This window comes from Dermacentor albipictus, chromosome 4 (assembly GCF_038994185.2).
Source record: "Dermacentor albipictus isolate Rhodes 1998 colony chromosome 4, USDA_Dalb.pri_finalv2, whole genome shotgun sequence".
Lineage (NCBI taxonomy): Eukaryota > Metazoa > Arthropoda > Arachnida > Ixodida > Ixodidae > Dermacentor > Dermacentor albipictus.
This window is the reverse complement of record NC_091824.1, coordinates 70,485,135-70,722,634: the sequence shown is the minus strand read 5'-3', so window position 1 is coordinate 70,722,634 and position 237,500 is coordinate 70,485,135. Positions and strand designations below refer to the sequence as shown.

Here is a 237,500-nt window from a genome sequence, read left to right as displayed (position 1 = left end):
TTGAAAAGGGTAGGGCTGAGTACTCCGCCTTGCGGTACACCACGACTGGTATAGCTAGGCTGCGTTGGTCCGTCTTCAGTCAAAATAAAGAAAGATCTGCCATTCAAATAGTTGCCTATCCAGCGAAAGGTGTCTCCACCAATCCCTACAGCTTCTACGGCGGTCAGAATTGCATGATGGTCTACATTGTCGTACGCACCTTTAACATCAAGGAATAGGGCCGCAGTGATTTGTTTCAGATGTTTCTGGTGTTGCACGTATGTCACAAGATTGATAACGCTATCTATTGACGAGCGGCCGCGTCGAAAACCAGCCATTACCTCTGGATAGACGTTGTAAAATTCCAGGTACCATTCTAACCGTGTAAGGATCATTCTCTCCATTACCTTGCCGACACAGCTGGTCAGCTGGCCATCGACGATAATTTTCAGTGTAAGCGAATGGTCTGAACAAAACGTGCAAACCAGGCGACAGTCGCCCTTCCTTGCCGCCCATCCCCACAACTCGGTGGCCCGACAGCACGTGCCCTTTACCTCGGCGCCTTCCCTCGCCTTCCTACAGTTCCTTTGTGGCAGCCGTGGAGAGCGATCGCGTCCGTTTCTTGATCCCTCTGGTGCGTCGGCTTCAATGCCGTCAGCCTTCAACGAAACGCTCACATGCGTCCGAGAATCCAGCAGGAATTCTCGTCCAACGCATCGTCCACAATGGTCTGGCCACAGCAGGGTGGCTAGCGAGACGCGCGACAAGCGAGCAAGCGGACGACCGAGCGACAGCTTCCCTTCCTCTTGCCCCCAATCCATCCCCGCAACTCACTTGCCTGAGAGCACGAGCACGTTAGGCTTTGCCTAGCCTTCCCGCGGCGAACGAGCGAGCGAGCTCTCGAAGCGACAGTACGCCCCTCGCCACCTTCTTACCGCCCCTCCGCACCACTCGGTTACGCGAGAGCTCATGTGCGACGATGTTCGCCCTTCCGGCTCTAGACCTAGCCTTCGTCGTAGTTTCGTGTAGCTATCGGGCGGAGCAGATTAAGGTTGAATCACTACAGTGAAGTAGCAAGGAAACTGTGGCTAGTTGGTGAACGTTCATACTTGACAAAACAACCCTGAAGAAGACAATGACCTGTCCTCATGCTCGTCTTATTCACCGTCACTTTGTCAAGTATGAGCCATATCGAAGATTTGCGCAAATTAGAATTCCATGCTTGGTGGTGGTATAACAGAACTACGCGTGTGCATTATTCTTGTTATATAGGCAGAGCTATATCTAACATTCTTCCTGATTGTTGTCACCTTACTTAGCACTGATCTTGAGATATCAGCACATCTCCTAGTTATCTTGCACACACATCCATTCCGCAGCTTACGAGTACATGTTGCTTCCATAAAACGCTACATTAATACTGAAAGCGACATAACATAGGCGAACTTTAGATTGATACTGAGGGGGGCACTAAAGTGCTCGACAAAGTATTGCAGCGCAAAAGAAACTAGCGCAGCTTGCATCAGCGTATCTCAGCAGCACACAACTCTGAAGCCTACCATCTGAGCGGGGCATAATCCTCTTTGGTCGCTTCGTTGCTTCGCGTTCATTTATAAGCGCTTCTTTTCCCACTCGTAGCTGCAAACGTGATTATGGAAAGATTACTCAACCTTCCTGGCCGTAATTCCTTCAGTGCTGAGTAGTAATGGTGCGCCTATAACCCCCTGCTTTTTACACACCTGTCGTCATCAGCTTACCCAAACAACGTGGACGGCATGAACTCTGCCGCTAATCCAAGCAGCCAGCGATGAAATTTATGCAGATTAGTAACGGTTGGCACACAACACGATGGTGCGTGCGCGCTTACTGAAAGTTGGACATACGAGTTACGTCGGCACGCGCCGCATTCCTGACCAACACACGTAGGGTCGAACGGCCGCAAGCGACGCATTTCCTCCTGCCAAAATTAGTGATGATGGCCTGAACCTACTCGCGCATTTCCGCCAGAGGGCATGTCTTGTCACACTGCATTCATTACAGTTGCAGCCTTCAGTGCACGACTGCTCCTCTGTTCTCTGTTCCGACCAATTAACCCTCTCCTAGCAGTCCTCACGTAGCATTTCTGACGGCCTAGCAGTCCTGACTCACGTGGCTGTCTCGAGGGCGTTGGGGCTTTTCTACTTTTTTCGAACCATGCTTCACAGCACAGGCGGGCGTATTCATAGAGGTGCTCGACCATATACCACCTGCGGATGAGATGTTCCCTGAGCCCGTGAAGTATTTCCGTCGCATAGTGATGTCAACTACAGACTTTTAGATGCGATTATCGCCAGATGTCACACAACAACTGCGTCCCCTGCGGAAACCTAACCGCGGAAATTACATGCACCTGCTCTAGCCTTTGTCCTAAGCACTGTTACGCGCCCTTTTCCCGCACTCGCCCTTGCGCTTTTGTTATGCGCACTATCTCAGGTCGACCTCTTTGTCTTTCCTGTCAATAAATTCTATTTGTTGGCCGCTTTATCTCAGAAAAATCAATCTTCCCGTGTGCAAACACTTTCAATGCTACCAGGTTTCTCGTGTCACAATGCTAGGGGGAAGGAGGGTCATCGTGAAAGAGTAACATGCGCAAGCTGTTCGTTAAAAATCAAGTGCAATTGCGACAAACCTGAACAGAACAGGAAGTAAAAGGCAATAATAGATTTGAATAAAAAATTACTATTGAACGACGATATTGGACAAGTTTACTGTGTTCCATTGTAGGCGCACAATCAGAATAGTTGACCGAAATACCAGTAATTTCTTTCTTCGATGTATTCAGCCTAAATTCACCCTTTATTGTTTTTATACTGTCAGAAGACGACCAGCTCAGAACCAATTATTTTTTCTATGAACAGCATTACTACGATGGTTTGAGGTTATTGATAAATCAAGGAAGGAACGAAATACACAGTCTTGGCTACTCCAAGTCCCTGATTGCGCTAAGAAGCTCCAACGAATTCATCCCTTAACATGACCTAGTTGCGCCGCTCATACATCTGAGCAAAAGTGTAAGCATAACCAAATAAGAGAAAATGAGACATCCACCCAATCGTAGCAATTGCTAAAAAGAAAACCCATACGAGTTTCTCGAAAGCATAGCCTAGCAGTTGAAGAAAAATTCGTCCTGGTCTGGGACTTGAACCCGGGACCACCGCCGTTCCGGTGCAGCCACTTATCCATCGGCGCCGAAGGCTGTAGTCCCGGGTTCGAGTCCCGGACAAGGACGAATTTTTCTTTAAGTGTGAGGCTTTCCTTTCGAGGAACGCGTGTGGGTTTTCTTTGTAACAATTGCTACGATTCAGTGGATGTCTCGTTTTCCCTTAATTATTTACTTCTCTCCACCTTGCGGATTTCCGCAGAACTATTACGTCAAGTATAACCAATGTTCAAAAGTAATGTGCACTTGAATTCTACTGGGCAGTCCCGTTCGGGCTATCGGTGGCATGGTGAACTCTCTAGTTCTCAGTTCCGACATATCAACGAGTCGGGAACAAATCGTCCAAAGATACACAGCTCAGCAACGGAACACACAGGTGGGATTATGACGGACGCAGTTTTCATGCGGGGACGTTGGCTTGAGGGGAGACCTTAGGTGTGTGTACGCTTCACATACGCAGAGCTCAGTGGAGAGCATCGAGGCAACAAACATGCCGGGGTCGAATATCTCGGAAGCCATGGAGTTTGACTTGTTTGTGCCAGTGCAATGCGGTGGTGGAATTATTTTCAAGCGATGCTCGCTTAGCGAACCCTCTCAGACTTTCCTGACCGTAGCTGCTGTTTTGCCGAATCAATGCGTGCCTCGCGTAGCGTACCACTTGCCCGCGTCATCAGATTTCATGCGTGGCACGAATTGTGTAGTATTTTCAGGAGGGCAAGCGGGCACTTGCGATTACACTGAAACCTTTGACGAGTCATGCATAAAAGCCAACGCGCTTGACCCGCAGTTCAGATTCCGACGATCGACGAGTGTGCTCGTCGTTATATTCGTACTGAACTTACCTGTTTTTTCTGCGCACACATTCACCCAATGAACAGTTCATTTCTACAGCGAAGCTGTATATGGCTGGGTTCCGAAAATTTTTGCGCTTGTCTATCGAGTCGCATCGACAGAGAAAACAAAACGTCATACTCTATCCACCAATCGTTGTGCCTCGTTTTCTTCTGACGCAGTCATCACCCTAGCGACGTTATCAGCAGTTGCGCTTTGGACTTGCAATAGGCAGGACAGGCGCAGTTCGCTCTGAAGGAAAAGAACGTGCCCTCAAAGAAACGTGCAATAACAGCGCGAATGGGCGCAAAAGTGACGGGAAGCCGCTGCCGCCGAACGCGCAGCGGCCGACGGGTAGATGCTCTCTTACCAACGAAGTACAGACAGCCCGTCTGGAGCGTCGGCGACTGCAGCAGCGATAATATGTGCGGCGACGGCTGCCGATTACGACCGACGAAGAGCGGGCCGCGGATGCCAAGCGCAAGCGTTTTGCCCGTCAGGACCCCGAGTACCGTGAGTTGGAAAACGCAAGGCGTCGACGTGGCTACGATCCATCGCAACGTTTCCCCGGGGTGACGGCGAGGTTGAAGCGGGAGTTTGTGGGCAACCCATTTGGCGCCACATGTGTGGTGTGTGTGATCGGCTGTGGTTTGCCGGGGACTTGACCACCATCGGCGCCGTGCGTATCAACAACAGCGTCAATGGGTGGCGGTGACGTAGCGGCAGTCTGTGCACTCGGGGTCTTGCCCGAGTGCACACTCCCGTGCTCGAGTGCACACTAGAGTGCCCAAGTGCGGCGATTGCCCACTCGGGCAATCGCCGCACCTATTCTCGCTGCTGCTGCCACCGACGTTGTTCGTCGGTGTACCACAGCGACCACAAAGCTATGGTCACTGTGGTACTGTGGTCACTGTGGTCGCTATGGTCCACGACTAAGACTAAATAAAAGACGATAACAACAATGAAGTTACGTATATTTGTCTTCATTCAATAAATATAACAATAACTATATAACTCAATATAGTTATCACAAGAGTCGTTGCAATACAGTTTCGCTGGCTATCCCTCTTCACTGAGTGGAAGGGCACTAAGTTTGTTTGTTTGTTTGTTGTTGTTTTTTTTGCTCATTTTGTGCCACCATCTCATTCTTCAGCATCCCTACAACGTCCCATCTGGTGGAGTTGTGGGTAGATCCAGCCTCATTGCCGACCGTTCCATCAGATCGGACTGGACTCAATTGGACCTTTTCCGACGTCAAAATTGGGAAATAAGGGAATCGTCCTGACAACGGACTACCTCAACGCCTTCGCTGAAACGAAGGCTCTGCTGAAATGTAGTGCAGCCAAAGTGGCGAAATTCTTCGTCTAGAACATCCTGCTCCGATATTCCTCCCCAGAAGTCCTCATCCCCGGCAGAGGAACGGCCTTTACAGCAGAGTTCGCCCAAAATATCTTTCAATACAACCAGACGAATCACCGCAGGACAACCGCTTACCATCGCCAGAAGAATGGCCTGGTGGAACGTCTGAGCAAAACCCTAGTGGACGTGTTAGTGATGTATAACGACGTCGAACACAAGACGCCAGATACCATCCTTTCGTAGGTAACCTTTGCCTACAACACGGAAGTGCAGGAAACAAAGCGAATGACGCGGTTCAAGTTGGTTTACGGAAGGAACTGCGCGACGACGCTTGTTTGAAGCATTGCTGAACTTTTAAAGTGAAAGCTTTACTGGCCGCGAACTTGCGATTTCGCCGTGGCCGTGCTCCGAGGAGGCACATGACGTCACACTACGTTCCTCGTCGTTGCGTTCGCCTCTGCTCGCTTCGCCAGCTGCGTCGCATGCCTGATAACATGTCGGCGGATTGAAAGGGAGAGCTCGCGTGCGCCGCAACCACAGTTGAGGCGGCAGTATAGAAGGCGACAATTCTGATAAGCAGGAGGAGGCCTGGAATCGACATCGAAACGAGATGAGGAGGAAACGAATCGCCCAAGAAACAGACGAACAGCGCGCGGAACTACTGGCTAAACGCCGCAAGATAGCTAGACAACCAGACTAATCTGGACTTTCAATCAAGAATAACCAAGGCTAACCATGCTTTGCCTTAGCTTTCACTACGTATATCCTGGCATAGTCGAGCTAAGCCACTGCCAATTTTTTCACATTACTTCCTTATAGGAGAAAGCAAGTGATTTTAGAGAGAGCAAAGACAAAGTGAACAAACAATAATGACATCCGTTTTCATGTTCAGAAGCGAAGTTATTTCCAAGATGTGCTTCTTTCTCTATTTTACTTTTCTTGAAGTGAAATGCTTTTTTTTTCTACAGGGCACAAGAGCATCGGAAACCGAGACGCCGCGGTAGCAAGCCCTCCCCAATAAGTTCATTATTTTCATACTTTACTTCTTTTCGGCGCATCCTTACAAGCAACAGCTTTTTGTGTCAGACACATTTCAAAGCAAGCATTATTCTCTAAATATATGCAATAAAGGTAAGAATTATGCAGCTTTAGAAGTGAAGATGCCCTTCCCAAACAAAGCAATGATTTCTAGCCGTCAATATGCGCTTCATCTGCTTTCTTCAAGAAAACTCAACGGAACATGCTGTGAAAATTCGCGCGTACTGGCCGCGTGCATCAACCTCAACTAAAAGACCATGCATGCATGCACTCTGCTGCGCACAACAGAGCGCTACTATTTGAGTTTTCCCCGCAGCCTACGACAACACTGTGCCGCAACGCTTTCATTCTTTTCTAAAATAGCAGTCTTTTATAAGAGCGGCTGCATGAAAGGATATAAAAGTTGACTGTTTGAATGATTGCTTTCAACCTCCCAGAGGTACACCTTGTTTTTTTGAGAGGAAGTTTTTGATGACCTCAGCGAAATTTTCTCTGGCCGAAGTTCTTAACCACGCATCGAAATCTGTTGCCTGGGCGCTCCCCTACACCGTCTTCATAAGAATGCAGCAGCCGCTGCCGGAGCCGGCTCCCGCGACTTCATGCTGAAACAGCGAAACGTCATAGCCCTTTAACCACTAGGCCTCAGAAAGAAGAAGAGGAGGAGGAGGATACCAACCCGCACTGCCCTAAAACATTCGCGCTGTGCCGTCGAGCCCTCCTCTAGCGTCGTGCTCCCGGACTGCGACCCGACTAGCGGAGGGGGGGGGGGCGCACAAGGCTGTCGTGCCGGGCAGCTAGCAGCGGTCAGCTCGCACTCGCAGGCCCAATAATGACGGCCGCCGCGTTGTATAATCGGAGCTGGCAGCAAGCGGGGCTTCTTGCGTGCTAGGCGTCACCGTGGGCTGCTCTATACGAACGCAGCGCGCTGTCGCGGAATGATGTATGGCGACCAGCATGGCGGCTGCAGTTTAGCTCTCGCCCTCTCCGACTCGCCTGCGCTGCCGCCGCTTGGAACGTCGGGCCACCGTGGCGGGACTTCCCAATTGAGTTGGAAATGCGCCAGAAGCGACTGCAATGATGTGCGTCGTTCGCGAGATCACTGCGCGAGTGCCGCGATGGGAAGTGCGGGAGAAACGAGGAAGCAGCTCGCGCGACAGCCGAATGAGGCGGATGGCGCTGCCCTTCGCTCTCCGTGCAACGGCCACCTCAAGTCATCTTTCTCCATGCAGCGTTGGAGCGCTTGAGAATGCCCCTTTGTCTCCTGTAGAGAGACTCCGGGGAACGTTAACCAAAAAGAAGAAGAGCAGTACTGAAATATCCCACTCAATGTTATACTACTAAGGCAAAACTGATACGAAAGTCACGAAAGAAAAGCTTTTTATGAGGAGAACGCCAAAGTTAGGCAGTATCGAAGATACATGTATGTTAGGTAGTATCCGAAGATACTTATGGGTATATTATATCAGTACCATGACACATTTGGCATTGGGTGTATTATTATCCATATTTTTTACACATCCTAAGAAAATATCTTGCATATTGCAATACACGGCACACATGTGGGAATATCCCCGAAAACGCCCAGAGTCACTGAGGCTAGCCACTGGCGCCGGTTATAGCTTATTCTAACACAACAGATTTCTGGTACCAATTTCTTTGACGATTACACAAGATTTTAAGAGAAGTGGATGCTTTCAGGTATTACGAATGACAATTACTAATCACTTACAATTTATTTTTTTATTAAATTGGTTAAGTGCAATGTTGCAACTGAAGAACAGAAGACAAGCCATTGCTCATAGCATGCCCTTCTGCTACAAGCTTGACGTTTATATTCAGTTTCGAGAAGTACCTTCTGCATGCATTGTAACATATAGTGCTTTTCTAGCTACCAAATTCACATAATTATATGTAACATATTATACAAGACAGAAACATCGCAGAAGCACAGTACTTGGACCAGCAATACATATCGCTTCAGATTCTTGAGTACTTTGATTGCACTTCACGATTGCTGGTCCAATCACTGCTAAATACTCGCACAGACGCTCGGTAATGCAATTCGAAGTGTAAAAGCAGAAGGCAAACAAGAGTGAATTCTTTTATTGGACTTCGTTTATCGCTCTACCACATCCTAGCATGCTGTTTGAAGTAACGTTACTCGAAAGCCACAATTTGTTAAATTAATTCATCGAAGCTGCAGCAACGTTGGAGAGGCGTGAACGTCTAAGAATTACGCGAATAGCATAAGTAAGAACAACATGGCTACCGTAACAATTAGCAAGTGGCGTGAAAAGCTGTACAAGAAAAAGCGGAGCCCGTCTCATTTCGCTCTATTCTCTGTGCATTGACTCTTACACCAGCAGTCTTTTACTACTTTCAATCATCAGGTTCATTTCCTTTCTCTAACTATCATTAAGGCTCAAAGGCTTTGACAGGGCAACAATGTCATTATTTACCGGTATGTAAATACTTTGACATGATAACCAAACATACTAAAAGGCTTCGATGCTATTTACAGAACTTGCAGACGAATAGTCGTCATCAGCAAATTTTCTCTTTTATACCACCGTGTTTCAAGTAGTCAGGTACCTTATATATACATTCGAACACATTGCTGTTCAGTGTACGCTTTGAATAATCCTAACCTGCGTTTTCAATTTAGCATTTGGCACTTCACTTTAGTTCTACAGCTGGCTTCCCTTTCATTTCCTGTTATTCAGTACAATTTTTTTTCAGTTCCTTCGATTTGTCACTTATCCTTCCCTATACCGCTGCCAACGCAACTGTGAGCGTAATATTTACTGCTTAGTTTCCTGGAATCTCAGCACATTTTCTCTACTGTTAGACTAGCAGACTGCAGAACAGTAGACCAGTAGACTATTCGACGAGCAACAGATTTGTGCGAGTTGATCAAAATCTATGTCCTAAAAGCAGTACCAAGCACCAAATTGCCGGAATGTGGAGTGGAGAAAAAACCCTAGGCAATATTTGTGTTTGCAGTTCCTATTACACATCCTGTTTTTGTTTTGTTTTTTGTCAAAAACGCTGGCGCTGTGCGCAGTTTTTACCTCTTGTTAGTCAAGAGTATTCGAAAAATTACAATAGTTTTCCAGGTTTTTTCAACGTCCACTCATGAGATTGACTTAGTTGCCAAATGCCAGACGTGTCATGATTTCCCGCATTGTTTGCGAGCATATCTTCAAGAAATTTGTACAGAAGAGGCAAATTCGGCTATTAATAGCCGACACACTGTACTTTCGCTGCACTTGTTACATGATCTACTTTACATGTTACATGATTAAAATCCGACTTTCTCGAGACCACCTCGCTGGAAGCACCACAGGGATTGAATTGTTTTTTCCGTATTAAAGAAAGTTTCCTCTCTCTGTCTACTAGTTGGTAAAGGGAGAAATGACTAGTATGTTATTCCAACACATTTGCTGGCTTACCCTTTCTCTTTCTTTCTTTCTTTCTTTCTTTCTTTCTTTCTTTCTTTTTAATTTGTCCGTAAACAAAATGAACTGACAACTTAAAATTCACCCTCCTACTTTCTTTCCGGCGCGACACTTTCCGTCCGTCCCCCAAATACGCAGCATCTACAATTAGTGGCGGTATTTTTTCTTTTACTTTGTCTTTGTCTTTCTGTATAGTGGTATTCGCCCTCAGCAGCTTCATGCAGTAGTTACAGCGAACGCTTTACATCTCTTCACTAAGCTCAGAGAAACTGTGCTACACAGCGAGCACGAACGTCCGGTTTCACTAAGCTCGTTTAAAGGGCCACTGTGTAAGTCTGACCGCGAGCTGGTATTAACCTTCCGCAGGAAGGATTAATGCCACTGACCTATCTCGTCACTGCGCCGAGGCTGGATAAGCGCGAAACTTGCGCTGCTGGCAAGTGCCACACACACGGCACGATTTTTATGTACGTAACACAACAGCGACTTCTCAACGCGAAGCTTGCTTTGTCTGCCATTTCATGGTTTCGCCTGGATCAGTCGACCGGTGACTGCATGGGTTCTCATTTGGTAGAGTACACCTCACTTTTAAATAAAAGAAGAAAAAAGAAGCAGCCAGCCCGGTGGCGAGATTCGAAACTCGGGCACCTATACCGTAGCAGTGCGATGTTCTAACCATTAGGCGACAAGTACTCTCTTTCTTTATTGCCACACTTCTGCAAATCAGAAAGGGAATACTGTTGCACAAATTTTTACAAATGACGACAATATAATACACATTCGTTTAAAGTTGTCAGGAATTCCACCCTGGTTAGCCATGTCGGAGGACAATCCTGCATTTCAACTACTTGTATGAACTTACCAATATGCTCTCCAATATACGTACGCGCTGGCTTCTGTAAGATTTGTCGCATTGTGCATCACGGCTGCACGAGAGTACATGCACGCGCCAGCGTATTTTACACAAAAGGCCCAAGAAATAAATGGGCAGATTTATAGCATTTAATAAACCATTTCATCAAAGCTTCATTTCGCATGCATTCTAACGTGTTGGTTTGATCTGTATAACTTTTCTTTCGTTGTTTTAGCACCATATGTACTGTAGAAAAAAATTTGGAAGGACACTTAAGTTCACCTTTAAAAGTCGAAAGCTACAGCATTCAAAACTCCGGGACTGCTTCTCACGCTTCCCGGCCACTGCAGCCTACGTAAACGTAACGTTTTCCTGGAAAAGCTGGCGGCAAACTCTATACACGAAAGTGAGCTCTCTGGTTCTGTTTTTGAGGGTGTATGAAGGAAAAGAGCAGGCCATGCCGCTCCCACTTTTACACTGACCTCAAACAGCTGAAATGTCGCGTTAAAATGGCTTTGTGTTTGAGCTTGCGCGTACCATAACCATATTTTCTCGTATATTCAGATTACAATCTCACGTTCTCGTGTCTGCAGGGTGTGTGTAAGTCGTACATTACGATTTTTCTGCCGCATTTTACTTTCATAAATTCAATTAGTTCAGCAACGCCTATGCGCCACGCGGAGGCCCTGCATGGTTGAGGATGGTTCGGGATTATTTTCTCGGCCGCAGACGCCGACGCCTACGCCGACACCGGATTTTCTGTGACACGGGGCCCTTAACGCTACGGCGTTAATACGTGATAATCGTGTTTTCGTGACAGAGGCATGGGCGTTGTGAAAGTAATATTGAATGTTTCAAACGCACGCGGGGCTTACCATTTCAAAATTGCACAGTGTGTTATAAAGGACATCACAGGATGGGGCTCCGAATCAATTTCGATAGCCTGGCGCTTTTTCAATTCCAGCCAGACCACGATACACGACCGTTCTCCCATTTCAACCCCATCGAGATGCGGCGGTCTGGTGTTTCAAAGCATGCCGAGAGATATTCCGAAAGCGTTCCGTTGTTCAAAACAACGTGAAGCGGAAATATACGCAAAAGGCGGTAAAAACCAGACGAAGCCACGTAGCACGTTTTGCAACGCAGCGTGTTCTTTTTTTTTTTTGCGGTGCGTCCTGCAGGTAAAGGAAGCTAGCAATCTGAAAAAAAGAAAGGGGAGCTGTTTTTTAACTAAGTTTCCCAAGTTTTCGGCTCACACGGAAGACAGCTGTAGTACAAATTAGGTACACTTTAGCGTGAAATCGCACAAGATAGGTCCCATTGTCTACAAGTCACCTTAAGAGCTTAGATTTATTACAAACGCCTGTGCCGTGGCACGTCACTGCCTTGTTACCATTGGAAGCGGTAAGTTGCCGACAAAGACAGTTGAATCACAAGTGTAGTAAAACCACATGTTCTTTCTAGTATAAAACGATGTTTTCATGTTTTATTCTACTGAAGTTTTTTGTAGAAACTCAGTGATTTCTGTTGCTGATGCTCGTACTGCATAAGACAAGTTTATAACCCCAACGCGAGAAATTGAAACAGACGTAATAGACAAATTTATGTAGATCAGCGGTAGTAAAGCATCCGGTGGTTCTTGCCCCATGAATTCACTCCATATTATGTGAGCAAGATGAAGCATTATTCTCCGAGTGCAACCACTATTCTTTGCGTGCAGGCGAGTGGTTGGGTAGTGTATCTTCTTTTGCTGTGCCGATTTCCGGGTGGTCATGCAGCCCATCTTGCCATTTTCGTGGGTCAATCCGGGTAATTGTGCAGTCTCAATCTGTGTGCAACACGGGCGATTAGATACGTACAGATGAATGTGCCCCTGGATTTTAGTTGGTTTTTGGATCTGATATCTCGCCATTAGAAACATTCAGGTCTTACTCATTCACGTGTAAATACTACAGCGTATAATCCCGGCATGACCACTCGCTAACAGTTACATTCCTCATACAGCATATTTGTGCAAATCATGAACACTTCACATTATGCAGGTGTGTGCTACAGTTGAGTAGGCCAAATATTTATTGGTGGCCATTGAACTGTAGGCGCCAAGATGGCCCATTCGGAACCATATCTAATCCCTTAAATAGCCCACAGAGCAGGACTTTGCTACATGTGACAACACGCTTGATAAACATAGTGAAATCACAACTCTAACGATTCAAAATGTGCTACAAGCTCAGCCTTTAAACGAAGACGAATTAAAGCTGTAGCACATCAAGTATGCACATAGAGAAATGAACCACGAAAAGTAACAAGCATTCTTTTTTTTTTTTGACAGTGTTTCCGCTTGTGGCAAAATCTGTTATTTTTCTCACTTCTGTCCTTGTAAAGACACGATAGATTAGTATGTCTAAGAACGGACTTTTCATTTTTGAGTCTGTTCCTCTCATGAAAGGGTGCTCGTGATTTTCCACATAACACAGCTGGCCAATTCATATACTATCAAGGTTCGGTGATAAGAGTTCCTTCTGACCACTGTATCTACAAGTGGTATCCAATCAATGCACCTATCATAGAAGTGGCTCCCACTGCGCATAAAGCACACGAACCCATCATGAAAGTTATTCGTGGTTCTATCAGCAGCGTTGAAATCATTATTAAGGCGCACAAGCGACGGCTGCTCAACTTGCCGCAGTCCTACCCGTCTATTCCTCTCAAATTTTTCCAAGTGTGGCAAAAATATGTGGACACATAGCTATTCTGACTTTTATTCAAGTAGGCTGCGCCAACTTGGCTTTCTCGAGCGAACCCTCATATCATAAAGTGCGCATGCAGCCGTCGTGGCTGGTTAGTGGCTTTTGTGTTACGCTTCCACGCATGAGGTCGGGGGATCGAATCCCGGCCTTGCCGGTTGAATTTCCTTGGAGGCGAACTGACAAAACACCCGTGTACCATGCATTAGGTGCACGTTAAAGAGCCCCAGAAGGTCGAAATAATCTTAAATCATCCACTACGGCGTGTATCATAATCAGAGGTTAGTTTTGGCGCGGAAAACCCCAAAATTAAAGAAATATCCGCACACTCACGTTCGTTCCAGTGCATGGAATCAAGCATGGGATTTAGCATGGGATGCTAAAAGTAACGTGGCGCACCGAATTCTTGCATAGGTACTCTTTTATAAAATTAGCAGCGTGTTCTCATCGGAGGTCGTGCGGAGTGGCGAACAAACTAGTTGTTTCGATCATTCAGTGCACCGTCGATACATCACGCCGCAAGGAACACTGTTTCCTATCTTCTATTGGGTTACGATTCTGTTCCCCGCATCCTTCGCGCTTGAGGAGAATCGAAAGCTTTCCGGTACAAGAACGACCATTTCTCACTCTGTCGTCCTATACCGGGACACCGCGTGCGAGAGTTTCGTGCCATTGTCATCCGTCGTAAGCTCCTCGCAGCATCGGCGGTGACGGTACGCAACCGTCATTAGTCTGCGGAGGCCACGTCGACGGTGAGGAAAAGAATCCCTCGCTATCAAGAAGAAGGGAAAAAAAAACATGGGAGGAGAAGGAAATGAGACGCGCACAAGCATCGCGCAACTCGAGCTGCGCTTAGCCACAGCTGGAGCCGATAAACAAAAGAGGCGCAGAGGAGCAAATGACGACAGCGACACTGGCGATGCGGGAGGATGGCAGAAGAGACGCGCGTACAAAAAAAAAAATGAAGGGAGGGACAAAGGAGGGGAGCAGGCAGAGCACAAAGAAGGGGAAATGGGTTGAGGAAGGAGACGAGGCCGCGGCGCTGGCTGCCTCACCAGCGGCGGCATCCGAGTGCGCTATCGGGGTTGTACGCAACGGCCCCGAACGGAGAGACAGAGCTGATGCTGCCGACGCAGCTTCGCTGCAGGTCAAGCGGCGGCAAAGCGAGCGCTAATAGCAATCGATTCGCTCGACCATCGATCTCGGCGTTAAAACAGGCGCACGAGGGAGGGAGGAAGAAAGGGGCTTGCAAGCAAAATTAGGCGGGAATCTACAGCGCGCTCCCTCGACCAGCGTCTGTGCCACCCGCCTACGGCGCCAGGCCTCGCTCCCTTTCCTTTCACTCGGCGGACTCGTCCCCTGCACCCTTCCTCCCAACATCACCCCCACCTTCAGTGTCCATTTCGTCTCCTCAGCCCTCTTCTTCCAAGTCTTGCGCGGTCCAGGTTGTTTCTACAGTCTTTGGTAACGTTGCTTATCTGTTTTTCTTTTTTGTCTTACTGTGCCGAGCCGTTTATCTTGCTTACTTTCGCGACGCTTTCCTCTTGGCTCGGCCCTTATACCAGCGCCGCGGTTGCCTTTCAAAGCCGCTTGCGATTCCGAGACACGTCGTCTCGCTGTTCTTTCTCGTCGCCGCGGATGTGACATGTCCGGAGCCGAGGACAGCTCCTGGACACGCCCGCCGAGAGTGCTTCGCGCCTAATGTTTACAGTGGCGGCGCTGCAGTAAAGCACAAGCCTCGGCGCGTATTAGCTCCTACGTGCTAATGTGTGGCCGGAAAGGAGGAAAGAGACAGAAAAATAGGGCGCGCTTTGCGACGCCGCGGTCTTCGAAATCCAGTACGTTCAAAAGGGCAATGTGAACTTACCTAAATTAACTGGAAACTTCTGATTTCATTTGGTGGAAATACATGCCTTGTTTTGCTTTGCCTGCAACATAAACTGAAACGAGCTTTGCTTCATAAACTGTACGACGAACCATTTCGTCATACAAATTTTCATGACAAAATGGAACACTCCTGCAGTAAAAGCCGGCGACCCACTAGTGCTTCCAAATCCGGTTTATCGCGAATCTTCTCCGTCATTAAATGATAACAAAAGAGAGACAAAGGTTTAAATGCCTGCGCAGTGCGCTTAGCACGTGTCCAAGTGAGTGAGTGAGTGAATAAACTTTATTGTAGGTCCGGCGAGGACGCGAACTCGTCGCGCACCCGGCTAGTCCCACGTCGGGACCGGCAGGTCTAGCCCACCGGCCCGGTCACGGGCACGCCGGACAGCCAGGATTTGCTGTTCTAGAGCGGGGCTACGCAGAAGCGAGTCCCACTCCTCCTTGATGAACTTGGGGTATGTCGACCCGCACTCCCAGAGCATGTGGGGTAGTGCAGATGGTCAGCTCTGACATAATGTAACATAATAAGGTTTTAAAGTTCGATGGGGGTGAAATGCGAAAACACCCGTGTACTTAGATTTAGGTGCACGTTAAAGAACCTCAGGTGGTCGAAATTTCCGGAGTCCTCCACTAGGGCGTGCCTCATAATCAGAAGGTGGTTTTGGCACGTAAAACCCCATAATTTTGTATTAAAGTTTTAAAGATGAAAGCTGCAATGCAGAGCTTAGCATCGCGCAATGTGCACCAGCGATTTGCGAAACCGCACCGACAAGATACGATCTGCGAACGCATAGTTGCCGTTGGCTAGGCACACGTATCATCACCCGGTAACACATTTAGGTAGCAGAGGCCGCGCTCCGTCATGCTGAAATATTCCAATAATGCAGGGCATGAAACCAGTCATAATAAGCGTTGCAGAAGGGTTAAAATCTGGGCCAGTAGGTGCATACTTGAACGAAAAAACCACTCAAAAACACAAAAGAGCCAGTCATTGTGGTGTGAACCTCTCCTCTTGTCCTTTGTGTTTTTGACTGGTTTTTTCGTTCAAACAATAAGCGTGCACGTGAGCTTTAGCACAAACACGCTTCTTCGTCACGCCGTCGTCTTTATTTCATCGCCTCAATTCCATTGTGATCATTCCTTTGTAGTGATAACATCTCCATCATTCCGCCGTATTCGATCTGTCGACACCATTGTATTGTCATGTCGTCGACAACTCGCCCCAGAGGACACATCGTCATCCCCATTCCGTCTTCATTCCGTAGCCGTCATTGGATCATCACGCCATTGAGGCCATGCGCTAGTCATTATTCCGCAGCCATCTTGCTGTCGTCGTAACACGTCATTTTCATTCTATCATCATAATGTCGTCGTCGCCATTCCAACTTCGTCATGCCGCTGTTTTGAATGTCTCGTCATGTAGTCGTCGTCGTGTCATCGTGGTAATCGTGAAGCCGTCATGACGGCACTATCGGCCAGGAAGTTGTAGAATTACTACGTTGTATGCTATATTATGTTACAGTGTGTTGTACTGAGGCGCGACTCTGAAAGTTGTAATAGAAAATCACCGTCCGAGCAATCCGCACAGATGGTTAACCAGCGAAGCTAAAACATGCGGCCCCGATGTTTATCACTGGGTTAACTCCAACGGTTCAATAACTGAAGCCTTGGTAGGCTGCTGGATCCTTGGTATGCAGTTGCTGCTTGCGCTCGGCTGCACGACCCTGGTCTTGTGTCCAGGTTGCAGTGCCGGCATGGCGTAGGCGAGATCGTTCTCGGTTCTGCTCGGGGTGTTTCTTATCCAAAGCTGCCTGCTCCTAAATACTACGTAATACGCGTGGCATAACCATTTTGAAGCCGGAGAGAAACTCCTGCGTATGCGCTCGGCTGCAACGGAGAGCAACGGCGTCACTACTGCCGCAACTAGGCCAACACGACCTAGATAGCACAAGGCCTCGCCCGACCTGCGTAGAATTTAATGGGCATGCTCCCGAATAGGCAACAGTAATTTTGACTTCGCCGAATTCATCACGCCAGCCTTGTCAATGGAAATTTAGGGCCAGGTTGCGTGACGCCATGGATCGGAGCAAACAAACGTTGTGCTATATTGGTGGTGTTGGCTAATCACGCGCCTTTTTTCGTCTTTATTTTTTTGAGCATGCGTATGGGGTTGCGCCGGAGCAGTTTTTGGCGTACAGGAAACCGACAGATGGACGGATGGACGGATAGACGATACGGCTAGCCATATACAGCTTCACTGAAAAAATACATTTTTAAAGTTCATGCCCTTGCGAACTCTCATTAAGAAAACCTATATGACACAAATATTACCATGCTACTTCGCCTGCCCATTTTTATAGCTATAACATTTCGGCTGTGACCTTCACAAAGAAGCTCAAAAGTCCGCTGAGCGCTAACGCTTTCCTGATGTCTAACGCCTTTTTTTCTTTATCGCGCTCTTATGCGATCTCGACCTTATCATCCTTGTTGTCGAGAAACAAGGGAAAGCAGGCCCATCAGCCTCAGCAAGCGTGATTGCTAACCTGGGGCGTCTCTCAGGGTCTGTAAACACTGGATATGCAGCGCATTGTTGTCAGATTAGCGAATAAAATAATACTTGCGCCATTATAATCCCTATTCCACTAATCCTCAATCTCTTCGTTTTCATGTGAGCTTTCCCGCGTGACTGTCCCGCTTCGCTGGGAATTCAAATGAGCAGATATTCAGCACGTTTATTTATGCCGGAGACGCCATCGATCAGTTACGCAAAGAGGCCACATTACAGAAAAGCGTATTTCTCTCTGAGGTCCCTTTCGATTGAGGCTGAACAGCACGCATAGCTGAAGCGGATGACAACCTTTGGAAAATAAGTGCGACTGATCATCGCTCAAAGTGCGGTATTTACAGCCGTGCATATGCGTTATAGCTACCTCATTAAACACGCATGAGGTACAATTAGTCCCACTAAATTAGAAAAAAGTACTTTCAGTGGCATTCGCTAAAAATTCAATGGTTGTTTCTTCTTTTTTTTTTTTTGAAGACCATTCGTGTCCTATCTTTTTCGTTCAGTTTTTTTTTATAATGTTATGGTAGGACAGGTTTCGCTTGCCCTTGCTGCGACGTTTATATCTCTGCCCCGGACCGTTCGTGTTGAAAATATATTGATTCTTGTGAGGGTGATCAACGACCTTCCGCGAGGTCTTTTCGAGGCTTTGAAGCATCCAAACTATCTTAATGTTCCTTGCTATCGAACATAAACACTATCACTAGTGGTCCTTCAGAAATGTCCGCAGGAATTCCCACACGCAATCAGTGCTCACCCTCTCCCTGTTTTCCTCTTTGCTTTCCCTTTCTCCCACCCCCAGTGTAGGGTAGCGAACTGGGTGCTCGTCTTGTTCACCTCCCTGTCTTTGCTGTCCTTGCTCTCTCTCTCTCTCTCTCTCTCTCTCTCTCTCTCTCTCTCTCTCTCTACAGGTCAGCAATATTTTTTTATTTATTGATTACTGTTTGTGTTATTTTTTGCAACCAGACGTTATGCGTCCTTTCTTTTACGACTTGACAGCATGTTCCTCACTTTATATTTCTTTTTGTGGCCTCACCTTACCTGTGCGTGTTTTTCTTGTCACCTCATTCCATACACTTGAGGTGATCACGGGAATTTCGTAATCGTTTTTATGATTTGCCTTTATCATATTTATTAAGACCTTAGAATCTACTCGCGCTTAAGTAAACTTTGTTCTACTCCAGTGATCCTAATATATTTTGAGTGCTGCGTCCTTCTTTGCTTTATATTTTCATCATCATCATCATCATCATCATCATCAGTCTGGTTACGCCCACTGCAGGGCACAGGCATCTCCCATACTTCTCCAACATCCCCTGTCATGTGCTAATTTTTACCATCTTGTCCCTGGAAATTTCTTAATCTCATCCGTCCGCCTAAGTTTCTGCCGCCCCCTGCTACACTTCCATTCTCTTGGAATCCACGCAGTAAGACTCAATGACCACCGGTTATCTTCCCTTCTCATTACATGCCCTGCACATGCCCATTTCTTTTTCGTGACTTCAACTAACCTGTCGTTAACTCGCGTGTGTTCCATCACCCAATCTGCTTTCTTCTTATCCCCCCTTAACGTTACACCCATCATTCTTCTTTCCATAGCTCGTTGAGTCGTCCTGAGTTTAAGCAGAACCCTTTTCGTAAGCCTCCAGCTTTTTGCCCCGTAGGTGAGTACTGGTAAGGCACAGCTGTTATACAGTTTTCTCATGAGGGGTAAAGGCAACCTGCTGTTCATGATCTGAGAATGCCTGCAATCTCATGATCCAGATCTGCGGTCACTACCTGCCCTAAGTAGATGTATTCCCTTACCACATCTAGTCCCTCGCTACATATCGTAAGCTGTTATTCTTTTCCGAGACTGTTAAGCATTACTTTAGTTTTTTACAGATAATTTTTAGACTCATCCTTCTGCTCTGCTTGTCCAGGTCAGTGAGCATACATTGTAATTCGTCCCCTGAGTTACTAAGCAAGGCAATATCATCAGCGAATCGCAGGTTATTAAGGTATTTTCCATCAACTCTTATCCCCATTCCTTCCCAATCCAGGTCTCTGAATACATCCTGTAAACACGCTGTGAATAGCATTGGAAAGATCGTGTCTCTCTGCATGACGCCCTTCTTTATTGGGATTTTGTAGCTTTCTTTATGAAGGGCTATGGTGGCTGTGGAGCCGCTATAGTACACCACGTGTACTTGTTTATCTTTATCGGGCGACCACGTTTCAACGCCTAACAAATGTTATCGCACAGCGTCGGACGCGCCTGGATGTACCCGAAGTTTCTGGAATGTTATCAATGATTCCATCCGATGTCTGCCACTGAACCTTGTGTAATCTGATTGCATGTATCGTTGATCCGCGGTTGATCCCAATTTCCCAGATCCAAAAGCAGATATGCATTTTACGGAGAGCTTGCGTCAATTTCGCAGTTACGATGAGCTGGCTGAAACTAATAGTGTAAAAGTTATCTAAGTTATGTGCGTTTGCTAATTGGCGTTTGATTGCCTCGTATTGCCCTTCACCCCGTGTTCGCAACATGCCTTCAAAGAAACCATCCTTCGTAGAAAGACCCTGTATAATAAGTAGCAACAACTTATTAATAGTAGGCATAGCATAGCATAAGCAATAGATTGTGCGTAACAAGCCAGCCGCCGTGGTTGCTCAGTGGCTATGGTGTTGGGCTGCTGAGCATTGAAGTCGCGGGATCGAATCCCGGCCACGGCGGCCGCATTTCGATAGGGGCGAAATGCGAAAACACCCGCCTACTTAGATTTAGGTGCACGTGGCCCCAGGTGTTCAAAATTTCCGGAGTCGTCCACTACGGCGTGCCTCATAATCAGAAAATTGTTTTGGTACATAAACCCCCATTTTTAATTAATTAATGCATAATAAGCTATTGTAGGAAATATTGGTGCCATTAGGAGGCGTCGGGTAATATTTGTTGCTTGGCGAAAAGAATGAAATACCAAAGAGCTTGAACTCCATAAAGAGAGTATTAACACATATCAGAAGTTTTGGGAGCGAAACTATGGGAGCAAGGCTTGGAGCCTTGCTCCCATAGTTTTTCTCATAGCGTAACCTAATTTGGACAAGAAGCCATCTGAGCCCATGACGGAGGGCACACCACCTCTCGTCGAACCCGTCTCTTCACACTTCGACTCCTATATACTAGTGTCAGAGCTGGCACGTCTCCTTGACCATGTCTAGAACCTCCTTCTTCTCGTATAGCGACTCTGACAGGGACTTCACTGCCGTCAAAAGCAAGGGATTGCAGAGAGAGCACCTAGGGACAACTAAGGACGTTATCGAGCAAGCCTCTGCCAGATAGCTTCCTACGATTAACACGGCTGTATACGTGCCTCTCGACACCTCAAATAACTGGAATTCCATATACAGGCAGATATTGAACTCTTGCCTTGTAAAAGTGGCATCTGGAGGGCTAAACTAAGTTCTGTTTAATGACAGAAAGAATACGATCATAACTGACTCAAGTCCCCTAGAAAAGATAGAACTGTGTGCATACTCGGGCATGTCGAAGTGTGGTCGTCGATTGTGCATGGCAAATGGTCTAGCGCTGGACTCGCATCTCACGCCGTCATTCTCATCAGCGACAGAGATGCGAGAGGTGCTGTCTTCAACAGTCGAAATTCAGTTCAGTCGCTTGATAAACATCAAGCTGCTTTTAGAGGGAGACACCGTACCTGCCTACATCAAGGTCTGTTATTTGAGACATCCGATGCGCCCTTTTGTGCACCGACGACTGTAGAGCCACAAGTGTTCAAAGCTTGGCCGTGTGGGCGCCCTCTGCAGTGGCCAGATGACATGTCATCGCTGTGCGGACAGCCATGACCAATCTTTGTATATGCAGTTTATGCAGCAAAATGTCCGAACTGCGATGGCACCCGTGAGGCAGGCTCTGAAGGCTATAAAGTTACTCCGGTTCAGCAGAAGTCATCAAAAACATTGAGTGAACCTCCAATGGCGATTCGTAACATTAGCAGCGTAAACTAGGACAAGGGCCAAAGGCCATGGTTAGCACCGCGTTCTCCCGAATATGATCGGTAACAACAAGAGCGCTTCGTGATGATGCTTTCAGAGTCGGTCATCACGGCGATGCTGCGGTGAATAACTGACACCCCGCGGTAGCTGCGGCCTCTCTCGTATACACCTATAGCGAGAACACTTGTGGAAATCATGCATGTCACAGGCGGCCTCGCGGCTACGCGCCAGTAGCCTCGACCACTCTCCGCCAAAGCGAATGTGCCGTGCAGCGTCCGCGTGCATGTTGCACAAGAGCAGTAGAATTGCGGAGCAGCTATCATCATCATCTCGTTCATACCACCTGCATCTTCCTACCCTGATTCTGTCGTTCTCACCAACCCATTCCTCCAGAGTGGACTAACAGGCTAGAGCCACACCACCCAGGCCGAGCTCACCGCTTTTCTTTCATCAAAGTTTCTCTCTCTCTCTCTCTCTCTCTCTCTCTCTCTCTCTCTCTCTCTCTCTCTCTCTCTCCCTCTCTATCACGACCCAAGGAGGCCACTGAATATAGCACTGGGGAACACAAAGAAGCATGCACAAGATGTATAAGCATGCGGAGTTTCAAAAATAAATAGAAATACTTGAAATTGTCCCTAAAACATATTTCTCACAGTATTGTATCACTGTAATACATTACACAATTCCTGCAACCTACTCGCCGAGCATGCAGCAATAATTTGTCTCCCGACCACGAGGCTTAAAAGATCCTTCCAATAGAAAGTAGTTCCTGGGATGTGCTAAGCTTTCTTTTTTTTTTCTCGGTTGAGAGAGAGTTTCTTCTTAACAACCTCATATAAGGGTCTCACTGCACTTTTGTGAAACTAAAAGCTTCAGTATTTTTTAGATTCCTTGGGAAACCTTATGAACCCGTGATTAGGCTCTCCAAGTACAAATTTATTCGAAAAACTAAGTACGCGCACATAAGTAAAATTACGGAAACTGAAAGGCAAGAAGGATAGGATGCGGAAAAGATTTATGGAACGCACCATCCGTAAACCAAGCCCCTATTGTAGATGGCCCGTACGCTTAAAGTAATGTTTTTCTTTCTGGAACACTGCTGATGCATGAAAATATATCATGGTGCTTCCTTTGAATCTAACTTCCTTACACATATCCAAGAAGTTTCCAGAAATACTTAGACAGTTCAGCGTTGTGCTCGCGGTGTTTGAGGGTGATTTATCTGTTGTTACTTGACCAGCAACATGAGTTTCAGCAGCGTGACGTATTGTGTCCAGGCGAAGAACTGGCAGTTTGCGATAGGAAGAAAACGTTAACACGCCGTCAAGTTCATATATAGCAGAATGCGAGGATTCCTCTTTTGCACTGTGAATAGTACTGGCCAAAGCTTTAGAAGTGGGACATTTCCGTTTTTGGCATCTATCTTTCTCGTCATATTGGATAATTCAGCGAGTTCGATCGTAACAAGCACTCTAATGCTATCTTCGGCTGGTCGTTTCTGAGCGCTCTGGAGCGCTCTCGCGAGTGGCGTTGTCTTCGGCTGGTTGAAAGAGGGTGCGCGCCCTGCGTTCGGCTGGTTCTTCGCGATTGCTCTCCTCCATCTTGGAGCGCTCTGAGGCGCTCCGAGCCCTGGCGTCGGAGCAGTCATCGAGATTGAAACGTCATCGCAGCACCGCGTCGCTGCTGTTGGCGACGGCCCACCGTAACCTTGGCAACCTAGGCCACTGCATGCTGGCGTCTCGACGAACGCTCGTCCCGCCGGCGCGTCCGTCGGTTTTTCCGGCAGCGCCGGGAGCTTTGGATAGGCGAATCATCGGACGTTGGCAGTAGTCACGTGGTTTCGCATCGGCAATTTCCTCCTCCGAGAGCGAGTCGCACGTTCGGCTTGCGCGCTTGTCCCCTACCTTTGAGCTCGGGAAACGCCCGATCTACCCGACTCTGCTTCGGGGCGTACAGGCGACCAGTCGAAGATACCATAAGACCAGCTTATAGCGAAACGAAGAAAATACAGACGATGGTGCGCATAACACCAGAACAGTTAGGTCCTCAGTAATCACCGCAAGATCATTTAAGGCAACGCTTTCTTTGTCGACGTTTCAGGGTTTCCCGAAGCTCTCTAGATGCCGGGTGCTGTTGCGTCAGTTGCTATCTCGGCGAATATATTTGTCGGCTCGTGTACGATGGAAGTGATGACGTCGAGCACAAGTATAACACCGACCTTATAATCTAAAGGCACGCATATAGTCTGACGCAGCGTGGGCGCGCGCGATCGCTCGCACACGTTACGTCACTTCAGCGAGAACAAAGACGTCTATAGTTCGATGCACTGGCGCAGCCTACGTAAAGGTTCATTTGTAGACCGACGTTTTCGGCGCGCGCGCAAGCGTCGCTTGTGGCCAATCACGCTGCGCCGCTGCCGCTGGGTTAGCCGAAATGCCATCCAGCCTACACTTCGACGCGGGCGCCGCCGGCAGCACTCTTCGGAGCATGCGCAGAATGACCCCCACCCGCGCAATACCCAGAGCAACCACGCAACCTTCATTGGAAGTAGTGATGAACAGGATGCCAAGGCTGCTTCTATAATTAGCGATGAAGTTCGAAGGGCCTTGCAGGATATGTTCCGAGGAAAAGCGGCAAGAGAAGGTGGAATAACAGTCGATTTAATCAAAGGTAGTGGAGCTATGCTTGAAAAACTTGCTGTCCTTCATACGTAATAACTCACGACTACAAGCGTGCCGGACAGCTGAAAAAATGTGAACATGATACTATTCTACAATAAACGAGATGTTAAAGTACTGAAAATTTATAGGCCCGATAACTCTGTTTCAGTATTGCATAAAATTTTCACCAAAATAATTTCTAATAGAATCAGGAAAACACGACCTCAATCAATCACGAAATCAGCCTGCTTCGAATTCTTGGGGTTTTACGTGCCATAACCGCGATTTGATTATGAGGCACGCCGTAGTGGAGGACTCCTGAATAATTATGACCACAAGGTGATCTTTATTGCGTCCCCAATGCACGGGACGCGGGCGTGTTTGCATTTTGCCCCCGTCTAAATACGGCCGGCCCGGCAGGGATTTGATCCCGCGACCTCGGGCTTACCAGCGCAACACCATAGCCGCCAAGCCGCCGTGGCCCAAGCTGCTTTAGGAAGGGATATTCTACATCGGATTACGTCGATGTGGTCAATCAGGTAATCGAGAAGTCTGCAGAGCAGAGTCAACCTCTGTATATCGCTTTCCTAGATTTTGAAAATGCACTTTATTCAGTAGCGCCATCATCAGTCATGGCGGCATTCAATAATGGAGAAGTACAGGAGGCATACGTGAATATCTTGTGAAATGTCTAGAAAGATTCCGCAGCTAGCTTGGTCCTCCACAAGAACTGCAGAAAATTACCTGTCCAGAGAAAGGTCAGGCAAGGATACACAATCTCTCCAATGCTATGCACTGCATGCTTGGAAGAAGTATTCCAGCTATTAGACTGGGAAGGCTTAGGAGTCAGGAGTAACGGTCTATATCTCAACAACCTTCGGTTCGCAGATGGCATCGTTCTGTTCAGCAACACTGGGGATGATTTGCAAGACATGATTCAGGACCTTAAGTGAGTAAGTGGAAGACTAGGGTTCACGATTCGTGTGCAGAAGACATGTTCAAAAGCCTGGCAAAAGAACACTAATTCCTGATGGCCAGCGAGCCTCTACAGTCCGTGCCGGGGTGAGTACGTTTATCGAGGTCAATTGCCCACAGGAAACCCTAATCTTGGCATGCAAATTTACAGAAGGATAAAAATGGGTTGGAGTGCCTACCGCACGCATTGCGAATTATTGACTGGGAGCTTACCACTCTAGTTGAAAAGAAAGGTGTAGAATCATTGAATTATACAGGAGCTGAGATATGCGACATAAACTTCGATGTTAACAAACAAAGCTCAAGAACAAGTTAAGGTACGCGCAAGGAACGATGGAGCGAAAAATGTTCGAATTAACGCTGAGAGATAGGAAGAGAACCATGTGTTATCAGAGAGCAAACGGGGATAGGCGGATTGGCGGGCTGGGCAGTCCCTTTAATGAATAGGGCAGAAAACGGTGGACCATTAGAGTTACAGAATGGGTGCCAAGGGAAGGAAAGTGCAGACGAAGACAGCAGAGCTTTAGGCGGAGAGGGGCGGAAGGGGGGGGGGGGTGTGGAGTGGACGAAATTAGGAAAATTTCAGGCGCAAGTTGGGGTGATCCAGCTCAAGACATGGGTAATTCGAGTTATTTACCTTCTTGCTGCTAGACGGTATAAAAACATGATGAAGATGAGGAGGAGGAAGAGGAGGCGGAGGAGACAACGGCTACATGAAACTATCAGCGAAGTGGCGTATACAACCTTTTTATGCTGACCAAGTATGCAGATAATATTTATATTAATAATTATGCTAACTTCCTGCATAAGGCCTGTCTATATAATGTCGGCTCACAGGCATCTCTAAAGCACACATCAACATCATCATCAGCAGCAGCAACAGCAGCAGCCGCAACCTGTTTTATGTCCACTGCAGGATGAAGGTAATAGAGTGGTTAATTATATTTATCGGATGCTTAGGTTTAGATAGATAGATAGATAGATAGATAGATAGATAGATAGATAGATAGATAGATAGATAGATAGATAGATAGATAGATAGATAGATAGATAGATAGATAGATAGATAGATAGATAGATAGATAGATAGATAGATAGATAGATAGATAGATAGATAGATAGATAGATAGATAGATAGATAGATAGATAGATAGATAGATAGATAGATAGATAGATAGATAGATAGATAGACAGACAGACAGACAGACAGACAGACAGACAGACAGACAGACAGACAGACAGACAGACAGACAGACAGACAGACAGACAGACAGACAGACAGACAGACAGACAGACAGACAGACAGACAGACAGACAGACAGACAGACAGACAGACAGACAGACAGACAGACAGATAGATAGATAGATAGATAGATAGATAGATAGATAGATAGATAGATAGATAGATAGATAGATAGATAGATAGATAGATAGATAGATAGATAGATAGATAGATAGATAGATAGATAGATAGATAGATAGATAGATAGATAGATAGATAGATAGATAGATAGATAGATAGATAGATAGATTTTATTGAAAGAATAATGAGAAGAATCGCTAATGGTTGGGGCCCCTAGTCCAGGGCTCTACGGGCTCTTGCCATCTTCTCAGCTCTCTGTATCAGCTTGAGCTGGTCGTCGAAGGCCGAGCTGGACAGCAGTGCCTCCCATTGCTCCCTCGTGGTTTTCGTGTCGGGGTGTTCTATGTTGTGTAGCGTGCACTCCCGCGTAATGTGGTATAGGGTTGGTGCGGTGCCGCACCACGGACATTTTTCCCTGCCTGTAGGCTGTGGGGTGTATGCGATGTCATATGTGTAGGTTCGTGTAAGTGCCTGCGTGGAGCCTACGCCAGGCAGCGGCATCCTCTGTCTTTAGATTTCTATGGGGTGCTGGAAGAGGGAGTTGCTTAGGTTTACTGAGCTTACTTTATTTTGCCTCTTGCTATGCAACTGCGTGTATTCGCATTCTTCGCCGATACTTCAGAATAGGTATGTCCTACTGTGACACAGGAGGTACATAATCCGTAAATCTTGCTTGATTTACGTGACAATTTTCTTCCCATACACGTGTCTTCACCATTATCCCCTCAACAAGCATCGTATATTGCATTTGTCTCTGTGACATCACCACGTATACGTCTCACATTGTATATCCATATAAATTAGTTTGAAATGCAACTTAGCTTGTGAGCGAAGCAGTGTATGCATCCCGATAAAGTTGTGACCCTTGTGGTAGATAAACGTAAACATTCTACGAGCTTACTCGTTGTATAGGATGAAAGTAAACAAAAATTATGCATCGCCGTTAGTTGTAAAGCATTTAATTTACTGTGTTACAAAGACTCCAACATGTGTGTTGGATCTGCACAGTTCTTTCGCGACATCTGCAGATTACCGAAGCAGTGGCAGATAAGCTTTTAATAGGCAGGGGACGATGATCACAATATGCGGCCCTGAATACTTTTGAGGAAGGAACGGCTCAGCTGCGAATGAAATTTCTATTGTGAAGTGCGCCTATGGCCAGATATATCGTTGTGTATGGGCAGGCTTACTTTAAACCTGTCGGGCTTAAAAGCACCGCGCTCAATATTGATCATACGAAGCCTTTTTACGCTCTCCTGCTTCGTCCGAAAGGTCACATGTACCAATATTGTACATTTACCATGCTCCTCAAAAAAAAAAGTTGCATGCGTTGCTTTTCCTTGGTCAGCACATTTGGATTGCCGCGTAGCGCTTTGGTCTTTGTTTGGAATGCAGAAGACATCCACGTGTATTTTGTTGTCCTCCATAGCATTTCTACGGACAGTGTTTAGCATCTAGCAAGTCAGGAAGATTTAACATTGCAAGCCGAGATCGCGCCTCCCAGCCACTGCAGAAAGCATTCCAGTTGGGGCTCAAGGCGTGCCTCTTACTTCTCAGGTATTTGCTATGGCAATAAGATCTTTTCTGTTGCGTATCTTCCTGACTACCTAAGGTGACAAAGGTGCGTGAAAAAATATCCGTAAGAGTGAACTGCCAAAGTCGACTTCCGGAAAGTTTAGAAAGCATCTGACTGCCTTAGGACTCCAAATCGACATTCTAGTTGCGTGTGTACGAAGGAATACCAGACGGAGCGCAGCTCCAAAGTTTGCATAAGTTTGCATTCGTTTTATACTGCGCTGTTGTGTTTTTCTTTATTTTTGTTACTATAAGGCGTACGCCTCCTTCTGCATGGTGGTTTCCTTCGGTATTTCCAGCTTCACGCTTCCTCGACTCGCTTCGAGTGCCATGGACCGCGAATGTAAACACTTTTCCGCTTCGCAGCCGAGATAAAGGGAGGCGCAGCGAATTCTGCAGACAGAAGGATCAATGATACCCCACAGTTTCAAAGGTGCGGAGAAAGTATAGAAAGTAACTGTGGAGTCTCCGTCTCAACATGACATCAATGCAAGAAAGCACGAAGTTGTCGATTGCTGAACACTGTTTTCCTCAAAAAACATTCCTATGCTTTTCTCTTTCGCTTCTCGTTGTCCGAGAAGCTTGATACGCCCCTCAGACGACGGGTCGAAGATTTTGCAGGGAAGACGCGCCGCCAAAGCACTGAAATTCATTTAAATACGGAGTACTGCCCACTTTTCCAAGGTCCGGTAACATCACAAACTTACCCAACCGACCTTGGCAAACATATGGCTTTAACTGCTGAGGAGATTGTCGATAGACCAAGAACACCAAGGGAAGCCAAACTGACGATACCCACATAGTGGCGCGGAATTTTATTCCTTACGCAAGTATAGTTATAAATTTTACAGAATCGAGTCAATATTTATGCCGGTTTATGCACCTTAGTTTCCTGAAACATTTATTGCAAATCATCGATGCTTTCTTCCTTCCGTTCGCTGCAGACTATATACTAAGTAAAACATTTGATTAAGCTTTCAAGCAATGGGCCGGATGAATGAAGAGGTAACTTTCCTATGTGCATAAAACCCTGTGAGCTTTCTGATTTCTCAACACCTACGCAGAACAAAGTAGGCACTTCATGTAGGTTCAGTTGTAGCGTAAGGTGAATGCATTATCCATTGTTCCCCTCTCTTATTCTTTTGTGGATGTTGTTCATACCAATAACTTATTAGAAAAATAATGAAACGGCGTCACTTCTTCATTGGGTAAATAAGGCCCAAACAATAAAACGCTCCTTTCCTTCGAGCGCTTCCTAAACTTACGTGAGGCCTCCTTACAGCGAAGGACCGATGGAGGAAGCAAGCATACTCTGAAAGCTCCCTTCACCCGTCCTCACGTAAGGAGCGGTTGCCGCCATGCCTGGGTTCGAGATTATTTCTTAAAAGCTTTAGGCGAACACCAGAACACCACTATTCAATAAAAAAGGTTGTATCGTCGCACAATCTTTAAGTTGATGAGCTAATATAGTGAAGCGTGGACGCTTTTTTCTAGTTTTGTTTACGAAACCTAAAGAAGTAGCGCATTACAGTGCGAAACTTGATGTGCTCCAGCAACGCTGGCACGCCGGCGTCGTGCAACGCCTAGCAACGCCTACCAAGGCTTCCATGCCGCACGCGCGACTGAAACGAACGTGCCCGGCAAAACGTACCATGCTCGCGCTTCTCCGAAAGTGGGCGACAGCGCGCATGCGCAAGCAAACGTAACGTGGTTAAGCAGTGAGGCGAAGCGCTCGTTCTGGGCCAGGAGTGGCGTAAGGACGCATGAAGGTAGCTTGGCCCAAACAATAAAACGTTCCTTTCCTTCCAGCGCTTCCTAACCTTACGTGAGGCCTCCTTACAGCGAAGGACCGACGGAGGAAGCAAGCCTACTCTGAAAACTCCCTTCACCCGTCCTCAACTAAGGAGCGGTTGCCGCGTGCTTGGGTCCGACATTATCTCTTCAAATCTTTCCGCGAACACCCTTATCCTATTAAAAATGTTGTATCGTCGCACAATCTTTAAATTTAATAGCTAATATAGAGAAGCGTGGACACTTTCTTCTAGTTTTGTTTACTAAAGTTAAAAAAAAGTTGCGCATTACAGTGCAAAACTTGATGTGCTCCAGCAACGCTGGCACGCCGGCGTCTTGCAACGCCTAGCAACGCCTAGCAATGCTTTCATGCCGCACGCGTGACTGAAACGAACATGCCTGGCAAGACGTACCGTGCTCACGCTTCTCCGCAGGTAGGCGACAGTGCGCATGCGCAAGCGAATGCCACGTGGTTAAGCAGTGAGGTGAAGCGCTCTTTCAGGCCCAGGAGCGGCGTAAGGACGCATGAAGGTAGCTATGGAGCTACCTTATGCTGAGGAAGCACCAAGGAAGCCTTCACCGAGGGCCCCTCAGTAAGGAAGCTTTCAGAGTGACATAAGGTAGCCTCACCGCAATGAAGGCTTCCTTACTGAGGTAAGGAAGATTTCATTGTCTGGCCCTACAAATTGGAATGTAGGACACTGTATTACCGGCTATACCACAGTCGAGAACACAAATCGGGAAAGACAAAAAGGAGACAAAAGAATGACAATCAAAGCAAGCACTGCGTACCTGTACATTATAACGCAGGATACAAGCACGGCAGTGCTTGTGTCCGAACATCAGCTACGGAAGCTTGGTATAGTTATTTGGTTCAATCAATGCGCCACATGAGAATGATCGCGCATAGCTCTTATTAAATATGAACCCCATTTGGACTTACGCGGAATTTTATAATAGAAAAGCATAACACTGAAATGGTGCACAGGTACAACACAAAAGAAGTGCCACGCAGAGACAGTCCAATACAGTAAGACTCACTCAAATGAATGTTCAAGGTGCTACCTCTATTCGTTTCCTAAATTAAAATTATCGCTCACATTCCTGGGGTTCTTTAATAGCACAGCGTCATCTGGTGCTCCTTAGGCTGACAAGCGTGCACTCCCATACTCAATCACGGGAAACTTAAAGCGTTCCTCCCATCGGGCTCCGACTTGATTCCACCGCTACATCAAGGGCTGTGTCACGTTTCAGCAAACAAGTAAACAATGGCAAAACTGAGCTTTGAAACAAAGATGAAAGAGCATCTGTGATTTGTGGAGCGGTGCCAGGGAGCGCGAGCTGTGCAAGCGTGAGTTTGCCAAGAGCCCTGGGGCGTGGCGTTTAAGCCCCGCGTGGTGCTGGAGTCGGCAGATTCTTAAAGCAATTCCAAACGGCAACGCCACCACCCTCGTCCCAGCGCGCGCTCCACTGCACGCGGGGTACTCGACGAACCGTGACGCAATAGCTGACGTCACCTCTGCCTGCTGCCACCTTTGTTTGGAATCCGTTTCTACTGGGCCTTGCTTTGCATTCGCACACATTGCAGTCCGTGGCGGGCGAAAAGCTTGGTTTGCTCAAGTCACCAGAGCGTAACGCAGATAGAGGACGCTTTCATCTGAAGAATCCAGAGAGGTATTGTAATGCTTGCGATGCGCAGTGACTTGTGAGGATAGTGCCCATCGCAGTGCTTTACAAGTATCATTCGTAAAATGAAGGCCCAAATAACTGACCTGTAACAATGGTGTGTGAGCTGCCTGATGTTTTCTAAGAACAGCCACTCTTGGAGGTTTAAAATACTCATGCGCCTTATATCGACTTTGAACAGTGCATTTAAAGAGGTACTGTTCTTGTTCCTTTCTAGCAGGAGAAGAAAGGGTTTAGGCAATGGTCAAATTAAAAAACAAGCACACGATTCAAGGCTGTGAAGTAGTTTCTTCTTTATGAAGAAATGTAAGTCGCGCATTATAGCTTTAATCAGGCAGCAGCGAAAGCCGACACCAAGCACTAAATGATCCATAGTGCATTTATGATCGTCTTCTCTATGTTTTTATTTTGTTAGAGCTATGCAGCCCGCTTCCTTAATGATGATCAAACGCACGGCGAAATACATGAATTAATGTTTGTGAAGTAAGCCCCACGAACAAAGTTGGAAGGAAGGTAACAGGAGAAAGGAGAATGCATTAGTACTAACAGTGATGCCGCAAGCCACCATCCACTGGACAGAGAGTACTAGTTAGAAAGGAAAAACAGGGAAGTCAACGAAACGCGAGTTTCCGGCTTGCTACCCTGCACTGAGGTGGGGAATATAGTGGTGTTAAAGAGGAGCGAGAGAGAGCAAGCAAAGGAAGGCCATTTCTTATATTTTTTTTCGGATACTTTCCTGGTCCGAAGGCATTACAGAAAGGAGTGGTAAGCACAAAAACAACATTATTAATTATGCATTAATGAGCTTTAAAAATGGCCGAATATACAGTAGTCTTGAAATTTCCAACGTCAGAAATGGTAGCGATGAAGGGAGAAAGGTCGTTCCAGTCAGCAGTTGCTTTGGAAATAAAATGATGATGACATGTTCATTTTAAAAAGAAATGGAACACCATCTTTAAACATGTGATCACAGCGGGATGAAATTTATGAAGGGCGAGGAATAAGATGATCCTTTAATAGTGAATTATAGGGACACATTTTGTGGAAAAGACACAGACTGAAACATTTACGGCGCAATGAAAGGCGCTGTAAGGTAAGTGCGTTTTTCATGGAAGTGATGCTGGTGTAAAGGAAATAATTAGATAAGATACAAAGTGTTGCACAATTTTGAATGGATTCTATTGTGTTTATCTGTGTGACTTGACAGGGATCTCATGCTGTGGATGCATATTCTAGCTTTTGACGCACTACTGTTTTGTTGAGGGTTAGCTTTATCGGCAGAGGAGCAGCAGTATTCAAGAACCCGGTTAGTGTTGTTAGTGACGTGTTCGATATGCGCATGTCACGATAAGTTGCGCGAAATATGAACACCTAGGTATTTGTACGAGTTGACGTATTCAAAGGAAGTGTGGTGAAGTAAGCATGAAGGCTGTCAGTGTTGTTGGTGTGACGTGATACACACATGGTTTTACATTTATTAACCTTTAGTCGCATGGCCCAATCATCGCACCAGTGTGATATGCTTGTAAGCTCGTCTTAAAGCTTATCAGAATCAGCGTGATTAGTTATTTTGCGATAAGTGACGCGGTCATCTGCAAAAATCCTGATAGTTGAATGGTAAATGTATTTATTGAGGTCGGTATTGTAAATCAGGAAGAGGACATACTGATTCCTGGGGTACATCGGATGCTACGGAGGTGTGAGAGGATGAACAGACTTCAGCAGAAGCGTACTGGGTTCGATTAGATAGAAAGCTTTTAATCCAGTCCAGTACATTAGGGCCAATGTTAAGCATACTAAGTTTAAGAATGAAGAAATCATGTGAAACAGTGTTGAAAGCTTTCACAGAGTCCAAGAACACACAGTCTACATAAAAACCCATGTGAGTGCGGGTAAATAGGTCATTAGTAAAACATATCATTTCTGTTTCGCATGACAATGTTTTGGTGAAACCGTGTTGTTCGGTCTGAAAAAAGAAATTACACTCAAGAAAATCCATCAGATGAGAAGGTATAATATGCTCCAATATTTTACATGGTATACTTGTGCATGATATAGGATGATATAGTTATCGGGAGAATTAGTGTTACCTGTATTAGGGACCAGAGCAACCATGCCAAGCCTCCAACCACTTGGAGGAACCTACAGACTGCGAAAAGGACATCGAAAGCATAATGGAAGAATATGGTTCAGTAAGTTTCAGCGCTTCACACTTGATTGAATCTCCACCTGATGAAGAAGATATTTGCAGGCTTCCAATTAATTTTTGTGTTCTGACCCAATCTATAGTAACCGAATTCATTGCTAAATAAGAGCAATGAGTTACAGACGGTAGAGCAGCCGGAGCACATTTGTGGAATACGGAAGCAAATACATAATTTAAAACGAAATAGCGCTGGTTCGGAGGGATCGCGACATTGTCAGTACACCGGGCTAGCTGGATTACTCTGCTTTCTTTGCCACCAACACTATTCCAGAATTTAGGTGGATTAGATTGCAGAAGTGATGGGAGGGTGTTATCGAAAAATTATTTTGCATTTGTAATAGCGATAGCGTATTCAGCGTGAATGCGATGAAATGCTGCCAGTGTTCGGAATGTTTAGTTGCTTTGGCGCGTCAAAAAATACGCGTCTTTTTTTTTTGCGTAGGCGGCGCTGATTTTCAGTAAACCATGGTGAGGCAGGATTCGAACCAATCTTTCTTTTAGGCACATAGCGATCTATTAGTGTGAGCAGTTTGTTCCTGCACAATAACCAGTTCTCTTCAATGGTACGTTGAGAAAAGTTTAGTGTGTAGTCAGTAATGAATGATCCTACTTCAGTTATAATGGATGGCGTATCGGCGGCATTGTAATCACATATAGTTTTAACGACTTTCTTGGAGCGAACTTTGTTCTTAAGTGTCAAGTGCAGAAGCTAACACTGATTCGTTTAAGGTATATTGGAAGACAGACCAAATCGGTAACTATTGTAAAAAAAAGAGAGATTTAAAGTATTAGGGGAAGTGCTGGTAGTGCGTGTAGGTTCATGAATCAGCTGGGTTAGATTGAAATCGGCGCATATGTATAAAAGATGGGCGCACTCGGAAGATGACTGCTTAAGGGAGAAAACACCATTTTGCCACACTTTGTTTGGAAAATTGAAATCACCTAGCAAAAATAAATAATTTTGGATATCGAACAATTAATTTGTTAAGTTAGAGGTATTCACTCAGGTCGATGGTTTGAACGAAGTGAAGTCGCGCTAGCATGGTCTTCTGATGCGTTGATAGTTCCCGCCGACACTGTAGAACTCTTTCTTCCAACAGAAGCCGGTCGTCCAACCGATTCGTCCAACCGGTCGTCCAACACTCTACTTCGGTCACTGGCATTGAACGTGGCTTAATGCTTCCTCGTAGCCATAGAGGTTCAGGCTACAATGTCGGCCATCTCTGTGCGGAACGCGTAGCAATTGGTAAACGCGACCATTAGCCATAGCCTACATAAGAGGGTTGCGTCTCTTTGGTGAAGTCTTGATGGAAATCGAAGGCTTAAAGTAGGATCCACAAAATATAATCAGACACGCCCGAAGTTTCGTTCATTCCATTCAGATGTTGTGCTTTGACGTGGAAGTATGTGGAGCTTTTTTGCAGCAGGTGTCCTAGAAAGTGGGTTGTTATGGTGTGGCGGTTCGCTGAATGAGCTCAATGGGCAGATTGAGAGCCACGTTCACTGCCGGTAACACCACAGTGACATGGTAGCCACTGAAATGTAACTTTGTGTTCCTTCTCAGACAAGTGGTTATCTCTTCTGTAGAGAGAGATAGAGAGAAAAGGATGCATAGAAAGGCAGAGAGGTTAACCAGAGGCAGTTCCGGTTGACTATCCGGCACGGTGAGAAGGGTGAAGGGGAATAAAAAGAGAAAGAAAGCGGAAGCAGGATATAGCGAGAAGTAGGGATGAGCGTATTTCAAACACCAGCTGCCTAAGCAGACTAGCAGACTGCACCGCGAAAATATATATATATATATATATATATATATATATATATATATATATATATATATATATATATATATATATATATATATTCTGACGAAGGCCGTGCGACGGCCGAAACGTTACAACAATAAATATGGAATTTTCGTAAGTGTGCTCGCTCCTTCGTTTATTCAACTATATATATATATATATATATATATATATATATATATATATATATATATATAAGGAGGGCAGGGATAGGGATGTTAACAAGTCAAGAGTCTGGTTGGCTACCCTGCGCTGGAAGAAGGGAGAAAGGGCAGACTAAACCGCAAGGCCTTACAGTAAACATTGCAATGCCGCCTTCGAGTCGCAGAAAGTCGGCCATTTATGTGTCGGTTTGTCATTAATAAAGCGAAGTACAACATGAAGCGCTCAAAGTTCCACAGCTGACGAGGTTGTCAAGATTTAAGCTTTCATTTTGATAGTGGCGAGTTCTGCTTGGGTGACGGAGGTTTGATAAAGCTGTTCGTTACGACGGTGCCGTTGGTGTATATGTTTGTGCAGTCCCGGCACTTCTCATGTAAGAAGAGTAAGTTAAGCCGTTTAGGAGCCGACGATGACAGGTCTGCTTTCTTTTTGTACACCAGGTGTTGTCAGGTAGATATTTAGCTGAATTAATCACCAAATAGGAGTCGAACATCTTGCAGAAAATGTGAAGCAATATGGTAATGACTCACGATGCGCAGATATCATGCGGCAAAATGCGGTGTGGTCCGTCCGCAGGTAGAAATGTTGCATGATGGCGAGGAGTCCCGGCAAAGGGCCTTATATGTACCATTAGCAGACACGTGAACTGCAATGTCGGTCTTTAGCGATTGCAATAGCTGCTGCGGTTGAAGCATTTCGAGCAAGACCTAAGTAAATTCGAAGTTTCTGGGACTGAACTCGTTGTATTGTACAGGATGCAACAAGTCGTGCAGAGCCAAGCGAATACTAAAGAGAAGCATTGAGAAAAATTCTGTTATCGGATTGCCCTTGCTGTTCACTTCCAACCAGATGTGCGTCTTTTCTTGAAGAAAGCTGTCGTAAAGTAGAAATGACGCCATAACAAAAAACAGGAGGCCACATCACCGTGAAATTTCTCCGTCGGTCTGGCGTGACGTCACCAATGTGAAGAACATCTGGTCGTAGATGTTAACGCCTTTGTCAGTGGAGAATCGCATAACATGCGAAAAAAAATGTAAAACGCAAAACCTGGTTACCTTTTCCGTAAGATTTCTGCGCAATCGAGCCGCAGAAATATATCCAAAAAAAGTTTGTTTACTACTACATGTATGCGGCGTTTTTGAGTCAGAATCTAAATGTACAAAGCTTTGCATTCACATTGCTCCGTCCCTTTTTTTATGTGCGATTGTCATTTTTTGCATGGATTTTCTTCGTCCTTTTGCATCAGTGAAGAGGAGCTATGCAGCGTTAATTACGTTATTCTTCAGTGTTCTTTTTTTTTCACTGAAGGCAAACATGTTCGTGCTCAAGCTCAACAAAAATATTTGTGGTTGGGAAAGAAAAGCATCTTGTGAAATTAAAATAAGCACAAACTGCTTAACTACCAACGGTTTTCAACCCGACGTACATTCATATCAGGACTAGTTCGCGAAGACATCTTTTATGCTTTAGCAGATTGTCCGTCTGATTCTTTCTTTTCGGAGGGAATACTGTGTTATCCGCATCCTCATGTAGTAGATATGTAAGCCGTGCCTGTATTTAAAATGCATGAACACAGATCCTGCTCTGGTTTCGTGTTAATAATTTCCTTTTCCTGTGCATATCCGTGCAGTACCCAACCAAATTCCATGGGCACTCACTGCAAAACAGCCATCACGTATTCTCTGAGTGATTGTGTTCGAAGGCTTTGTAACACCTGTAGGTTTTCTCACGGCGATGCTCAACCAACGATATACGATAAACGCATTCTGCTTGTTCTAGAAGAATTTGACGCGTATTTCTTCGTTTTCTTTTTGGCGATTGTGTGTGTTTCCACAGCTTTCAGTCGGCGATGTGACGCGAGGTTATTATAGGTGTATATAAAGTACGTTAATATCTCATATAATATGCCACAATGTCTATCGACACGTTCCGTCGACCTCAGTAGACGCCTCCTAAGTCGAGAACTTTGGTGTTGCCTAAAATCCACCCGGACATCGCCGTTCAAGCGAACAGTTACATGTCTTGCCATTGAACAGCTCAAGTACTGCTATTGGAACCGTCATTATTGTCTTGAATACTATTTTATTTGTATCGCGTCATACTCATTCTTCTTGTGAAGTTCATCATTACGGCGCACTGAAACTCGACTGCTTTTCTTTTTTCTTTTTAGTTTCCGAAGTGACCTTTTCTTCAGACTTTTCGCACATAACAAGCGTCACTAGGTCTAAAATTGGTCAAAGATCGCAGTGTATTCTGCGCTAGCAATTCTCTGTTCAACACAATAAACGCTGACGGCGAGTGTCCGATTAGCAGTAGACAACCACGAAACAACATAATAACGCCAACGAAAGACCCATGTCCCCGGAAGCGCACCGCCGAAAGTAGACCCATGTCATTTCCGGTCTAACCATTCGAAAGAAACCTCACAACAAGCAGTAAATTGGACAACGGAGAGGCTTCGCTGTCCAAAATGGCTTTGTCCTCTCGCGTATCGTTGATTTATTATCGGCTCATTTTACTTCTAGCAAGGTCGGTGAAGAGATCGAATTGAAACCAGTTGGCCATGAACATAAAGAGTCGAACTAATCGGAAAGCTCGTGTTTTCCTTGGCTACCGCTGACGTTCCTTCGTTTTTTTGTTCTTCATGTGACTCGTTTACAAGGCAACCCGCAGCACGCCACAATCCACATAGCTTATCTTATTTCACGGACTCGGTCATGTTACTACGCATCCACATCCGTATTACTCTTATATACATGAACAGGATTATAAAGCACTTTTTCAACATTGTATATCGCGTTCTCTGGTGCGGCGGAAGGCAGGTTAGCACAAAACACGAGCAACGGGAGACAAAGAGAAGGAGGCTCAGTGTATCAAATATAAAAAATCACATGAGTAGACTAAGTAAAACCAGATCCCCGCAGCAGAGATTAACACGCCATTGATATTCTGCAATGCGATGACATTGATTATTTCGTTTTCCTTTTCTTTCCAACGGTCATTACCGACATACAAAATATTACTGAGACTGGTACGCCAAACTTTGTCCCACAGATAGCGTGAGAACTTATCACTGCCGGTGCCATGGTGCTGTATTACTATTCAATTTCTTGTATCTGTTCTCCGAATGGATACCCGAGCATAGCCGAGCAATTAAATTCATGCTGCAGCGGCACTATTGTCTTGTGTCGTCCCTACTGTCTGCCTGTCCTCTAGGTTATCAGAGCACAAGTACAATGTAGAACAATACAAGCAAACTAATCTGCCCCATCACTGTGCTCGTTGTGAGTGTGCTCTGAAATTTTAGCAATGTTGTGTCGTCAAATAAAGCAGGTGAACCGATGACTAGAGAAGTCGTTGAAGCAGATCTGATTGACACGCTTGGTGAGCAATGTGAGCGCACCCCTTATCTTTCTTCACGAAAAAAAGAGGTGTTACAGCGCAAGGTGTACACGGTTTCTCTTTCTTTGTTTGTGCTGTGCCGACTATAAATGCGCACTCTCTGTGAAATAAATACCAGTAGGAAGTCAGCGTTGTGTATGTTTCTTCCAGGTTCGTCCCTTGATTTTTTTCTTGGACGCTGGTATTTGACGACCGTCTCGTAAAGTACATTTCTACAGCGACGCTGTGTATGACAAGGTTCTCGCGAAAATTGTGCGCGTCTATCGAGCCATGTAAATCGAGATTTCTCCCTATACATAGACCGTTCCCAAAGATGATAGAATACCAGGCCGACCCATGGTGGAGCTGAAGTAGGCTTTAAGCACTCCGCCAACTTCCAAAAATAAGTTTAATATCTTAGGTTCAAGTACAACCCGTATCAGATAATAAGCTGATAAGAACAGATACTACACTTTGACCTGCGTCGGCCATGTCTACGTTCGCACCACCCTCTCTTTGTCAGCGTTCCAAGCGCTTGCGTATCTCCTTTCTTTTCTTTCCGCTCTCCCGTGGTGGCGGTCCGTTAAGCGTGCTGCCCGCCAGGACCACGAGGCGGAAAGAAACGCGAACCGACGATGTGGCCCCGATCCCGCAAACTTAGAATATTTCACCAGAGCAACGACCAGGTTACAGAGGTAGTTTGGGGGGACCCAATTTTTTGTGTCCTGTGTTGTGTGTGTCTGCTTGTGATTTTCGAGTGACCTCACAACCATTACTGCAGTGCGGGACATCGACCAACGCACGATCGCCTGGGCCACAGTGAAGCAGTGTGTGTCTTCAGAGTGCCGTGAGGCGCGCGTCTGTTCTACATGCCGGAATTGGTTAGGAATAGGTGTGTCGTGGAGCGTTTTTCAGCAATACATGGGTATATATACGCCTCGGTGTCTCGTCATCTTTCGAGGCTCAACATCATGGTGGAGTGACTAGATGCGGCTCGCCTTCAATTTATGTGCACACGGCGTTTGACGCATGGCAATGAACAGTTCGCCATTAAGGGGCCCACATACATAGCTTCGCTGGTCATCCACCTTCACAGAGCAGAATGGCACTGAATTTTTTTAAGGTGATTTTTTTAAGGTGAAATGTTTTTAACAAGACGAGCTTCTTGGCTCGACGGTATGCTTCTGGAATCGTTTATATGAGTGGCGTCTACATACACATAGGTCCGCAGGGTTATATGACGAGTGCCACTCCATAAATTTGTGTTCATGACATCTGTAACACCGATTATATGCCGTTTTTGTGCTTGACTATATGGGCAATATCTGCACGGTATCTCATACAAACGTCTGGGACGGCTGCCGCATACCCACCCCTAATTTCGGCTCCCCCATCCCGACGTCATTGAACAACTAAAAGAAAATAAAGCGCTCGAATACACGACGCCCTGGGGCTGCACCTTAAAAGCGGGAGTTCGATAGCGCGCCACAAGCTAGCCGAAGGTCAGACTTACACATCCGTCAGGAGCGCGCTTATAGTCGAGCGTACAGCACAAGCTGTCTTGGTAGCATGCAACGCTTTGTGTGATTTGTTTACCACTTGTATCGCGTTTTTCTGTCCTCTGTCTTTCTTGTGCTCCTGCCTTAGTAACTCGGGCTGGTTTGCTCTGCGCCTTGAGACTCTCCAATAGAAAGAAGAAGGAGCAAGTACACCTGCATTCAACTTTAAAAGCTGTTCCCTTCGTTTTTAGCGTTGTGTGCCCGCATCCAAACCATTTCGTTGCACCAGCTAAACAAATGGTGCCAAGAAGACTAGGAGCAGTCGCAAGTTAGGAGTATCAACGTTGGTCTGGATAGAGTTATGTTCAGGTGGTCGCTCTGCAGCACCTGAATTGGTGCGAAATAAATATAAAGGCCTCCAAGCATATTCTTGCAGTAAAGCCGAAGTGATCACTCATTCGTTTGGGGCGCAGCATACCCTTACACCCTTAATTATAAACTAAAAGGGCTGGTCACAATAAGAACAGGCTTTAAAATTGGCACATTCTATATTGTGCAGCTCAAGCCTTTTTAGCATGGATAATAAACTGCAACGCCCGATTTGTGACTGTACAAGACGGCGCCGTAGTGGCGGACTTTTAAAAGTCGATGTGCGTACTCATTAGGAGGTCTACGTGGTCACTGCCTGGAACTCCGACCTCAAAGCACTTGCCTCCTTACGCCTATAAACCATGTAGCACGTCCTACTGATCGCCAGCCCATAGTTTCGCCAGATTAATCCTAAAAAAATCGGGTTAGCTAAATTAAACCAAAATTGTCCCTGATGTTGCTGCTTGTAATAAATACGGCCCTAAGCCGACCGCACAGCCAAGTTACTCTAATTAAGACATCGCGACATCACAAGGGAACACATCAGCTGGGTTGCTAATGTCGATTAAGGCACCGCTGCGAGAGCCTTCTTGCTAGAACGTACGTTCAAGCAGTTGCTGCATCTGTATAAAAAAATACTAGACGGAATTATTATCTGCTGGCTTCATACGCTTGTGGCTACCAAAAATATGACCCCACGGTTCCCATTTTTCTCATCATGATAGGGAAATATGGCACTGAGGTCTACAAGAGGTGTAAGTGTGGTAGTCCAACCAGCATGGAAATGACAAATAGAACAATAATTCGCGTACACTTAATTCGTCCTTCAACTTTCAAACCACTTTGTGATTTTGTAAGGTTATCATATTCAACGAAATATTGACGCGTGTGCTCGTTCTTCGGTGACCGCTTTTCTTTGGCTAACAAACGTTATCGCCCAGCGCAGGACGCACCTGCATGTATCGGAAATTTCTTGAATGTTATTAATGGTTCTATCCGCTGTCTGTTGTCATTAAACCTTGTGTAATCTGAGTGTACACGCGACGCGAATTTAGTAGTACTTTCCCGAAAAGACGCGGGCGCCAACAATTACTCTGGAACTTTCGATGGCTCGTGTATAAAAGCCGACGCGCTTGGCAAATTTCGACCATCGCCGACTGTGTTCGCCTCTACCATTGTGTTTTCAGTGCAACTTGCTTTTGTGCGCACAGGTTCGCCCAATAAAAAGTTAGTGAAGCTATTCACAGTTTTACTGCAGTGTTTTCTTTCTCGCCGTCACTACTACGTGACAATATTTCGTATTTCTAGCCTTCTGGAGCTTGGAAAAAACTTATTCACTTGAAAAATTCATGCCGATAAAAGCAAGTAAAGCGTAATAAATAAATACACAAGAGTTTATCAAGCCGTACGCACAAAGATTATACAAATCAATGTACTACCCGTCATTCCCATCGCAGCTGAGCGATCACACTGCTAAAGTTCCCTCTAGTAACTTTAGCAGCAAACTCTATGCACTATTTAAGGTGGCCAGACCATGAAGACCACGTACGTAAGGATTAATTTTCAGAGAGCGATATCCGCTCCTGTTTGACAAGGTGGGAAGTTCACACACTTAACTACCTCGTAAGTGGGCTCCAACATACGAAAGTGAACTTACTTTAACATATTGTGAAGCTATTATCACGTGCTCCGGTCGAATCTGCTCCTGTAAACGATGGAGACGAATTCCCGTTTCTAGGAGCCGTGACTACATCTGAGATGGCCAAACACCAGCAGTCTGACGCCGAGTTGCTCCTACTCATCAGGCACCTTGAGGGACACCCCGTCCATGTTCCGCGAGTTTTCTGCCGGGGATTGTCATCGTATGTGATGAGAAATGGCGTCCTGTACAAAAGAAATTTTTATCACAGCACAGAGAAATTTCTACTCGTCGTTCCTAACTGTCCGTTGCACGATCGTCTCCGCGGCCTTACCCGCTACATGGTCACGTGTGCATGGTTCACTCAGTGTGCCTACGTAAACAAGAACGACGTGCGACGTGTTTCTAAAGTGCCGCAGAAACCCCTGTACACTTTCGAATGAGTGAAACCTCGAGGTTTCCTTCATAACTTGCTCCTACTACTACTTTAAAATGAACAAAAGACCGATTTGTACCACCCGGTTTGAAGTTGCCTCAGGAACATGTCATATCCAGAAGCCGTTCCTCTGAAATCTTGGGATCTGCAGTGACTGGTACGACGACTTCAGCAAGTGGATTGAAAATAACTCTCATTACAGAGCGTTACTGTATTTCCTGCACAGTCAGGAGTTGTATCTTTATATATACGCTTTTATTTACTATGCCTTAAGGTTGCCCACCTCAAAATAAATATAACTTCCCTTGGGCGAGATAATTTCTGGCATAGCAAAAAGAAAGCCATTAATTTCCAAACCCACAGCCCTCCCCACAACACCAACACTGCTGAAATGTGCTAAAAATTCAAATCTTGCGTCTTGAAATAGCATAAACAGAGCTGTAAGTCACCTTTTGATGCGCATAACATCACCCATATGTATTCCTGGACAGATTCTCAAAAACATCCTCCTCCTCTAATTGCAAAGTATATTTTGATGCACAGTCGAACTTAGCCATAACTAGGGCATGCTTAGAGAACGTTAAAATTTCTGATGCAGACGTGTGCTACTATGGTTCCTGTTCTTTCTGAAACATCCGGCTTCCGATCTGCATAATCGGCACATGAAATTAAAACACCCTTAAAGCGTCTATAACGTGCTCCAGTTATGAATAATACAAACTGTACAAACGCAAATGATGCATACGTTACGACAGGAGCACACCAGCAGCGACCACAAAGCATCAGTGCACTTCCTGAACACCTGGATCACGTTGCTACTGTTATTGTCGCGTATAGTGGTAACTAAAACAATTCGTCTCTGCAATAACAATAAGCATTTGCAGCATCCAGAGCGTCAATACTATAACCATGTGTACCGAAAGTCTGTTTCTCGAGGCAACTTTTCTTCCTACAAAAATTTTAGATATTGTTAATGTTCGCGTTTACAGTGCCAAGTCAGCCTATGGATACGAGAGATACCGGCGTATAGAGGAGGCCAAAGAGTAATTTTGACCAACCTGGGGTTTTTTAACATTCATACAAAGGAGGACGCAGCAGCCTTTCCGCACTCCTCGTCCACCTTAACGCGGTCGCCACCAGTGAGAATCTCACTAGTGACCTCATGAGCAAAAGAAAAATGCCACAGCCACTGTACCACAACAGCAGATTAGATTTTCCTCAGATCTGTGCTGTTACATGAAAAAAAAATAGCATAGTGTGGTCCCACGATTCCACGGAACTTTACTTTTTTTTGCTTTAACGGGGCCCTAAACCAACCCTCTATCTCGGTGGAAAAATAGCATAGGCTCCGGTGAACATATCAGCCCATTTTGCATTCGTGCATGGCGCTTCGCATTCGCAAATGGAGCACGAAATTACGTTTTCCTCAGGCACTCTCTTTTGAAACAGAGGCCTTCCCCTCTCCCATTTTGAAGCTGCACGCAACTTTCATATGTCGTCACATGCACCAACACCATAGATGGCTGTTATTAGCCGATAGCTAACATCAACCAAGAAGTATCTTCAAAAGCAGCGGTGAGGGTCTGGGCTACTGCTGCTTTGTCTTCACGCTTCTCAACGACCACTTAGGCAGTTTTGTCGACTAAGTTAATCTAGCGCAGGTCGAGCACTTCTAATACGCCTTGGGTGACGGCACGGAGTCACATGCTTTCATGGCACTCAATACTACTCGTCCTCTTGTCCTGGAGTTTCCCAAAGGCAGGCAGGGAACTGAGCTAACATGGTCATGCAAAAAGCTGGAATGCCAGCTGACAATTCTCCAGTTTCACAACAAGAGATCTGCACTTGAAGCGGAAGCGCAGTCGTTGGTACTTCAATACTTGGAACGAGGGTATGGTCAACACATAAAAAATCTTCTCTGATGGTTGGATATGAAGCGGGGAGCAAGCGCAACAGAGTTTGTGATTCCGTTCCTGAAGCCGTCTTGGGCTCGTTCACTGTGTCATCTCGTAAACGGTGTGCGAGAGTACGGCCATTGATGCAGGCTTAAGAAAATAAAGTTTTGCCGGGGTCAGCAATTTGTAGTGCTGTCGGACAGTAAGCCCACTCTGCTGCTGTTGCGGCAAGGCTATGTGTTGAAGAAGTACACGTGCAGTTCATTACGCCTCCTTAAAAAAACTGCGCAGCCTCGGGTTTACCACAAATGTTAAATGGCTTCTGTCGCATGTAAGCTTAGCAGGAAATGAAACGGCTGATAGACTTGCTCGAAGCGCCTTAGAACTCAGGTCCACAAAAAGGCACCTATAGATCCCCAGCATAGTCTAAAACAAGCCGTGGCCAGCTGTTTTCACTCCTTTATGGTCCCCACCTCATCAGTAATGTGTGGCGAAGGGACTGAGCAGGCCAGATGTGTCCCTGCTGCATCGCCTAAGCACTGGGGCAGTGCGTACTCCTACATGTTTATACAAGATCAGACTCACCGCGTCTCCGTAATGTGTGACTTATAAGATTTAAAGTGACGTTGAACCCCACTGATTTGGCATGTCCTAGACTTGTTACAGAGCACAACTTCTTGTTTGACGCACTCTAGCGTCTAGGCTCCCCACAACCACAAGCTGGTGTGAACGACATGGCGCTTGCTCGTGGGTTCTGTGCATTCAAGAAGGAGATGTTCCGACTCCTCCTGAATATTTTGAGAGATCTGTAGACTTTGTGAATAATTGTGAACGCTTAGCAGACATGTATTTCAGGACGCTCTGTCAGAGGGTGGGTGGCCCCGCGCGGCATGATGCACGGAGGGGTCACATGCTGTGGGCTTGTCTCCTGTTGCGATTCGGTGTGTGCGTCACCTTGTTGACCCATTCCGCGCTGTGCTTATGAACAATATTTTCATCATCACCATCATCCGTACGTTTATTAAGGCGGAAGCCTTAGATGGCTCATGGGTCGAAAATTTGACCGTCTGGAAAAGTCGATGGCACCAAGAATCAACGGTACAGAAATTGGGGTCAAGCCCTCGCCCTTTGGTAGGACTCCAACCCACGAACATTGGTGCGAATCGAATCCACGACCCTTGGTGTTAATTAAGGTGAAGCTAATCAAGGTACAGGTAAATAACACACAGTTAATTAGGGCACTCGAACCCATGACCTTCGGTGGGAGTCGAATCCTCAACCTTTGGTGACGGTCGAACCCATTACCTTCGTGGGTACTAAAGGCGAAATTATTTAAGGCGCAGTTACTTAAGGTATAGTTAATTAAGACACTCGAACCACTGCCTTTGGTGGAAGAAGAGAAGTAATAGGAAGTAAGAACGCATCCAAATGCGAATGTCAAGTTATTTAGTGAATGTCTCGTAATCGCTCAGGCTTTCGCCTTCATCCACTTTAGAGTGTGCTAAAGGAAGTAACTGTCAACCTTTTTCCTACTCTTACTGCGTGTAATAATTGACACAGTTTATAAACAGAGTGAAGCAACTGAATATGTGCGCTTCAAATTTCGATGAATTAAGCCCTTTCGGGTGAAGTCGAATATCGCCTACTCACGCTCGGCCACGCCCGCCTTCGTAGTAATGAAGCTTTGGTCACGCTGCTTATCGGTGTCGTATCCGCAGGGTACCACCACTTTCGATTAGTTTTGAACACGCAACTAGCTTCGGACAACAAGAAACTTAAGTACAGACCACACGCACGCTACGTCTGCCGCGCCTCGCGAGGAATGGCGGTAATGAATGGTAACCGAAAGGGACGTGCGCCAGCACGCGCTCATGGCCGGTCGCTCCTGGCTAGGCGTGCTTTGTATTGAGCTATTCTTAGCGCTTCAAAATGCGCAATATAAACTTGCCTGCTATCCGCACAGGACAAAGCCAGAGTCCGCACCACGTAACACGGCCAAACTGGAGCCCACCAGCGCGAGTACGCTCTGCAGACCTGCCGAGCACTACAGCTTCGCGTAGCTGTTGCATCTGCTGCGTAGCGTCAACACCACGGCCTGCGCGGGTTGCCGGGACTACCCTTTCACCGTAACGCCGTTGGCAGGGACACTCTTTAAGAAACAAAGATGTTGGGAGGGGGGGATGAAAAGGTTAAATATTGCATTCAAAGTATCGGCGCTCATACTAGGACTCTTAGAAAAATAATTTCGATAATATACTTCAGGAAAGCACCATGCTAGTTCTGAGGCGTTCTTGAGGCTTCTGAGAAATGTGGTTCAGGGCCCCTTTAATATACATATGGAATATCTCGAAGAATTTGCAACTTTCTACGATCATTTGTAAGTGTTGTGTGTGGCCCAAAGTCTCAAGGTCCACGCCCTGCCAAACAGCCTCAAAGAGGCGATCATTAGTTGTGTGTCTAAATGGCACAATTAAAATAAATGGCTGCAAAGTAAATCTCGGAATTCACCAGGTGCATTAAGGTTCGAATGGCATTTGTCTTCCTTCCCGCTTCGGTTAGACGCGGCAGTTACCCACCAGTCGCGACTCCGCGGCTACACGATCCCAAAAAAGCAAAATCGACGAGGGCGATGTTGCACGGAACTAGGCGACACGGGTATCGCCGTCATAACGCGGCCCAGACCAGTACTCGCCACTGGGCCGTGACGATTATCTGGACACGCCGCTTGCAATGCACTCACTTCGTAGCTCGTTCATATCGGCCAGGAGAGAGCGGGCGCCACTCTTTAATTGGAAACGTTAGGCACTGCAGCGGTGGGATGGAGGCCGCGGCACATAAAATATACGACAAGGAGCGAGGCATTGCTCCCACGGGGCACATTTATTTCCGAGCCGCTTGAGCGTTCCGCGCCCAGAACCTTCCTTCATTTTCTCCGGATACCCCCCCCCCTTCGTGGGAGGGGGGGGGGGAGAGGTGGAGGGGGAGGACGTGTGTGTGCTGTGCGTGTGTTTTTTAGGGCACTTTATTTTTCCCTTCCTGAGCTTCTGGAACGACTGCCTTCTATTCGCTTTCTTTTACTCCCTCACGGGCGGAGCCGCTCGCTCTTTTTTATGCTCTTCCCTATTTTTCACTCTGCCACTCATGCGTCCTTCGTCTCTCCTCCGGCCCCAAGGCGCTTCGCAGCTGCCAAGAGTGTTCGTTTTACTTTAGGATCAAAATACGGGAATTCTCAATATAGGGCATCCAATGAGGACCGTGGTCGCCTGCGTTTTAATTAGGAAACAGGAATTCAGCGCCACTGCAAGGAACTGCCTTTGTTCCTTTTTATTTCGTTGATCTTAGGTCCCGTTTTGTTCTTCTCATTCCGGCATGACTCTTAACTAGCGCTGTCAGCGTGTTGGGCTGTCTCCTCCTTCTCCTCCTCTTACCATTCACTTCCTTCGACCATTTCCTCCGCCATTTTTGCGCCCACATTCTTCGGTTCTCGCCCTGGCACGCCTCCTTGAGCATGACTTGGGGACGTTCGGTGCGCCTGCATGCTCTTTCCGCTGTCATCGGAGCCGCAGAAAATTTTGTGCTGCTCTTTTTTTTTTCTTCGAGCAACGTTGTATTTCTAAGCTCTCGTTAAAATTGCTGTTTCCCTCGCGAGGCATAGGTGCCTTAAACACCATCCCATTTATTATGTGTGTAACCCGAGGAATCGAAATATGCGTTGTCAAAGTGCGCCAACAAAAAAAGAAAGTATGCGAGGAAGACCGTATACAAATGGGGCACGTTCCCTCCAGTTGATCTGAATAGAAGTTAGGAGCGGTAATTTTCGGCTGACGGTGGAGGAATCTAGTGAGTGAGGATGTTTGCGGTGCCTTATTGCTAATGGGACGTCGTTAGTCGTTATTAGCCCTCGGGCTCTGCACTCGACCAAATCAAAGTATATAAAGTAGTTTCAATCAGTTTTAAACAAAGAATTCATGCAACTGTCTCAGCGGTGCATTATATTACCGTAAGAATATTGCCACTCTGTCTAATCTTGTGAAATGAAACAATATATCGTTTCGTTATAAATAAAACTATGATGGGTTTTATTCAATTGTAGTACGCCCGCGTAACTTCATCCTTCTTTATTATCCTCAGGTAGTAGAAAGCATCAAAGAGAAGAACTTTAATGGAACCAACATCTGTAAGCGTTGGCCCGACATCTTCAGTCGAACACGCATAAGCAGTGCTGGTTAAAAAAATATATTTTGCACGTTTGCACAGAAATTCGAAGTACAAAACATGGCTTGAGACGAAACATGTGAAATCAATTCTGGCACGTTGTGTTTACCTTTGCAAACTCGTCATCTCTTTGCGGAAAAGGCTTTAAACAAATAACGTAGGCGCGAGCATCACGTGACGATTTCGAACCCTACAAGAAAAAAAGTACGCAGGAATGGTGCAAGGGAAATGGGCACTCACCCCGTGATAGGCAAGCGGAAATTGCGAGCCGCCGAACGTCAGGATCGTATGGGAGAGACTTAAGAAGATGGCGGGTGGCGAGGGCCGTTCGTGACGAGGGTATCACTAAAAGCTACCACGAACCAAACATTGTCTTAAAAGGTCAGACAGGAGTATGAGAATACTAGGAGCTTTGACCACGGGCTTCGAGAGTAGGCCGCTAAGGAGAAACGTGTCTCACTAATGGTTGTACTTCGTGTTTGCGCCACTGCAAGGCAGCACACGCAAGAAGGCCGGCAAAGCGGAAAATTTGAGCGTGTAAATAAATATAGCTGCGCATAAGGCGCATTGAAAGGTTTTGAAATACTTTATTCACTCTTCACGTCCTTTACTCTACGCATTCAAGTCCCACAGGCGCCGTAAGAGACGATAATATCTCCCACGGTGAGATCGCGGCGCTTGCTCTAGAAGGCGGCTTGTGACGATGCCTGAAAGCGGTGCCTGAAAGTTACTCAACGATCGCTTCTATACTGAGCAATCTGTCATCCTCACTCTGTTTTTAATAGTTTCAACAGCGTGTCTAATCTATGCAAATCATGGACATGGACGAATGGGCTGAAACGAAAGACCGGGAAGAAGGGAGGTGCGCATCTCGAGCTGAGACGGCCTGATATCGATTGTGGGCAAGAAGTGTTTTGCGTCAGACTGCAACAGTGAGTATGGCATGTGCGAATTCAGGTTTTCTATGTTCACTGACGAGAGCCCACTGCAAGCTTGGTAAGATGCCATAGAGCGTGAAGACCGAGGCCTGCAACCAGAAGGCTAGGAGTGCGAGAAGCATTTTGACCCGGCTTACGTGATATGGCCATGGACGGTAGGGAAAAATGAATCTGCTCTACTCAGCCTATCTAGAAGAGCTCAATCTGAAAACGTTGGCTAAGCCTGGGCAAAAACCAGCTGTGAGAATGGCCACATGGGGTACGTGTCTTCTGAAAATCAAATGGCATACGTTTTGCTTACAAATTGCATTTATTTGTAGTTTCTTTGAGTCATGAATTTTCAATAAGAACCAAGCGACACAAACAGTCCCTTCCGTCATGAATAGCGGGTTTGCACCCGGCCGCGGCGGCCGCATTTAGATAGGGATAAAATACAAGAACGCTCGTGTACGAAATTTGAATATGCGTTTAAAAGCCTCAGACGTTCAAAATTAATCCTCTATTCCCACCACCCCTATAGCAACCATCTTAACATATCGCGATTTTGGCACGTCATACACCAGCATTCACTTTTTGTTATATATGTTAACTTATTAAAGGCTACACATATTGATTCCATGGAACAATATACGTAGGAGGGGAGGCCGGCACGGTTTCCAAAAAATGAGCTGTCTCTCAATTCGTGATGTCAAGCATATAAAGCGTCATAGTGGAACCTTTGTGTGAAATGCGCTATACGTAATTTCATTTCGATAACAAATTAAAGTCAAATATATGAAAGTTGGAATCAGCTAGCACAAGACAGGGGTAATTGAAGATGGCTGGGAGTGACCTTCGTCCTGTAGTGGACATAAAAATAGGCTAATTATTATTATTATTATTGTTGTTGTTGTTGTTGTTGTTGTGACGACGACGACGACGACGACGATGATGATGATGATGATTATGATGCCGATGATGATGGCGATGATGATGCCGATGATGATGGCGATGATGATGATGATGATGATGATGATGATGATGATGATGATGATGATGATGATGATGATGATGATGATGATGATGATGATGATGATGATGATGATGATGATGATGATGACGACGCCGACGACGACGACGACGACGACGACGACGATGATGACGACGACGACGACGACGATGATGATGAACTCAGGGACGACTCTATCCAGCAGCCCCCAACCAACTGCCTGGAATTAAAGCGAGGACGAACGGTGTAGTCACGAGTAAGTGATTTTTTGTTCAAACTGAACTAGCAAAAGAAAATAGATTATTAGCGGGTTCAGCGAAAGACGCCAAGTGGGAGCGCCCCACTGAAAAAAAAAATAATATACGCTTTTGTTTAGAACGTTCAGCAATGCGCCGCCGTACTTAAAAATCACCTCTTAAGAATTTGTGGGAAAGAGCAACTTATTTTCCGTTAAAAACAAGTTCAACGCACCTCTCAGCTTCGCACAAGGAGTATGTCAGCCATGGTGTTCCAAATGATGATTGTTACGATTAACTGGCATTGTTTGAAAACTGGTCGGCGACAAACAATCCCTTGGTCGACTTGTACTGATCAAGATTACAAAAAACCATCAGACAATGAAGCCAAGGAAAGCATAGTGATACTTAGCTGTGGTTGAAATTGAAATGCAGAAAATATTGAACAAAGAAGGAAATGACAGTGCACTGAAATATAACTTGTCGCCAGTGGGGGCAAAACCAACAACGTTCGCATTACGCGGGCGGTGAATCACCAATCGTGCTACAGCCATGGTCGTCAACCTGCCCATTAACTTGGGTATTTACGTGTAGTAAATCTAGCCCCGAAAGTGTTAGCCAGCGCCTCTCACGACTACTCACTCGCTACTACGAAGGCTGTGGGTTCGGTCCCCACCGGCGACAAGTTATCTTTTCGTGCCTTTTTATTTACCCTTTTCACTAATTTCTGCATGTCACTTCCAACCGCAGCTAATTACCCCTATTTTTTCCTTGGTTTGGCGGCCTGCTGACATTATATGGACATGAACAAAACTCGAGCCCTCATGTTTTTCTTCTTGTCCTTTATTAATAGAGAGGGTCTCGAATCTGGCAACTTCTATGCCAATTGGTAGCATATGGGGGTTCATTAGCAACGTGTCCGCTCTCCTAAGTTCACGAGTTACGTGAAGCCATCGGGCAAGACAAGGATGTTCCACATCCGTCCGCCATGGTTTCCAGAGGCGCTGGCTTCACAGGGCTACACCTAGCACCCATAAGTAACCAGGTTAGGGGCCGGATTCATGACCTTCGCTGTAGCACAACTGGTAATGCATCGCACGCGCAATACGAAGGTTGTGGGTACCGTCCCCATCGGTGACAAGTTATCCTTCGTCCACTTTCATGTCCACTTTTCTCCATTATTTTCAGCATTTAAATTACAACCATAGCTAATTACCCCATGCATTTCCTATTGCTTTACCTTGCATGCTAACATTTATATCGTCGTGGCTAACAAAAATGGCTGCTCTACTGGCCATTTCTGTGCTGCTATTATGGAGGGTGTATTATAGCAGTCGAGGCAGTGGGGCTCAGAAAGAGCTGGGCCATTCTTAAATTTTATTTTGTTCTTAAACGTATCAGCTACACAGGCAAAAGATTAAATAAAGTCAGCCAGATGGCTGCGACGTGACGTCTGCGAACGGACTTCGCGTCTGCTCTTGTCGCAGAAGTGAAACGTTTCTAAGTTTAAAATATGCGCGCATTCTCATCCTATAAGCATCGACGAGGTTTTTGTTGGGATGCTCAATCCGCAGCTCGGCAAGCGTACGCACAAACTGCTATAACTGTCTGCGATATCGTTGTTGCAAATTAGAAGAGAAAGCGGGCCAGGGCGGCGGGTGCGTACATCACAAGCTAAGATTGTCTTTTATGCGAAGCATACTAGCCGCACAACCACGCTCTTCCTTGCTGCGCCGCCCGCGGCCGCGTAGCTACCATTGAGGGTATGAGCCATTTTTCATTGCTGCGCGTCTCATATGTGGGTCTATTCTCTTTTAAGTTTGCTATGTTTGTTCATTCACTACTTCACTACCTCCATTCCGTCGATGTCCCTTTCCCGCCATAACTGCCGATTTCATAGCTTTGAATGTATAGTTTCTTGGTTACCAGTCCTGAAGGCTAATGCTGGTCATTCAGTATACCTGAAGCGTTTCGTCAGAGGTATGCCGCTTGACCTGTTTTTATACGAAGCATACTAGCCGCACAACCACGCTCTTCCTTGCTGCGCCGCGCGCGGCCGCGTAGCTACCATATGACGTCATAACAGCTGCAAAAGCGGAGGCTCAACTCGTGCGCTCACTTGCGGCCACGTAGCTACATAGCCGGGTCTCAGCTCGTGCGCTCGCCTGCATGAGTTGTTTCTTCGTCTAGCCGAACCAAATATAGCCAAGCAACAGCAGTTCACCAGGCTAAACAGTGGTTCAACAACTAAAATAAAGGCTAGTATGCTTCGCATCCTGGGCTTAACCTTAGCTAAGCCACAGCCATTTTTTTATTTCTTATGTAACCTAATTTTACTGCAATATTTACATATATTTTACCTATAATATTTATAACAGCTCACGTTTTATTTCGTAAATGCAAGTTAGTTAATTCATTTCACCTTACTTTGCGCATAAAGAATGATCATGGTCTTCTCACTTCCCGAATCATGGCCGGTCCCCCAGAGTGGGTTGCGCCAAACAAGAACAAGGCTTTGATTAGAACAAAACTAGCGATCACCTCCATGGTCTGCGAACTGATTTCGCGTCTGCTCTTGTCCCATCCGCTACATCTGGTGCCGGTAAACCCGTGATCTACGTGTCATCTCGGACCGCTGACGACAGAGGACATGGCAAGTTCGACGAAATTGCCGCCTGACAAGGAGGATCCGTTGGTGAGCCCAAATGAGACGCCCAGGCTCGCCCCCCTCGAAACCATTCGCGTCATTGTGGAGGCGGCGAAGCTCCTGCCCTTCCTGGCGCCGGCCCCGTCAGAGCTTCTAAAAGCCAAGGACGTGCTCTCAAATCAATAGGACGTTTAGAATCACGTTGATGGGCAAGTGCTATACCACATCATTGATTACTACGAGCTAGCCGGGGGAAAAAAACACTTCAGTGAAGCGTTCAAATTTGAGGAGCAGGTGAGCCATACCTTCGCTTTAGTTCGACACGAGGCCAGAGTGTACAAACCGCCAATAAAAGGAACTATCAAGAATGGTAGCTTCCGTGCCGACTTTATCACTAGAGCGCACACAAGCTATGAAGCAGCTTGAATCTCGTGTTTATGACAGTGGCCGCAGAGACGTAAGAGCCCGCCTACGGCAACATTGACATGCAGCTGCTGCAAAGAAGCAAACCTGCATCTCGCGTCGGCATTATCAGTGGCAAACTTGGCTATTGCAGAGATGCCCCGCGAACTCCAGAAAAGGGCTGCCTAAAGTTGGGCCATACTTTTTGAGTCTGCCGCTGTGTAAACAGGCTTGGCCGAGAGAACACTGCGTCCAGTACCTGCCGACACCCCCGGCAAGCTGCCGCTTGCGCTTCCAACCCCCCCCCCCTACACACACACACTGCAATACCCAGGAAACCAAAAGTACTGCCGCACCAACTACAGCAAACGGAACTCCTAAAAGCGAGGCTATAAACGCTCAAGCAGCACCAGCAGATGACACTATTCCTTAATATTCTGAATGTGAATGTACTAACATCGGAGCAGTGCTCTGAGATGATGCGCTTCGGGAGCATGTTAAGAGCCAACGCCAGCAATGAACACAACCAGCAAGACTAAAACTGCTCGCTCCCTGCCACACGAGCAATCACAAGTAGACAACTCGAGAAAGGCAGTCAAACGGGCCAGACGTAAGAATCGGAATCGACACTCGATCACCGCAGCACTCGAAAGGCTTATGCAAGCACGCATCTGGATTGAAAACACGACATCGCAAAAAAAAAGAAAAGTGTCTGCGCAAATCAACAAACCGACTAGAAGAACTAAAGCAACGTGGAGCATAGCAATCACTGCCTGCAGGGTACCGCTTCCGGCGTTGTAAGAAGCTTCAAAAGAAAGATCTAACCACACAAAACGAGAAAGTAAAAATAAAGCAGCAGAAAGCAGTTGCGCTCCTGACCAAGACAACGTTACGACAGGGAGGAAGACCTTTTGGCCGCTTCTACAACGCTATTCAGGAATAGACATCTCATAAGTACACAGGTTGTGAACGCCGTGTTTGCGCAAGAGCGTTAGAAGGAATCTGCACACATTCTGGAAGAACCGCCGGAAAAGGATGCGTTACGCACATCTGGGCTTGACCTTAGGCACCGACACAGGAACTGCATCAAAGGCTTCGGTGCGTCTCTTCCACGCGTCTTCACGTGCGCTGATGTGCGGTTCGATGCGACCGCAAACAAGAGCGACGCGTTATACACGAAGGCCACCGACCACGGGCGCAAGGTGGCGCGCATGCTGCAAGCAAACATGAAGGTCGTGGACATGGTTGCCTTGCTCAAAGGCAGCCCCACCTTTCCAATATGCAGGCAGATGGAACACAATGCACTAAACGACGAATCATTGACGGATCTCAATCTAGACAATGCGGCAGAGCTTTACGATGCGTTCTGCAGCACATACTTGTGTGCACCATTTCGCCAACGGGCAAGTGAAACAGGCGCGATCCAAGATCCGTGGACTGCGCACCTGCGGCTGAACCTGCACTCACCCCTGTCTAACACCGTCAACAAAGGCCCTCTTCGCGACACAACCCTGGAGCGCCTGAATGAGACACTGCCGTAGACCATAGATATAGAACCGCTACATAACTAGTTCCTGCGCTCCCGCTTCGTCTGGTGTGAGCTCCGTGACTTGGCCTGGCTCTTCCTCGTGTGGTCCCTCAGAGAGGCCAGTTCAGCTCGGTTCAGTTTATTTCCTTAAAGGCCTCCATTTCAGGGGGTGTTACATAATGGGCGGGATTATATTTCGAACAAAAAAGAAAAAGCAGCGAAGGTTATTTACCATTGAGGATGATCAGTAGAAGCGTTCCTGGAAAGCAGATGATTTAGCGATGGCGACGCTGTCATAGGGTAGGCCGTTCCAGTCTGTAGCTGCTCCAAAAAAAATAAGTGCCCTTAATGCGCTCCTGCTCCGTGGCTCAATGCTTCTTGGCAAGCCAGTTACTGCGGCTTCTGCGCCTGCAGACGTTTTTGCCGATTGCGCGGCTCGTCACCTCACCAATTTCGTCGCTGGCGGGAAGGTGCTGCAAATTTGAAGAGAAAGATGACAGGAGCGGCGGGCGCGCACCTCACGAGCTTAGATTCCAATAAACCCAGCAATGGCCTTCATGGCCTTCGGCTGGATTTCGCGTCTGATGCTGTCCCATAGAATCCCTACAGAAATCTGCGGTGCGACGCATTACGACAGACTCATAACCTATTCCATCGTTACTTCTCGGAGGCCTATGCCTCCTTGAGTGTTTGTCGCGTGGCCCTCTCAGATGTCACAGCAATGGTACACGTAGGACGTGTAAGCTAATGGCGCTAATGCCGAAGCCGACCGCCGTCCTAGCGATTTTATTGGTGCGATAATAATGATGCCATTTAGAAATTGAGAGATCAGAAAGATGCTAATACACAATAGTTAAGATTCCAGAAGTCACCATTCGCTAAGCTATACAGCTTATCAATAGCTTTCTCATGTCTTATAAAACTTTTGCTGAAGCGCCGATTCGTCTCCTCAGCTGGATACGAAACGTTGCGAGAGCAGGCAAGAAAAAAAACGGAGATGACGTAATTAGCGAAAAGCTGAAAATGTTTGCATAATTACGGCATGGCATGGTGTTCGGTTATCATACTAGCAGGTATCGCGCGAACACACAAACCGCACATGCAAGACGTGCGCGCATACACACACATTGGAGCAATTCACAAAGCACTGTGATTAAGTTCTGTGCTGCTCAAAATTTTAAAGAAAGTAAAGCCCGAAGGGAGGAAGGAAGACGGATTGTATCTACAGATTATCCCTATGCGCTGTTACCAACACAGGCAGACTCTACACAGAGTCTCTGTGAACAAAATTGTAAGACCAGAAACTATGATCTCGGTTGTGAAAAGCGCCGACGCTATTCCACCAAAACGAAAGACCAAGCTCTTCAGTCTCATTTGCACACCTTTTGGAAGGGGAGTGATGGAGGGGCAAATGCGACACCTGATCGGTAATATTTGGATCCCTCGTCGTTTCACTGGAGTTCTCTGCATCCGCCCACTCTGCTGTGTTTCTTTGTGCAGCCTATCCGTTTGGCACCTTGCCCTTTTTTTGTTATTACTTCATCGTAGTTCCACCAGTAAGGCGAGAGAGAAAAGAGTAATGGTGGCCTGAATTATGTATTCATCGCTCGGGGCTGATTTCTCGCGGGACACTCCGTACAAATGGCTGCGGCGCCTAACGCTTCCCGGGCTTCTTTCCCACACGCTTTTCTCTCTCTCGTTCGTGCGCGAAGTTTTATCCAGCAATGTCGTTCATCTTGATACGTCTGTTCATTTTTTTTTCTTCATGCTGCTCAAGCAAGGCTGGTAAGTAAAGAGTGAGCGTTCCCGTAAAGTCACACTGCACACAAAGTAATAACAGTGCCCTCTCTCGAACAGAGAGATAGAGAGACAAAGATGGAGAGAAAGAGAGAGAAGTGAAAGAGGGAGCTCGCCAAGAATAACACAACCCTCTACTGCGCCCCCCTTGCTTCGTTACAGGGCCGGCTGCGCAGGATGTGCGCAACAGCATGAATTCTTTAGCAATTTGTAATAACGCGGATCAAACTTTCACGAGAGCGAACCCGACACGATTCATTTGTGTCGCACAGACCAAGTATATACGCTCTGTGTGCACCCGCTACGCGCTAAGCTGTTCCCGGCGCTCCCAGAGTGAATAGAAACTTTGATTCGACGCTTTCTATTTGTTGCTATTCTTTACCACATTGAGCTCAAAAGAAACAAAAATAACGAAAGTAAGAGACACCGCAATACTAGGCGAGACGAATGGTGGACGGCGCTACATTGTCCTTTTCTTTTTTTTTTTGGTAACGGCTTATGAACCCTTCTGCAAACACGAAGAATACAAACTTTTCTGATCTCGCCTTTCGGCCGTTCTTTGGCACATTAAAACTTCGTTCGAGCGCTTTTAATATTGTGCAAGGATCAAGATATCCGGTTAACCACGACTGGCGTCGCTTTCCTTACGGTTTCCCACACGAAATTAAATATTGATCCTTTGTTCCGCTCCATTCCGTCTGATGCTTTCTCGCCTTCAGGCTTTCATTTTGTCGTATTGAAAATTAATAAAGAGGACTTTGTGACCCTATCACAGCGACAGCTCGTGTCTCCACTTAGCGATAAGAAAGAAAAGTTCACATGCGTGGAACAGTCAAAAGTAAAATCTTACGCTGCAGGAACAGACAGTCTAGCTGGAAATTCAGCGGTTGATTTCGACACTGTGCATAATACAATTCGCGCGCCGTAGATTCATACACTATGCACAATAGTTGCTCGCCCCTATGTGTTACAATTTATTAGGACTTTCTGCCAAAGTTACCGGTTCAGTATGCGCAGAAACCTTATAGAGCACGGAACGAATGGCATTTTGTTAGAATACACGGGCATGTATGCCACTGCGCCCTAAATTATTCAAGCTGTTCATCCCGCTATGAGGTCATTGGCGTGTAGCTTGACATGAAAACAGAATGAACTAATTTTTCTTGTATAAAGTTCCAGCTGTGCTTTCATTCAGTTAATTGAAGAGTTTTATAGTCTGCATATAACACTATGTCGAGATCATTTTTCGGAAAATTATTTGTAGTTTTATTTCAAGTATTAGCATACTACCAAAGTGAACGTTCACTTCACTGATGATTCTTTATGCAAATGCGATCACGCTCGAATGCTTATACGCCGTAACCTGCAGCGTTCTATCTGGGATAAACGTGTCTCCAAGGAACCGCTTCCTGCAACAATCTCTGATTGGGCTTTAAATCGCCGCACTGGGCCTGTATTCTTCGCGTTACGTATCGGGTGCGCTATAGTATAGCACATCGCCTTGATCGGCAAGGACGTGCGCTGAGACCTTGATGCCTGGCTCGGGGAGGCTAGATGTTGGAATGCCCAAATATTTGTGTTTTTACATTCTTTGAACATTTTTCTTTTATTCTAAAACAGTTTCGCAATATACGTTTGTATTCTTTAACCTTTAACACCCAGCTAAAGATGCGCAAACTACAGCGTTGTAAGGAAACTTTTCACAAAAAAAAAAGATCGTCATAGAAGAAAACCTAGAATTCATTTCGTACAGCTCTCCTTGGAACGCACTGTATTCTATAATTTTCTTTTCGCATCTGTAATGCGCAAAGGATCTAAAATAAAAGCCTGAATATGGCACAAATGCTATTTTGGCCTATGTTTGGACATCGGTAACACACTGAGGTGGCCCGAGAAAGAATACGCAGAAAAGTGTGTATAATTGAGAAGCATAACTACTTTCACCACTGAAATTTTAATCGAAGTAATTTGCGTTTTCGCCTAGAATGAAATTTTTGAACTTGAGTCTCACCACTGCAACATTTTTGTTCGCGCTTCAACTTGATAGTCGGTTGGCGGGAACTACAAAACAGGGGGGCGGTGCAGATGGCGGTGTATGCGTAGCGGAATAAAATTCGTGATCAACGCAAGTTAGTGAGAATTTAAAACCTAAAGGTATGCCTACCTTAGGTAGATAGACATTGCTCACTACCGTGCTACTAGAAGTATACATATGAGGCCGCCTACGCGTGAAGGGGTAGAGCGGGCCACAACTCACTTTGAAAAGCGTGAACTGGGAGCACCATTGCACGACACACGTATAGTAACCTGAAGCCAGCGGAAAAAGACCTATACATTTGATGAACATTGTTTATAAGCAGCTTTACTGAGCATATTTCCCTATTTACGTGATATGGCTCTATATACTACTATTCCAGCTACTTGGGGCCAGATAGTAGTGTACAGAGTTCTTTTTTAGACACACAGCGCAAGGTCATTGCGATGTCAAGCCTGAAGAAGCCTATAATTACTGTACCAGCTGTGAAATACTGTACCAGCTGTAATAATAAACAGCTGTACCAGGTGTTTATTATTAGAGGCATTGAAGTGCTTGAGTCAAAGACATTTTTATAGTTTTATGGTGTTTGTTATTGCATTTATATACGGGGTGACCATTTCTAAGTGTCATAAAATTTTTAAGTTTAGGCTGCTGCAGATAACTTAATTCTAGTCCTTAAGTGGGATTAGCCAGAGAGGCGGACATTGCTTCCACGAGAAATCAAAGCACATATTCGACTAATCAACAAAATTTTACTAATCTACTGCTTGATTAGCTACTTTTCAGGGCGTATTGCAATTTACGAATTGTAGCCATTGAGTTCACAAGGCGTATTCACTTGAAATGAATTTACAGAATGACCCTAGTTTCGGAATATGTGGGTCCACCACAATATTTACGAAATATGAAATCTGAGAAAACGCTGAATATCTACGCAGCCTCACATTGCAGCCTAGTATTCACATTTACAGCCTCTACCAGCATATGTGGACAACATTGTGAAGTTCGGTTTCAATGACAGGCTCCTCGGAAATTGTACGTTTTCTGAGATCCCGTAGTCCCTAAAATTTTGTGGTTAACTGTACCATCCAACTCGCCGCAATGATGCACTGTTGTTCCACTTACTTTCTTTATCTGAACGCTATTTTACGCATTGAATCACAAAAGTAACTAGAATACCAGCGTATTTCGTCCCATTTTGCGAAATAATATCACGAAACTGGCGTTATCCTGTAAATTCATTCCAAGTGGATACGTCTTGCAGGCTCACCGGTTACGATTTATAAATTGCAATAAGTCCTGTAAAGTAACCAATTAAGAAGGTAATTTGTGAATTTATGCTAATTAGTTAAATATTTGTTTAGGTTTCTTGTGCTAGTAATGTTTGCCTCATTAAGTAATCCAAGAATAAATTTATGAATTGAACATGAATTATGCTATCTGCCACAGGCGATCTTTAATAATTGATTTCATATAACTTAAATATGATCCACCTGTATAATATACTAATACTACAGTACAAAAAAAACAACCGAGAACCATATGCAGCGTTCTTTTTCGCAGCAAATTCAATTGTTTTGTGTGTCCCTCAAGCATTCTATGAGATGAAGTCGAAGCGCGAACCAAAATATTGCGATGGTGGAGCTTAAATTCAAAAAATGTTTTCTCGTTGAAAACGCAGATTATCTCTAATGAAATTTCCGGGGTGATACTTATGCTTCTCACTTATATCTGATTTTCTTCGTATTCTTCCAAGGGCCACCTTAGTGTATTTCCAATGTCTAAACATATGTCAAAATAGTAGTTTTGGTAAAGTCAGGTGTTTATTTTACAGCCTGTGCGCAGTACATCGGGGAGAAAATTTTTAGAAGATAGTCTGTGTTAGGGACAGTTCAACAAAATTATTGCCGGGTTTATTTCCATGACCCTTTACAGTGGAAATTTAAAAAAAACGGTATAATTTGCACATTTTTACCTCGGTGCTAAGGATTGAAAAACATAAATCATTTGGTGAAGCTGTTTTATAACGAAAGCACAATGTCAAGACAACGCATTCTGTATCAGACAGAAAGTTGGAAAGAATACGCGATAATTTGTGTTTCGCATCTAGTTTTCCACCGTTTAGTGAAATTCAAATGGCCCTCTCGGGGGCAAAAAACTTTTTTCCGCTCAGAATATTTTGGAAAAATGCTGTTCAAATAACGTTTAAATGTGGGTACTATTTCGTAATCGATCTCTAGAGAAACGGATGCCGCTCGTGCTCCATGGTTGGGACAGTTAGGGTGTAATGACCCTGCTCACGTGAACATAAAACGAGCGAAACTACATCTCACCCTGGGCACTGTCCCAGTGACAATTCCATTTCATACCTGAGCTTAAACTCTACAGCACACATACGCAAATTATGATAGGAACTTGCGAAGGGTGAAGGCATCGAAAAAAGAATGTCAATGTATACATAGAAAGCACGGTTCCCCTTCATTGCAATATGCTAATGCATGCGAAGGCTTCGAGGATGGGCAAGTGAATGCAAGAGCGCAGCGGCTGCGCAACGATCGCTAATACCGCTTGCTCTGCCAACAAAAGCGACAGGTTGACGACGAAGCCTAAAGCCCGCCCGAGGGCACAGACTTTCCATGGCGGCGAGGGACTCGCGACGACGATCGGCCTGGCAAAAAGCTGATAACCGGGAGAACACATCCGCTTATTATTCAGGCAGCGGCCCAGCCTCGAAGCGGCGTGTCACCGAGAGCCTACGGACAGCTGCTCTCGCTGCGAGAGCTCGACGGCTTGGCGATGCACCGACGAGCGAGAAGTAAGCGCCGAAACAAAACGTCCCGCGGAGATGGAAAGCGCAGTATGAAAGCCGCTTTATAGGGAGGTGGAATGTCGCTGTCAAAGCACCGGAGGCGAAACACTTACACGAATGAGCTTGTCAGTCGAAAATTCACGGGACCAAGGCGAAACAATGTGAATTGGGTCTCTGCAACGTCTGAGCCACATTCGAATAGTGTTCTCTTATATACGCGATACACTCGGTGCGGCCGGGAGCCATGGGCGCATTCCAAGCGGGTGCCGAGTGGCCGAATTTCTTCTTCCGCTTGACGAGCGGGTGCAAATTTGAAATAAAAGTAGAAACGGAGGAGCGATTTCTTGTTCTGTGTCGGACGAACTCGTATGAATCTGCGAAAAGATGCCAAGACGTGTCACAGAGGACTGTCTAAAGGACTTGAATGTCATCAGATGATTGTGGAAAAGCTTTAGCCGATATCCTTTCCGCACTACCTACCGCAAGATTACCAGAACATTGAGAACGCGGAGCAAGCTGAAAGCTACTTAACGTTTAGTTAAAGTAACTACCAAATCAACAAGCAAGAAGACTAGGGGAACTCAGGGGCTGTCTTTTAACTGTCTGATTAATTAAAGCTGAACGCATGTTTTGGGGCAAATATATTATCTCTAAACGAAAAGTGTGATTAATGTTTTAAAAAATGACGAGAGAGACAAAGCAAAGAAAAGCAAGGCAGGGACGCGTACCAGACAAGAGTCCCGTTTGCTACCCTACGCTTAGGGCAAGGCATGAGAAATATAAACAGGAACGAGGCAGGGAGAGAACAATGTGTGAACTCAAGTGTGCCCGCGGAAGGATGCAGAAGACTTCTGTCACTTAGGCCGGTTAACTTTAATAACTCTACCAGAGCGCAGATAGCCTTCTGTGCCGGCGACGTGTGCGGCCACGGTCCGAGTATCCTTGAGTCAGAGAATACTCTCGCGTTCATCCCGTTTGATGTTGGCTGGAGAGAGAGAGAGGCGCTGCACGTAGTAGCAAGGACACATACATAAAAACTGCTGAATGGTTTCCTCACACCCACAGGCGTCACACGTCGGACGAGCGGCCATTCAAATACGGCAAGAGAAAGCGTTTGCAAACGCAACTGCCAGCCGCGGTCGGTACAGTCGTAAACGAAAAATTGCACGTGTAGACGTAGCAAGCCATCCAGATTGTGCAGTGCCATTGTAGACAACCGGAGAAATTCGGATAACTGTCCTTTTTGAGAAAGTAGACGAAGTTCCTTGGTTGCATCCATCCTCACCGAAGGTATTGAAAGCATCTGGGTGACTTTGTGGGCAGACCAGGCAACCTTGGTTTCCTTGGCAGCAAAATCGTTTCCAACGATGTCGCAGTGAGCAGGAAGCTTCCTAAAGATGATGTGATGGCCTTGTTTCTACAGCACGATGGCGTATTTCCCAAATGTCGCATATCATTTGCTCATAGGTTCTGAGACGTAAAACAGCCAGGAGGCTGTGAAGAGCAGCTTGGGACTCGAAAAATATGACATGTGGTAGACCAAGGGCTCGTGCAATAAGGGCAAGCGCTGGTGTCCCTCCGTATATTTGTTGTAGAGAGTAATATCGTAGGAAATTATAGATTGCAGTTTCGAGACATTTCTGCGCCCGTAACCATTCGAACTGCTATTACCTGACTTAACGTATATTGTATTTATACTCCGTTGCAGACATCAAATGCAACGCTGTCGAGGCTGGAGAGATCTTTTGCAGTGGCTGCGTTCGCATTTGGTTATGTTGTATTTTTTACCACAATTGGTGCACAACTGTTTTTTTATATGGGCTAAGTATAGTTATAGTATAAGTATTGAATGAAACCAGTTTTAGCCCTTAAAAACAAACACGCGGTGGCATACGGCTGCTAATGCGTTATTTTAGATAATTTTTCTTTTTGTTGTTGTTCTTTCCGATATCTTTTTATTTTGAGCCAAAGCAGTGCTAAAACATTTTTAAACCTCCTTGTTTGCGGCCCGTCGCAGGGCGCCTCACGCCGCTGGCGCGTAGCGAAGTGTCGGCGGAACACATGGAGTGATAAATTTTCCTGACCGAAATTCTTGCGTAGCTTCCACAGCGTTTCACCTCATGTCTGAAATGGAGACATGACATCTGAAATGACAACTGACATCACATCCTAGGGCGTGTAATATGACATGTACTGTAATTTGCACTCGTGGTATGTGAGCTCACTTTCCGGTCTAATGTGTCGTCAGCTGTCTGTTCTGCATTTATATAAGATAGCTTCATGTTGAAATTTGAATTTGATATGTTTTGTATGGTGAATTATTTTCTCAGTGAATCCACATTCCCTTACTCACTTTATCTTTGTTATCTTTTTGTTTATTGCTTTGTTTTGTTTTTGCTTTTTTTTGCTTTTGGTTCAGTTCCGGCTTGTGCTCTTATATTTAATATATACTTGTCCTACGCGAAAATGAGTTTCAGGGGCACCACCTAGAGGCACCAACATCTCCTAAATACCACGGATTAAAAAAAGGAACAAATTTATTTCCAGAAAAATGGCCCGGCCGACGGCTGTTGGTTAGCGCTGCGTAAGGGCGCTTGATGGCACGTGGCCTTACTATATTGGTCATGCCTCCTGGCAGCTGGCGTCAGCGTCTCTTGGCCACCGTCACCTGACGTCATGGACGTCATACTACCGCACAATTATCTGTATCAACATCGTTTGCTGGGAGTCATGGTTCACGGCAAGTAGCACACCACAGGTTTCCTCTGACGGCTAGAATGGCCAGTGAAAGGACGATTGTGGTGTTCACACTATGTCTCGGCCGTCGCCCTCTGCTGGCCCTTCTTGACAGTACTACTCATGAGCGAATTATGTTTGCGACGATAGCTACAGTTTCCTACTGCTGCCCACTTTTTCGCTGACTGTTCAATACTTACACTTACTCGATAGTGAGCCCCTATGGTCGAGTCTACGTCACTTTGAGCGTGCTGCTCACGCTCCCCGTAGTGGGCTGTGGTTGCGCGAGAAACGGCGTGCTGCTGGTCCATAACCCCGACCACAACTGACTAGTTTGCGGTCTTTGATGCCTGTTCGAGGTGATTCCGTCTTCTAATACTACAAAAGTTGATGATGTACTGGTAGGCCCCTCGATGATTGCAGGAACCATCAATCACCTGTTCTAAACTTTCTAACTCAAACGGTTCCTCCGGGGTTGGGCATACCCTCCCGTCGCGACGTCCTTTCATTCCGTTCCTTATAGTACAACTTCTTAATGTTCACGACGAGTACGCAGGTCTGGTTGGGGCAGGTCTAAGGAAGTCTTCAGGGACCTATCAGAAGTTATGCGGGAGGGTGATGATAAGGGGTGATGTTTTGTAGCTGCATGCAAAAAAATCGGGCTATTTACTTTTCGAAATGCCACTCTTGACGCTTTCTTGAATTCCTTGAATTTCTGGACGTCGGGTGATAAGCAGAGACTGTGATAGCCATGATTTTACTCTCTGCCGCAAATTCCCCGTATTCGGTGCTTACAAATGTGCGCCACTTGTCTCATGGGTCGCAAGTACATTCCGTATACCACACAGTCTAGCCTCTGTAGAAGCTCTCGGTACATGCAACACTTTAACCCACTTTCAACACGAACCCCGCACGACTAGGAAGTAGACTCCCTGAAACGGACTTTCAACATTGATATGTAATCTCAGCTACGCACGTTCGGTAAACGGCCATGATGTGAACTGGCATGGCCGTGTGGCAACCGATGGACTAGGCAAGTGGCACGACAGCCGACCTTTTCTTAAATTAAATCCAGCCCACGCTACCACAGAGTGCTTCTTACTGCCACCTTCACCCTATCCCGGTCCGTACGCGTTTCATGCAACACTTCGGGTGCCGCCGACCTTAGCAACCCAAGAACGACTACGCGAGAGCCCCAAAACACGCAACCATCTTACACAGAACATTCGCGCAATAGCCTTCCAAAGAGGTCCAATTTTCCGAAATGAGGCAATGGTTTTCTACTACCTAGAACTCCTGGATAACCGAAGAACCGAGTCCTTATTTGTAGCTCCTGCCACCACCGCGACACACAATATTGATGGGTATGACCCTTTCAGCACAAATACATCTCTTGCGCGCAGTTTCTGTGGTCTTGGAGAGCCGGCTGAGCCTACTTGCGCTTCCCAGCTCAGATCCTGGTCGATGCACCATTCGGTAAAAACCACTCAGTGTCAGAGTCCAATGCAATACGCGTGGTGAAAACTGCTAAAGGATTCCCTTATTGTCTCCTAGCAAGCCAAACAATGCTTTACGGTCTGTGCAGATGTTGGAGGACCTCCTCGAGAATTGCTGGCGGAATTGCCACGGTCTGAACACCATGGCCAAGACCTACTTGTCTGACTATAGTTCTGTTCAGCCTTCGTTAACTTGCTAGAACCGTATGCTATCACCTATTCAGCACCCCCTTACCTAAGGCCCAGCACCACCCAAATACCATACGGCGATGCATCACAACACATTACAAGCTGTAACGCAGGGTCGTAGCACGTTACTACCAGCGCCGACACCATCCTGCTCTTGCTCGTTTCGAATGCTTCACATTGTTCATTTCCCCAGTTTCAGGGCATTGATTTCCTTAAAAGCTCTACTAAGGATGCAATGCTGCGGACAAGTTGGGCAAGAATATGCGAAAGAAGATAATTCTTTATACGAAATTGTACAGCCGTTTAAAGCGGCTGAAACAGCAAAAAAAAACAAGAAGCAAGAAACAAAATAAACATAAAGTTGCGCGTGCGTAAAAGACGTTTCGTCTACCTTGTTTTCTGCAGAGATGCACCTTTTCAAAGTCAGTTTCTTGCCTTATAGATAGGGGACCTTTCACGACATCTGTGTCTTGTGCACCACGTGCAAAAAAAAAAATGCAGCCTCTGACGAGTCAGCCCTTCCAATCATTATATTATTGGAGTGTGTACTTCTTTTGTATGTGTCATTCTGTGCTAAAAGACAATCTTTAGCCGACGCGATGCACTCATACAAGAAGTTCTTTTAAATGCAAGGGTACAGAAAGCGCCCCTTTTCTACTGTAAGGTTATCGCTCAATTCAACTTTCTTCTTCACTGCAGTGTACCCCGGAGACAGCTTCACTTAGGCATGCCCCACTTTCCAAACATTTACCAAAGACGGTACATACCACTAGTACCAGAAATATTCGTACACATGTAACATGAACAGGATCAAGAATCGCGTGCTGACTCCACGGTTGCAGCTGGTCACGAGTTTCGAGAGGTCCATGCAGAAGACGCAAGACGAAGTCGCAACGAGGACCAAAACATTCATTACATCGCTACTGAGGGAGAAAGAGAGAAAGAAATACACTTTATTCAAGAACCTCTATCCGGTCTCGCCCGCTTTGTTCTAGTTGTCTGCCAATCCAAGCATCGTGATCAGCTGGATCATGGCTTGTACGGAGCCGGGGCAGGTACGCCAGCCACTCCTCAAGTGTCGCAGCTCTGCGGGTGGGTGAGAGTTTCGCAAGGCTCGACTCAGTAGTGGGAGGGCGTCCCGTACTATCCCACATAATGTGAGCAATATCCGGGAAGCCGCCACTTTCCATCCAAGCAACATTGCCAGGCGAACCCTGTATGCAGTGCTGCAGCTGTGGGGACAAAAGAGAGTGCGTCTGCGCACGCCTCCACAGTACCGCCTCTTTCCGCTTCATGTGTATGTCTGTTTGTCGATACTTTATGGAGTTGCTTCATAATTCTTTAAGTTTATCGCGCCTTTCCGCCCACATGAAGGCGTACTGCTCATTCAGATCTAGCGGGTTCCGCCACCACGGGAAAGGGCCTGGGAGATTTGCGCGGGATGTGGCATGTGCCATTTCGTTCCCTTTTATCTCAGTGTGATTCGGAATCCTCAGAATCCGTACTCTAATGCTAAGGTGTGCGCTGAGGTTCTTTGCTGATGCTGAGTGTAGATCTGTGGAAATGTTTCTGGCTGCCAGTGCCCTGCATGCAGCCTGGCTATCTGTTAGAATGAACAGATTTCGTTTGTGTGGATTTGGCATAGTGGCGGCCTCCACAACAGTCGTAAGGTCCGCTCGCTGTTGTGATGCAATATTGCAGTGCAAGCTCGATGATATAGGTGTAGAGTCGGCTGCCACCCCTGTTCGGTGGTGGTAGTGGTAAACATTATAGAAAGGGGGAAGGAAAAGGGGGAGGTGGCTGAGGGACCGGGCTCAAGTAAGGCCCACGGCCTGCTTTGCCTTCTCCACCCAGTCCACTAGTTCAGGCTGTCTGTCGACGTCTCCGGACCTGAGCCAGGCTGTCCAGTCAGTCTCGCTGCTGACGGGGGAATGAGAAAACGGGTGCGGGGTGAATTCCCACATTATGTGTGTGAGTGTCCCTGTTTGTGAACAGAGCATACATCGGTCGCTTTCCTTGCGCCTGTGATTTTGTTAATGTACTTTGGGTGTGGGTATGTGTTTGTGTCGCTTTGCGTTTTATCGAGTTTCTTGACGGGTGGTGGGAGCGCACGACGCCTCAAGCGATGCCTATGGGCTATTTCGTGATAAGCCTCGCAGCGTTCCTCGTGTCTCTCCACCTCGTTCACGCCGTCCGCATCCGCGTACGAGGCTCGGCGCGCGAGATCTCGAGCCAAACTGTGAGCCGATGCGTTGCCGGACACAAACCTTGATTAGTTGGAGAGGCGTCCGTGCACAGAGTCCATTCCTCGGTGCCATCCCTGAGGTGTAGCGCTCGATTTTGTCCTCTTTCCGGTTGTGTGTCTGCACACATATTTCTAGGTATCGGGTCGACGGTAGCACCGCCTAGCGTGTCCCACGGGGAATATACGGAGAAAGCGGTCAGCTCGGCAAGCTTCTCGCCAACAAGCTCCACGAATGCTCTTAGCTTGTGCTCAATACTGAATACTCCTTGGCGAGGGCGCCTTCTATAGCATCCCCGGAACGCCCTAACCCAGGCAGGAAGGCAGCAGACGTCCGCCACGCTTGCGGCCGGTGCTCGGTATATGAGAGTTTGTACGACAGTAGCCAGTCAACCCGGGCGCTCAGTAGGAAGTTCAAACGCGCACACAGAACTCAACTGTCACCAGCTGACACGCCTGCTGCAGGAAAAAAGGCACAGACGCACGCACAGACGCACACACACACACACAAACACCCACAAACACAAAACAAACACGCGCGCGCGCCCTCGCCAGCGGCTTTGACCATCACGGTGTTCTCGGCGTCTTAAACGTCCTGCGTTCACCGTAGCTTTAGCCGTGTGATACAAACTGTTCGTCACTGAGGCGACTTGCTACAACAGCCACAACTCGCATCACGAGAACGACTCGTTGTTCCGCTCAGCTGAGACGCTTTCAGTTTGGTTGCCTTTTGTCTCGACGCCCTCTTCTCTGGTAAAAAATCAAATAAGCCTCTACTACCCAGAAAGCGCTTCGTTTTCGGAGCCGGCAAGACTCTTCCGTCTATTTCAGCATAATTTTTTTTCCTTTATTTTGCAGCCTTTTCCCCCCTCTCTCCAGATTTTTTTTTTTTTCGTTCTCCGCATCTTTCGTCGCTTTGCACGCGTGCTTGCTCGCGGCGTTGTCGCAGCCGGGCGGCGCGCCGGCCGCCGTTGCCGGGACGGTTCGTTCTTGCGGCCAATCCTGGCGGCCGCTTGGACGCCCGAGCCAGCCGAGCGGCAAGCCGGCGAGCGAGGTTCGACATTGCCGGCTCCCATCGGTGAGTTCGCTGACGCGATACGCGGGATGTGCCGCTGCAGCTCCCCCGCACTTTGCGCTTCGTCAAGCATCGCCGCAGTGGATGCAGCGGGCGCAGGGTTGCCGCTCCGAGGACACGGCAGGAAGGACAACTCTCCCTGATCCCTGAATTCTTTTCTTTTCCTCCCTTCCCCGCACATATTGTGTACATATTGCTTGTGTACGAGGGAAGAGGGAGAAAGTGAGTGTTTTTTTTAGCATCCATGTTTTGTTCTCTTTGATGTGCGGTGTTGTCATTTGGGAAGCCAGAAGGAAATGAACCGAAGCCCGCGGTAAAACAGAGAGTTAAGGAAACAGGGAAGCGAATACTGTTCAGTGTCAAACGTAAGCAGTGAAAAAAAATGGAAATACCTAATGCAAAAGGTTTCAAAATCAATATATATATATATATATATATATATATATACATATATATATATATATATATATATATATATACAAGTTCAGTATGACGCCCCCGCAATTTGGAAGCACGATTTCGGGCTGTATTACAGAGAGAAGTCGCCCATACAAATAAGCAAGCAAGAAAAAAATGAGTCCCGGTAGGCTAGCGAAAAAAGAAAACAAGGTTGGGGGAGATTGACATTTACAAAACTCCAGTAGAAGCCCGACGAAAGGTTAGGAGCTGAGATAAAGAAGAAAGGCATAAAACCGATAAAGTGTCAGAAGAAAAAAGAAGCAAACGAAACGGAAGTCATTTTCGGTTTTTGAAAATGGAGACATGAGAGTACGCATCGACTAGACAAGACAAAGGCGGGAATCCGAATAGCTCACACGTTCACGACGAAGAATACATCTAAGGAAAAAAAACCGCACAAAAGACAACGACGCAGGCCGAAAGTAAAATAAATGGACGGCAAGAAGCGAAAGGGAAAAAAAAGAAATATTGAAAAGGCGCGCGTGGCTCAGAGGCAGGAGGGCTTGACTCGAAAGGAGAGCGAAGGGCTTCGGTTTGCGGGGAGCGAGAAAAGGAAGAAGGGAGGAGAGGACGTTCGGGGCGCTCTTCCCTGACAGCCGCCGCGCCCCCTTTCTTGTTCTCCCTCGGCGTCCCGTTCAGCCCGGTTCCCGAATCAATCGCGCTCCGGCTCCAGTAGCGGCGGCGAAGCCGGTCCCCCAAAAGCGCGGAGGGTGCAGCAGCAGCGGGAGCAGCTCCTTTCCTCTCCCGGCGCAGCAGCCCGCCACTTGCCGAGTGTCGCTGGGCGCCCGGTCCGGGCCCGTCCGCAGCGAGGAAGCGCATGGCTCTCGCTCCGATGACCGCGGCCGCTTCCACTCGCGCGCTGTAATGATTGTACGGCTGCCAGCGCCACGGCTGACTTCTCGACGTCGCAGTGTTAAGTGTGCGGCCGCTGTCGCGGCGGAAGCTGTGCTCTCGCCGCAGGGATTGTTCCGTTCTCGCCTCGCTCCCGGCGTTCCCCGTGCGCGTCGCCGGCGTTCGCGTGCCCGGCCACTCTGGGGCACCTGCTCGCGGCGGCCACGAGCTTGAACCATGGATCCGTCGTCGCACGTGCTCGGTTTGCCGACGACGCTCTGCCGGCCGCGTCGGCTCTGCTGTCGCGGCCGCAAGGATTGCGTCCCTGTACTCGGCAGCTGGCTTCTTATCTGGCTGTCACTTGCCGGTAAGGCGCCCTCCCCGATTCACCGCGACATTTGTCCCTTCAGGTGTGCGCGTAGTTACGCCGCAGCTACCTTGCTCCTTCGGGCCCCGTGCTGTAGCCGCGAATAATGCCTACAGCCGTAGCAGAGCGGAATAAACGACAATCATATCGAGGCACGTTCATCTCCGCACACGTCGTGATGAACGCATTGTTAAACAACGACGAACGCGGCAGAGAAGAATGACGCCTCAGAAATACTTATAGCCCCAGGGATCATCCAGAGTTATTTGTCGCATATTTCACGATGTAAGCATGAACCAAATAAGATCACCGTGGTCATTGAAAGCATAAAGCACAGAACTATATATTGAGGCAGTGAACGTCCTGCCTAAGAAAACAGCCCTGCGAGAAAATGAAGACACGTTTAGGGGTATACTGTCGACAACACCAACACGTGCTTTTTGTATACATACAGGAAGTGTCTGCTTTCCTTTAACTGAAACGAATCTCCTTAAAGAACTGTCCACGTTATCTGCCATAAAAGTCGCACCACCCAAATTTAGTATTTATAAGCCGTAAAGGATGGTGTGTGTACTTAATTATGTTCGTAAAGTATACCTGAGAAATTTTTCAAGTACAAGACAATGCGTAAAGAGACGCTTATGTGAGAATATGTGTATTAAAATACAATGAAACTAAAGCTCATTTGTTTCCGGTGACACGCCTGATGTGGAATGCGGGTTCTTTTTAGTGCAATATCAGCCTTCGTTCGCCATGTGATTTGCCCTGCAACAATTCGCTGCAGGACAAAACTGCACACCCGTTTCAATGGCCGGTAACTTCTCCAGGCTGAATTTCTCAACAGCGTATGGCAGACAGTAGCTGTCCCGCCGGCCTAAATGTATTTTGGTCAGTAGTGTCTCTAGAAAATGAAACCATGTAAGAACAGAACACTATCCAAACATGCAATATATAATTCCAGCTTTTCTCTTTTTTTTCGTTTAAGATTCCTCATTCAAACAAAAATCTGGGAGAATATTTCTTCATTAAGAAACATTAAGAAACTGGATGGTTGTTTTGAAAGCAGAGTTAACAAAGATTTATTACGCTCTGGCTATAAAAAAAGCTCAGCTGGAAGTTAGCGCTTGTCGTCCTCTCTCACGATGTGTACTCGTCGTTTGTTTACCTCTATAACTCTCTCTTATTATGACATAACAGCTAGCCGAAGCCACTACTACTGTAAAAAATTAATGCGCTCCTGCACTGAAAATCGGTCAATGGCAACAATCACTGGTAACGTTAACCTAAGTTTTATGCGAACCTAAACAATGAACGCATGAATTACAACATAGATACGCGTTTTCCTAAATATCCGAACTGTTCTTTTCAGGCTCCGGCTGTTCGTGATCTTCTCTTGAATTTTCCTGCTTTTCTTCAGATTACCAATGCAAAGCAGCCTCGTGCGCAATCAGTTCCAGAAATGAAGGGCCCCCGAAAACGACTAAATCTGATTATTTGGCTTCTAGCGCGAAATATTTCGCGTGCCCACCTTTAGCCGGACAGTTACGGCGTCCTCGGCAGCATATGTACGCCTTTCGGTGCTCTTGACGGGCGCTTTATTTTTTTTTTCTTTATACGTTAGCTTCTTGAATTCGATCAAGACGACTCCCGCAGCCAAATCCGCATACATCTCTTCGCAATTTTTTTATTACATGTGCTATACGCGAAGAGTATTAGCACAGCAACTTCAGAGCCGCAAAAAAGTGCCGATTATTGCACATTGAACGCTTTACGACATGAATGCACTCTAAAAGGACCTTCTGCCCCACAATTCAGGGAAATATTTTTGAACGTCTCACATTCATTCGCTGCACATAGCCGAATCAGATATTGGCGAAGGAAATCTCAAGAACGAGCTCATATAAGCAAGAGAACGCGTGGGACGCCTCTCGAATATCTCGGCAACGCCAGGAACCTTCTGTAAGCTGGCAACACTCGCGGCAGTGCCAGGCAGTCCGCGCACACTGCCTTCTCCTGCAAGCCGGCGGAAGGCGAGAAGAAGCGCTGCCTAGCGGTGATAAGTGCTCAGATCTCGACTCCGATTGCTTCCGCATGACCGCACCTGATTGGTTGCGAGGGTAATCGAGGCGAATAAAGACGTCGAATGCGCGAGCCGCCCGTTTCTGTCCGCTTTTCGCAGCGCGACAATCGTCTGCTTCTCGAGTTCATTTTGCTCGTATTGCTGTTGTTCGTATAGTACCAGTGACTTTCCGAATTTATTTTGCTTCAAAGCTGTACTTCTCTTTACACACGCTTCACTGTCATTTCGTTCGATTGAGAAGCAAAAAAAAAAGTTTTTCTGGAGAGGTTGTTGGAGAAATCTCTTCTTTTTCCCGGAAGAGTGCTCCGTGGGATGCTCTTCAGAATACGGAGAATGTCTAATCTATAAACAATTATGCTTCCAGCTACGAGCTCTTGTTGCACAAAGAATAGTCCAACATTTAAGTCCTCATTTTTTATTTACCTTAATCCTCATTCAAAAAACTTCTGCCGTATACTGTTTGACTGTGATTGGTTATCGCAGTTACTCGATGCGATAATGCGGGCCCCGCTAGCGCACCTATTGCTATCTTCAATGCCGGACGCCCGAATCAAGCCACTTTCACGTAGGAAAAAATTTGGGTGCACAAGCCCCGACTTAAATGTGACCCGGTATCGATTACCTAAATACGTTAATGCTGCCTGAAGTCCACTCTCAATTGCCAGCTCAGCCAACCGCAGCAAACTAATATTTAGTTAAAGCTTGAAGCGCACGTCACTGGTTCCCACATGGTGTTTTGAGCACACACTACGTTAGGTCCCTGTTGGCGTATCTCTGCTGCATAGAAAGTCGACGCAGGCGATTGCGCGGCAATAAATGTTCAGAGTGCGAGTGATCTTCGAACGCATTCTATTGGAGCACAATCAAAATGCCGTTATCAGCAAAGTGACTTCTCCTACGAAGTAAGTAAATATACACGTGTAGTACTGCGGTGCGGTCAATATCATTCCGCCAGTGTCTAGTGCAAATGTTCTATCTCCTTTAAATATGCTTTAATTTGCTAACAAAAGTTTAGTGGCCTACATGCACTCCCGAGAATGAGGACCGCGATGTCTCACGGTCCTTTATGCGTTGGACCATCCAATTCCCTCAAACACGCGCGTAGAAAACACGTGCTGCGACGCGCAATTATAATTCATACGAACACGGCTCTTGTCCTTAGGCTTAGCGGTAACACTCCGCCTACGTTGTAATTCAAGCGCATTGGGTGCGTAGCACAGAACCTGCTAAAGTATGAACTGCAAATTATTTATAGGGTGGATTCCTGTTACTGGCGCAAAATGTGTACGGAAAGCTGGAGAGTTGACACCTATTAAATAGTTTTCCCACAGGTAACCGCGCATCTAATTGAACCCAAATTAGTTCAATGCCAGTTCACTGAGAAAATGCTGCGGTGTTATCTTAATGACATTTTCGACTGGCCGTTTACGAGAGCTCTATAGGTAATACAAGACTTCGTTACGCCAGGCTTATTTCAGATCTGCCAACAATAATCTGGTTTCGTTGTTCATACTGAAGCCTTACATGAAAGCCTAGTCACTCTAATTTTGTTACAGATCATATGGAGCCCTTCCGGAACAGTCAAAATTCCTAAGAAACAGTCCACTCAAGACATATAAAAAACCTGTGCAACCCATTTCGACATACGAGGACGACTTAACGCACAACCAAGTCATATGACAGCCTACTACAGCTCCCGCTCTAAAGCAGGTCATACACACAAGAAACAGTGCATAACATGTTACATAGTGACAGCAAACTACATTGATACGAAAAGAGTAGTTTGCTTCGTAAGTAACCATCACGTGTTCAAGGAAGCGCCAGCGCGTTTACGAGTGTGGTTCTCCACAAGAACGTTAACGGAAGCACATCGTTGACTATGTGCAGCGACGGGTCAATGATGCGCAACAGCAAGGCGTGCTTCAACCACCATCTCCATTTACTAACCGGTCATCACACTGACCTTAGTAGCGTAAACTGTTTCTGATATGACGAAGCGCATCTAACACCAACCGGATGCGTTCAACTCTTTCAACACAATTTCCTGAACTTCGTTCCTGGCTTCTGCCGAAAACTGTTTTGTTGTTCACCCACCTTTTACAGCTAGACTTTTAAGGGAAGTTTCACAACTGTTATTTTACGGCCGGCGTGCTCGGTGTCAATCAGCTACTGAACCTGCGTCGCAGTCCCGAGTTCTCGCTTTGAAACATAATCATGAATGATCATAGCACTGAGGCCATCTTGCATGCAACTCACACGAATAGACACCACCTTCTTTCGGCATTCTTGGAAGCCAGTGGTCCGTATTTTGCAAATTTGAATTCACCGGCTTCTCGTTGAAAGCCAACTAGAAGTTTGTACTGCGGGGGGGGGGGGAGGGGGGGGGTAACTAGCAGCCAGCCAATTGGGGTGCGTGGTATCGCCTACGCGGCCGTACACCAGGAAGTCGTCGAGAACGCGCAGCCCGCATCGGTGGTGACTCCAATCAATCAGCCCTGAGAACATGCAGTGAGTTGTCGTCCTTGTACCCTTGTACTTCCGGATGGTGTGCGGACTGACTTAGAGAGCTTTGCTCTGTTTTTCATGTATCAGTTGCTCAGCTTAGCATACATGCGAAGAACACTTTTTTCTTTGTCTAGCATTTATGGAGTTCTGCAGCTGAGGGCAGGTCTTCAGCACGAAGCGAGGTGATCAGCAACTACGTCTCGCCTGATGAGACTCTGACGATAATGTCCTGGAAAATCTGTCTTTGTGACGCAACTCACACACGGGTCATTTCTCTCATTACTTCTCATCTCATTCGTATTCGCGTATCCAAACTCTGCGCTATATAAGGGCTAGGAGGCAGACGTGAGCTGCGCCGCAGTTAGTTTCAGTGCGACAGAAATGTTTGCCTGCGTCCTCGCATCTTTTTCATTCGGCAGTAAAGCGACGTAAGGCATTTCCGCAAAGCTTTCTACCCGGTGGTTTGTCAGTGCACGCATAGATAGCTTCGCACAAACAACGCCTAGCGTTCTTGAACGTGAACCTAAATGCACATTTTTATATTGTTATATCCCACCTTCATAGAAATGAGGCCGCCGTGGAAGTAAGCCTCTTAAAGCATGCCTTCAAGCACTAAATTTTGTCTAGTAAGGTACATGATTCCCAGTGTACGCAATTACAGGACGTGCCTTTCTTTATTAACTCAAGTATTGAAAACAGTACTGGTCCTCCTTTAATATCCGTTGTTTCTGCTCTCGTTTATTATATTTTTCTTGCGCAGAAGCCATTTATTTAGTATAAAAAACACGACTTGTTTCTCTAGCTTTAAAATCTGCGAATTCTGCGTATTGTCCCGCAAAATTGAGTTGTTAAAGTTACGTTTAAAGCCGGACAAAAAGTGAATTACAGGGCCTCGTAATGGCGAGACTGCTGCCATCCCATTATCCTCCTTTCGGCCGCCAAGTTTGCCGGGTTGTCACGCAGTGGTAGACCGGACATCACTCGGCCTTCCTTCTAATTCGCTCGCGTGGTCGTGCTGCAATTTCACGCCCAGTTCAAGTCTACAGTGCGGCGTTGTGCAACACCCATGACGCCTGCATTCGTCCTGCAATACAATATACGCTGCTCTGCACGATGATTCTTTGTCTGGTGGTACGTTCGGGTGGCCGTTTGAAAGCGCTCTAGCTTTGTTACGAAGGTGGCGCAAAACCGCCGTACAGCTGTATTGTGAAAAAAATTTTTTTTTCCTTATGATCATTAGAGCCCGTTAATGCTAGCAGTAATGCTTAGTTGCCTTTTTATATGAACTTCGTAGCACCGCCAGAGTGCTTTGCAACGGTCACTCGAATATTCCATAAATAAGAACAGTGCAGTGCAGCGTGCTTGGGCCATCTGGGGTCCTTTAACGTGCACCTTAATTTAAGTACAAGGGTTCTTTCGCATGTCGCCCCCATCAAAACGTGGCCAACGTGGCCGGGATTCGATCTCGCCACCTCGTGCTTAGCAGCCCAACACCACAGCCACTAAGCAACCACGGCACCACGGATGCTAACTACAGGTGCACAGAATGCGGCTTCATCGATAGACTGAATTACGGCATAATACGTAAATATTATCCGGGCATCTCGCTTACAAGTATTCCCCTATCCTGACGCCGAATCATTTGAATCATTTTCACATGTATGCATGGCGTGGCGAACAACTGTCAGACGCGAATATATATCTATATTTTTTTTGCACATAATCGGCGCACCATCAATCCATGACGCAGGGTTGCACAGTAGATGAGAATGAAGGAAACGACACTGTTTTCTAGCGTCTCAGGGTGGTCACGAAGGTGCATCGTCCAAAGGGTTTCTTTTTCTGCTGTGGCTCGAGATGTTGGTGCCAAAACGACGCAGGGTTTTTACACGCTTGCTTGGTCAGAGTGAGGCCAATGGCATTATAGCACAGGTGCAATGTTCTGCAATAGATTTTGCAATGAAAACATAATAAATTTAGTGATTGTATTACGCGCCACAAGAATTTTCGTAGCCGGAACGAGTAAGTAGCAACAAATTGACGTACTTCCACCATTCCCGTACTTGCTGAAGCGCTATATTACCAAAGCGCGCTGACACTATAGCGTCAAATTTACAGTGAATAAGTTTATTTATTTATTTATTTATTTATTTATTTATTTATTTATTTATTTATTTATTTATTTATTTATTTATTTATTTATTTTTAAAATGTAGCGTTGACCGCTTGGGTGAACGTGGTCACGGAAAGTTTCGTAAATTGCAGTCATAAAGTTAGGGGCGTTCGAGTGGTACTCAGTCTCGTAGAGCCAGTCCTCGGATACTCGAACCAAAAAACAAAAAAAGGACACGGAGTCTGAAACTCAGCGTTGCAGAGCCCTTGAGACTAAAATGTAAGCCTAGATCCCATTCCCACCCTTCACAAACATGGAGCCTCCATGGTGGAAAGGCTCGTGAAAAACACCGAATACGCTCACTCAATAATTTGAAAGTAGCGCTTCTACAGCCCAACTATCCTCGACGCTTTCCTCAATGAAATAGGCTCCGGTGCCATGTAATTTGATATTTTGCGCATTGTTAATTACAGAATAAAAAAAAAAGACTTAACGGGGCAACGAAGAACGAGGCTTAGACCAAACTCACGTTCTAATCTCATCTGCTCAACTTTGTTTTTGTTCAAAAAAAAGGAACCTATACATTAGGTCGAGTAATTCAATTTTCTCATATAATGACTCCCCCGCCTGCCCTTCCTTTTGTTATCGCAAGGCGCGCGAGAAGCATGGACGTCTTGCTTTTAGCATTTCAAGTCGGCGTTTCCGGCTCTTCAATTATACTCCCCCGTACACTCTCCGGCATATTCCTTAACTTCGTTAGCTCGAGCCCGAAACGAGATATATGTGGCTGCCGTACTCCCCTGATCTTTGATTATGAAAGTTCTTGTTTTTCACACGCTAAACATTTTCTTCGCATTCGTTTCCTAAGTATGAAAAACAAGTTGATCTTTCTTTTTCTCAACAACTAGGCTGATTTTGGGGGAATTTATTCAGCATCAGAGAGAGTCGCTTCCGTATAAAGTACATTTCCAATTGTCCAAGTAAACAATGCACCCAGACGTGTACGACTTAGCGTTGTGAAATTGTTCTGACGTGGGAGAGTTTGGTGCACGAGGCTGTACGCCGAACTACTACTCCTACCCACAGCCGACACAGCACTGCAGTGTTCCATTACGTCGAGAAAGATTTGCTGGTAATTTCACTTTCACTGATGGGTCGATCAAGGCTGAATAAACGAAAGTTTGAGTGCTGTGGTGTATGCCAGTAACCTAATGTGATTGTGCGAGTGAGACTGCGATCTTGCAGCATCTACTCCCGACAAAGGTACAAGGAGTGTCGGCGCTTCAGCCTGGGCACGTCGGGCAGCGTCATCGGCGACGTGATTACCAACGAGGCCACGATGTCCCGGCAGCAACTGAAAGAGTATATCATGTCCCAAATCAACGAAATTTGATATTGAACTTTTGAAGTTCCAGATATGAAGACTTCGCCAATAGATCTAAGTTTGGCACTGCCACAGATTTCAACATAGAAGTTGGAACTAACTGTATGCACTTCTAGACGAGCCGCTCGTACCCAATGCTACGCGTCCCTTCCATCCCCCACATTCCAAGAAATCCTTCAGTGTACCCGCGCCGCCGACATTCAGCTATATTTCGCTCGCCTGTAGAGGATTAGATTAGATTATGGGGTTTTACGTGCCAAAACCACTTTCTGATTATGAGGCACGCCGTAGTGAAGGACTCCGGAAATTTCGACTACCTGGGGTTCTTTAACGTGCACCTAAATCTAAGTACACGGGTGTTTTCGCATTTCACCCCCATCGAAATGCGGCCGCCGTGGCCGGGATTCGATCCCGCGACCTCGTGCTCAGCAGCCTAAGACCATAGCCACTGAGCAACCACGGCGGGTAAGAGGAGGAAGGGAACGCTAGCTGCAGGCGGATCAAGTCTTGCGAAGACGTGCCACTGCAGACACATTTTGATCAATGCGCAAATACGAGAGGCGGTGACGTGGAGAATTCGACCGTCCACTCGAAAGCAGCGACAAAGTAATCTCCGCGGCCTATTCTTCCTGCGACAACAGTGCCAGCGCGGGTTAGACGCGCTTGTGGGGTCCAGCCCATTGTGCTCCTCGCACTCCTTACAGCGCCTGAAGTGCGCAGGTCTTGCCGAGTTGAAATTCGGGCTCCCCCTCCACGCTCGGACACCTGGCCGAGAAACGTGCTCAGCCTGCGTCGACTTATTTCGCGCCTTGTCTGCGCCAAGCGGTCGCACTACTGACCCGCGCTAACACAATCGAGGCGCAGAGCACGTAGGCCTGTCCAGAGGACGACGTGTGTCGCCGCTGCGTCCATCGGTGTCCGTCCGTGGTTGTCGTATAAAGTACAACGACGCTCACTGGAATGGAGACGCGTCCCGAGAAGAACAACAAAGGTGACGTAGACGCAGGCCACTCGCATCCGCGAAAGAACTGGAAGGAAACATTGACAAAAGAAAATAAGGAACGGCACCCACGCGAAGAGAATGCCTGGGAGCCGCGGAGGAGAAAGAAAACGAGCGTAGTGCTCCTTTCTGTGTGTGCGTGTGCATCGAGAGCCATAAACCGCAATCGCGTCGTAATGGCTCAAAAGATCAGGCCGAAGAAAAGGAAGGAGGAGGAGGCGACTACACTTTGAAATAAAGACGAAAGGAGAACGGGTGGTAGGTACCAGACAGCGTTCCATCTTTATTAAAGCCCTTCGCGGAAACTCTTTGAATGCACGGGACTATTTATAACCGCCAGGGCCTCCATGTCCCGAGCTGTACCAATGACTTAGACTCCCTCGAAAACTTCAAGGCAAGCCCTTTTCCTCTCTTTTTTCTGGCGCAATCATTCCACTTTTCTCTTGCTTTCACATTCTTACAAAGGAAAAGTGTTCTACTCGCACAATGCCTGCAGGCCCTAACAACTGATATTGAAAGCAAGAGTGAAAACAACAGCATTAACGTTGAGTACAAAGGAAGAAAGATGCCTTTTTTGCCGCTCTTAAGTCCCGTTGCACTATTTCCGTAAAGACGGAAGAAATAGAGAACCTGGACAAAAAAAAAAGGAAAGCCCTGGGAAGCTGGGGTACAGCACGCCGACTTATTTCTTAATGCTTTCGTATTACATTGTTTTATTTTATGGCGTCGTCAACGAAACGAGGCAGGGCTACGCGTTCTAAACGAGTTCTTGTGTACAAGAAACAAAGAAGCTGCGTTGCGCTGGAGTGCGTGTGTGTGTGCGCACGCGAGCGGCATATTTATATATGAAAGGACACTGAGTTCGCCAGAACAATGAGATCATGGCAGTAATGGGACAGCTGTTTTCTTTTTTCTAAGAGGACTTAGCTGTATTGAATTTGTCGTAGGGACAATTTTCCACGTGAGCACTCTGTTGTTTCTCGCTTGGTTCCGTCGATCCTTCTCGTCGTCGTCTTCTTCTACCAGAACGCGAACCCCTTTAGTACTTCGTTGTAGCAACCGGAGCGACTCATTCAGTTCCTGCCTGCCCGGTGGGTTGGCGGAAAAAGTGGCTGACGAAAAAGAGGCAAGGGCCTTGTACGTAAATAGTTGTTGTTGTTCTTTTTACAATCTACGGAAGAGGAATTGGGGAATGTAAACATGAGAGCGAGAGGGAGAAAGGAAGGGAAGGCGCGGTAAGTGCGTGCACGTGCATGGGTTACACCACACAGTCAAAGGCGTTCACACAGGTCAGTCGCCTTCCTTCGAGAAACGTATAAGTGCCTTCAGCGTAAGATTGCGAACCAGACACTTTTCTGGTTAAAACTTTGCTTTCGACTTTCTTTTCTGTTCTCCTCTCCTGTAAAATCGAAGGGGCTTGCAAAAAAAAAAAACACGCTGTTTTAAGAAGCGAATACCAGCTACAAGCCTGCATAACCTGCGATATAACCTGCGTAACTTGTGATATCTAAAAATTTTGGGTGTTTCTTGGAGAACGTCCCCGAAGGACACGGCAACCCTGCAGTCTTCAAAACAGTGATAAATTGTTTCAGCAAGTGAGCACAGCCAACAGTTTGTCGACCGCGGTACGAAACAGCACCTTTTCTCCGACCAGGTTTTGGCAGGAAGCATTGCCAAATGTAACTTACAGAAAAAAGTTTTGATCCCTGGAGAAATGGTCATTCGACAGACACGCTTAAGTTCATCTAGGTAGTAGCATGCGAACTAAGGTGCACAATAAACGGTCATGGCAATTTTTCATTATTCATTGCGTTAGGCCATGGTCGCACTCATGCTTCTCTCGTTCCCAAGCCAGCCGGCTCTTTGAAACACTTGGCCCGTGTACCCCGTCCAACTTTGTCGTCTTCTTTCCTTCCAACCGCTCGCGCCCTGGGACATCGTGTTAGACTGCCCTACCTCGGGGACCCAGCCACCTTTCCCAGTACTTTCCTTGCAATAGCTTAAGCTACGTAGAAACTCTGCCACGTTGTACAGATTTCGTGATCGCCTAAGTTAATAGAGTTTGAACATTTTTTGACGGAGTACAAATGTCATCGTCGTTTTAACATGCACCGCATGAAACTGTCGTATATAGGTACAATTGTATAACACGTAGTCGTAGATGACCTCAGAATCCATGTTTCGCTCGCTTAAGCTCGCCCGCTATCTACGCAGAACCCAACAATCGCCCTCTCGTAGGCTCGCGTCGAACGACCGGCCTAGAAATCATGCCATTGCCGTCATACGATCGTCTAAAACATTGTTCTCATCCTGCCGTTATCGCTACACACACGTACGCTCGCGAACCAGACAGACAACTACTCAATCTGCAGGAAGATGTTGGTTCACCTGAAATAGTTTTGCGGAATCCTGAACAAGCCTGCACAGCCACACATACCTGCAAGATTCTTCGCAGAACACAGAGAGAGAGGGGAAAGGGGAAAGGCAGGAATGTTAACCAGATGGGAAGGTCTGCTTTGCTACCATACGCTGGGGAGAGAGGGGAAGGGGAAGGTAAAGTGATAGCAAAGTGTAGATAAAGAAAAGAAGGAGCATAGACACACAATCACAGTCGGCCACTTTCGCCGCATACTATCACCGCACAGCACAGTAGCACAGAATGAGACAAGCGGCTGTACCCTGAACAAATGTTCGCATAACACAGATTCCTACATTGCTTAGCATATGCACATTTTTTTTTTCTTGGGAAATACTTTGATATTCATAGATAATAAAAAGTGACCTAATCGCACTTGCAAAACCAGCTGCTTTCAATAAACAAGTCTGATAATTTACTGATCATAAGTTATTCTCCACCCCACCCACAATCAAAATGACGAAATTAATCCGCTAGGACGCTGGCAAAACACCTCCACGCAGCGCCGGACTCGACGAGCGTTGTGAGAAAAGAGCGGTAAAGAAGAATTCTGCGCCGATGGCAAGCTCCAGCAGTACTCGAGGTTTCACCAGGTGCGGAGTTCCTGTACAGAACGCCAGCTTGACCACTTCGAGGCATGCGGGCACCTAGCCAAGCAGTCTCTTCGCCGTGTAAGATTTTTGCGCCGAATTTCTGCATTAACAGGACCGCGGTCCCTGCTTCTCCAGCTCCTGCTGTCGCCACCACATCCCAACGATCGTGCTCTGCTTGGACGTTGGCACGGGTGCTGGTGCTAGGCGCCCGTGACGTGTTTTTCTTGTACACGTGTAAACACCACCGCGAATGTTTACAAAACCACGCGTGCTGCTCGAGGGAGATAACCTTGCGCCAGTGAAATGGCTAGTTTTTTTTTTCTTTTTTGTGAGAGTACGGAAGCGGAAGTACGGATATGGTCGAGGCAGCATGGCTAGGTTGAAATAGCTAGAAGGAAACTGGAAAACATGTCGTACACTGGGAGAGGGGCCATGTGCTCGGCTGTCTGCATGCCTCGCGTTCTATCGCCCTGTTACGAACTGCTTAGAGAATGAGCGTCGGGTAAAAAAACAAGGATTACCAGTGAAGGTTAAAGTATAGCTAAATATATGAGAGACACTGCGCTACGGGCTTCATCTTGGAAGAAACTTAAGCGACAATTATATCAACAATAATTTCATTATTGCCTGTAAGGCATTCTTTCAAAACTCTATTTTCATCCATGTAACGGTAATAGGCTGATTACTACTGGATGAAAAATGAAGGTTAGCGTCCCGTTTCCGAACTTTAGACAGAAATCTCTGCGCGACGTCATGGATTTCAAAGTCTTCTTTCTTTGCTTTTGAGACCATTTTTTTTTAGCACAAACGCATTGTGGTACTCGCGAGGTTGAAGGTCCTATTCCTTGAGAACGCAATGGGATAACTGTGACTGCGAGGCTTTTCTTTCGATGAACCCGTATGGGTTTTCTTCGTAGCGGTTGCTAAGATTGGGTGGATGTCTCATTTTGCCTTAATTAATTACTTCTCTCCGCTTTGCGGGTTTCCACTGAACTATTACGTCAAAAAAAGAAGTTCCTCAGTGGCCGCAACCTGTTTTGCGGAACAATATATTCACTATGCAGGCGCAAGTTTGAATCCGCTAACACAAGATAGGGTTAACTGCAGACCAGTGGGAGATGCTTTTCGCTTTGCAGTGCCCATAAAAATAGGCTGATGATGATTTTTACCGTTATTTGGAGCATTCTGCTACATTCGAACAGTTACATGTCGCAATAAAAAGTTTCTGGCGGCTATCTGGCGGCTATCTGGCGGCTAAGTCACTGCACGAAAGAATGCGAAGAATGTGTAGAACCTTAAGGCCGTGTAATAAATAATAATAATAATAATAATAATATTAATAATATTAATAATAACCAATTTCACCTTCGAACTCAAGATGCACTGCATAGTTGGCAAAAGACGCAACATGTAAAAACACAGGGCACATGAAACGGATACGGCAATAATGTTGATGGCATTTATTATTTCTTCCTAAATGTAATTACTATTACTTTATTTTCTTGTCGTCAACCAGGTGAGAAGTGATATGCTTTCCTTATGGAAACTGCACATGTCTGCATAAGCGCATTCGTAGAATAATCCTTTTTATAAGTTTCGTAGAACCAACTGGTTGAGGAAGAAAGATGGCACACTTTCTCTTTAACAACTTTCCTATAAAGTTCTATGGCATTCCATTGCCGAACAATGCACTTGCGTTCTTTCGATTCTACAATCGGTTGGTGAGCGGAATAACTATTCGTTTCTGGGCCCTGTCAAACGGTAAAAAAAAAAAATTGCTTCTTCTTTTTTCGTATTCACAATACCCGAGCACGAAGATAGTAAACGACAACTAATTACCCAGTGGTGTCTCCTTACTTTATAGGATCGCCTGACGTTAAACGGATGATACTACACCTAAGCGACAGAGCGGGCTTTCTTTATTTCTCCATTCGTTTTGAAGCGCCTTTTGTGCGGAAGGTACGAAAAGTAAAGGGCACAACTATCCAAACTTTTGTCATTGGCAGGAAAGGCTGAGTTATCCGCTGCTTGATTTCCTGACAACAATGACAAAAACAAAGAAATGGAAGATCAGTTATTCGGCCGCATATAACGAAAAACGAGGGTGACTGTCACGCAAACGGGTGATGCTACGCAAACCGAAGAAGCCTCCCCCCCCCCGTCCCCTCGCCCCCTGCTTCCCCCGCCTTCCCCCCCCCCCTCCCTAAGAAAACGTGGCCGGCGCTCACAGCCCGCGCGAGGTGTCCCACGCTAGGAGATCGTGAGAAATTGTCGTCTCCGCCGACGGAGGCAAACAAATGAAGCTTTTGCCCCGATACGAATAAATTGCGCACCGAAAAAGGGGGGGTCGGCGACGGGCCGGCGCGAGGCTCGATGGCTGCGCACGGCTCAGCAAAGGCGGGAGGAAGCTGCTCCCCGAACAAAAGACCGGACACAGCGCTAAACAAACAAGACGGGCTCGCCGTCGCGAAGGGCTGCCACCGGGACGGCCTGGAGGGAGGGCGCCATTGAGAAGGATGCATCGGGGAGAGCGGCCGCGATGAAGCGAGCCAAGAAGCAGGTAGGAAATGCGTAGCGAAACCAGAAAAGGCATCCGAGATGTAGAAGCTCTCTTCGTCTATTTCTCTCTTTTTTTCTGCGAGGACGCGAGATATTTTTTTTTTCTGCGCAGTGTCCTAACAGCAGAATGCTGGAGAAAGAATGCGGTGATGAAAGAGGTTACCAAAGTGCACCTGACGCCTCGAGGGAAAGCACAGAAGGGGGCGACACCCGAATGCTGCAAAGGACGCATGAAAGAGCGCCGGGCGAAGCAGTGAAATGAATTTCGTCTCACTGCGATCGTAGCAGCAACCCTTTTCGTTTTCGATAGATCGTTTATTCAATAAATAGGCGCTGATGGCGCTTTGAAATTTTTAACCGGGCTCCTGAGTGGTTAACATCGCTGCCTTCCTTTTCTCTCCCTTGATTTGTTAGAGTTATTCGCAGATAGCGCGAACGTCGTTCTTTTATACTTTTTTTTAATTGAAAGGACGAGATTTATTTATTCAATAGAATATTATTTCATTATTGAGTCTAGCACACCATATGCAGATGTGACATTTGAAATGGTTATGCTGTGATGCGCGCCCGCTTCACAGTAGCTGCATTCCCAATCCTTTAAAATACGTCGTGTGTACAATATCTGTGCCGTATACGCGTTCTAAAGTAAAAATGCAGAAATAAAGACAGTTACGAGTGTCTCCAAATGTGCGCATTTATGTGCCAAACAGAAGTGTTTTCTGTTCTCTAAAGCGAGTGCTTTCGTACAAACTCAAACATGTATACATCTCTTTTGCTCACTTTCAAAATAAAAAAATCACCGCCCAAGCACTCCGTGCAGATGGCTAACCAGCGAAGCTGAAACATGTGGCCCCGGTGCTTATCACTGGGTTAATCCTGACGGTTCATTAAACGACGGCTTGGCAGGCTGCCGTATCCTTGGTACGCAGTTAACAGTTGCCCTCGGCTGCACGACCCGGATCTTGTGCCCGGGGTGGAACATCGGCACGGCGTAGACGACATCGTTCCCTGTTCGTCTCGCGGCACTGCTGATAGAAAGCTGCTTGCTCTTCAGGAGTACGCGTGACGCGTGGCCTACCCATTTCAAAGCTGGAGAGAAACCACTACGCGCGCACTCGGCTGCGACGGAGAGCAACGACGTCGCTACGGGGGCAGCTAATCCAACACTACTTATATCGCACAAGGCCTTTTGACTCCGATCCATGACATGATGTCACTTGGCCCGACTGCCATAGAATCTAATGGGCATGCTCCCGAATAGGCAAAGGGGATTTTGACGCGACGGCTTTCATCACGCCAGCCTTATCAATGTAAATTTTGAGCAAGGTAGCGCGATGCAATGGATCGGAGTTAACAGGCCTTGTGCTATCAAGGTAGTGTTGGCTAATCGCGCGCCTCTCTTTCTCTTCTTTTTTCGCGCATGCGCATGCGCTGGAGGCGCACAGGAAACCGACAGAGGGTGGACGGACAGACGATTCACCTAGCCAGATAAACCTTCGCTGTAAAATAACTACGTTGAAGGCTTTTCCGTCCTGCTGGTTCAACTAGCACCGTCCCCAGCACGCATAAGTATTCTGGGTTAGTTTATATACCATAATTTTCTGGCTTTTCTCAAGCTATATACGGAACCTACACTTCAACTCTTCAGTGTAATGATTCGCTGTCACAATAACAACTTCTATTTACGAAGTTATGTTCTGTCGGGTGGTGAACAAAGCTAAGCTATCCCGTAATTTGTTTAAACCCTTGTTCATTTTTAAACAGTTCCCGCGTTTGTTTTCTCCTAGTTATGGTTGTCTGCACTGTTGTGACTGTACACATATTATTTACCTGCATTTCCTTTAGGGTCTATTGGGACATGTCCAACTACATATGTAGTCCTCAGCCGAAAATGACCAGCCAGTATGTACACTGGAAAATACGATTGATTGATTGATTGATTGATTGATTGATTGATTGATTGATTGATTGATTGATTGATTGATTGATTGATTGATTGATTGATTGATTGATTGATTGATTGATTGATTATCCCGTACTCGGTTTTGAGGAGTAACTGTGAAATTGTCAATTATACGCATGATTGCAAGGGCAGCGAATTCAAGAAGTATCTGAATTCTACTGCATCCTGTGGCTTAGCAATGCCAATAGTGTCACGTCATCACGTCAACTCATGCCTTCCATAGAACACTGCTATGTAAGACCAGAACTTTATGCCAACAAGCGGACGCGCAAACACTTTATAGAACGTTGTTAAAATAAAAACATGAGTGCCGGGAATCTTACAATGAATTTATAAGCAAAAGCACGTACACAAGGTTCCCGTCTGTCAAGGATCTCGCTAGTCTTGACTCACTCCTGCGAATTCTCGGAATCTGGAGATGTGAGCCGAGTGGCAGCGCTGAAACAGTGGAATCTCCGAAGTCAAGCCAGCCGAGCCTGTCGAATCGGGAACGCCCTGGGACAGACGGCCGTATACTGAAAGCGCCGTATTTTCCTCTAGCAGCCAGCAATATCACGTTGAAATCTACGCACTCGCCTCTAACTCACGGGTGGTCGACGCCGGTTTCCTCGAAGGCGACTGCAGCGGCGGTTTTTAGCGCGCCCTGGGTGCTCCCTCCGCTAATGGGGCAGAAAGAAAGCCATTCAATTTGCTCGATAAGTCAGAAACGCCCCACTCCAACGAAGCTAGCGATTAATATCCGGCTCGATATCAAGTATATCGCTCCTAAACGGTCGAGAACCGTGGCAAAGAATATCGTCAGCAGCTGTCGTGAAGCGTAAACCAACGCTCGTCCTTTCGAACGCTGATTAGTGTGCCAAATGGGCGGCACGTTTCTACTGCTCATAAATGTATGTTTTGAAAGTCGGAAAACTGTGCTCCGTTTCAGAGCGCGGTTCAGTTTCCTAAAATGCCTACAAGTGCGTCCTACTTTAAAGGAAAGCCTTCCAGCATCACTATCCGGGTAGCTCGAAGCGCGATAGAAAGACACGACATTAGCAGGCAATTACTGTACAACCGTATTATTGCTCTGGCCTTCAAACGTGTACCAGTTTTTCGTCTGTATTTTAAGGGTTTCTTTCCCTGCGTTTATTTTTGATCGAGAACTGTTTATTCACGGACATTGATAATTTTAGGGCTCGTCGCGGAGCGTCTCTTCGCGCTTTTCACCTCTCTCTTCACTTTTTGACCTTTTAAATTGCACTGCAGAGCTAAAGTTCCATTGCCGGCATTGTCGCATGAACTTTGCGCTTAGGCCCGAAAACTCCGGGACTCGCCCTTGGCTTTCTCATCTGCAGCGCAGCTTCAGCAGTGTGACTTGGCTATACCCATTTGCGTGGGCGGTGAACACATCCTGTTCCCCTCTTTTTCATTTCTTTCTTTTTTTCTATCGCTCTCTATCTCTCGTTTGTTCCGCTTCCGGCTCGCGGCGCTGGGCTAATGGCGCGTCGGCGGCGGGCTGTGAAGGCGCGGGGAGCTTGAGGGAAAGCGGCATTCACTGCGGAACTCGGAGAGCTTGAGGGAAAGCGTCATTCACGGAGGAGCGCGCTCGCACAACTGACTCGCGCCCTGCGCACAAAGTGAGCTGATTTACGCGGGCTCCCGTGCAGAGGAAGCACGGAAGGTTTGCGTGGCGGCGTAAACAGCATTACTCTGTGAACGCTGTAGAATAACTGCCGGGCAGTCCTCTCAGTATCAGTTCACAAAAAAAAAAAATAAAGAGGGACGAGTCGCTATTCTTCCGATCATCGACTTTAAACAACGACCATTGTGGCTAACATGGCTATGCATTAGCTATGCATTTCTCAGCCACCAAGACCGGTAGAGGACGTAAATACTTTTACAGAAGGAAGCTCTTAAGTATAACGCCTCTTATATACGGTGTCCCAGCTAAAGTTAGCCATGCTGTTATAAAAAAATGAAAGAAAAAGAACCCGTTATCAGATACGGTTGTAAGACCTAAAGTGTTAGGTCTGCAGACATGTGACGAACGAACACCGTAGGCTTTGTAACTGTATCTTGCCACATGTTTCTTTGTTTGCTTTTTCTTAATTTTTTTGTCATAACAGCTTGGCTAACGTTAGCTGGGACACGGCATATTTTGCGCAGGTTACTCTGCACTCAGCCACGGCCGAACGTTAACCGTTATTAGTGGAAGAAAGTCCCATATACTTAGTTACCGGCATCTTCTTCTTGATTAGACAAATCTAGAGAAAATTATAACTTGGCACGACACTTCAATTAAAGTAAAAGAAAAAAAAACAAAATCCACTGAATTCAACGTGACAGAACTGATCTACGGCGACAGCAGCGCATCCTGCCACAATGAATGCCGCCACTTTTGTTTTGCTTGCGAGCTTGCTGTTCCACAAACAACTGTACTCATCCACGGCCACTCGATGGAAAGGCCGTGGCTACATCTTGCTGAACTGCACCAACGCTTCGCCCTGCGTGTGGAACGGCCAGCCTTTCTTTGATCTATATAAAATAAAAGTCTATCCTATTACTTTTAATTATTGTAATAGCACTAAAACGTTCACTCGGAAGCAAGTACGTTTAAGGCTTTATTTGCCTTGTGTACCCGAGAAATATTTTTTTTACAGAAACCTTGTGACTATCTTGAACAGTAGAGGAAGTTCTTAAATAGATAGTAAGCAAGAAGTGAGTACATTTACAGCTCCACATCGCTCCTCGTAATAACAACAGCGACTCCACAATTTCTGTAAGACCACACACGTCAGCAAACTCGCCGCAATTTCCTTCTTTCCTTCACTCCTCTCTCTCTCCCTGTGATCTTTGTTTTCTCCTTTCCCATTCCCCAGGTGTAGGGAAGCCAACCGGACGTTATTCTGGTTAACCTCCCTGCCTTCTCCTTTTCTCTTCCCTCCTCCTTCTGGGGAAGGGCCTGCTTGATCCTAATCATTTGTAAAGTTAGCCCTGCCTTTGTTCTCATTGCCCGCAATACACCTCATTCACGCACTATCTATGGCTCTGGCCAAAACGGACAAGAAGCACTGCCAAAAAGTCCCTCAATGGTAGACCCGTACGCACGTCCCTAGTCCGTCGATGACCGGCTCACTCTACCACGCGAAGCACCACAACTACTTTTATAGGCCCTCGTGCGTGGCACGTCCTACAAGTTTTGGGCGTCCCCTGGTGATTTCCGCCGAGCCCCGGATAGAGAGTTGTGTTCACTAAAGTCTTCCCCCCTTCCATCGCTTTTTCTGTAATGTGAAATTTGTAAGTTTCAGCCAAATGTGAGGCAATAAAAACAATTTCTTGTTACATTTTAACTCATTGAACGGTGTTCCAACCATACACGGGTGCGACATCTTGGCGCGACGCAGCAAACAAAGCAACGGCTGTTATATAGAAGGAACAGTGCCCTGGCAGCAACCAGGCACTTCACAACGCTGGCGTGATGCGGAGCGTCGGTAGTGACGCCGTAGTCATTGCACCTTGACGGTGCTCAAGCTGAGGCCAACACGATAGCGTCGGCGTTAGTGGGCGCCAAGTGAAATATTAAATAATACTAGCTTCGCTGCAGCGGCAAACGGTGCCACAGAACACGAGGGACACGAGACGGGGGTGGTCTCAGGGCGCCCTATGATCTACCCCATCTCCTGTTAGTGTCTCTCGTGTTCTCCGGCACCGTTTGCCGGTATAACGATGCAATTAGCCGAACTATACCTTTTGACGAGTGAGCTTCACGTTCACTGCCCGCTGCGCTCGGACAGGGCATGCACACAGCAGCTCAACATGAACGCTGATGTCGGTATCGTACGCATGCACTCAATGCTCATGTCAGCAGCAGAAGCGAGAACGATGCCCTGGCTTCGAAACTGAGCTGGTTAAGCGGAGAGTTGACGGTGCACCTACTTCGCTGGGTCGTTTTCTCGCAGTCGAGCTCACTCCGCGTCCCTGGAGGCCCTTTAATCCTCCGCGCGCCAGCAGGGCACGCGCCGTCCATAACGGGTCCATAGCACGAAGGCGGCTGCGGCAGTGGGAATGCATCTCATGCGTCCGTATATTATCTATTGCAAAAAAAAATACTTTTTATTGTGATAGCCATGTGCTATAAACCCTCCAGGTAAAGTTTCGGCATCGCGGTCACGTTGGGTATAAAGTTCAAGTGCGATAATGTCGCACCCCCTGTGCTCTAATGCTGTGAGTGCTGGGAAAATCGTGCGATGATGAGCCTAGAAGGATGCTGATTTGATGTGCGCCGTCTTCCCCCGTGTCCAATGTTGGAGGTCACGTGATCAAGCGCGCTCTTGGAGAGGAGTGAGCACGTCTCCTTCTCCAGCCCCACCATGGCTGCGCATGGCTGCGCATGGCTGTCTGCGTGGCTGAGTGCATGCGTCGTTTCTTGGAGGTAATGTCCTACGTGCGCAAATGCCAATAGGGGCATGCGAATATTCGAAACTTTCAAATAATAAATCTAATATTGTGGCATTCGATTCAGCCTTTGAATGCAATACTCCCGATTCGGTTTGGTTATCAAATTGAAGTGTCCCTATACGAAAATACTAATATTTTCTAATAGTTTTCAAATACTTCACGTCGGTGACTGCACATGAATAGAAATAAAATTCAAGTGAAAATGCGATAATTTTCATCCCAAATACACGCTGCGTAGTTCAGATAGACAGCGTTTTTCGGCTAAGCACGATCACTCGCAATAAAGCTTGGTTTATACACGGCATTGCGCAGTGGGTATTACTTGGTACCATTTATAAATGGAGCCACCTGCCTCCTCTCATTGAAATAAACCTGAATGCGTTTCATTGTCTATGTACTTGATACAATAGAACACCAAATCCACATATGCATCGTCAAAGTAACTAGCACTGCGAAGTTGTTAAATTCCAGTGTGCACCCACAGGTTTTGCGATGGGTGGCCATCATCCTCCCGCTCTTAATTCGTTTGTTGTACGCGTTGCATGCTCAGCCTTCTGCTGAGGCATCTCCCGGCCTCTCTCACGTACCATCGACCACGTGACAAGGGCACATCGAGGACCACGCCCACTGAGCACCTCACATACTGGCTGGTGTGACCATCGCACTTTGCAGTGCTCCTGTTTACCTGGTTTATACGTGCGTCAAGTGCGACAGTGACCCCTGGAGCATCTGGAGTCCAGGATCGCCAGCAGCATTTCATTACGACGAGTGCTCGACAGGGCCTTTTCACGCTAGGACTACTTGTTCCTATACAAGCTGAGGATTGGATGTCTACATCCAGCCGAAAGACTCTTCCGGCAGAGTAGGATGACATCCTCCAAATGCCTTCACTGCCATGCAATTGAGACCCTGAGTCACATTCTTCTGAAGTACCCAGCTCTCAGAACCCAAAAGGAGCCGCCCGGTGTCTGCTTCCCATGCCCCAATTTCCGGACGGCGAGCCTATGGGACCTCCGGTTCCTCCTGGGCCAGGGGCACTACACCGCAGGGCTGTCCAGGCTATACTTGATTTCGCGTAGGACATCGACCTCATCGCCCAAGTATAGGCTCACAGGACCCGGAGACCCTCCCTAAGACACTGCGCTGAACAAACATCAACTCTTCCTCTCCGTGATGTCCCCGGACATCGAGTTGGCCATACGCCGTACTGACCTTCGCTCTTTTCCTCCTGCTACTTCTCTTCGTTCTCCATACCCTTCCCTCAGCAGAGCGGGTTATGTGTCCATCAAGATGTGTGACACTTACGGGCTTTATTTTTTTTATTTTTTGGTAGCCACTTTCTGCCCTTGCACCACCCTTCCCTTAAGGTAAGATACCCGAGCGCCGGCGCTCAACCATGCAAAAAACAAAAAAAACGCTCTTGCATTATCTAATATTTAGGATCATGCAGATCCAAGCACATGTTGGCGTTATCTGAATCGGCTAATGAAATGCTATAACTTTGCCATTATATACCTGCGTCTTTGGCGTAAAGGATACTAGCGCACACATGTGATCTCGCGTACGCGCGCTACGTCATGTGAAAAATCTTATATAGGCTTGTGTTTCTTCATTCCTTCTTATATGCTATAAATGCACCCTGGCCACTTACTGGCCAGTCCCCCATTATGGGGGACAGGCTATACTATGCAAATCACAATCATCATCAACACGTGCAATCACCTCGACGAGCTAGTTGTTGTTCGCGCGATATGTACCACCCGCTTCTTGGCAAGCCGCCTTTGTGGGTATGTGTCACGTATGAAAAATCATCATCATCATCATCATCAACAACAACAACAACAACAACAACACGCGGACGCGTCTTCGAAACGATCGCCCACTGTGGGCATGTGCCATAATATGGGATTCATAATCATCAACATGTGGTGATCACAGCAAGGAAGTAGTTTATGTTGGCACGAGAAGAGTCTACGTGCAGTTGTGGACTTTGCCTGACGAAGGCCGAGGCCACAATTGCTCGTACGTTATTTGGAGACAGTGACCACCCGTTCTTGCGTGAAATGTTACAGAGCTCCGATTAGTTCATTAACTTCCTAATGCAACAGTGTCGTCAGATGCCAACGACGCCCCGTATTGTTGTGAAAGCGTCCAATGGCTCATTGAGCGAATAAGCCGGCTATTCACTCTGTAACAGCGAGACGGCACCTAAACTCGCATTACCATTGGCTACGACGCCATGTCACTAGCACGCCTCCATGGAGTTCCCGCTGGTTGCGACGACACCTCACGAGCTGCGCATCGACAGAGCGGAATGGTGGCATGGCGGCGTTGTCACCGCAGGCTGCTGCTGCTTGCTGGCTTGGGCAGCACGTGCCACCATCGTACAAAACTCGCAGAGCAAAACTCGAAAGACCACTGAGCGCCGTTCAGTATGACATTAATGCTTTCGCATTTACAACTCACAAGAAGTGCTTAGGTATCCTCGGATGCCTCTTTTTTTTTTAAGTCGGCCTTATCAGGATGTACTTAAAAGGTTCCGTAAAACGTGTGTACCTCCTGCAGTTAAAACATTTTTATTTCAATTGCATTCGGAAACACTTACTGTTAAAACCTGGTTAAACTCGAGGGGCTGCTTCATGCCGTGGGCACCGAACTGTCGATTCCGTGCACGTGCGGGAAACATACATCGATGTTTCATAGACTGTAGAGATATGCTTTTTGTGACATTCTCCAACGGACGTTTAGAAAGGATACTGACATCACTTCATTATCGATTAGGTTTCTACCGCTTAAAAATGGTGGCACTCCTCCCTATGACATGTTCATAGCACTGAATGTACACGGTTTCTGGAAACCTAGACTGTGTGGTGGCCATGCAGAAGCCCGCGATCTACAAGGTCGTTCTATCTTTAAAGTGCAGCTCACGTGAGAAGAGCGTATGCTGAGCAGGAACCACCGCCTTACTGGATGCACTTGCTAGACGCATGTCTGCGTTTAACCGAGTTTTGAGCGTGCAGCGATGTTCGCTCTGTAATATACATTCCCTTTAACTGTCCATGTATCACAGAAAAAAAAATGTGCAGTCTTGGCCTAATTGTTAGAGCATTGGACTGCTGCGCTGGGGGCCCGGCTTCAGATTCCGCCATGGCACGTGCTTCATTTCTTTAAGTGAATCCGAATCTGCTCGGCGTGAACCCGGCTAGTAACCGACCGATGGCCGACCGACTAAAGCAAAACTGTGCAATTGTAGGCAAAGAAAGTTAAAACAAGCATTTAGCTTCAAACAATCTAATATACTTATTGGGCGATGACTAGCACCGCAGTCTTCCGCCTGTCCTTTCCGATGCACCATCAAGGCACGACGCCTGTAACACCCCTGGCGGAACCCCTTGTCGTGCCAGCCTTGAGATACGTCTGGCAGCGGCAAGGTCGCTGTTCCGTCTGCGCAGTAGATGTTGCATCGCGTGCTTCTCTGAGCTAGTTTTCCGGCCCCACTTGTGGTTGGGACACCGTCCGAGGAGATCGACTGCATCGTTGAGCCTTGCTATCGCTTTCAAACAAAACCGGCACGTTCTTTTTTCCGTTTTTTTCTCTGTTCTGTGATATCACACAGTTGCTCATCTATAACTACTAGGGATAATTTAAAGAAGTGATCCCTCCACTGCGCTACGACGTTGTCATCTCACGTTTCGGATTGTTGCTTCGATCGTTCGTTCGTCTGCTTAGTTTCCTTGTTGTTCCGCCTACTTATTTATTGATTTATTTGCCTATTTGTTTATTAAGATACAGATTTGTCGGCGATTATTTTGTCACCGGCTGCTCCCCGCACTGTAGAAAGGAAGCAGCTTTGGACGGGCAATCAGACACCGAGCATCAAAACTTTGCTTCCGGCAAGTGGCACTGTTCATTGAAAACACCACCGAAAAAGAAGAAAAAGAAAAAGAGGAAGGAGAAAGAAAGGAAGAAGTACAATAGCAGTGTATACAAAGGTCGCAACTGCTGCAATTCCCGAGAGAAGCCTGCAGTGTACACGCGGTCATCTGGAAACAAGTATCTTCAGAAGTGAACCAGGGCCCGTATAGATGAAAAAAAATATTCAGATGCTATAAATGTTCGTCTGAAAAAAAAATCAGTCTATCCTGTTGCTGACCTCCACCAGAAATGTTACGTGTGGAAAGACACAGACGAGAGATGCTATTTACACGTTATTTACACTGGAGCCAGGCAGCCAGGCTGACACTCGCTCGTGCCAAGGGCGCCGACCAACTTCTTCGTCGTTCTCGCAGCGGCGCGTCTCTTGAGCATCGCTCAATCATGTCGTAATAATATTATTAGTGATGGCGACCTCCAAACGGCCAAGAGCACTTACGAGCTAAAGGCTTTGTGAATGAGGGACCAGTCTATTAGTTTAAACCTGAAGATCAGGGGCCGAATTCACAAAACCTTCCGCCGTCACTGCTGCTTGCTATTGGCTGCCTACCTTCGCTCGAAACATCTGCAGAATCACGATTAGCTGGGATCTGTTCTTACGGACACCTTTAGCGTGAGCACTCGAATGACGTCTTTAAAATGCGTCAATTACGTTACTGTGTATACGAGGCCAGGCGTCTGCAACAACACAAACCGAAACAGGCTAAACATAGCCTCGTGAAGCACGTATTAGATGCGATCTCTCCCACTGCGACCTCTGAAGGTCGCATTGTACCCGGTGCTAGCCAGCCAATCTTCCCATGCTTTGCTTTCCTTTTTTTCTGCCAAAGCTAGAGAAAGAATAATTTATTACGGGACAGGCTTTGCACAATCGCCACCAACGATCGTATAATGAACACGACGGCCAAGGTGTAAAGCCGTCAACATACAGCTCTAGAAGCGTCTGAGGAAGTGAGAGGTGTTCGGAAGAGTTAAGTGCTGGGCTAGTTGGTGATCTTGCACACTGAAAAGATTTTGCGCCAATAAACAACACACACAAGAAAGCTCCCGTGGTGTCGTCGTCTTTCTTGTGTGTGTTGTTTTTTGGCGCAAAATCTTTTCAGTATGAGAGGTGTTCGGTATACTAAAAACTGCAAGCGCTTGCCTAGTCTATGACGACTCCTATAGCGATAGAACGAAGGAAGGACCAATGCTGCTCGTGTTTGGCGCTTAAGGGTACGTTTGGCAGCTAAGCTCCGACGATCGGCGTCCTTCTGGGAGTAACACTCGCCTCCGAGGCGCAGAATATCGTAGCGTAAGAGCGCGCTGAAAAGCGGCTGAATACGAAAGACGGAGAAGGAAAAAAAAATATGCTGTGTGGATGGGGTAAATTGGATATCTTCTTGGTCTTCGTGGAGGCCGACCCGGGGCGAAGAAGAAGGAAAATCCTTCGAGTGAGTGGGCCTCAAAGAGAAGTCAACACGGCGTGTAGCTGATAAAATCGACGGCTTTTCTTGAGTATGCGCACTTCCATCTGATTGTTCTTTCACGCTCTTTATTACTTTTTGTGTGTCTGCGTATGTGTCTTTATGCGTGTCTGCAGCTTTCACGCGAGCATCACTCTAAAGGGAGTTGGCCTCCTGCAACGTTTCCTGCAATGTTTCCTGCCTCATGACTCTTGCGCGTCGAGAAATCGCTTCCGTATCGATCGGTGCGAAACTTACACCCCTACTTACGAGAGGCAGCGCTTACAGGAAGCAGTGAACTAAACCTAAATAAAGAAAGCAGAAAAGACAAATGGGCTTTCTAACTACGGTAGCAGGGATGATCTTTTTTTCTGGAGGAATGAAGCCAGCTCGTATCTTGCCTTTCTTGCTCTGTTTTATTCTTTTTTATTAGAATTGCCTCACTGTACATCTGTTTTTCAGCGCTACAAATGATACTGTATGCTTTGTAAAAGAGTAAACAAATTAAGATGGCAGATTTACAAAGCAGTTCTGAAATTGTGAAATATTTTGTGAAAGGTAGCTAGATAGATTAGCATAGTGGAGTAGGAAACATGCCAGAAAACAACACTAGCATGATTACATGCCCTCAATTCACAGTCATGGAAGATCACAGAACTGAAAATGTATGCATTATTTTAAACACTGCACCAATATGGTGATTCTCGTTTTGTTTTTCAGAAAATTTTAAGTTGGCCGGAGGGTTCTCAGTCATTGCTATGCGAAACACACATCTCAGCACTTACCTGTATAATCTACCAGGAGTCATACAGGTTAGGGAATATTTGGTGAGAAGCGAACGCGGAATGGTTCTCTTATTTTAAGGCTACAGCGAGATGGTGCCTTTGACAGAATAACTGATACTCCTTGGTATTCTTTTTTCAATCAAATGTATTGATAGGCGTTCAAGAGCCGTTTTTAAAATTATTGGGAAGTAAAATAATCAATAGGAAGTGGCGGCGTTACATTGCTACTATCAGATAAAGCCCACTCACGTCGAGATTGGCATACATCTACGGATGATTTCTTTTTTCTGTGAGCGCCTCTTTAGCTGGATTGTTAAACTGTTTACAATTACTACTGTTTATGCAGCAGCAAAAGCTTCGTTTTGAAGTCACACCGAAGTGTCAACTAGTAACACAAAGCGTCTTGCTGCTATGTATGCCACTGTCTTCTCCTTTTATTTTTACCATATTAGTTGTTCACCCACGTTAAATAATAAAACACAAATGATTACTTTGCCTGTTTTGAAGCATGTTCACCACCTTGACCAGTTTAAAACATTCTACACAATCCGGGCTGCTTTCCGCCTTGGTTCTTTAAGAACTGATGCGTTCGTGGCTTGGTTTCATGCAAGACACTTATTTCCGACAATATAACTTCACTAAATCAGTGCGTACCTTGCGTTCGCAATGAGAAGCTGTGTGTACCATATTTGTCACACACGACACGTTTACCGCGACCACGTGCCATGGTAACATTGTTTCTGAAATGTTTATGTCGCCAAAATTAAGCGGAAGGGGGCTCCTGTTGCACTCGGGCTGGTGTTCCAGCAAAGCAATCGTCATAATGCTGAAGTATTTTCTGCGTCCGTGGACAACTAAGATTCGGGCTTATTAAAATTACCGAGACAACTACCATACAAACTATTGTATCATTGATTTCTACTATCAGTGCGACCGTAGCTAATGGTTAAACACACACCGGCATTCCGTCCAAAATAAACTAACAAGTATGCGGTCATTTGAAGGAGCTGGCAGTCAGGTACCGCTTAATACTTCGAATGGATGGCATTCCTTTCGTGGATTCAGGCTTTTTTTTTTATTTCTTGAAATTTGCTGCCGATGAGATTGAACGTCTTGCGCAGTCATTCCATTTGTTTTCTGCCTTTCGTAGCATAAACATGCAGTCACGTCACGTTCCCGGAATAACACACGTTGATATACACCTGTAGGATGATAACGTGAAAAATAAACTGCCTCGAGTGCTCAAACTCACATCATTTCAAAGATTCCTGTTTCATTCGTTTTTTCTGTCTTTCAACCACGTTCTCCAGTATCAAGCCCCCATTTATGCAATGCATTGCGTCAATCGCCTGCAACAATTTCTTTGGAACTTTTTTTTCATCTGAAAGCAATGCAATACCTAGAATTGCGATCTTCTCTTGTTCTCAAAGTGTGCTTCTCTCAATTTAGAGTGTTCGATACTTTCCGGTATTTTATGTCCTGGGCGAATTCACGACGGTAAACAGTAAACTGACCGTGAAATATCCCTCTGCATATTTTCTTTATTTATTGGCCGCAAGTTCATAAGCAGTGCTGGGCTGCTTTCGTTACTGCTGACTTTGAAACAGTAGTGATGAGGTTTTATTTTTAAGAACCATTGTTATCTACCCTACCATCGGTTATGTTTTTTTTTTCTGTGATTATGTCGATGTACAGTGAAGTTCACTTCTATTCTTATTACCTTTCTTTTGCTCAGGGTCAGCTTGTTATTTCATATTTAGTACATATTCGTTCTATGTGAAAAGAAGGAGCCGGCGCTGCTTAAAAGCGTCAACGTCTTCTAAATATCATGTACTAAGAAAAAAAAAAGAACCGAATGGAGATCGCTTCACAACTATGTTATCATTCTGTTATTTGCCGGAACAGCGAAACCTTCAGCTAACGAAGTCAAGAAAGAAAACACCACCTTTGATGGTAACCTGAGCAGTGAGTGCACGATATCTACGCTCGAGAGTCATTCTTGTAAATTATGCTTTCCAGTTAATGTTGACGAGAACGCAGTGCAAACTCAGACAGCCGAGTAACAAAATCGGTAGCGGTGATGGGCGGTTTGTACAAAGGGCAGGGACGTAATCAACGCGAGCTAATGACTCGTGCTTACTGGGAATTCCTCGTTCAAGGGGAACAATTTCAAGCCCCTATCCCGATCACGAAAGCAGTTCCACGGGCTACCCAGTCTCTTCAGACAGGGATAAATACAGGCTGCTTCCTTCAACGTAGCGCGACTGCGGTCCCGGACAGCTAAAGGCATCGCATACCGGTTACTGCTGTGCTTCGTGCGGCTAGGAGCCACTTGTTCTTCTAAGAAAGTTCTAAGGCGCTGGGAACCCCTTACCTCTTTAACAGGCTACACTCTCCTTCGTTATCGAACTCAGCAGACAGAATCGCTTCACCAACGACCAATACAATCGATACAACCATGTCATAGCCCATGCGCCATGACAGACGCGTGCAGCCCAGTATACCATAGGTGATAAAAGACACGAGATTATCGCGCATCACGACGCTTTCCTCTAAAATACGTGAAGGTAGTGTGTTGATTGACATGCGCTGACCAACCGAATAATAAAAAAAACTAAAGAAACAAGAATTAAAAAGCAGATGCTGCGCCTGTAACCACTACCCAGAAGAAATACATAAGAGAACAAAAAACAAGAAAGCACAACCAACGAAGCTGGTCGATTTTCTGAAGTTAGCTCAGGTCTTTATTTGGCGCTTCACTGCTCGCTGTAGCATCTGCGTTTTTAAAACGGCCTAAATTGGTTTTCGATCGTCTCGAGTCCGCCGGGCTGAAAGAACGAATAGTGAAGAAAGCATCATCGTGTCGCTCTAAATCCTAGTTTATAAAATTCGTTTCTATTAACATAGATCCCATAGTATATTAGACGGGACAAAACGCCTACATAATTTACGTTTTATTTAGTGACGATAAGGTGAACCTTAAATGGGGTCGGTGAAAGCATGTGCATTAAAAAAACATGTTGGATATGCCTTAAAGACATGTACTCCTCTTCCTACTTGTCCTGGATTGTATTCACAAAAGACTTTCACGCTATAGGGGTTCATGGAACAGGCAACACACAAACATAGTAGCAAACATAATATTAGTGAAAGGCGACTAGCTCCTCACAATAATGAACTCGAAGATTTGTGAATTGGGCGCGTCATTTCTCTTTGACACGAAGTTATTCCTCAGCCATTCTCAAACGGTATCGGGAACTGTGTACCGTTCATCACACGAGCCACCGAATTACAAGGGAACGCAAATAGGATGATAAAAAAAGAATATTGTGTGACGAACAGTCTGAATTAGGGTGCCTGTCCGCGCCGTTCGCTTTATCTAGAAAGATGGCCCATTAGAGCTTTTCTCCGGCTAACAAAAAAGCTATCAATTGTTTAAATCACCCCTAATGCATGGAGACAAGGATTCAGACGCATGGGAACCCCATTAGCAGACATTTATTCTCCGCGATAACAAGCAGCTCAAAGCCGCTTCATAAACTCGAAATGAACAAAGTTGTAAATGGAAAAACAAATGATAGGAATTGAAATCAGCCAACGAGGACGTATATCAGCTTCTTTTCTGCCAGTGCAATGGAATCTCCAGCGGCGGTTCCAGCGGAGGTTAAAGCATACAGAAGCCCGGTGCAAACATTCTCAATCATAGCAGTAATGTGAACACAATCTTTCTATCTGTACCCTGAGCGCTTGGGTTTAAGAAAAGTATCACAATGAAGAGCTCAATGCATAACGACGACGCTGCCATTACCGTGTGTACATAGGCTATACGTAAAGAGCCTCAGCCACCGCGTCCGCCGAAGGAATTTATCAGAATGAAACAACGCCGACTCCGAAGAGGTCGAACTCTCGGGAGAACATGTTTGCCAAGAAACTCAGGGTAGCCTGACAAACGCATTACTGTGTGTGCGCTAAACAGACAAGCTGGTTTGCGTGCACCAACACCAGAAGCGCAGGACATCAACGACCTGCTTCTCTGGTGTTTGTTCGCAAACAGCCCGTTTTCTATGTGCCGACGCCGTTCTATTTTGAAGAAGACAATGGCTACCTTGGCGAGTCACTGCCACTTTTTCGTATCGGATGTATCTATTTCTAACCCCTGTTTCGAGCCTCTCTCGTGGGCCGGTCCCGAAAATACTGCAGTCTAAAAATGTGACAAAACTTACGCTGGTGATCGATAATGATGACAATGATGAAATTTATTCCGAGAGCCGCGCTGATGACTATCATGATGATAATATTATGATAAATTTCGGAAGGCGATGCAGCCTTTAGTTGACGCCGACCAAACGTTGTTCCAGCGCGGCTCTCATAATAAATTAAACGGTTCATGCACTTCCTTCTTTCCCCTAAGTCTCCCTTTTTTTATTCCTCTCAAATCACTAACCGCGCAGACGGCGAAAGTTGGATTCATCGAGTGCAAGTTTAATGTCCGAAAGGTGCAACCGGGTTATGATGGACGCCATATTTCTGCAGGGCTCGTGATTATTGACAACCAGCTGAATTCGTTTGGCATGACATCATATACGTAGCGCACGAACTAAGTCGAACCTCTACACTTGTTATTTGGCTTGATCTTAAACTTTGGTGTTCTTTTTTTTTATTTCCCTCAGCAGTAACGCGGCAGCTCTGGTCCAGAACTAAACCTGCATCACGGTGTTAGGCAGTACAGCATTGTTAGGGCTAAGTTAAAGGGCCGAGCATGAAACACTACTCGATGTGAGGTATTTCTATGCGCTGATTATGACGCTCATGTTAAGACCTCTCATGTTTACGTACTGCCAAATATGGGAACCTATGCTTACGCACTTTTATCGGGACTTCTGATAAGGTAACTTGATTTCACTGTGGCTGTCCTTCAATTTCACAGCTAGAGCATGTGCCGTAAAATTAGTAATTACACATTTGTTCAGCAACTTTTAGTACTTATCAAAATTACTGTCAAAATGTCCCTTGCTGATGATGCCTGCCTTGCAACTTAGCACACCTCGAAGAACGTCAGGAGCCTAGATATGATAGTGTCGTTTAAAAGAAAGCACTCTGCATAAAAATAAACGCCTGGTGTATAAAGCTGGCTCGCGTCAGTGGCCCGAGAATCACTTATTCTCGGGTGAGCAATTTCTTAACCCAACGCTGTTCTCTCTAACATAAAAAAATTCTCGTAGCGTACGGAAAGCGGTACAGTAAACAGAGCCCATGTGATGCCGTTAGAATAAATGGCATTTGGTTAGTTATGATCGATATAGAACATAATATCTTAATATTATAAGTAACTGTACGCCCCACTACTAAAATATATAGCCATCTTTAAAACTAAATTATGGTATTTTTAGGATTAACGTTTCGCAGACAGCGAGGTCTCTGTCCTTTATCTCAATTGTTTGCCCAGTCGCATGCTTGTTACACTGAAAATCGAAACGTACACTAAGCTAATAAAGAGATCCGAAAAATAGGCATTTAATTATTGATTGATCGCATGCGCACTGGCATAACCTTTGTTCTCCGAAGTGTGTCAGGTTAAACGCCGCAAAACTACTCCACATTTAGGATGACCATCTCCAGAATGTGCAGCAGAATACATTGATTACTCCCTATAGTACAAAACAATCGAATATCAAATTTTTTTCAAATATATATTTAAACATTGGTTTCCGCCACGCTACCCCGACCGAGGCATGAATCGCTGAGCGACTAATGGTACTAGCGTTAACTATGATTTCAGTTATTTTCATTTTATTTTCTTTAAAGACGCCGCGGAGGGGTGTTACATAAGGAGTGGGTTGCAGAAATATGTTTAAAAAATTGTCACGTAGTTTTAACATGAGAGGTGATTAGTTAGATTTACTGTGAATGTTGAAGGGCACAGGATAAGAGTGATCTTATGGGAAAAGGTCGTTCCAGTCGTTCTAGACTAATGCGCACTAACGGTAAGGGCTAACGGTAAATGCATGCTTCCTGCCATTCCTTTACCAGGGTGGTTACGCATCGTATTTCTTGTAAACGTACCGTCCGGCTATTGTAGTAATGGTGCCCGTGTAGTACAAGTTAACTAATTTCAATGCAATTCAATCCAACAGTACGGGGAAATTTCTGTCGGCACAGCTAAACCTGGTAGGCCGGCGTTGCGCTATCTCCCTCAAGCAATCGGTAAGGAACTTCGATCACCTAAAAGAAATACTGTAATCAAGTGCGCATTGTTGTAAAGTTGTGCAATCTACGCTTAAGTTGTTTGTCCAACATATCTTATACTTACTTAACGGAGACCTCTATAGCTTTATGTCATAGGAACCTCTTGCGAACGTCTATGTGTGTGACGTGGTCATGAATGCGAAAAGACGCGCCGCAGCAGTGTTTTACCTTCACCAGTTTCCCGATCAGAGAAGCGGCAAGCAGACACCTTACGGCTCCGTAATACCGGCAGACGCTATTCCTGTCACTGATTCAGACGTAACTGTTCCGTTCAGACACGCGGTAACGAACGGCAAGAGGTGCCAGAAGGACGAAGGACGATCAGCGTTCCATGCTGCGGAAACAGCGGTGAACGTGGCGCTGTACGCACTGCTTGCGCGGGGCCAGACTCACACGAGCGCGCGCATGACAGCCGCTGGACGGGGCAAGAAAAAATGAACGCATCCACGAAGAAAGCGGTCCTGGGAGGCGACGCTGGGATACCGGCGTCGGCGCACATAAATCATTTCCTTAGCAGCTCGCTCGGAGGGGCCGCGGTGAGGGAGGCTGGGGAGGTGAGAGGGGTGGTGTATAGCGGCTAGGGTTTCGACAATACGATGCGGCACCCGCACTGAAGGGAGAGAGCGAGGTTCGGAGGAGAGTAAGTTCGGTTATGGGTGGAGGATGCGGAGGACGAAGATCGGGAGGAAGAAGAGGGATGACGAAGGGAGCGACGCGGGCATGGAGCTCCGTTATCTGGCAGCTGTAGACGCGACCCCGGCGGAGGTCCGTCATTTGTTGTTCCAGCTCGCTAATCTGTTCGCCACGGCCGGTCTGAAACGGAGCCCCAACGGTGGCGCGAGACGGGCAAAAGAAAGGTCCGTGCCGCACCAATTGTTGGAGTGCGATGGCCTGTATGCGGCGACTGTATATACAGTGACCGGCCAAACCTTATGCCGCACGTTCTCCCTTTATGTCTCAAGCTTTCCCTTTTTTTCTCGGCTACTCGTCGTCCGTTACAATTTTCAACGCTCGTACAATGCTTTGAGTTCTTAAAGTACGTATGTAGGCGGAACCTCAAGAGGTGTTGTCGTTTCATTTCGGCAGCGTCTGCGGAGTGCAGCTGTCGTCTTAAGGTGACATCTTTGTCGAGAAAATCCTACAGTGTCGTAGCTGGAAGGAGTTGTTCAGGACCCTTTTGGCCCCGATGAATGAGACATAGCACCCGGAGACAGTCATGTACGCCGATACAGAGAAGCTGCGAACGGATGATGTTGATAAGAGAACATGTTGACACAACAGCCACTTACGTGGAAGATACCACGCGCAATAAGACGGCAGGGCTTTTATAGATTCCGTACGCTTCATGCGCGGAAATGTACAATTTTGTTTCTTCGTGGAGGCACCGTCCTTTTGTGTGTTTTTTTATTCTGTACTCTAGAAATAAGGATAGACCAAGCAACCGCCTGCAGGGAATCGAAGGTCGCGTCGTCTGCTAAGGAGTAATTTAGCCATTTTTTCCCGAAAGTAGCTCTATAGTTACGGCATGATTCCATGAGAGCAAACCAGAAGTGCATGCGAGCTGATAACTCTGTGCATGATCAGTCGTGATCAGTCGTGTGAGCGAGTGCGCGTGGTGCACCTGAAGGAAGGTGTGTGTATATATAAATATACATATATATATATATATATATATATATATATATATATATATATATATATATATATATATATATATATATATATATATATATATATAATTGCCCTAATATAGTTATACCAGCTGTATTTGCGACTTTATTCCTGAAAAAACGCTAATAGACAACCTACTGTCTTACTGTGCAAGTAAACTCTCTCCTTCGCCTTCTCCTTCTTTCCCTTCTCTCATCCCCTCTCTCTCGTACAGGGTAGCAAACCGAGCGTCCGTTGGAATAATTTCTCTATTTTCCTTGTTTATTTCTTTATTCCTATCGATCTATCTATCTATCTATCTATCTATCTATCTATCTATCTATCTATCTATCTATCTATCTATCTATCTATCTATCTATCTATCTATCTATCTATCTATCTATCTATCTATCTATCTATCTATCTAATCAGTGGAGTTGTTCTGAATTGAGCAAGCAACAGGCGGTTGCTCACATTGTGGATGTTTGTGCATTTATTTGTGTCATATTCTTTATTACATTTCTGGGATTTAAAAGGCAGGAACATTGTGCCTTTTGGATGAGATTTACAATTACAATGGCTTCGAAACCCTATTTTGCACAACAATATCCGTACGCCTAAGTGACACATAACAGGTGTCGGCGAATTGTGATGCCTAAACTCAAACGGCTGGCCACTGACTAAGAGTTCTAACGTATAATAAGCTTTGTAAATGCAATGACTCTCTCCAACCGAAGTGCAGCTGTAATCCGTCAGCTATACAACGTCGGTCATTTGCCAATGACTTGCCTTCACCCTAAGTTTTCGCACTTTGTTGCTGTAGTAATTATGTAAGAATACCCATTTCGCTTTTTGCTGTACACCAATCTGCTAAACCTATTTTTCAAATTTCCTTTGGTGTAGTATCGAGTGGCTGTGCGAGGAAAGCTCGAAAATCGCTGTAATAGTAAAAAACTTTATTCACGATCAATTTATCGGGCATGTTCGTTTATTTTTTTTTCGTTGTTCTTTGGTGTCAGGATCGCGAACCAATGTCGCAATGCACACACGCCACCAGCGACGGAAAAAAAAATGATTCCAAAATCATAGTGCTCGTATAACGAGCGCCGAAAATAAGCAAGGACAGGCGGAGCCTGATGGCCGTTGCTCAACGCAGGGCAAAGCCAACGCACGAGAGATGTTCGAGTTCCAAGAGAGCATAGACACGCGCTGTGAGCGCACTCCGCGATGAGAAAAATGCGGTGCCCGGAGAGAGAGAGAGAGAGAGAGAGAGAGAGAGAGAGGAGGCACGAGAAGGATAAAGAATGAATCGAGACAGATGTGTTCGCACGCTCGCGAACGCAAGACACGCTCGCCCAACAACGCGCGCGCACGTGTAAGCTCTCTCTGGAGAACATAAAACGGGCAAGGTACGAACGAAATAAACGACGCTCAAACAACGCGGAAGCCTACGGCTCGCCTACGACTACAGCGGCTGATAGATGTTGCTTTGCATTTCGAAGGAGGAGCAGGACTGCGTGATAGAGGCGCAGGAGAAAACAACAATGGCATTTAGCGGAGAAGACAAATGCTTCTCCAGATGCGACTCTCGAGCGGCATTGCAGAACGGAGATTGCGCGACGGAGGCCCGAAGTAAAACGCAAATGCCTTTTTTTTTTCGTTCTCTCAACTCCTTCCGTTCCCTTCTTCGCCGTCCTGAGGAAGAGGTTTCTTTATGCCTCAGTGCAGGGGCAGTGCTTTTTGTCGAGAAGTACGTGTTCCCCTACTTTCTCCATTTCCTTTTTATTTTAGGGGGACTTCCTTCCCTGGTGTTGTTTTCTTTCTTTCAGTTTTGCGCCATTCTTATCTTACAGATTTACGCTTTGCTAGTTTTCTTCCCCTCAGCGCACAGTTGCAATACGTGCGCTCGACTGCTGCATCTACAATGATGCCCGAAAAATAATGTTTCAGTTGGGTGTCTCTAATGTGCACTGCGCCTGTTAACGATTGCGCAAACCAATTCGAGGACTCAAATGAAGAAAAGTCGCCCTGTAGCGTGGACGCTCCTCCGGATATTTTCAAATCAAGTTATCCGGAAAATAGGGCCGGCAGCCAGATTTCTATTCTGAGCCTCGACAAAGCAAACAAAAGCCGATGTAAGGGCGTTGAGTAGTCGCTTCGCATTTATAAACGTGTCTCAGCAAGACATGCTACTCGTTAAGGGGCAGAGAACGTCAGAAGAGGGAACAAAATTTTATTGCCTATACAAAACAGCAGTTGGAATGGGTAACGTTAGCCGAAAGAATGTTCCGATTCTGGGGATGCACGTTTGGTTTCTAAGAGTATTACTCCGATGCATATTAAGCCTGCCCTCTCAAAGTTCCTGTGCGTCAAGGTACCTTTGCAATGTAGACGCCGACAGCATATATTTGAGTAAATGAGACTCCAGTTTTTTCAAGAACCACTCATGTGTGACAAGAATAATCACAAACGAAATTTAGGCATCCCAAATGCATGAAGCAAGCGCTCGTAAAACAGCCAGCTCCGTCAGTCAATAATGCGTAATCTTCAACGTAACAATGGAGACACGCGCTTCAAAATAAATTTTTCGCTCGAAAACAAGTGCGCGTGTATGAACCAATTTCTTGCGAGATGTTTTGTGACCAGCCTTTGATTTCTATTGGTCAAGGGCATGCGCTGATGGTACTTTTCACCAAAAAGAATATTTAAAAAATCCAAGTACCCGCAATGCCTGCATATCTCTGCACTGATTGCAACCATGGCTTCAATGTACAATTACAACGCCTATATCTACCGCCCCTCGATCCAGCATCCAATGCTGCAGTCTGATAAGCGCAGTCATTTACCGCCTGCGTAAACTTTACCGCTGCAGAAAGGGCCTGCAATTATGTAGTGATGGATTATCGTTGTCAGCGATGTGGCCATCAGCTCTGAGTCTTTGAAATCTCTAGAGATTGTAAACAAAAATATGACGAAAGGGTTAGCGTAAGGCATCTTTAAGTTTTCTGGTATACACGTCTGGCTAGCAACAGAGCGTAATAAAGGGGTGCGATATTCTCTCCTGAAATGCTTATTATGCATGCTTTACTGGAACGTTACTCGAAATAACACAGAAGAAGAAAAAAACGCAGGAAATACTGCTTTTGTCAGTTAACACCGATAACTAGGGATGAATGAAACGGCGGGTGGCAGGCAACGACTACCCTGGGAAATTTTCTTCGAGCGAGGTTGTACGGGAGGTGGTCTTAGTAACACGATTGCGTTTCATCTCCATGACGACGGTCAGCCTCAGTCGAGCCACTTGAATGTGTGTGTACGGGACACGCATGAAGCCTGGAGATATGATGGCGTATTTCGCAAAACGACTAAACTGGACGCTTGTAGGGAGACGCAAGAATCAGATTGCTTAGCAAACTTTTCACTGAACTCTTAGATCGTGGTATAGTCAACAATGAACCGAAGTTATAATGAATGTGTTCAAGAGCTTTAATTACTTAGTTATGTCATCTCAGCAACATGATATTTGTTCAGGCCGATATACCTCATGCGCTAAAACACGTTGGCGGGCTAGTTGGTTAGAATTCACGACAGAATGTGTAAGCACGCTCGAACGAGGACGTAGAAAGAAACAGACACAGAGGCAGCGCTGTCTCAATGGACGCAACTCCTCACACGTAATATGCTAGCTCATTTATTGTTTAGGTAACGCTCACAGATGAAATTTAGAAAGAAAACATTTGCGCAAGATGGGGCAGATTCGTAAGAGATTTCAAGGTTGCAAACGAAGTAAACATAACCAGGTTGAGCCTCATACAACAGGGAAACAGCTTCTTCACTACTAAAACAATGCAACTGAAAAGCGCGGCATCAGTACCTTTGCTGCGTTTTTTCTGACGTTCTCAGTCCTCGAAATGCAGCATATATTCACGTAGAGTGCAGGGGCTTCTACGCTTCATTTTCCACTTGCTTCGAATACTAGGAAATACGGTTCCCCAGAACGGCTTCGCATTTCTACTCGTCTCCAGAAGCATTTTCGGAGAGCAATACACTCTGGGTAGAGCAGAACGCTACTGCGAGCCAGGCACAATGAGGCTTTTTTATGATAAACCCGGTTCCTCTTACCTCCATCGTCCCGCCGTGCTTCAGTCCAATTCTGAGCACAAGGAGTCGTTTAAGTCGAAGCAGTTATGTCCTTGAAAATGCAGTCTCGTAAACAGTAGTGTTCTCCCTAAGCTTACCCTATAGTTTTCTTTATCAGGCTTTCATAGAGAAGGCCTCTTTATTTATTTCATCAATGTCTTTTTTTTTTTCTTGCGAAGACACCCTTTGCTATAGCTATGTCGTATTCTCGTAAATTGTACGGGAAATGCGGGGAGAAAATAGGCACCGAATAAAACCAGACTTCTCGGCATGCAGCATATAGCAACGAATATATGGTGCAGCCTAAATTCCTCCACAACATACGGTAAAACGCTGCCAATAAAAGGTGACAAAGGGCGTTATTTCCTCAATAATTGCTTATGCAGGCTCAGATAAGAGGGAAATAGGATCTGCGAAGTCACCGCAAATTTGCAGGCTTGCAAGAAATAGTCAAGTTCAATTGTGGTCGGTTCTCTATCTGGGAGAGAACGTTCCCATGTAGCACATTATCTGTTACTATGACTTTCCATTGGGACGAGTGTTCTACGTGTGGCACGAGACTCTGTGATTACGTAATGCTAGTAAATATCCTATGTAATAGAAAGAGGCGGGCTAGTTGGTGGCCAGCATTTGAATGCATAATGTAACCGCGCAAACTACAACGGACGAAGAAGGAAACACACCGGACAAGCACGGATCCAAAGCTTTTCCAGTGTGTTTTCTTCTTCGTCCGTTGTCGTTTGCGCGGTTACGTTATGCATTCAGATAGTAAATATCTAGATGTTAAAAAGTAATTTAGGTTTACCAGTTCATTGGTGAGTGCAATCGCTAGCGCACTTAATGCCGACCAGGGGTGGAAAAGCATTAGAAAATTCAGCATTCCCGTTGCTCGTATAGTGTTTTAGTATATATTGTTAAAATATAAGCTAGGCCATCGCATGCACATATTCGCAGTAGAACTTGGAAGGCAAACATGAACAATATTTATTCTCGTTATGAGTATCTAATAAATACCCATAGCTTATTTTTCGGGGAGGGGGGGGGGGGGGGGACAAGCAGACAGTGTAGGGTTTGTAAGGACAGTACAATACTGAAAGAAGCGTTCTGTGATGTTTTCGACGCTAAAGTTATATACGTATTGGCCAAGAAAACTGATGGCTGCTCGGGCATGTCTTCGGCTTGCAGCATACAAGTCAGAGATAGTAGACGTCGAAGATAGTAGACAGTCAAAATTGCAACAATAAATAAAACGAACATTCGGCGGATTATACCTGCCGACATATTTGAAAGAAACCGCGCACGATACGGACAAATAAGGCAAACACGCAAAGAGCACCGACTGCCATCATAGCATCAACAAATACTATTGCTGAATGTTGGCCTCCTCAGTGAACAGAGCGCTAAGGCAGTGAAGAGAGATTTACAGGCAAACGAATAACCTGAATTCCGTTTTTTCAAGACCCGCCTCAATTTTGACTAAAAGAACGTGTGAAAATCCTCACAGCTCAGAACAAGCGCCAACAACGACGAATCTGTGTCAAAATGAGCTCGAGCGACGGGGTCCGACTGAATGTTTCAATCTGATTGAATATTTTTTTTTCTTTATTCCAAACTTGCATTTCTGTGATATTCAATTCAGCGCTGGCTAAACGGCCGGTACCCTTCTCTTGGTACAAACACCTTCGACGAAAAAAAAAATGACCTACCCTATCGCTAAGATTTTCGGAACGTTCAATTATTGTGCCTCCCAAATGTGTTCTGTTCTTTCGATGTTGAAATCCCATTAGACTGGTGTCACTTTCACGACCTCGGCTCTCCTGAAGAAAAAAAAAAGGGAACCGAAAAGTAAGGCCCTGGATTGTACGGCCTCGCTATTGAGCAAAGCCGTCGTTCCGCTTCTTCCCTGCGCTCCCGTCAGCCGCACATCTGGGCCACGCGTCCACATCTATTCATCCTATTCCCCTTCCCATCCCCCAAGCAGCACCAATCCCCCCCCCCCGCCTTCGGGCCTCCTTCCGCGCCGAGGGAAAGGGCGCTGGGAGGAGGAGGCGACCCTCTCTCCGGGTCCCATCACCTCGCGCACGCAAACGGGCGCGGTGCCCTCCCCCCCTTCCCCCCAGAGCACGTGAGAAGCCACGCGCTCTTTTAAAATTAACGCCGCATGGCGTGGCTTAATGGCGGGCGCTTGCGTGCCTCCAAGACCACGGGGATGCATGGAGGGGCACGGACAAAGAGGGCAGGCACGTGAGGCACGAAAAGAGCCGGGAACGAACGGCTCGATGCGCGCACGCTGGGCGTACTCGCTCGCTTGCGTGGGGGACTTGGCGGCGCGCCGAGGAGTGCCTCAGACACGTGCCTCGGAGAAGTCACGTGCACGCGAGCGCAGAGCTTTGGGGAAGTTCTCCAATAAGGGGGCTACGGCGGTGTAGCTGGGACGCGAGAAAAGGCAGGGAGTGCCTGTGGAGTGGTGGAACAGAAGTTGTAAACTTCGCGTGCGCGGAAGCGACGAGATAAAATTAGCTGCTTCGTTGGCACAGGCAGGCCAGCCGGCGAAGACGATGGGTTCGGAGAATGAGTCGCAGAGTAAGTTGCGAGGCTTCGCTGTTTAAAAAAAAAAAACAAGAATGCCGGGAAGGTGTTATCCCTCGTCAGTTCTTGGGACGTGAAGCAACTGGTGAGCGGCGTGTTAAGGTTAGCTACCGCTCTTCAACGCCGTGTTGAAGACGGGTGCGCCTTAAACCGTTCCCTAACTGGGCGTGGTTGATATTGATGTTGTTTCGCGTGAAGTTTCAACAGATAATATCTCCATTTTTTTTTCTTTTTCTGAAGTATGATCATTGGAAGCGCGAAGATACCTAAATAAAAGAAATGAAAGGGAAAATTTTATGCACCCGAATGCAGCATGAAGCTAAAAACAAAGCTCATACGGGTTTCCCAGAAGGAAGGACTTCGCAGTGGAGGAAAAATTCGTCTTGGTCCGGCATTTGAACGTGAGATCAGTGCTTTTTCGGGGCGGTCGCTCTACTCTCTGGGCAAACCAGGAGTCTAGCATGTCGCAGCGCGAGGGCAAATTATTCTAAAACTCGAAACACAGAAGCAGTGAACATGGCTAATCAGTTTTGCGGAATCCCGCAAGGTGGCGAAAGGTTCTCGAAACCTTTCTCCACCATGCGGCCTTCCACAGAACTGATTTGCCTTAAACATGAACTTGTTAGGAAAAACCTACCCGATTCAATAATTTGGAATTGAACTAACTGTCCACTTGTTCGTTTTCTCATGCTGAGAGTGTGTGGATGATTCGGCAATATTACAAATGGATGACACAAAGCTCTTGCGCTCACAAAAGGTTTACCAGACTACACGTTGATAGCGATAGCAGTTACTTCGTTAATGTTTCACGGCGAAGCTGTCAAGGGCAGTTCCGCAACGGTTTTCGTGTGACGGTGAAACCGGCGTTCGAGAGTGTGGTCGATATCAAATGTTAATGCAGCGCAACCTGTGTCAGAGCCTGATATATGCTTTGAAACGCAATAATAAATTATTACACGTAATATAGAAGTTACTTTGCGTATATCTCGCGTAAATAGACAACACCTTATATGTGCGGTATTTTATAACCAGTGGTCAATTATTTCTGTTTCTAACGTCGAGTTACGCAGGCTCAATGTTGGAGGTCAGTTAGCAGTTTGTACGGCTGTGGCTGTGATGGCTAACGCCAGGATGATGCAATTCAGCCTGCGTGGGGGCCATCGCTAACAATTTGCTTTAAAATGTAATTATCAGTGGTTATAAATTAAACGTCACCTTGCGTATACATCAGTGGAATAAACAAAGAGAGAGAGATAGATAAATAGGAAAGGCAGGCAGGTTAACCAGGTATCAGTCTCCGGTTTGCTACCCTACACTGGGGATGGGAGATAGGGGTTAGAAAGAGGACACAGACGAAAACGTTAAAAAAAACACGCACACACACACAAGAGGCGTTCCAGTTAAAGACGTTCACAAAGGCCGGTAGATCGCAAAAAGCGCAATAGTGCTTGCACGGCCTTCTGTGATGGTAGGTCCTTTCGATGGTGTAAAATTCTTTTTTTCGAAAGCAGTTGGTCGTCCAGCTGGTCAAGTTCGTGGCAAAGGCATTCCCTCAGTCGACTGTACTGCGGACAGGCGCACAAAATATGGTCAATTGATTCTTCATGGCCGCAGTGGTCACAGGTTGCGGTGTCGGTCATCCCTATGCGGAATGCATAGGCTCTAGTAAAGGCAATGCCCAAGCACAGTTGCTATAAAAGCGTGGCATTTCTACGGCGAAGCTGTGATGAATTTTGATTACTTGGTAAATACCCGTGTATCATACACTGTATGCACGTTAACAAGCCCCAAGTGGTAAAAATTATAGCAGTCTCTCCCACTACGGCGTCTCATACCCATATCGTTGTTTTTGGCACGTAAAATCCCAGGATTTATTTTAAAGCGATGCTTGCTTTGCCTCTTCTCCCGACTTTCCGGGTGCTGCTGCTGTGATGGCCTTTCCGCGTGTGCCGCTGGGTTTCTTTCACCACCAGGTGGTGCCCACCTCTGCGCATCCCGGCCGTCACCGGCGCGGCAGCGCTGCGCAATTTGTGCATATGGCACGTGCTGTACTATGCGACAAAAACCCAGGTGCTAGGCTGTGGAGGTCGTGCGCTGGGCTGTGATAGCGAAAGAATAAAATCGTCCATAGACTGAAGAGATCCCTCGGACCTGGCGCCTCAAAAGCGTGCTGGTCACGTATGCAGAAGGAGCATAACGCGCCATAAGAATGGCTCAACGCGTGCACTCAGCGTCGAGTGTACCCAGGCCCGAAAGAAGCGTCGTGCGGAACAGGAGCGTCTTCGCTACGCAGCGAAACGTCGTGCATACCGCGAAGGTATGTATACAACGTACACATACATTGTATGTATACAATGTATACATACAATTTTATAATAATTAAATGAATTACAAACAGCTCCATGATTCAATTAAAGCTCAGCACTTCTTCCAATGATGTGATGTGCTGCATGAGGTGATGATAATGCTCAGCTCTCAGAGATTATGAACAGTGAAGCAACAAAAATTCCTTAAGCAAACACGTCTCCCTGTGTGTTCTGGGGACTACGCAGACAAACAGCAGTGGTGAATCCAAGGCAACGCTTAACATCAACTCACCACTCTCGTATTGGAATGAACTCTCAAGAAATTACCCATTCCCCGCTAAGATCGCCGCTCATTATCCTGAATCAAAGCAATCAGCACACAAAGGTTCATGACATCGATTCCCACAGTGCCTGGGATGAGCATTCTTTTTTTCGCTGAATCTTGCTTAAATAATTCGGATTTACCGCTTCACTTTAGGCGTTTCCCCGCATAGGAAAAAAAAAGAAGGGAAACGACAGAAGAGAAGTGATACACAAGACAGAAAAGGTGAGGGAGGCGCAAAGCAATCAGTAGCTTGATGAGTGATACCTGATCATTCTGTTCAGTTGTCGCACTCACGTCGCGTTCCACTTGCATCGGAGCAATACATCGTGCAGAAAAGAAAGCCTCAATCCCAGCCGCCCTGCTTCTGTGAAAACGATATTGTCCTTTAAAATTTTAAAAGAGAAGACGAGGCCGAGGAAGACGATGACGATGACGCCGAAGCACCATCAGCGGAGCTCGTCTCGTCCTCTAGCCGTGGCACACCATGACAAAAATATAACGCGATCCAACCGCGGAGAGAGAAAAGCTCGGAGCCGGCGAGAACAGGAGAAAGACAGATGACACGGCCATTTTGAAAAAGAAATTCGGCGAAGAGCAGTCAGAGTCGCTTTTAATATAATGGCTCGCAGACAGATGACCGACTGTTTCTTATAACCTGCCCACTGTCATCGAGCGCTCACCGCTCTGTGGAGAGATTGCGCGACACCGTAGGCCGAATATCTCGGATAGCCATTTTCATTTCTTCCTTCAGAAGCACCGCAGCCGGAATCCGAGAAGTGCCGCAATATGTAGAGAAAGAGGAGCTTTCTTGAAGCTCGCTGCCTCTACACCCTCATATTTTCGTGCCTATACCGAGCACGGGGACAAATTTTGTTCCTTTTATTTGAATTTCTCTCTCTCTCTCTTCTTTATTGTTCTTCTCGGTTGGAGTGGCCCTGAGCCGAAAAAGCGGACGTTTGGCGTGGTTTGTATGCAATCTCCGTTTTTCTTTCTGTTTTTGTTTGGAACTACTTTTTTTCCCCGACACGAGCGAACCGTAGCGGGAGATGGACGTTCGCTTGTGGCTCCTCATATCCTGTCCGGAGAGGCCTCTCCTAAGCCGCTTTTACCTCCCCGCATTCCTGCTCTCTTATCCGGCCGCTCAGACATCTGCTGCAGCTAGCACAACTCGTGACAGCAATGGCATATGAGTATGTCCACGACCAACGCCATAGCAGTCGGTGAAAGCCGTGGCGCAGAAGGTGCTCTTGCCTCGCTCGACCAAACGCTCTCCAACCTTTTTTCTTGTTTCGTACAAGTCATCCTTGCGTCACCTTCTGTGAATTCCTGACGTCCGCTTTATGGCTGCGGGTGTAGGCAAACGTCCCATTCCAGACGAGCATCCACGACAGAAAAAAAAGAAAGAGCGGCCAGATGACAGAAAGCAGCGAGAGGACGATATATGGGGACAGACGGGACGAGTTGCGCAAAACATGGTCAGCGTAAACAGCCATACAGGGGAGACGTACCGTGTGCAAAGGTGAAGGAAATATATCTTGTCTCACTGCACCCAACTCTTTTTTGTCGATGTATTTTCTGGTAGCACTCAACTATTTGCAATGCCCCTTCGCGTGTCGAGATCCCGTATCGAATGTCGATGACAAGAAAACCTCGCAGGGAAAAAAGAAACCAGCGTCGCCGTTACGCACTTAACCCATTTGGCCTGGTTAGCGGTCTCGTCTGATCACGGTTCGCCGACGCAGCCTTCAGCGCTGTCTATGGTGAGTCACTCCGAAACCACCAGGGCTGTAGTTACAGCACCGAGCCACGACACCCAAAACATTGCCGCGCGCCATAACGACCTGCACGAGCGTTCAAGGTGTTCCTGTGTACTCGTGGATAACGATCAGCACATAACTCTGACAACACCTTGCGATCAGCGGGGGCCATCTGTAAAGCAGCACACTGTGCTTACTTATTTACCCGTACGGCGAAAATAGCATGGCCCTTCTGAAGTATACGCACTCAAACCGTTCGCTCCTTCTTTCGCAAATGTTCGCGTAGTTTTACACCATGACTCTTCAGCTTTGAGCTTCAGCTATGAGGACGCGCACATTTGCGAGATCAAAGGAATACTCTTGGAACCACCCTTTCTGGGAATATAGAGACGCGAGTAGCGAACATGCAAACAATCCAGTTAGCAAGGAACTAAACAGCAAGGAATAGGCTAAGTTCTATGTGAGAACTCGCTAGAAATAGCGATGAAGCCAAGGGCTCTTTCTGTCGGCGGCGCGGAAGTTTTCTCGTTTGAATTTTGTACAAGAGACATCAAGTATGCTGTTTGCTCTGATGGAGTGAAAACCATCCTTTACTACTATTTAGAGGCTGGATATTGCTGCCGCCGATAGTATATGGTTGCATGCATTTAGCCATTTGCACTCCTCTAGATGGAACCTGAGCAAGTGCGACGCCTTCCTCAGTCTCAGAGGTGCAAGAACAATAACTAAAGAGATAAATACAAAATGAGATACAGGAATTGTTGAGTGCCGTCGGTACATTTTAATATGCTGCGTTCGACACCCCTAAGGAAGAAAATTGCCGTGCTGGCTTCGGATTTCTTCTATTTCTTCTCATAACTGCATCTTACTTCCTGCTTCTGTGGTCGGCCTCTGCTGGGTGTGGTTTATCAAATCTAAAACCTCGGGATTAGCCCACAAGGAGCCATATATGTATACATGGTGTCGCATGTGGCTTGCACACGTGTCGTTGCTCAGCTAAAGTGAAAAAGCTAAATCTAACCACATATATCTTTTTACACCACCCTCCTACTCTAATGGCTAATGCTTCGGCTGAGTGCCGGGGACCACACTGACAAAGTTTTGCACTGCAAGAGAGCGCAGTAGCCACTGCGTCAACGCCATCCGTCGCAGTAATTTCATCTGTGCCCCGCAGACAGCTTTGAACTCCCGCCGGGGGATGTGCGGGAAAAGCGAAGATTCAGCGTGGCCACGTCCGCAGAATGGAGAAAAAGAACAAGCGAATTTCAGTTCAGTTCTGATATCTGGCTGTAGGTGAATTATAAAGGTGAATGAAATACAACGTAAAGAATAGATAACACCCTTGTTCGTTGAAAAAAAAAACAGCACACATAGCCTCTGGGATTTCCTGAGTGGTTAGCTGCTCGGACGTGTTCGGTTCCTCCGAGAATGACTCAGAAATTTTTTTTCCGTGCTTCAATGAGCTTACGTGGGGACCACGGCTCTTTAATGTCTTCCTGACGGAGTCCCCACCCCCAGAGGTCCCCAGAGAGGTTGTTGAACCCGCAGTGGTGGCTGCGAACGCTTACATAAGAAGGCGGAGGGAATGAGAACTCCAGCCCTGGCGGCGATGGCACCAGGTCGGCATGCGCCGCATGCAAGGATCATGCCGGCTGCACTGTTGAATTGCATTAGGCGGATCACGGCGCCACTGAAGAGAAGAGAGGACTCCCGAAAAAGGTACTCGCGTATTCAGGGTGGCGCCAACTTCGCCTCCGAACTCGCGTCCACTGCATCCCTCAGCTTCTCTGCTCCCTCTCTCCCCCTCTTTCTCCGTGGACGTAATTTTTAGCCCTTTCCACCCCATTTCCAACCTCTTCCTTGGTGCCGACGCCATTGTCAAAAAAAAATACGAGGCCACGCCAGCCCGGCAGATGGGACCATGGCATTCGGACCCATTCGGGGCAGCCATTCCGAAACCCGAAAAGAGTCCCATTAATGATAACCTCGTTGAAGGGATCGGCGCCCGGCGAGCGTCTATGCTTCGCCCTAGCCTTCCTGCTTCCCCATCGAACCCCGAACCCGCTGGGCTTTTTGCGCTTCTTTGCGTCGCGATTTAATTGGCTTCGCGGATATTCGCGCCCCGGCCCGCTCGGCCATCCCTTTCAGCAGGGGCCCGCGGCCCAGCGGTAAGCCATTTGAGACCGCGGGCGGCGGAAAAAAGAAAAGGGAAGCCATAGTGCTCACACCCACCGTCGCTAATGCTGTAGCACCTTGCGAAGAGCACGTGGTGCTCTTCTTCTACGGAGAATGCACACATTCGTAACGAAACAAGAAACTTCGGTCCGTGCCGAGCTTTTGAGACATGGTCGCGAGTTCCCTGCTCGCTGGTGCAATGAGTCGAGAGATGCGAAGGCGGTTTCTTTTGTTTTGTTTTTTTTTACAGCGGTTATGTTTATGCGGACTCTGTGCCGTCGCCGTCAGACTTCGCAAAAAAGGGGCCACGTGACCTAGCGGCCGAGGAAAAGAAGATCTCAACGGGAGGAAAGGGGTTGGTGTGACACCTTTCACACTGCGATAACGCTATCTTATACGCGAATCTCACACGGCTGTCACACAGTGCATTTTCGGCGATCGAGCCAGATTGGCATCAAATTTATCGACGATTGATTCCACCCTGCCGCGAAACAAACAAATGTTAGGCTGATGTTTCGCGGCCAGCGAACTGTGCCCAGCGATTGAAACGCGATACCAGGAGCGCGTGGCTGCCGGCACTCCTTGTGCCAGCAAGAAGTGCTGGCACCCACGTCAATCGTCAAACCAATCCAACCAATCGTCAAAACGATTGCAGCGCCCACATCTGCAGTGGTGGGCCTTGCGCCAAATATACGGAGCTTTGGATTAGTGACTCCGCACATACCATCCCAGCTACAACTATAGAAAGACCACGAGTAGTGCCTACTCCTGGGGAAGAAGCTGCCGACCGCGAGGGTCAGCGACAGCTGGCACGTGAACGGGCTCGTCGTCGTAAGGCAGACCCCGAGCTACGCCGCCAGAGATGCCGAGTTTAAACGGCAGTGCTTCTAAAGCACGCTCACCACGCTAAGCAAGCAAAAGCAAAAATATAGTGAAAAAATTGTGAAACGAAAGATTTACAATATAGACTTCTTGCGAAGTTTGACTTGGATGGTGCAACACTCGGTGTGATTAACACAGCTTCGCTGTTCGACGATCTTTATGGACTGGAAGGGGCGGTGATTTTATTTTTTTCTCATGAAACCATTGTTGGTTGCTAAAGAGAAAACAATAGTAATAATATAAAATGAAGCCAAGTATTGTATAATTTTCTTACTGAACCACATCAGCGCTACCGATCATGCTGCCAGTATGACACTCGTGATAAATTTCAGCGATCAGTAAATTCTCGAGATATTTCCCTTACTACAAATTTTATTGAACATTCAAATTGTTCCCTTTAGTTGAAGCGGTCTTCTAATCAAGATCAGGTATGGCGTTCTCGTGGAATGGGCAGTGAGGTAGAGATGTTAAAGCTTCAGCTTGTAAAAGTAGCAGTCGTCATAACGGCTCTTTTTTTTTTTACTTAGAAGTATTAAGTATTTATAATATAAGACGAGAAAAAACATCACAAGTTAAGAAAATCAAGCACGAAAATTGCAAAGGAGAAAGAACGAGCTATGTCTCGATTTCGTTTCGAGATACGTAAGAACAGGCGGCACCACACTTTATCCCGAAGGGCCAATGAGGTGAGCTGTATCTTTACCGTGAGTACGAACGAGCTCAACCAGCATTCCACCTAAGTTCAACTACAGATGCTTGATAAGTTGTCGGGAGAGATAAAAGTTGCATGCGTCTGTGACCTAAAGCACCCAGAAGTGAAGCGAACTGGCATGAAAAAAGAGCCTCTCAGGCTGCGGTCTCTTGAAAGCCGATGTTAAAACCACGCAGCCTGCCATCAGAATGCATCGAACGTGTTGCCCGAAAAACTACCATCTTTTCTAACGTCCGCCTCAACTGCGCTTCACTCTACTGGTATTTCACTCCCCGTGGTATAGTCGAGCCCGAAGCGACGTCAGCGACGCCAATGTTCTGCAATCCGCTCTTTGCATACAACACCGCAAGTACGTACAAAACTGCAAACATGTCCTAAACATGTCCCACGGCAATGCGCAGGCTGACTACTTCTACCATCGCAGCAACAAGGGCTCCCCATCTCCGAGCTTCGGCGTTGCTAATTAGAAAAACGCGACTGTTTTCGGCGTCCCTTACGAGCCCGAAAAAGAGAACCGAAGGCGGCTTTCCCATGTACCCTCGTTAAGGTCCGCCACCAGGCTGCAAATAGAACGACATCAAGACGATCGTTGCGACTGTACAAGTCGCTGCAGCACTCCTTTAGTAACACCGAATCAAAGCACAGGAAGACGCTCTCGAAAGGGTGCAAAGAAGCGAGAGGAGAAATCTCGGCGAGGCGCACAAGTAACGCCTACCCACGGCTTGCACTCCCAGCGTCGTTCTTGCGCAGGCTTCCGCTTTCTTTCTTCCAAGCGCCAAGGGGAAGCAGCGTGAGACGGGGAAAGGAGAACCCTGGAGACCCGAAGAAAACGCCAGAGTGCTTACGGCGCGTGGGAAGCAGAGACGACGACGCTAGGCGCTAATCATCCAGATTAAAAGGCCGGCTGTTCGGGCAACGGCTAATTAGGCCCGATTACGGAACTAGCAGCGGCGACCCACGCGATAAGAGCGTCTTCGCCTCGGCTTCCTTCGTAGCACTCGCCTGCCACCCACGACTCGCTGCTTCCCGACGCCCTGGGGCTCTAGACGTAGCTATGCCCGGCCTGGTGGCCTAGTGGCTTTGGTGTGTCGCTGCTAAGCCCGAGGTTACGGAATCGAATCCCGGCCGCTGCGACCGCATTTCGATGGGGGTGAAATGTAAAAGCACCCGTGTACCGTGCATTGTGCGTAAGTAAAAGAATACCAGCTGGTCAAAATTAACCCGTAGTCCGCCGCTACGGCGTGCCTCTCAAATATATATTCGTAGCTACATTTAATGTGTTTAAAGTCTCTTTCAAGCTGCGTGAAGTATACAGTGTTTCCTAGCTAACATGCCATATACTGTTCGTACGAAAATCATCATTCTTGCGAAAATTTAAAGCACCCGGTATGGCATCTCGCCTGTGTGCGAAATGAGTGAGGCTGCCAAACACGAACAAGCTAAATTTTCTCCGTGTGCGTGCGTGCGTGCGTGCGTGCGTGCGTGCGTGCGTGCGTGCGTGCGTGCGTGCGTGCGTGCGTGCGTGCGTGCGTGCGTGCGTGCGTGCGTGCGTGCGTGCGATATGGCACAGTGGCAGTGTGGCACATACCCGTATGTACGTACATAAAACATCTTCATCCAAAGGCGCAATTTCTGTGATGATAAAACAAGTTTCCTTGAACACGCAAGTATCAGAGGGGTTTATCTCCCCTTCCTTAGATAGTGGCTAAAAGCCTTTGTGTAGTAGCGGCATCTTCAGCTTGCCTAATGACTCGTTGTTGGACCTCGCCGTCTGAGTTGAGTAGCTCGGTCTCCCACTGCTCTGCGTTCATATATGTGTCTTTTTTTTTTTGCCCCCACACTATGTTGAGGCAAGCCCAGATATGTGTCTGAGGCCCGTCTGCTGAATACAGTCTTTACATCCATCTGAACAGAGTTCTGGGTAACAAGCAATTTCTGTGCTACTAAGCGGCTATGCATAAGTGAACTTCGAAACCCACGCTTGATTTCCTACGAGAAAGTTCCGTACTGGCACCAAATAATAAATGTCACGCGCAACGACATGAACGCACACTCGACTGCGCCTCAAAAGCGGCTCCCTCCACTATCTCATTATTTCGTGATCTAGACGTTGGTCTCACGTCATATGGCCGTGGAGAACGCCGCGCTGCACACATTTTTTCTCATTCGCTTTTTCCTATGGAGAACTGACAAGAAGAAAGTTATCACCGCAAAATAAGAAAGAAAGTATTTCTACTGTCGTTTCAAAACGAAGCAAGGTACATCAGTATAGAAAAGGAAATAAAAAACAATGGTTTTAGGGAAATGTCACAATGATGTTTTTAGCGAAAAAGTCATAATAAGTAGAACTGCAGGAACAGGTATACATGCCTGCAAGCAGTTCGTTGATTCTGAAGCGTAGATTCAGAACTTGCAGGAAAAGCTTAGCGTCATTTAAGGGCCAGGACGTCTCGACGGAATCCGAGTGCGCGGTTTTGCGCAGCAACGCAAAACGAAGGCACGCGGTCCAATTTAGTGGCGCTTAAAGTTCTTCGTTCCCGTTACGCCACTGCTTCTCGAAAGTGCGCCGGGCGGAAAGAGTCACGTGATGAGCGAAAAGCGAGTGCGCCGAGCGTCTAAATCCAAGTTCTCTACGCGGCGAAGTGCGTAGAAAGGGGAAGGAGGACGCGAAGGCGATGCCGTTGTAATTGCCTAAACTGCGACGAGCTCAGCTTTAGCGTGTGCTCCACACCGAATCGAAAGGCATGCATAAAGACAACGTGCGTTGCGCCGGCCTGGTTGCGACAGGCTCAAGAACTTCATCCTCGAGAGACGCCTTCTTCGTTTGGATTCGCGCAGACCTGGAGTAGACGTCTGGCGTGTTTTGTTGTGGCGTGCAAAAATAGACCGAGCCGAAGAGTTAAGGCGGGCTTTTAATCTCAGTCAACTGCAGCAGGTCAGTTCGTGAAGCTTAGATCGCCTGAAAGCGTTTTGAAGTTACCTTGAAGTGACAGTTCGTGCAATGTGACTACCCTAGACGAGTAAAAAAGCTAACATTTCCAGTAGAGAGCATTTGAGTCTTGTGTAGCGATGTAACCAATTCCGAATTCTACAAGTGAGCTCTTCTACAGTACCTGAAGTTTACAGATTGAAGTGTCCTGCTGTATACACGCTGCGCCTTGCCCAGTGCACGGGATTGATGTGAAGTACTGTCAATCTTCTTGCAGTCTCCCACGCCCTTTCCAACGTGAAGCAAACTGGGCCAAATCTAGTTAATTTCTCTGCCTTTTATTCCCTCTCTCTATAAGTCTACAAGCGTGACAAAAAGATGAACCAATAATAAGTCAATTAAGATCATCGCCCTAACACCACCATAATAAACCTGCTTGATTCTAGTGCAAAAAGAAGTCACCTCGCCCCTGTCCTGTGGCAGACAAAGCCTTAATACTACTGCAAGTGTTCTAATCTTTTCAAATCAGCTAAGGCATGCCGACCTTGACTGCGTTTTCTTTCCGTTAACAGCATCAGAAGCAGTTGTAGCATTTTCAAAATAGAAAAGCCATATCTATTATCCATATGCATCATGTGTGCAAATAAAAAAAAATGAATCCAACCTGACTAGACAATAAAAACTTCCCGCGCCCTCCGTGCCATGTATTACGGTGAAATTTTCAGGAGCCTCTTATGACAATTTTACGCTCATTTCTGCAGAACTTTTTTTACAGCGAGCGTATAGCCATCCGTGTGCAGTCACCTCTGAGCTATCACCTCAATTAACGCGCCTAATGGCTGCGTTATTTGGTTAATTATAGGACTTTGAGAACTATTTCTCAAAAAAAAACGAACAGCGCCACATTTACCCTGTACTTATTCGTTAATTCCCTCGCAGTTTTCTTTCTCTTCTTTTATTCGCCTGGGTTACCTTGTGACATAATGTGAGAATAAAATTATAAGTTTGGAGACAATTTTGTCCATATAACAGCGACTTATGAAATAAATTCTCTTCCATATTTTCTTTTCTCATGTTAGTGCTTGTACTTTTTCTTTCACTTTTCCACTTCAATTTCTATACGGAGTGGTCATTTCTGGGTTTTACGGAATTTTAAACGCTTTTTGCGGACAACATAATAATCGTACTTGCGCTGAATTATTCAGACAGGTGAGCAATACTTGCGCAAGAAATCGAAACACGCATTCAACTAAATAACAAAAATTCAATAAATAATTTCTTAAATAGTTACTTTACAGTACCCGTCGCAATTTACAAATGGCTGCCGATGAGTTTTCAAGGCGTATGCAATAGGAAAACATTTATAAAATGACGCTAATTTGGAGATATGCGCCATCAAACTCGCCGTAAAGATGCACCATTGTTCCACTCCCTCTTTTTTAGCAAAACGCTCTCTTATGCATTTATTCGCATAAGTAACTGGAACGTCCATGTATTTCACCCCGCACTTTGGGAAATATTATATCTAAATTGCTGCCATCCTGGGAATTCATTTCAAGTGGATACATCCTGCAAACTCACCTGTCACAATGCGTAAATTCTTATTTGTGCCGTAAAGTAATTGTTCGGGAGGTTTATTATAGAATTTTCATTATTAAGCTGAATAGGCGTTTTCCTTTCTCATGCTAGTGATGCCCGCCTTTTCTAGTAATCCATCTCAAGGACAAGAAATATGCTTCTGCGCCATAGGCGAAGGGTTAATTGAACGCCACAAGTTAAATGTCGTCCACTGTATGTCTGTGTAGCATATATAGCGGATTCAAAAAATTAGATTATGGGGTTTTGCGTGCCAAAACCACTTTCTGATTATGAGGCACGCCGTGTAGTGAGGGACTCCGGAAATTTCGACCTCCTGGGCTTCTTTAACGTGCACCTAAATCTAAGTACACGGGTGTTTTCGCATTTCACCCCCATCGGAATGCAGCCGCCGTGGCCGGGATTCGATCCCGCGACTTCGTGCTCAGCAGCCCAGCACCATAGCCACTGAGCAAACGCGGCTGGTTTAGCGGATTACGCCCATTTTGTTTCGATTTCAAAAACAAATCGCCTTTGGCCATGTTGGAGGGGCTACATAATACAATATGTGTTGGAAAGCACGAAAAAAAAAAAAAGAAAACAACCAAAGACCTCCAAGTTATTAATCAGAAGAATCACGTGAGTGCGCGGTTAGCGACCCCTGCAGTGGATACCACGGCAATCCCTTTTCTCGAAATAATCAGTTTAACAAAATAACATCATGTAGAACTGAACGTAGTCTTGAGCTCACAAGTGACGTTCGCTTTCTACCAGAAAGCCATTCAAGCAGCATATTCTCGTCTTGTGAAAAAGGAAATACTTTTTCAAGACCCCCTGCGCAAGATCGCCCTTTTACTCTACACAGGGGCATTAGGTAAGGACAGAAGAGAAGACAAAACAAGAGAAGATTAAAAAAACACACCAATTCGCACACTCTATAGTTTTTCGATCAGTACCATTTCCATTACTCCATGGGTGGAGCAGAGCCTAATGTGTAGAATGTCTGGCTGTTGTGCTGAAGGAACCTTGCTCGATACCCACCGTCGGTACAACTTAGGTCATTCGGTATGCGCCAGTGGATATGCGGCGTTCTTCAAACATAAAAGAATCTTTTGAAATTTTCTCGATGCTGGGTGGAATCAAACCCGTTTGAAATATATATTCACGCATGCTCCACGAACGCGCATTGCAGCGGCACCGCTAGGTGGCGCGGCTTGGCCAATGGAAATAAGATAGAGGAGCTCGGCTGCACACACGCCTCATCCATGATGCGTTTCGGTGCTGGCAAAACACTACATTGTTTATGCTAAGTTCATTAACGTCGGCATTCATTGTGAGATGAGTTCTATCAGAAGTTTTTTTTTTTTTTTACCGTTGAGGTACAGCTGCACCTATTCTAGCCAGTTTTGAGCATATGCCGAGATAATTTGGGATTGGATTAGTGCAATGTTTCTCAAACAACAGATCACTATACCTTCAGGCAAGTCATAACAGATAAAAACATCGCAAAACAGACCAATGCCGTAGCTTCTGAATATGTGAATTCGACGAATGGACATTCAGCACGTTTGAATTCGGCAACCAAAAAGGACTGACTATTTACATCGTTTTATTTTTCAGCGCTGTTTCAGGCAAGACATCACTCTGAATGTTGAGGCTAAAGGCATACAATTTCTGCATCACAATGGCCCTCGTTCTAATGTATTGCTCAAGAGGGTGTGGCTATAAATGAGACACATTGCTCTAGCTGTTGGGAACATACTACCTTGGAGACGTACGCTTGTAACACGAAGTGTTCTATTTCTACATCTACAGCAGAACTCTAGTCAAAAATTGTAATGAACCATAGCACACGGCCACATGCTGCCCCATATATTGACTGTCGGAATTCTTTAGCTTGGTAATCCACAAATCGCCCTAAAGCTGTCATGACAATAGGTCAAGTGCCTTACTTCTCTGATCCCCATGCTTCCATTCTGAATTAAATTCGATTCGTTCTGCGATTGTTTCAGAGTACTTAGTTATGGCATTTCAGATCTGTTAGAAAAGTTGTAATGTAACCGGTATAGAAGTACTTACACTCAGCCTGTGTTCGTTAAGAACGTGACGTTGCCGAAACCAGGGGTGGAGGTGTGTAGACGCATTGAGACGTAATAATTTACATATTATGCATATTTTAGGAGAGCACAGCTTGAAATGAATTCTATTAGTCACTATGGTGTATTTTCTTAAGTAGAGGAGAGGATTCGATTCCCCACTTGAACTATCACGCTAGTTTTTTCTTCGTTATAGAACAGTCGATGCTATAGACTGCTTTCGCGAGATTCAGCAACAATTTGCTTTCCCGGCGAAGCTGCCCAAGAGTCTTGCGGCCATGCATGACGCTTGTTCAGAGCCTTCTAAATTTTACAAAGAAGTGTCAGTTCTTGTATAATTGTAGCCAGAATCTACTGTGGAATTCATTTTGGATAATATCCCCACCTTCTCCCTTTCTTTTCCCCTCCAACCTCCTCCCTCTTTCAATACGAAATAAATGCCATCGGACAAGGGAACCTTCAAGCCTTCTTTCTGAACGAACAATTAACGCCACCAAAAGGAATCACGGTTTCCTGATAAGTGAGCGTTCTGCTGCGAAGAGAAAGGAATTTTCGCCTGAACTGCCGCTAAGCAGAGTCGAAAATGAGATTCTTCCCTTTCTTGCTTTTCTCTCTATTCCCGTGGTTTTTCCATTACAGGCGGTCACCTCCTAGCTGCCCATTCTTTTTTCCGCTGCCTTAGTCGAGTGACGAATAGCTGAAGCCCCTGCCCACGTCATAAAAAGCTTTAGCAATAGCGTGTTGTGTATTATATATTTCTAGGGAACTTAAAAGCCGCTCAATTGATCGTCGGCTGCCGTTTCCCAAGCGCGGCTATTTTATGTGAATAATGCTTGGATTACGCTGCCCAGCATGCCCGCGGCTGTCTCGATACAGTACAGGTTTTGCTTTCCACAAATTTTGATGTGTCTTCATTGCTTTCTTCTTCTTCTGTTGTGGCATTTCGCGTCGCCTTATCCCGTGCATAAATAATGATCACAAGCTGAGATTGCGTTTGCTAGATATATGGAATGGTGGCATGGGCGAGAGAAATTGCTCCATATCCTCCGTCACACTTAGGTATTTCCTTGCGTGTCTTTTATGTTAATACCTTCGCCTTTTAATACTCAATACTGGCGCAACATGTCACTTAGTGTTAAGAAAGCCACTTAAGCGTACCGCGGTTTTCTGGAGTATAGGAAAAGTGCAGTGTGGTGTTAGAAATTTTGAGCGATGCGACCGTGCAGCAAAGCTCCGACACTCAGTTGCACCACCTCATCCCTCCCATCCCCCTTCACGAGCACATTGACTGAGAATTCTTCCAAAGTTCCAAGCCAGCCAATAAAACTGTAGCAGACAGTTGCAAAAGCGACGTCACCCGATTCCAAACGCAAAGATGTGGCTGAATATACTGGAGAGCACCTTTAGGAGCAGGCCTTTCCACTCCCTGCGCTCTTTTCCTTCCTGCGTTGTCTCAGTCATATTTCCATCGGTTCTGCTCTCATCTCCTAACTGTTGACCGAGATTCAGTTGACAGCTGCGCTCTAGACAATCATAGTGCGGTCAGCAGGCTTTCCTCTTCTACGTGAACTACTATCTATATTACCCTTTAGATGCTGTATTATCAAAACAGTGAGCGACTTCTCGACTTCGCGCAACAAATAACGCATGGTGGAGCTCGAAAACAAGCCTCGTCTATCGCAGACACCGAACCTACCAGTCCTAGCACTCTATCCACACCGCTTCCACCATCACGGTCTTTAAGCTTACTTCGCGTGCGATAATTGCCAGGAATATACCAGGTAACAAATTACACGAGTATGAAAGGGAGCTGGGTATAACATTGTGCCTTGTTCCTATGCATAAAGACGTGAGACTAGGACATGCGAGCTGCTTTAATCTAGCGATGCTTCCCGCTTGACTCAATGCCACTCCTTTCATCCAACGTTCACGGTGGCCTGATGGCATTGGTAACGCTGACTGAGCGTCGCTATGACCACTGACGGAGCGCTAAAAGCACAAAAAGCGCGAAAAGAAATGACATCGGAAAAGGAATCGCTACTAAATCGTGGCCCTGTATGCATTCGGCAAACCGTCCTTAAGCGTCCGGCCTTGGCTGTTCTAAAACTCACTTTCTTTTCTACGCACCCCACAGATATTGCCCTTCTGAGCTGCATCGCGAAAAATTCCAAGAGAGGGAATAAAAAACTTCTGCAGACACCATTGACGATGATTGTCAATAGAATAGAACAGCCGAACGCTTCTAAAAAGCTATTGACTTTATTTATTAAAGGAATGATGTGCTTGAAGGCGTGTATTTGTTGCAGCCAGGATAGTTAGATAGCGCTAGTTTCATTGCGACATTCCACACAGAACCGATTCTTTAAGCCACACATATATGTAGCGGTGGTATAGGAGGCGATAGATGTAAACCAATTTGTCATATGCGTGTTGTCTCCAGCGGCACGAACATTCATAAAAAGCCGTTACTCTAGGATTGTTCGTAAGAGCAAATTTCAGCCACTCCCGATACTGGACATAATAATAACGAAGGCAGCCAGCCAGTGGCAAAGTTAACTTACGAACAAAAAGATTTGTGAATTCGGCATCATAAGAGTGCGAAAGTTCTGACTTCTTAATACGAGCCACGCCCATTTCCAGAAGCCGTTTGTCGGCTTGCATAGTTTTGAAATCGATTTCCTGGACAGGTAACGTTAGGTGCGTTCTTCTTTGATTCCACTTGAAGTGCGCCCCGTCGCCGTTCTTGCTCATAGGTATTCATTGAAATCTTTCGGTTGATAGTATACGCTTTTTCTTTTTTTTTATACTTGTATGGTTTTCCGCAGAAGCTTCGAAGTCAAGGTTAAGTCACTGACTTTATTACTATATTTTAAACGTTTCACTGCAGTACAGTAACGTCAGCGATAATTATGGCATTAAAACGTTATGTTGTGCTCTATGCTCAACGTTAAGAACCTCACAGGTGTGAGGAATATTTGATTACTGGAAAACCTAGCAATAAAATAAAGCCCATTGTATAGTGCAACAACAAGGAATACCAGTAACTGCTGAAGGGAGCTTTCAACTGAACCGCGCGACGACCAACTTTTCAAATTAACCACCTCTCGTTCCGCGTCCCCATAAAGTTTGCCCGTCCAGGCATGTCGTAACGCTAAACCGCGGTGCGTCGAGGTAACCCACAGCTGCCTGTTCGGACGGCAAACCTGAGGGGACGGGGCGAGGTAGCGGAGGCGTGCCAAATGTCAAACTTGACTAATTGCGGTCGAAATTAGGCAAGCGTTGCCGATGAAGGGCGGCCGCGGGCTCATTAAGGTCGCCGGATCCGCACCCCGCGTCCTGATGAGTCGGCGTGATTCCTCGCGTCCGGTTTCCTGGCGCGCGCTCTCCGCTCGTCCAGCGGCCAAGGCCACCGCGATTCGTTGTTGCGCTGTTCCCCTCTCTCTCCTCTCTCTCTTCCTCTCTCTCTCTGGTCGTCGATTTCCGATAAAGAATTCCTTTTGGCGCGTGACAGATTCATTGTCTTTCGCGGAGTAGCGGAAACTCGCGGTGTCGGTCAGCGAACTTGGCCTTACTTTTTGACTTCTCATCGTCAAGCACTTTCTTTTTTCGGGAGAGGGCGGGGAGGGGGGGACTTGTGTATGCTTTCGACAAAGAACAAATGTTAAGCAGCGTAAAAACTATATTACAACGTCCCATGAGGCTTATGTCATCACTGGAGATAATGTAAATTAGACATTTCTTTTACGACAATATATGGTGATCAAAGTGCCAGAGTGGCCTCAGATAGGCATAAGTATACAAACTATAATATTTACAAGCTATATTTTTTTATTTATTTATTTATTCAAAAGAACCTTACAGGCCCTATGGAGGGGCATAAAGTAAGGGGGGCACATTAAACAGTAAAATGCATTACAAAAGCATTTCTAACTTCAAGCGAGCGTGTGTAAGTGGCGGAGCACTGCAGGCGGATCTATCCTTGCATAATGGCTGTATTTTCCCCACCTGAGCGTATACTTTATAGAATAATGTGACTACACTTACGCCAAAGCTTTTCTAGGTATGCGAAGAGAGCACGTAATACATTCTGCTTAACAATCTTGTAGATTCAGCATACGGAAAGCCCTGCGCGCAAGATAGCCTTAAGTTTACCTGGAATTCAGCTTTTCCGATGACATCATGAGCGAGTATTTTAGACACGAGGATATAGCGTGTGAACTCCATAGCCTTCCGAGTATAGTCAGGTGTAATTAGCTTATATTTCCATCTCAGGTAACTACAGAAATACAGCTGAAATGTTTGCAACGTTTCAAGTTAATGTTTCTTGCAGTCCTGCTAGCGCTCGCGTAGCGCATTTTATGTTAGATTTTTTTACAGTATTTGTTTATACAGGATCTAAAATCTCATTCATTGTGTGACTGGGCCCGTTTAACATTTCGTGTCGTCACCTAAGCTAGTGCGACGAGAAACTTACCCCTCTGATAGAACTGCTCGCTAGCAGAAACACTTCGAATGAAAATTAAAAGGGAGCACTGTGTCACTCGACAAGCTGAATTTCATATTCCATACATAAATAAGGTTACATTGTGAAAGAACGAAAGGATTACCAGCCTTCACGCTGCTTCAAGAAACCAATGACGAAACCCAGTAACACATCCTTAGCCCTCGTATGTGTATACAGTGAGCAAAGAAGCAATGCAAAGAATATGCGTTGCTCTGAACTCAATCATGACACTATAGCGGAGTGCTATACGAAGATATATAGAGGGTTTTCCCCCGTCTCAGGGGCAAAAAAAAAATGCCGGGCCTCCAAGTTTCACTGGCCCCTCTGACTCCGAGACCCGCGCGCCCTGGATGTCTGTAATCAGTTTTTCTTCTGATCTCTGCCGCTCTTGCAGTAGAATTTATTGAAACTAGACAGACAAAACTTACTAACCAGAAACGCAAATAAAAAGGAAGAAAGAAAATAACCTCTCGTGCTCACGCCGCTTGTTCCGCGACGCTGAATAATTCATGACTTCGAGAAGGGCGTTTGAAAATTACGTATGTTAAACAGGCCCTCTATCGCCATAGCGGCAGGCATGCAGAACAGTAGACCGCATTTTTCACTCGCCTCGTATTTGCAGTGCAACCGAGATCCCGGCAGTCGCAACCCCTCCCCTTTCTGCTAGCCCCTCTCCTCCTCCTCTCGCCTTCCTATTCCTTGCCGTCCCAGTCTGTGCGGCTCCGAGTGCCTGTTCCACGCTCGAGGACGACGAGTAAAGGACAAACGGACAAGCGATACCCCCCCTCCCCCATTGTCTTTTCTTCTTTCCATTCCCCTTCGGTGACCGAGAAACACAACACGGCCACCATTTTTTCTCCGCCCGACGTGAACAGAAGCGTGAGCAAGCGGTCGAGGCGCGTTCGTGGCGTGCTGTACAGCGGAGGCCCGTGCCGCCGGCATTTCTGAGCAATGATCGCTGTTTGCCGAAGCCCCCCGGTCCGAGAACGAGGAAACGCTTTATATATCGCCGACACTGGCCGAGGATGACGTGCGATGTTGTATTGAAAGGAGCGCAATGCGTTCGTGATAGAGCTCGATGCGCGGGGATTCGGGAGCAGGCCGTCGGGATTTCGTGTTCGTGCCTCGCCTGTGGAAACGAAAGAAAAAAAAATAAACATAGCGTGCGCGGGATCGCGCGTTGAGTTCGCGTGCTTGCTTGCCGAGCGAGAGAAAAAGCCGTCGGTTAATAAAAAGAAACGAGTAGACGACTACATAAGGGGGCGTATAATCAACGAGTGTGTGTTACGTAGTGAGCGGTACGGTAATACAATACAGACGATAATGCTGCGTGAGTACGGCACGAAAGCGAAGTGATTGCAGTGAAGACGCCTAACATTAAAGAGTCCAAGAGCCCGGAATGGGTGTCGTGACACGGATGTGGTGATTTACAAGGGAAAAGACAGATAGTGTTGGGAACGACTACACACGAGGAATGGTCAAAGCCTCGCAAACTGCAGCCACGGCTCGAGATGGCAGATTTAGGATGGTTGGGCCACGCATATGTGGGCATGCGATAGCTACACCGGAAGGAAGACAAAAAGGATTGATGGTGGTGGCTAAACACGCCATTAAATAGTTAAGAGTGTGCAAAAATACAGAAGACAGGCTATCAAAAGCCAATGCTTTAGAAAAGAGAAGACGATTCAAGGCGAGTCAACCTTCTCTTTTTTAACTTAACATTTTATCAACCTTTTTATTAAATATTAAATTAAATATTGCATTTTTGCTCCAGTACATTCTGAATCAGTGAAATCGTAATGTTTGAAGTGCCTCAACATGATTTAGCTTATTCCTGACTGTGTTCTTCGGGTGTAATGAAAGGGTAATTAGAGCACGTATGATTGCAATCTTACCATTGTCAAATGAAAGCCATTCCGTTTTCCGTCGAGTATCCTTCTGACTATGAAGGCACAGAAACGTAATGCGTTCAGTCAAGAACTCTTCAAAGACCTGTGCTATTTCGCAGAATCAGAGCTCAAAGGCCAACGAAGTTATTATGCTTTCCCACCAAAAAAGATCGCACCGATATTACGCTGTGCGCTCTCTCGGCACTGTTTGGTTCCCGTAAAACGTGCTGCTGACTTGATGGTACACTCCGCTGTTTCGGGTTTCATTTGCAATTGGCGCGGATCTGGTTATTATGTGTGACTGCTGCAACCAAACGATAAAGTAAACAAAATGGTAAAGGCACACAAAGGACTTCTTTCTGTACTTCCCAACCAAAGTGCTTATAAACAAATAGGATATATACTATAAAAGATAAAGGGAACACAATTTTTTTCTACTACTCTGTACGCAAAGCCTTCAACTACTCTGTACACACGGTGTGTACCTCTAGTGGTTCTCTATGGTTACACTCGTTCTCATGTCCATTCCTCCGCTTACTCGAATGACCAATGCTCACGCAGCACCGATCTGGAAGCTCGTTTACAGATAGGTACTTTCCACAGCAGGTGTTCGAACGCGCTCTGAGCTAAACTGTGGTGACCGTGTACCAGTGAGTAAGCAAAAAAAAAGGAAGTTTCTCAGTATACCCATGATAAGAAATGAAAAGCAAGAACTCAAAGACAGTGATCCAAACTATACTACGCTGCTTCATTCCCTCGCTCTCATTTGCACTTTTTTTTTTATTGAAGCGAAATGTTAGGAGAGGTTGGCGCCTTTATGGTGGCACCGGCTACTCCTTGTCACTTGGCAAACGAAACAAATTTACGTAAAAAGGGTGAATAGTGACACAAAATATAACACTCAGTAGAACACTGTGTGAATAAAAACTATACGGTCCAACAGTACATGAGTCGCAAAGTTCTGTGCATTAGTTCAGTCCACGTACACATATATAAAGACAGATGTTTTGAACAGCCAAAACACACAGCACATGTAATACACTGCAAGTACAAAACAGAATCATTGTCAGGAGTGACAGGCGTCAACGAAGAAAGAGGACGAGGAAGAAGGAGCGGAGCGGGAGCGCGGAGCCGCCATCCCGGAGAAGGGGCGCGCGCAGGGAAGGACGCGGCGACCGGGCGCAGCGCCCCAAGAGAAGACGGCCGGAGACCGCCCGTCCGGGTCCCGCCCCAGATCCCAGGCGACACACCGACGTCCCGCCCGAGCACCAGGCTCGGCGAGCAGATGCCCGACGTCCCCGGAACCACCGACGGCCCGGACCCACCCGCCAGGACACGTCAGCGCCGCCGCCGCCGGACGCAGACGCACGGAGGCCGGCCACAGCCAGCCACCATCCCGTCCGGAGGACCAAGCCGGGCCGGCGCGCACCGCGAGCGCCAGCCGGCACGAGCCCCGCTCCGCCGGAGCGCGACAGCGCCCCAGGGACCGCGCCGTAGCCACGTCGGCCGGGGCACCGGCGACGCCGGACACCGACAACGACCGACGACGACCAGACCGCACCGACAGACCACAGACCGGCGGACGCCGACACCCGCGCCGAACAGCACCGGCACTGCAAGCGCCCCCACCACAGCGAACAGACAATCGCCGCACAGACGCCCGCAAACGCAGCAGTGCGCGCGGCAAGCCCACCAAGGGAGGACGCACGCCGCGAGCGACAAGTCGAACGCCACCGCGCCCTCCCGCCCCCAAGAGTCCACCCCGAATGAATGCCGCGCGCGCCGCACCCCGCGCTCCCCCCGCCCGCCCAAGCAAGCGCACCAGGCGCCAACATACGCGTGACAACATTGGCAGGCTCGCCAATGTTGTCACGCGCATGCCAACGCCCGGCACGCCCGCCTGAGCGAGCGGAAGGAACACAGGAACGCAAGGCGCAGCACACACAACACTCACCCAAAATGGACTCCCAAGGACAGGAAAACACGGCAACACTCGACCCATCGCCCACGGCATGCGCCTCCCCCCCCCCCCCCAGCAAGCCCACCGCGCACACCACTGCGCCCACAAACGTCCGTGCGGCGACCGCCCATCCACTGCAGCAGGAGCGCCCACAGCACCGGCACTGCTCGACGCGAGCATCGGCGTCCCCCGGTCCGCGGTCCGCCGACGCGACCCGGCCGCCGCCAGCCGCTGCCAGCGCCCGGCGCCACCGATGCCCCAGCCGACGCGACGACGGCACGGTCCCCGAGGCGCAGCCGCGCTCCGGCAGAGCGGGGCCCGCGCCGGCCGGCGCCCACGGCGCGCGCCGGCCCAGCCCGGTCCCCCGGACGGGACGGCGACCGGCTGCAGCCAGCCCCCGCGCGCCCACGTCCAGCGGCAGCAACGCTGACGCGTCCCAGCAGGCAGGCCCGGGCCAGCGGCGGTTCCAGGGACGTCGGACATCCGCTCGCCGAGCCCGGCACTCGGGCGGGACGCCGATGTGCCGCCCAAGATCCGGGGCAGGACCCAGACAGGCGATCTCCGGCCGTCCCCCCCCGGAACGCCGCGCCCGGCCACCACGTCCCTCCCCGCGCGCGCCCCCTCTCCAAGACGGCGGCCCCACGCCCCCGCCCCACTCCCCCCCCGCCCTCCCCCCCCCGCCAACGCTTGTCACTCCTGACAATCATACATATCGCGTAAAAGTTGCGATCATCACATAAACCAATTACGGACCATGAACAACATTTATGTAACTCATTTAGCGTATTCGAATATCGGGTACCTAATATTTTCCCAAAATGTTGGTGTCCTCCAAAAACTTTTTCAGAGCAAGAAGTGCTCTTTTTTGAAGGCCCGCAGTTGGCCATGGGCCAAGTATCTTTTTAAGAGTGAATGGTCTTCTGTCTAATATACACAAATTAGCTTGCAGTACCATTCTTTGTCTAGCGTATTTCGTGCATTCGAGGAGAAGATGATGCACATCTTCGTCTGGGTGGCCACAAGAACACTGCGGACTAGAGGCACGTTTTATTCTGCACAAGAAGTGTTTCGTAAATGCAGTACCAAGACGCAGTCGGTGTACCAATGTTTCAAATTTTCTGTTGTCTCTTAGAGTTTCCGGTATTGATAAGTTTATACAAGGGTCTATAGAGTATAATTCCGAGTTTTTAGTTTGTTGATCAAACCAGGTAGTTTTACTGAGGCGACAAGAAATCTGTCTCGGGATCAGACGGACTTCACTACGCAATAGGGGAAGATTGGTCGTCTCTGCGTTATTGTGCGCTCGATTCGCAGCTGCGTCCGCTGCAGTATTACCGGGAATATTGCAGTGCCCAGGTATCCATTGAAATGCAATTACGTGGTTCATTGCGTTTGCTTTAGTAAGTTCTTTGAGCGTCTCATACAATAGCGAAGTGTTCAAAGAATTTTTCTTATTGCTCTGTAGTAATGTGAGAGCGGCTGGCGAATCGCTAAAGATAACCCATTTTTGCGAATGTTTTTCTGATGTTATGAAACGCAAAGCACACAGGATTGCAAATAGTTCTGCCATGGTGGAAGATGTCTCCCGGGATAATTTGAATGTTTGCTCTAGCGCTAAATGTGGAATGACGAATGCTGAAGTCGAAGAATTTTTATGACACGAACCATCTGTATAAACGTGGATGTACTGGGGATATAATGAGTAAATTTGGAAGAGTGCTAGTTGCTGTGCGGCTACTATGAACATGTCTCTCTTTGATATAATCCCGTCAACCGATAATTCTATTTTAGGGCATGTTAACATCCAGGGAGGGTAACTAACATCCACTTTGCATAATTCAAATCTTGGTAACAATGCTCTATGTTCTCGAACAACATCGTGAATTTTGCTTTTGTTTCTTTCGGTGAGCGCGAGGTTTAATGGATGCTTCTCATGTTGGGTTAAGATGCGATAAATATGTCGGCATGTTTCAACCGTTCGTATGACTGGAAATGGAGGGTGACGAGCTTCAGCAATTACTAAAGAACTCGAGGTAGCCTGCGGAACCCCAAGACACACTCGTAGCCCCCTTGCTAGTAAACGTTGAAGACGTTCCTCGGAAGTTTGCGATAATCCATGGAGAATAGGGGCCGAGTAAGCAATTTTTTGTTTTATGAGTGCATTATGAACTTGTAGTAGCGAAGAGACTGATCCTCCCCACGTTGTGCCAGCGAGTCGCCGAAGTACGTTTATTACTGCGTTGGTCTGCTTTTCAATTGCGCGGATGTGTGATGCCCATGTTAGCTGGCGGTCAAGAATAACTCCAAGAAATTTATGCTCTTTCACAAACATCAAACTTTGCCCGTTAAGCGTAAGTTGGAAATTATTCAGCTGTCGTCTAGTGAAAGGAAGTACGGCTGTCTTTGCGTATGAAAGACTCATGCCTCTTTCTTTTAAAAAGGTGTCGATACTATCAATACCCTCTTGCAGCGTTCTTTGAATGTCTTGTATATGAGATCCAGAGGCCCATATGCAGATGTCATCTGCGTACAGAGAATACTGTAGACCAGACGGTAGTTTTTGTGGCAAGGCTGCCATGACACAGTTGAATAAAAACGGACTGAGAACGCTGCCCTGCGGAACGCCCTGCGTGATGCTGTGATAATTACTTTCTCCTTCAATTGTTTCCATAAATATTTTTCTATCTTTCAAGAAATTTGATACCCAGCGCAGCGTTCGACCGTGTAGGCCAAGCTCTAACATACCAGCAAGGATGTGTATGTGACTTACAGTGTCGAATGCTCTTTGAATGTCTAAGAATACTGCTATTGTCACATTTCCGCAACTTCGTTCATGTTCGACGCATGTGGCAATGTCTAATACTGCATCCATTGTACCTCGATTTTGTCGAAATCCGGTCATGTGGTCGGAAAACACATTTGTGTGTTCACTCCACCATTGCAATCGACTGTCGATCATCTTCTCCATTAGTTTGGAAAAGCAGCTTGTGAGACTGACGGGTCGGTAGGAGTCAAGGCAAAGTGGGGTCTTTCCTGGTTTTAGCACTGGAATTACCCGAGCTAATTTCCATGAATCCGGGAGGGTCTCTTTTAACCAAATATCATTAAATATCTCCAAAAGAGTCATATTTCCTACTGGACCTAGGTTCTTTAGCATCACATACGTAACACCATCTGGGCCTGCGGTTTTCTTTGTACGGCATGACGAAAGAGCACTTTTCAATTCATTTAAACTAAACTCACAGTCAAGTTGAGGATGTTGTGACATAAAGCATGCACTAACCTTCTGGTCTGCTAGTGTTGTTGAACTTGCGAATTGTAGGCAAGTATATGAAATTCCCGGTCTGGATATAAGTTGACAGAATTCGTCAGCAACAAATGTTTCCGGAGTGCTTCGAGCTACGGCAAGGGCTCGGAAGGGATGGCTCTGGGTAACTGGACCACTAAAAGATCGCACAACGGACCATATTCTGGGAACTGGAGTAAACGGAGACAACGACGTGCAGTATTCTCGCCATCTTCTCGTTCCTAATTTTTGTAAGCGTCTGCGCGAATTTGACTGAATTTTCTGTGCCATCTTGTAGTCATCTAGTTTTCCACTGCGGCGGTAAGCCCGTTCTGCGCGTCTTCGAATTGCCCTTAGGCATTCATATTCCCCATCGACTGCAGCGTATTCATTCGGAACAATTACTTGCTTTGTGCAGACCTTGTACGACTCACACAATATATTTGCAAAACTTTGAAAGTTCGGGTTTTCACCCAATGAGTTACTTAACTGGTGCCGAAAACTTTGCCAATTAGTATATTTTGAGTAGCGCCGGGTCCCCTCACTCCGTATGAGGCGATGTTTTACCAGGATCGGAAAATGATCACTGCCGTGCGTTTCTATGTCTGTTGACCATTCAACGCCATCAAGAAGGTCTTGTGAGCAGAGTGTGACATCTATACAGCTTGAGTAACGAAACCCCCGCAAGAACATTGGAGAGCTGTCATTTAACACGATAAGATTACTTTTTTCTGCGGCAGACTCTATGATGCTTCCACGGGAATCGTTATATTCACTACCCCATATGACATTATGTGCGTTGAAGTCTCCACAAACCATCACATGCGAGTTCGCGATACCAAACACGTTCACCAAGCTGTCTACTGATATTTTGCTAGAACATTGCAGATAAAGACTAATCACTGTGACGCTTGTATTTCTAAAAGATATCTTGCATGCTACGAACTCCGGTATATTTATATCGCTCGACTGTATTAAATAGGACGGTAGGTCTTTTCTCACGCATAACATCGCTCTGCTACTTCCAGCAATGCGCGATGATTTATATATAACATAGTTCGAAAGACGAAAGTCATCTCGTACGCCTGCCTCCTGTATACATAAAACAGGAAAGTTATGTTGAGCTAGTAGTTTGCGGAAATCAGCTGACTTATTTCGAAGGCTATTAGCATTCCACTGAAATATGAAAACATTGTTATAGCGATTATTCATTGTAGGCCTGCAGTGGAGCTGTTGGTGGTTGTGGAAGCACCAACGATTCCATAGAAAGCAGTGCTTTTACCTCTGGAAGGTTGTTTGCGTGTGGAATGGCGCTGAGGATTGCACGCAGAGCTGCGAATAGCATGGGCAGGATCATCTGTGCCACGGGTAAAGACGCGTAATCACCAAACGACGCTGAAGCTCCATGTGTGCTCGAAGCAGGTCGCTGAAGAGCGGACTGAGATGGTCGCTGGGTTGACAGGTGTGGTTGAGACGAATGTTGAGGTAGTTGTTCAGATGTTTGGTGAGGTTGCCGTGTCACTGGCAGAGGGCGTTGTTTAGAAGGTCGGCGAAGGTCACTGGAAGCCTGGGCAAGATGAGTAGTGTTCTCTGGTGGAGGATCGTGTCGCTCGCTGTCAGAGCGTTGTCGACCTGAGTGCTTTAGAGCTGCAGAATAGTTCATGTTGACCACTTGTTCTTGTTCTCTGTTGGCGGTTGGAGGCGCGCATCTTACAGCATCAAGGTTGGGTGGTGGCGCATTACGAGGAGGTAGCCTTCCGTATTTCAACTCATGTCTGCGCAACCTTGAGGCAGCTCTGCTCTGAGGGCACCCGGAGAAGGAAGCTGTATGGTTTCCGCCACAGTTGGCAGACTTTGGCTGACACACAGACTTGCACTCTGAATGGTCGTGGTCTTCGGAGCATATCTTGCAGCGACGTGGACTGCGACAGTTCTTCGATAAATGTCCAAATCTCTGGCAGTTGTAGCATCTCAGAGCAGGGCCGTGATATTCTTCTACGGGATGACTCGTGAAACCTAAATGCACTCGTTGCGGCATTGGTTTGTCTTCTCTGAAATGGAGAATGACAGTTCTCAGAGGGCGTGATTCTACCGCTCCGTCTTCTTGGCGATTGTAGCGTGCCTGACGACGGGCAGATGTCACGCCAAAATCCTTCAGGAAGTCAACCAGTTGTTCTTCTGTATACTCAACTGGCACATGGCGTATCTTGCCAACATTCTTGGTATAAGATGCCGGAATGAATGGTTTGACTCCCAAACCAGCCACTTGGCTCATCGACAGCAGATGTCTTGCAGATGAGACTGAAGTAACGTTGACAGAAAAACTTCCATCTCTATTCACGCGGAATGACTGTACTTTTTCCTTTGCCGCGGTGACAATTTCCGACGCAGCGCGGTTTGGATTCACTTGCCAGAAGTTGCGTCCTTCCTATGAGGGTCGAGAAACAACTGGAATTCCCTCAGGCCGCTTCTTTTTATATGTTACCAAGGAGAACGGCGTTTCATCGCAGTCTATGTCTTCATCATCACTTAGCTCATAGGTAGATGTCTTGTCGTCGTCAACCCGTGGTTTCTTGGCTTCACTTTCGCCTGTCTCAGCCATATTCACTGAAGGTGCGCTTGAAGGTAGGGCAGCGTTGAAAAACTAGCGTCGCCGGCTTGATGACATTGGGCGCGTGTTGAGGCACTTCGGAGTACGGCGCCGATTCTGCGGCACTCATGCGCCTAGGAACGCGCTGTCGGACATATGGCTCGTGCCGGTGTTCTTTGCTGCCCACCGTCGTGGCAGGCGTAGATGCGCTGTGGAGCGCAGCCAAACCACGCGATATTGTGCCTGATTTTTAGCACACAGGAATCCCACGGGATGTGTGTTCTCCCTGGACAACAGTGAAGTCTCAACACAGCACTGATTCTTCGAAGAAAACAGAAAATAATATCTCACCGAAGAAGCAGCGGCCGCTCGGAGTTCGTGAAAAAAGTTGCTCGGGCAGAATAGGCAAACAACTGGCGAGGAGACGCGAATGCTACCGGCTAATTATTTTGTGCCAAAAATAACGGTTCACCGCACAGCACGCCTGCCGGCTCCACTCTCATCCCTTCCCCCACCCCTCTGCCCTCTCCGCCGTCTGTCAACCCCAGTTTGGTGCCCACGCATGCCAACACCTCCTCCTCCTCGCATGTCAGCAAGGAGGCATCCAGCGACGGCGTGGCTGACGGAATCAGATTAGAACTGCCACCTGTTTTGAATAGCCGATGAGCACCCCACGCCCGCGCTTGCGCGATATTGACTAATCGCGTTACGCTTAGCCCTCGAGCGCCCGCCACCAGCGCCGTAGTTCAAGCAAGAGCCCACCCTACGCTCTTTTGTACTTCGAACGACAGCCGCTACTTTGCCCTATCCCGAAAGCCGCTCCCTGCCTTTCCTGTACTTCTCTCTCTCTTCATTTCTTTTTTTCAAGAGTTTCCCTCTACTAGCGGCACAAAGCGAAGCTGTTGATGGGCCGCGCGAACGGCAGTGACGTCGACGGCAGGTTTTCTCTGAGCAAACAATGCGGCGCCGATGAAAGCACGACGCGCTCTATACAGCTTCGGAGACCTGACGAATAACGATACAAACTAGCATTTGTTTGTTTTATTTATTTATTCCGTACCTGCATCGCCAACAAAGCAATACAGCAGGGGGGATTTCATTCGAAATACGAAAGCTTATAGAGGGATATTTATTGACTCAAAGCGTGGTAAAAAGCATCGGCAGATGTAACAAGTACAACATCATGCGGAAAAATACTCCAGGCGCGCTGTCTGGACAAAAGAGAAAGAATACCGCAAAACGTCATATTTAAAAGGAAGTTCCTTGACTTACAAGAAGTGATCCTTTCTTTGGGATATATACGAAGGTGGTTCCATGTATTTCTCTCGATGAAGTCCAGTATGGGAATGATATATGCGCTAAAAGAATTTATAATGCAGGTGTTTTTTTTTTCTGCGATTCTTTAGGTCCGCCATTGGACATGAAAAGCACTCGAGGCTATTCGAAGCTAACTATATGTGCATGCTTTCAGTTACTGCGCTCCTGAAATAAACAAAGAAAGTTTAGATGTTTAGAGTGTATAATACTACTTTATTTTGACAATAACAGTGGTATCTATTTCGTCGGTTGACTATCAGAACGAAGGGCTGATATTATGAACCGAATTTGATATGTAACACAATATCGATGCTCGCGCACCACAGCAAATGATCCCATCAATATAGTATGGTCGACCTCCCTGTCTTTCCTTTCTTTGCTCTCTCTCTATCTCTCTCTTTCTCTCTCTCCTTCACGTATCACAAAATTATTATCATGGCCAACAATCTGTTTTCGCAAGTATATCAAGAGTACGTTATTTCAGGTTGGTCGTTTCTTCCGGACCGATAGATTTTATTAGTAAGAAAAATTGACATTCGCTTGAGTATCCTTGGGTGATAAATCCACCTTAATCCTCTTTAATGCACCTAATCCACTTTAATTCCCCATCATTCGCCTTACTTCACCTTAAGTCACCTTACTCCACCTTAAGTAACCTCACTCTAGCTGTTCGAACTTTAATTCACTTTACCTCAACGTAATTTACTATAATTCACCTTATTCCACTTTATTTCACTTTCAATCGCAATTAATTACGCATGATTACTACTAATTAACGCTGTTATACCGTTTACTATCTTCTGTGTTACTAATAGGGTCATACAAGACGCCGATGACATCACCTCCTTCTCATTGGCTGTGCCATCACGTGCCCTATAACGCATGCACTCGGGCACACCTTTAGCGAGATGGCTGCGACGTGACGTGTGCAATGGCGCGCGCACTAGGCCCACTTTGAGCCAACCAGAACCGTGCAACCGCCGTGGTGCCAAGGAAGCGTGCTCGACTCGCAACCGAAAATTCCGGGCTCGATTCCCAGCGAGACCTAAATTTAACAAGTCCTCTATTCAAAGGCATTCGTTTGCTTGCAGGAACCTCTCGGTAAAATGCGACATCAATCGCACCATTTTCTCGCGTGTTTTTACTCTTCGCGCCGTGGTCAATTTTCGGTACCGTCGCATGATCACGCCGGATTTTTAAGCCTTATGGGCCATACGCTTTCGCATTTACAATGAAACACCTTCTTGAACAAGTTGGTTCATAATAACAAGGAAAAGCAGCAGTGTGAAATATACAGGGACGATAAGATCACACAAGAGTGGTGATTATTTCAAACTGAGGTTTACCGAAAAAAACGTGATATTTAGAAGTACAGCGTGAGAGCAGCCTCGGGCATCACATTCCTGATAAGACAGCCGCATATCAAAGAGTCGCCAGGACGTCGTCAAAACAACCCCATCATAGCCATGCGCCATGACAGAATCATGCGGCCCAGTATAACACAGGGGATAGCAGACAATCGAGATCATAATACGGCGGCGGCAATTGCCTTTAAAAATATAGGTGAAGGTAGATTGAAGTACCAGCGCTGAGCTGCCATCTAGGAATCCCTCAAGAACAAGACTTCGAAAGAAACACTGCATGGGTAAACATGTGCATAACTGTTTACTGACGCAGCGCCTCATACCTTAAGCATTGTTATTGTTCTTAGATAGTTTTACATATTTGTTTAGCTAAGTATCGTCGGTTAATCTAACGTATGTAATGTATTCCCTCCGTGTTTCGGTTATCGACTCAGCTGTTGCTTATTAAGCCTTGTGGTTTTCATTAGAAGGTCAGCGCTTGTTCTTCAACCTGCCTTCACGTATTCTTTAGAGGGACGTGTCGTGCTGTGTTTCATATAGTTATCGCTATCACCTCTTGTGTACTGGGCCATACGGTCCTGTCACGGGAGCATAGCTATGGTTTGGTTGTTTTGGGAAGGTCCTGATGACTCTTCGAGATCTCGCAGTTTTATCATGATCGTGACACCCCATGCTGATCTCGTGCTGTACTCGAAAATATCATGTTCCTTCCATAAACTTCAATTGCCAGTAAGCGTCAGTGCGATGCACTTGTGTAGTCCATCGTTCTCTCGCGCTACTGTTTTCCTTCTCAGTAAGAATAAATCATACTTGGAAGGATATCTATCATCCACCTTGCATTTTGGCAATGAAATGAGCTGCCGAACTTTCATTCCGTGCCACCACAGTGACTATATCAGATTGAACTGATAAAGCTAAACACAATTCATTTGTAATTAATGGCGACAAACGCGATGTCATCCAAACTGGCATCTATTGATTGCGCTGAGCGTACACAAAATAGCACAACGGAAAGCAGGCACAAACAGGTCGCACGCATTCTTGGGAAACACAATAAATTCAGCTTCGACTTCTTTTGCCTTCGATCGTCCTTGCCGCTATCGACGTTTTGTCAAAAAATATCAACATGCTTTGCGCAACGACAAATTACGCGTGGCCTTTTCATTATCTCTGAGCCCGGAGTATTCCGTCTTACAGCCTCCCGGGAAATAAATTCTTTGTTTGGAACTCGGAAAGAACGCGTGAGACACTTCTCCTTCTTTAACGTCGGCTGCTTGTCACACAGGATTTCGGAGAATCTGGCACTTAATGGCAGGTCATTAAATTTATTAATTTTCCGTTTCAGAGCTGTCGCAGAAGACGCCTGTTAAGTGAACGAGTCTCTTACACAAATGACTGTCTTCACAAAGTGACGTCTTTCTTTTCTTTTTCGTCCTTTGACAGCGTTGTGTGGTTTTCTTGTCGAAATGTTAGCTTTTTTTGTAAATATAACTTTTACATGTTGAAGCGCAAGAACAGACGCACATATGCACCGCATACGATATCATCCGCACTTCTGTCGCACGTACGCGAGAACTCGGAAACACTCTTTAGAAGTAATATTGATTCTTAATCAGTGTCGAATGCTGTTGTAATTATTTCCTATCGCGGTAGCCACTTTTCACGAACTCTAAAGACGCAAGTGCATCGTTGTTTGGTCTGTATTTAAGTATGTTTCCTGTTTCGTTCAATCTAACAGCAGCTTCAATATAAGAAGCAGTCAAGAAATACCGGCTTCCACGTTTACCCTGATAGCGTTTTTTTTTTTAGTTTTATGTGTTTGTGTGCAACTCTTGAGTTTATTGGACACGTCTTTTAAGTACTAATCAAGACTAAGAGAAGGTTGGGCAATCGTTTATTACATGATAGACGCTTAAAATACGCTCTCCTTTCCTCTGCACCTTCGCTTACTCTTTGTCGTTTTCGCGTCATTCAGCTAACAATGGTGTACCGGTCTGCTATACTCGCCATTCATGTATTGGACTGAGCGTGTGAAAGAGGAGTACAGTGAAGAGTGGAAGAGCTTTTACCACGTAGTTACAGATAATTCCACAAAAGTTTATGTTTGACATTTACCTCCATGAAGGAGGCTCGCTGTATATTCTATAGCTAATTGTCTGAAGAATAACAAATATTCCGTATAGCCTCTAGCTATCGGGAGGATTGCCGCCCAAGTACAGTTGGGGCGCGAATTTGATTCGCAGAGCCCCTTATATGTCGGAAACGTTATTAGAACAAAAATGTCGGCCAAATATAGGCAGTTCTTGTAGCAAATCTAGATATGTGTTAGTGGCCCACGCGCCCGACAGATTGAAGTCGCCGCCACTCCTGTAGTGTGTATATATATATATATATATATATATATATATATATATATATATATATATATATATATATATATATATATATATATATATATATATATATATATATATATATATATATATATTCTTTCGAAGGGTGTGTTTGCGTGAGGGGGGGTGGGGGGGTATAAAGCGTCCGAGATGCTCCTGTAACACGGCTTAAACGTTAGCTTTGTTTTACGTAAGAAGTTCCTTCTAAAATTCAACCTCTGCGAATGCGCAATAGAAAAATGAAATTTTTACAGGCTGAGATCTAGCCAGCAAGATAAAAATGCTCCAAAGTATGGCCGCGTGACTATGCGGCTAATCTAGGTTTGTCGTGTTCTTATAAACATCGCAACACCGCTCTCTTACCTCAAAAAGCTAGGCGCTTGAGTTATAATGAGGCGAATACGAAACCATTTATTTCAGTAAAAGATGTCTAACTGTACAGCTGAATTACAAAGCGACACAGCTCTGAATCTTTTCTACAACTAGGATGGATACTTGAGCTAACTGTTATTTCATCATTAGGCTGCAATGACGAAAAACCAGGAAACGAGGAGCGATCATTCGGAAACCATAGCGCTTGAATGTGTCTTCTTCGTATTTAGTAGTTTCAGCACTATAGTTTCTCAATGTCCTGCACCTGTTCTGCAAGCGTTCGCATGACCGTGGCGGTAGTTGGTGCTTTGCAGCGCTGACCATCAAGGACTCGAGCAGTTCTTCAGGCGATGGAAACAGTATCGTAATTACAGAAACGCAAGCAATTAAAAGGGGCTTTGAGGTTCACGGCACGTTTGGGAAAGAAGTGAATCACGCCGTAGACCCCGTTTCTAGCAACATTATTCCGCTTGCGCATCAAACACGCTCCTCCAAAACTCCTCATCTCCAGCAACGTCTCTACACCGCACCCAGTTTGAACAAGCAGACACCGCAAGTGCGACTTAGCGCTTTTGCCCGACTCTGCACTTGACACGCCTTCTGCAAAGCGATGGAGACAGTGGGTGCCAGGTACGCGTGACACGCCGTATTGCGCCCATGAGGTGGCAGCGGGAACTGCCCTGCCCATTCCCCGTTTCCCCACGACCACCTCTCTGTGCCGTTCTCTCTACGCTATGCTTTCGATCCGGGCAAACCTTACGCGGCACGCAACAGTGACAACCGGCCACTCGCATTTTCGCGCTAGTCCTTCGTTTACCCTCGTGCGTGGAAGCGAATCCAACTACTTCTATAAAGCGGCCTTCGGGGCCCCGCTACTCACGGACATAAAGCTTCCGGCCGCTCACTTTAGCAGCCAATGTAAGAGCGCGGAAAGGAAAAAGAGAAGGGAGTGCAACAGGAGGATACAAAAAGAACGCTCAAAGTAAGAAGTTTCACCTCCACGGCCGCTTCGCTCTGCGCAGTCGTCGCGGCGCGCGAGTTGTCGGCGTCCGAGGTGTCTACATCGTCAGAGCGCTAACTCGCCGGCTCTCCAGGGAGGGGGCGTAAAAAGTGCGCGCGGACGTTAACTCGACGGAGAAGGACAGAAAGGGCAGCGGTGGGGAGCGGCAGGGAGGGCGTTGATGGCTGGACCGGGAAGCAGGGCGGAAGTGCACCCTTGTCCGACGCGGCCACGTTCGGAGGTAAGGTGAAAAGCGCGAGACAGGGAGGAGGGGGGGGACCACCGACGCGTAAAAGTGAGCCGCGATTTTTTGTGGGGAGCACCGGTATAGCGTCGAGAACGGCCACCGGCCCTTGTGGGTTGGACCCGCCTTTTCCGCGTATCGTCCGCGGGCACCGGCGGGCCGGACGTACACGGTGCCCACGTGAAACGCTCTCCGTCTCGCTCCCATCTTCCCGCCTGCTTTCCACGTACTCCAGGCCGACACCGACGCTTTTTCGATTAATTGAAGCCCAGTTCCCCAGTTGCGGTGGCTGGACTGAAGCTGGCGGAAGCCACTGCTTTTTTTTTTTTTTTTGCTTCCAAGTCCAGCCGTCTGCAGCGGCTGGCAGCGGTGTCCGTCAGTCCTTATAAAACCCTGAGAGTGGGAGAAGGGAACGAGGTGGAAGGTGTGCGGGCAGGCGGGTAAGCTAAGACACCTTTACGACCCTGCTTTATGAGGCTGCAGGTACCTGCCGTTACGAGCTAGAGGTGTGGAGGCTGCGGTAGTGTGGGGGCAGCTCGTACCGGAAAGGTGAAGCGAAAGCAGAAAAGCGCACTTCGGCAGTGGCCCAGCATTCCGGATTACTATACTCCTGGCCATGTCGGTGTTCACGGGTGAGGAAGAGGAAGGCAGCGCGAAGGCGTGGACTCCTCCGCTGTTCTGCAGGGAGGCCGCATGAAGAAAGGAACGTAAAGGCGGCGCGCGCAAATAGCGACCCACCCGATCACAAGTGCGCCATGATGTCCTTTCAAACAGACTTTGGAACAATTTGTTTTACGAATGCTCTTACGCTCACGATTTAAGATTTTCACGCGGTCTCCACATAACTCAGCAGACGAGTCACTGCACCCTTCCTTGGATCAAAAAAAAAAATAATGGAAAAGAAACCGTAGGAAACAAAAATATGAATCAAAAGAACACGCCTTTCGTGCCTGGGTGACCATTTTCTTGCATTAAGTATGGCACGAACGAATGGGGTTACAATCGGGTTTCTGACTTTATCAAGTCAAATGCATTTATGTTACTACATTTGGGCCCTTGATTTTGTTCTTACCTGAAAATGAAGGTAATGTTTTCGTTCACAGTGAAGGCCTGCCATTTTGATTTGTTTTCGTTCCGCCTTACAGTTGTCTCGTATACTTTGCAGTCTTCTTGGGTCATGAAGCGCGAATGAATCTACAGAGCCGTCAGCTAAACTAAAATGAACTCGTGCATCACGTGAGCACTATTTGATATTCATGTTTCACCATTACGTGTTTTCATTATCTTCTTTTCCTTTCTTTCATTTTGTTTCTTCGCCCCATCATGCGTGCTTTCAAAAGTTCAGTCTACAGTCCAGCGAAAATTATCGCGCGGTGAGCGAAAGCCAGAGAAAATGGGAAGCAAGTTCGACATAATTTCATATAGATTCAGCAGAGGTCACACCCTCACTACACAGCATCAGGAAGGTAAAGAGAAAGAAAAAAAAAGGAAAGGCAGAGAGGTCAACCAGACACGTCCAGTTTTCTATCTTACGCAGAAGAAATAGGATTAAGAGAAGATACGCACAAAACATAGTAGAAAAAATACTTACAGTGTCGCGTCGTCCGAGTCCACACATCAAAACTACAGTCGCTCAATGAGGTCTGTTGACTTCGGTGATTGCACTAACGAACGAGTCACTTTTCTAGGCCTGTGAGGCACGTGGCCATGGTGTAAGTATATTTTGCCACCATGAATGGTCTGCAATCTCGGTGATACAACGTCGGGCACAGTAAAAGGAGCTGGTCGGCATAGAGGGCACGATGAAGAGGAGGTGTTCGATAGACTCGTACGCGGCACCTTTGTACGTGTCACAAACTAATTCATTATTTTAAAGCGGCGCCCGAAATCAAATTCAACTCGCTGCACCCGGCGAGATCTCTAATCCAGACGCGCCAATCACAAAGCCATTTCCTTAGCTGCACGCTCTTCATTATTCCGGCCTCCTGTTCTCGTTCCACCGTTCGGTGTCCTAGTTACAGAAAGCCTTCACGCATCCACCCCCCCCCCCCCAACCCGCTTCTAACAGCGTCGTTATCCGCACCCTATTTGAGCCGTTGCAGATTAAGCCCAGGTGGCTGGCCAGAGAGCTCGACGAGCGAGCTACGCAGTCATCGCCTAAGCTCCATGCGTCGCAGTTCGCAGGGACGCGAGGCGCCCACGATGAACGTGTGGGCAGCAGCGTCGTCGACACATGTACTTCGAGAGGCTCGTTGAAACGTGTTGGCGCGAACGCAAATGGTGTCATCCAAAACTCATAATCTCCATCCGTCCGTCGAGGTGGCCGTGCATGAAACCATTCAGCCATTCATGCATCAAGTCCCCGCGTTAAAGGAGAAGAGTTTGACATTAGCCGCACGAAGGTCGATGTGTCGTTTTCATGCGCCGAGTGCGATACTTCAAAATTCAGATTTTATTCGCGATAATTTCATCGCGAGGTCTCTGCAGTAGCGTTATTTAAACCGATGAGCAAGCTTTCAGTTGCGCGTAGTTCAGTTAACCAATTGATAAATTATTAATCCCCCCAAAATATAATTTCTCATTTTTACTCCGTAAACATTTCAGTGATCTATTTCTTTTGTACGAATCTACTCGCCATCCGTCCAGAAACAAAGCTGAACTAGTTCTAATTACTCTTGATGTGGAACGGTCTGCGTTCTTTCCGCAGTTCTTGGCATGCGTGGAGTGTTTATGTAGACTGTTTATAACACTTTAGGTGAATGCTAAAGGCTCAGAATATTTCTAATCTTTATTTATATTGTCCTCTCGTCGAACATTTTTTCTTTATGTTTCCTAGTTTTTAGCTATCAGTTCGCGATAGCAGACTTTTTAGTATGCAAACTTCCCAAAGAGTCGCATTTAATAAACAGCAAAGACATGATGTTGTAAGGGGGTTCCTTTTGTATTGTCATTTTTGTTTTCAAGAAAGCTTACGAACAGTGACACACTCGCGTAATTCGCCAGGAAGTACAGACGACCCTTCCTGCTACCGCACAGTGGCCTGTACATTCAACTAGACGTCCGAGGAATGAAAATAGAAGCGTCAAAACGCGGTTCACTGCTCCGAACGGGGGTGTAAGTGGCTTGCCCTGTCCGGCAGCAGGGATTGCGTGCCGCTGGCCTTTGCGAAATAATGATATAGACGTACAGACGTGTGTGTGTGTGTGTGTGTGTGTGTGTGTGTGTGTGTGTGTGTGTGTGTGTGTGTGTGTGTGTGTGTGTGTGTGTGAGAGAGAGAGAGAGAGAGAGGGAAAGGGAGGTAGAGGGAGAGAGAGAGAGCCGATGAGACTGAGCACAGCTAACTAGCAAACAAATAAAAAAGGATGTCAACTTGGACTATATACATAAAATTAGCATAATACCTAAATAGATAAAGAAAAGCAGCGTACAGGGATGTGCAAAATTTAAAGTTCGAAAATTACGATAACGTGGCAGTATGCAATGAACGACAACGAAATGAACAGTGGCTTATAGCAAAGAAAGTGTCAAGATTCAGCAAAGCTAATAAAGCATCATTGGGACTCTAAAATGAAAGCCATAAAAAATTTGGAGGCTGCTTAAGCTTCGCCTTTAAGAGTGGAGCGAGATGGCATAGAAAGATCCCTGACTGCTTCTCACGCTTCCCGGCACCTGCACCTTATGTAACCGGAATGTTTACCAGGAAACATTGACAGCGAACGCTATACACGAAGGCGACCTTTCTGGTAGAAACGCGACTTCTTGCGTGGGATGCGGACGCGCGGAGGCGAGCGCCATCTGGATGGTATTGCAAGGAACTAGGCAAGCAGCTCTATGAATGGTAGAAACTCTGGCAGAGGGGTTTGTGCTTGAGTTTCCGCGTAACAGAATTACGTTTTCTCCTATATTCGAATGACACTCCGACGCTATCACGTCTTTAGGTCGTGTGTGAATCCTAATTTACGATTTTTCTGACGCATTTTACTTTGAGAAGTTTGGTCAGTCCAGTAACATCTTTGCGCTACACGGAAGGGCTGCGTGGTTGGTGCCCTTGGTTCGGAAACATTTGTCGCACACAGGACGGCTGCCGACGCTGGACGCGGGACGCCGACGCCATATTTTCTGCTGCACGTGGCTCTTAACGCCTTCGCTTTAATCCTGCTTGATTAACAGTCGAATAAACGGGGCACCAGGGCGGGCCCGCTTGGCTTCCTCGTTCATTCCTTCCTTCCTTCCTTCCTGGCTTCCTTCGGGCCCTTAAGGTGAAAATAAATTAAATGAAGTGAAAAAACGCATTGCACGCGTATCTCGAGTGTTAAAACGCAACCCTCCACGCGTGCGCCACGCAGGTGCGCGGCACCACGACATTGACAACGGTGATTTGACAAATACGCCTCGAGCGTTCATGTAATTGCTGTCGCAATAGAACGAAAAGACATACGAACAGCCAGAAAACAAACAAAAAGTTGTGGACCGCCTGCAAAATGCAGTAAAACCAACGTTTAAATACCAATGAAAATGGAACGTAGCAGGAATCTCCCAGGAATGTCGACTTCATGTCGGACAGCACTAAAGGAGGCAGTCCTCACGCACCGGTCAACTGCTTTTTGCATATGCATATTGCATAGTGTCGATGATTTTCCGTTGCGTTTCTTTTTGTCTGTTGCCAGGATCACTGCATTTATTGAACTACCGGGTCATTCTCACAGCTTTCAGTGTCCTGATGGGGGCCGTAGAGAATTCCTGTAAATGCAATGAATACGATTTAACTTGCTAACTAAAGTGTCTTGCCGAAGATGTTATGGCGGTGCATAGCCGCTCAAGTATCCCCACATGTCAAACAAAACAGTAGACCTATTTAGCCCTAGCACATCAAAACAGAAATTCCGAAGACCATGAAAAAACTACTAATATGCGAAGTTTAATTGCCATTTTAAATGCAACAAGTGCGTAGACGTTGTTTGTTTCCTGAATAATTTCCGTCTTCTGTGCAACATGTTTCATTTCATTTTTTGTTTTTGTTTTCATTCATGACACACGCTTTTTCAGGTTGTTTCATTACTGTGTCCTACAGCTGCCACAACACCGGCAGCTCGCATTAATCAGACACTTCTAAGCCTTCATCCAAGACCGCGGAAACGAAATTCGCAAGTCTGTCTTGAATAAATTAACAAGAAGGAACTGGTACCAAGGAAAAGCAACCGCGCCGCCAGCACAAGGAAAATGCCGGCCCCTTTAAGCCTATTGAAAACTTTACGCGTACCGCAGCCGTCACTTTTCCCACACTTTTCGTTAACTATTTTTCCAGAGTGTCGCACTATTATGCATTGAGACAGCAGCGACTACTCCAAGGGTTTATCGCGCTTCGCTTGAAATTTGCAAAGGTCGACGCACGGAGCATCAGCAGTAGCACCCAAGCGTTGCTAGGCGTCGTTAAATTTTCTTACTGAAACGTACAAACTTTGGTAAGGAATTAAACAAGTCCACACAGTGTCTCATAGAAGTGGTTAGCTGTGTCTACTCCATAACCACAACCCGGCGTTGCTCAATTTCGCCGCTAAGTCGCAAGGTCGATAGCGGGTATCACCCTTTGCATTTAGCCACAAAAGAGTAATCGCGCTTTAAATTAGCTTACGCGTCGCCATTAAGAGGCCGCCGTTGTTTTAAGCCGACGCCTCCGTGTCCGCATCGAGAAGCTCGGTAATTACCCGCTTTCTTACGAAGCACTGCGCACAATGCGGCTCCACTTGAAAACGATTTGTCGCTGCACTCGCCTCCGAGTTAGAAACCACAACTCTCTTGGCTATATATACCCATATATATTCTTTTTTTTTATTCGGCTAAAGCCTGTTCTAGACGCGCAGAGCAAGCAATTAAGGAGCTTTGCTCGCTAGGAGCCCATGCATTAAAAGACAAATCCCACGACACCGGTTGTCGAGCACTTTCCTCATTCGAGTTTTTTATTTCTTTTTTTTTCGTAAAAGCAGTTGAAGAGCTCCGGGAGCGAGCAAGCGTGTAACTCAGTGGGTGAGCGAGGCAGTGTTGTTAACAAGTGTTTCTTTTGTTCGTGCTGTTAAAGAGCATTTACTTATTCAGAGAGCAAAGAGCGAACAGGAGCGTCTTGCGAGCGTGTCAAGCACCTGGGGATAAAAGAAACACGAGGTTAGTGCGTACGTGCGTGCGTGCGCAGAGGCATGATGGCAATTATACTCGCGGACCACTTTCTGTGACTATGAAGGGAGAGCTATGGAGGCAAAGCGCGCACTAGTGAGAGCGCTTCCGAAAAGAGCCCTGCGTTTTAATCCACGTTAGTTTAGTCTGGGAAAGAGAAAACGGAAACGCCTTATTAGCAACAGTTAAGTAAGACAGAACACACCACCAAGTGCAAAGGTTTACTTATTTCGCGGCTTTTTCGCTTCCGCGCCTTGGGAAACGCGAAACCGCCGCACGCGGAAGCTCCGTCGATTCAGCGTCTGTTCCGAGCTACCGAAAGCACTGTCAAACGCTGCCGGACTACTTGGCGCGGTAACACACTTGCAGCAGCCACACCCCTGTAGCTTTCCCTTCCTAGCCACAGAAAGTTGTGCGTGAGTACAGCGGGAAGGTTGAGGCGCGTGTGCGCCGTCGCCGTCGCCGTGCTGCCACGGCATCGAGGCGCGTGCGCTGCCTTCGCGTTACGTTAAACGGTCTTGAGAGACACCCGGTTCGTTCGGCTGCAAAGCGGCGAAGCTAACTCAACGACGAGTGAAGGACGCTGCACTTAATCGGCTCTGTCGTAAGCCAGCGCAGTGTTCTAGCTTCAGCTGCTGGCATGAACGCCGTGCGCATGCGCGTTAGTGTTCCTGCTGAGCAGCTGCGTGCAAACCACACCGTGGTGCACGCACTGCAGTCTGAGTGGAACCTGCAGTAAACATGAATGCAAATCTATTTTATCCTTGCTTTGGCTGCTGACGAAAGCCCATGGTTCTCCTTCGGTCTCATCTCGTGCGCCACCGAGGTGCGACGCCTGGAACACCGTTGGCGGTGCACATCCTCACGCTATAGCATTAAAGCTTGCAACCGCGCTTAATCCTACTCCTTCCAACGAAACTGCTAATCTTCAAAAAAAACGAATTTAAGTAATAAATAAACGCACATTAGCTGCATGGATTGCGGGCGTTATCGGGTTATGCAACTCGTCCGAATGCGTGTCCATACTAACGTAACATGGTACGCCATTGTTCGGGCATTCAGCGTTCGGTTGGCGCACCGCATGCTCAACACAGATTATCAATGCAGAGTCTGTTGGAAGGCGGCGGTGTTACGAAACTGGGTGCGCAGAAAGCAATCCGAGAAATAACCATCTAGCTCAATCGGTAGACAATGGTTGAGGCTGTCGTAGGTATAAGATCGAATCTTTTTGCACATATCGAAAGTGACCAGGTACAGGGTGACGTAATGAATCTGTTCCATTTCTTTTCCTTTTCGTGCTTCGTCAGTCGTCCGATCAAGAAAACCGGCCAGTCGTGAGAGGTGGATAGTAAAACTGATGTAGAATTGAGCGAAAGAAGGTATTGCGTTATGCCATTTGCGGAAGCTGTCAGAAGGGAATGAAATGCGATGAAGATCGAATAAAAGCTATTGTTCATAAAAAAATTATAGGACTTAACGTGCCAAAACCACTTTCTGATTGTGAGGCACGCCGTAGTGGAGGAGTCCGGAAATTTCGACCACCTAGGGTTCTTTAACGTGCACCTAAATCTAAGCACACGGGTGCTTTCGCATTCAACTTCTACTACACCTTTGCGAGAATGACAATGCTGCTACCCTCACTGAAACATTCGGTGTGAATGTCCCTAGCAGCAAGCGATCTATGCGCCCGCGCTTGACTGTCACAAAATAGCTCGTGGTTATGTACGGCAATATTCATTCCTTTTTTTTTTCTTAGCGATGGCGGCAAATAGAAAAGAACGACGAACAACATTACAAACGCGTTTACTTTGTTGCAAGATGCACTTCGTTTCTCTGCACGGAGCATTTTTGTTTTTTCAACTTAGCCTGTCATTCCCTTCCACTGAATCTGCATGGTTACGTAGAAGATAAACACACACCGAGACCCGAGATCCGGGATAATAAATGTGGCAGCCTCAACGACCAACAAAAATGAGCCTGCAAAGTCGGTGAAATTCCGCTGACCGATACTTTCCACCCTGGCCAAAGCAACTGAAATGTCAAAGTTCTTTCCTCGTTTTTTTCGAACAAAACAAGACGCCGTGGCACCAGGATATCAAGAAGCCCAAGGAAAAAGAAAACGTTTCCCCTTTGAAGTCGGCTCGCAAGGCGGTGGTATAATTCAGCATGATGGATAACTTGGCAAGGAGTGGCTGGAGCGAAAAAGTGTCGAAGACTTTATTGAGCACCTCGTACTTCACAGAGTGCGGCGTAAGGGAAACGAAGGCGTCTCAAGTCCACACCAAGAACTGAGAGGGTGGCCGTTTTTCTGCATTGCGGATTTCATTTTCCCGTCGCTAGCTTTTGCGAATGAAACGCGTTCGCAGCGCCTTACAACTACGATGAGCCGCTTTACGAACTAAAAGTCGGAGCAAAGACCCACAAAATAATTTTTTGCATATATATATATATATATATATACAAAAGGAACCTGAATGAAAAATGTCCAGGACAAAGACTGTGAGCTTGTAACAAAACTAACGGCTCCGCACACACATAAACACACACACACGCACACACACACACACACACACACACACACACACACACACACACACACACACACACACACATACACACACACACATACACACAAAGAATGATGCAGTGGAACGGCGCTATGAGACTACTCACTCTGAAGTCCTTTGCAAACGCTTCCCTGTCATTTCCTACTGTGACGTGAATAATTATATCATACTGTCTTGCAGTACGAAGCTGTTCCTTCTGACGCATTTACGATAATACCAAAAATATGATAATTCCTCAAAACCTTTTATAAAGGCACTCTTGTTTTCAGCGCCTTTGAATTGTTATGCAATGGGAGCTTGTCTGAGACGTCAAGAGCAGATGCCTCATCTGTTCCCCAGCAAAATACACCCTTAGTGAAGTTAAACAATGCACGAACGTCAAGGGGTTCATTAAAGTTGGCCGTCGGCGGTATGAAAAAAGCCGCACAACTGTCACTATTGCGAGAGTGCACCAATCGAATTTAGGTTTGCCTACATTGAGCACGAAAGCCTCTGCTCCACTAAGTAACAACACAAGCTCTTCAGCATAGTGAAAGCATTCATCATGAAGAAAAATGTCCTGATAAAGATGTGTGAGCAAGATGTGTTATTTATAGAAAGGTTTGAAAGTCCCCCTCAAGTGGTTCAGTATAGCTGCCTAATCTACATTGGGAAAGGTAGATAGGGGGTTGTGAAGAAGTGAGGAATCATAGTTAAGAGAAGGACGTGGGTACGCAGAAGCGCACTAGAGAAGGGGGGGGGGGGGGGGATTTGACAAGGAAACGCAGAGAGGCGTCCGCGTCTGCGTCACGATTGTGACGGTTCGACAGCTGTCGAGACGTCACAATTTTCACAATATCAGTTTATATTGCATAGAGAGTGGTGAAAAGTCCCGGCGTAGTGCTTTCTTTTTTTCTATTTTGGAAGTCGAGACCCCACCGTGCAGAGTAAAACCACAAGATCCACTGCATCAAACGACATCAAACTAAGCAGCAGGATTGGGCAAAATTGCAGGGTGCCACTGCAATACCTATTGCTCCTACGCAGTCCCTCACACGCCGGCCCTGTTGCAGTGAAGTAAACGAAGCCGTTATTTAGGTTCCTACTTTGACGCACACTCCTGAACAATTGGAGTAAATACCTACGCAGTAATTTCAGGCCAGTATAAGAAACCTGAGCTACCTTCACTTGAAACAATATAGAACATGCCAAAATAAACAAAGAATAAATGAAAAATGAACGCTCGATCTTCATGTCTGTGGTGCTACTTCATGATATGAACACCGTATTGCATCCATAATCCCTACATTCAAACAAATAGATAAATGGTTCGGTGCTGCAGTATTGCTTCATTTGTCGGCTCCATGACATCCAGGACATCAGCTGCATAGAGTATTTTCCAAACATGAATCACAGATTAGAAAACCAAGTGTTTCATATTACACGCATTATCTAATAAATCTTAACTCGAATACACTAGACACCATTTAGAGACCTCCTCCATTTGTTTGCTTGTTCGATCAATTGTCTATCTCTCTTTATTTTTTTTTCTACTTTCTTATTTATGGTCTGTCTGAAGTTATGTATTCTTGAGCTTAACGCACGCGACATACAAATACTACTGGAGCGTGTCGTTCTCAACTGATCAACAGTTTGCAAGCAAACGTAACGATCAATAACGAAAGCTCTCGAGAAGTATTCACCCCTAGCAACACGAACAAGAAGAAAAAAACACAGTACGCAGGGCAGGCGTAGGGATTCTCCAGTCGGAAGTGTCTGCGTGACGGGGAAGCAGCGCTAACGTTGTCGCTACTCTACTCGCTAAGGAGCTTTGATCCGGATTAAGGCTCGCTAGCCAGAAGGACTTGCGCAGGGGGCACGTTCGACGCTCGACGGGAGGCAAACACCTTACTTCGCGTATACCGCACGCTAAAGCCCTGCGGATTCCGCAATGGGGGACAAGTGCGCTGATTTCAACAGCTCAACCTGCCTGTCGTCTAGATTCCGGTGCCGTGCCGCCTGATACCGCGGCTGTCCACAAGACCACCAGTTGAAGTAAAACTTTCAAGAAAATGCATGTAAACACCCGAAACAAAAATATTTATTTTCTACCTAAATAAGCAAAATGCGTCGATAACAAGCATAATCAACCGAAAAGAAACAAAGGTTCACCGACAATTACGATAATCTCTAATGCGAAATTTGAGCGCAGCTCCATACGTGTTTTCGTTTCGCGATATATTGAGTGCAAGAATTTGACAGAGACATGCAGCAGAGTCGGCAACTGTCGAAAATGTGATCCGCAGGTCAAGCGCGTCGGCTTTTATACATTACTCTTCCAATGTTCCAGTGTAATTGCGGGTGCTGTGTGGACTCCAGAAAGTACTACACTATCCGCGTCGAGCATACAATCAGATTACAAAACAATCGCAAACCATGACAATCGAAACAAGCGCGAGCGAGAGCTCACGCGAGCAGAAGATAGTACGCACCGAGCGGTCGGGCGGGTCCGCATGACACACGTTTGTCGCGCGCATGAAATTAAAGGGTCCGCTCTCATTGGTCTACGCCATTCGCGGCTCGCGTTTTTCACCTCCCGCTCCACATTCGCTCTTTCACCTTTTGCTGTGCTCGTTCGCTCGGTTACGCCACCGATGCTGACGCTGCCTGCAGGAACGGACGCCTAAGAGCTGAGCTCTAAAAAAAATACTTAGCATAAACTGAAACACTGAAAGTGGGTTTCAACCATAGCCTCCAAACTGATTCATTTGGAACTTGTAAAGAAAGTTGTCATAATATAGGATACATAGGCGTATACATTGGATTTGTTTTACATTACGAATGTGACAACTTTGCAGCCGGAGATCTTATATCGGTCTGTCCCATCCGAATCAGCTCTCAAATGAAAGCGAGCTGCGACAAACTTTTTCTTCCTTCTCTTGGGTTCCTGCTCTAAACCAATAACTTACGCTTGCTGTCTCTCATTCGGTGTTGTAAGGAGACATTTAGCCAGAAACTCTGTACTCGATGCCGAAATTCAGCAAGAACTAAATTTGTTGCTTAAGTGTTGGCCACATATTCGTTTATAAAGAATAGTATTGTGACTAGTCACAAGTATTTGGGAGGTTGAGAGCTGATCCTGCCTAGATTCTGCGCAGCAGCTGGCTAATTCGCTAATGCTTTCTTCGTTGAGAAAGGCGATTTTTTGCACCCTGCCGCAATGACGTAGTGCAGCGCGCTATCAAAGCAGTGGCTTTCTCTTGCTCTTCTCCCCCCTTCGTAGTTTGTGAGGTCCTGACATTTTATGATCAACTTGGGGACACTCTGCAGGAAACTTTGCACCGACTAAACTTACGACCTTTCAACGAGTCAAGGATACTCGGACCGTGGCCACACCCGTCACTGGCACGAAAAGCGAATCGTGCATTACTGCAATACTTGAGGTACACCGGTTTGAGAGACCGTTTATAGTGTCCCTGTGCATAGTGTCCCGCCCACACGTACTCAGTGCTCACTCTCTCCCTTTCTCCTTTTTCTATTCCCCTTTCCCCCACCCCCAGTGTAGGGTAGCAAACCGGATACTCTTGTGGTTGACCTCCCTGCCTTTCCTGTCCTTGCTTTCTCTCTCTCTCTTGGGGGCACTAGATGTCGCTAGTCGCTACTAGAAATAAATTTAAAAATAAATAAATTTGTCCAACAATTGGTTCCAAGCTTTGGTTTCCACCCCCTCTCCCTCCCCTTCCTCTATCTATGATCATTTCATTCACCCGACAATTCTACTCTCTGAAGAGGCCAGAGAGATAGCGTCCGAGGATGTTGCAATGTCGCACTAAGCCAAGCAATTAATGAAAGCGCCAGTTATAAAATCAAGTCTCCACCTAGGTAGTAGTATTAACGCACACACCTATAAGTTCCTCTTACTCCGGGCGCAAACTCAGTGGCTGCAAGGTGAAATACTTGCGTCAGACAGCAGTGAGTCCTGCTTCCTACTCCTCACTTTCTTCTTTTTTTTCCTCGGATGTGCAGATCTTCGGCAGTCACTCGGCTTTGCCCTCTTTTAACAACTCTAATGCACAAACGAAACTCGCCTGCCCCTGCTTTGCGCATGTTCTTTTCCGCACTCGAGCCCCGGGGTCAAGATCCGTATTCGAGAACCCGAGCACGCGCCTCCGCATCCACTGACTCGGACAAGCGGAGCAAGGCGGTGCTCCGGGGTCGAAGCCCCGCTCGCTTCCTTCCGCGCTTCCCCCACGCGCAGGAGATTATGCGCCCTCCGCAAACGGGATTCCACCACTCGACTTCTCCGAGCACCCGCACAGTTTCTGCGCTCGCAAACTGTTGGCTTCCTGGGCTCACCGCTCTCCAGGACCTCGGCGGCAATCTTGGAATCTCACTCGCGTGTGCAGAACACGAACTCAGCAGGAAACGCTCCCGAGTTTGCTCTTGGCTTTGCCCCTCGGAAGGAAGGCGGACAAACAGTAGAGCTAAACATGGTTTCGAGGAGGGCCGCCGTACCATAAAGTGCGGGGCCTATTCCGAAAGGAAACGCAAGCGTGAAACGCCTCTTTATTTCAATACCGTGTTATTATGCGCGTAGATTTATGCGCGCCAATGAGAAATTCTAAAGGGAGCGCAGCTGCTCGCATTGATAATGTTGGATGGATGTGTGTTGGTTAGTGGCGCAAGGGCCAGGTGTGGCCAAAGAGCGCCATGTCTGATAATGATGTGTTAAGCGCTGATTGGTGGGTTACGATGATGGGGTGTAACATGGCTGTAAAGTGGCCTAAAATTAGTCGCTATCGTAGAAGCATAAAACGATATATAGGTATAAAATTATGACAGTGATACGTGGAGTGGTCTCTGGGTATAGGACGAGTGACAAGTGATCATGGGGCTAATATGCATGAATATGGAAATAACACATATGTCTCCTTAAAGCCTTTGAGCCCAAAGGCAGGGAGGCAGGTGCTTTCTTTCAATGCAGCTACCGCAGCAGAAACCTCTGTTAAGAGGCTGTGCTACGGATTTCCTGGGGCTATAGTATGAAAACTATGTACAGCTTTTAAAAATTGAAACAGTGATTGATGTTTAAAGAGAGGTTCCATACCTATAATCATTTGGGGATGAAGTGGAATTTGTTGCCGGTGAGGTAATGGAAAATGCTTTTTCCTATTTGCATCTAATTCTCTACAATACATCAGGATGTGAAGCACGGTAAGTGGCTCACCAAACTTATCACACATGGGTGGATCACCACCTGACAAGAGGTATGCGTGTGTACTGTATGTGTGTCCTATTCTAAGTCTGCAAAGTATTACTTCCGTGTGGCGGTTCTTTGATACCGGCGGCCAGTTGCCAAGATATGGCTTGATAACATGCAGTTTATTTTGTGTTTCTTTATCCCACAACGGCTGCTAGATAGCCCTGAGCGTTTTCCTTATGGAGGGCTTAAGGTCCATTAAAGGGACAGTCGTGGAAATGTCTGCAGCGTTCGCGTGGACGGATATGGCCAGCTGGTCAGCCAACACGTTTCCTTCAATCTCGCGGTGCCCCGGCACCCAGCATGCTACGATATGCTGCCTGGACGCATAGGTGGTGCATAGTGCTGAATAGAGAGATACAATTATAGGATTTTGATATTTCTTCATAGTTTTCAATGCGTTTACTACGCTCAAAGAGTCTGTATATATAACTTCCTTTGGGATATTCAATTTTTTAATGTGTTTAACGGCAGCCAAAATGGCGTAGGCCTCTGCTGTAAAGATACTTGTGCTCGTGTGCAGAACACCGGTATCCGAAAAGGCTCCGTACAGGCCGCCATTGGAATATGAACCTGGCAACGTTTAACGGTAGAACGTTATCTAGTGAAGCGAGTCTAGCAGTGCTATTGGAGGAATTAGAGGGCAGTAAATGGGATATAATAGGGCTCAGTGAAGTTAGGAGGCCAAAAGAAACATATACAGTGCTAAAAAGCGGGCACGTCCTGTGCTACCGGGGCTTAGCGGAGAGAAGGGAACTAGGAGTCGGATTCCTGATTAATAAGAATATAGCTGGTAACATACAGGAATTCTATAGCATTAACGAGAGGGTGGCAGGTCTTGTTGTGAAACTTAACAAGAGGTACAAAATGAAGATTGTACAGGTCTACGCCCCTACATCCAGTCATGATGACCAGGAAGTCGAAAACTTCTATGAAGACGTGGAATCGGCGATGGGTAGAGTGAAAATCAAATACACTATACTAATGGGCGACTTTAATGCCAAGGTAGGCAAGAAGCAGGCTGGAGACAAAGCAGTGGGGGAATATGGCATAGGCACTAGGAATAACAGGGGAGAGTTATTAGTAGAGTTTGCGGAACAGAATAATATGAGGATAATGAATACCTTCTTCCGCAAGCGGGATAGCCGAAAGTGGACGTGGAGGAGCCCGAACGACGAGACTACAAATGAAATAGACTTCATACTCTGCGCTAACCCTGGCATCATACAAGATGTGGACGTGCTCGGCAAGGTGCGCTGCAGTGACCACAGGATGGTAAGAACTCGAATTAGCCTAGACCTGAGAAGGGAACGGAAGAAACTGTTACATAAGAAGCCGATCAATGAGTTAGCGGTAAGAGGGAAAATAGAAGAATTCCAGATCAAGCTACAGAACAGGTACTCGGCTTTAACTCAGGAAGAGGAAGTTAGTGTTGAAGCAATCAACGACAATCTTGTGGGCATCATTAAGGAGTGTGCAATGGAAGTCGGTGGCAACTCCATTAGGCAGGATACCAGTAAACTATCACAGGAGACGAAAGATCTGATCAAGAAACGCCAATGTATGAAAGCCTCTAACCCTACAGCTAGAATAGAACTGGCAGAACTTTCGAAGTTAATCAACAAGCGTAAGACAGCTGACATCAGGAAGTATAATATGGATAGAATTGAACATGCTCTCAGGAACGGAGGAAGCCTAAAACAGTGAAGAAGAAACTAGGAATTGGCAAGAATCAGATGTATGCGTTAAGAGACAAAGCCGGCAATATCATAACTAATATGGATGAGATAGTTCAAGTGGCTGAGGAGTTCTATAGAGATTTATACAGTACCAGCGGCACTCACGACGATAATGGAAAAGAAAATAGTCTAGAGGAATTCGAAATCCCAAAGGTAACGCTGGAAGAAGTAAAGAAAGCCTTAGGAGATATGCAAAGGGGGAAGGCAGCTGGGGAGGATCAGGTACCAGCATATTTGTTGAAGGATGGTGGGCAGATTGTTCTAGAGAAACTGGGCACCCTGTATACGCAATGCCTCATGACCTCGAGCGTACCGGAATCTTGGAAGAACGCTAACATTATCCTAATCCATAAGAAAGGGGACGCCAAAGACTTGAAAAATTATAGACCGATCAGCGTACTGTCCGTTGCCTACAAACTATTCACTAAGGTAATCGCAAATAGAATCAGGAACACCTTAGACTTCTGTCAACCAAAGGACCAGGCAGGATTCCGTAAAGGCTACTCAACAATAGATCATATTCACACTATCAATCAGGTGATAGAGAAATGTGCGGAATATAACCAACCCTTATATATAGCTTTCATTGATTACGAGAAAGCGTTTGATTCTGTCGAAACCTCAGCAGTCATGGAGGCATTACGGAATCAGGGTGTAGACGAGCCCTATGTAAAAATACTGAAAGATATCTATAGCGGCTCCACAGCCACCATAGTCCTCCATAAAGAAAGCAACAAAATCCCAATAAAGAAAGGCGTCAGACAGGGAGATACGATCTCTCCAATGCTATTCACCGCGTGTTTACAGGAGGTATTCAGAGACCTGGATTGGGAAGAATTGGGGATAAAAGTTAATGGAGAATACCTTAGTAACTTGCGATTCGCTGATGATATTGCCTTGCTTAGTAACTCAGGGGACCAATTGCAATGCATGCTCACTGACCTGGAGAGGCAAAGCAGAAGAGTGGGTTTAAAAATTAATCTGCAGAAAACTAAAGTAATGTTTAACAGTCTCGGAAGAGAACAGCAATTTACAATAGGCAGCGAGGCACTGGAAGTAGTAAGGGAATACATCTACTTAGGGCAGGTAGTGACGGAAGATCCGGATCATGAGACAGAAATAATCAGAAGAATAAGAATGGGCTGGGGTGCGTTTCGCAGGCATTCTCAGATCATGAACAGCAGGTTGCCGTTATCCCTCAAGAGGAAAGTGTATAATAGCTGTGTCTTACCAGTACTCACCTACGGGGCAGAAACCTGGAGGCTTACGAAAAGGGTTCTACTCAAATTGAGGACGACGCAACGAGCTATGGAAAGAAGAATGATAGGTGTAACGTTAAGGGATAAGAAAAGAGCAGATTGGGTGAGGGAACAAACGCGAGTTAATGTCATCTTATTTGAAATCAAGAAAAAGAAATGGGCATGGGCAGGTCATGTAATGAGGAGGGAGGATAACCGATGGTCATTAAGGGTTACGGACTGCATCCCAAGGGAAGGGAAGCGTAGCAGGGGGCGGCAGAAAGTTAGGTGGGCGGATGAGATAAAGAAGTTTGCAGGGACGGCATGGCCACAATTAGTACATGACCGGGGTTGTTGGAGAAGTATGGGAGAGGCCTTTGCCCTGCAGTGGGCGTAACCAGGCTGATGATGATGATGATCCGAAAAGGATGGACCGACTGCTGCGTAAGATACGCCAGAATTACACTTTGATGCGTCTGTAAAGAATTCAGGACAGGAGTATTTGTGTTCTAATTCCAGGAAGTACATTCGTATATGCGCGAGAGGAGCGCGCTTTGTAACAGCTATGAAGGATGTATCACACTCTATTAGTTGCCACTGCCATGGTGGGGGCCGTATAGCCGGGGACATAAGGTGGTATTCAAGCAGGGGAACTCTTGTTTCTTCAGCTAGGTCTCTGACACGCAGTGAGAAAGGCTTTGCCCCTGTGAGCCGGTTGCGAAAAAGTTGACAACTGGACAAATCGTTTACGGTGTAATACGCGGGGTGCTGACTGTTTCCGTTTACTCTAAGAAAATACATGAAAGAGGAGTATGTTCTCTGCAGTTCAAGTGACCATTCATCCGATTCAACGTACAGACTTTCCACTGGGCTTGTTCTAAAGGCACCTGTGGACAGGCGAATTCCTAAGTGGTGGACAGGGTCTAGCGCTCAACCTACAAACCCTGAAGCGAAATTACACCCTTTTGCCACACAACAATAATCACCATCTGTCTTGTCCGCATTTCCCTTCTTTAACGCGGCGAGCCCGGCACTTCCCAGTAATGAACGGCATGCGCGTTATCAGCATGATATAGCATTCCCAACAGGAAAGTAGCGGGCGCGGTGTTTTAAAGAAAAGAAGCGCAAGCAAGGCAGATGACGATTATTGTTGTGTGGCAGAGATACACCCCAAAGGGTGTGTCTTTAGCTAAGAATGTAAGTGAAACACGACAGTATTACGTGTGGCTATAAATGTCCATTGAAACAGCAACTAGGTAAAAAAAATGCTGTGCAAAATGTACCAAACAACAGATAGACGTTATTCTACGCCCAAGGTTATATTCTACTATCTACGGCCTCTCAGCCCTTCAAAATGGCATAAATTTAATCTTATTAGGCAAGCTTAAAAAGGGGAACGTATGCTGGAACAAAGTACACCGGTGTTTTCGCCCCCATCGAAATGCGGCCGCCGTGGCTGGGATTCGATCCCGCGACCTCGTGCTCAGCAGCCTAACACCATAGCCACTGCGAAACCACGGCGGATGCAAGCGGCATATTAAAACTTTCTAACCAGCGACACAAATGACGTGAACTGCGCTTAAGCTTCGTTCAGGAACAAACTGAAGTTCGCTGTATTTTTAGCCTGAGCGGGTGGAATGATTTCGCAGATATTGTGATATTGGCTTCTCATTTCAATATGCAAAAGTTATTTCGAAGGGACTGCCTTGCCCCTCCGCTGCCTAGACAAAATAGTGAAACCAGTAGTTTGTATGGCTGTATATTAATACAAACGTTCGGGTCTGTAGAAGTGGCAAGAAACAACAAGGACGTCCCCGCAGAACGCTAAAAAAAACAGACAAGTGATGACTTCGTGCTTTCCGAAGGAAGCTAGGTACCTGATGAAACGACAAGTCGGTAAAAGTTCCGAATGCTAACGACTAAAGAGGCGATGATGTCGATCCGATGACGTCGACAGCCGTTAATAAACAAATGGTAGCACTCACTCGAGGAGCACCACGCAAAATCATACGGACTTATTCGCGTCACCTTTGAGATCCACAGCAGTGTGGTCTAGCTGCGGAAACTTGTAATCGGAGAGGCAGCTCCCGTCACATATGTAGGTTTGTTTTGCTGTGGCGCGGAAGAGCGAAGCCTTGATGGAAGACTCAATCTTACCGAGGCTCTATTCCTCCCTAGTTCACGTGTGAGAGACGTCATGACATCCATCATTTTCGCAGCCTATCTCCGGTGTGGTCCTACAGCTCCGGTGCAAACTTATACATAGCCGAAACAGTTCGTGGCTTGGTTTTCTAAATGCAAACGCCACCAGCACGTGACCTTGAAAAAAAAAGCCGTTAGTTCGAGAAAGACACCTCGCCTGTTTTGCCAACAGCTCAATCCAGTAGCCCACCATCACACCGGTACGACAGCGCAAGAGTAAGGCAGGCCAATATTTATTTATTTATTTATTTATTTATTTATTTATTTATTTATTTATTTATTTATTTATTTATTTATTTATTTATTTATTTATTTATTACGAAAGCACTACAAGTATGGCAGTCTATTCGGTTTTGTACACGTAACAAAAAGATGAAAACGCTTCGTTAACCATCCCAATGGACCCCAGGGTGCTAAATACAAGTGACAAAGAGTAGAATAGATAAATATTTACGCTCGGTTTGGCTGCGCCAACCACGGAATTCCGTGTTGAAAGCACATTTATTTAACATTTTCGTAACGTCGGGATAAGCCAAAGCCAAGGTGACGTACATGGGCGTCGTGAGGAAGTCCACGTCCTTCCTGTGCCATAGTCTCACACGCAGAACACGCAAAGCCAGATGGGTTGTCGATGAAGTCCAGCTTGAAGATGGCCGTCGCAGCCATTGCCAAAGAAAGACGTAGCTCGGCGTTGCGATGCTGGTATGCAATGTCCGCAGCTCTATAGTCGGGCTTGTCGCTGTTCGTTTCGGCAGTGCGCTTGGAGCACTTGTGCAATGTGTAGTTCTCCAATCGGCTTTTGTCGTTCTTCGGCAATTCCATTGGCGTGTTTCAAAACGCCACGAATCGACTTCTTTGTTGCGGCAGCCGCAATCGCTTCGCCACATCTTCCATAGTCGATCGGCCGACTCCCGCTGCCCTCTGCCGCCGAGTTCGTTGTTCGCTTTGCTTGGCGCGATCAACCTCTTCTTTAGACGTTTCCGACGGCGATCCCGATTAACTTTTCATAGTTATTTCACACATACGCACGCGGATGTAGTTTGCGAACAGAAAGACGAAGAGGCTGCACGTTATACGTTTGAAGAACAAGAACAAGGCTCCACAGAGACAGAGGCGAAATCCGGGTTGGTAGGCTATAGTATCGCTTTCTCACTTAAACATTCTCCTCCAGTATATCTCCTTGAGACACGCGTGATGCCGCTCGAAAGCTTTGTGGCATGCGACGGTTTAGATGCTGTTATCGGCAGTGGCGCTGTGCGACGTTTTTTCGGCCGCCTTGAAGCTCACGGTAAATGAGCTCTCTTTGACGAGCAAGTCCACTGCGCGTCTCTTGTCTATAGATGCGCCGTTTCGTCAAGCGTGATTTATTCAATCGAACGGCCCGAGGAGTATAGAGAGAACGAAGCGAAATTGCGCAGCTATCGTCATGTGACCTTGGTCACGATGTCGTCATTCCGTTGTCATCGCGCTCTCATTGGTCCATCATTGTCATTCCGTCTTCCTGTCTCTGTGGTACTCGCGCTGTCGTCACCTTCATTGCCGTGACGCCGACGTTACCGTCATCGCAGTGTCAAGTTGCCTACGAAAATATGTTGGCGATAGTTTGTGCCGCCATGACACCATCGCTTCGGATGTATTGCGACATTGCGTCCTTTTGATTTCTGCGGTCTGCAGAAGATGTTCGCTTACTGTGGCAGTCATCTTTTACGGCTTTTTGCACTAGCTTCTTCTGTCCATTATAGTCGGTGAAACCTAAAATTACAGAGAAGCTCCACCCACAAAAAACGCAGCGCACCTGCTCTTCATCTTTCAAAGAGGGCTGAACCAGCTGGAGTCCACGCACAGCTCAATGACATTGGTCGGCTAATGTATATGCTAGGCTAATTAGAAAATAAAAGCTAGTTCTTTCAAGCTAAAATGTTATCTTGAGCTGAGCAGTGACATCAAGATCACCTATATCAGTCGGAAGGATGCACAAAAATCAGTCGCAAGGATGCACAAGAAAGGAACGGACAAGGACCGGACAAGGAAGCTTGTCCATTCCGTGGATCGGTCCGCGTAGATTTTGCCGCATGGTACCGCGTCCATCATGCACGGTAGCTACTTGACATGAGCTACGACATCACTTGTCGTCTGCGGCTTCTGTCACAGAGCCACTGCTCGGAGCAGCTCTCTCATTGCTTGCCTGCTTGCTTGCTCCTCATTCCACAGCGCTTACTCTCATCGTTCTTTCTGCTACTATTGTTACTTGTACTTTAATACTGTTATTCCTTTTCCGGCGACTTTTCTTATTCTGCTGATGTCGTATTACTATTATTATTATTATTAATAGTAGTAGTAATACTAGTAGTAGTAGTAGTAGTATACTGCTATTATTTATTTATTTTTTTTTCTCGCTGTTGTCACCCCCCCCCCCATGCCTCTATTACTCTACTACTACTGCTGCTTCTTCCTTGCCCTCTCCTTCACTGCTCCCTTTTCTGATTCCTGCTGTTGTTCTTATCCGTCTTGTAATGTCTGAACTTCGGCTTCATCTTCTTCAATTTCGTCTCGTTCGCTGCTTCTTCTTCGACTGCTACTGCTTCTACTTCATGATCTTCTCATTTTCCATCTACTTGTCTTCTTCTGCCTTCTGTTGGTGACGCTCTTCATCTTCCTCCCCTTGTTTTTCATCCTATCTTCAACTTTCTTTCGTGTCTTTATTCGTCATCTCTTTCTTCTTCTCCTGCTTCTCCTTCGTTTTGCTCTTCTCCATCTTCTGCTACTACTACTAACTACTACTTGCTACTGCTTTTCCGCGATCATCTTCTTCGTCGTCGTTCTGTCCGCACCATCACTCGCGCCATAGCGGCCGTTATTTCCTTCCTTCCGCACTCTTTGCTCTTGACTGTGAAGCGTCGAATTTGACGTATGGTTTCATTACGAACGTTCCTCGAACTCGTTTCCTTCTCTCTTTCTTTCTCTCTCTCTCTCTGGAAGAACAGCCTCAGCACTCGCGGGCATCTCGCTCTCAAGCTGATCTTTCTTTCCCATTCCCGTAGAAATTTTTTACGCCCTTTCTTCTTCACGGCCGAACCATACTCCCATCTTTGCCCTCATTTATTTCGAAGACCACAGGAAGTCCCTGCTACTTCACCTACGTTCCACTCGCTCGCTTCTTCGCTCGGAAAGAAAAGAAAGAAGAAATAAATGCCCTTTCGCGAAGAAATTTTTTGGGGAGTTGAATTCACATTTTCTTCGTGTTATTCTTCTTCCTATTGCTCCTTCATCTCCCATCTTTATCCTCGCTGTTGCCTGTTTCTCGAGAGACCTCTGCTATCAAGCGTCATTTTTCATGCTCGCGAACTCAAGTATAAAATAATTCAGGGTGTACACATTTCTCTCGCTCTCTCTCTCTCCGGCCTTACGCGGGAAATAAAAAATATATATAGTGTAAGCCAGTTATGAAGTCCTAAATTCATGAGAGAGGAAACGGAGGGGAAGAAAAGGGGAGGGGATTTATATCTCCCGACCCAAATGCCTTCTCTCTAAATACTGCGAGATCAGCGATGTGTATACGTTAGTACACCTCCTCTATTATATTTCTTTTCATTTTTCCGCAGTTTTCGTGCGCCCGGCCCCCATCGCTTTTACCTCGTCCGAAGTATCTTATTTTATTCGGGAACGCAGGGAGAGCGATGCGCATATATATCGACTCCTCCGAGCCGAATCGCCCCGGAGATCCTCCGTGGCGTTCAGGGGAATCACCGGCGAGACTTTCTCGAATGGCATCTGGGGCGATGCTTAAGAAGAGCCCGAAGGCATGTGGGTTGGCTGAAAAGAAAAAGGATAAAAAAAAATACACCGTAAGTACTTCGCCCGAGCGCAGAGTTATAAGAGAGAGAGATTCGACTGCTCCCGAATCTGCAGTTTTGAAGCCTCTTTGCATCAAAGTGCGTTTCCTCCCCGGGGGTATTCGGGGCTCGGAGGTATCTTGAGCAGTGTCTCAGAATGCGCATCGCCAAGGGGGGGCAGGGAAGTCATGACTCGGGCGCCAGGAAACGACATGCGATTTGCTGAAGAAAATATACACTGCGTTGATCTCCTCGTGACGAACATTCTACACGTAATGCACCGCTTTCTCCCCGAATCCGGTTTCCCACCTTGTGGACAAGCCGTCGTTTCGCGATTCCTGCGGCACTTACGGCACCGAGGCGCCCACGAGTGTATGTCCAGCGGATTAGGAGCAAAGCACGTACCTTGTTGAACTGTCCGCCAGAGAAGCAAGTCAACTTCTAATGCTTTCAGCCAGGTCAGTAAAGGTTGAGTGAGCACTGGGTTGCTGATGGTGAGTCTAAAGTGATAGACTTCCGACACTTTCCCAGCCTGACATCGTGTTTCGTAGAAAGTAGTCGAATTCGGGATCCTCAAAAGAACTTTTGCGACATTTCTTTTTAAGTAGATTGTACCCGCAAAAGCCAGTTTTTGGTTCAGTGCCCATCGGCTGCGCTAAGCTAGAATGATGGCAACATAGCACAGAACTCGGCAGGGAGCTTGCGCCAAAGCATGGAGCTAGAGAACGAAAACTTTATTCTGATGGGGCAAGGAAAGGAAAGGATCCCCGGTGTGGGTGGGTGGAGCCCCCTCAGTCCAGGGCCCCAGCTGCGGCGGCAGCACTTTCGGCTTTGGCAATCAGCTTTCGCTGATCCTCCGATGCCGAGCTGGTCAGCACCATCTCGCACTGCTCGTGTTTTGCGTTTCGGTAAAGCAATGAGGAAGGAATAAAACCAAAAACGGAGGCGTCTCGTCGCACAAGCCAGTCTTCGCATGCTAACTTTCCGTGAAACCGTTACCTTCACTTTTTCTCTCTCAAAGGGTCGGCGCCACACGTTATGCTTTACTCGGCGGGTACGGCACAGTGGGCCTGGTTCGCGGCTGCTTTTGCTCTACGCGAACTTGTTCAGGCGCTTTGCCAAGCACTCCATGCATATTTCCTCCCGATATGAAAGTAAGTAAAGTCTGCAGTTGGGCTACAGTTGGTATCTCATTACTTTAAAAATGGGGGAAATGCTCTCTCTTGTTTTATTTGTGTTCTTGTGCGCTGGCCCTTCTTTCACGATCTCCTGATATGCTTGCGCTACTTCGGTCGTTTACCTTAACGTATACACGATGACCCAGCTAAATTTAGCAAAGCTGATTAAATAAAAACGCAGATTGTAAGAACGCATTGCAAGATACAATTATCAAGTTTACAGTGTTTCCTCGTCTGACCTCTGACGACCGAGCACAATAGGTCTCAAGATCGTGTCTTGCACCATGTTTTCTTCAATCTTTTTTTTTTTCGTTACAGAGTTTCGCAAAACTTAGCTGGGAAACCCTATACATTCATCGTCTTCGCTGCAAAGCATGAGTGCGGAAGCCCAACGTTGTTGTCACACTCGACCTTTTCTTTTGTGTGTGTGTGTGAAAAGCGCGTATTATCACGACGGTGGAAGACACTGAACATGATCACATGATCATGATCACATTATCATGAACACATGATCACATGACGTGATCACTCTTCCTGGTTTCAATTTTGTACCGCGATGTTGCCTCCTTGCTCTTTCTTTTTCCTTCTTCCATGGTCGCGAGTAACAGTTATCCCGCCCAGGTCGCATAGGCACTGAGTAATGTCTCTGCATTTCTACAGCGGTGAAGAAAATGTAGAGGAAAAACATGTGGTGGTGAGGAAAGAAGTGCTTTCGGCGAGCACGTTCCTAACGGGAAAGGTGGCGTCGTCGAGTTAGAAGGCACGAGAAATATTTTTTATATTATTTACGGGCAACTGCATTCACAATAAATTACAAACAAAACTGCTTAAACTTTGGAACTCAAGGACTGCCGTAGCTAACAGGTTCCGAAAACAAGGGATGGTGGCTAGGCAGTCCCCTTAATTCAAATTGAAGTGGTCTGCATAATTAACACGAACACTGTGTGTATAGAGCAATGGAGGCTATCGCGGTAGCACAGACGCTATATATCTATACGGGGCGGGGGGGTGAATTGATAATTGTGCATACTTCTTGCTTGACCCAACCTGTGGAACCACTTGGGACACGGGTGAGCCAGCCGCACCACACCATCCGCAATGGAACCGACCGGACCTACCCTCACTACGAAGAATCTTCATTGCTGACCTACAGAGCTCAGTCGTTGCACTAAACAACTGTATCGTTCCGAGAGGGACCTGAACACCGCAAAGCAATATACGAGCGCTTGTAGCTCTACTTATTAAGAAGCGAAAGAATTCACCTAATCAAGGCACATCGCCGGAAAAACCACGGGGGGTTGCCATTTAATATATGTACAAATTTAATTTTTCAATTAGCAAACTTCTCTCTCTCTCTCTCTTCCTTGCATATCGCGCAAAGGAAGATATGTTGCGCTACTTTTACCTTGTGTCCGAAAATTGGCGTGGCCTAAACGTAGTCACATAGCATGTACAATGCGAGGCCTTGAACTTTAACGGCAATGATAGTTGCGTAGCGACTTTCTCGGTATCTAAGGCGCGACAGTCGTAGCCTCCACAAACACCAGATTTTCGATAGCCCATTGAAAAAAAAAAGTTTACTGAGCTGTGCTCTAGAACCCAGGTACATGGAATTCAGGTACATGGAACTCAACGACGAGCAGCGAACCGACAGGGCCAACGGATCTTTTTTCTTTTTTCCTGTACAGAGAGAAGCACGCGCTAAACATAGATCAAAGGAATCCGCGGCAAAAATATTCTTTTTAATTCTGACAGACCAACACCAGTTCAAACCAAGAATATACTTAAACATTGTTCTAGCAGCTACCAAGTCAAAGTGCCGTGTTTTTTGTTGTTGTTGTTTCAGTTAGTAAGCTAGCACAGAGTCACAGGATAACGGTGCCAGTTTCACCAATGGGAGCACTTGTATCGACGAGATAATGCATGCATGCTCAAGCATCTTGCGGCCTTGAGAGAAGCATTTCGACTGGTACTACTGGAACAAGATGTGACGCCAGGCTAGCTTGTAATCCATGATGATGCGCACAAAAAAAAAATATCCCGGGTGTTCCGTGCCAAAAACACGATATGATTATGAGGCACGTCGTAGTGAGGAACTCCGTGTTAATTTTGACCATCTGGGGTTCTTTAACGCGCACCCAATGCGCGCTACACGGGTTTTCTCGCATTTCACCCCAACGAAATGCGGCCGCCGCGGCCGGGATTCGATCCCGCAACCTCGGGCTTAGTAGCGCAACACTGAAGTCACTACGCCACCACGGCGTGTTGGTGGAATGCTCAGCGCAACAGGGCGCAAAGGACCGAAAGAAACGACGAAAACGAAAGCTGCGAATTTCGTCGAGCGTAAACTTCTTGATTGTTTTTACTATGCGGAGTAAATAAACGTCAATTGAATTGCACTTGTTGGTCATGTGCCCTTCACCTCTCACGACCTGCACTAACGGCACAAACTGAAACAAATTATGAGCCATTCCCCTCTGTGAAGACAGATGACCAGCGAAGCTCTTTAACGTACGGCCCAGAGCTGATCCAGAATAGTGAACGAAGGCACGAACATATTTATTGTCCTAATCTGTGGTCATCGTGGCGATATAGGTACGCACACACATTCACGTATCACCTCTGCTATTAAATGTGTCCGTCACGAAGACAATGAACGGCCCATACCACTTTAAGCAGTGGCTCATACCCCCGTAAACGCAGCCTCCCCATTACGACGACAGAAGTGAAATTCTACGCTCGTATGACAAGCGGCAATGGAGCCAGCTGTGGAAGAAGACGCTCGAGCTATTGTTGATGATGATAGTTTTTTGCACAACGGAGCCAGCTGTGGAAGACGACGACGACGACGAACGCGCGAGCAGTGGCACTAGCGCGTTTGCGCGGTTGGCACCGAGAATTTTTTAACGGTCCTGTTTTTTAAACTTGTGCAAAGCATCTTTTTCAAAAACATCTATTTTTACCCTTGTGCCTGGGACCTGTTTGTCTCTTACGTTTGACAAGCGTAGTTCAAGGGCGCGTTACAGGTCCCAGAGCCCACAGAGGTATATGCCATTGATCTTAAACCATTTATGCACATCACCAAGATCGGCCCACATGATGATTTGTTTTGTCGACATCTCGCACACATTTTTTATGCGGAGCATATTACTAGAGCTCAACCCAGCTCCTCAGGCGCGGCGGTGTCGCCTTCAATACCACGTGACACCATGACGTCACGACAGAGGAGAAACGGGGCTCCAACTCGCGCCGTCGCTCGCGGCGTCGCTTTCAAGGCTGACCACGTGACACCGTGACGTCACGAGAGAGGAGAAACGGGGGTCCAACCCGCGCCGTCGCTCGCGGTGTCGCGGTGGTATATAAGCAGCTGCGCTTGCCTCTGCTAGACACTCACGAGGTGAGATGCCTCCTAGAGACAGAGCTGCTCGTTGGAATGAGAAGCGAAGGTTGCGGCGTGCTACAGAGACTGATGAAGAGCGGGAAGAACGTCTGGCCAAGCAACGTGCTCAGTATGCGGCTCGGCGACAAGTTACTTACCAAGTTTAGCCACCAATATGCTTCGCATCTGACTAGGCTTAACCAAGCTAAGCCTCAGCCAATTTTTTTTTTTCAGATCCTAGCCATAGACAGCTTCTATGTAAAAGGAAGCAGCGGTTGCGATGAACCCACACCGATGTTCAGCCCGAACGACAAGGAAGAGGCCATACAAAACACGCACGAACACACAGAGAAAAAGAAAGGTTCATGAGAATATTCAAACGCTGGGAAAGGGTGAAGTGTATTACGAGCAGCAAAAATAATTAGAGAAATTTGTTGTTGCAGGTACTCCAGTTTGTCATAAATTTCTAAAAAAATGAGAGTACACCTTATAAATATTAGGTTGTACAATGTCGCAGAAGTTTGGTGTTTAAGTACACGAATATGTCGCCGAATAATTTTACGTAGCCTTAATTTATTTCCATGTCACTGTAGTTCTCGCACTACTTCATAGCACAGTTGAGACTCCAGCTATGCTTTACTAATCATGGTAACAAATTTATGCGAAAACATTCGCGGCGAAATACCCGCACCATTCTTTTTTTTTTCATTGGGATCGATACATGTATAGCAATTGATAGGAACATTAAACGCCTCCTTCCTTTTTTCTTCGGTTATCATATTTAATAACTTTGGAGTTAACGTTGGTAGCATACTTTAAAAATCAAGTTTTCTCACTCCCATATATATTGCAGTGTCTCTAGGCATGAGCGTGGTACTTCCTTTCGATAAGTTTAAGAATTTTTTTTATTTCTTAATCAAGTGCATCGCATACATATTAATTAGGAGACTCGAGCAAAGATTACGCAAAACCAGAAACTCGATCAAGCGGTGAATGCCATGGAACAGGCAATAAAAAACAAAGGGCTTAATCTGAAAAACTAAGCACTCACGAAGGGGCCATGTATGTTAGGGAGTGCCCAGAGGAAAACGGGGCAATATTTTGCATTAATCTGCATTTTGTTCATTAATACGCCGGCTCTAGAGCTTTGATCTCTCGCGCGAAAATTGGGCCTCTCTCCAAATAGCGTTCGATCATATGGCGAATAGCCTCAGTGACAGAAAAGATTCGCCGAATCTTGAAAGCAAGAAAATGTGCCTCATCTGTGCACTGAAAGCCGACACTATCGAGGTTTACTGCAATCCATCAATTAGGGACCGCTAAATATCCACTCTTATTATACTCTAAATGCGAATTTCTGCTCTCTCTCTCTCTCTCTCTCTCTCTCTCTCTCGTTTATCGATGTGTACTGTCGAGTGTTAGGAAGAACAGCTCCTGAGCTATCGGTCGGATGCATTAGGTCAGCGTTATTGTTTTTTCTCTTTTTTCGTAAGTTAAGTGCATTGAAATCAGGTCAGGCTAAATACTAATAAGAAGTTGCTCCTGCAAATCCTAACAGTAGTTTATAGTAGATGAAAGAATGAAAGAATACGACAGACGGGCTCTTTAACGGATCCTGGATGGGCTTGTCTTGCGGCACATCTAGAATGCTACTCCTGATGGCAATAATAAGAAATGACATAACACGTGCATTGCATGTGACAGAAAAAGAAACTGGACAGAACACACCACAAAACAAAATATACAAAGAGATTAAAGTACCTCATTGGTACCAGTGTTCCTCAGAAAAAATAGAATAACACTCACTCTAAAGAAGATACTTGGTCCATGGCCAACTGCGGGCCTTAAGAGCACCTCTTGCTTTGAAGAAGTTTTTCGAGGACAAGAATATTTTGTGGAATTATTAAGTGTCAGTTTATCCTAATAAGCTAAATGAGTTATACAAGTGTTGTTCCGAGTTCAAAATTGATTTATGTGGTGATCGAAATTTTTACGCAATGTGTAATCGTGTTCTGTGCTTGCAGTGTAATTAAATGTGTGTTTTCGCTATTCAAAATATCTGAATTCATATATGCGTATGTGTACTGAACTGATGCACAAAACTTTGTGATTAATTTAATGTTATACTGTATAGTTTTTATTCCTCTGGTGTTCTACTGAGTGCCATATTTTGCGACATTATTGCCCCTTTCTGCGCATATGTGTTTCCTTTGCTAAGTGACAACAAGGAGTAACCGGTACCGCCATAAAGGCGCCAACCCCTCCTAGTATTCATTTCAATAATAAAAAAAAGCGCCTTTGTCGCGCTGTGTACCCACATGTGGCGCTTGCCCATACTCGTATGCGTAAACACGGCGAAGCGAGCAAGTGCCATCGATCAAGGTACTATAATCTTATGTATATTCATTGCTGACATTAGGGTCGTTCTTTCTGGTGTGGACATAGCTGCAAGAGCAGACTAAATGGATGAATGATTTATTCGTATGTAGTTGTAAATGTTGGCAACGATTCAATGGCCTGCTTCCCGACAAACTATCGATTGCTTATTGATTAAACATGAGCTGAAATGAAGGCTTGGAGGCAATAAGCAGCCCACTAGAGTTCGTTGCCGTGATTCAGCGGGTAAGGAGAAGACCTTCCCATATGCGCTAAGAATGCTCATCGCAACTGCTCTCGGGGGACTCGGCGATATCTGTCTTACAAAAATAGAATTGAGGATTCCAAAGATTGTCCGTTGGTTCCATGCCGAAAGCTCTGCCTTCTAAGCTACTTATCTTTCTAGTTGTACAGAGTATACAAATGCTGTCCATAAATTAATATTGTTGACAAGTCTATTTACTTGATCCCCAACTTTCGAACAGACAGAAACGCAGAACCATAATTGCGCAGGCTCTCTCTATAGACGAACTGCCGACTTCACACACACACACACACACACACACACACACACACACACACACACACACACACACACACACACACACACACACACACACACACACGCACGCACACACACACACACACACACACACACACACACACACACACGCGCGCGCGCGCGCGCGCGCACACGCACACGCACACGCACACACACACACACACACACACACACACACACACACACACACACACACAAAGAAACAATACACCTCAACAGACTGCCGAAATAATTTTTTGTAGAGGCTCGAACGCCCTCACGAGGTTCTGAGAACGCACTTTTAGCGACTTCGAGAAGCGAAAAGCGAGAAGGCAACGGTGTCCGAGTTCTTATTGCTCGAAAACGAATACAGAAAGCGTCGAGTTTGCTCAATAAACTACACGCGCCGTTGCTTTCACCTCGGACATAGCACTCTACAATTCTTAAATCTACAGTTCTGTCTATTTTTTGTTGTTTCCTGTGGTAATTAAATCAACCCGCGGTAGACCACCCGCAGTTCTAGCCACGGACGTCGAGTTGAATCCACGAAAAGAAACATTTAGTGCTCACTGAAATGCCGCAGCCTCACCGCGCACTTCACTCGCTACTGCAATCCTTCGCGGTATGCGCTAACTCCGTCCACTGAGCAGTGTCCTCTCCCCCCCCCCTTCCATGTCGCCATTCACCCGCATCCCTAACTTCAGCAACTAAAAATAAGAATCTCTTGCGGCACAGGCCAAGCGGCAAACTAATGCGGGTCCATTCGTCTCCACGGAACGCGAGGCCCCGGTTAATTAGATTCGCTACTGTGTCAAGAATTCAGGACCAGTTCACCCTTTCTTTCCTCCCGAAAGCGAACAAACGAGCAAGCCGAGTCGCTATTGGTCTCGGCAGATGAGTTCGATTAAGTGTATCGGGCTCCCTCGGCCCCTGCCGCCATTCACTCCACGGGTACACTCCTCCTCCGCCCACGACTTCGCTGTCCTGGCGTCCGGACCTCTTTTCTCGGGTGGATGACGAAGGAGGGCGGCAAGGGGGAGAGAGAGGTGGGAGGGCATGTGTTCGGGGGGCCAAAGTGGGGGTGGCCATTGTGCTCAGCTGCGGCTCACAATGGCGGTGCGCTTGGCGGTCTCTTTCTCGTCCCCTAGGGAGACTTTGTTATGGGTCGAGGGATGGCAAGGGCCGCCATCGCTCAGTCTCAATTTTCCGCCGGAGCTGTTCCGCTTACGGAAGCGCGCCATTGGCCGAGATTGCTCCGCGAGGGAGAGACGGCGACCGCGCGGCATGTTCGCCGGGAAAGGCATCCCCCCCCCCCCCTCGCTTTCTTTGTCCTCGTCTTCAATTCTTCAATATTTACTTCCTTCGGCTCATTCTGGATTCTATTAAAAGCGCGTTCTTTCCATCCAGCTAGGCCCCAAAGATAAGTGACTCTATTGCCCTCTAGGTTCCTTGCTCATTATCAACGGATCGCCGGAGCCTGCTTGTTCCCTTTCATAATAGGTGCACGTATCGGGAGCAACGCCGCGCGAGACTGTCGTAGAACGATTCCGCAATGCGCTGGTTGGACCGAGGCGGGTTGCGCAGACAACGGTATTATACGCGGCACACGTCGGCAATCTCGAGATCCTGAGTGACGTCTCCTCCATATGAAGATTGTTGCTGTTGTTCGCAAGAGAGATTGCTTATCCTTATAAGGGCAACATATGTGGGTTTCCCTGTACGTCTAAGCCCCATTGCTTTCTTATATTCTTCACCGCCGTAAGACGCACCTCTCCCATTCAAATTCAAATTCATTATCATCTCAAGGATGAGAGAAAGGTAGGGAGAAAAGTGACGTTTCTCACTCGGGGAGAACCCGAGCCTCCCTGATACATGAAAAACAACGAGGACATAAGGGCTAGTTCACTGAACGTAACAAAGCATGAAAAGGTTTTAGGCACGCAAGTCATAAGATGCCTGGGCACCAATGCTATATATACACAAATTGAGTACACATAGACAGTTTTCTTAATGCCCGAATTAACATCGCATCTCTTTTCAGAATAAAAGTGCCTCCCTTATATCACGCGGACTATATTGCTCAATTGTTATCTTTCTTTGGAATAATTTATTTCATAAGAGAGGTAGAGTGAAACGTAGCATTTGTCGTTCAAGGTTGGTTCTCCAAATGGAATGGTTCAATGTTGTTGGTGACGAGTAAGGTATGGAATAACATATATGTTTCTAAATCAAAGATATCCAAGAAGGCGCGACTGTTATTAAACAGTGATTGCTTATGTCTTATTGCTAGGTAATACTACTCGTAAAGTTTGTGAATTGGGACAATGTTAAACCTTTTAAACAATTCACTGGTGTGTGCATAATATACAACATCCATCAGGGGCGTAGCCAGGGGGGGGGGCTTATGGGGCTTCAGCCCCCCCCCCCGAAATTTTTTCGTGCTGTCCATGCACCGCCGACCAAAGCGACCCCCGGCGCCGGAAATCACTCTGGATTTTGTCTAGAATGTCTTTTTGACGCTCGAAAAGACATTTAACCGCGAAGATTGCGAACTCGGGCTGGATTTCGTGGCAACGCCCATACACCGGCAGTCACATAACGCCAAGCAGTCCCATCCGAGCAGGGGCGTAGCCAGGGGGGGGGCTTATGGGGCTTCAGCCCCCCCCCGAAATTTTTTCGTGCTGTCCATGCACCGCCGACCAAAGCGACCCCCCGGCGCCGGAAATCACTCTGGATTTTGTCTAGAATGCCTTTTCACGCTCGAAAATACATTTAACCGCGAAGATTGCAAACTCGGGCTAGACTTCGTGGCAACGCCCATACACCGGGAGTCACATAACGTCAAGCAGTCCCATCCGAGCACAAAGTTTCAAGGGCGCTTTGATGGTGAGCGGGCTCGCCGCGGCATTTCACTGAGGCCACGGAATCTATGGAGCGCATGGATATCAATTGCGAAACTTTATGGGTATAAATCTCATAAGCTCTTGATGTGAAAGGTGCATTGACATTTCCAAAGTTGTGCTTTAAATTTTCAATTGCAGAACTTTGCGGGTTTAATGTTGTTATAAACATTTGACGCCAAAGGTCTATTGACTTTTCTAAAGTCTTACATCGGAACATACAACAAGACAAGCCAAATCAACACACTAGCAGACGAGTTGACAAAGCAAGCAGCGAGGTCCAATGAGACGAAGCGTTGGGGTGGTTCATTTGTGCCGTCATGTCACATAAAAAATATTAACAGTTTTTTTAACCTACGCCAGAACATCCATGTCAAGACACTAAAGCCAGCCAAAGTAACTACGCTCTTATTTATTTTTTCCACTTTGACTTTTATTCGCGAGGACACATTGAGCCTCTTCAATTTTTTTTTGTTCTCGCTACCCTACCCGCGGGCTGCCAGAGCCAGCCAGAGCGCATACGTTTTTCTCGTATCGCCCCGACCACCGTGCGGTGCACTTCGGTGCGCGTTCGGTTTGCTCTGGCCGAGTGGATTTTCACCGGACAGAGCTTTGGACGCTTTATGGCTAGCAGACGAGAAAAAAAAAACAATGGTCGTTCGCCGCCATCACTGTGGGGACTCGAAGGATTGCACCGCATTCCTTGAGCGGGACCTTTTCGGAAAGTCTTGTTTCGCCACTGTAGGATACTGAGCAGTATGCGTATGGTTCTCAGTGGACCAAGCGTCTCATGTTTTCTTCGGTATTCCTTCCGTAGCCCCATTAGGTGCCCGAAGTAGGCATTAGATTCTGGCCAACGTACTTTCCTATGCGTTTTTTTTTTTCATTTCGGTGCCTCCGCCTCACAATAAAAAAATACATTGTTGCGGCGCAGCGAATTGTCGCATGGTGAAAGTTAGATTTTGATACTTCTTTTGTGGAAAGTAATGGGCGACGGGACGCTTCAGTTGCCGGATACATGTATTATATTATTGCGAAAGCAATTAAATGGACACTCCAGGCGCATTCCTGCCATCGCCCTCATGTTTCGTATAAAGTCCAAGGGTGATAACAGCGTGACCACGCGCTGCGTGCTGTATGTGCGAGTGAAAGCGTAGTAGGGGAGGTGGAATGGGTGAGCCGACGATGGTGGCTCAGTCTTGTGTGCGCAAAGGAGAAAAGCGGGGAGCAAGCGCGCCGCCTTCCGTCGCGCGCAATACATCGGGGGGAGTGGATGGAATGGGGGCGGAATCTAGGATTCTGTGAATCTATGATTGTGCAACATGTTTATTTGCCTTGTTTGACGTATTATATACAGTTACTTCTTCTTACATACATAGATTAATTGGGGACATATACGTATATTTAAATGTCTTGTTGCGAGGTTTTGTGTATACATGCAGTGAACTTTGTTTCCAGTGACACTTTTTTGTCCTTTATCAAGCCGTATTTTCGCATTTGCACATCCCATTGTATCTTTGCATTTCTAATGTACGAGGGCGAGTCAAATGAAAGTGAGCCTACCCTAACCGCGCAATAATGGTTCGGTTCATTATCTGCGAGGCATGCGCGTAGGAAAACGGCATGTCTCATTTACAAAAGTGACACGCAGGTGTGAAGATAAATGTTCTTTAATGCTCTCATACACTGGGTTGAATATGGTTGCGTCACATAATGGACACTTCAAAAGTTGAACAGCTCGGTGTGGCGAAGTTTTTGACAGCTGAAGGTGTTTCCAAAACAGAAATTAATCACTATATGACTGCCGTGTACGTTGAACACTGCATTTCATTGACCACTGTAAAGCGTTGGAGCAAACGGTTCAAAGGACGTTGCAAAGACATTCTAAGACCGGGCCAAAACCATCGTGCAATCACCCCCCACACAATTTCAAAGGTTCATGAGCTGCTGAAACAAGAACGGAGGATAAGCATCGATGAACTGGCAGATCGTCTGAACATCAGTCACGGTTCGGTTCACGCCATAATTCATGAGCTTCTCGGTTATCGGCTCTTTGGTGCGCAATGGATCCCCAAGATTTTTATCCATCGCGAGAAGACGGAGAAGTTTCGCGCTGCCTTGACTCATCTGATCGGGTATCACAATGAGCATGACGACTTCTTGTTTGCAACTGTGATCGGGGATGAACCTTGGTGCCACTCCTACGAGCCTGAAACACGACGGCAAAGCTTACAGTGGAAACATTCGAATTTACCACGCCCAAAGAACGTAAAGGCCATCATTTCCGCTGGAAAGGTGTTGTTGACTTTTTTTTTTCGATCAACAGGGTCCATTACTGATAGAATTTGCTAAATCTTGAGAGGCTATCAATTGTTTCCGTTATTGTGAAACGCCAGAACAGCAGCGTGTCGCAATCAAGAACGAACAACGTGGAAAATTGACGAATGGGGTCATCTTGTTCCACAACAATGCCTGTCCCCACGGCGCTTATGTGGTTAATACAAAACGGGCAAAGTTCAAGTGGGAAACGCTGCAACATCCGCCATACAGCTCAGACCTGTCACCTTGCGACTTCTACATTTTGGGGCAACCGAAAAAACAGCTCAAGGGAACCAGATACAGACTTTTTGAAGCAGCAACCCAAGGAGTTTTATAAGACGGGAAACTTTTAAATAAAGTACCCCGTTGTTGGCTCATTCATTTGACTTGCCCTCATATATCTTGCAGAACTCCTGCTTTTTATACGTGCTCTCTGTCGCTACTATAACTTCGGTGCAATTACTCACGATACACGACAAGGGACAGCTACGCCTGCGTAATACATTGGAACAAGCGACAGCGTCATTGAGATTTTTCACTGGCCATTGCATATATACAAGAATGTAAGCACGGTTCTTGAATGACAAAGTTTCATTAACATATTTGTCCTCAACTTGTTCAGTTCATTGCCTTTTAATTTTTCATATCAGCGGCATGCACTGCTTTCCTGGTTTCGAAGTGATATAGTTCTAAAGTTCGTGTGATATTTTCTTTACTTAATAAATGGACAAAAAACATGGAAGCATTCACGTCAGTTATGTTGGGCACAATTTTTGGCACATACGAGTACATTATTTTATGAAAAAATACATATTTTACTTGTATTTACAGAGCGTAGCTTTCAAGAATTCGTTTGCAGCGTCTTTGGCAATGACAATTCAGTTATTATTCATGTATTTGATCCCTCGATAGATTGTTTAAGAGGAAGCTTTAGCTCGGGCCCAATCGGATGCGGCCTATTCAAATATTTGTAAAACGCAGAAACGCTTTTCTGAGATAATCCTGCTAATCGGTTTTATTGAAATTGGTTGCATTTGAGAGAGAAAGTTAAATCCTAGTGTCTGTTGGAAACAGAACTTCGATTTAGGGCCTGAATTTTGTTTAAAATATTTTGGAAAATTCGAAAGTTTGAAAAAATAGAAGCACGACGTTTACAAACTAATAGCTATACATGAAGAACAGATATTGTGGTTCTGTAAACGGCATTTATTATAACAGTCAAAGCGGACAGGTTTGCTGTGTCAATTTGTATCTTACGTGAATTGGTTACGTTGTGTACAAAGGTTCTGCAAAAGCCGTATTTCCACAATACTAAATTTTTTTGAGATTCATGTGTAACATATCTATTTTGTCCGCTGTAGATGTACTATTAGATGCAATTCACAGAATTGTGGTATCATTTTTCATTGTTGAGTCACGGAGTTTTAAACTTGATAGTGTCGTTTTGTGAAAATTTTCAATTTGGCCAATATTTAATAAATAATTGACCACCTAAATGAAAAATTCGAAGCCAGTAGTCACTAGAATTAAACTTTTTCTTTTAAATGCAACAAACCTACTCAAATTTGGTGAAGTGGTTGCAGGGAAAAAGGAATTCCCCTTCTACATGTACTTAAATAGGAGCACCCGAGCTATACCTTCCTCCTTAAGGAGGAGGCTGAGCTGCAACTTGCAGCTACACGCACACACACACACGCGCACACATACACACACGCACACACACACACACAAGTATATATATATATATATATATATATATATATATATATATATATATATATATATATATATATATTGGGCCAGTGGCGTAGCCCCCCCCGAACAAAATTTCTGGCTACGCCACTGACATCCATCTACCTAATTGCTTTCTTTTGAAGTCTGTATATCTTATTAATATTAGCTATGGTTGTACTTCCCCATACTAATAACAGTTCCCCATAAATAACAGTTTGTGTGTACGTGCGTGTGTGTGTAGTTTCGTTTTTTTTTTTTAATCCTTCTCCCTCTCACCTATCGCTTCCCCTTTCCCCTCCCCCAGTACAGGGTAGCCAACTGGAGATAATCTCTGGTTAACCTCCCTGTCTTTCCTTTGCCTTTCTCTCTCTCTCTCTCTCCCCATACTAAGAAACAATAATTGACATGCGACAAATATAGGCTGTTATAAAGTGCGATCACAAAACAAACTGAAAGAAAGGAACGCATTCTTGTAGGCATATCTAAAACTTTTTTCAAATATTAGTAATTTAATTATTATCTTAAGGTTCCCATGACATAGTACAATTAAAAAAATACTCCTAAAGTGTTAATAGTCTCTGCAATTCCAATTGCCGCGCTATCTATACGTAATTTGTTCTCTGGAGAAACAATCTGCTTCCGCGAGTGAAAAATTACAGCTTTTGTTTTTTGTTGCAATAATGACTAATGAATTTCGTCCACTACACGCATTTAGACTCTAATGCGATGGTCATAAGCATAGTTAAGGCATCCAAACCGGTATAGGAAATGTTAGTGTCATCCGCGTGCATTATGTATTTAGGTTTATCACTGATTTTGACAATATCATTTACATATATAGGTTAAAAAGCAACGGCCCTAAAATGCTCCCCTGTGAAACCTCACTGATTATTGTCTAGAGAGAAGAGAAGACTTGCTGTCAGAGTCTATTAGAAAGTGTTTGCATGACTGGCACACGTTTAGCACTTTAAATACTAAATTTTAAGGTATGGCTCAAAAAGAAACAAAGAAAACAGCTTGGTTATTCTGTTATAAAGTCACTCTGGGTAAGATGGGCAATAATCACCGAAGAGGCACCATGTGCTTGTAGAGGTGTCATTTTGCTACACAATTCATATCCTTGGGTCCTTAGTCCTAAGGATATATCCTCAGATCCTTAAGTCCTGAGGGTCCTTAGCGGGACATTTAACTCAAAAAATGCAACCTCTGTGCCGAGATTAAGATACTTCCAGGTGCCCCACGCGGCCCCAACAACTTCGTCAGCGAAATATAACATCACGATTGAAGATGTTTTCAGTCCCCGTATACCGCAGCCGGGCTATGCGCAACGACTTGGTGCAGGGTTCCGGAGTAAATTTCACAACACGCAATTCCATGATGCGCATGAAATTTCAGCACACTCGGAGCTATTGCATTCCGGTAGTTGAGAACTGCGAAAACTCACCTTGCTCTCAACATTCAGTACGTCTTGGCCAGTGTATCAACCCGTTCGGTCCTGAAAAAGAGAACGAAATTGATCCAAGAGGCTTCCACAAGTTCGCATTGTAATTCAACTCTTCTTTCTTTCTTTTTCTTTAATTCATCTAGAAAACGAGACCTCTATGGCCACTCAAACTCGAGCATCTGGTGCTTATAAGCCAAAATGTCAGCCATGGAAAGAACTACGTCAGATGAACTTTTTCAGAACTAAGTCACCAGCATGTTACTAGGATTTCGACTGTGCTCTACTACTTCGCAACATTATAAATAAACCTAGGCTTATCTGTTTATATGTTAAATCTGGCCAGTAAGACAGTACTGCATCTCCATTCTTCGCTTCACTTCAATTCCAAGGTGTGTGTTGGATCTACATATTTTTTAAAAAACTAACACAGCACGGAACTAATCATGCTAAAAGAACCAATACATTACGTTAGCCATTTGCTTTCTTCGTCTTCGCTACAACCACTGAACAATAGTTCTTGTCCGACTGTTCCTTCCCTTTCGCACAGAAATTTAATGCATCAATACTGCGAATGTTAATAAATTTTGCCTGAAAGCTGTCCAACATTTATGTATATTAAAATTAGTCCGTAATCTCATACCCGCTTAATAAGAACAAAGCGATCCACCTGAAATGTCAAATACCACCAGAAGTTTGCAGGAAATGAATACGTGCTAAAATTATCATTTCGTTCACTAATAACTAAAACAGTAATAAAACTTGGGAGAAGTATAGAAAGTGCAAGAACTGAAACACATCCCTTTGTCTCGCATGTCCACGAAGACATACCGCAAATAAGCACTCCTTATCGAGAAACTGACATTTTGAAGTCACAATTCGTTTTCCAGACCATCATTTTGAACTTTTGAGGTCATGTGTTTGCAGAATTTCGCCAGCACAAAAAAAAAATCGCTCGGAAACAAGTTCGAACGGCCCGAGCAAAATAAATAAAAAATATGAGGCGATTATAGTCGAGCTCAAGGAATCCCTATGACGTGACTTAATTAGCATTGCTAATGAATGTAAATTGAGGTTTTTCCCTTATTTTCGCATCTATTTTTAAATACGGCGAAGACACCAAGAGGGGGTGGGAGTGCGGAGGTTAAGAGGGGAGGGGAGGAGGAACGTGCCCTATTTCTTCCTTTGATTCATGGAAGGCTCCGGTCTCGGGCGACGACCCAAGGCACCCCTGGTTCGCACCTTCGACGCTCGTACCTCGGCGGCAACGGGCCGCATCGAGTGATAAATGAACTGGGCCCCCTCTGAAAGATTGTTTTAACTACGCTTCATTTATGCACACACACAGACACACACACACGCGCGCACGCACTGTACACACGGACGGACGCACACGAGAAAGATACGTGTGCAAAGATAGATAGATAGATAGATATATATATATATATAGAGAGAGAGAGCGTTTCAACGATTCCCACCAAGCCAGGAATAAAAACAACACGGCACGGCGAATAGAATGGAGGGAAAAGGTAAGCCTCGTCCCGCGTGTAAGAAAAGAATGAGAGACGGAGAATAGGAGCGCAAGAAATGAATTTCACGCCCGAGGTGTTCGCAAATGATGTGCGAACCGCCAAAGCGGAATTGCGTATAAAAATGAACGCCGTATATATTCATTGCGGGAAGATAATTATAGCTCGCACGATCCATTTTTTTACTCGGCGAAGAGTTATGTTTATTGTTTACGTATTCATGACGATTGAAGAATGCGTAAAGTGCGCAAGAAGGAATGGGTGAGGGTTCGCCTCGTCTAAGAAGTGTTTTCTTACGATGCCCGGTAATTTATAGAGCCTATATTTAGTTCTTCTTGGGTTTCCTTTTGGATTTCAGGCTCTCATCTGAAAAGTGGCTAATCTTTACCGACACAAATGGTCAAGCCGCAATGCAGTCATGCACATGAGGAAGGAAGATGTGGTGCAGTGAAAGCACGAACTTAATGCGAACACTAATAAATCACCAAAGGGATTTCTAACATTTGTAGTAACCAAGAACCCGAGCAGAGCTGTTTCCGCAATACTGTGGAACAGTTTCGGACAGTTTCGTCAATAACTTCAAGTCTTTTGTTCAAAATCAGGCAACAGCAATATGATGTATGCTATCGAACAAAAGTGCGGCTTTCTTAAGTACCGGTAGGACTTTCTTAGAAAATAAACTACAATACAATCTTGCAGGATTGTGTTTCTTCGTGGCTTTTCTCTTTTTGCCACGGCAGCCAGTAAGAACTCCGCGAAAAATGCAAAATTTGCCGCGTGCCAACGTTGGGGTGCGCGATAAAGAACACCATGTGTTCGAAATTAACCCAGAGTGCTCCACTACGGCATCTATCATAACCTTTGTGCTGCGCTAGACGATAAACGCCATCAATCATCGTCCTCTTTGGCGGGCTTCACGCCTTTCCGATGTTATCATGGCCGTTGTGCAAGAAAACAAGCATCTGATAACCTAATTGCAGCTTCTGTGAAGTTTTGCCTGGCGAAAAAAAAAGAATTATTGCTGGTGCGCGATAAGCGTCACATAACAAGATTGCTTTCTAGACAGACTGGCACTTACTGTTTTTGTCAAAAAACAAAACAAGAGACCGCGCAGCGGCCAGCACAGCTTCTTCTTTTCTCATCCTTCTTTTTTTTTTACCATACAGGCTGTTTGGTGTGTTTATATTGTTATAACAACCCCGTGCCATAAAAGCACAGTGGCATGGCTTGCGATGCCTGAGTGAAACACAATGAGCCATAGACAAATTAATAATGATGCCATAATAAACAGCTGGTGTAATGTCACTTACGTTGATTAAGAATATGGCCTAAGAGAGAGAGAGGGGGGGGAGGTTATAAGGAATAGGCAGAGACGTTAAGCAGGCTAAGCCCGGTAGGCTACCCGGCACTGGCCTAAGGATGCTGACTCTGAGAACCTGAAACCGAAGTGGGAAGAAGCCCGAGGTATTCCTGCAAAAACAAAGTGAGGTCGGTTGATAAAGCAAGGTCGGGAGATGAAGGATTAAAGCCATGAATTTATTAGACTTCCTAGAGCCCTATTGTAAGTTATACAATAATGGTCTTTTGTATATTATCAAATAACGAAATGTCAAGTTACGTTGCAGCGCCTAATGGCGGCTTGATTTTGAAAGCGGTTGACAGAAGTTGTGAGGTGGTGGATATAGCATTACAGAAAGCAGGTTGGAAATTAAAAAGCTGCTAGACTCAAGATGATCCGTAATGATATTGTAATTGTGCGCTGAATAATTTTGCAGCTATTGCGATTTTTGTACAATTTTAAATAATTTGTTTTATGGTAAACAGGTGCATGAAGAGAGTTTGTGCATATGCGCTGGCAGAATTTACTGGTGAGCAACCTTACGCAGACACATGGCGACGACGATTGCAGGCTAACGACTACGCAAAAAGGTGCTAATTTTGAACTCATTCATGATACTATCTTAATTTTCCGGTACCATGTGTATAGATAATGAATCCAAGCTCATCAACAGAATACGGAAAGTGTTAGCATGAAATCGCCACCACCCCTCCCCCAATAAGAAAGTACACGCTGGCTCAACCAGATAAAGTGAGCGTCAAACACATCCATGGGATTTAAAGAAACACGCGCTCAACGTACTGAACTAGGGGTTGCAAATTATTATAACACGCTAATTTTCATACTTCGATCAGGTTGGCGCTCGCCAACGCATAACCAACCGTTTCTCTAGCTTTTTTTTTTTTTTGTACATCTTTTCCTCGTCGTCTCGTGCACTTCGCTCAACAAGAACTCGGGCTTGAACGTCCTCTTCGTGTTAACCTACCACACACTCTCGGCACTCTCGGCACGTTTCCTAGGACCGCCTCCTCGTCCTCCCGCTTTTTCTCTTTTCTTTTTTCCTTCTTTCACAGTGCACAGGTTTCTCGAGTGGTGCAGCGAGTGGGGCCGACAGCGATATCCGTGTAGCCCTGCACGCCTCGAAGCCACTCGCAACAAACTGCTCGCAACTGCATGCATATGCAGCGATCAGAGGACGGCAGTGCACGCCATAACGCACACCACGCGGCACTGCCATCGCCGCCACGACCGTCGCTAATCGCCCACTTCTCGCTAACGATCCTGCATATACGTGGCCCGCCGGCGAACACAGGCGCGCCCTCTCCCGGCTGGCGAATCCCCACTCGTGGTGCGGTCGCCGGGCAGCAGTTCCGAGCTCGACGTCGAGCAACTCGGAGAGGTGGGGGGGTTCCTGCACTTGACATGAATAAAATCGCGCAACGGGCTTGAGAGCAAAAAAAAAAAAAGAGAGGCACCCTTCTCCCCGTCATCCGCACACGCAGACTATATGCGAATGCGTCGGCTGGCAACGCAGGCCGACGTGACGTTCCGCTGCCGGTGGAAATGAGCGCTTGTAAAACTCGGGGCCGATTTTAAACTGCGGCTCCATAGCCCTGTATACCATATATATATATATATATATATATATATATATATATATATATATATATATATATATATATATATATATATATATATATATATATATATATATGCGCTCCCATGCGCCTGCGCAATTGCGTATTGTCGGCGCGCACATCGCGTTGCGCAATCGGAAAGGAGTGCGCCAGTCCGTGAGTCGGAAAAGTTTCCGGGCCATTTGTGGTGTTAAGCAGGAAAAGGAAGCTTTCAGGTGAAGTTTGGGGACAATCAGAAGCTCGAGGGCGCCTTCGATCTGTGCGATGTTCGCACCAAATTATTTTTTAATGCCCGAAGCATAAGAATAGCTACCTTTTTATCCAATCACAAAGTTTCATGTTGTTGTTTATTTACTGTTACCATCCAGCTCAATGTTTGTGATTTAAGTGCTATTTCTGCATACAGGGCAATGTGTCCATTAATAGCTGGTTGCTTTATCGTGATCTTTTGTAACTGTCCATTTGCGATTGTTACGTTGTTATTTATTATTTGTCGCGATTAGTATGATCATATTTTTGTGCTGAAATACGCTTCTCCGTGAACCTTAAGGGTACAGACAATGTCAAACTGCTTGTCGTAGAGTCGTTTTTGTGGTCTTCCCCATATGTTCGTAAATAATTATTTATATAAATACTACCTCCCACGTGCATGGTGTCCTTTGCAGAGGCAAATGTACTTACGAAATGGCCGCGTTACTCGTTGTTTACATTGTTAGCTGAGAGATCATGCGAAAGTTGGCTCCTAAAAATGTAGTCATAAAATCAGTGACGACACAAAGCTTTAAACAACAACAAAAAAGTTTTTGAAAAGCGTAGGGGTAACAAAAGCTCGGTTCGCAATGATTATGTAGAAAGTCTGGTTCACGGAAATATTTCTTAGCAGAACAAGACATTCACTACACAAGGATGACGAAACTGGTAGGCTGGAACTTATCCAAGACAGCAGCGCACAGCAAGGTGGCTAACGCAGTGTTTCGTTTTGTGGCCGACTATTCATTCTTTGTTGATCGTGCCAGTTATATCCAGACTAGGGCCACTGCCCAAAATATATTTCAGGAAAGCGAAAATGGCCTTGATTTCTCCTGTGAGCTGCCAAGCCCAGGATGCTTCACTTTTTGGATCTGTCATTATCCTTTACACCAGGGCACGCCGGTTGGTTCCATTTCCCTAGATTTGTTAAGCCTTGGCTGAATTTTCCGTCAGCTTAAATCAAATCAGTCAATAATAATTCAGCTGCATCTTGTCTGTGGTGTTCATTATATAAGTCTTGCTTTCACGTCACCTAAGTCAGTTTCCTTAAGCAGGTCAAACGCTTGTGATGTAACGGGAATTGTCATCGCGGTTTTTTGCTAGCACCTCGGAAATGCTGCTCAAAAATATCAAAAGTTCCCCCAGGCAGTTTCTTGAGTCTGCTGCTTCTACCACAGCGCAGAGAAGCGCTGCTGCTTCTGTCACATCGTTTGAGGAAGGCTGCAGGATGCTACAAAATAGACGTCCTTGTCGTCGCCGTCGTCGTCGATGTTGTTGTTGTTGTTGTTGTTGTTCATCTTGTATATGTCACGCTTCGTTTCCAATGAAGTCTTAGTTGCCAGACGGCGCTCATCCCAACCTTTTCTATTTCTGTGCCTTCTTTTTGCTGTGCGCTGCTATGACGGACAAAGAAAGACGGTCTTACAAACATAAGGCACAGCAGAATCATTCTTATAGGTAGCAAACTGTTTGTGAACATTCGAGGTAGTCGGCACTGAGGTCCGTAGAGTTGCCACAAAAACATACAAAGCCCGCCTGCAGGAGGAAGTCGGGATGTGCCTACAAGAAAACAAAACGAAATGAAAAATAAAACAATGTAGTCTGTAAGGTTGCACGGCGTCATGGCGAAACCTACAATAGGAATTGCATAAAGCGCAGCGAGAATTGTAACTGAAGCTTGTTTTCGATTCTTGATATAATGCTCGGTTTAAACGCAATTTGGTAATATATATTTTTTTTTATCCACAACAAATGAGAAAGAAATGAAATAACGCATGTGCTAAAGAAAAGAAACACTAACAATATTGTTCACACCGTGTTCATAATGCCATTAATAAAAAGTTCAGAACAAATGTACCTAACCGTACCGATTTCGCCATAAGAAGCACAATTTGATTTGTTATGCCAGCGACATAGTTTTCCGGTTTTCGTTTTTCGTTGTTCTTTCTACTCCCATCTATCGCCTTTTCGTCATCGTTTGATCCGGCCGCATTTGTACCACCTCATTCATTCTTTTTTCATCCCTTCGTGAGAGTTACTACGATTTAAGATCCCTCCACAAACACTTCGTCATTCTTCAGAGCTCTCTACGAGCGCCTCGGTGAATAGCGCCGATCTTATAATAGCACGTTGCCGCGGCGCAATAAAGAGCAAGACCTCCGTGCTAGAGGCGCTTAGCATACTTACGCCCTTTCCCCTCTCTTTATTCTTTTCTCCCCATTTTTCCCGTCGTCGCATTCAGGAGCATGCGAAGCAGAAAGCATAGTCACGCCATCGCTACACCGAGTCGACGGCCACCTCCAACACGGCCGTAATTTGGTCCCAGCTCTCGCCGGCCGAGGCTGCACCGCTGCTGCAGCCCCGGCCCACCAGAGTGCGTGCGTGTCGCCGGGCAATATATTTTAGGGAACCCTCCCCTCCGCGCCGTCTGCTCGTAATTAAATGCAGCTGCATTACTGCAAGGTGGGGGAGGCACGTTAATCAGCGCCCAGGGGCGCCGCTTTCGAGCAACGCGAGCAAACGCTTGGAACACCGCGCGTGCGCCGCACTTCACGTCGTGGTCCGAGCACCGGCGTCGTTCACGGCGAACGGCGGGCGTGAGCATTGCACGGCGTGAGTCCGTGTCATCATCGCGGCGCTGCCCCCAGGTCGCAACGTGCGCGGCAGCTTTCTATTTATGCACTCCGAATGCGCGCCCTCGTCCGACGATTATTATTTGGAAGTGTTGACATTAGCGGAATAAACAAAATGGCACCTTTATCACCAGCTGGCCAAGCGTATGTAAACAGGACGGCTTCGCACGATTTCAGAACAAACGCGCGTTAATGTCCTCGGCGCTCTTGCTGCAAACGGCATTTGTGGCGCCGTCAACAGTTTGTAATAATTTATAGGGGCGGCGGAAATGGCTTGGCTTTATAGCAGTTGACTTTTGTTTCGTTCTTAGGCCATTTTCATCGGCTGTCTGAAATCGGCTACAGACACGCTACGACGTCTTTGTCAAGGAAAAAAAATTACCTTGTGTCGCTATGTACTGACACGCGTAGATTGTTTAGACTTTTTGTGATAGCAGTTGTTTTTTTTTTCCGGCTCAGTACTGCTACAAATTTTTCGCTCGGTGAAAGACGCGGCGTGACTGTATTTAATGGCACAGCGTGGGGTGGCAATGACGGTATATCCATGACACATGAGTGACAGTATGTAATGTATGTTACCTGGAGGAGTAGTGTGTTTTCTTCATTCGAAATACGTGACATTCGCAGCAAAAAAAAAATTAAGAAAGAGCCGACATTGCATTGTGCTGATTGGCATATCTGCCGTTATTTAGACGACTATAATGCCAAACTGGTTGGCGTTTTAGGAATGGACCGGACGACATCATGTTCTGCCAAATGGCACTCAAGCATGTTATGCACGCGAAGTCGTTTATAGCTTTGAAAATAAAACTTTTCTACGTTTAATGCGACAGCAATTGTATGTACACTCTCAGCGAATTTTGATCGTCGTCTTCATCGTCGTCGCCGCCGCCGTGATGTTCCCTACATATTTATATATACAGGTATGTGTGCTACATGTATATCTACACCGTATATGCAAGGTATGCTGTATTATTCAAACGACAAAGTTGCACGAGCCCTTTTTATGGTCTTCACTTAACTACTTCCCTGAATTTTCTTTACATTTGATTCGCAGCCGTCCGCGTTTTACCGTAAATGTTTTTCGCACAATTGAAAAGTGAAAAATAATATTCGTGCGCACAATCTGAAAGGCACACAATTCCACTGGCACCGCTCTTTATAGGCAGCGCAGAGGTGTCTTTCCTAACCATCGAAACAAAGCCATACCTGATAACGATTTTTGTCTATGCTATCAAAAGCAGGCATGAATCATATAATCTAACCGTTAACGGCGCAAGTTGAACGATTCCTTTCAATGGTTCGATCCCGAGTCAGCAGTGTGTCAAGTGAACCTGTTGCCCGCTATCCCCCGCACGTGCACGAACATTGCAGGCTCCACGTTTCAATCAACAGTGATGGAGATGATGCTGATGATGAAAACGTTATTTGTTGCTAGGGGCTCAATGCCCTCATTAAGGTGCAATTCTTATATGTATCATCAGTCGGTCGACCTTCAGAGTCCTTGAGCTAAAGCACGTCGGTGACACGAAAGATACAAAAAGGCTATGAACCCTCGATCTTTGACGGGAGTCGTACCGACGATGATATGTAAGAGTCGGACCTACGACCTATGGTGTCAATGAAGGGGAAGTCAACTAAGGCATAGGTAATTATGATAGAGTTAATTAACGCACTCTAACCCTCGACCTTTGGAATGAAGAGGGATGACTAAGTGAAATAAGTGGGTGAGTAAGCGAAGTAAGAGGATGAATAAGCCAATTAAGAGGGATGACTGAGCGAACTAGATTAAGCGAATTAATGGGTGTGTGTAAGTGATGCGTCCATCTTTAATGCATCGGCACTTGTGCTTTAACCTTCAATTTGTCTTCGGGATACGATAGGAGGCCCCATGAACTTTTTGTTCAGGGCGTTTTCCTGGCATAAACCTGACGGGAAACCATCAGCGTTTGTCAGTGCAAACGCACAAATGGCAATGCAGGCATTATTATTATTATTATTATTATTATTATTATTATTATTATTATTATTATTATTATTATTATTATTATTATTGTTGTTGTTGTTGTTGTTGTTGTTGTTGTTGTCGTTGTCGTTGTTGTTGTTGTTGTTGTTGTTGTTGTTGTTGTTGTTGTTGTTGTTGTTGTTGTTGTTGTTGTTGTTGTTGTTGTTGTTGTTGTTGTTGTTGTTGTTGTTGTTGTTGTTGTTGTTGTTGTTGTTGTTGTTGTTGTCAATCCAGGTATTATTCATTCGCTTCCGCAAACCTGTCATGAAGTGGTTGTTAAAGCTTTCGACTTAATATTGGCTGATCTATGCTTCGAGCTTCTATATCTTTCTTTTATTTTAATTTTTCACTCCGAGAATGTTTAAAAGCTCGAAATTAGGCTTGCTGTCGTCGCCCGCCGTCGTCACTGCTATCGTGTCATCATCCGGCAACCTCGCAATTCTCTGTTTCACCTTCGCAAAATGTCGAAGGAATACACACAACCTCTCGATCTCCGGTGGTCGCGGTTGTTGCCAAAATAAACCCCCTTCGACAATGCGCAAGTTGAAAGCCACGCGCGCTAACAGATGCGCTAACCCGCCACGCGTTTAACCATGCAGCCGCATTTCGGAGGCTGTACCACAGGCAGTGATGCAAATTATTTCTGCAGATGCCTGCAAGGGTAAGAAAAATCGTGAAAGAAAAAAAAATTGTCATACACTCCACGTCGCCGATGCTACAGAGGAAGATCAGTTACGGGCTTCTCAGAAAAACAGATTTCCCTTTTACAACTGGCCATGATGCAACAGACGAAGAAGACGTTGTGTGCATGGCAAACAAGTTGGTCTTGAGAGGGTGGCTGTGTGCGTGGGAAAACCTGCTGCTGCTGCAGAAAATAATTATGATTAAAATTGAACTAGGTGAAACTAACCCTGTCTGCGTTTCGTCTTCTTTCGCTGTTTTCCTCTAGTCGCGCAGCACATTTTAATCACAAATTTCAACCACCTAACCCGACATCAAGTGCTAGCGTAGTAATGTTCTGTGACTTCTGTAATTTCTTATTTTATTTCTTTTTGCGTAACGTCCTGCCGTTTCTGAAACAAAGTGTGTGTATCAAACGAAATCCGACTGGCCTACTTCATAGCTCATAACCCCTGTCCGTGTTATTATTGTGAGCGTTGTAACAATACTAAGGTGATTACGCCCTCACTGAGTCAGATGGAGAGTTGTTACTAATAAAAGAGGTGAAAAAGGTGGTAAAATGATGCTGGAGTACTGCCAGAACGCGCCGTTTCAGCAGTTTATTTTGTGACACTAGGAAAACTAAAGCGAAAAGATCTGAAAGGGGATGAAATACCATAGCAGAAGCCGCGCATGTTGGTTCACCTAAGGCTTCTTCCGAACACGGTGGAGTCGTGGTGTTTGAAAAATAATCATTCGTAAATAAAGTTCGTTCCATATCTCCATCTCCTCTTCATCTATCTCTCATTGACTATCTCTATTGCTTTCACTTCAAGTTTACGTTTCTCTCAGTCTATATCTTTATATCATTTCTTTCTCTATATTAGTCTCTCTTCGTATGTCTCATTACTATCCGTCATTACCTCACTCGCACTGTTTATGTGTTTCTCGTTGTTTTATCTCTTTGCCTATCTCTTGCCACTCTGTCCTCATCTATCTCTGTATCTCTCTCGGCCTCTATCTATCTCTATCTCACCATGTATCTTTCTCCCTCGCGCGCCATCCCTTTCTCTCTCTCTCTACCTCTAACTTCCTCCCTTTAGCTCACACTCACTCTCTATCTCCCTCCCCACTTATCGCTATCTCTGTCTCCTTAGTCTGCCAAGCGAAGTGAGTACTTCCCACAACTATTAAGCGTAAAGGAGAAGAACAGGTTGCACCTGTAGTATCGCTGTCGGTGCATCGCACTTTAGCCAAAATGATTCGTAAAGCAAGAACGCCAAACGAGATTACAATTGGGCTGCAAGGGAGCCAATATTGTAGTAAGCGCAGCATTGAGCTACCAGTGCTTGAATGTTTTTTGAAGACGGTGGAGTAAGCGTTCTTTATCGAATTTCACTTAGCAACACGTCGGCAGAGTGCGCCAAGTTTCACGTACAGCATCGTGAGGGAGCAAGACGACTCTTTATTCCTGTAGAAACCGCCACTCGAGGGCTCCGCTCCTTCAAGGCACTTGCATCACGTTGTTAAATCTGAACCTTACGCAAATTCCGTTACAAAAAAAAGCACGAGAAATAAAGAAAATGACAGTTCTTAGCTAATGCCGTCAGAATGCCTAAGAACGCGGGAACGTTCGACTGTTTACTTAAAATCTAGTTAGCAACTGCGGCGAATGGGAAATGTCCAAAAGAAATCCTCCTGACGTCATCCGATGCCAAATTTCTTCATCCTAGGCATTAGACTTTCGAACCAAAAAGGCTTTCTTCCATCCCGCCCAGCCATTTGCCTGTAAGCGCAACGTAAACAAAAAAGTTAGACAGACACAAGGTCCCCAATGAGATATTTCTAATTCCCGCTTATCTGTCTTCCTAGGGCTCCGAATTCATTTAAGGTCCCCAATCTCTGCTCGGCCGCCCCGGGGTAAATGGCTGCAGCCATTGCTGCGTCGCGATTTGGAAAACGAAATGTACAGCTACATGCATACAGAAAATCAGATAGAGGCCACCCGATAAGAGCGGCATGGTTCTTCCCCTAATTTCCGCGTCAGCACGTGTTAGCTGCGCGACCTCTCCCTTCCTTTCCTTTATCTATTTCAGCCTCCCCAATTTCCGCTCTCACCCTCCTTTTTCTTGCTCTCTCTCTCTCTCTCTCTCTCTCTCTCTCTCTCTCTCTCTCTCTCTCTCTCATTCAGCTCTGCCGCACGCGTGCAAGCTGTTACTAATGCCGTGGCTCCGCCACCAGCATCGCTAGCCGGCGAAGGTGCCTCCGCCTTCGCTGGCCGTTGTTGCCGCACTCGCAAGCATGTGTACGGAGGAGGCAGCGCGAACAACGCACCACTTCCTGAACGCGTCTTATTAGAAACCACGTTCTCCCGCCACCGTTCCTCCTCCGTCAGCTGCCCGCGTGCGTCTCTCTTCCTCTTCAAACATTTAACATTGTCCTGATTCGTTCCGTTCTTTCTCTCAACCGCCCGTCGCCGGAGCTGCGCGCCTGCATTAAATGGGCTGACACGATGTTTCGGCGCACGTGCTTCTTACTTGACGTTGCTCTCTTTCTTTTCTTCCCCGGCAATCTTCTTATTTTGTTTTATTATTATTGATGCCATTTTCGTTGTGCGGAGGCCGAGTCGGAGGAGGAGCGCATTTCTCAGCGAAAGGCGCTCGAAGAGGACCATTAATTTCATTGGGATAAGCAAGGGCCCCCGCATCGGCGGCAGCGCGGCGTCCCGACTTATGTGCGCTCCTGCATCGGACATGGAACAACTCGATATACTGCCCGCCCTGTCTTTTTTATTTTCTTTATGGCGGGCGGGCGAAGCGGGACGTTGGGGTTAGCGGGCGTCCGCCGCAGAACTGCAAGGAGCGTGTCCCGGCATCGAAACAAGCCATTCCCCAAGGCTCCCTCCAAACATGGGACGTTTCTAAATTACCCCCCGATATTGCGTTTGTCGACGCCCCGCCCTCTGCGTGCTCTCGGTAACGCAGCCGCTCTTGGCTCGGTCCTTGGCTTGTATTTACGACAGCCATGCATGGCTGTCCAGCGTTGTGAACGCAACGACATACGATTGCGTGTTTTTGTCTGTTTTGGTTGTCTCTCTCTCTCTCTCTCTCTCTCTCTCTCTGTCTCTCTCTATCTCTCTCACGCTTCGGTTCACGCACTCAGAAGGCACACAGGGGCGTTCACGCAGGCACGCTTGCAATTTAGACGTCGGGCAACTTACTCTGCCAGACGTTTGACGGGCGACACATTCGTTTAGCGATTCCGAGCTCGAGTCGTCGAGCACCGGTATATACCCTTTCACTTGCGTCATTGTTTGGGACGCCGGTAAGCGATTCCACCGACGCTTTGCAAATGCTGACTGCTTCGGAATTTAAATTGCCCCCTGGTTTATGACTTACCGACGTTCGACCATGTTAAAAAAATGAAGAAAGAAAAAAGGATCTAGATTGGAACCGCTTGCCGGCTTCCATCGCAACTATTCCGGACAATGCAAACCGAGTCAGCCGTGAACAACACAGTACACGTTAAATTTTATTGCTCAACATGTGTGTCTGTCTTCATATATGTTCCACGCCTTTCAGTAATGCCTGCAGGCCTGGAAAATGTTTAAGTAAATGAAATAAAGAAATATAACGCAATGAACAGCAGCGAAACGTGTCCGTCAAAAAATATCAAATTAGCATGCACGTGTGTGTGACTGCAAGTTCAGCGGCGCTTCTTGCCAGAGCTATATAGTTTCGCTTTGAGCGAACGCTAATTACGTTGCTTTCGCCAAAGGGCACATCGAGCGCCCGTCGATATTAAGACCGTTAATTGCGTTTCGAGCAGTCTAGCTAGATTTTCAGAGATCAAAGGAAGTGTCTTTGTTTCTAGCTGATTCTGAGCAAAAGCCGGAAAGCTGGACAAATGTCGTTTCTTCGGGCGGGTACAGTTATTTCTTCAAATGTTAAAGTCCGCCCTAGATCTAATTATTCATAGAAATAGCTCTTTTTTCAGATTACCTATTTCACCGCACTTCTCACGCTTCCGGTCGCTTATTCGTACGCTAATAGCGGCATACTTGATACGGTTTGCAGGCACTTGATGTAACGCGATATTATGAATGCTTCAGAACTATAGGAGCACTTACAGCGAACGAACACTGTAAACGTACATACTCCTTTTTTACGGTTCTGCTGACTACACTGCATTTTCAATTAGTGCACCTGTAATGCACTTCGTTTCACATCTAAAGGCACTGACTCAAGAATACGCATGTTTCAAATCAACTGTCATTCAAAATTGTGACTGCAATTCTACTAGAACGTTACTTATCAGATGCAAAATGCGGAAGACACCAATATGTCGCTTTGCCTGGCAAAAACCAAAACTATGTTTCTCAAACGCGACTCATTCACGAGACGTCATTTGTTGCTGAACGACGCGATAAAAAGGAAGGAAGCTACCCGCAAGAATTCACGTTCGAGAATCGGCCTTGTGTGTAAGTTCCCCGCCACTGTTTGTCCGCAGACAAAATCCGAAGCTGTACCACAGACAACGACACATCACAGAGCTTTTTTTGAAACTAAGTGCCAAAAAAGAAAAAGAAAAAAAAGGGACGAGGGGTGTTATACATCAGAAAAATCACTTGTATTTCAGCCCTTCTCCCTTGAAATTTCGATTACATAACACCAATGTTTTGAACGCAACCTGCGTCTACTCGTCATCCTGTTAGAAACAACAAAGCAGAGAATACACATTCCGGGAAAGGTCGATACAATCCGGTTACGCAAGCCGCAATCCGTGGGATTTCCGTGCAATCTATACAAACGCAACCATAAAAGTTCCCGTGCTTGCAGCACAGAAGCGAGAGAAAGCAAAACTTAGCCGGGAAGTGGTAGGAGAATTCGGTTCAGTGGTCTCTTCGGTTACTCTGCGGGCGTTCGGACAATCGAGCCATGGTCCCACCGCGTAAAGCGGGTGTTATTGCGCTCTATATGAAGAACGTTCACAGTGCAGCCTCAGACAGCAGTGCTGCGTTACTTCAGTTTGTGCTGTCTTTTTTTTTCTCGTCAGCGCAGATTCACGACACATTCCTCGGCCGAAATACGCGCTGAAGCTGTCGCGCTGTTTACCAGTGCACTCGCAACATTTCCTGCAAATTTTGCGACAACTATCAAAACGTATAAAGCGCGCTCCTCCAACGTTTTCTGACGTCATCCGACCAGTGCGTATGTTTTGTCCTGATGCAGTACTCTCGCGCGATTGCTTTTGGAAATAGTGTCCCTTTCGCGAGATTTCGCGACTCGGCATCGGACGCGTCGGCGCAAGCAAACGAACGTTTTTTGGGGCTGTGCTAAGCTCGTGCTGGATCCATTCAGAAGACGAAAGAGGCCGTCTAAAGCCGCGAAGATCTCTTTTCTAGAGCCCAATATATGGTTTCCGATCCGAAGCTCGTGCTGTTCGCGCAGTGCTAGGAACGCTGTCGGCCGCATACATCGATGCATATGGTGCCGAATCACGCGAAAGGATCTCCTATAATGCGACCACCCGAGAACACCACCTCTGATAAGGGAGCAGGCATTCTCCACCAGCCGCGAACATGTAAAAGCCTTCCTCTGACGCGTGCCCGGCAACCTTGCAGATAAGGCCTCAACTCTAATCGACCGCAGCATTCTCACAGCTGAACACAGAGCCCGAAAAATTGCTCCCTCCAGGACTCCGCGCCGGAAGTCCGGTTTTCACCCGAATGGTATATGCAGAGTACACCATTCTTGTGACAATAGAGAATGACAGTGATTATATGTGTAAACGTCAAAATTACTCAGTGCAGCTCTTTTACGGAGTGCTAGCTCAGCATGGTTTGAAACCACATTCCGGGAGAAATCAAAACTCCTGTATATTGTATTTTTTGTGCAGCGTAAGCTGTTATGGGCTCATTGCACTTGCCGTTTCGGTTGGGAATGGTCTTCGCCGCCGCCGCCTCCGCCGCTGGTGTCCGGTGTCAGTAGCAGCTACCACCGGGAATGAGACAAACAATCCCCAATTCCAGCTGGGATTGAACCTGGGCCTGCTGCGCGGGAGTCAGCTACTTTACCACTCAGCCACACCATCGCTTGTTACCATGCAGAGGGGAAATGCCGTATAAAGGCGTCCCAGCCGGCGAGGAGACACGCGATGTGACATGTGCGCCGCGTAGCGTCGATACGTGCACATTTTGCATTGCAGTTGCATGTTATTGCACCAGGTAGAATGCCATGTGGCAGATGCACAGGTAGAAGGTTTGAGGAAGAACTTTAAGGAGATATATAGATGAACTCACCTATATATATATGTGTGTGTGTGTGTGTGTGTGTGTGTGTGTGTGTGTGTGTGTGTGTGTGTGTGTGTGTGTGTGTGTGTGTGTGTGTGTGTGTGTGTGTGTGTGTGTGTATTATTCACCTACCCTAAGGGCCCTTAACAGGCATTACATAGGGGGGTTAAAAGAATACAATAAAGTGATCATATTGCATAACACACTGAACAATCAGAAAAGCATGAACAAACATGCGCTCAATATATATATAATATATATATTACTAATAATAATAATATTATATATATATATGTATGTATACATACATATATATATGTATGACATATATATATATGTATATATATATATATATATATATATATATATATATATATATATATATATATATATTGTATACCTGATTAAATCAAGCTGGCTAGGTATTTCACCGTCGATGCCAGGTGGACAGTTCAAATTGTTCTCGTGAAAAAGACGCGAAGAGATTTCGCCGCGAAGACCCTGCAGTGCGTGCTGCCGAAAATACTACGGAGCCACTCCTCCAGCTTACGATGTGATTGTGCTGCGCGTGCCGCGCAGGCCTGTGAACTGTATGCTCTTTTTATCCTTGGTGCATATAGGCACAATCCTCTTTTGTATGCTAACCTGAAATCACACAGAAATTTGTCTCTTAGATGAAATTAAGCGTGCTACACATTCCCGTCGCAGGTTGTTTAATGTTTCCCAATTAAAGATGCTGTGAGTTTTAGACCTTTTGGCACAACTATAGCGGTATTCTGTGCAATATAGGTGCCGTTGTCGCTCGAATGATGGCACGCGATAAAGAAAGCACCAAAGCTACTTCAAATGGAACAAATAATCGCAGAGTATGGCTTCATTATCGGTAGTGTAGCGAAAGCACATTTTCTAATAGGTCTGGCAGAGAAAACTGGTGCAGATATCGGTGTTTTTTAACGCATTGCATCCCAGTGCCTGCACATAACATTGTCTTGGTCATGCACAAACAGCCCAGACAACCACAACGACAAAATGACATAAGACATGCGCTGAACATTGCAGTGCATAAAGGTCACGTCAAACGTCAGTGCATTTTTTTTCTACCTTTCTGCATCGCGGGACATGGTTACGGTTCCCCGCCACCAGTCTAGGACGCCTTAAGGGGGTCGGGGAAAGCCACTTCAAGAAAAGGAAGCAGGCCATCTATATTCAATTTATACGCATAGGCACACGTACGAAGTGCTTGTTTAAACATTGACGTCCCTTAATGGCGGCACCCCGCCACCACCACGGTATAGTTGTAAGGAAATACGTAAAGCTTTTTTTTTTTCTTTGCCGTCTTTCTTGAGATTTGAGTTTTTGCTGATTAAGACACGTACTGCGCTAAAAAAATACGTAACGCGAACTGAAACGAACGCCTCTTACGCTTAAATACATGAAAGTGCGGGAAGTAATCATCCTGCAGCAGATATCTAAGCATGTAATAGTCCCAAGCGTACGCCTTGGATCCTGAATTAGGCCACTGTTACAAATTCAGGGGACTCTGGAGTGCTATAACATAAGCCATAGCAATATGTTTCTATTTCATTTCTGCGCCTAGCCCCTTAGGGTTGGTCAAACATCTTCTGGGCCACCCCCGCTTCACCTGTCAGTCACGCGACGTGACGAAGTTACTGTCTCTTATTGGCGTAGTAGGTGTAGATAATTTTCGCAGAACAGACAACTTACTCATTTTACTCACGATCATCGATATCTGGTCATTTTTAGTCTACCACCTCCGTCCATATCAGTGCAACTGTCTCCCGTCACTCTTCCCCAGCACGCAGCAGCAGGTTGGGCGTGTGTCCTTCAGGCCTATCTCTCCATATTTTTTCTACTAGACTCTTAATTCGGGTCTCTATCCTCGAAACCTGGTTAACGCAGCCTATAACTGCTTCATGATTTAAGATCACGCTTGGTTAAAAGCGTTTGTCGACTTGTCGAGATGTATGCATTGTATGCATGCCACCTCAACGATGTATGCATGCCACCTCAACAAATCATTCTGGCAGCTAAGCCGAAGAGAGAAACTGTAAATTCTTTCCTAAACTTTCTCGACCGTAGCTACGCAACTCTTACACTGGCTCTCTTCACATCATAAACAATTTTGTCCGCTGGCGTTTTGAAAATTTCCGGTCTTGCGCGACCACTCGTCTTTTTACAGACCTTCGCTGTGAGGGGCGCGTCGCACCGGCCAGATTTCAAGAAAGGATCGTGAGGATGATTAATGGCTCGCATGGTGGGCCGCGCGAACTTTTCCTCGCCTTTCACGAGGCTTGATCGCACCCACAACTCGCTTACTAAAGGAGGGATGTAAAGATCACGAAGTCCTTTCATAGGCTCACAAAGCCTGGGTTGTGGGAGGGTAGGCGACATTGCGTCATTGTGCTCGCTTCTGACCCCATGAGACTTTATGGAGCGCGCTTTATCGTTTTTCAGTTGTCGCTGTTGTTGTTGTTTTAAATCACTACATGCTATACCAACTTCCTCTCCCTTGACTCAGTTCTTGTACAGTCCAGAGTTTCTTTTTTGCTGTATTCTTCATTGGAGTACTCTTCTGCACTTTTTTGTTTGGATTCACTCAAGTCTGGTGCGAATACTTGCATAGAAATTCTGGTAACATTACGTTCTCAGTGAAACGTAAGCTGCATAATGTTAATCCTTGCTGGTCGAGAGGCCTCCGACCAGGCTGCACCGGAGATCGCTTGGCCTGCTATATTTTGTGTTCGCATTACCACCCCAACATTGCATTAGCATTGTGCAAAATGCAGCAAACTTAATCCTGGTAGCATGTCACCTTGCCAACTTGAACAAAAAGTACTGCGTGCATTCTTTTGCAAACAATCGAAGAAAATCGTCAGTTGAATAAAGGCAATTGATATTAACTCAAGGGTTCTATTTAAATTGAGGACGACGCAACGAGCTATTGAGAGAATAATGATGGGTGTAACGTTAAGAGATAAGAAAAGAGCAGATTGGGTGAGGGAACAAACGCGTGTTAATGACATCTTAGTTGAAATCAGGAAAAAGAAATGGGCATGGGCAGAACATGTAATGAGGAGGGAAGATAACCGATGGTCATTAAGGGTTACGGACTGGATTCCAAGGGAAGGGAAGCGTAGCAGGGGGCGGCAGAAAGTTAGGTGGGCGGATGAGATTAAGAAGTTTGCAGGGACGGCATGGCCACACTCAGTACATGACCGGGGTTGTTGGAGAAGTATGGGAGAGGCCTTTACCCTGCAGTGGACGTAACCAGGCTGATGATGATGATGGTATTAACTCCATAAAGCGATCACGCCGTTCATTTATGTTCTTCGCAACCCCCGTCCAGTGAACAAAGAAAACAGTATCTCTCAAACTCGGCTGTTTCTGTCTGACCAAACTAACAAGGTGGTCCCTAAACAGAGACTTCACAATTTTTGAAACCATTTCGTTCCATCAATAACATTTTTTGTTCAGTCTGAATACTCGGGATAAAAATTGCAATGAGCGTACCAAAGGTCGATATAAAAGTACGTAAAGGTGGCTAAATGTTAGTCGCTGTTTCTCGTGTTTCGACCACAGCGTAGGAAATCTATTAGGATCATTAATAAGGCTACATCACCAGCCTGCGAGTGCTGATGGTAATATTTCTGTTAACTGCTATTTCACTTCAGCCTCATGTTGACCTTCGTGTTCTCGGGAGCAGTGGACGGTCACATAGGGCTCCCGAAATTCTAACAAGACACTATGACCCGCAAGCACACACTAAAATACTTTATTATAATTGCCCGCACTAGTTCAAACGTTTCCTCTGACTGACGTCATAAAAGTTGGTAAAAGCCGGGTCTTGACACGCTCGAAAGTTTTGTTCCTCATAAAGCATCACAACGCTTGTTAAGCTGATCACCGACGCAACGACTCGTTGTACATATTGCTTGTCTCTAAAACGAAAACCCGAAGCATGCCTAGAGCACTCGTGCTCATAAAGAATACTAGGAGCACCACCCTTTTCTTGTGCACACTGATAACAATAGCAAATTTTCGTTTTTTTCTTTTTGCAGTACTATTGTTCGAAAAAATTTGACGCCAATTTCAGCTATCTTCTGCCACAAACCCAGAACTAAGGCGCCGAAGTAGAAACGTAATCACCAAAAACATTTTAGCATGGCTTGAAATTACGCAAAACATTTGGAACTATCTGCACTATTCTTACTACTCCAACAAAAACAAAAACACAACTCAGCTCACCATGATCAGACAGGGTTAAACACACAACCTGATGAGAAGCGCACCTGGTCAGCATTGAAATTGCGGGTCACAGCGGCCCCAGAACGATGCGAAAGAAAACGTGACTGTGCATACCGCAATTTAAGAGTGCGTGGTGGAAATATTCGCCGCGGATGATGATGAAAAACTTTATTTATCCCTCTTTAAAGGGAAGGGGGCAATGGAATAGAGGGTGGGGGGAGGAACTACTTGAAGTAGGCCTCCTTTATCCTCTCAGCCCACTCCAGGATGGCCGCCTGAAGATCAGGCCTGCAGCTGCGCAAGGCAGCCTCCCACTGCTCCTCACTAGATATTAATTGTTTGAGGAAAGGGGGAAGATATTTAATAATCCTTCCCTGAGACCCCACATGTGTGCGTAGGAATAAACTGTAAAATGTCGCTCAGACATACATTTTCCAAATTTCGACCAGCTAGTGCCTATTATTTTGCAATTTATGAGACGTGATGCAGTGATCAAACTGAAACTAAGATGTGCACATAGCGGCGAATTTCATATATCCTATAGCCCCATTGATATAGTTGAGCGAGTTGTTCTTGCTCTGTGAACATGCTGGAAACCATGAGTACTGTACGCCACAGAAAAAGTTTTCGGAACGGGTCTTCATCACAAGCGAAGGTGTTTCCCAATTTCGTATCTCCTCTATGTTGGCTGGCGCTTAGCTCTTTGAGTAAATCGCTACCAACATACCGAGGCGGATGAGGAGCTTTGTCTACGCGGTCAGTGGCACATCCTACGGAGTTCCGACTGAGCGATCATTGCTACTACCATGGCTGCTGGATGAAACAAAATACACATTAAGCACCAAAATAGCGGCGTGCCATATATAACCATCCCTACAGGCCCGAAAACAGTCTTACTCTACGCACACCGTTGGACCACATAGGCCCTACATTTGAACATTGGGCCAGTTTACAGTACTAGTGAGGATGTTTTGCGATCACTTGTTTTACGCCTAAAGTTCCAGTCGTTACCGTAGTGCATCAACTAAGAACTCCGTCTGCTTTCCCTCTTTGATGTTACGCAGCTCGCCCCGCTCGAAGCAGCCCACAGGGCCTGGGTCCCCGACTTCTGGAACCCCTGCCGTCGGAGCTGCGCTTCTCCAACACGACGGGTGCCTCGCTCAACTGTGCCGCCGCGGGTCAGCCTCCGCCGAGGGTCACGTGGTTGCGCGAAGGTGCCGAAGTGGAGCCACTCGAAGGACTGTTGCTCCTGCTTCCCAACGGCACGCTGCGATTCCCGCCGTTCGCAGCGTCGCAGTTTCGCCAGGAGGTGCACGGCACCACCTACCGATGCAGAGCGGAAAACATTTTTGGGGCCGTCCTAAGCACGGAAGTGCGCGTGCGAGCAGGTTTGTGGTGGTTCATTGCTTTGGATTTGGGGACGTGGTGTTCGCTGGCTCGAAGCCGGCGCCAGCGTGTCGAGTCACAAGTCGGGCTCGGATAGTCGCACATTACGTTATTTCTAACTGTATGAGACCTCATCGGTAACGTACGTGGAGGGGAGACAAAAACAACAGAAAACACTCGAATAGCTTATCTAGGTCGTCGCCACTCACGGAAGAACTTCTGGTGTACCTGTGCACGTTCGCATGCACCTTGAAACAAATCGGGCTAAGCGAACCTTTATATGTAAGCCATTCCGACCGTTCCCAACTGAAAGCCTGATATAGCTAGCATTTACACGAAACCTATAAGCTAATTTCATTCCGACGAAACGGCTAAGCCTGCTGTCATCGAGTCAGTGCACAAATCAGTCCTCACCGTTCACGTAACGACTAATTTCGAAAGTGCAGCTCCACCATTTCCGGTAACCCTTGTGTTCTGGCAAACTAATTCCCGTTTCAGCTCAAGTGCCGCCGTTTTCTGGCGTAAAAATGAGGAGATCGTCTTTAATTAAACTCTGGCGTACTTTGGAGGCCGTAATCACGTTTAGTTTGAACTAATGTCATCGCTACGGCATAAATTATTTACTTGTTTTTCTAATTCCACGACATGCACCTGCAGCTTGTATAAATAGCAAGAGAGAGAGACAAAGAGGAGGAAAGACAGGGAGGTTAGCCAGTGTAAGTACCGGCTGGCTACCCTGTGCTGGGGAAAGGGGTAAAGGGAATAAAAGGAGAAAGAAGAAGAAGAGGAGAAAAAATTAAGGAAATTCACGCAGTACCACGATACTACGCGATACAACACTCAAAGGCGATCGCACAAATATAATAAAGCACTCTACAGTAGACTATGGCTGTGCCTCCGGGCGGTCATACCGTCGAATTATCCATGGTAGGCATGTCATACTTCTTGTAACGCCCAGGCAGCATGCCAAAGATTGTCACAGATGCACGAAATACGTTGAGAAATTATCTGTATAAGCAAGAGCACGCAGTTCCAGCATACGAAAGAATTCGAAATGTTGGTGATGTGTATGCGCCTGACAGGTTAACCATGCACTTGCACTCCGTACTCTTTCTATGTGTAACGTGCCCTATTTAGTGTAGAAAAAGGCAAGTTCCACACACCTCGGCGATGCTATCGGTCACATAACAGAGCAAGAGCGATTCGCTTTTGAGAACGGAAGATGCAGAAACATCAAGAAAAACACGGTACAAATATTTGAACAACCGACTTCTGCACAAGAATAAGGCACATCACAGCGTTACGAACAAATGACCGCACTCTTGTTCATCAATAAAACCAAGATTCAAAACGCATGCAAAGTGCTTAGAATTGTTTAGTGAAGTTCGCAGGCTGTTTTACGAACGCTGCTGTCAGTGCTAGTGAGAAATGGTATCCTGAGGTTACTATTCAATGGAAATTTTTGGAACTTTCACCCGTATAGCGGACGATCCTTCATCGTCATCGTTTGGCTCCTCACGAGCTCCTCGCGCTCGTGGGCATGAAGTAATTTTTTTTTCGTTCACTGTTCCATTAAGAGTATGCGTTTCGGACGTGCCGTCTCTATTTAACCAAGACAGCGTGGTAGCCGGCTGAACTTCACGTCCATCACAGTAATGAATACAATAAAGACACGTACGATGCGAAATACTACTAACATCAACGTATATGGCAGTTGTTGTTAACAGCGCACTGATATAGACACGTCTGCAATGTGATCAGACAGTGGCCGTAGCAGCAGTAAGGAATTCAAATCCTCATATATGTAGCAAAATTTTCTACAGAGCCAAGACCGCGAAAACCACCCACGGGGACGTGAAATGGCAACTAGCGCGTAATGCGAAAACGTAACAGCCGACTACTTTTATCGAGTGTCTGGAAGATAGCCACCTGCTGCGTTACAGGCTCTGATCACCATGGCGTGAGAAATGGCCCTGCCACCAGAACTTCAAGCGCACTGGCGTAGTACGATAGGAGGTGAAAGTACTGCCACGAGAGATCTGCGGAGACATAGCAATATCGCGTTCCACATTCTCCTCTCTCTTCTTTTTTTTTTTCTCTCCCATCTTTTCGTGCCGCACGAGCACCAACTACCCATTCGTGCACGGCAGTCGGGCGTTGCATGGTTGCCGATCTCTATAAGATCGACGATCGATTTCGACAGGCTTCTCTTTCTTCTTTAGGCATTGTTACGTACCACCCGTAACCGGATGTCTTTCGCTGTTACAACGGCGCTTTACGAGTATCAAAGCGTACACCAGTTGTTGCTTCTGTACGAACGTCAGCAGATCGGGCTACGTGAGCTATGGAATTGTTAGCAATGCAAATCTGACTGCGACAGTTCGCGTGCGGCCTGGTTACCTGAAAGAAGTACAACTCTTGCGAAAAGGGGAGTCGAAGAAAGGAAAACAATAAAAAAAAACGTGCGTTTCCTTTTCTTCAATGACGTCAGAAACGTGGTCTAACACATCACACAATTATAACTATGGGCTTAAGTGTTCTAACACTAAGTTTGCTATGTTAGCCTTACCTAAGAGAAAAACTTTTTGTTTTCTTTAGCAGCGAACTGAAACTCCATCAATTCGAACGCGATCGCTCCAAGCGTAGTGCAGCAGGACGCGATGCCTAGCCTTGGTTTGATGACCCCGGTAAAACATGCTATGCTGCACATTCATACATTGTCGCGAGGGTCGCAGAACCATCGAAGCCGACTCGCAATCTGGTAACCATCAACATCAAATGCCATTGCTTGATGGAAATGGCAACATAATGCCTATTTGCATACGCAGAACAAGCACAAAACGAAAAAGAAGCCACAGCATCTAAGTTCACGTCAGACCCTGTTTTCAGTGTATTCTAGCATTTCTTTGTATAGCTGTATAGCAACAGCCAACGACAGGCACCGCTCAACTTTTGGCACAAGCTTGAAGCAAAGGGCGTATTGGGCAAAACAACGTGGATGCCTTTTCCAATTTGGCTAAGTATGATAGAATGCGGCGAGTTTTCTCGATAGTATTTCATTTAGCCCAATTATTGGATATACGTATTCGAACGTGTCACTGTACAAGTGACACGTTCTCGGAACTCTAGAACAGTGTAAAATGTTGCGTTGTATATCTTCTCTTGTTCAGCAAAATTTTCTTTTGAGTGTTTTGTAACTGCATCGCTTTGAACTGTATAGGGTCAGAGGTCTCGTCAGGCACGAACTGCCTTTAAATTCTGTCCCTGCATCTGTCTTTACATTCTGTCTGCTGCTAAAACTGGAATAAATAAATAAATAAATAAATAAATAAATAAATAAATAAATAAATAAATAAATAAATAAATAAATAAATAAATAAATAAATATGTTCATGTCGTCATAGCATTAAGAGATAAAGGAATTAGGGAAAGAAAAACCTAAATAATGGCTACAAAAATGGTACTCTCGCATGGAGTCGTCTTTACGTGCTTTGGTCAAGTGTTCTTTTTTTCTTTTTCTTGTTTCTTTGTTTTTCAATTGCGAAAGGAGTTACGCTTGTGCGTGAAGTTGGTTGCACCTCAACTATTATGAAGGATGCGTCTTCGGGTAACTTCTCTAAATGGGTAAGTGCAACAACAACAAAACCAAATTAAGCAAAATAAACGACATACTAAGCTTTTGGGTAGCGTTTATAGTTCTGAGTATACAATATATGCCGGAAAGAATCGGCGGCGTTGTTAAGAGGCTGCGCATATTTCGCTTGGGGGTGTACTTGCAACCGGCAATTTTAAAGTAGTTATCTCTCCCAAAAAATGGATGAACTCAGGCACCATTGAAAAACGAAATGAGGCCCTTCAACATTTCCGATCTAATTGTTCTCAAATCCAAAGTCTCGCCAAAGTCGCGTTTGAGCTTTCACTCGAAACGCACTTGCCAACCGCCTCCTGAAACAGAAGAAAAGATACAAAAAAAAAGCTTGCGTCGGAAAATGAAATAAAGAAGCGTTAATGTACTTGTCTATCCCACGTGTCCCCGTTTACATTCCTATCGTTCTTTCTTCTTTTTTTTTTCCTGTCCGCCCGCAGTCGTGGAGCAGTACTACGAAGTGCAAGTGTACGACGAGTTCACCATCGCTGGAAACACGGCCGTTCTCCGATGTCACGTACCGTCCTTCGTGCGGGACGACGTGGTCGTCGTCTCGTGGGAGCAGAAGATCGCCGACAAGGCCGACGTCGTCACCAACGGTCGGCGCACTTCTCTCTTTTACCGTTCATTTACGCCCAGGGCACCGTATACTATGCACACTGTCGTTTTCGGGCTTGCATTCGTGTATATTTACGCGTATACGTTGGTGTTCGCGTACGCGCGCTATATAGCCAGAAGATAGGCCGTGTTCAGTGCCGCTCAATACCGGTGCCCGTAAAGATGAAACGCGCGTAAAGACGCACGGATCCAGTATTGCACCAAATATGTGCATCATATTTCACGGTGGCGAAATGACCACTGCAGTTGTCACGTGGTTGTTCCCAGGATCAATAGCCGATTTCGTTCAATAGTGGCGGCTTTTAGGCTTCGACAAAAAGTACATCAACTGCTACGGTGCTATACGCTTCAACGCACATAGGGAGTGAGCACTCGATGTATGCGCAATTGCAGGCCCCAGCGATACCAAATCATGTAGTGTTATTTAAAGTTTTATTAAGACCGAACTAATTGCATTTATTCAAACTGGAGACTGCAGAGGCAATTGTGAAGCAGTTCCAAACACCGCCCTGCATTCCTTCTACTTCGGAAAAGCTGCTGTCCTCAAGAAAGAGCGGGGGTGTTGCTGTGCAAAAATCAAGCAAATAATAACTATAAGAAGTACACAACAAAAAAAAAAGTTCAGTAGTTTTGTTCTCTTTTGGGCACGCGATCGAACACCCGATTTTGGGCGTAGTCGACCAAGAAGGGCCGTAGAGACGATGGGTTTGATTCTTTTTATTGTGATTAGGGAGAAAATGGACGTGTTTTTCAACGTCCACCTGCCGCGTACGTGTCCGAACAACTCGGCAATCAGGGAACAGAACTTTAATGCCTTGGAGCCAATCTTCCTGTACCTATAGCGGGGGTGGGCGCGGTTAATTTCGATCAGGTAATTGCACGTCACAATAAAAACTAAGTGTCTGCTTTCTATAGATGTTCGTGCAGACTAGCCAATGTCCTTATCTTTCTCAATATGCGGCTGGCCAGGGTTATTGCGTTCAAGTTTAGCGTGTTACGTGCCTAGGTCTAGTTATAGTGTGGGTCACTGGCGCACCCGCCTCTAACTGTACAGCGGTAGCTCAGATCGAACAAGCCACGATCGGCTTCACAGCCAGACGCCATGGCCACTATGCTTCTGTAAACGAAGGCTGAATGTTGGCGGCGCGCTTTACGCGATGCATCAGAACTGACCAGGCGCTTGTCAGGAATACGCCGTGCTTCCACTCGGCTGAAATTGCAACGTACTTCGTTAGATTTCGTGACGCTGGAAAGAAACTGCCCGCAGAATGGTTAACCCGTGACAATGAAGTCATGTCTGCGATAATCGGCGGTGCTGTATCTTCGTTCAGTACATCCATCGCTGTTGTGCTGCTGTTTGGAGCCCTATCGGCCCGAAATATCAATCAGCAGTTAGCCTACACAGGTTCTACTGGAAGCCTAACGGCATTGTGCTACAGTGGCAACGTTAGATGAGTATGGAGGCTCAGACTATATTTCGCTACGTTCATTCACTATTTCTTTACATTCCACTCCATGCACGTTTCAAGCTAAATCTGACTCTGGTCATGCGGTGTGGCCATGGTCATGGAGTCATGGGTTGTTTCATAGAATTTAGCGACCCAAAACGTAAAAACACAAAAGAATTGGTAGGCACGCATTACAGAAACGCTACAACGCCGTGCGTAACAACGTGTACACATGGCAGAGCCACGTTGCTGCGCTACAGTCTCATTCGATTAGCTTTTATGCTGTAAATCTTGATTCAAATTCAAGACTATTGCCAGAAATTGATAAACTGAAAGTGGAGAATTCAGGGGTAAGCAACTTTTTCCCCTCTTTTTTCTAGGTGGTCGCATGAGCGTGTTTCCTAGCGGAGAGCTGCAAGTACGCCGAGTTCAACAGTCTGACGCTTCCACCGAGTTCCGCTGTCGTACCTGGCACCGGCTAACTGGAGAAACAAAGCTCAGCTCCTACGGCAGGCTAGTCGTGACAGGTAATGCTCGTCTTCAGTGTGCTTACCTACGCTGCTCTACTTTCCTCGGCGTGTGGGTGGCACAAGTGGCTACATGAACGCACTTTTTGCGCTGAGTACACCAGTATATATTTCCCCTATGTTGTCCTTTGGGTCCTTATATATATATATATATATATATATATATATATATATATATATATATATATATATATATATATATATATATATATATATATATATATATATATATATATATATATATATATACTGGTAAGTATACTCACCGCAAAAAGTGCGTTCATGTAGCCACTTGTGCCAACCGCACGCCGAGGAAAATTCGCTTCTTACATAATATATGATAAGAAGCCAACAAAGACGCCAATGACAACATAGGAAAAATTACTTGTACATACTAATTAAATTAAAGAAATGCTAAGTAATTGGAAATGAAAATGCATTAGTAAACAACTGATGGCAAGCGGGAAACGATCCCATGTCTTCGCGTTACGCGTGCGATGCTCTTACCATAAAAAAAGAAAAAAGAGAGAGAGAGAGCTAGGAAGGTCACCTTCTTACATAGCGTTCGCCGCCAGCGTTTCCAGGAAAACGTTAGGTTTACATAAGCTGCAGTTGCTGGGAAGCGTGAGAAGCAGTCAGGGATCTTTGAAAGATATTGCATTACACTCTTTTTGCGTGGCCATGTAACGTTTTCGAGACTTTTCAGCGCGTACACGGCATTGCTCTGTCAATTCTACTTTGCTGAGTATCCGTATTAGTGGCATTTATAACCTTCCGTTGCACGCCGCTGCGATTTTCGACTAGCCTGCACAAGCGAAGTAAGGGGAAGCGGACCAATTGCAGACGCCGGCACCACCTTCCTCATCTGGTTAAATACTTCCAGTATGCTTGCTCAGCCACGTCGAAACTCTCTCCACTTCAGCGTGGCCCTCGTCTCTTCTCAGCCAGTTAGATAAGAAAAACTGTTCAATGTAGGAAATGCTATTCGCTTTGAAAGCAAAAGAAAGTGACATCCTATAAACGAGAAGAGCATTTGATTGGGCTTTTAAACAACGCTGCTGGTTAGCGCCCGACGCATGCGTCGGTAATTACGCAGATTTGACGTCAGGAGATTGCAATAAAAACATATTGGAATAGTTTTACACTATAGGGCCCCTGCATAAACGAAAATGAGACAGTGCCATGGCTTAGTGGATGGTTCAACGAGTGGCAGAAAATCCTCTGTGACTGTACATCGACACCAGTGTGCCAAACTAGCTAGCTACCAAAGTCAGGGATTAAAATTGGTGTGTCGCAGATGACGGCGTTTGGGGAGAAAGGAAACCTACAGTATTTATCGAAAGTTTCGGAGCCTGCCGTGAGAGCGCGAAGATCAGTCGTCGTGGACCGCGTTGCACACCTGGAGATAAATAGAATAAACTTTGATGTCCAACGGAAAAGGTGATCTACCCACCCCCCACACGCAGGTCAGGGGGCGAGTGCCGCCGCCTCAGATCGAGGATGCGAAGTGCAATATGCATCTCAGTCCTTTGGCAGCAAGTTGTTTATTGGTGAATCTAGTGCTCTTCCGTATGGCAGGAGTGGTCGCGAGCGCTATACCTTAAAAACTTTTGAGGGGTGCTGTAGACAGAGGAAACATGGTTGGAGACGACGACCGCATACGTGTAGTTCCTTACCTGTGTACAGTGTACTGGTCCTGTTAGTTGCTAGTGAGTTATCGTGAATCTTTTATGTGCTAACAATTTTCGTTTCTATTTCTCTTTTTCTTTTTCGTTGCTTGTTCTGGAAGATCTGAAAGTGAACGTGCCTCCTCGGATCACAAATGTGCGATCTTCTGTGGTGGCGAACGAAGGCGACTCCGTGGAACTACCTTGTGCAGCCCAAGGCTACCCTCCGCCCAAATACCTGTGAGTACTTTCCCTTTCGCCCTTTTTACGCCTAGAAAACAAGTCCTTTTTCAGCGAATATGGTATTAAAGCAAATTTCGCTTAAACTGTCGTGAAGTTGTAAGCAATTTGATTGTACTTACAATCACGACAAAAAAAAGTAGACTGCCCTGCTCGAGAGAAATCAGTCGTGCGACTAACCTTCGCGGCAGTAAACATCGCAATAAACGTTTGCGGTGACCATCGTTTCGGCATCCCTAGCGGGAAATGACTGCTACGACAGGTAATACATTGAATGCTTCTTTATCGCTCCACTGTTGAGGAAGCGCCGCAGCTCGAAACAGTCTATAGTATACGCAAAACGTATGTTCTAGCTCGTAGCACATCCAATCAACACAGGCTGACCAGCAGCCGTCCGCCCCTTAATGCGTATATGCCGGTTCTCGTTAGATCGTCGAAGCTACAAGCAGTGGCTTCGGTTCAGTGGGTTCGGTCAGCCATTGTTCGGTCGGTGACTCCCGGACATCAGCCGGGAATATCAAAGCCTCCCTGAAAGGACACTCGATCGTATAAAATTCAATATATTCAATTCACTTCTAGCTTGACCACCGCATAGACCGTCCGTCACTCCGGAATTACCTGCCTCGAAAGCGGCCGGTCGACGATATGCGTTAGCCCGGATAGCGACAACCTATGTGCGCTATAGAGAGGACACGGCACGAAACATGTTCGATAGTTTTCCCGCTGCCGCACTTATCACAAGCAACACTGTGGCTCATTCCGACACTCAAATCAAAGAAGTTGGGTAAAGCTACGCCAGCTCAGTGTCAAAAAAGTACTGTTGTCTCGGTTCAGAATCGTTCGGATGGGGAACGAAGCCGAAGATGACGGACACCTGTGTGCCAGATATTCGCCGTGTTTTATAAAAATTTCATGGCATCATTCTAAAGCACGCGAAGTTTCTCTGTGGCATCGTTCTTGACAGCAACATGGATCATCTTCGTGAGTAGGTCGAGCAGCTTCATCGGCGTCCTGGTTGCCCACTGTGGCACAGCGGCTTGGACGCCACTTAAACGTTACCGCGCGTCCTTGTTCGGTGAAGTGGTGAAGGCGCAGTGATGCAGGAATGTTGCACCATGTTATACGGGAGCTGCAGATAATTTTTATAGCAGTGGATATAGTCAGAGAATGTAAGCAGGACGGTTTAGCTTTCGTCTCGATGTCAACGACAATGACGCCCATGACGCCGACGCCCTTGGGAACACGACATAAACGACTACCGGGTCACAATCCTGGCGGGCGAGCACTCCCACCTTTCTGTATAGTGTCATGAGGTCATGAGGACCAGTTTGCTGTTCATAATTTTGCCGAGCCAACCACGCGCACTGGTTGTGATGTGTATACCTGTTGTCCCTGATGTTTTTCCTCACGTCAAAGTCAAAGTGGAGTTTATTTACATCGCCAAAAATTAACGATGCGGGTAGGCCCGGCCAAAAAGTGAACACAATCCCTTGAGAGGCGCCCGAGCCCCGCTGTACAAGGCATACAGCGAAAACAAAAAAAAGTATGCTGCGGGGGCATCTTGGCGCCCAGTTTTATAGGAGGTAAGCACGGAGAAGACGTGATAGAAATGCATTCACGGAACGAAACATCTAATGAGCGTCACATTCTTGCGACTCGATCCGCATACGGAGTATGCCAACAATATTTTTTTTCCCTTGTCCCTGTTTGTCACAATACAAAAAAAAATATTCCTTCATTCCTCGGGTTCGTGTTTCTATTCGTGTGGCAGCTATTACAAAATTCCTGGCAAAGTCTGGACATTTTCCTGAGGCACCGCGGTCTCGGAGAGCATGTGCGACTCAGAAAGCAAGGCGCTCGCACGGCGTCTCATATGCGCCGTACCTAAGATTCCGAGCTGGTGAGGAAAGGGGAAAAAAGTTTTGAAAAGGCCCTAGCAAACGAGGAAGCAAAAAAAAAATGACGGTAGGATAGTACTACCTCTCCTGGCAGTTACAAGAATACAAAATACAGAAAAAAAAGGCTAGACAGAACGGACTGCCTCACACGCGTACAGACAGGATAAGAAGCCAGACCCAACGAGAAACCGAGACCGCTACGTAGTGTGGCGTAAGAGAAGAAATAAAAAAAAAGAGAGAGGAAGCGACGTGGATGTCGCAAGCCCAGTTGCGGGCTCAAGCCGCAGAGAATGACCGCTGGTCAAAAAGAAGACCGCGCGGGGGCCGCAACACGCCTTTTCGGCGAGGGAAGATGGGATAGGAAAGGAGGACGGGAGGAAGAGGGATGTCGTCCCGCGTATTTTCCCAGTCTTCCCCAGCTTTGCTGCAGGCCTGCGCTGCTCCAGCGCAGACTCTTGATGGATGAAGACAGAGGGCCTCTTCACATCGTCTCGCGTGCGCGGCGTCCTCTTCGCGGCGAAGGATCGCGGCCGCTGGGCCGCCCTTTCGGGGGACGCCGCGCGCATATATAACATGTCGCGTCGCGCCGGTCAATATCCATGTAACCCTCCGGCGCTCTCGCGTTGCTTTCCGCGCGCGCTTCACGTGCATCTCATTTCGCGATAATCTGGCACCGGAGCGGAAGCTACGGAGCACGCCCGTACGCTCGAGACGTCACTCTACACTATACATTTAAATGCATGCTCAATACTGGGGGCGGGGACTTAGGAGAAGACTTTCTGTCCAGGGACACGCAGCGATCGCACGCGTTGGCACAGTCGCACTACTGATTGGCTGACGTCAGATTTACCTTCCGTCAAACTTCCGGGTAAAAATAGGCTGCTGATTATTATTACTATTATCATCATTATTACTATTATTACCCGCCGTTGTTGCTCAGTGGCTATGGTGTTGGGCTGCTGAGCGCGAGATCGCGGGATCGAATCCCGGCCGCGGCGGCCGCATTTCGATGGGGGCGAAATGCGAAAGCACCCGCCCGTATACTTTGATTTAGGTGCACGTTAAAGAACCCCAGGTGGTCGAAATTTCCGGAGTCCTCCACTACGGCGTGCCTCATAATCAGGAAGTGGTTTTGGCACGTTAAACCCCATAATTGAAGTAATTATTACTATTATTGCTACTATTACTACTACTACTACTACTACTACTACTACTAGTAGTAGTAGTAGTAGTAGTAGTAGTAGTAGTTCCAGGTTATCATCAAATGTGCAGTAGAGACAGGGGCCCACAGGTCCTTACTATCAGGACAAGCTCGCTATGGGAGATAAACCGAAGATCGGTCAACGTTTCCGTAAAGCACGAAGAAGCCTGAGCAAGAAACGTAAGGAGTTTTTATGTCGCAATTGAAGACGAAGAAGGCAACAAACAGCCACATGGTGGAAGCCTTATGGAAGCTAGCTGCTTAAAAAGTTCAGTGTATCGTGACTAACGCTCGCTAATATTGAACACACTTGAACGTACGCTGTTTGACACGGTGCTTTGTCAAGTCATGCAAACGGCGGCAGAGAACACGAAGGGCAAAATATGGCAAGACAGTCACGCGACACACTAACAACTGAACGCTTATTTCTTGACCGCGCACAATAAATGCTGGTTACAAGGTAGCAACTTTTGTTACGGAATGAAGGGAACGCTACTACGCGAATTCTGCGGCGTTCAAAATGTACCCAGCACAAGACCGGTTATGGAGACAGGAAGAGAAGAAACAAAGGTAAGCAGTGGGAATTAATGTGGCAACAAGAAAGGAGGCACTGGCGGCTCTTCCTTTTTTCAATATCTTTTTTGTTGTTGTTGTTTCGGTGTAGAGAAGGACAGAAGTATAGAGATTTTTAATATATATAAGCATATAGAAAATACATAAATATAGAAACGGCTATTGGAAGCCGTTCTTTTGATTTGTCATGTTTGAATCAAGTAAGCGCAAGTAATACCGTGCATTCTGTTGTGCGCTTCGAAAGGAACTTGGCACGAAACCTATTCATATAAATAAAAAAAAACGTACTTGTTGTAAAAAGGCAGGCTACATTAAAATACGATAACGAGTGTGCAGTCACACCTGCAGTGGAACAAGGAATACGTCTGGGCAAACAAAAAAAAAAGAGATGTAATTTTATTTTCACAAAGTCAATTATTGCAGCATTTCAAGGAGCGAGCACGGCCACATTACGGCATCTTACGCGGCAGATCTTTCTCGTATTTGAGTATACAGGAGCAGCTTAGCAAGAAACATGGGGAAGTCGTGTTAGCGCATCTAATTGCCGGTTTTCTGGCGTTACGTCCGTTGGGAAATAATGCGCGCCACAGGCGGCAACGCTCCAGTCACCGCAATGCCGAATGCCAAACTCCAAGCTCTTGAGTGCAGCCAGCGTACGTCGATACGGCAGAAGCCGACACCTTATGCTCCGCATTCCTGCACAATCCCCCCGCATCGCCCGCTCTTCCTCGTGCCTCGCTGCGCACTTTTCCTACTTCTACCTTCTCCTCCGGTTTCGTTCTGTTCTCTTCGCGCGAATGCCTTCTGATCCTGATCCTTCAGCACACCACTCCCCCAGCGCGCACCACAGCGCACCACAATGCGGGATACGGACGCGCCGGCACGTTCCCCATCTTCCCTACAAAGGGCTCGACTTTCGCGCTGCGGTCTCAGCCCCGAACAAAATAGCCTCGGCCAGTGGCGCGTCCTCCGAGGAGCTGCCGTTGTCAGCTCGGCTTGACTGCGGTTTGGGTCGATTGACTTTGAAATAGGTTTTCGGGATCGCACTCGGGAATCCGTCCGAACGAAGCGGCTGCCGAAAGTAAGACGCGGCGCGGAGGAAAAAAGCGAAGAGGACGCGGGAGGGCTTTAACGGTGCACGCTATCGAATTTGCAATGTGAATCGCTTAGAGGGGCGACTGTCCCGCCGGGTAGGTCACTCCGGCCTTTGGAAATTCCGGCCAGCGTAAACGAAACGCGGCGGATAGAAAATAAAGCAGGAACAGTGGGAGAGAATTGGGGAGCAGGGGCTGTAGGGGCGCAAGAAAACCGAGAAGGGCCTTACCGGCAGTAGTTCGGCACCGTGAGGTCAGCTGTGGAGTTCGGTGGCGTCGCCTTAGGCCTGGGGTGCAAAAGCAGGCAGCTTCCCAAATGAAAGGAGAGAAGAATTTATTAACCTCTAAGCAAAAAAAAGAACCTGGTTTTGCCTTTCTTTTGTTTTCATGTCTGCATCACGTATAACGCTCAAAGATTAACGCTCACGAGTTCACTTGACCTTTAACGAAAGCATAATTAATACCGGCTATCGTGAATCATAGCACTCAGGGCGTAACTGTAAGTGGACACATGACATTATTCTTCATTTCAGTTCCGCATCTGTTCTTAGAGGCCGTCTATCATAATACTGCCGCCTGTTACACTAGTGGCAGAAAAAATAGAAAGTGCACTTATAAGCGCGTTTCATTTTTTGGGTTACAAGCAGAGTGCTTGGCAACTTGGTCGACCAACAGGCAATCGTCTCTATTTAGGACTTCTCGAGCACCGCCATGGGACACCGATGTCTTCATCGATGCGACAGTGCGAGCAGCAATGATTGCAGGAGTTCTCCGTTTATAGCAAGAAAGTGTATGCGTATCAAGCATGAGAAGCCAGCTCCGTGGTAGAGAAAAAATGGGAGAGCTTATATATATATATATACATATATATATATATATATATATATATATATATATATATATATATATATATATATATATATATATATATATATATATATATATATATATATATATATATATATATCATAAGAAGCCAACAAACACTGACCCCAAGGACAACATAGGGGAAATTGTGCTTATTAAATGAAATAAAGAAGCGATAAATTAACGGAAATTGAAGTGGATGAAAAAAACAACTTGCCGCAAGTGGGAACCGAACACACAACCTTCCCATTTAGCGTGCGATGCTCTACCAATTGAGCTACCGTGGCGCTCTCTCCCCATCCACTTTCTTTGGGTATTTTAAGTGCCCTATGAGAACCCTGGGAGTGTTAGCCAGCGCCACCACTCACAGACCTTGGCGGCGGACGTGGAACGCCCTTTTTGCCGCAGGCGTCACGTGCTCGTGAAGCCTGCGGCAAAAAGGATGTTCCACGTCCGCCGCCATACGTAGCACACAGCTCAGAGATCAATCGTTAGCTTACAATGTATGCGATGTTTACTATGCAATACATAATAAACATAGCATACATCGTAAACTAACGATTGATCACTGAGCTGTGTGCTACGTGGGTACAGTGATATATACATATTGTTGCGGGAAGAAAGCAGGCCCACGAGTGTAAAATAACTTATATTTACAAATGATGGATATGGCGTTCAGGCAACCGCCAGACTTCGTCTTTCTCTAGTCTAATTCAACGTCTTCCTTCACTTCACCGTAACATCACCCTCCCGGTGGGGGAGCTCCGTCCCGGTGCAAGTTAAACAGCCTCACTTATTGGGGGGACATAGGGCTTGAGCCTGGTGACGTGAACAACATCACTGGTTAAGTTGGGAGGCACGGAAGGCTGACCGAGTGGGGCGATCTCGTAGGTCACGTCGGACAGTTGGCGTAAGATCTGGTACGGACCAGAAAAACGGGACAGTAATTTTTCCGACAAGCCGACACGACGTGAAGGCGTCCAGAGAAGGACAAGGGAACCAGGTGAAAAATGGTGGTCTCGGTGCCGAAGGTCGTAGCGTCGCTTTTGAGAAGCTTGCGAGACTGTGAGGCGATGACGGGCGACATCTCGGGCCTGGGCGGCTAAGTCAATAGCATCGCGAGCGTAAGCAGTGCTGGGTGACTGTACTGCGGAAGGTAGCAACGTGTCAAAAGGCAAGGTGGGGTCGCGGCCGTACAAAAGGAAAAATGGTGAAAATCCGGCAGTGTCGTGACGGGACGAGTTGTATGCGAAAGTGACGTATGGTAAAGCGACGTCCCAGTCGCGGTGATCGTTGGAAACGTACATGGCGAGCATTTCAGTGAGTGTGCGGTTGAGTCGCTCGGTAAGGCCGTTCGTTTGAGGGTGGTACGCGGTAGCAATCCGATGTTCTGTAGAACAGGAGCGGAGCAGATCATCAACGACCTTCGATAGAAAGTAGCGGCCGCGATCCGTCAGCAACTGGCGAGGGGCGCCGTGGTGCAGGATGACGTCTTTTAGTAAGAAGTCGGCGACATCTGTAGCGCAGCTGGTTGGCAGGGCTCGTGCGATGGCATATCTAGTGGCATAATCGGTTGCTACAGCAATCCATTTGTTTCCTTTGATGGAAATTGGAAACGGACCAAGGAGGTCGAGGCCCACACGGAAGAAGGGCTCTGTAGGTATATCAATGGGTTGAAGCAAACCAGCGGGAGGCATAGCAGGCGTCTTCCGGCGCTGACACAGGTCGCAAGAAGCGACATAACGGCGCACAGAGCGATAAATGCCAGGCCAGAAGAAGCGGCGCCGCAGGTGGTCGTAAGTACGAGTGACGCCCAGATGTCCAGCAGTAGGAGCGTCATGAAGTTGCTGGAGCACGGTGAGTCGAAGGTGCTTGGGGACGACTAGGAGGAGCTCCGGGCCGTCAGGACGAACGCTACGACGGTATAAAGTTCCATCGCGCAAGGTGAACATCCGAAGGGACGGGTCATTGGGCGAGGAGCTTAGGCGTTCCATAAGTGTTCGAAGAACAGGATCCTTGCGCTGCTCGTCGCCAATGTGGAGGAAGCCGGAGAGGGACAGAATACTGATGTCCGAGTCTGCATCGGTATCGTCCGGTTGATCCACGGGATTGCGGGACAGGCAGTCAGCGTCTTTATGCAGGCGTCCTGACTTATATATAATAGAAAATGTATATTCTTGTAGGCGCAATGCCCAACGTGCAAGTCGTCCAGTTGGGTCCTTCAAAGAGGAGAGCCAGCAGAGGGCGTGATGGTCGGTGACAACGCAGAAGCTCCGACCGAAAAGGTACGGGCGAAATTTCGCGACCGCCCATACGAGCGCGAGACATTCTCTCTCAGTAATAGAGTAATTTCGCTCGGGCGTGGAAAGGCGGCGGCTAGCGTAAGCGATGACACGGTCTTGGCCCTGTTGACGCTGAGCGAGGACAGCGCCGATGCCATGACCACTCGCGTCAGTTCGTACTTCAGTGGGCGCAGAAGGGTCAAAGTGGGAGAGAATCGGGGAAGTGGTAAGCCGCTCAATCAGGGTAGAGAAGGCTTTCTCCTGTAGCGGTCCCCAAGAGAAAGAGGCGTCTTTCTTAAGAAGGTCAGTGAGAGGGTGAGCGATGTCCGCAAAATTTTTCACAAATCGCCGAAAATAAGAGCATAAGCCCAGAAAACTACGGACATCGTTCGTTGAACAAGGTACAGGAAAATTTCGCACGGCGTGAACTTTCTGTGGATCAGGTTGGATTCCGGCGGCGTTGACGAGATGACCAAGCATGTTAATTTCACGGCGACCGAAATGGCACTTGGAGGAGTTTAGCTGAAGGCCAGCCCTGCGAAACACGGAGAGTATGGTTGTGAGGCGCCGCAGGTGGCTCTAAAAGTTCGGCGAAAACACAATCACATCGTCGAGGTAACACAGGCATGTAGACCACTTCAAGCCGCGCAAGAGAGAGTCCATCATGCGCTCGAATGTAGCTGGCGCATTGCATAATCCAAAGGGCATGACTTTAAATTGGTACAGACCGTCCGGTGTGACAAAGGCGGTTTTCTCGCGGTCCATCTCATCGACGCTAATCTGCCAATAGCCGGAGCGGAGGTCAATTGATGAAAAGTATTGGGATCCGTGAAGGCAGTCAAGAGCGTCATCAATGCGAGGCAAGGGATAAACATCCTTCTTTGTTATCCGGTTGAGGTGACGGTAGTCAACGCAGAAGCGCCACGAGTTATCTTTTTTCTTTACTAAGACAACCGGTGATGCCCACGGGCTACTGGAGGGTTCAATGATGTCCTTGTCCATCATCCTGTCTACTTCTTTCTGTATGATGGCCCTTTCTGTTGCCGAGACACGATATGGCCGCCTATGAATGGGGCTGGCGTCACCGGTGTTGATGCGATGCGTGACAACAGATGTCTGGCCAAGTGGACGGTCGTAAAAATCAAAGATGTCCCGAAAAGATGACAGGAGATGACGAAGAGCTGTTGTTTGCTCGGAAGGAAGGTCGGGGGCGATCATCTTAGAAACATCGTCCGCAGGCGTCGAGTACGAAGGAGTGGATGACAAAGGTCCGTTCGTACTGAGGAAGGATTCAGAGGTCAAAAAATAAATCTGAAATTCTTCCAAAGGAGTGATATGCGCTATGGCGATACCGTGTGGCAAAACATGTGACGAGAACCCAAAATTGAGGATGGGCACGCGAGCGCAGTTTTCGCGGATCCGAATTAAGGTGCTCGGTAGGGCAATATTACGCGACAAAACCACGTCAGTAAGCGGCGACAGGACGTACTCGCCATCAGGTCCCAATGGTCACACGTGCTGTGCACATTCCAAGGACAGGTGACGTACTCCCATCGGCGACTCGCACGGTGCACGGTACGGCGGGGGTCAGAACCTTTTTGAGCCGGCGGCGGAGAGCAGCGCTCATAACTGAAAGCTGCGCTCCTGTATCAACGAGAGATCTAACAGGAACGCCATCGACTTCAATGTCCAGCAGGTTTCCACATGTAGGCAGGGTCAATAGAGGATTTGTGGGCCGGGTCGGAGTTGCAGCTTCACCTCCGGGAGCTGCGCCGCCTAGTTTCCCGAAGCGAAGCGACCGGTTGCAGAAGGGGACGAAGAGCGGTGAACGAGAGGCGAACGGGACCTACGACCTTGCGGAGACGGGGATCGGCTCGATCTTGGTGGAGCACTGTCGGCGTTGATGTTCCTAGTCGGCGTATAGGGCGAGAAAGTGCGATTGTCGGGTACTTGGCTGTAGTGACTCGGAGACGACCACCGAGGAGGCGACGACCAGTGGATGCGGCAATGACGGGCGATGTGTCCAATACCGGAACAATTAAAACAGATGGGTTTATCATCCGCTGTGCGCCATTCAGCTGGGTTGCGACGGAGTGGTGGAAAGCTTTGCGTCCGGGAGCGAGCGGTCGGAGAAATTTGGTAGGTGTTAATAAGGCGGACTGAGCAGAGAGATGGAATGCCCAAACTTGCTATTTCCTCCCGAACGACCGCTTGTATAAGGGAGATAGCGGGTACGCTTTCTTTTTTTTTTATTTTATTCATTTACCTCACAGGCTCCCGAAGGAGTATTGCGTGAGGGGAGGATACAGGGAATTACCAAAAAAAGGAGTAAAAAGAAATTATACATTGTTAGCGAGTAAACATGAAAGAACAAATATCTAACAATATAAATAACGGGATAAATGAAACAAACGACTGTGTGAAGTAACAAAAAGGTACCAAGAGATTATACAAATGGTAGGAGGTGAAGGTGGAAGAACAAGTCTGTAATAGTGTTAAAGCAATTAAAACAAACATTCAAACAAAACAAAAAGAAAAACCTATACAACTTCGCTACAAGTATTTGCTTAGGTGCGCGGTATGGTTTAGTTGTGACGAATTATGGAAATAATATGCATAAGCGTGCTTTGAAGGATACTGGGTCAAGAATGTCAACTATGTCATTTGGTAGGTTATTCCAATGTTGAATGGCACGTGGTAACGCGGAAGAATTGAAAGCATTTGTTCGGCCAAAGATACGCTGGAAACTGAGATGATTATGTAAACGCCGAGATGTACGAGATGGACGAGTGAGCGGCAGAGTGGACGGGTGCGTGCTATGGATTATCTTGTGAAATAGACAAAGCAATGCTATGGTTCTTCGTGATTCAAAAGATGAGAGAGATAAAGATGACTTAATGCTAGTCACGCTAGAGTCGCGGTGATAGTCTCTGACAATGAAGCGGGCGGCGCGGTTTTGGATCGATTCGAGAGATGCGATTAGGTAAGCTTGGCGAGGTGACCAGATAGGGGCTGCGAATTCCAGTTGTGACCTTACAAAAGTCTGATAAGCGATTTGTCTGGTGAGGACAGGAGCATCACGAAGGTTGCGTTTAAGATAGCCGAGCGTACGTGAAGCTTTAGCAGTTATTTTTTCGATGTGCGCAGACCATGACAGGTTAGGTGTAAGGAGAATGCCGAGGTACTTATATGAGTTGGTGCGTGTGACGGGGTTATTATCAAGTGAGTAATCGAAAGCGGAAAATGTCTTTTTGCGGGTGAATGTTATTAGTTTGCATTTATCAGTGTTTAGAGTCATTTGCCAAGAAGAGCACCAGTTAGTAATACGGTCAAGATCTCGTTGGAGAGCGACGTGATCGGAAGTTGAGCAGATTTCACGATAGATCACACAATCGTCTGCGAACAAGCGAATGGATGACGTTATTTCGGATGGCAGGTCGTTAATATAGATCAGAAAAAGTAATGGTCCGAGTACGCTTCCTTGTGGGACACCAGATGTTACATCGCTGATACTGGAAATAAAGTTATCGACGACGGTGAATTGCTTACGGAATGACAAGAAATTTCTTATCCAAGATACTGTTAGGGAATCGATATTTAAGCATGAGAGTTTAGCTATGAGACGGCAATGAGCAACACGATCGAAAGCCTTAGCGAAGTCTATGAAGATGGAATCTGTTTGCATGCCCTTATCCATGTTTAGGAAAATATCTGTAGTCAATTCGAAAAGTTGCGTTTCACATGATAGTCCTTTTCTAAATCCATGTTGATGTTTAAAGAAGAACTAGTTAGTTTCCAAGTGATTTGCTACGTTTGAAAAGATTATGTGTTCTAGTAACTTACCGGGAACGCTTGTTAGTGATATTGGGCGGTAATTGTTAACAGCGCTTTTATCGCCAGATTTAAAGAAAGGTATAACTTTAGCGACCTTCCAGTCATACGGAACTTCCCCTGTTGAGAGGGACTGTTGGAACAAGCAGGAAAGGACTGTGCTAGAGGAAACTACAGTATATTTTAAGATTTTTGAATTTATACCGTCCATGCCGGAAGAAGTTGACATCTTGAGGTTGTTGATCAGCTCAGCAACACCAGTGGTTGTTATGTTGATGGGGGCCATGTATGTACAATCAAGTTCGATGGGTGTTGGTATATTTGAATGGTCTTCCTCTGTAAATACGGACGTGAAGTAATTGTTAAAGATAGATGCTGAAAGCTCTCGTGCAATCGGTAAGCCATAGCTATCAAGTAGCTGTGAAATGTCGGAATCTTTAACGGGAGAGATCGTTTTCCAAAATTTTTTGGGGTTGTTTTGAAGTAGTGATTGCAGATCGCAAGAGAAATACTTTTGCTTGGCTTGACGCAGGGCATTACAGTAGGCTGCATCACAAGACTTGTGTTTGCTCCAAGACGCAGGTGTGTCAACACGTTTGGCCATCCTGTAAAGACGCTTCTTTTTATTCTTTAGAGTAAGAAGAGCTTTAGTGAACCATGGTTTCGATGAGTTAACGCGAAATGAAACCTTTGGTATATGCGCATGTGCTAATTCCCGACAGTCTGAACGAACGGGAGCCGGGGCCATGGCCTCAAGCTCACGGCGAACGATGCGCGTTATTTCTTCCGGTCCTGCGGGCTGAACGAACCGCGGCGGGTCTTCGCAAGAAGATGTCGCGGCGGTATTGGGCAACCGGTCGAAAGTTTGAGTGACGCGGCGGCCCTTCGCTTTTTCGAAGCGCCGGCACTCCTTAATAATTGCATCCACAGTGGCACAATCCTTACACATCAAGAGATTGAAGGCATCGTCTGCAATACCTTTCAATATATGGCCAATCTTGTCTGCCTCGGTCATGTTGTCATCAGCCTTGCGACAGAGGGCCAGCACATCCTGTATGTACACGACATAGGATTCTGTGGACGTCTGAGCGCGGCACGCAAGTTCTTTTTTAGCTGCCAGCTGACGACCGACAGGTCTGCCGAACAGGTCTCGCATTTTTTCTTTGCAAACATCCCAGCTCGTTAGGTCAGCTTCATGGGTGTCATACCATTGCTTCGCAGTTCCCTTCAGATAAAATATTACGTTTGCAAGCATCATTGTAGGATCCCACCTGTTGTTGTCGCACACTCGCTCGTACATCGTAAGCCAGTCCTCGACGTCGACGTTGTCCGTGCCACAAAATGTTCCCGGGTCCCGTGGGTGAGTGAGGATGACCGTGGGCACGGGCTGCCGAGGCGTTGTCGCTTGTGTCGGTTGATTTGCCATTGTGGCAGCAGGTAGATGACGTCCGCTGCGAAGTTCCGTGGTGGTACCCCGCACCTCCACCAAAATGTTGCGGGAAGAAAGCAGGCCCACGAGTGTAAAATAACTTATATTTACAAATGATGGATATGGCGTTCAGGCAACCGCCAGACTTCGTCTTTCTCTAGTCTAATTCAACGTCTTCCTTCACTTCACCGTAACAATATATATATATATATATATATATATATATATATATATATATATATATATATATATATATATATATATATATATATATATATATATATATATATATATATATATATGCGTAAACACACGTCCTGCACTTCGCTCCTCGGAGAGGCAGGACGTGTGTCGGTGAGCCGCGCAACGCCTCATTGCAATTTGACGCGGTTTAAATCAGGGATCTGTCTGGGACCTGAAGGAGACGTGACGTAGCGCATCTCTGTCGCGTTTGCCACTAAATCGCCACTAAATCGCCACTGAATATTTTTTTTTTCTCCTTTGTCTCCGTGCAGGTGGGAGAGACTGACGACGGCCGACAACGCCAGCCCGCACCATCCCGTCGTCGTGGGAAGCTCGAGGCACGAACCCTCCGAAGGGTCGCTGCTGATCCGCAAGGTGGAAGCGCACGACGCCGGCAAATACCTGTGCCTGGTCACCAACGCGGTGGGCGAGGAGCGGGCCACCATCACGCTCGACGTGCGATGTGAGCGCGCTTCTTCGAACCTCACTTGCTGTTTCAGAGCGGCTACGGCTTTCGTCGGCTCGTTCGCCCATTGTCTTGAGCCGGTATTTTGTAGCGATGCCTTTTCCGATTCAATGCTTTTTCAGGCTTTTCGCGCTTGGCCAGTGGTCAGAGCGACGGTCTGCCCAGATTATCAATGGGATCAGGTGGCCGTGTGCGGTGGATGACAAGAATAGAAGAGAATAAGGCATAGGGCATCGCTACAAAATAGCGGCCCTGGGGGTCGGGCCTTTCAACGCCACTACGAATGCGCACGATGCAAAGGGCACGTGATTCTGCTCTTCGAGACGCGGGATCTCAAGCACTCGCCGGCACATGACCGCTTGAGATGTGCTGGTTAGACTGCTCCGCTCTCTACCGGATTGCAAGTGCAAGTCGCTGCGAAAGAAATACAAACCTGCAAGTGCATCATTCCTTTAATCGAGTGAATAGTTTTGTGGAAGCAATCGCTGTTCACTTACACTTACAGTCAACATCAATGATTTCGTGCGCAACTCTTCATCTTCTTATTTTGTTTTCTTCTTTTGTTTCAGTACGTGCACGGCAAAAAAAATAGAAATGTGCCTCAAAATAGAACAGTGTGCTACTTTTCTAGGACGACATGAACCGAACATCACAGAAGAACAAGCACTTATCCTTGTCTGCTGCCAGATTTATACGTACACTCGTCGGAAAGTCACGCTGTTGTGTTTTGACCCATGCAGGACCAACTGAGCCGAATATTTTTCGTTACTAAGAGAAAGTGCGCCAGCGTCGACCAATGGCTGATCCGGCGTTTCGTCAGTGCGGATTATGCGTTACGACAGTTTGCTACTGGAGATGTTCTTGCAGGGCCAGAAAGAACGAAAACGGCGTACATTGTAGTGTGCTCTGTTTTCGTTCACAAGGATTGCGCGCGAGAGGGTCGCGAGAGACGTAGGAGTGGCAATAACGACTGGTCTTTGGACTTTGGACTAGTCCGTGGACTAGTCTCTGGACCCTTTGGACTAGTCGTTATCTTAGTTATCTTTAACAGATCATTAGCAACCACGTTTGTTTCTTTTTCGTGGCCACGGGCTAATATTCTACCTTAGCAGAAATCTAGTAATAAGCAGATGTTAACAACTACCGACCGGTTTCCCTAACCTCTCATTCTTGCAAACTACTCTAACATAGAATTTGCAAACATATCAGGGATTACCTGGAATGCAAGAACATACTAATTGTCAGCATGGATTTTGTCATGGTGTTAGCACCAAAACTCAGCTGGTTGAATTTTCGCATGGCATGGCTAAAGCACTAGACCTTGGTAACACATGTTGACACAACTTTCACAGATATTTCAAAAGCGTTCGACCATGCGGTTAACCATAAACTACTATTTAAACTCAGCATCATCCTCAGTAATCCTAAACTGGTAGACTGGAATTGCAAGTTTTATGCGAAGCATACAAGCCGCACAACCACGCTCTTGCTTGCTGCGCCGCGCGCGGCCGCGTAGCTACCATATGACGTCATAACAGCTGCAAAAGCGGAGGCTCAACTCGTGCGCTCGCTTGCGGCCGCGTAGCTACATAGCCGGGTCTCAGCTCGTGCGCTCGCCTGCATGAGTTGTTTCTTCGTATAGCCGAACCAAATATAGCCAAGCAACAGCAGTTCACCAGGTTAAACAGTGATTGAACAACTAAAATAAAGGCTACTATGCTTCTCATCCTGGGCTTAACCTTAGCTAAGCCACAGACATTTTTCTCTCCGACTGTTCACAATACATACATTACAATGCTTCTGACTCCTCTATTGCTAATGTGCCCTCTGGCATGCCGCAAGGCACAGCTCACGGCCCACTTCTCTTTCTACATTAGATTAAAGACTTGCGACAAAATATGTTTACTAACATACGTCGCTATGCTGATAACTGCCTCCTCTACCACAATATACACTCCCCTGAAGATCATGTTGTTCTTAATGATGCTTTCTCACACTTTTGCCTATGGTGTGAAACTTGGGAGATGAGCAAAAACTTCACCGAAACCATTTCAATGACACTCACTAGTTGTTTGACTCCTTCACTTTTCTCGTACTCTTTCTATAACTCCTTTCTAGTAAAATTAACCGAATTTATTTATCTCGATCTTCTATTCACTCACAGTTTATCTTGGAGCAAGCATATTGACGTAATATGTAATAAATCATTTTAACAAATCGGCTATCTCCAACTCATCTTCCGTGTGGCCACTCCAGAAACTAAACTGTTAATATACAAAACATTAATCCGCCCAATCTATGACTATGAATGTATAGTCTGGAACCCTTTCCATAAAACGATATTAACAAGATTGAGTCCGTGCAAAAGAAGGCTGTTTGTTTTCTCTACCATCGCTACGAGAGAGATTTTTCACATTCTTCTAACATCACTAGTCTGAACAAAAACCACTGGGGCAACAAGTCGCCACAACGAAAGCATAAAATTTCTTCACACCTTTATGAACTCTCCACGCTGTACCCACGTAAATAAATATATACATTAGGTTTTCTGGACATTCCGGTATACCCGCAGCTCTCACAACCTAAATATCTTACCATTGCAACCCAGAAATAACATGTACAAACATTGTTTCGTTCCTTCAACAATATAACGTTGGAATGCTTTCCCGGAAAATATGCGTTCTTTGCCCCTGACCGATTTTTCGCCTGCAGCTGAAATATGAAGTTATTGCCCCTCCTGTTGATAGCCCAAAATGGGATACAGTACGTAAGAGTAAATAAATAAAATAAATGAAAACGACTGTACTGTGAGTTCTGATTAATCTCTTCTCGCAGAAACAATGTTCGGTGGCCTCCTATAACCTCTGCATTATAAAAGCAGCGTGATGTGGATCAGAAAGGGCGCAATTTCACTGCATAATTGCACTGTGTAAGCAAGAAATAGGTTTTATTTATAAATGCGCATAGCATAAGCGTGCGCTTCTGCAACAGTGTTGAAACTCTTCCATTATGTAGGTACTCAAGCTCTTCAAATGGGAAGGCTTATGAGTAAGGATCAACGGCGAATACCTCAGCAACCTTCTGTTTGCAAATGACATTGTCCTGTTCAGCAACACTGGAGACGAGTTACAACTAATGATTGAGAACCTTAACAGAGAGAGTGTAAATGTGGTTGAAGATTAATATGCAGGAAACAATGATAATGATAAATAGCGTGGCAAGGGAATAAGAGTTCAGGATCGCCAGTCAGCCTCTATATTAGGTGAAGAAGTACGTTTACCTAAGTCAATTACTCACAGGGAACCCTGATCATGAGCAGGAAATGTACAGAAGAATAAGAATGGGTTAGAGCGCATACCGCAGACATTGTCAGCTCCTGACTGGAAGCTTCCCATTATCATTGAAAAGAAAGGTGTACAATAGTGCATTTTACCGGTGCTGACATATGGGACAGCAAATTGGAGACTGAAAAAGAAGCTTGAGAACAAGTCAAGGACCGCGGAAAGTACGATGGAACGAATAATGCTATGCATAACGTTTGGAGACAGAAAAAGAGCGGTTTAGATTAGGGTATAGCCGATATTCTAATTGACATTAAGAGAAGAAAAATGGAGCTGGGCAGGTCATGTAATGCGTAGGTTAGATAACCGGTGGACCATTAGACTTCCAGAATGGGTGCCAAGAGAAGGGAAGACTAGTCAAGAGCGGCAGAAGACGGGGGGGGGGGGGGGGGAGGATTCGCGGGAACTATTTGGAATCGATTGGCGCAGGAAAGGGGTAATTGGAGATCGAAGGGAAAGGCCTTCGTCCTGCAGTGGACATAAAATAGGCTGACGATGATGTCAGGTATCCTTTATAAAAAGCTACATTCATTTTTAGTAGTGTAGACAGAGGTGGAAATTTATCGCTACCCTGCTTGTAAACCCCAGATGGGAATACTTTCAACTTTGAAGAACCACCGCCTCTAGTATTCGCGAGAGGTACGTCTCATCCTTAAAAACCTTACCTTTCTGGCCTTTTTATGCGAAAGCATAAAATGGTCCATTGCGCTAAAAAGCCGGCGCCTATCGTCTACACAAGCGAAAAAAAACACCTAAATTGCGATTGGCTGCGACGCCGCGTCACTAGCGCGCCTCGACAGAGCCGAGCGGGCGAAAGGGAACACCTGCTGCGCCGCTGGTTCGCCGTGTGTTGGGTGAGGGGAGAGGGCGTCGCCGCGACGCCACGTCACCCTCGCTGTCAGAAGCCTGTGTTGTCCTCTCGTTCATTGGCCGCGCAATCTCTCGTCTGCGTTCTAACTGCGTCTCAATAAGGCCAAATCAAAGCGCGCCAAGCGGCCAAGCATCTATACGCGCTTGCTTCCCCGCGAGGAGTTCATAACTCGAAGGAGCGCTCAGCGGCGTTCAATCGAACATAAATGCTTTCGCATTCACAACTCATAAGCGCTTAGATTTCCTCTGTCTTTTTTTTCTTTTTATGTGGTCATGTGTCTGTTTCTTAGGTGAGCGTCAACTTTCTTAAGGGCATATAATGTTCATGGCATATAATTCATTCATTCATTCATTCATTCATTCATTCAATCATTCATTACTGAAGACAATTTATACACATTGTCTTGGGAAGCATAGAAAAAGGCCCAGAAAGTGCCTGATTTTGCTATGTGACCCAGACAACAGCCGCAGCAGTGCGGCTGCTGTCTGGGCGAGCCTGCCTTTTCCTTCCCCTCCCTGTTTCTTTCCGCACATGTGCTCACTTCAACACCGA

The 237,500-nt window shown here is 46.4% G+C and overlaps 2 protein-coding genes and 1 pseudogene across 2 annotated transcripts in view; 2 read left to right on the top strand and 1 right to left on the bottom strand.

Annotated features, from left to right (window-relative positions):
* Positions 1-21,464: 21,464 nt before the first annotated feature.
* On the top strand, positions 21,465-137,234 carry LOC139059537 (putative uncharacterized protein ENSP00000383309). The gene is made up of 2 exons (XM_070537960.1): positions 21,465-21,623; positions 136,410-137,234. The coding sequence occupies exons 1-2, from the start codon at positions 21,465-21,467 to the stop codon at positions 137,232-137,234; spliced, it is 984 nt and encodes a 327-aa protein (XP_070394061.1).
* On the bottom strand, positions 39,821-40,000 carry LOC135902091 (U2 spliceosomal RNA; annotated as a pseudogene).
* A 70,076-nt stretch (positions 137,235-207,310) lies between the features above and the next one.
* Positions 207,311-237,500, top strand: part of LOC135902057 (cell adhesion molecule Dscam1-like) — a 177,872-nt gene continuing 147,682 nt past the window's right edge. Inside the window, exons 1-6 of the mRNA XM_070537959.1 lie at positions 207,311-207,329; positions 210,385-210,708; positions 214,793-214,951; positions 216,799-216,945; positions 218,735-218,852; positions 232,543-232,733. Coding sequence (XP_070394060.1) covers positions 207,311-207,329; positions 210,385-210,708; positions 214,793-214,951; positions 216,799-216,945; positions 218,735-218,852; positions 232,543-232,733 — 958 coding nt within the window. The remainder of the gene's footprint in view (positions 207,330-210,384; positions 210,709-214,792; positions 214,952-216,798; positions 216,946-218,734; positions 218,853-232,542; positions 232,734-237,500) is intronic.

Bases quoted from the DNA above. Each gene is read 5' to 3' on its own strand.
- LOC139059537 (XM_070537960.1), top strand. From the start codon at position 21,465: ATGGCAAATGGTCTAGCGCTGGACTCGCATCTCACGCCGTCATTCTCA. The intron at 21,624-136,409 runs GTCTGTTATTTG...CAGGAGTGACAG, and splicing joins CCGTACCTGCCTACATCAAG to GCGTCAACGAAGAAAGAGGA.